General features: G+C 35.5%; 1 protein-coding gene and 1 pseudogene across 8 annotated transcripts; both read left to right on the top strand.

The window, feature by feature from the left end:
• The first annotated feature begins 107327 nt into the window (after positions 1–107327).
• Positions 107328–259036, top strand: FAM120A (family with sequence similarity 120A). Of its 8 annotated transcripts, none has more exons than XM_031956829.1 (20): positions 107338–108155; positions 135830–136076; positions 143181–143263; positions 145120–145209; positions 169720–169848; positions 170754–170850; positions 177263–177313; positions 186512–186609; positions 186872–187155; positions 194181–194268; positions 197122–197346; positions 200325–200499; positions 214852–215101; positions 226762–226876; positions 235588–235797; positions 237522–237705; positions 238395–238532; positions 240651–240792; positions 248323–248419; positions 257140–259036. In XM_031956829.1, exons 1-20 carry the CDS (start codon positions 107682–107684, stop codon positions 257449–257451), a joined length of 3489 nt encoding a protein of 1162 aa, XP_031812689.1. In that variant the 5' UTR covers positions 107338–107681; the 3' UTR covers positions 257452–259036. The 8 variants fall into 8 exon arrangements, with proteins under 8 accessions (XP_031812738.1, XP_031812716.1, XP_031812689.1 ...); XM_031956869.1 differs by lacking the exon at positions 107338–108155 and adding an exon at positions 108768–108895; XM_031956856.1 differs by lacking the exon at positions 238395–238532 and having other exon boundaries at positions 107337–108155.
• Positions 243855–245516, top strand: LOC111719459 (annotated as a pseudogene).
• Positions 259037–262861: the final 3825 nt, after the last annotated feature.

Here is a 262861-nt window from a genome sequence, read left to right as displayed (position 1 = left end):
TGAAGATGAGAAGAACAGCTGTCCTAGATCAAGTTTAGACAGGTCCATACTGGAGACAACACAATTTTTGGAAAATAAAGGATTGCCTTGATACCTGAAAGAGAGAAAACAAAGTGGGGTAAAGGTGGGGGAGGAAGTCGGATATAGAATGCCAGATCTTATTATTATCAAAAAGGGCATTCAAGAAAAGACTAGTAAATACCAATCCACATAACCTATTTTTGAATCCATACAAGATCTTTACAAAAATAAGCACAATTATCAAGTGTTTCCTGGATGACAGCTTGAAAATGGGACAATTGGGCTTTGTCAAATAACATTCTACATCAGATCACAGCTTTGCAATCACAATTCACTGAACTACGAAAGGAAAACATAATCCCATTATGCTTATTGTTTGACTTTTTTTTCCCTTAATAATATTTTATTTTTCCAAATACATGCAGATAGTTTTCAGCATTCATCTTTGCAAAACCTTGTATTCCAAATTTTTCTCCCTCCCTCCCACCTCTCTCCTCCTCAAGACAGCAAGCAATCGAATAAGATTAAACACATGCAATTCTTCTAAACATATTTCCATATTCATCATGCTGTATAAGAAAAATCAGATCAAAAGGAAAAAAAAAAACAACCCGACAAAGAAAACAAACAATAACAACAAAAGGTGAAAAAAATACTATGATCCACATTCATTCCCCATAGTTCTCTCTCTGCATGTGGATGGCACTTTCTATCCCATTGATTTTTTTTAAGACTTTGATATGATTGAGCAGAATTACACCATAAAGGCTGTCTTGCATCATGTTATCTCCTATGTCAAAAGCATCATACATGATGCCTTGAAAGCTATAACAGAGATAATGGAAAGTGATATACTCATCAAAGATGTGTGCCCCCATCACATCCAGTTCAAAGTCAAAGCTGAAGAAGCATATATGTGAAAATGTGCTATAAAATTCTTGCATGGAGATGACAAGGTGAATACAGAATTTACTAAATAAGATTCATGCTTACTCAAGAGAATTAAAACCTGCCATCCACACAGGAAAAACCAAGTAGATGAAGAATGTCAGCTATTTTGAATGTAAGAAGTAGTTGAATAGACAAAACATAGAGTGTATATATATATATATATGTATATATATATCTTAAGCATAACTCTGTGTATATGTACATATACTTAGATATATATGTGTGTGTGAATATATATATATATATATTCTACCACAAAAGGTGGTAAAGTTGCTACCTAAGATACTCAATGCCTATGTGCTTTCTAGCACCAATCAATCACAAGCATTTCCTAGGCCCTCATTATGGGCCTGACTAAGGCCTGTGCTAAGAGATAGGATTACAAAGAAAAGACAAAAATAATCTCTTCAATAAGAGAATTTTTAATTTTTTTGGTGGCAGTGCTTAGCACAAATGCAGGTCACTTTAGATTTATTTTCCAATAAACCTCTTACAAAGTGTATTATTATTTCCATAAGATTGAACTAGCCCCTCATATCTTTCCAGATATCTGGGCAGAATTAATTGGTACATTTGGAGGAAGGATGCAAATAGGGGGCTCAGTGAATAGAATGCCAGCCTGAGACACTTAATAGCTGTGCGAGTCTGGGTAAGTCACTCAATCTTGTTTGCCCAGTTTCCTCATCTATAAAATGAGCTGGAGATGCAAACAACAAATCATTCCATTGTCTTTGCCAAGAAAACTCCAAATGGGATCACAAAGAATTGGATATAACTGAAACCAATATTTGAAGAAAGGCAGATTTCTATAAATGGGGAAGTTTCTGTTTGGGTAGCATTCATCTCAAGAATCTTCTCTCCTCCCCTTTGAGTTCTACTATTCTAGATTAACACTGGCCAAAGGGAAATGAGAAAATCCAGACTGTCACAATCCACCTGGGACATCTTTATAGCACATCATTCAGGAAGCATTTATTAAGCACTTCTTACACATTAAGCATTTAATAAAAATCAAGAGTCCCTGTCCTCAAGGAGCTTATAGTCTAACTGGGGAATATATATATCCATATCTGCGTGTGTGTGTGTGTGTGTGTGTATACCAGAATGAATTAAAATTTAAAATTGGGAAGACTGGCAGCTGGGGAAGTGGGAAAAGTCAAGAAAGACTAACCAGCTCACCAACACACACACACACACACACACACACACACACACACACACACGTGGACTGCAACTTGAAGGAAAATAGAGATTCTGAGAAATAAGGAAGGAAAGGATCACATTCTAGGCATGAGGACAGCCAATATAAATGGCACAGGGACAGGAATAGCAGGGTCAATATGGTTGGATTGTAGAGGGTAAAGGAAATTAATAGATTAGATGATTGAAAATATAGGCAGAGGTCAGATTGGGAAAAGGCTTAAATTCTAAATAAAGGAGTTTATATTTGAACCTAGAACTAATAAATGTTATTTATACATTCACCATTATTTTTATTGTTATATATTCACTATTCCTGAAGATATCTAGCAAACTGATAGAAGGAAGAATCAAGTCATACTGCCGAGTACAGAAATAGGTATAATATTTTCTGGATAATAGATCAGAAGTCACAGATTTAGATGTGCAATGGACCTTAGAGAGAATCTTTTAAGATGAAATCCTGAGTCCGTGAGCAAGGCTATGAGTAACCAATCAATGAACATTTATTGAGTACTCACTAAACACTGAATTTTATGTTTAGTCCTGGAAAGGAAAATCATCAGTGCTTTTAAGGAACTTAAAATCTAGCCACAGGATTTAATATATTTGCCTATATGTGTTATCTGTGTATTATTGTTGTTTAGTTGATTAGCAGTGTCTGACTTTTTATGGGGGTTTTCTTGGCAAAGATACTGCTGCGGTCTGCCATTTCCTTCTCCAGTTCCTTTTACGACTGAGGAAACTGAGACAAACAGGGTTGTGACACAGCTAGTTAAGTGACTGAACCTGGACTTAAACTCAGATCCTTCTAACTCCAGGCCCATCACTCTCTCCTCTGCTAAACCTAGATGCCCTCTATCTCTATATATAAGGTACAGAATAAATGATTTTGTTGGGAAAAGCATCAGAAACTAGAGGAAATTAGGGAAAGTCACATATTAAATAGTGATATTTGAGTTGAACCTTAAAGGGAAGAACCAGAGTTGGAGAGGGGAGGCATTCCAGTGCAAGCAGAGAACTTTTGGTGGAAGGGCATAAGGGCAGTCTAGCTAGCCCACAGTGTGTGTGTCAATTTGATACCTCTTCTCTTCAGCACTTTGCTTTGGAGCCTCCCAAATCTGAGCTCATTATCTATGAGTGTATCTCTGGAGAGCACATTGCCAACGTAAGCGAACTTACCCACAACAATTATCTCCATTTCTTATAACCAGTGGTTCCACATACGGATGGTGTGGTACCAGCTGATGGAGAACTTTTATTTTCCTGGTGTTGATCAGCCAAAATTAGTGCAGGCAGCAGAAAATCCACCCATACTCTACTGCATCTCAGCTTCAGATGCTGCATGTCATGCACAATCATCTGCAAACAAAAAGTCACGTATTAATTCTCCATCCATTTTTCTCTTGGTTTACGTAGGCTTTTCAAGTCAAATAATTTACTATCAGGAGAGTAAGTGAGCTTCATGCCGTTTTCATCTTTGTAAAGATATCTGACGACATCATTAAAAAAACTTTATGCTAAAAAGCATGGGAACAAGCACACATCCCTACTTCACTCTTTTGGTGATTGGGAAAGCAGAAGAGCATCATCCATTAGCCAGAACTCATGCAAGCATGCTTTCTTGAAACTGATATACAATACTAATGAACTTCTCTGAACAACCAAATTTTGCCATTATCTTTCCTTTATTAAGTAAGAGAATGACATCAGACCTGCATTGCGCTCTATTTAGGAAAGTCACTTTGGCAGTTTTATGAGGGATGGGTTGAAGGGGGAGATACTCGAGTCAGGGAAACCAATTAGGAAACTATTGCAATGGTTCCAATAAAAAGCAATTAAGGTCCTTAGCTGCTGTGTGAGTGGAGAGAAGACATATGAGAGATGTGGAGATAGAATAGACAAAATTTGTTAACTGTGTAGAGTGAGGAGTTGAGGGACCCTGACTGGCAACTTCTTGTTATTAGAATGTTTCCCCAAAGACCTTTTACCCATCTCTGATAACAACATGAGAACATAAATAAGAAAACTATTACTTGTACCAAAAATAAAACAATTTTCAGCATCCTGAAATTCAAGATGAAATTACATACTTTTTAAAGAACCAACTGCTTCCCCTGTCCAGAATCATTTTTGTGAAAACAAGCATGAGATCTAACTTGTTAAAGTCAGAAGAGTTGGGGAAGCAGAGGGGCGTCCATACCAGACATATACAAACAAGTAATATTAGAACCTTTGTTGTTGTTCAGTCATGACCCCATCTGGGATTTTCTTGACAAAGATACTAAAGTGGTTTGCTATTCCCTTCTCCAGCTCATTGTACAGATGAGTAAACTAAGGCAAACGGTATTAAGTGACTTGCCCAGGTCATACAACTAGTAAATGTCTGAAGCCAGATTTGAACTCAGGAAAATGAGTTTTCCGGATTCCAAACCCAGTGCTCTATGCACTGGCTGTTCATATATTCGAGCTTTAGTAAGCAACATGTTCATGTTGGAAAGGACTTTTGAACATAGACTGTATGATCTAAAAGAAACTTTGGAAACACAAAAAATCAAAGCTGTAAAAGGATTGAGGGATGCTCTCATTCAGTCCCTTCATTTTACAGATGAGAAAACTGATAGCTTCAGAGGGAAGGCTTCTTGCTCAGGGCTACACAGTTTGTTGACTTGATACAGAGTAGCAGAGCCGAGACCTCTCTTGCCTCAGACACAAGCTAACTGCTGGACCCTGGACAAGTCATTTATCCACTCAGCCTCAGTTTCCTCATATATAAAATGATCACCAGCAGGATGCTTTCACATGCCTGGAGAGACTTATGTGAACAGATGCTAAGTGAAGTGAGCAGATTCTGGAGATCATTATACAGGACAATGCTAAGATTACATGATGATCAATTCTGATGGACGTGGCTCTTTCCAACAATGAGATGATTCAGACCAGTTCCAATGATCTTGTGATAAAGAGAGCTATGTCACCTAGAGAGAGGACTGTGGGAAATGAATGTGGATCACAACATAGTATTTTCACGCTTTTTTGTTGTTTGCTTGCATTTTGTTTTTTCTCATTTTTTTCTCCTTTTTGATCTAATTTTTTTTTTGGTGCAGCATGATATTTGTGGAAATATGTATAGAAGAATTACACATGTATAATATATATTGCATTACTTGCCATCTAGGGGGAAGGGAGGGGAAAATTTGGAACACAAGGTTTTATAAAGATGAATGTTGAAAATTATCCATGCATATATTTTGAAAATAAAAAGCTTTAATTAAAAATAAAAAAAATTTAAGAAAAGAAATAATGATCACACCTACCTCATAGGGTCATTGTAAAGATTTTTTAAAAATGATACAGAGAAAGTGCTTTGCAGATGCTAAACATGAGAATGGTGATGATAATTTCAATTGATGCCTTCTTATGCACAATGGTCATGCCATTTCTTAGGGGTAGCTGAAAGAACACTGTAACTAGACTCCATTCTTCAGAACTCCCAAAATAATCGCAAAGTATATTTGGGATAGTTTGGCATGGAAAGAAGAAACAACCATGTAATTATCTTCTTCTTATTATTATTTATCATTGGATATATGTCAATAGCCAATAAATAAACCAACAATCAATCAATAATCAGCTGGGTTTCTGCTGTGCAATTGTATGGTCAACAGTCATCACAAGGAAATGAAAAAGTCTTTGTGCCCAGCACAATAAGGTGATAAAAAAAAAAGGGAGACCTTCCCCCCAGCTTTTAGTGTTGTTCAAAAATGAAGCAAAACAATCATTGTATTGTGCTTTCCTAGAGACTAAGTTTAACTTCCTCCATCAGAGCTGGTTTTTTTACTTCTGGCTCCACTTAACAAATGTTTCGGGTCCGGGAGCTTTAGCTCCCGTGGTGGGCTCTCTCACCCTCCTCCCTCCGAGGTCCAACAGTTTATCAGGTGTTGTTGAAAGGAGATTATTGGGAAGAGAAGTTGTGCCGTGAGTTGTAATTGTGAAAGAGCATAGACTATGGGGCTGCCAGACTATCCCTTCTCTGCCACAATCTTTGTAACTATTGGTAAATCCCTTCCGTTTTTTGGACTTCCGTTGCTTCCTCTGGTGAAAGAGGGATCTGGACTCTGCCCCTTCCTGCTCTAATCATCTGTAAACTTGAACTTTACTCGACATAGAGGTAGAGTTGTACACTAGAGCTCAATGCAGGAGACCCTATCCCAAATGCCTATGAGCTGTGGGATTGTGCCAACTTCTCAAAGCCTCAGCTTCCTCATTTCTAAAAAGGGAGTATATTTGCACTACCTACCTCCTAATGTTGTTATGAAGAGAATGCTTTGCAATCTTTAACTTGTAAAAAATGTATATACACACACACACACACACACATATATTTACGCATACACATGTTGATGTACATATTTATATGTGTATCTAGCTCAGGAACTATATGTTTGGTTTTTTTTATGTTTGAATTTAGGGTAATTTTTTTTCCCAAGAGAATCATGATTAAAACCTTATATTTATATCCTGATAATGTTAGGGGGGGGAAAAGGTCCTCAAACTAATATTTAGAGGTAATACAAGGTGGTAAATGGGAACAAGAGTTTGGAGGGCAAGATCAATGAGTCTGTGGGAAAGATTGGAAGTCACGGGAGCATCCTAAGCTGTAGTTGCTGCAGTGTACAGGATCTTGTCCTGGACAGTTGGATAATTTGGGTCCTAATAGGATACAGGAGCCAACTCAGGAGGAACAGGTGAAACCAGGTTTGAGACCAGGCTCTGGGGCAAGAGAGGAAAAGTATGAGCATAAAGCGAGATTCCAATTTGGAGAGCCCATGATTCTAGCCATTCCTGATTTTGAAGGTCCTGCGCCTTGTAGATCTCTGAGAGGCAGTATGGTGTAATGGAAAGAGCACTAGATTTAAGAGTCAGGATTTGTGTGACTCATTATGTTCATCAATCTGCCGGTCCTTAGGCTTCCTCACTGTAAAATGGGAATAATGAAATGTACTCTACCTCTACTTTAGACTATCCTTCATACCCCTCACCCTCCCACTTATTATAGCTATAATGTATAATGAAACACAGAGCTAAGAGGAGAGTGAACTAAGTCCAAAGAAAGAAAGATCATTTCTGATGAGGTGGGGAAGAGATGAGGAAGGAAGTCAGGAAAGACTCCAAGAAAGAGGTGACATTGGATTTATGACTAGCTAGAAAAAAGTCCAGTTCCATTTGTCCACTGCTTTGAGGCAAGGGTTTCATAAACCTTAAAATGCTTTAGAAATATGAATTTTCATTACTACTTGGTATAAGTTCTGCCCCAGTATGCCCTCTTGAGATACATTTGGATTTCCATTAAGTTTACTTCTTTTGCAATCTCTTTCTTGATTTTCTCCCTTCATTTGTACTCGTTCTTTCTCTTTTTAACTTTTCTTCTATTTAATGTAAACTCTATTTATCCCTCCAGGGGAATCTTTTGTGAAAGGTACTAAGAGGATCCTAGAACTTAAGAATTCTTTTGAACTGGAGGTGAGGCTTCTAAAATGTTTTCATTTGTCTCCCCTTTATTGATTGTGATGTGTAGAACATTGTGGTAGGTATAAGAGAGATATGAATTCTTCCCTTCATGGAATTTCTAATTTAACATGGGAAATTTATAGAAAACATAAATGAGTCCTTTATGAGTCTATAATCCTAAAACTATAGCCTATGTTCCCTTATCAATGTATTTACCTTTCAATAGCCGGGTAGAAGGCACAAAGCAAAGGCATTTACTGGAATAGCATAGAAAGATTTACAATATGTCAAAGTCACCCTCCTCCCTGTAAATTTAGTGCACACTCACCTGCAAACATGCACACCATTCATAGGGAGAGAATGAACAGGTAGAGAGCTCTGACGTTAGAATATAAGCTCCATGAGAACAAAAGTTATTTCATTTTTGTATTTGTATTTTTAGCACATGCACAGTAAACAATGTATTTAGTGCTTGTTGTTTGACCCATGAGGAGCCACAAAGGAGGAGTTCACACTCCTACTGCAGTGGCTCCCAGACATTCCCTCACTGCTCCTCACCAAGTGAGACATCTAGGTTAGGAACATTGTTCTGCTGGGTTTGCTGGGACTGTTCTCCATGGGGCATATTGCCCTGCCAGCTGGTGTTTGTTTCTAGCTAAGTTGAAAACCCTTGGCTAAGGCACCAGTAGAACTAGAACCAGAACCAGAACCCCAGCAGAACCCCCTGTTCCCCATCACCACCAGCGAGACTGCTCCCCCATAGTCTCAGCTCTGAGACTTGCCATCACCCAAGCAGCAGAATTATTCTTCAGAACTCACTTAGCATCCTAACCCCTTTGAAACTCTCATCAAGGTTACTGATATCCATGCCCAGGAACAAGTCCATTATGTCAGTCAATCGTCAGCAAATGTTTTCTGTGTCTTTCTTTTGTACATAGACTCTCAAGGTCCAACCCTTTTCATGCTATAAATAAGCCACAAAAATCTCCCACTCCTTCTTATGCAGGATTGTACAATACTTATAATACGTAATGAAACACAAGCCTAAGAGGAAAGTGAACACAGCCCAAGTACAAAGAAAGAAAGACCATTTCTGACAAAGTGGGGAAGAGGTGCAGCTCAGGAAAGACTGCAACAAAGAAGTGACGTGGGATTTGTGATTAGCTAGAAAGAAATCCAGTCTATTCTTAACTGAGCTCTTAACCCCTCAGGCTAGTTTTTCTTTTCTGAGACAAGAAAATTAGGAGACAAAGCAAGAAATAGTTGGGGCCTGAGCTGGTATACTGGCCAGCCATTTTTTAGCTAGACAGCTCAGGAACTGTGTACTTCCTTCCTCTTTCCCGATCCTCCAGATCCCTGAGGCAATCCATCATTGTAGGCCAAACTGAAGGGGTCCAGGAGGAGAGAGACATTAGAAAGGGGGAATTTTGGAGGATTCTGGGTTTTGTTCAGCACTCTCTGCCCCAGGCGGTCTATCTTCCTGTGTCGGTAGAGACATAATAGGTTATGGGCAGCAAGTTAAAGTCAGATCCTCCCAGAGACTTGGGGTTTAAGCCCTAGAAACCCAATCCAAAGCAGAACTTATCTTTGCTCCCTCTTCTCTCTCCTGATATCTAAACTAGAATTTTTTTTTTTTCCTCTCCCATACCTAATAAATTACCAAGTCCAGTCAAAGCTTTCCCCACTAGCTTTCTCTTATCTACTACCTCCTATTCTTCTGAGCCACTCCCTTACAAGGGGCCCTCTTTATCTTTCACCTGGATAACTCCAACAGCTTCTCATGATTGGTTTCTTGGCTTCCAGGCTCCCTTTTCTCCAGTCCCTCTTGTATCCCGTGCTGACCTAGCACGGGAACAGAAAAACCTGTTCATGTCACTGCACTCAAAGCCCTTCCAAGGATTCTCTTGCCTCCAAAATCCAGTATAATAACTTCCTTAGCCCTCAAACACTCTCAAAGTTGAAAGCAGTCTCAGAGAGTCCAACCCATGTGTAAATGGGGAGTGAGGGAAAGAGAAAGGGAAAGTCCAACTTGCACTTTTGGCAGTCAAGACCTTCTGTAATCTAGTTTTAATGTACCTTTAGAAATGTCTCACTGTACTGATCCCCGAAGTGCACCCTGCATCTTTCCAACCTGTACTTTTCCTCATACCATCTTGGAGTCCTAGAATGCCCTTCCTACAAACCAGTCTCCAACTGTTAAATTTCTAATCTACCTTAAATGCTCTTTCCTCCACTGAACCTTCTCTGGTTATATATGTCTATATATCAGACGTGATCCCTCTTAATTTCTGTGGCATTTTATTTGAACTCATCATGGATGTGTCACCCTCACTTAGAATGTATTTGGACACAAGTGATCCCCCTAAATTTCTTAAGAGGAGAAGCCCTATATTATCCTTTCATAATTTCCAGCGCAGGGTCCTTCCTGGTCATTGCTCATTAAGCTTTTGTTGAATTGAACAGCATAAAATAATTAACAAGAAATACAAAACCGGTTGCAGGGGGACTGACAAATCTGCACTAAGAATTCCCCTCCAAGACTGAGTCTCCAATACATAGTCTGGCTTTGTCTAAATGCACTGAGATGAACGGTGATACAAGGGACAACCTCATAAACCTTCCCCATCACTTCCTCTGCTAGTGTGCTCCATTCCAACAAAATCTACACCACGTTTTGTACTTATCTCTCCCAACAGCAGATGAGTGCCTTGAGCACATAGACCATCCCGCTTTTTAACTTTGTGTCCCCCAGGACCCTTGCACAATACGTGGGATATCATGGGTGCTTAATAAATGCTTAAAGTGTGACTGATCGGCACCATCTGCTGCATTCTGCTCTCCGGGAAGTGCCCCCCGAGGATGCAGCCCCCAACAAGTCACCCCAGATGTGTGCTTAGGGGCCATCAAATTTAGCAGAAGCAAAGTTGTAAGCTAAGCAGAAACCAAACCAACAAAAGCCCTTTGAGTATCCCCACAACATTAATTTATTCAACAGACATTAACTGAGTCCTGCTGTGTTGCTAGGAACTGAGGGAAATACAAAGATAACAGAATTCTGGATCTGGGTTACAGTTTAGGTGCAGCTGGGGGGTTGGGCAAAGGAGGTGGGGGGTGGGAAGATAAGATCTGGACACAACTAAGGTAGAAGAAGAGTTTTAGTAGTTCAGAAGAATGACTTCATGGAAGTCGAGCCCCTGATCTGGAGGAAGACTGGGCAGGATTTCAAAAGGCAGTGACTGGAGACTTGGTGGGGTAGAAGGGACATTTTTTCAGGCAAAAGTGTGGAAGTAGGAAAAGACCCTGGATGTGATCAAGGAATGGTTTTTAGTACAGATTTCTTGAATTGTGTAATGGGGACAGCAAGAGAAAAGACTAGGAATAAATGTGTAAATCATCATTTATGGACATCCCACAAATATCACTTCCTTCCAGCTTTCTTTCTCCCTTAATAATCCCTTCAGGGATTGGGATGAAGAGACAGAAGACTCATAAATCTCTGAGGCAAAGGACCGCTGTGCCTAATCAACACAACAAATTTGTTATAAAAGTGTCTTCTCAACAACTTATTTTAAAAATTCAAGTTTTGACCATTAATACTGAAACAGAAATAATCATAAATATTCATTATCATAAAATGAAATGATAAAGTGCCTACTAGGGATAAATAGGCATTTTGTTAGGTCCTGGGGGTAAAATGACCAAAATGGCTGTCTCAACCCTGAAAGAGCTTCTCTTATACTACAAGAAATAACATGGACAGAGATGTAGTCGAAAGAGCACTGATTTTGGAATCAGAGAACCCAGGTTCAAATCCCAGCTTGGCACTTGATACCTGTATCATATGAGCCCAGTAACTTCACTTTTGTAGGCTACAGTTTCCTCATCTGTAAAAAGCAGGTCGGACTAGTGGAAATGAGTCTCTGAGGCCCTTCAACTATGAAACCTGGGAACCTCCGATCCCATTTTTGCCCTTTATTATCTGTATGACTGGAGGTGTGGTGGTAAATATTTAACAAACAACTCTCTGGGGGAAAGTATAAAAGATACGCTTTTAAGTTTAATGTCCACTGTTAATATTTTCTCCATTACTTTTTAAAATTGAGACAATCAATGAAAACAATAAATCAAGAATTTACTGTTGATCAATTTTCAAGATGTCAATACCCTTGCTAAAAGTGTAATTATTGACTCTTGCTGGTTAGGGCTTAGTCCAGCTCACTCTTATGTGTGTGAGACTTTTGTCTATACATATGTGTGTGTGAACACATATATAAATATATACACATACGCATATGTATATACACACACATTTAAATATGGAGAGAGAGTGAGAAAAAGAGAGAGACAATGAGTAAGAGAGATAAAAAGAGAAATTAAGAGCCCTTGTTTTGCCTCTTTTTGTATCCCCACTATTTAGCATAGTGCCTGGTATTAATAAATGTTTATAGATTTATTGATAGCACCCATTACTGCCTGGCACTGGGATAAGCACTTTACAAATATTATCTCATTGGATCCTCACAGCAACTCTGAGAAGTGGGTGCTGATATTATCTCCATTTTTACAGTTGAGAAAACTGAGGTAATAAGAGTTTAAATGTCTTGTCCAGAGTCACACAGCCAGTTAACTTCTGAGGGTGAGTCTACATTAAAGTCTTCCTGACTCCACTTTGTTCACGGCACTATCTAATTGCCCAAGGAGAACTTGACGACGCTGAAACTAAGTTGTGAAAGACAAGGTTTCTTATGACAGAAAGGTAACAGATTCACGGCTATTGGGAGGTTTTCTTTTTTTGCTCTTGTTTGAATATTTGTTACAAAGGTTTTGTTTATCTTTCCATTGGTGGGAGTGGAAGAAGAGAGAAATAAAATTGATTTTTGTTAACTGAAAAAATAAAATTTAACTTCAAAATTTTAAAAATGATAAGGTTTTGACAGGCAAAGATGGTGGTGGAAATTGTTCTACATGTAGAGGAAGGTTTGTGTGAATGCATGGGAGTGGGAGATAGAATGTCAGATTTTGGTATCATTCCAGTTAGCATTCCATTTTGGAACACAGAGTCAGGGAAGGAGGGTAATTTGAAATAAGACTTAAAAGAAAATTTTAACCATATTGTAAAGGGTCATAAATCACAGTATGAAGAGTTCTTATTTTTATCCTAGAAGCAATCTGAAGACTTTGGGACCAAAAGTAACATAAGAGAATAGATTTAGAGCTGGAATGCATCTTTGTGATCATAATCTGTGAACTTAAAATAATTTTTGATAACTACTTCAAAAGAATTGGCTTATTTTATTATCCTATGTCTTTTATTTTGTGCATTTTAAAACATTATTCTGAGAAGAGAGCCATAGTTTTGATCAGCCCACCAAAGGAGATGCCGTGACACACAAAAAATGAGTAACTTATGATTTCTAGTTCAAGTGTCTCATTTGACAGATGAGGAAACTGAGAAAACAGTAATGATGATAGATATTTGTTGACTGTCTCTGTGATGTCATTCATTTAACATGCTTTTATTAATCGTAAACATACACCGAATACAGAACATTGTTGCAAAGTACTGGGAGAGAAGGGTTCAAAAAATAAGAAAGTCCCTACCTGCAAAGAACTTGCAGTCTAGTGGGTATGATGTGGAATGTAAATCCATATCATATAAAATGAATTATGAAAAGAGTATAAAAGAAATAAAAGCAAAGAGCTATTTGAAATCTGAGGAAGAAAAGATCATTTCCGAATTGAAGGACCCAGGAAAGCTTACAAGAGGCAGCAGGGTATGAAAGCATAAGATTTGAAAGGCAGGGATGAGTGAAAAGGAAGGAGGAAAGTGCAAGTCTAGGGAATAATATCCAGCTGGAAACCAATTTGAATGTCAAGCGTAATGTGTAAAGGATTAATATTGGAAAGATCATTTGAAAAAAAAAAACATGTAAGAAAAGATTTTCTTTATTTTTGTAAATAGACTTTTTGATAATCCTAGATATTCCTTGTGAACAAAAATTCAAATTGAAGAAAGAAAAGTCAGACTGACCAACTAATCAAAACACACAATCTGTGCAGGATTAAAATAGAGTATCTCGCTGTGGTGATTGGCAAGCACCAAGGGGGTGTTAGCAAGAATGACATCCTGTTCTCATGATTTAAATACAAAAACAATGCATTGACAAGAACAGAGAGTGGTCCCACATAAACCTTTCTTGAAGCTGTGCTTTCTGTGAAAAGCTGCCAAACACTGCCTTGCTAAGGTGTCTAGCTCACCTTAAATTCTAGAAGAAAGCTTTGTTTGGATTGGAAAGTTGAGATGAATTAGATAATTTTTCCTCCCAATTTATTTGATAGCTTCCCACTTCTTTGTTGGATTGTCAGAAGATTTTGCCTGTTGGATAGGAGTCAATATAGGGGTCCTGAAAAAGCACTGGGTTTGTAGGCAGAAGAAATGGCCCTGCCCTCAGTAGCTGAGGGATCTTAGCAAGTCATTGACTTAAACTTTCTAGACTGAACTTTCTCATCTGTAAAATGGGGAGGGGCTTTAAATCCTAGATGGCCCAAAGTGGTCACCTGGGAAGTGATTGGGGGATTAGAAAAGCCCCTCACTGGACTGCCGCAGGAAAAAATGAGAACGACAAAATTCAAGCAAAAAACAACAAAAAGAATGAAAATGCTATGTTGTGATCCACACTCAGTTCCCACAGGCCTCTGGGTGTAGATGGCTCTCTTCATCAGAAGATCATTGGAGTGAGGCGATTCTCTAAGATTATAAATTTTGAGGATGTTAATGCATTTGGGGGGGAAATATCCTCACTGGAGAGTTTGCTGAAGCAGTGAAATCAGAGGTCTGGTCAAGCCCCTTAGCAAATCTCAAAACAACAGAACCTGCAATTTAGGTATGATGTGACCAGATGGCAGTAATTTGCCGCAATCATTTAGTTCAAAAATTGTGTAAGGTGCAATTTATAACTTTCTTCCTGGGTTTAATTCATTTAATCATAAGTCTTCAAGATCAAAAAAGGAATTTTTTTGCTTGACTAAGGCAATTGGGGTTAAGTGACTTGCCCAAGATCACACAGCTAGGATGTATAAAGTATCTGCGGCCAGATTTTAACTCAAGTACTTCTGACTTCCGGGCCAATACTCTTTTCACTGCACCATCTAGCTTTCCCCAAAAAGGAAATTTTTAAGGAAAAAAAAAATTTTTTTGTTTGTTTTTGCAAGGCAATTGGGATAAATGACTTGCCTAGAGTCATACAGCAAATACAGCATTCTATCCACAAAAGATGAATTTGAATAACAACAATTGGATATAATGCCCCTAAATTCTGCAGGAACACTCTAAAGAAATCAATGCTTAATGTATCATTAGGTGTTTCATTAATTAACATTTTTTTGCCATCCCAGTCTGGATCTCAATTTGGGATCCAAACACCTATCTAATAGTTCATCTTCACTGTTAGAACTTATCCCTCTTGCTATCATTTCTATTTGTCACAAAAACATTAAAGCATTAAAGTCAGTCTTGTGGTTGAGCTGGGAATACTGGACACCTGGGTTTCCTCGGCCTGTCTGCCTCTGGCCAGCTGTGTGAGATTAGACAGCAAGATCATGGATTCCTCATCTATAAATTGAGGGATTTGGATTCCATGATTTCCTAAATTCCTTTCTGGTCAAAAAAAAACATGTTTGAACTCCTTTCACTTTTCCAGATTAGGGGAAAGGTTTCAGTTAGCCTAACTTGCATCCCAAAGTGGCTGAAGGGGAGGGGGTCCAGGCTGTTCCCCTACTCTGTGATTTCCCATTGTCTTTGTTATAGCGGCAGAAGAGTATAAAATAAATTATAAAATAATATGATGCTCCTGGGTGTTCTAAAAGGTCCCTAAATCTCCATTCTTGGAGAGGGAGCTGCTGCTCCCTTCCCCCTTTCCTCCAGCAACTTCCACATCTTCTTGGAGAGTTTTATCTCACTCCATTTGCATACACTAGCTGCAGTTAATTAGTATCCCATTTCAGCTCATAAACTGTCCCAGATAACAAGGTTGGGTTTTTCCCCACTCCTGACACGTTCTTTAAGGATTTATAGCCTTTATACAGAACAATATTTTGAACAATGTTTGTGAGCAGAAATATTAACTGGTTTTAGGAGAAAGGGTCCAGTATCTGGAAAGTATCTGGAAAGCAACATATATACTATTTGGTAAAGCTGAGAGTCATTAGATGTTCCTAGTTGTTGTACGACTTTGGCCAAGTCATTAAAATTTCTGCATTTTATCTTATAAAAACCCAGGAGTTGGGTTAATAATTTCTAAGCTTCCTTCCAGTTCTTCCAGTCCATAACCTGTTACCAGAGCCCAGAAGAGTTGACTAGGGAGGGAGACGCAGCCACTTGTAGGGGGCCCTAAGCTATGAGAGGGACACAGTCAGAGAATCTTAACTCCAATTCTGGCTCCTCTTTGTCCTGGAACAAAGTATCTCCCTTATTTGGACTTCATTTTCCTCGTCGGCAAAATGAGAGTTGAATTGGAAGATCTTTAAGTTCCCTCCTAGAACTGGTCTGTAATGAGTTATGAGGCAGCGTGGCCCACTGGGAGAATCTGGGGAGGGGAAGAAGATACCGGAAGATCCCCTCTTTGCAGGGGTCTGGGGAGTACAAGGAAAGGAGAGAGATGGATGGAAATTCTGAGAACAGAAGAGTCACCTCATAGAGGGGTGTATGGCTAAAGGTCTTTGTACGGCTGTGTATCACAGCTTAAAATATAGGAAGGATAAAGCTCCCAGCCAAGGCTGAAATACGCCTAATGAAGTCTAGTAAGAACATCATGTAGAAACAACTAGATGGATAAAGCACTAGATCTGGAGTCAAGAAAACCTAAATAAAAATCTGGCTTCTATCACGAGCTGTATAAGTCACTTATCCTGTGTTTGCCTTAATCTACTGGAGAAAAAAATGGCAAACTACTGCAGTATTCTTACCAAGAAAACCCCAAATGGAGTCATGAAAAGATGGACGTGGCTGAACAACAACAAAACACTGAAAATGTAACAATCTGCTCTGAAAATTTAACAATCAGCTCTCTGGAGTAGTTACAAGGTAGCTCTAATGTCCCCTGGTTGTCCCCCAGCTGGAAGGCCCTTTCCTCCTGAGAATCCGGGCTTCCCTGGCTGTCTTTTATAGGAGGTCTGCCCCGGTCCTCCTGACGCTAGTGAGATCTTGCTCTATCCATTTGTACACACATAATACACATGCATTGTAAGTTCACTTATATATGCTTACACACGCACACAAACACACTCTATGTGTGTATGCAGTGATTGAAGTGTTATGTTACAGTCACCTTGAGGTCGCCCCAACTCGAGGTCGTCCCAACTCGGTCCCAGAACCCCAGGCTATAATCATTCCCTCTTAAACATGTGAAGACATGAGGGTCTTGTACCTTTACAAGACAAAGGTCTGTTATTAGAATATCAGCAACCTCTCCAGCACCTCCCTTCATCACGGGTCTGTTATTAGAATATCAGTAACCTCTAGAGCATCTCCCTTCATCACACTATTCTAGGCACCTCCCTAATTAGAGTATCCCCATCCAGGTACCTCCTCCCACTATGTGATGGTGATAAAAGATCTTCATGGAAGGACACTCCCTGGGAAGAATACTTAAGATGAGAATCCTACTTAATTGATTGATTTACTCTCCAATAAATTAATAATCAAATTGTACTCCAATCTCTATTCGGTCTCAGTTTCTTTTAACATTACAGAAGCACCAGCATTTTGCCTTTCTTGGGGTCCCCAGGCCCCAGCGCCCCGTTGTGCCAGAGAAAGATTTTTTTGCATGGTCACATCATTGCAGGGAGAAGTGACCCCCCCCCTCCCCATCCGAAGAGATGTGTTGGCTGATTTCTCATAAGCTGCATTATGAACTATGATAAAAGGAATACCAGAGGCATCCTTCTGGGGATGTTTAGTCTGGAGGACAGCAGACTTGGGCTTTGGTTTTTGAGGTTTGGGGAGGAGGCCAGAGGAGGAGGAGGAGGGAAGGGGGCAGATTTCAGCTCAGCAGAAAGACGGTTCTAACAACCTGAGCTGCCCAACCTCATGAAGGGCTGGCTGCCTTAGACAGAAGTAAGCTAGCTGTCCATCACTAGAGAAGTAAATTGCCTATGAATTAGACCCTCAAACTTTTTAAATACGGGGCTAGTTAGTTCACTGTCCCTCAGACTGTGGGAGGGCCGGATTATAGTAAAAACAAAAACTTTGTTTTGTGGGCCTTTAAATAAAGAAACTTCATAGCCCTGGGTCAGGGGGATAAATGTCCTCAATTGCCACATCTGGCCCGCGGGGCATAGTTTGAGGACCCCTGAACTCGAGTTCAAGCAGAAGCTCAACAGTCACCTACTGAGGAGGTGATGGAATGAATGTATTTTCAGGCAGATGATTTGGGGGATCCCTTCAAACATTCAGATTTTATGATTTTGACGCTTTCGCCATTTTCATTCATTAGACTTTTATTTCTCCCAGAGTCATAAAAATGTCCTGTGGATTTGGACTGAACCCGTGGTTTTCTTAACACAAAGGACTCCCAGCAGAGGAAGCTCCCATTACCAAAGCACGTCGGCTGCTTCTGTGTAATTTCCATTGTTTGAGAGTTGCCTAAAACCCTGAGAAGTTAAGTGATTTTCATCGTCTCCTGCAGACAATAGAGACTTGAATCCATGACTTCCTGGTCCCAAAGCCAGCTGTCCCAATGTTCCTAAGATACTTGGCGAGAATCCCACAGATCCCGGCCGGAGCAGGTGGGATGACTCTCAGCATCAGGAGGACAGCCCACAGGTCCAGTTATCTAAGAGACCCATGCCAGACAACTTGGGACCCCTGAGCCAGCTAACGCGGCCTGCCTTTGGTACCCATCCCAGCTGCTGTTTTAACCCAATTAGCAGCACATCCAGGGGCTCCCAAGAGACGCTAGGACTTGGAAGAGGCAGCCAGCCCGGTCACATGGCCAGCGTAGGGAGCAATTTCATCTCACTGGCTTCAGAAACATTTCCTTGGCCGTAGGCAATCACTGCTAACCTACTTAATGAGAACTTTCCAAAACATTCCATTTCTGTCCTTTCGTAAGCCCTCCGGGAAGCCGCCTTGTCCCTTTTCTGCTTCAGAGAGGAAAAGTGCCCAGTGTGGCAATGAGCTCGGACCGTTTCTGAGAAGTTGTGTGCAGGAAGGAGTGCCGGACCGAAATGAGAGGATGCAGTGGATGTCCCCGGGCTGGGACAGCCACCAAATAAAATACAAACTCCTCCAAGCCAAACTGCCTTTACATAAGGATCTGCCGAAGGAACTGGGGCTCTTTCCCCTGGAGAAGAGGAAGGAGGGGAATGGGGACATGGGAAAGACATGACAGCTCTCTCTAGAACTAGAAGTGATGAGTGTTCTTTCCCCCAGCTAGACTGGAAGCTACTTAAGATCACAAACGATTTCATTTTTATTTTTGTGGATTTCCTAGGGATGGTGGGGAGCTGCTCTCTCTCTCTCTCTCTCTCTCTCTCTCTCTCTCTCTCTCTCTCTCTCTCTGTCTCTCTCTCTCTCTCTGTCTCTCTCTCTGTTTCTGTCTCTCTCTCTCTCTCTATTTCTGTCTCTATCTCTCTCTGTCTCTCTGTGTTTCTGTCTCTCTCTCTCTCTGTCTCTCTTTCTGTCTCTGTTTCTAATATATGTCATATTACATATATTATATATATTTAATATATATACTTAAAAATATGTTATATATTAAAGAGAGACAGCTTCTACTCTCTATCTTGACCTGTGAACTCCTTCTTCCTCTCTGGGACTGCAGATTTCAGACTTTAGGTACCCTGCCCTGCCCTAGTAACCTCATGGTAACTGCTTATCTATGGCATAGGTGGATGGCCATAGTTTTGTTGGCAGCCTCCCAAGTTCTATCGAGGAGCTCCCTGGTCCCTCAGGAAGCCTTAGTTGAAAGCCCGAGGGATTTCTTGCATTGAAAAGAGTGATCATTGAAATCGTAGAGGGATTCCATCCTACAGTAAGGGAGTAACTGATGAGAATCCCATGGAGTTTCCTGAGCCAGCCCACAGGGTGTTTCCTGGTGGCTCAGCTGGGTTCAGGACACTTTGACATGAAGCCGCGGGCCCAGCATGGGGAGGGGGAGTAGATCAGACTGAGGTACAGGAATGGTGGTGGAGGGGAAGGGTTTGGTACCCAGCCCTGGCATAGCAGGGCAGTAGGGACAGCTGCTCCACTCCCAAACAGGAGACACCAGTTGACTAGGGCAACAGTTAATGGCAATGAAGGAAGGAACTGGCCCAGTGGGCAACAGAACTGGACCCCACAGCAAAGACAGCCCAAGGAAAGCCCTCTGGCCAGTGAGCACCAGTACGGGTAGTGGAAAGATAGACCCCACAACTCTTTGCTGACTGTAATCTAAAATCCACTGACCCCACTCCCCCAGGACAACCTCCAGCGGTTGTTATGTCACTACTCCTTAGGAAGAGCTTGTATTTTTAAGGAAATGACTTCCTTTCTGGTAATAAGGGAAGATAAAGTATCTATTCAGCCTTCCCAGAAGAAGAAGAAAAGTCCCTCAAGAGGCTCTAATGGGGCAAAGATTTGGTCTTATGCTCCACCACTATAGAACTGCCATGAGGGAAGGGGAGGTCCTGAGGTGGCCCAGAGAACAGTTGGTGGGTGCCAGCCAGGGCAGTGCTCTCCAACTCAAGGGAAGGATTGGTGACTTAAGTAAGCAGATCAGCAGCAGCCTGCACAGGAGCCCTGATTGTCTTAGTCCTGGGCTTCCTTATCTCTTGACATCAAAAATACATACGATAACTAGCAAAGATTTGGCAAATACAAGCAAAAAAGAAATGCTCTCCCTACACTCATGCAGCTTATATTCTAATGGAGGAGCAGGATAGTGAGAGGGGAGGGGTAGAAAGAGAAGGAGAAGGAGCATCTGAAGTCAAGAACAGGACCGGGAGGGGAATGACACACAGACCCCTTTGCAAGCCCTAGGCTTGCTCATCTTTAGAAGGTATTGGAACAATTCTCAAGACTGAATTGACTTAGGAGACTAAAGGCCCAGGTTCTTACTGTAATGTCCTGATCTTCTGAATGAAGAGCTTCAGGACCTCTCTGATGCTTGGATGGTGGAACACTATGGACAAGAAACAGATTTAGATTGCTAAATCCCCCATGTTGTCCTTGATATCTGTCCCTCTTGAGCAGCCTTCCTCTGCTATGGCTAAGGGAATCTTTTGTTAACTGCTGAATGATCTTTGAGTTTCCTATTTCATTCTAATATCAAGACTTAAAACACCAGGGGATTGGTCTAGATTAAGACTGGTTCAAAACACCCAATCCTTGCCTAGTATTACTCTGTTTAGAGCATGATGCAGTCATGGAGCTTATAGTCTAGGAAGATGATGAGATATATGGAATGCCTTCATTATAAAATAATACAAAAAAACAAAATTAAGCTCAGCTGAAAGGCGAGCTTCCCACCCAAAATAACTACTTCCTGATCTCTACCCAGCACCTCATTCCAAGAGATCCCTCCCTCCCCATAATACTGTTTTTCACCTTTCCTTTGGAATAGGGGTCAGCAAACTACAACCCATATAAGAAATCAGCCTGTCACATTTGGCCCAAAGGCCACAGTTTGCTAGACCCAGATTTATCCCATGCCATTTTGTACCCTAATTATTTGTGTCATTGTCAAATTTCTCTATGAGACTGTGGATTCCTCAAAAATGAGGGCTGTGCTTTATTCAGTTTTGTGACTTGCACAATGTCTAGCATAGTGCCCTGCACAGAGTATAGTCTTAATAAACATTAATTGAATTGTCCAATTATCCTGGACCAAATCCTGTACAATTATTCAATTATCCTGGACACAGTTAGTTACAAAAATAACAAAATTTAATTTAAAATCTATCCAAACAGTCTCCTTTGTTACCACCAGCCTTTACCCCATATAAGCTTGGTAAACTGTACAAATTTCTAAAAAATGTCATCAAGGTTTCTTCCAAAATTTCTTTTTTAATCTGTTCATGGTCAGGTCCCGTGCACTAAACAGGCCTCCTAGCCCCAGGGAATGATTGTGAGCAGCTTCAGGTCAGTCTTGGAAGTACCCTCCCCAGAAGCCCAGTTTGTGTTATCAAATGGGGGCAGCATCTGTCTGCTTCCCACGAAACCTTTGTCCCCTGCGTGTCCCTAATATAGAGTTCAGAGGCCTGTAAAAGATAGGCAGCATGTTCTGAAAGGGCCTGCATTAGTTGGATGGGAGTACCCAGCTGTGTTTAACTCCACAGCCAAGGCCGGCACCCGACTGACAGCCAGCATCAGGAGGATGGTCCTGGCTGCTGGGGATGCTGAATGGCAGCATCTGCATAGAAGAGGGCCAAGGGGTGGAGAAGGGGAGGGATACCCTACAGTGATCTGATTGGGTTTGGGGATGCAAGGAGAGGCTTGGTGGAGGATGAGCTCACCAGATGCAGAATACATGGCTTATGTCGCCCTGAAGTGTGATTAAAAGCGCTTTAATCACATTAAGACATCTCAGCATTAAGGATGTTTTATTAATTTACTCTTAATTGTGTTGCTAGCACTCTACCCACACCCTGAGAGAGAATTAATACAATACAATTCACATCCTGTCACGCTTCTCTCGAAATGACTTCTTCCTCAATTAACTCATACATCAGCTTGTTATGGCACATTCTGGGACTTAGCCATTAGAACATGCACTCAATGAGGAGACCCAGATTCCCCCCCCCCCTTTATTTGACAAGACAAACTACCTGGAGTCTTCTAGATTCATGGCCCACATTTGTAGTTAGATATTCTTTTTTTTTTAATCATTTATTATAATGAACCCGAGTCATCAACCAACATGAAAACTTCCATATGCAAAGGAAAAGATTACATAAAAAGCTGAATCTTCCACGAGCAGTTTTTTTTTCTTCCAGATTTAATATGGTAATACTAATTCTGCCTTTCTTATCTGTATCACCTTCAAAATTTCCTTTTGATATCCTCTGTGTATTTTTAAGTATGTTACCCAAGCAGGTGGCCATCTTCATCTCAATACAAAGCATGTTATCCTCTCTAAGCCAGGGACCCTCCATCTATTGGAAAGTGCTAATGCCTTATTGGCCACTCTGGGGTTCCTGTGTGATTTTCTGTTTCCATCATGGAGAGGAAGGAGATTTCTTTCCCTAAAATGATATAGTGAAATCCATCAAACACATACATACACGCACATATACACACATACACACACACACACACACTCATGTGAACAAAGGCATCCACCATCATTTTATTCACCTGAGAAGCAAAGGCAGAATTCAAATCCAGGTTGTAGCTTCGTTGATCTACAGTTGGAAGGGATTTAGAAATCATAGAATACAACCCCCTCATTTTACAGATGAGGAAACTGAGTCCCAGAGAAGTGAAGATCATACAGGTGGGCAGTAGCCAAGCCTAGCTCTGACTTCAAATTCAGGACTCTTTTTCACTTACATGACCCTGACATTCACATCAAAATTTTACATGTGAAAGGGAATGTACCTTTAAGACATTAAATGTCATCTCCAATGTAATGTATAATGACTTTTTTTTTTCTTTTCATGCTTATTCAAAGGGCTACATCTGAGGTTATGAGGAACACAATGTCAGGGCAACCACTCCTGATCTTGCCTTACTCTCTCCTTCTTGCCACTTCTTTAGATTGACAGTGGTATAAATGACTGTTGTTTTAATTCTACTACTCATTCAAACTGATACCTACGGAAGACTTTAGCTTTAAAAAGACCAAGGTCTCTCACTGCATCAGGACCATCTGCAGTCATCCTGATCTAGATCTGGCCACTAGACCCAGATGGCTCTGGAGAGGAAACTGAGGCAGGGGACCTTGCACAGCCCTCCCTCCCTTAAATCCAACTCACTTGCATGTCATGATACCATCTCCTTCATGTCACCGTGCTCTTCGAGAATGAAGGACAAACGATGACAATTATGCCCTAGTAAAGGATGCTTCTTCCTCACTTTTTTGTATTCTCCCTCCTCAGGCCTGTGGTATCTCTGCTAATAGCTTAGCCTCCATATAAGCCTTCAAAACTACTCCCTGCCTGAGAGAAACCTCCTAAGTGAAGACACAGAAAAATGATCCTGGAATTCAAAGGCCACAGAAAGGCCACACATTTCCAAAAATAGAACAAATTCTTAACATGAGTCTACTAATTGACATGGAAGCAGTTTAAGTTCCCAAGTAGAAATGTTTTATTTTTGAAGGTCTGTGATATGGAGCATAGAATTATAGATTCATAGGTTAGGAGCTAAAAAGTCATTTTATCTAACCTTCTCATTTTTACAAATGAGGAAACTGAAACTCAAAGAAGTGATGATTGCCCCAGACACTTACAAGCTGAACAGCTCACTGTAGCCTAGCTCTTGTTTGGCAGTTCACTGGTTGTATAGATCTTAGTCGTCAAAGTCTCCTGACGCAGAATGATGGGGTTATTTGCTTCTCCCTCAGTCCCAGCTTTTAGTTCTATCTTGCTCAACATCTTAGGAAAATAAGGTGAACAGAATCTAATTGTCCGATTTGTTCAGTCATTTCAGTCACTCCAATTCTTTGTGACCCCATTTTGGGATTTTCTTAGCTAAGAAACTGGAATGGTTGGCCATTTTCCTCTCCAGATCACTTTATGAATGAAGAGGCAAACAGGGTTAAGTGACTTGCCCAGTAAATATTTGAGGTTAGATTTGAACCCTGGAAGATCCAGGCCTGATATTCTATCTACTGTACCACCTTGCTAATTGTCTTATTAGTAGCATATTAATGAATGATTTAAGTTTTGCCTGTGATATGGAGTCTGATTTTATTTTCTTAGGTTTTTTCCCCTTTTGTCATTTTCCTGTAAATTAAAATGATAAGGCTCACAGTTTCTTTATGTGAAACTCTGAAAAATCAAATTGAAATAGTTTATTTTCAGAAGCTACCTTTAAAACATTTAGGATAACTCTCTATTATGGTCTATATTTAAATTCCCTACCCAAGGATGCTCGGTTATTTGCTCCATAAAGCACCTCTGTGGCATGATGTGTGGAAGTAGAAAAGGCACTGATTTAACAAACATATTTTTCAACACCCTAGGAGATGTCATGAAGACAATCAGAGCAGAAAATTTAGGGTCATGTGCAAAAATTGCCCTTGGGGACACTGACTCTGACATTTGGCTTCTGTGCAATGAGGTGATGGAGTAGTTCGAGAACTGGTCATGGACTCAGGAAGCTCTGAGTCCAAATTTGTCTTCAAATTCTTACTAGCTGGGCAAATCACTTAACTTCTGCCCACCTCAGTTTCCTTGACTGTACAATGGGGATCATAATATCATCTATTCATAGAGTTGTTTTAAGGATCTAGCATAGTACCTGGCACATAATAGGCATTTAATAAATGCTTGTTCCCTTTCCAGTGCTTCTGAACCTTTCCCCAGCTTCTTCAGCTTATATTTGCATCTTATTCTGAGAATCATAGAATGCTAAAGTTGGAAGGGACCTCAGAAAACTCGGAGTCCAACCTTGCTTTAGACCCTGCATTTGCTCCATAATATCCACCACATTATATGGCAGAGTACCATGCCATATTCCCACATGCCCAATCTTTCCTCCAATGCTAAACACAATCCTCTGTATGCACAATAGATATTTCATTGCTTTTATTGTTTGTTTCATTTGGCTATGGAGTTTAAAGTTGTTGCACAGTCATTTTTTATTCATGTCCGATTCTTTGTGACTCCATTTGGAGTTTTTTTAGTATAGATACTGGAGGGCTTTGCCATTTCCTTCCCTAGTTCATTTTAAAAATGAGGAAACTGAGGTAAACAGAGTTAAACAACTTGTCTGGGTTCACATAGATAGGAAGTGTCTGGGGCAGGATTTGAACTCAGGAAGATGAGATTTTCTGACTCCAGGCCTGGTGCTCTATAGCTACACCAAAGTTTAAAGAACCAGGTTCAAATCTGTTGCATGCTGGCTCTACAAACTTAGGTAAATCATGTTGTCTCTCAGGACCTTAGTTTCTTTATCTGAAATAGGTGGATGCCTATACTTGCTGTAGCTATGGTGTGAATAATGGATGTGAAAATGTTCTATAAAGATAAGAGACTTTTGATTAAGCATCTGATTCTAAGATAGAAAACCTAGGTTAGAATACCAGCTATTCTACATACTTGTTGGATGATCTTGGACTAGTCAAACTCACCTTATCCTTCCAAGCTCAGTTTCCTCATCTATTAAATGATGGAGTTGAATTAAAAGATCTCAGAGCTTCCTTCCAACTCTAAATCCTATAAATATGACCTGTAGTGATGGGTAACTGGCTACATGACTATCTTCTGCAGTGGATATTATATTGCTCTATAAGCAGTAGGCTTTGCTTAACTAGTTGCTGAGTATGTGAGGTTTATTGATCTACTAACCTCAAATGATACCAAGTAACAGAAGGAATGAATGTGTTTAGAATGAAATACAAATTATAACAGTCAGTTGGACCTCTGAAGTGAAAAAAAGCCTCTGGAAAGCAATTTGGAATTATGCCAAAAGGAATGAGTAAAATGGCTCTGATATCTGACTGTTAGGCATAATTCCTCAAGAAAGTTAGATATAAATGTCCCAAATACACCATGATACTCATAACTCTTGTGGTAATAAAATAGAAACCCATTTGTTAGAAAATAACTAAACAAACTGTGGTCCATGGATGTAACGTGATATTACTGCCTTGTAAGGAACAAAGAAACATGAAAAATTCAGAGAAGCATGGGAAGATTTATATGACCTGATGAATAGTTTAAAAAGTAGAATGAAAAAAAACAATATAGACAATTATTCCAAAACTGGAAATGGAAAGAGCTTAAAAAAAAAAAAAACCTTGAATGTTAAGTAGTTATAATTATCAAGTTTAGTCTGAGAAGAGATGAAAAAATGCAGTGTCCTTTGAAGACATGGGAAATGAGTGTGGATGATTGCGTAATTATTAAACTTGTTGATGTGTTGGTTAGTTTCGTTGAACTGACTTTTTTCTCTACTTTTTTTATTCTTTGTTTCAAAGTTTGATTTACTAGGTGAGAAAGATATTTTGGAAAAGAAGGTGATGATAATGTTACAAATGAAAAAAAGAAGTGTCAATAACATATTAAAATATACAGGGGGAAAAGAAGTGCAGAAGGGAACACAGAGCAATTTTGTTATTACTTAAACTGTTATTATTACTCTACTGTAAAAAAAAAAAAAACCCAACCCACAACTCTATACAGAAGTTCATAACTCCTCATGCAATCTCTTTTGTTGCTCTTTGTATACTGAAATGTTTGTATTTGTTGGTGATTAAGTTCATAATAAAAAAATTAAACATAAGAAAAAAGTAATTAAAAAATAAAAGATATCAATAAAAATTTTAAAAGAAAACTCACCATTCTTGCTTCTTAGATTGCCAGCCTCTTAATCCTACTGGTCAATCTTCAAACTTAATTGCAGAGATTGTGCTGAATTCTTTTTAAAAAGAAAGCTAGTTCTATATGAGACCTCCTCATAGCTGAATCAGACAGGAACATCTCATTACTAGCTGAGAAACTAGTGCCCAATTCACTTAGAAAAAAGGAGAGAAATATCCTTTTTTCCCTTTCTCTCGCCTTTCTGTTCCTTCCTTTTCCTCTCCTTCCTTACTTCCTGCCTTTTCTCCTCTTCAATCTTTCAATCTATCTTTCTCTCTCTTTTTTTTTTTTCATTCATCTTCAGCATCCTTCCCTTCCATTTCTATCTTCTTTTTAAGATCTCTGTGATCAGGACCACAAGACATCTAATCATTTTAGGAGCAACAAGGAAGAAACGTGTGTCTCTGTCCCTAATTTCCACTCCTTCTCCAACCAGTCCAGTAAGCATTTATTAAACACTTTTTACTTGCCAGGAGAGAAGCAACATGGTAGCTGGCTTCAGAGCCAGGAAGACCCAGGTTGAAGCCCCCCCTCTGACACATACTATCTGAATGACTATGGACAAATTAAATAACCTCCTGGGGTTCCAGATAACTCTAAAACTTTAAATTAGAGAGAAGATGCCAACCTGCACTGGAAGAAGGAATTTCTTAATCCAAGAGTTCTCTATGTCAATGGAATCCCAGATCCCTTCTCTCTTCCCTATGTATATATATATATATATATATATATATATATATATATATATATATATATCAGGAGCTGTGCTAGATGCTTTACAAAGACAAGAATAAAATATTCCTTGCCCTCAAAGAGCTTGGGGAAAACAATGTGTCCATAAGCATGTAAATACTAATGGGGTAGAGAACCCTGACTACTAGGGGTATCAAGAAAGGTTTCATATAGGAGGGGATTCTTGAGCTAAGTCTTGAAGAGATTTAAGGATTCTGAAAGACAAAGGAATATTTTTGTAATATTCTTTTCCTAGGGAAAAGCTTGTGTCAAGGAATGAAGGTAAGAAATGAAAGGTCATGTATGGAGAATAAGTGTGGAATGGGGAATAAATATAAGAAGGAGGGTACTAGAAAGACTGAGACAGACTGTAGAAGAGCTTTTAAAAAGGTTTATTTCTTCAGAGGTCAAGCAATTGATAAGCATTTATTAAGTACCTACTATATGTTGGGCATTTGTGCTAATCCCTGGGGATACTAAGACAAAAAACGAACAGTCCTCGACATCAAAGAGCTTATATTCTATTGGAGGAAACAGCATGCATGTATATACCACATATAGTATATACTATATGAACTGCTAGATGGCTAGTAGTGCTGGAACTGGAGCCAGGAAGACCTAAGTTCAAATCCAGTCTCAAACACTTACCAGCTGTGTGACCCCGGGCAAGCCCTTTAACCCTATTTATCTCAGTTTCCTCATCCAGAAAACTAAGTGGCAAATTATTCCAGTGTTTTTGCCATGAGCACCCCAAAAATGGGGTCATGAAGAGTTGGACATGATTGAACAACAATAACAATAATATGCCATATGTGTACAAAAGAAAGAAGGGAATTGGGAAGAGGGATAGGTTCTGGAGAAAACATAATAAATTCTGTTCTAGACATATTATGTTTGAGACATCTATAGGATATCCAGTTTGGAATGTCAAATAGACAGTTGGAACAGGGCTGGATATATAGAGCTGAGGGTCATCTGCATAGAAATAACAATTAAACTATGGAATATAATGAGAAAGTATAGAGAAAGAAGATAAAAGGGCTCAGGACTGACTCTTGGAGTTTATATTCAGCTAATGGGCATAATATGGATGGTGAACTAGCCAAGAAATTATCAGATAGGTAAGGTGAGAGCCAAAAATGAGTAGTGAAAGCCCAGAAAGAAGAAGCAGTCCAGGAAAAGAAAGTGGTCAACAGAGAGTTGGGAAAGGATAATGATTCTTCAAATTGGGTTATTAAGAGATCATTGATAACTTTGAAGAGAGCAGTTGTGATCAATGAGACCAAAAGTTCAGTTGCAAAAGATTTAAAAATGAATGAGAAGATGTAAAGGATGATAGCTTAAGTGGATGATAGGATCTAGTAAATGCTTTTGGGAGGAGACTCAGGTGCACGCAAAAGGCAGTGGGGAAAAGACTGAAGATTAGAGAAAGACAAATAAAATTGGGAGGGCAATTTGCAAGAGAAAATGGGAAGAGATAGGATGGGATGGAAGATATATGTAAAAGGACAAAAAATGAGTCACTGAAGCTTGTTGGGCAAAAAAATAACAGAGGAATTATTTAGGAATATCAATTAGCAATTTTATGAAGGATGATCTGGAGAAGGAAGATTCGGGAGAATGATTAGAAGATAATTGTCCAGATAAGATGTAATGAGGACCTGAAGCAGAGTGGTAACCATAAAGAAGAAGGAAGAATAATAAAAGGAAAGTTTTGTAGATAGAATCAACAAAACTTGGCAACTTATTGACTATGGGAAGTGAGAAAGAATAAGGAATGGAAGAGAACTCCAATAGAATGAATGTGGGGGACTTAAATGGTGATATCCTCAACAAAATTAGGGCAATTATTAAAAAGGAGAGATTTTGGGAGAAAAACAATGACCTATATCTTGGACATGTGGAGTTTGAGATGCCCAAGGGTCATCTGGTTCAAGATGTCCAATTTTTATTGGATATTAGTTGATGAAGTGAGAATAGAGCTCAGAGGAATGACAGGGACCAGATAAGTTATATAGAGCTGATGAGATAAATGAATGAGAAATATAGATCTTGGAATCATTTATGTGGAAGTAATAATTAGAACAATTGGGACTGATGAGGCTGCCAAGAGAGTGAACATGTAGCGAGAACATTAAAAGATCTAGTTCAGATTTTTTGAGGCATGTAGATGATGAGTATAATGAAAGCACTGGACTTGGAATCAAGGAAATCTTTGTTCAAATCTTGCCTTAAATATTTATTAACTGACTCTGATTAAGTCACTTAACCCCTCAGCCTCAGTTTCCTCATCTGTTAATGGGGATAAAAAATAGCACCCAACTCATAGGATTGTGAGGATCCATTGAGATAACACATAGAAAGTACTTTGCAACTTTTATCAATGGTAGCAATTGTTGGGAACATCTCTATCCAGAGATATGAAATAGAGTTTCTTAGATTAAGCAGCACATTCAGTAAATCAGAACACCCCTCTTCTCAATATCTGAACTCAAATAAGCATTTAATAGATGGCTATTATATGGAAAACACTATCATATATAAAAACATATGATCAAATATTAACCTAAACTTTTATATATATATTTGGCCATGGACCTATGGAGAGGGTGGATAGGAATAAAGGAGCTCTTCTGCTTCACTTTGTCCCTACTCAGAGTCCAAAGCTGGCTGAGAAGCCATTCCTGCTCATTGGGAATAGCTTTGGACCAGAGGTCTTCAACTGCTCTATCATTAATTCTATTCCAAAATTTCCTGTTTGGGAGAGAGTGCTGGACTACTGAGAGGGCTAGAATATGGTATTCAATCAACAAGTGTTTATGAAACACTGCTGCATAGGGTGTCCAAAGACTAGCATCTCAAGGCTTGCCAAACCTTTTTCAGGGGTACTCATCTGCCTTTGGTGTCCATTTGTTATCCAACTCCCAACAGATGGGCTAAACCAGATTGAGGGCAACACTGACCTCAAACCTGCCAATAAATTAGGGGGGTGTCCATCCCAAACATGTGAAACATCCCAAACATCCCAAACTTCCTCTGGAAGAATAAGCAGATAAGAACAATTTGTTCCAGTAACCATGAAAATGGCTGAACCAGGCACTGTGGAGCTCTTAGAGCGTGGTCAGAAATCAAACACACCAAGGTCATTCAATGCATCTGGGACCACCTCCAGTTGCCTTGACTTTTTATCTGGCCATCGGACTTTGATGAATGTAGAGGAGACAGTGAAAGAGACAATTTTATACAACTCCGACTCACTTAAATCCAATTCACCCCATGATGTTTTGACCTCTTTGAAAATGAGGGACAAACAACAGCAACATGAAACACTGGAGACATTCCTGGTAGATGGAACTTGGCTTGGGATACACCCTTCCCCAGTCAGCTCCAAAGGTTCCCCATTTCATGGGGTTTCTACATCTTCCTGAAGGAAAACTAACTTATAAATCAGAAAACATTGGGATTTGTTAATCAAATTGGGATTTGTGAATAATAGAACTAAAAATTCATTGTACTTCATGAAATCTTTTGCAAAATATTCCAAGTAGCAATGTTCCCACTATCAAATCGCCCTCAGAAGGGACAGTTTTATCTGATACTATATATGATTATATGTGTATATATTGTCAGCTGAAGCATGCACTATATATATATATATATATATAATATTTACAGTATATATAACATAGACATACTATATATATGCACAGTATATATAGTATAAAAATATATACACAGTATATATAATATATACAGTATATGTACATATGCATGCACATATTAAAATGCATTTATATATAAAATGCATACATAAAGTGTATGCATACACATGCATTTCTAGGGCCTATTGGAAGATAGCTCATAAAGTCACTGTAGGTGCCTCCAAGCAATGATGTGGTAACTTGAGCTTATGGACCCACCTTTGGAAACTATCCTCTCCTGTAGCCATAGGCAAATTGTGCCCTGTGGTACTGACATACATCATTAAAGCATTCCATAATCTGACCTCATCCAATTATTACAGCCTCTAAATCCATCACTCCCTTCCTTCACTTTAAAATCTAGCCAAATAAATGCCTTCTTTCTCTTTCTCAATAATGAGTGACAGCTAGCGCTGATGTAACTCTTAAGGGTTTGCTTTGCAGAGACGCTGGTCTATTTTCTGGTTCTGTGCTCTTGTTTATCATTTCCCATGCCTAGAATTCTCTCCTTTCTCTCCCGAAGCAGCTTGGGTTCTGTCTTCTACATGAGACCTTTCCTGAGTCCTCAACTGCTGGCAGCCTCCCTCCCAAACTAACTTGTCGTGATTTTTAAAAAATTTATTCTGACACATGTTTATTGTGTCTTTCCTGAGTCTCATATTTAAAAATGACTTCACAAGTATAAGATGGGGATTTATGGTTAGATAGCTGTCTGTTTGAAGGAGATAGGGATAGGAGATAAGGTTAGGAGATATGAGGTTCAATATGAGTCAATAGTGCGATGTGACAATAAATAAAGCAAATTCAGTCTTGAGCTGCTTTAAGAGAGACATAACCTTCAGGAAGATTGAGGTGTTAGTCCATTCACATTCTACTGTATTCAGGCCACCTCTGGGGTATTTGGTTCAATTTTGAGTGCTGCAATTTAAGAATAATTTGGGGTGGGGGGGCAGAGCCAAGTTGGCAGTTTAGAGGCAATTTAGCCAAACTCAACATTCCCCTCCAAACAGCTTAATTTTTTTATTAAAGCTTTTTAATTTTCAAAACATATGCATGGATAATTTTTCAACATTGACTCTTGCAAAACCTTGTGTTCCAGTTTTTCTACCTCACTCCCCAACCCCTCCCCTAAATGGCAAGTAGCCCAATATATGTTAAACATGGTAAAAATATATGTTAAATGCAAAATATGCATATATATTTATACAATAATCTTGCTGCACAAGAAAAATCAAATCAAAAAGGAAAAAATGAGAAAGAAAATAAAATGCAAGCAAACAACAACAGAAAGAGTGAAAATGCTATGTTGTGATCCTCACTCAATTCCCACAGTCCTCTCTCTGGGTGCAGATGGCTCTCTTCATCACAAAATCATTAGAACTGGCCTCAATCATCTCATTGTTTGTGAAGATCACGTATTTTTAAATCAGCAGGAGTCAGGAATTCAGGTTAGGGGAAAATCGTCGGTCTTTATTCTCAGTGAAGAAGGATCTCAGGTGGAAGAGAATCGGCGATAGCAATGCCTGCAGCTGAGTCAAGAAGCTAGCTAGACCAGCAGCCACACGACCAGCAGCTAGGAGTATCGAACCCAGGCCCAATCTCTCCCAGCTTCTCTTCCTATCTCTCTCTCTGCCTCCACCCACCAAAATCGTCATTTCCTATACAACACATCAGGACTTGCACGGAGAGTGGGCAGGGACCATTCTTTATCCAATCATGTATATTAATAGAGTATAGCCCAATTACTATTTAGCCTCATGTACTTGGGACCTCAGTGCATCAACTCAAACCTCAGCCCATTACAATTGTTGGAAAAAGCCAAGTCCATCAGAATTGATTGTGGTATAGTCTTGTTGTTGCCGTGTATAATGATCTCCTGGTCCTACTCATTTCACTCAGCATCAGTTCATGTAAGTCTCTCCAGGCCTTTCTGAAATCATCCTGTTCATCTTTTTTTATAGAACAACAATATTCCATAATATTCATATACCACAATTTATTCAGCCATTCTCCAGTTGATGGGCATCCACTCAGTTTCCAGTTTCTGGCCACTACAAAGAGGGCTGCCACAAACATTTTTGCACATGTGGGTCCCTTTCCCTTCTTTAAAATCTCTTTGGGACATAAGCCCAGTAGAAACACTGCTGGATCAAAGAGTATGCACAGTGTAATAACTTTTTGAGCATAGTTCCAGATTGCTCTCCAGAATGGTGGGATCTGTTCACAATTTCATCAACAATGTAGTAGTGTCCCAGTTTTCCCACATCCCCTCCAACATTCATCATTATCTTTTCCTGTCATCTTATTCAATCTGACAGGTGTGTAGTGATATCTCAGATTTGTCTTAACTTGCATTTCTCTGATCAATAGTGATTTGGAAGCATCTTTTCATGAGTAGAAATAGTTTTAATTTCTTCATCTGAAAATTGTCTATTCATATCCTTTGACCATTTATCATTTAGAGAATTGCTTGAATTCTTATAGATTTGAGTCAATACTCTATGTATTTTAGAAATGGTGTCTTTATCAGAACCTTTGAATGTAAAAATGTTTTCTGTTTATTGCCTCCCTTCTAATCTTGTCTGCATTAGTTTTGCTTGTACAAGAACTTTTTAACTTAATATAATCAGAAGTATTTTTGGTTCAGTAATAAATTCGGTTCTTCTTTGGTCACAAATTCCTTCCTCCTCCACAGATTTTAGAGGTAAACTATCCTATACTCTTCTAATTTGCTTATAATATCACTCTTTATGTCTAAATCATGGATCCATTTCGATCTTATCTTGGTATATGGTGTTAGGTGTGGGTCAATGCCTAGTTTCTGCCATACTAATTTCCAATTTTCCAAGCAGTTTTTGTCAAATAGTGAGTTTTTATCTCAAAAGCTAGGGTTTGGAAGTTTGTCAAACACTAGATTACTATACTTATTGACTTTTGTCCTGTGATTCTAACCTATTCCACTGATCAACTACTTATTTCTTAGCCAGTACCAAATGGTTTTGATGATCTCTGCTTTGTAATGCAGTTTTAGATCTGATACAGTTAAGCTACCTTCATGTGCATTTTTTCATTTATTCTCTTGAAATTCTTGACCTTTTGTTCTTCCAGATGAACTTTTTCATTATTTTTTCTATATCTGTAAAATAATTTCTTGGGACTTTGATTGGTATGGCCCTGAATAAGTAGATTAATTTAGGTATTATTGTCATTTTTATTATATTAGCTTGACCTACCCATTTTTTCCAGTTGGTTAGATCTGATTTTGTTTGTGTAGAAAGTGTTTTGTAGTTGTATTCATATAGTTCCTGACTTTGCCTTGGAAAGTAGACTTCCAAATATTTTATATTATCAACAGTTATTTTAAAAGGAATTTCTCTGTGTATCTCTTGCTGTTGGACTTTGTTGGTAATATATAAAAATGCTGATGATTTGTGTGTATTTATTTTGTATCTTGCAACTTTGCTAAAGTCAAATAACTTTAAAATAATACCTCATATCAAATTTTGAGAGCCAAGTACAAGTCAGAGTGAGACATTTTTCTAGCCTAAGAAACTTAGAAGGTCAGAAGGAAAAGTCTGTGACATGGGGTAGAAACCTGTCTGAAGCCTACATATTTTGCTGCAGCAATGGCAGCTTGTAGCAGCAACAGCTTCAGGAGCTCTGCCCAAAAATGGTTGGACAATTAGGGAGAAAGAGATTATAGAGGATTATAGAGATTGTTTGTTGGCACTGATTGGCAACTCTATTACACCTATCCAATTCTGAGTTTCATTTCCTGGGTGGAGAGGAATAATGGTGCTTGGACATAAGAGCACAGAAGCCCTGGTATCAGTTCCAAGGCAAAAGGGAAAAGTAGTGTGATAGCAGGGGATCAGGGTCTCTTTCCAGGTAAAGACCAGAAAATTTAATTTTCTGGATTTAATGTATATTTCTATCATGGTCACGTGTCTCCCAAGACCATACTACCTTGAAAGCACCCAAAACTTCCAGCTCCCCCAGAACTAGCTCAGCACAAAAAAGCCTAAAGCTTGGGACAGTGCATCAACCCTCCAAGGTAAACAGAGTTCAACTTTTATATCAAGTTCAAATTTTTTAAAAAGCGAGAAAAAGAACAAACAACAACAACAAAAAGAACTTGACAATACAAAGCTTCTATCTTGGCAGGGAAGACCAAGACATGAACACAGAAGAAGAAAGAAATATGACAACTACAACAAGGCCTCGGAGAAAATGCTAATGGGACCAAAGTAAAACAATGCATTGAGGAGATAAATTTAGTAGAGGAAAAATTGGGAAAATAAATCAGTGTTACAAGAAAATTATGAAAAGAGAATTAACAGCTTGATAAAAAGTGGCACAAAAATACTGAAGAAAATAACACCTTTTAAAAAACTTAAGTGGCCCCAAATAGTAAAAGAGGCACACAAATTCACTGAAGAAAAGAACTTCTTTAAAAAATGAAATTGGCCAAATGAAAAAAGAAATACAAAATCCCTCAAAATAAAATAATTCATTAAAAATGAGAATGGGATAAATGGAAGCTAATGATCTCATGAGACATCAAAAAATGATAAAACAAAGTTAAAAAAAATAAAAAGAAGAAAACTTGAAACATCTCATTGGAAAAACAACTGCTCAGGATAATAGAGCAAAGAGATATCTGAAAGTCATGATCAGAGAAAGAGTCTAGACATCATGTTTCAAGAAATAATCAAGGAATATTGCTCTGATATCTTAGATCCAGAGGGTAAAATAGAAATCGAAAGAATTCATCATTTATCTCTTGAAAGAGATCCCCAATGAAAATTCCCAGGAATATTATAGCAAAATTTCAGATCTTTTAGGTCAGAGAAAATTTTTCAGGCAGTCAGAAAGAAACAATTTCAGTATTGTAGAACAACAGTGAGGCTTACACAAGATTTAGTGGGTTTTGCATTGAAAGAACAGAGGGCTTGGAAAATGATATTCCAAAAAGTCAAATGAGGATTACAATCAACAATAATCTACTCAGCAAAACTGAATATAATCTTTCAGGGGGAAAATAGATATTTAATGAAATACAGAACTTTCAAGCCTTCCTAATGAAAAGACTAGGACTAAAAGAAAATTTGATATTCAAATACAATATTCAAGAAAAGCATAAAAAGGTAAACATGAAAGCGTAATCATAAGAGTCTCAATAATTTATAATCCTATTTATAATCCTATTTGGCAAGATGATATGTGTAACACCTAGGAACTTTGATTTACAGCAGTTAAAATTATTACACAGAGGGCATGAATATGAGTTGATTATATTAAAATGATCTCCAAAAAAATGAAGAGTTTAGAAAAAAGGATGCACTGAGAGGATGTACTTTTAAAGAAGAGGTATAATGGGGAAAACTTTATCACCTAAAAGAGATATACAAGGAAGAGTTTTTACAGAGGGGGGAAAATAAGAGATGGTGGAATTGGAATTGGTTCAGAGGGGAAAAAAAAAAATATATATATATATATATATACACACACACTTGTATGTATGCATTACATAATGCATGCATATACACACATACCTTCAGTTCTATACAGAAATATAATTTATTCAAGAAATAGGAGGAGAAAGATAAAATAAAGAAGAGGAGGAAGATAAAAAGGAGAACAGATTAAGGAAATTAGTGGTTAGAAGCAAAATAGATTTTTGAGGAGGGACAAGATAAAAAGAGAGAGAGAAAGAAAAATAGAAACAGAAGAAAATAGGATGGAGGGGAACAAATAGTAATCATAACTGGGATTGTGAATAGGAAGCTTACCCATAAAATAGAAGCAGATAGAAGAATGGACTAGAAAGCAGAATTCAACAATGTACTGTTTACAAGAGACACACTTGAAACAGATAAGGCACAGAGTTCAAAGAAAGGGTTGAAGCAGAATATACTATGCTTTATTTAAAGTAAAAATAAAGGCAGGGATAGCAAACAAGATCGCAGACAAAGTGAAAGCATTAATTAATTAAGAGGGGTAATCAGGGAAACTACCTTTTGCTAAAAGAGGACATACACCTCTCTTCAACAATGAGATGATTCAAACCAGTTATAATTGTTCAATGATGAAGAGAGCCATCTATCTATACTCAGAGAGAGGACAATGGGAACTGAATGTGGTTCACAACATAGCATTCTCACTCTTTGTTGTTGTTTGCTTGCATTTTATTTTGCTCCACTTTTTCTTTTTTTTTTTTTTACTGGTTTGATTTGATTTTTCTTGTGCAGCATAATAATTGTATAAATATGTATGCATATATTGGATTTAATGTATATTTCTATCATGTTTAACATATATTGAACTATTTGCCATCTAGGGAAGGAGGTGGGAGGAAGGGGAGAAAACGAACACAAAGTTTTGCAAGGGCTAATATTGAAGAATTGTCCATGCGTATGCTTTGAAAAATAAAAAGCTTTAATTTAAAAAAAAAGAAAATAAAAAGAAAGCCTATATAATAAATACTACACATTGTGTTCAAAAAAATTTTTTAACAAAAAAATAAAAAATGCCATAGACAATAAAGAAATCTCAAAAAAAAACGTATTGCAAGTTTCTATGACAATGGCCTTACTTCCCAAATATATTACCAAGTATGGAACTGAGTTAAATTTATAAAAATAAGAGCCATTTCCCCAATTAAAAAATGGTCAAAGGACATGAACAAGCAGTTTTCAGAAGAAATTATCTATAGTAACATTTTTTAAAATGCTCTAAATAACTGTTGGAATCTTTACAAAGTGTTAAGACATTTCTTTACAAAGTGTTAAAACATTGGAGCTGATTTGATCTTAGAAGAAGATATTTTGGGCCAGAACTTGAACTAGGTACTAAGTACAACTGATGGAAACAATGCTTGTGTTCACACCTTTAGAGAGCTCTAAGAACTCAATGGAGTTCACAGTTCGGGAGATTCAGGCTCTAGAAAGAGATATCTGAATTCACACCTTCCTTAGGACCAGAGAGCACTCTGGGAGATAACCCAGAATCCCTCTCCCTCCAGAAGGTGGAGTTAACCTTTGGGAGATCACATAAATATAAGGAGCTTTTGAAGCTTGAAATTACTTCTTCAGGTGGAACTGACTGGAGGTACAGAGAGATTCATTGCATCTTCCAACTTGGTGCTGGCTGGAGGCTGAAGAAAGCAGAGGCAGAAGCCAAGGACAAAGCTGCAAGATCTCTTGGAGCCAGGCAGAGAGATAGGCCTCAACTAACCGGGCTAAATTTGGAAGGAAAAATAAACGTTTGCATTTTTACCAGCTGGCTGCGGTAATGGAGTAATTATTTATTTCAATAAGGCTGCCTCCAGGGAAACCACCACAAATAACTATTGATTAGAGAAATGCAAATTAAAACAATTTGGAGATACTGTCTCATACCTATTAGAAATGACAAATGCTGGAGGGGATGAGGAAAAATGAGTACACAAATAAATTGTTGGTGGCATTGTGAACTAGTCCACTCACATTGGAAAACAATTTTGAACTGTACCCTAATGGCTATAAAATTGTGTACCCTTTGACCTAGCCACTACTAGGTCTGTATTCCAAAGGAATCAAAGGAAAAAGAAAAGTATTTATATGTACAAAAATATTTTTAGCAGCTCTTTTTGTGATGGCAAAGAAGTGGAATTTGAGATGCCCATCTACTAGGGAATGGTTACACAACTTGTGGTGTATGATTACGATGGAATACTCTCGTGCAGAGGGAAATGACAAGGGGAGGTTTCAGAAAAATTGAGGATGACCTATATGAACTGATATAAAGTGAAGTGAGAACTGGGAGAGCATTGTGCACAGTAACAGCAATATTGTAAAGATGATCTACTGTGAAAGATATGGCTACTCTGATCAATTAATGATCTCAGACAATTCCAAAGGACTCATGATGAAAAAATGCTATCCACCTGCAGAGAGAGAACTGATAAACTTGAGTGAAAAATGAAATATAATTGTTTCGCTTTCCTTAATTGTCTTGCTTTTTTAAAAAATATGGCTAACTTGGAAATATGTCCTATTTCTTGTCTTCTTGATAGGTTGGAGGGGATAGCAAGGAATGAGAGAATTTGGAACTCAAAATTTAAAAAGAAAATAATACTATGGCAGCTAGGTGACATAGTGGATAGAGCACCAGTCCTGAATTCAGGAGGACCTGAGTTCAAATCTGCTCCCAGACACTTAACATATCCTAGCTGTGTGACCCTAGGCGAGTCATTTAACCCCAATTGTCTCAGCAAAAAATAAAAATAAATTTTTAAAAGGAGGATGATTTTGATAAGCTGGAGTGTCTAGGGCTGGTCAAATGAAATTGTGAAGGGACTTGAGTCCATGATATATGAAGATTGGTTAAAGGAACTGGAAAAGAGGAGACTTGGTGGGAGAATGCTATCTGTGTTCAAGAATTGAAGAGGAGAAACTAGACTTGGTCTATTTGGCAGTAGAAGTGACTGTAGCAGCTAGGGGGTGCACAGAGCACTGGACCTGAAGTCAGAAAGACCTGAGTTCAAATTCTGACTCAGACTCTCTAGTTGAATGGTCCTAGACAAATCATTTAAACTTTATTGGAATCAGTTTCCTCTTCAGTAAAACTCGATAATAAACAGTACCTACCTCTCAGGGCTGTTTTCAGACTCAGCTCAGATAATTCAACAATCCTTAAAGCCCTACATAAATAAAGCTGTGGAGAGAGAACTGGGAGTCTAGCATGGAAGTTGTAAAGAAGCAAATTTAGCCTAGATATCAGTGAGAATTTCCTACGATTGGGGCTGTTTAAAAGTAGAGCAGGCTGCCTGCCTCCAGAGCTGGTGATTTTCTCCCTCCTTGGGAGGTCTTAAAACAGGGGCTGGAAAATGACCACTTGTCAAAGATGTGATAGTGGGGTTTGTTTTCATGTAACGGTTGGGCTAGATGGTTCCTTTTCAGTTCTCAAATTCTGTGATTCCCTACTGCTGGTTCATTCCCCTCAAAAACTGTGTCTAGTTTGAGGAAGGGTGTCCTAAAAGTCTTAGTGCAATTTAAGTCCAAATTTACTGTAGTTAAGACTTTTGAAACACCCTATATTTCTTATGTGCTTATAGACAATATTCTCATTTGTTTCCCCAGTAGACTTTTCTTGAGAGCAGGAACTATTTTCCTTTTGTCTTTGTATGGCCAAAGTTTAGAGTAGTCCCAAGTACAGAATAGGAGTTTATTAAATGCTTGTTTCTTTATTAGATTGGTTGAATCTGAGAAAAAGAGCAATAAGAATTTAAGTGATTTATTCAGGTATATATATTTATATACATACACATATGTTATCATATATAATCAGATAATATATGTCACTATTTTATACACATTTTTGTATGTAAATATAATTGATATATAAGTTACTTATTCAGGTATATATATATATATATATATATATATATATCACCATATATACTCAACTAATATATGTCACCACATTTTTATATATGTATGTATATATGTAAATAGACATATAAGTGACTTATTCAGGTGTGTGTATATATATGTCACCATATATATTTAGATAATATATCACCACAATTTTGTATATATGTAAATATAATAGACATATAAATAACTAGTTTCTACAGCAGAAATCCATATGATATCATTTTATAATTTCTATGTAAATGCATTTTTAACTCTTCTTGTTCCTCATCTGAAATGATCTAATTGGATGCTGCTTTGTGATCTTTCTGTTTTCTAAGTCTTTATGTACTATAGAAGTAATCTTCTCTCTCCTAACTCTTTCTGTTTGTCTTTCCTTGGCATCATGTTTATTTTCTGCAAAAGATAGTGGTCTCTCTGAGTGTTTTGCATTTAAGAGCTTTCTACCAATAAATATATAAGCACAAGATCATCATTTACATACAACAGGAACCTTTAAAACACTTTAGACTTTGCTATCAGGAACCATACTTAGTATCTCATCCAGAACCTAGATTGGTCAGTCCTTTGTTCTAAAGAAGATTGTCTTTATATATGTTTATTTCTTATGTTTCTGCAGTGTGTTATAGTTTATTTCACACTAAATGCTGTCAAACTTTTTACCCACAAACTTAATGTTTAACATAAAAAATTACTATGGTTCTGATAAAGGCCTCATTTCTAAAATATATAGAGGTTTGACTCAAATTTATAAGAATTCAAGCCATTCTCCAATTGGTAAATAGGCAAAGGATATGAATACACAATTTTCAGATGAAGAAATTGGAACTATTTTTAGTCAGATGAAAAGATACTCCAAGTCATTATTAACCAGAGAAATGCAAATTAAAACAACTCTGAGATACCACTTTACCACAGAATGACGGAAAGATAATGATGAATGTTGGAGGGGATGTGGGAAAACTGAGACACTGATGCATTGTTGGTGGAATTTGGAATTATGCTCACAAAGTTATCAAACTGTGCATACCCTTTGACCCAGCAGTGTTTCTACTGGGCTTATATCCCAAAGTGATTTTAAAGAAGGGAAAGGGACCCACATGTGCAAGCATGTTTGTGGCAGGTCTCTTTGTAGTGGCCAGAAACTGGAAACTGAGTGGATGCCCATCAACTGGAGAATGGGGGAATAAATTGTGGTATATGAATATTATGGAATATTATTGTTCTCTAAGAAATGACCCACAGGATGATTTCAGAAAGGCCTGGAGAGACTTACATGAACTGATGCTGAGTGAAACTGAGCTGGGCCAGGGATCATCATACATGGCAACAAGACTATACAAGGATTGATTCTGACCATAGAGGCTCTGTTCAACAAAGAGATGATTCAAGCCAATTCCAGTTCAGTGATGAAGAAAGCCATCTACACCCAGAAAGAGGCCCTTGGGAACTGAGTGTGAACCAGAACATAGATAGCATTCTCACTCTTTTTGTTGTTGTTTGCTTGCATTGTGTTTTGCTTCTCTTTTTTTTTTTTTTTTTTCTGTGTGGCACGATAATTGTATAAATGTATACCTATACTGGATTTAACATTTTAAAAAACGAACAGGAAAAAAATTACTAGGTAGGGCAGCTAGGTAGTGCAGTGGATAGAGCACCAGCCCAGAAGGCAGGAGGACCCAAGTTCAAATCTAATCTCAGACACTTAATATTGGGCAAGTCACTTAACCCTAATTGCCTCAGGAAAGAAAAAAAAAAATTACTCTGTAGTTCCTATTAATTGAGAGAGATGGTGATGTCATGGACAGAGAGACATTTTTGAAGTTAGGAAAGACACAAATTCAAACTCTGAAGAAGTCCCTTAAACTCTTATTTCTGTCTCTAAGACTTCATAAATAGCAGGAGGGAAGGAGTTTCCACCCTGGAAGATCTCTAAACCAAAGGAATCCCAGGTCTGGACCCAAACCCCTCCGCTGTCCCCCAGACTCTAAACAACATTGATCTCGTGGCCTTCAGGGAGCTGGGTTTTCTCCTGGGTAAGGCGAGGGCGATGGATTCAGTGTCCTTCAGAGGGCCTCCCAAGTCTGCTGTTCGGCGCCGTGATCCCCTGAGCCGCTTGGGTTTGTCTCAGGCAGCTGCGGGGCCGCCCGGGAATCAAAGCCTTGTTCCCGAGCCAGGGCCGGGCTCCGGCCAGGAATGTGAGTGTGTCAGCAGAGCTGGCCGGGAGTCAGATGGCGTCCCGATAACGAGGAGAGGGAGCGCTGTCCAAGTGTGCAGAACGGGCAGAGCCGGCCCCTGACGGGAAGGCAGGGGGTCCGGGGAGAAGGCGCGCGAGCGCGGGGACCCAAATGGGGGCGCTCCGAGGGCGGCCGTCTATTTATAGACCAGGGCTTGTCACTCCGTTGCCGCTGATGTAAAGTCGGCGGCGGGAGCCAGAGCTCCGGCATGAGAAGGCCTAGCATTTGGGAGCAGGGGGGAGTTCCCTGGGAAATCTCAGCCCCAACGGCTGGGGAGGGTCCACCTGACTGGGTCAAATCTAGGCCGGCTATTCCATAGGGAGAGAATATCGAATGCCAAATGTAGAGGAACTCCTCTGAGGGGGGGCGGGGGAGGGGCTCGCCCTCTTTACGTAATCCCCACCTGGATTATGGGGTTCTTGTCCGGAGAACCACAGTTTACTCTTAGGGGAGAAGTGTAGGATGAGCAGTTGGGGTTCTGACCCTGATTTGGCCACTGCATCGAGAAAAAAAGTCTAATCAGTGACTTAAAGTCAAAAGATCGGAGCTCCAGGATGGACTCTGTCAGCTATAATCTGTGTCACTGGGAACGTCAGCTAGGTTGGGAAATAGGTTGGGAAAGGTTTGGCAACACAAAATAAGGAGGATCGGATGCAAAAGGTCTGCCCACATTGAACCAAGGGGGAACCAAAGTTGGAAAATATCCATCCATATAGGATGGATATAGATCAATATTATTGATCTGTGTATGTATAGGTATGTATCTATATGCATGTGCATGCATATACATAGATACACACGTGTAAGCATGTATTGTATGTATATACACGTGTGTGCATGCATTGTATATGTGTGTATATATGCACATATATTCCTATATTATAAGCTACACATATGTGGACTGCTGGCATTAAAGTGTAAAAGGGGTTTTGTTGCACTAAGGTCTTTTCCCTCTTTTTTTTTTTATTCTTTGTTCTAACAGTTTTCTGGGATGGGGAGAAAAGAGCTATGGCATGGAGGGACTAAGATCAGCAAAGATAAGGGGAAATGCCCACCAATTAAAGCCCAGGGGAACAGGTGGGTTCAGTTCCATAGGTAGAATATCTGCAAGACCTATTCTACTGGGTCACAGGGACCTTTGATGAAATAATTATGAAAATCATTTTATAAACATCAGAGAAGTCTGTAAATGTCAGTTATTATTATTATTATTATGGGATAGATGTCACTACTCTCTAAAATACTAGGGCAAGGCAATCATGATAGTGGCTTATTAACTACTGGTGAGGTTGCCATCAAAGGCAACTAAGAGCAGTTTATGGGCAACACAAAATAAGGAGGATTGGATGCAAAAGTTCTGCCCACATTGAACCGAGGGGGAACCAGAGTTGGAAAATATAAACAAAGAAAGGGAACCAGGGAGTTCTAATTGCCAAAGAAAGATCTGTAGTCTTCTATGACTCCAACTGGCAAAATCTGAACAGGTAAGCAGAGTGCTCTTTGACAGATTCCCATGATATTTACCATGAAGCTCAACCATTTGTTATTTGGGACCCCAGGAATAATTATTGGACATAGTGAAATAAAGGCAATAAGAAGAGGAGAAATGTCCAGATACAGATGGCCCCATGTGAAGGAGCAGGAGAAGGATTGCCCAACAACCACAAAAGACGGATCCAAATGGATCAGAGGTAGTGTCAGAGCATGGGGATTGTCCACACTGATGCAATAGTCTGTCCACAAAGACGGAAGCAAATGAGGAATATCTGAAGACCAACCCAACCAAATCCATGTACACTAAATTCTAACCAGGCTGGACACTTCTTAACACGCCCCTGTGCTCTCCACCTCCACACATTTGCTCACTTTGTTCTCAGGGCCAGGAATGTAATCTTCCCTCCCCCTCTTTTCCTGTTCAATTCCTCTCCAGCCTTTAACACCTAACTCAAATGTCAGAGAGCTTTTTCTGCTCCTTCTTGCTCCCTGGTAGCAGCTCCTTTCCCATCAGACCTCATATGGCACTTTATTTCTCACCACTCTAATAAACAAATAATGCTGTAAGGGTTGTTTTTTTAACTTTTCTGTTTATGAATCTTGTTTCCTTGTTCCAGGAGAAAAGAGATTTTTTTTTTTAATCTAAATTTTGTCTTTCCAGTACCTATCACTGTGCTATGCACACATAGGTGCTAAATAAAGGCTTGTTGTTTTTAATTAAATTGAATCCAGCCTATAAAAATGTTAACACAGTAAATTGTCTTACATGGCTAAGATGGGTAAAAAATCCTGACTCACCTATTAACTATTATTATTGACTATTAAGATAGGAAGCAATCTTTTTTTTTTCCCCTTTGAGCTAGTTTTATGAAACATTTTTATTGATCATGTCTTTTTTACATTGCCTAACTTTCTTCTCATGTCCCTTTCCTTTTCCCTCTCACCCAAATAACAAAGAATATTTTGATAAGGAAACCATCCTGTTGTAGAAGAATATCCAACAAGGCTCAAAGTTTTTTTTTTTTTTTTTTTTTTTTTGGTTATTGTTTGTTTTGTTTTGTTTTTTGCTCAGGCAATTGGAGTTAAGTGACTTGCCCAGGGTCACACAACTAGGAAGTATTAAACGTATGAGATCAAATTTGAATTCAGGTCCTCCTGACTTCAGGGCTGCTGCTCTATCCACTACACCAACTAGCTGCCCCTCAAGGTTCTTTTAGGAAATAGGACCTTACTAACTTCAGGTCCAGGTCCCTATTCATTGAATCACCTAGCTACCCTAGTTTACATATCAAACATATCAAAATATATACCTATTTCCAGTGTGTCAGGTTTGCAATCTCAAGCTTGTTGTCATTTTCCCTTACTGTAAGTATCTAATCAATTGCCAAATATTGCCATTCTACCTTCATGACATCTCTTGAATCTGCTCCTTCTTTCTACTTATGTACTTACTACCTTCATCTATTCTCACTTAGACTACCACAATGTCCTTTTTAAAGTTGCTGTTTACTTATTTTTAACATTCTTTTTTTAAATGTTGATTTACAAATACTCTCCCTCCCTTTTGCCTAATGCAAAGGCAAGAAATGTGATATTAATTATACACATGAAATTATGTAAAATATATTTCCATATTAGTCACACTGAAACAAAAAAGTAAGAAAAATAAGAAAGTGAAAAAAATGTGCTTCCATCTGCTCTTTCCATCTTTCTCGAGATGGATAGTATTTTTCATTAGTCCTTTGGAATTGTCTTGGATCAATCTATTGATCAGAAGGGCTAAGTCATTCACAATTAATCCTCATACAACATCACAATGATTGTATAATGGTTCTGTACTCGTTCTCCTGGTCCTCCTTAGTTTCTTTGTATCTGTTCATGTAAGTCTTTCCAGGATTTTCTGAAATCATCCTGCTCATCATTTCTTATAGCACATATTCCATCATAATCAAAAGCCACAACTCGTTCCCCAGCTGACAAGAATCTCATCCATTTCCAATGCTTTGCTACCACAAAAAGGAGCTATTATAAATACTTTTATGCAAATAGATCCTTTTCATTTTTCTTTGATCTCATTGGGATGCAGACTTAGAAATGGTATTGCTGGGTCAAAAGATATGCACAGTTTGCTGGCCCGTTGAGCACAGTGCCAACTGCTTTCCAGAATGGTTGGATCAGTTCACTATTTCACCACCAATGCATTTGTATCCCTGTTTTTCCACATCCCCGCCAACATTTGTCATTTTCCTTTTCTGTCATCTTAGTCAACTTGATAAGGGTAAATTGTTTTAATTTGCATTCTCTAATCAGTGTTTTAGAGCATTTCTTCATATGATGAGAGAGAGCTTTGATTTCTTCTTCTGAAATCTACATTCATATCCTCTGATAATTTCTCAGTTGAAGAATGGCTGACTTAGGGTCTTATAAACTTGACTCAATTCTCTATTACAATAGCCTTTAGTTGGTCTCTCCCCATTCAAATCTAACTCCCAGATAGTGCAAGGGGATTTCCACAAAATATAGATCTAACAATGTCACATACATGCATCCATACCCCTTTTTCACAATCGTGTTTTATTTTTCCAATTTTATGTAAAGGTAATCTTCAACATTCATTTCTGCAAAATTTCAAATTCCAAATTTTCTTTCCTCTCCTCCCTTACCTGTCCCCTCCCTCAAACAGCACACAATCTGATATAGGTTATAAATGTATGATCATTTTAAACATAACCTTATTCCCTTCCCAAGAAACTTAAATAGTTCCATGTTGCCTCTAAAATAAAATATAATCCATTTTATGGCATTAAAAATTTTTTATGATCTGGCTCCTTCATGCCTTTCCAACCTTCTTGTACATTATTCCCCTCTATATACCATAATTTCTAGCCATGTTAGTCTACTTTCTATCCCTTATACATTAGGCCCGTCTTCTACCTCCATGCCTTTGCTCTGGCTAGCATCAGTATCTGCTGTACCCTCCTTCCTTGTTTTACCTCTACACCGTAGAATCCCTGGTTTCCTTCAAACCTTAGCTCAGACACCGCCTACTAAAGCAGGCCTTTCCTGGTCCTCCCAGGTGCCAATGCCTTTCCCTTTAAGATTGCAGAATATCTATTTTATATTTATCTTATATATACCTATACATACATGGCATCTCCCCTTTTAAAATATAAGTTCCTTGACTGTTGTTTTCCTTCAGTATTTAAATCCACATTGATGAGTAAAATGCTTAATAAATTCTAATTGATTGTGTTTCCCAGACTCAATACAACTCTTCTGGATATACTCTAGCTTATTATTCCTCCCCCCCCCCCCCCCCCCCCCCCCCCCCCCCCCCCCCCCCCCCCCCCCCCCCCCGCACCACAGAGTGAGAGCGTGGAGCTCGGGAGCGCGCTGGCGAAGTGAACAAAATGCTACATAAGTGAGCTGGCCAGGGTGGAATAGAGTAGGACTCCCTTCAACTAAACACTACAAATTTATTAAAATAATCTTAGATTGTTGACTTTCGGCTACCAGTCTTTATTGACAGTTATCTCAAAAGATTCAGGGAGGAAGGCAAAAATGCATATATACATATAAATATAAATGATGAGGTCCTGGGTAAGGAGATGATGTTGGTAGAAAAAACCTGAAGTATTCCCTGAGACAAACAGAGGAGGGCACCCATGGGGATCAGTTTAACCTTATAGTTCCACTTTCTGTGGAGGTCATGGGTAGCCCCACCTTGTTGAGAACAGTCAGAAATACAAGTTATGTCAAATTCCTGAGGTTAAATTTCTGCTATAAATCTGCCCATGGCCCATGCCATCTTGGCTGAACCCCTTTGGGGTTAAGCCCACCATGGCACTCTGTCTCATGGGTCTTTCTCCTCACTCTTCCCTCATGCCTCATAGTGTCTTTTTCCTTCTTACAGCTAATATACATATGTATTACATACATTATTATTACATTTCTATCATAAAATATATTATTTTATATATAATATAATATATTGCTATATTATATATATATAGCTTCTTATATGCTCTCCCAAATTTATTTCATATTCACCATTCCTGATAAATTATATCTCTTCATTTTGTCTGTAACCTCTTCTAAATAAATCTACTTTTTGCTAAACAGAATGGCCATTGTGAATTCTTCACATGACCAAACCCATCATCTCATAGTTTGGTGAAAAAACCCCAAACACATCATATGTGAATAAATATTCTAATTTACTTATCCTAATTTATCTTTGATGTCCTCAAAAATCTTTAATGAACCCCCTGATTTATGTGAAATAATTTCCTAGAACTTTTGTTTATGCAATTATCTCTGCTTAGAATCTTCTGCTGTCCCCCCTTCACAAATCCTATCCATCCATCAAAATGCTGCTCAGTTCCACTTCCCCCATGAAGCCTTCCTTTATCCCACCAACTTTAATTAATTAATTTCCTCCAAACTTCCATATCGCTTTGTGCCTCTTTAATGGAATTAATCACATTCTACTTTGTTTTATAGTTGTGTATGTCTGACATCCATGAGACCTACTAGCACAAATGGAGCTGTTTTACTCATCTTTGCATTCTATTCAATTATCACAAAGCCTTGCACACAATAAATCTGCAAACAATTAATGACTGGATTGACCAAAGAAAAGTGACTCCCCGGCTGCATAGAAATCAGAAGCAAAATAAATTGAAATTTGGATCTCTTAATATTTCTTTCTTCTTTTAGTAAGTGAATGATCAGAATAAAAAATTACTTTTTAAAGGCAAGTCCACATGTAAAGCAAGGAGAAGGCAGATGATTTTCACTTAAAAGGCAATGTTTATATTTAAGATTATCCTTTTAGGTTTGGGATTTAAGTCCCTTTGGTTCCTAAGGAGAAGAACAAGGAAGCTGCTGCAGCCCTAGATTATTGTTCAAGCTTCCACAAAGAGTCAAAGGTGCACTGGGGGTCCCCAAGTGCAATACAAGAAATGAGGGAGAAGAGAAACAGAGGTAAAAAAAAAAACTGAGCAGTACCAGCTTTTGCTTTGCCATACCTGCCAGTAAAAGGTAACTCCTTCCATTTAACCCTTTTGTCATGGTAGCTGGGTGGCTCAGTGGACAGAGGACAGGTTCTCAGGAAGACCTGAGTTCAAATCCAGCTTCAGATCCTGACTAGTTGTATGAACTTAATTGTAATCTGGCATGAACAGATCACTGATTTTGTAGCTCAAGTCATCCTATTCAACTCAGAGGCCCAGAGAAATTGTGACTTGATCAATGTCACACAGGTACTAAATAGCAGACTTAGGATTCTAACCTAGGTCCATGGACTCCCAAGTCAGCCTTCTTCCCACTGTATGATGCTGTCCCTCAACATCTACTGGCATTACTTGTTTGTCTGCTTTTTAAAATAATAGCTTTTTTCCCCAAAATATGTGCAAAGAAAGTTTTCAACATTTACCCTTGCAAAATCCTATGTTCCAAGTTTTTCTTCCTCCTTTCATCCCATCCCTTCCCCTAAATAATAAGTAATCCAATATATGTTAAATATGCAATTCTTCTATACACATTTCCACATTTATCAAACTGCACAAGAAAATTTAGATCAAGGGAGGACAAAGGACAGTGGGGACTGAGTGAGGATCACAACATAGCATTTTCACTCTTTTTGTTGTTGTTTGTTTGCATTTTATTTTCTTTCTAATTTTTTCCTTTTTAATTTGATTTTTCTCGTGCAGCAAGATAATTGTATAAATATGTATGCATGTATTGGGTTTAATATATATATTTTACCATGTTTAATATATATTGGATTATTTGCTATCTAGGGGAGGAGGAGGGGAAAATTGGAACACAAGGTTTTGCAAGGGCGAATGTTGAAAAAAATTATCCATGCATATCTTTTGAAAATTAAAAAGCTTTAATAAAAAAAAGAAAAAGAAAAATCAGTTCAAAAAAGAAAAAATGAGAAAAAAAAGCAAGCAAACAACAACAAAAATGATGAAAATACTATGTTGTGATCCACATTCAGCCCCACAGTCTCTCTCTAGATGAAGATGGCTCTTTCCATCACAAGACCATTGGAATTGACCTGAATCACCTCATTGTTGAAAACTACTTTGTTGTTTTAATGAAGACAAGTGAAGCAAAGGAGAGAGAAGAGGGAAATTATGCAGGGAAAGCAGTTTTCTTGATTCTACTTTCAAAATATGCCTATGGCTATATTTGAGGGAAATACATGAATACTTAAAAATAAACAAGGAAGTGTGACATATCATATTTCTCTTTAAGGAAAACATGGCTGTTCATTTTGTAGGGGGGGAGTGGAAAAACTCCCCAGCATCAGAACAACATTTTGCAAGGATAATCGATCAATCAACAAGCATTTATTAAGCACTACTATGTTCGAAGGAACTGAACAGATGGCTTAAAAGTCTCTTAAAATGCCTGACATACACCAAATGTTTATTATTAATAATAGTACAAAATAAAATATATTTATCTGACTATAACATACACCAGGCTCCAAGAACAGGGAGGTCTAGGCTTATAGCCTGATTTTCACAGCTTTATCTGAAGAGAGGTTGGGTGGGGAGAAGAAGGGAAACATATTCTCAGACTCCCAGAATGTTATTATAGCTGTAGGAACCTTAGATGAGCTAGTTAATGTTTAACAATTAGTTCTTTGGGTGAAAAATGTACACATGACACACTTTTAAGTGTGATCTTTATTATTACCATTTTCTTGATCACTTTCTTAAGCCCAGAAAATCAACCAACTCATATGATAAATCAAGCCCTTATTAGTAATGTTTGCCCATTTGGGAGCTATAAATGTTCACAATTGAATCGATCAATTCTCAGAGCCAGCTCTAGCCCATCCAACCCCTTCATTTTATCTAGATGTCCCAGTGCAGTGTAGCAGAAACTTAGTACATGGGAACTTATCCTGCCTCCCATGTGGCTAGTTCAGAGATCTTTTGATTATGATTGAATGATTAAAAATAATATTTTAAAGGAAAAACCAAACTTTGTATAGTGAGATAAAAAGAAGACTTGGAAGTTTAAAAATTGAAGGGGAAGAAGATGACCCAAATAGGAGTTTCTAGAACCTAGTGAATATAAATTGGGGGGGGGGGGATGCTGTATTCGAAGAACAAATAGTTTGCTTTTCCCAAATATTTCTGTTCTTCCCTCTACAAGACAGGCTGAGTCACAAGACAGATCAATTGATCAATAAATCAACAAACATTTGTCAAAGTATAAGGGCAAGGATTTTATAATCTCTCCCTCCTCAGCCGATTTAGTCAGCATATAATCACAGATTTCTTCATGAATAACTTTCTCTGATGAAATGAAAAGGAGCCTAATCATGGGACTGGGCAAACAAATTGGTCTCTCTCACAAGCATAAATACTAGAGATAGAGAGGTCTGTGCAATTCAAGGGCTGGAGACAAGAGGTAAAAGTCAAGAGTGGCAGAAAAATCCAGATCTTTGTGTCCTGAGTTGAGTTCTTTCTCTATCCCATTATTCCTGGCAGATAGCAGGGACACCCCCTCCACTACATGGAGTTCCCCTCCTGGAAGGCAACAAAATACCCAGCTGTTCCTAACTAAATGACTCATGTGGACAGAGGGAGGGTCACTAACGATAAGAAGCAGTTTCAAGAAGCACAAAAACCCCCTGAACCCAACAATGAGAGCCCATGGTGGATTCCATGAGGTGCAGACCCCAGAAGTGCAGATTAGCAGCTTCCCAGCAGAGAAGCTGTGTGGTGGGGAGGATCCTAAAGGAAAAGGAGTAAGGAGAGGGAACAAGCCTTTTTATACTACCTACTATGCGCAGGGCACCATACTAAACGCTTTACAAATATTGTCTCATCACAGGAATCCTGCAAGGGTCCTGCTAATATCATGACAGTTTTACAGTTGAGGTAACTTAGGTAAATAGGGTTCGAGTGACTTATACAGGGTCACATAGCTAATAAGGGTCTGAGGCTAGATTTGAACTCAGATCTACCTTGTCCCAGAATCATTGTGCCTACCTGCCAAAAAAAGGACTTTGAGAACTAGAAGTCCTAGAGGAATATTTCTTACATGTGTACCTTATAATTACATTATAAGTTTGTATGCACTTTTCCCAAAGACACTGGTTTTAGAAAAATATGCTCTAGGTTTGTGGGCATGCAATGTTTCTTATTGTGCCATTTTAATAAAAGCCTTTGTCAAGAGACAATTGTGTTGGGGGCAGCTAGGTGGCTCAGTGGATAGAGTGCCAGCCCTGAAGTCGAGAGGATCTAAGTACACTTAATACTCCCTGGCTGTGTGACCCTGGCAAGTCACTTAACCCCAATTGCCTCAGAAAAAAAAAAAGAATTGTGTTTATTGGCTGACTATTAAGTAAGCTTATTGGTGGGGCTTCATTGCCTGAAGTGTTGGAAAGCAATTCCACAGATGGATCTAGAACCTGAAACTAGCAGCTGCCCTTTGGAAACAGGTTCAAGATGGTAGAGTACCCTGAACAGGGTTCTATAGAAGCACCTATAATGTTCCAGGTCAAGGGTTGGCAAACTGTGATCCACTACGTATTTTTTTTTATTTTATTCTGAACTTAAGAAATAAAACAATCATTTCCATAACAGTAGAATAGAAAAAATATTGTACACAAAACTGCAAATCTATTATGTACAATCCATGTCTTTAAAATATAAACTAAAATTACCACATAACTTTTTTCTTCTCTTTTTCTTCCCTTCTTATACAAAAACAAGTGGAAGATCAGATTTGGCCCCTTGGGCTGTAAGTTTGCCAATCTCTGTTTCAGACTATAAAGCTGTAAATAGAAGATATTTAAATAGACAAAGACTCATTAATGACATGAGTGTTACCCTTAAATGACTATCTGCATAGAATCAGCCCATCAACTTGTTGGAACTAACATCAGAATTAGAAAAAAATAAAAAAAGAATAATGAGGAAGATATGGCATGCAGTTTTAAAAAATTAAATCTTGAATTATTTTAAAAAGTAATCGATGATTTAAAATGGAAAATAGTTAATAGAAATGATATCTGTACAGATTATAATAAGTTTATACAGAAATTTAACTAATGTAAATTAAACTGCCCCAATGAGGGGACCAAAGAAAGAACCTTAGCCAGCAAGCATCTACCTGTCAAGTGAAAAGACATGGCTGCCAAAGACAACCTCAAGTTAAGATATAAACTTTATATAAAATGTTCCAAAGATGGACGATAGTAAGTTTGTCATCTCATAGAACAGAGAGAATTAGTGGAGGCTAAAGACCAATTTAAAGAAAGCTTACATCTTAAGGTCAGAACCACTCTCTTCCTTATCTTGGGGAGACTGGAAATGTGTTAGGAAAGCTCTAAGAACGACTGCAAAGTCTACTCGAATGTTTGAAAGACTGGTGACTCTGAGAGGTAGAACTGGCAATCAGATTCTAACATTGTTTATATAAAGGGTGCCTGTAGAAATAATGGAAGAGAAGAAACCCAGGGAATTATGAATAAGATCATGCGCTAAATATAAGTGGTACACATTTCGGACAACAGAAAAACCAAAAAGCAGGATTAAAAGTAATTTTCTTCATAGAGGAACTCATAGTCATAGATCATCACCTCAGGACACAGATGCTGAGTGGAGATATGTTCCTGCTCATTCAAAGGTTGAAGGTAATGGTATTAGCCAGGCAAAGAACCAGAAAGTGAGAAGACTCAATTGATATTTGCAGAAGTAAATTTATTTCAAGGAAGTATTCTATTTAACCCTACAATGATGAAATGAAAGGAAGCCTAGTCATTGGATTGAGTAAACAAATTGACCTTTTTCACACTGAGAGTTTTAAAAAATGAAGCCCTGGAGACAAGGAGATAGTTTATGCAATCTCAGCCCTTCTTTCTCTTATTCTTTTCCCCTCTGATTTGGAGCCCTATTTTGTAGTCATCTATGGCCATCTTTGGTTATTTCCCTTTTTCATTTTCCTTATGTATTTTCTAGGGTTTTTTATGTTTACATTTTAAATTCTGTTTAAAATAATACGTAAAAAAACAAGAAATACAGAGTATCAAAAATAGTGGTTATTGTTCATATTCAGTAATAATCAGAGACAGGCATATCATTAAATCTACATGGCAGGTTTGGCTAAATGCTGCCTACCACAATTCCTGCACTGATCACTTTGAATCCATCTGGACTTCTTGACTGTTTGTGTGACTTTTTGGATTAATGAAAATTGATATGAAAAAAATGGCACTTATGAAAAGGATGATGGAGAATATCAGTAACTAGTAACCTAAATGCATATTCTTCCATCTGTTCCAAGTCTTTTGAACTAAGGGCATTTTTGGTGAAGATATTAGGAGAGGATAAATGAATTTTCATGATGATCAATAATTCCTTTCACAATTGACTGAAAGACATAAAGATCCCCCTAGGCTTATTGTTTGTTGATTATGAAAAAAACATTTGATTTGGTAGAACAGATATCAAGTGAAAGGCTCTTTTTTCACCAGGTGTCTCTTCTCCATATAGCAAGAAAGCTATAGCAAAACAAATAACTCTTTTCAATGACCCTCGGATCATAAACATCAGGCAAGGCTTCCAACAGGGAAACAGACATTCAACAAAAGTGTTTATCACTATGATGGAAGAATACTGTGTAAGTTGAAAAGTGTAATGTCTATCAACTAAGTTGAAAAGTAATCTCTGTGAATGGTCATGTCCTCCAGATATTCTCCATTGTGGATTGCATTGTGTCATTTGCCCCAAACCATTGCCAAGCCTGTTGGAAGAGCTCTCTAATTAGTCAAAGAAGTTTGATCTGATGACCAGTAAAGCCCAAGTTAATGAAGAATGTCTCTTGCCTACATTGCAACATGCATTTAAATATGCAACATAAAAAACTGGCCCATCAGCATGTATATCTGGGACAAACAGTAGAAATGGACAAACAGGTTAGAACCAGAATTGGACAAGAGGAGGAAAGTGGACTAGATTGCCTTCAGAAAATTGCAGCTTCTTTAATGACTGGCAACTTTCCATGAAAGTAAAAATCCATTTTTCTATGAGTGTTGTTTTAGGGCAGTAAAATATGGAATATGTTGAAAAAGAATTAAAAATGAATATCACACAGAGGATAATGGAAAGACACATGGTGGGTGCGAGCAAGCTGAAACATACAATCAGTAAGGAATTTTGAAGAATAGAAATAAAAGATGTCATCAAAACAACTGTATGAGAAGAGAAGATGGGCTAGTTATATAATACTCCATTGTGTTCTTCACAATGTCAGAAGACAGCAGCAAAGCCTTTTGTATGAATCCCTAGTGATAAATTTATGAAGGATGTAGCCAAAGATGGCTACAGACGAGAAGGCAGAATCTTCATCAGGATTAGGAACTGTTGCATTTGAGGGTCTTCAAGACAGTTGAGATCCATTTGTGTTTTTGAATATGATCCACTTTTAGGCCCTTGGAATCCAAAGACAAAAATGAAACTCAAAAGAATTTGTATTCTATAGTGGAAAACAATATGCACATGTATAAGTATATACAAAAAATAGGTAATTTGGGAAGGAAACTATTAATAGTTGGTGGGTTGTGAAAGACTACAAGAGCTGAGACTTAAAAGAAACTAATAATCCTAAAAGACTGAGTTGAAAAGGGTATGCTTTCTAGCCAGTACAAAGGTTTAGAGATGGGGAGCCCAATGGTGTTCTAACATTTTAAGGGGCTTTGAATATTCTGACTGTAAATCCAGGTTAGCCTTATATACAAGCAGAGCAAGCTTCTTTCGGGTGATATAAAGAACATGCAAATCTTGGCTCCATTCACCTGCCATAATTATGAAATGCTGCCTTTGGGGTAAGCCATCAAAACTTCAGTAACAATGCAGATATATTACTTAAGAATGGGCTATCATCAGCCACTAACCTTTAGTTTAAGTTATATTATACCACTAGTCTTTGTAAAAAGCCAGGTCCTGGCAAAAGAGATCTAAGAAAGCAAAGTTTTAATGGCAGAGAGACAGGGAAGTTGGAACATGGACATATTTGAATATGGTAGATAGGTACAAAATCTACAAATATTAGGCAAAGAAACCATTTTAGAATTTGGTAGTAAGTTTTACTATATAGGATGTCCCCAAATTCTCAGTTTTAGGTTATCAAAGTTATTTATTAATTTAAGTTATTATAACTACACCAAGTTTTTTGATTAAAGCTTAAACTATACCAAGTTTGTTTCAGTCACTCTATTGCAAAGCTTCTTAAATTGTAGGTTGGTCGCATAACTGAATGTGGGAGTGGCAAAACATGAAAATATCAATCAACTCTGCAAAATTTTGAAAACTTCCTGCAGTATCAAATATTCCACTAAGATTTAATTTTTTATGTAAAAATAGACAAGCACATCCATCTCTTTAGTATACAAATTTGCTTTCATCTTTAATAAATGGTAAAATTATGTTTACTAAAGAATTGTGTTTATAATAAATTTATTCATGATTAATAAATCATTAAATTTTCAAATTTTCATTTCAAATATAAAATTTCAAAATTATCAGTTTGATTTGTATGTTTATATATATATATATATATATGTATGTATGTACACATACAGAGACAGAGAGAATCATTATAGATAAGAAACAGTTTCAAGAAACACAAATACCCACTACCAGCCCAACAATGAGAACCCACTATGGATTCGATGAGGTACAGACTTCTAGTACACATTGGCAATTTTATATATCAGTAAACCCAGGATCGTGTAAATATTTCTTGGGCCAAAAGGGATCACAAATGAAAAAAGCTTAAGAAGCCCTGCTCTAGACCAGAGCTTTAACTAGCAACAGTCAAATGTTGTCTTTGTCCCAGGACACTTGCTCCTGGGACATGATGTTCTCCATTATCTCTCTGTCAGTCCTTCAGAAAGCCAAGGCCCTGGGACCCTCCAGAAGAGCTCCTTTTTCAGCCTGACTGGGTCCCCGTAGGGACTGTCTACTGTTTTCAAGTCTTTGCTATCCCATCTTCCATAACCATCTATCTGCCTTCCTCAAATGTCCCAAATAAATTTGAATTGTGGTGCATTGTAGGTTACACATTTTTGTTCACAGGGTCAAGGCTGAGGGAAGGAGATAGCTGAAACTTTTTAATATTGTGTTACTTTTCCAAAATGCATATGTTCAAGGCCCACAACTTCCATTAGCAGTGGGATAGAAGCGCTTATTGTGTAATAAGCCAAATAGCATATGTTACAGCAAACACTCCACCTCGGAGAGGAAGTGGGTGCAATGGAAAGCTTGATGCACCTCCCTGCAAACCCTGGCTCTGACACTTACTTGGCAAATGATCTTAGGTTAATGGCTTTACTTCCCTTATCTGTAAAATAAAAGGGTTGGGTTAAATGGCCTCTATGGTCCTTCCTGGGGCAGCTAGGTGGTACCATGGTGCATGAGCTTCTGGCCTGAATTCTGGAAGCCTCATCCTCCCAAGTTCAAATATGGCTTTAGAGACCTGAAAATGCCTTGCCCAGCAATTATTTGTCTTATTTATTTCCTCATTAAAGAGGGAATTGGATTAAATGACTCTACTGCTAAATCTATGCTCTTATTATGATTCCTTCTAAAGCTAACATTCTAAGCTATTTTAGCTATTCTAACTACAGCCAAATAGGCAATGAATATCTGGGCTATTATTGGGTTGGGTTGGGTTGGATAGAAGGGTTGGACTTGAAACAAACATTGCTTTTAAATGTTTTTTTCAGGTAAGTCAGGGAATGCAATTTCTATTGGATGAAATTACCCTAGAGTGCTCTGTAAGAAAGACAATGGAAAGTGCTCTGTTTACCTTAAATGCTATCTAAATGCAAGGTATCATTATCACTATTATTATTATGATTATTATCGCAAGCTGAGACAAGAAATACTGAATGAGTGAATATAGTCCCAGCACGGTAGCCACCTGGGTTTTGTTCAGCTGAAGTCACACAAAATGGCAACCTGCACCAAACCTTTAGCTGTGGTTGGTGGTTTGCCCAAATATGAGCTCTGAAGGAAAGCTGACTTCTCCATAGGGGAAGAAGACTTCCCAATTCTCACATCCATGGGTTCCTTATCCCAGAAAGTACTTAATTTACAATAATAATTTTAACTCAAGGGTTTCTCTCAAAGAATGAGAAAGGAGTAAGAAAGGTGCCCAATATACAAACACAAATCTGGTATGAAACAAAGTTTATTCTCAAACAGAAAAGAATATACTAAACAATGAGGAATGACTGAATGATTAGGAGAGAATTGGAAACAGTATTCAAGCCTTTTTGCAGCACTTTTGATTGGTCAGTTCACATTTCACTTCCATTAAAACCACAAATGACATGCATAATCCAACCTCTCTCTCAGGTGCCAACTCTTCCCCTGGCACCAACTTGCTCCTACTGCTACTGCAAAAAGACACGCCAGCGGATACCATAGCAGTTACCAAGCCAGTCTTCTGGAACTTCATAATCTTTTGAAGCTCACCAGGTCACTTCTATCTTGAGGGGGCTGATTAGACACCCAGTTGGTGAAGGAAATGTATGAAAAGAAAGCTGGTTCCATTGCAGTCACAGGCTTGCCTCCAGAGGATACATAGTCACAGGTGTAAGGGATCAAGTGGGGAATGTCTTTAGGGATTTGCCCACTTATTTCTCCAAATAATTCTCACATTTCAAAACTGGAAAGAAAGAGGAGCCTTGAAAAAGGAGTGGATGGCTCCTTTATGTATCCCTGAAGTTACAGATTAGTAATCAATCAATGGGTCTCAACTCAGAAATGATTCACACAGAAGAGGAAGCTCAAATTTCCATGGTCACCAGAAATGCCGGTAAAGAGGAATAATGACTGCGCATGTTCCAAAAGCTGGGGCAGAGGAGGAGAGTTCACCTACTGGTGCAAAGATAGCTTAGGAATAGCTTCACCTTCCCCTCACAACAGCAGAGGAAGAATTATTGTTTTAGACGCATCCTTTTTCCTTTGATGGCTTCATTTCCAATACCACGTAGCCCCTAGCACAGGCTATTCTGTCTTCCACAAGCTTTCCTGAATTCACACTATTCCTGCAGAGATTACCGATTCAATGATTACTTCCACTTTGATGACCCCCAACTCTACATTTCTGCATCTGATCTGTTTCTTGAGTTTTCATTTTTAATACCTAAATGCATCCCACCAGATGATTCACCACTGCATTGTTCTCCCCAAATCAGCTTCTCTTCTAAATGCCTCTATTTTTGTCCATTGTTCTAAGTCACCTTGACTTAGATTCTTGTTGGACAAGTCTCTGAGCTAGGAAACTATCTAAAATTTATGTCCTTAATCCTTCCTTTTCTCTCTTTATTCAGTCACCAATTCATCCCCCATAATTTTTCTCTTTCTGCTCATGCTAGTGCCAATCTAGCCCAGGCAGAAATGTGCAGGAAACAATTCTAACCGATTTACAACAGCCTATTTTTAAAATTTCAGTATAAGCACTTACATCTTGAAAATAGTCAAACACTACACTTTAGTGCTAGATTTACTGCTTTTTTGGTTGTTGAGACTTAGGAAAATGATGGAAAAAATGTTGACAATGCATGTTAAATTTGAAAATATATTGGATCTCCAAATGATAAATGAACAAAGGATATGAACAGATAACTTTCAGAAGCCCTTTTTAGTCATATGAAAAAATACTCTAAAATATTATTGATTAAAGAAATTCAGATTAAGGCAATTCTGAGGTACCACTTCAGCCTCTTAGATAGGCTAAGATGACACAAAAAGATAATGAGGGGATGTGGGAAAAGTGGGACACTGATGCATTGTTGGTAGAGTTATGAGATGATCCAACTGTTCTGGAGAACATTTTGGAACTATGCCCAAAGGGCTATCAAACTGTGTATATACCCTTTGATCCAGCAGTGTTTCTACTGGGCCTATATCCCAAAGGGATCTTAAAGAAGGGAAAGGGACCCGCATGTACAAAAATGTTTGTGGCAGCCCTTTTTGTGGTGGAAAGAAATCGGAAACTGAGTGCGTGCCCATCAGTTGGAGAATGGCTGAATAAGTTATGGCATGTGAATGTTATGGAACATTATTGTTCTGTAAGAAATGATGAGCAGATTTATTTCAGAAAAGCCTGGAAAGACTTACATGTGAACTGATGTTGAGTGAATTGAGCAGAATCAAGAGAACATTGTACCCAGCAACAAGAAGATTATGTGATGATCAACTCTGATGGATGTGGCTCTTTTCAACAATGAGATGATTCAGGCCATTTCTAATAGACTTGTGATAGAGAGAGCCATCTGCATCCAGATAGCAGTGGAGACTAAATATGGATCAAAACATAGTATTTTTCACTGTTTTTTTCCTCCATGTGTTTTTTTCCTTTTGTTCTGATTCTTCTTGTATAACATAACAAGTATGGAATTATGTTTAAAAGAATTATATGTCTTTTCTGCTGTCTTGGGGAAGGGGGAAGTAAGGGTAGAAGGGAGGAGAAAAATTTGGAACACAAGTTTTATGAAAATGAATAGTTAAAACTATCTTAACATATATTTAGAAAATAAAATATTATTGAAAAAAATTTTAAGTGTATTGGAAAGATTTTTCCCCCAGAGATCTTGTTGTTAAACATTTATGTGGGTCCTTTAGAATCAGAGGGACTGAGTTTGAATCTTGCCTTTGTTTCTTAATACTTGTGTGACCTTGCCCAGGTTCCTGAGGCTCCTCAGGTTTCGTTTTCTTTATCTGTGTATGAGGAGTTGGTTTACAAGGCTTCTGAGATATTCTACAATTCTAGACCTATGATCCTGTGATACCATTGCTGGTCCATAATTATATCTCCTAGTTTTCCCGTCTTCAGTCTTCTTTAAAAGAAGATATCTTTCATTTCTATTTCAGTATTTTCCAATATAACTATACCTCTTCCATTCCCAGAGAGCCATCCCTTATAATAAAAGTGAGAAAAAATACTTTAGCAAAATTAACTATTATATCAATCCACTAGATATAAGTCTTTCACCGCCATTAAAACAAAAGTCAGGCGGTCCATTTTTATAGCTCTTCTTTAGGGTCAGGTTTGTCCATCAAAATTATTTTTATTTAATAAATTTTTCTTGATATCTTTTATTTTTAGATCTCCATTTCTTGCTACAACCTCCCTTTTCCCCTCTCCCAGAAAGCTATTCATTTCATATTTATCTCATAATAAAGAATTTTTTAAAGACATATGAGAAAAATAGCAGAATCAATGAACAAATAACAAAATTTGACACCATATGCAATAGCTTACAACTATAATTCTTTACATTTGTAAAGAAATGGGGGGAGGAGTCTTCTCATATCTATTATTTGGGGCCAGGTTTGATCCTTATAATTTCATTGTATTCATTGTTAATTATTTTGCTATTGTTCTTTCTATCTACATTGTTGTAGTCATTGTGTAGATCATTTTCAGGACTTCAATTACTTTCCTTTTCATCATTTTGTATAAATCATCCAGTACCTTTTTGTATCCATCCTGTTCCTCATAATATTCCATTTTATTCTTGTAATGCAATTTGCTTAGCAATTCCCCAATTTATGGGCATCTATCTTTTCCACCATGACATATATTGCTACAACTATTTTGGTATATGTAATCTTTCTTTCTATTATTGATATCTTTGGGTTCTATATCTAGCAATAGAATGTCTGGGCCAAACTATAGATAATTTAGTCTCTTCATCTGCACAATTCCAAATTGTTTTTTACAGAATGGTTGAACCAATCCACATTCCTCAAATAATGAATGAATTCTACAACCATTGCAACACTGATCACCCTGATCTTTAGTCATCTTTGGGTTTGACATGAAACCCAGAGTTGTTTTGATTTGTATCTCTCTTATTAATAGTAATTTGAAAAATTTTAAAATATTGTTGCTCCTCTTTTGTAGGTCTTTTGAGAACTTTTTGCTCATATCCTTTGACAATCTGTCTATTGGGAAATCACTTTTGCCTATACATATTTCTATTAGTTTTCTCCATATTTTATATAGCAAACTATTACCAGAGATACTAGATAAAAAAAATTCCCAGTTGACTTATTTCCTTCTCTTACTCTTGATGTGTTAATTTTGTTTATGAAAAAGCTTTTCAATTTTAGGTAATCAAAAATGTATATTATCTTTTATGATTTTATCTTTTATATGCCTGGATCCCTTATTTGATTAAGAATACATTTCTTAGGGGCACTTAGATGGTGCAGTGGATAGAGCGCCAGCCCTGAAGTCAGGAGGATCTGAGTTCAAATCTTGCCCCAGACACTTAACACTTCCTAGCCTTGTGACCTTGGGCAAGTCACTTTACCCCAATTGCCTCAGCAAAAAAAAAATAAATATATATATATATATATATATATATATATATATATATATCCTATCCATAGTTGTTAAAGTATTCTCTAAATTTTTTGTTGTGTAATCATAAATATCCAGGTCATTTTGAGTTTTATGTTATATTGTATAAAGTGCTGATGTATATCTAATTTCTATTAGTATCCTTTCCAGTTTCCCAAATAGTTATTAGGAATAACTTGGAATATTTTTTGATATATTTGTTAATATTTTTACAGTGCTCATGAGAATATTTTGTTCATAGCTTTTGACAATTTGTTTATTGTGAAATGACTTTTGATATATTTGTTAGTTGTCCATATCCTTTGGATATCAAACTATTATTTTTCTTAGATAATTTATGTTTGAAAAAAAAAGATAATTTATATTTGAGAGTCTATCATGCCTTGGATTATTGATTTTAATTATTTCTGATTCTTCTTTATCTAATGTACTTCATTTATCTGTGTTTCTATTCTTTAATGAGCCTAATGGAGAAATAATCAAAATCACTTTTCCAGTCATATGTTTCCCCCTTATTTTAATAGTATTCTATTTTCCCAATTACATGTAGAGGTATCTTTTGACATTCATTTTTGTAAGATTTTGAGTTCAAGTTTTTTTCCTCTTCTCTCTCTTACTTCTGCCCTCCCAAGACAACAAGCAATGTGATATAGGTTATATATGAACAATAAATTTTTTTCTTCTTTTTTCATTTCTTATTAAAGCCTTTTATTTTCAAGATATATGCATGGATAATTTTTCAACATAAAACCTTGTGTTTCAGTTTTCCCCCCTTTCCCCTACTCTCTCCCTAGATGGCAAGAAATCCAATATATGTTAAACATGGTAAAAATATATGTTAAATCCAATATATCCATATTTATACAATTATCTTGCTACACAAGAAAAATCAAATCAAAAAAAAAAATGACAAAGAAAATAAAATGCAAGCAAACAACAACCAAGAGTGAAAATGCTGTGTTGGTGATCCACACTCAGTTCCCACAGTCTCTCCCTGGATGTAGATGGCTCTCTCCATTACAAGATCATTGGAACTTGTCTGGATCATTTCATTGAACAGAGCCACATTCATCAGAATTGATCATTGTATAGTTTTGTTATTGCCATGTATAATGATCTCCTGGTCCTGCTCATTTCACTCAGCAGCAGTTCATGTAAGTCTCTCCAGGCCTCTCTGAAATCATCCTGATGATTAATGAACAATAATTTTTAACATGTTTCCATATAGTCATGTTGGCAAAAAAAAAAAAAAAAATCAGAACAAAGGGGAAAAACCATGAGAAAAAAAAAACAAAATAAAGCAAGAAGGTGAAAATAGGAGTGTTACACTTTGATATTTGCTTTTGACTTTTATTGTCCTTGTGAGCTTGTGTGTGCATGCTATTTTTTGGTTCTACTTACTTTTTTTTGGCATAGATTCATATAATTTTCCCCATTCTTCCCTGTAGTCATTAGATTCATCACATCTTAGCTTACAATAACATTTTGTTATATCAGTATATCCCAATTTCTTTATTTATTCCTCAAACATGGCCTTTAAACTTAATCCCTTCAGGGCATCTGATTAACTATGGATGACAACTGTCAGGGAGGGTACATCATGGATTTTTGTTCAGGTACGAGCTGGCCTAAGCATCCACAGGGCTCCCTCCCCAGCTCTCAAAGCCTTCAGCTCTACGGAACTGAGGTACTCTAGAGCACCAAGGTAATGAATTTGGCACAGGGACACAGCTCCTAAAACTAGAGTACCAAGAAATGAATTTCATTTGAAACAAGGCCAGAATCAGCCCATGAGTCAAAAGGCCAGGAACGAGCTGTCCTGATTCTGAATCACCCAACCTATGAATTCACGTATGAGTTCTTCTATTTCTCCTATTTAGGAAAACTCAACTTTCAACATTTTTCTGTTAAGAACTTTCCAAATTCAGAATTACATCCTTGATGAAGGCTGTGATAGGACAGAGAGGAATGAACAGATGTTTTGTTTTTTCCTTCTGTGTCCAATGCTTAAGACATAATAAGTGTTTAATAAATACATGTTAGGTTAGATTGAATGAAATGGATGGAGCAAAGTCTGTTTGAAGGCACAGTTTAATAAGCTTCAGTTGTGAGATCTAGAGGATGCCCAGGATTCCTTCACAATCCCACTATGTTTAAAACATCCCCCTTTGTCTAATATGGGGCCTTGTATGCAACAGTTACCTAGCAAAGAGAGAGATAGAATAATTGTACATATAATCTATCAGTTTACTTGCTATCTGAGGAGAAAAAATGGAGCTCAAAATCTTACAAAATGAATGCTGAAAACTATCTTGTAATTGGAAAAATTTAAAAAAAACTATTAACCAGACAGAGAGACAAAAACAGAGACAGAGAGACAGACAGAGAGAAAGAGAGGTAGAATGATTGTATATGTATAACCTATATTAGATTACTTGTTGTCTTGGGAGGAGGGAAGGGAGAGAGGGAGAAAAAATTGGACCTCAAAATTTTACAAAAATGAATGTTGATGGGGAATGGCTCATTAAGTTATTGTATATGAATGTTATGGAATATTATTGTTCCATAAGAAATGATCAGCATCAGCAAGAGTTGTGTTCAAAATTTTTCTCTGGCATGTACCAGTTGTGTATCCCTAGACAAGTCACAAAACTCTGGGACTGAGGTTTTTTTCATCTATAAAAGAAGGCTCAGAATATTTGTATCTACTTCATAGAGTGGTTGTAAGTTAATTATTAATTACACTTTTATATGTAAAATATTTTGCAAACTTTAGAACATTATTTATCTGTCATAGTTTTACAAAAACGTTTGTTGCTCATTATGACAAGGATACTAGTGATGACAATTTTATAAAACCAAGTTTCATCATGTCATTCTTTTGCTCACAAGCTTTCAAAAGAAAGAATTATATTGGTTTGTATCAAAGGTTGAGTGGCCTGACCTTACAGAGCAATGAGTGGGTACATTGCGATCTTTAAAGCAAGTAATAAAAATACAAATAGAACAAAGCTGCCTGGATTTCTGAGTGTAAAAATAGGTGACATTTCAGAGTTCATTTCATAAAAGAAGTAATCAGATCAGTGCATCATTGAGTCCTTTTGTCTTAAATTGAGCTCTGAGTTTTGAAGTGGTCAATGCATATGAAGTCCCTTGATACTGATACAAGAGCTAATATCCTAGCTGGTCTCTCTTTGCTCCTGTCAAATTTATCCTACAAGTCACTTCCAGATTAATTTTGTGCTACCATGATCACAAGCTCGATCTTGTCATTTCTTTGCTGAAAAACTGTCAATGGTTCCCTATCCTCAACAGGATAAAATCTGTCCAATATTTCTCTCATACTACTGCCCTATCTGATCTCACCAAAATTTCCATGCTTCTAATCATAGAAGATTAATTTGGTTTCAGTTATGAGATCTAGAGAACACCCAGGACTCCTCCAAAGTTTCACTATGTTTAAAACATCTTCGCCTCCCCTTTGTCTAATATGAGGCCTTGTATGCGCCAGGTGCACAGCAAAGAAAGAGAGGTAGAATTGTATAAGTATAACCTATATCAGATTGTTTTCTGTCTTGGAAGGGGGAGGGAGAGAGGGAGAAAAAATTGTAGCTCAAAATCTTACAGAAATGACTTTCTTATTGTCTATGTCTGGAATATTGTTTCCCTCTCTTTGCTTCTTGAAATTTTATCCATGTTGCCCATCAATGACTGAATAAGTTGTGATATAGGAATGTAATGGAATATTATTGTTCTATAAGAAATGATGAACAGGCTGATTTCAGAAATACTGCAAAGATTTACATAAACTGATGCTGAGTAAAGTGAACAGAACCAAGAAAACATTGTTCGCAATAACTGCAAGATAGTGTGATAATCAACTATGATAGACTTAACTCTTCTCAGCAATATAGTGATCCAAGACAATTCTAATAGACTTAGGATGGAAAATGTCATCCACACCCAGAGAGAGGACTTTGGAGACTGAATGTGGATCAAAGGATAGTATTTTTGCCTTTTTTCTTTGTTTATTTGCTTTTTCTTTCTCTTGATTTTTTCCCCCTTTTTGGTCTGATTTTTCTTGTACAACATTGATATGTGTAAAAGTTTTGTACACATATATATCAGATTGCTTGCTGTCTTAAGGAGGTAGCAGAGGGAGGGAGGAAAAATTTGAAATATAAAATATAACGATGAATGTTGAAAACTATCTTTATGTATATTTGAAAAAATAAAAGATTTTTGAGAAAAATTTTTTTTTCCATCTTCCAAAGATCATCTTCAGTGCTTCCTTTAATGAAGTTGTCCTTTATCTCCCTCAATTAGGAGGAATCATTTCTACATCTTAAGGTCTATAGTATTTAGCATATTCTAATTTCATAGGATCATGAATTTAGGGTTGGAAGAGAATTTAGAGATTATCTATTCCATCATCCTATTTTACAGATGAGGAAATTGAGTCTTAAAGAAGCTAAATGGGGGCAGCCAGATTGCACAGTGGATAAAACACCAGCTCTGGAGTCAAGAGGACCCGAGTTCAAATCAAGCTTCATAAATTTAATATTAGCTTATGACTTTGGGCAAATCATTTAATTGCAATTGTTTCTTCCCCTCCCCTTCACTTCCTACCACCATCAAAGAAACCACAGTGCCATTCAGGATTCAAATCCAATTCTAATTCCAAACCTACTGTAACATGCTAGACATTATTTGAGGAAAATATCCATCTACTTATCTATCTCCTACATCTCACGCCTTCTCTTGATTAAAATATAGCAATCCCCAATAGAAATTTTTTCTTTTTACCTCTTTCCTTCATGGCTTCCACAGAACTAAATCAATTGTGTAAAGCCAGGCATGAGTTACCAGAGATACAGGTTGCTAAGCAAAGAGACCAAGACAGTGGATTAACCCAGACTGGAAGTCTATGATGTTATTACAGGATCATATTATTAGGACAGAAAAATAATGAATCAAGATCAGAAAGTCCTCAGCCCACTTCTAGGATGTCCATTTGTTTGAGAAGTCAGTCCAACTTTCCAGTTTTCTTTAAATTAAGGTCCACCAATCAGCTCCCCATTGACATCCCTAATATTACCCTCAGAAAGACATCATCTGTATACATAGGTGGATACTAAAGGCTATAGCCTTCTTTTCCTTTTTTATACATAAAGCACTCTACCAATCTTAAAATGGCATATAAATGCTATTCATTATTATTATCTTAGGAGTAGTAATGTACCATTTGTATGATACTCTATTGTTTATCATTCTTGATATATGGCCCATTCTATAATCTTTACCTCCTTTCTGATCATATATATCCTCAAAAACATATTTTTAAAAAAAATAATTAATTGTAATTAAATTTTATTGCTATCTTTCATTCTAATATTATATTCATTTCCTAATACATCATTTCCCCTCCCCTTCCCAGAAAGCTATCCTTTATGCTAAGAATAAAAAAAGAAAGAAATTTCATCAAAACTAATCAACACATCGATCCAGTACAAGATTATATAATGCTCCACATCTGTAGTTTTCCATCTCTATAAATAAGAGAGGAAAATTAATTGTCACATCTGTTTTTTAAACTATTTGGTTATGATAATTTCAAAGCATTAGGTTTCAGTTTTACTGTTGTCCTTTCCATTTACATTGCTATCATCACTGTATATCTTGTATTTATGGTTTTGCTTACTGTACTTTGCATCTGCTCATATGTTTTTCCTAAAATTCAATGTATTTGTCATATTCATTGTTTCTTATAGCACACTAAATATTTAATTACATATTCATTTGCCATAATTTGTTTAGTTATTCCCCAATCTAGGGACCCTCAAGAAAACCTTTTTATGCCCTTTCTTGCAAATGGCTTCATTGGTAACATACTGAAGCCTACTTATGGCCACTAATGCCTTTTCCAAGTCTTTTGGGTGATTTGTAATTTTAATTCTTCAGAGATCACAGGGTTCTGTGATCCTCAGCCATATGGCATGACTTAAAGAATATTGATGGTAATGAGACAGACTTTTGCAGCAGGAAGCAGCTTGGAATTATTGGAAGCACAGCACATTTTTCTTTCTTTCTTTTTTTGAAAACCTTATTGCTAGCCGCCCTATTCATGCCCCCCATTACTAAAAAAAAAAAAAAAAAAAAAGGCAAAAAAAAAAATATACATAGTCAAGCAAAACAAATTTCCCCACTGCTCATGTCTGAAAGTGTATGTTTCTTTCTATGCCTCCCTGTCAGGAAGTGGGTTACATACTTCATTAGTGATCATCTAAAATTGTGGTTTGTTATTATACTGATCTTAGTTCTTAAATCTTTCAAAGATGTTTTTCTCCACAAATCTGCTATTATTGCATAAATTGTTCTCTTGTTTGGGTTCACTTCTCCCTAAATCAGTTCCTACAAGTCTTAACATGTTTATCTGAATCTGTCCCTTTTATCATTTTTACAGCACTATAAAATTCCACAATATTAACATACCTCAATTTGTTTAGCCAACCCTTTGTTGCTGAGCACCTCACTCCCCACATTCCTGTTTCCAGGTTTGTTGTTTTTTTTTTTAATAACAAAATGGAGTTATTATAAATACTATGTACATATGGAACCGTTTTCTCTTTCTTTGATCTCTGGTATCTGTGCATTAAAAGGTATTCAGAGTTAAGTGTAGTTCAAGTTGTTTTCTAGAATAGCTAGATCAATTCACTATTCCACCAACAGTATATTAGGGTACCTATTTTCTCATTGGCCCTCCAGCAATTGTCATTATTATTGTTGTTGTCCTTGACAATCCTGTGAGTATGAGATGGAAAAAGGGTTGTTTTAATTTTCATTTCTCAAATTATTAGTGATGTTAAGCACTTTTTAATATAGCTCTTAATGACTTGAATCTCTTCCTTTTGACCTGTTCATTTGCTTTGTTATCTATTAGGGAGCAAGTTGTTGAATAAAGTAATTTCTTCCTTGGAGTCATAAGAAATTTTAATATGCTTCTAAGAGACATCATGTCTGAGAAGGCTCTTCATGCCTCTATATTATGCTACTGAATCAAATATTTTCTTAAAAATCAGCAAATAATAATCATACCAGGGTTTTTTGTTCTGTATTCACCTTACAATAAATCTGTGATAGTATATTATAGAAATATAGATATTCAAATCATAGTAAAACAAATCAGAGAAGGTACACAGAAGAATAGATACCCAACAAGATACTATGAAGGAACTCTCCTATTGGGAGCGAGATAACACAACTCAGCTAAGAGAAATCTTGGGAAACTCTGCAAAGTTTCTAGCGCAGCAAGCTGGCTTAGGGACATGATGGAGACTACAAACTCCTGTTGTACCTTCCCATTGTCTTTTCTTTCAGCAACTAAAATGAGATTGACCTCTTCCATCTTCCCTTCTTGAAACCATATGCTAGAAGCTCCTAAAGAGAGTTGATGTTTGAAGAGTCTCAAAGAAGACTTGAAACTAAAAGGGATCCAAAGAGTACTGAAGAAGGCTGGTGCTCTCCCATTCTCATTAATTTTGCCCTGCCCTTCACACAGGAAGGGCCTTCATTTTCACCAATAAGGATAAAGTCCTATAACAGTGGACTTAGGGACAGAGGGGCAGAGACACAGACAGAGCAGGAAGACAGACAGAGAGGGACAGATGGAGAGAGAGAGGTAGACAGACAGAGAGAAACAGAGGAGAAAGACAGAGAGATAGAGAAAGATGGAAAGAGAGGAAGAGAGAGAGAGAAAGAGGGAAAGAGAAAGAGAAAGAGAAAGGGAGGGAGGAGGAGAGACAGAGAGACAAAAACAGAGAGAAAGGGGAGAGAGAGAGAGAGAGAGAGAGAGAGAGAGAGAGAGAGAGAGAGAGAGAGAGAGAAAGAGAGAGAGAAAATCACAGATTTATAACTGGAAAAGAGCTTAAAAGTAATTTATCCTGTTAGAAGAGTTAATAGGATGTTGTGAACTGAAACAGGGCTGGAATAAAAGCACACTTTGGTAGGCAGCCTGAAATCTGTCTCTACTCCTGATAGTGACGCCATCACCAATCCCATTCGGCCGCATCAGTGGGCACCCCTGGCCCACAGAAAATCCTAGGAGAGGGTTGTGGATGATCCTCCCACTCAGGACTTCTGAAGAACAATCTAAGATCTTAGGCATGTACAGTTATTTAAAATGGACTGTGGTTCCTTCAAAAAAAAAATCATCATATGATATCAATTTAAAGCTGGATCACTGAATCCAGCCCCCTCATCTTCCTGAGTTCATATCTGGCCTCAGACATTTGCTAACTATGTGATTCTGGGCAAATCATTTAATTCTCTTTGCCTCAATTTCCTCATCTGTAGAATGAAGTGGAAATGGCAAACTACTCCTTTCTTCTTCAAGAAAACCCCAAATGGAGACAGAGTCAGACATGATTAAACAACAACAAACAATAACAAGTTATATATAAAGATCCTTGCCAGCTACATATTGACTTCATTTTAAAATATGTTATCTGTGTTTTATTGCATTTTTATTTTGTTAAATATTTCTCAACTAACTTAATAATTCAATCCAATAATCATTTTAAAGGACCTACTATGTGCCAAACACTGTGCTAAGCTTCGGGGATATTAAAAAAGAAAAAGGAACAGTACTTCCCTTTAGGGAATTTATAATACACAAAACGAAGCTGGAAGGAGGTGTCTGGGACAAGGGTTGACACCAGCCAGCACCTGCATTAGGGCATCTTGTTGTGTAGAACTGAGCCCAAGAAGAGCAATAGATGGAGAATAGAGGGAGCTGGAGGTCAATCCCTTCTCTTGGTCTTTTACTTCTAAATTGTTCGGTCCCCTAGATTTCATGAGTCTTGGACCTTCCATCCACTGCACCACATTCTGCTCTTTCTGGGCCAAGGAGACAAGATCCTTTTCCTTTGAACACTTAGAGACAACTGCCATGCTTTTTGGCAGGTTGCATAATTTTGGTTCCCTCAAGTGATGTTCATTCAGAAGATTCAGTACCCTCACTATCTTGGTTCCCTTCCTTGTTAGGCAATCTTCTAGTTTATCAATGATCCTTTTTTAATGTAAAAAAATTATAGCAAGTTTCTCTGATAAAGGTCACATCTCCCAAATATACAGAAAACTAAGTTAAATCCATTAAAATAAGAGATATTCCCCAACTGACAAATGGTCATGAACCAGCATAATGGATATGAACCAGCAGTTTTTTCTTTAAACAGTATTTTATTTTTCCAAATTTATGAAAAGATAGTTTTCAACATTTGCCTTTGCAAAATCTTGCAATCCAAAATTTTTCTCCTTCTCTCCCTATCAATGTTCTTTGTAAAATGTGGCTTTTAGAACTGAATACAATCCTCCTCCTCCTCAATTCTGCTCTATCTGGGGGAGAGTACAGTCAGACCAACATCTCCCTTGCAGCCCAAGCTGGCATTACTTGGGGGGCTTCTTGTTCATTCTACTGATATATTCAGTTTTCAATAGATAAAATAGATTTTAAAAATCTCCAGATGTCTTTCAGAAGAAATATTGTTCATTATGCTGCTTCTATCCTATACTTACTCAGTTGGGTTTTTTATCCTAAGCATAAGGCTTTTCATTTTTCCCCATGACCCTGACTCTCTCTTCCAACTGATTAATTATCTCATTCAGATTTGTGTCATTTGGGAACATTATAAGCATAACACTGACTCATCTGAGTCAATGGGGAAAATATTGAACAGCATAGGGCTCATAACAAATCTCCAAGTATTCCACTATTGACCCTTCCAAGTTAAAATGACTTCACTTAAGATTATACTGAGTTTCTTAACCAGTTCCAAATCTACGCAACTGTACTGTTATCCAATCCCCATCTCCCAATCTTGCCTGCAAGAATTGCATGAAAGGACTTGTCAAGGGCTATGCTGAAATTCAGGTTTGTTATGTCTATAGCCCTCTGCTATATAGTTTAGCAACCTCACTAGCAAAAGAAATGACACAGGCCGGCGTGATTAGCTCTTAGTAATCAAAACTTTTTTTTTTTAATGGTCATAAATCATTTAAAAGATTTCTTCTCAGATTTTGACAATAATCAGAATCAAGGTCACAGGTTTAAAGTTTCAGGTCTCTACTTTCTCAATTTTAAAAAATGGACATTTCGATGATTTTTCAAAAATCATTGATAGCAAAGTAGTCTCATTGACCAATCCCTGTATGATGGAGTAGAATTCTATTGTCCTGGTAATTTGGTTTAATATTCAGTCAGCCTGGTCTCTCCAACTGATATCTTCCTGATGTGGATTATCTGTTACCTGTATGCCCCAAGATGTTAGATGCTAAGATTAAGTGCCTATTTGCTAGGGAAGTGTTTCAGAGGTGCTTTACCTGAGGCAAAAATTAACTTTTTTGTGATTATGTTGTTGTTGATGATGATGCTTTATGTCTAGTGTTCTAAATGATCACCTGATATGAAGAATTCTCTTTGCCTGTAATTATTAAGTAATTAATTGTGTAGATAACAAGTTCAGGTTGTGTGTAGCTTTGAAGCCTAGAAAACGTGGGTTCAGTTTTTATCTCTGACACATGCCGGCTGTTTGAGCAAACCACTTATTCTTTCACTGGCCTAGACAACTCCATGTCTAAGTTATGATAAAAGGAATTTCTTTATCTTTTGCTAGCAAAACCCCAGGAGCACTTCCCCTCAGTCTCAAAAAAAAAAAAATAATAATCTAAGTTGTCCACCCACTTTCAATATGAAAGGTTTAATTCGAAATGGACCGGGCAGAGTGACATCATCACAAATGTTGCGATAAGAAGTCTAGCCCAAAGGGAATCATGCTCAGAAAGAGAAAGCCCAGCTTTGGACAATAGCTCAGGGGAAGAGACCTGGTCTAGAGGAAAGAGCTGGCTCCTTGCCATTTCAGAAGAGGAAGGCAGCTGTTCTGAGGGCCAAATGGGGACTTTGCAGACACCCATCCATGACTTAGGTACATCCTATATGACTCATTCCATTAAGGTCAGATCAATAGTCCTTGATTAGATTAGCCACTAGATGGCACTCATCCTTGGTATCTTATGCTTTGGAAGCCTTGTTCCCTTTGGCAAGTGGGTGCTGGGAGAGAAGTTCAGGAATACCCATTTAGGATTATAAAATAATTTCTTGACTGCTTAATTTTTTTCCCCAAAAAACAATAAACTACTTAATAGCTTAATAACTTAATAGTTATAAGAATGCAAAGTCATTCAGCAGATGACATTTTAAAAAAGCAAACAGCTCAAGAGCTTTACTCTCTAGACTCACTCTACAAATAATCCAATGTTCACCCAAAGTAATATGATTTACAGTTATCAGTGTATGTAGGTTAGCATGAGATTCCCTTCCAGCCCTAATGGCATCTCTGTGCAGCTGCTAAGTAACATAACTCCCGAAGCTAAATGCTTCAGGACACATGCCTGGAGTCTGGAGACCCTAAGGAGGATTTTACTTGGTCAACAATGTGCTCCTTAATTATTCACTCACTAGCCTTTTCAAACTAGGAAATTTTCACCTACTCTGGGAGACAAATAGATCTTCTTTTCTATTGGTGAGTGGGGCAGGGGGAGGGAGGGAAACAAATTAAACTGGAAAAGTGGTCATTTTCCTGTTTCCTCTTTGCCATTTGACTATTGAGCCAAAATGGAATCCCTCCTATTTCTTAAAACTACAGGATAGATAAGATTGTTGTTATTTCTGGAAGAGGAGTGATGACATTACAAGGGTGATGTCTTGACTTGTACAGTCATCAGCCTCTGTTTCTCCTCCAGTCATTGAAGTCTAGATAAGATTCTGGAGCTAAAGAAACTTTCCTTGTCATCTAGTTCAATGACCTGATTTTACAAATAAATGATCTAAAGAGAATTAATTATTCATTCCTGCTAGATGTGTCTGGTCTTGCTTAGAAATGGTTGAGATCCTGTTCTTCTCTTAGGATTTAAAGCTAAGATGGAGTCAAGATGTTCGAGTAAAGGCAAGAATTCATCCACCTCTTCCCCAAATAGCTCCAAATTCCTTTCAATAATGACTAGACAAGTTTTACAGCCTCAGAACATATAAAAATAGGAGTAGAACATTTTCCAGCCAAAGCCAACTGAGAAGATCAACAGGAAAGGTCTGTGACACTGGAGTCCAGCAGGCAGTCCCTGTGCAGAAGGGGCCAACACAGCCCCAATCCCAGTCCTACCACCAGCAAAGCAGGAACAGGTGTAGGGAAATCCCAATCAGGATTGAAAACTAGAATAGCCTTTAAAGTTTATCTGACCTGTCCATTTTATAGATGAGCAAACTGAGGGACAGAAGGGATAAAATAATTATAAGGTCACACATAGGACAGTAAGGGGTTGAATTGGGATATGAACCCAGATCTTCTTATTCCAAAGCCAATCTATCCATCCTACCTCATTCAATGAAGATTATTAGTTGTTTTTGCTGACGGCCAATTAGCCTGCCTAAAAACCACCTTGGTTCCTTATGGACACATATTAGAAGCCCCAAGAAACACGTGTAAAAGTGTCCAACACAGATTGAACAGATACAATATATCTATCCTCAGATCAAAAGAAAAGCTGATCAGGATATTTTAAGACATTGGGAACTGACTTCAAAAACATCCATGCTATAGCTGTGCATGTGACTTATGACACAGAATACATCAAATAAAGTTATTTTAAGCAATGAGATAGTATGACTTGCTTTTCTTCCTGTATTCTCTATTTTGGTGTTGGTTGGATTATACCAACAAGGCAAATGAACAGCTTGTGTGAGAGACAATTTAGTAGAGTGGATGGAGAATTGGTATTGGAGCCATGAAGATAGGAATTCATACTCCAGTCACACGTACAATTTGTGTGTCTTTGAGCAAAGCAGTTACCTTTTAAGTGGTGTAAACAACTTTTTAAGACTAAGACGCAGTGGATTTTCATGAATAGAGGAAACTTTTTCTTCTGGGAGCTCTCCATATTAAGTCCAGTCCTTGTCTCTATTTTTATTTAAACAAAAGTTTAATTTTAAAAACTTACAGAAACTCATAAAAGTTCTATAAAGATGGTAAATGTTCTCTGTTGTTCCATTGGTGTGGCTATTTCTCCCACTCACGTGGATGTCAAATCTTCTTTTCACTTAGTGTTTTGGTGACCCTGAAAATTCATCATCTGGTGGTAGATTGCCTCTGAATTTAAGCAGGCTAATTCTTGTTTACAGAGGGAGTGACCATTCCCATATTCAAACCTTGCCAGTTGGAAGGCCCTACCAGAGTATGTGGTTTGCTAATAAAGCTTGGATAATTCAAGGTCTACTCCATTTCACTCCAAGGCACTGGAATACTACTTTATTAGATACACATCTCAATGATTATATATAATATGCATGAAATGTAAAAAAGTACTGTCGCTTCACCTTAGAGCAGCAGATGAGGCAAAGGGCACAATGCAGGCAAGACTTGAGGAGCTTGCTGGGGACTTGCCCAAACCCTCAATCAGTGATAGGAATGTCAACCTGTTTCTGACCTGCTGCCTTGCTATGACCTGCCTTACCTGTTTCCCTGGTTCCTGACTGGTACCTGGTTTCTGACCTCCCATACCGCCTTGAAATAGAGCATTTGATTTCTGCTCACGTTCCTCATTCAGGATACCATGCTTTGCCCTCTCTCCTTTACCAGAGGGCTTCCTAATTGATGATATTTTGATGGGCTGTATTCCCGTCTCACTAAATGCTAGACTAGATGTCTCCCATGTCTAGATCATACTTTTTCTTTCCTGCTTTTCCTGGATTTCCACTCTGTTTTTATGATTTCTAATTTGATATACCATGGACCCACATGTAAATATAATTTTCAACATTCATTTCTGCAAGATTTTGTGTTCCATTTTTTTTCTCCTTTTCTCCACCCTCTCTAAAACAGCATACAATCCAATATAGGTTAAACATGTACAATTCTCCTAAACATATTTCCATATTTGTCATGTTATACAAGAAAAATCAGACCAGAAAGGGAAAAAAAAACAAAAGAAAAAGCAAACACATAGATAGACAAAGGTGAAAATACTATGTTTTAATCTACATTTAGTCTCCATAGTTCTGTCTCTGGATGCAAGTGGCATTTCCATCCCATGCTACCATGACAAAAATTAAGGAAACCAGGCAAAGGTTCTCTTCACTGAAAATGTTTGACTAGAGGAGTGCATGACACCAATGTTGTAGAAAAATTGTCCTGGTAGTTATGTTCAAGATGGACTGGAGAAGGAATAAGCTAAAGACAAGAAAACCAACATAAAATGATAAAATCCTAAACTATGAATTAATCACTACTTTTAAAACAAACTGCTATGTCCTACGGGAACAAAAAAAGCAAGACAGTCATATTCTCAAGGAGTTTATAATCCGATGAGGAAGACAATATACAATAAATATATAAAAAGACAAATCTCTCTCTCTCTCTCTCTCTCTCTCTCTCTCTCTCTCTCTCTCTCTCTCTCTTTCTCTCTCTCTGTGTGTGTGTGTGTGTGTGTGTGTGTGTGTGTGAAGCAAGGATGCAAGATAAATAGGAAATAATTAAGAGGAATTAGGGAAAGTCTCCAATAAAAGACAGGATTTTATTTGGGATTTAAAGGAAGCCAGGAAAGTTAATGTGTGAAATGGAGGAGGATTCCATCCCAGGCATGGAAGACAAAAGCAAGAGTTGAGAGAGAGAATGCAGTGTTCCTGGAACAGCCAGGGGGCCAGTGATTCAGAGTATGTGATAGAGAGTAAGGTATGAGAAGACTAGAAAGGGAAAAGGGAGCTAGGAAGATACGGTTCTCTGGTTGAGTTGGTATCTAGCTGTGAACTTACTTCTTACCCTCCCAACTTGAGATAATTCGAGGAGATCTTTCTTGCCTTTCTTCTTCCAGTCAAAATCTGTATTTCCTTTACCTTTCTCCTTATCTAAGCTGATAATCTAAACGGTAAGAACTGACATACATTATCTCACTTAAACCTTATAACAACTTTATGAGGTAGGTACTATGGATATTATTATTATTCCTCATCATATTGTACGTGTTTAACCTATATCATATTGCTTGCTGTCTTGAGGGGAGGGGAGAGGGAAGGAAGGAAGGGAGAAAAATTTAGAATTAATAATCTTACAAAAATGAATATTGAAAACTACTTTACATGTAATTTGAAAAAATACTATTAAGTGCAAAAAAAATAATAAGCAAATAAATGAAATTATTCTGCCCCATACAGAGAAGAAAACTGAAGCTCAGACACATTCAGAACCATAAAAATATTCCATCTAGACTTCCACAGGAGGTTTTTCTGACCTTTTAAGAAAATCTTTATTTTTCTTTCCTTGTAAGATTAAAGTAAAACATTCATCTCCTTTCTTTCCTGAATCTATATAGGACTTGCTAGTTAATAGCTTTCCTAGCTGATTCCCCTTAGCAACACATGGCAACTGATTTTTCTTAGAATTTACCTGAGGTATGGAGTTTAAAGTGACCTCAGAGAGCTCCTCCCAAATTCTCCACTTAAGGAGGATACCCAGGGCTGGCAGCTATTAATTTCTCATGTGGTGGCAGCCCTCTGGATTTCATCATTCCCTGAAACAGTTACCCTCTCTTCTCCGACTCATCCCATCACTTTTCAGCTCCTTTTTATGTGTTATTTTTTCCCATTAGATTGTGAGTTTCTTGAGAACAGGGGATTATTGTTTGCTGGTCTTTCAATCATCAGTGCTTCAATGGCAGTATCTGGCACATAGTAGGTGCTTAATGTTTATTGATTAACTAACTGGCAATACTTGGCAAGTCACCTCTTCTAGATTTTATCTAAGCTGTATGATGAATTTAAAGTGAAAGAGTAAAATTTAGAAGAAGTTAATGGGCTTTTTTATAATAGTTTTTCTTAAATCTGTTAGCGGAAACCTATGAACCATGAGATTGGTAGCATGGCCTTGAAACCAGAACGCCCTAGATTCTAGTCCAGCCTTTTACATATACTGGCTGTGTGACCCTGGTAAAGCACTTGACCTGTGATTGCTCAGAGAATTTTCTAAGGTTATAAATTGCAGAGAAAGTGCTGACTTTAATTTGTTGGGGGAGCTTCCTTATATGAGTATTCCCTAAGATAATGAAATTAGAGGTTCACTCCCAAGTCAATATTAGCTCTCTTGCTTTTAAAAAATATTTGTCAAATTTTTAAAGCAAGATTTTGTTATATCTTAGAGATAAACTGTTTTCTTGGAGAACAGGCTAATTTTATAACAATATTCTGTGGAAAAATAGAATTTAACACTTAGAAAACTGATTGGCAGATGTGTTTTTCTGAAATGTGTTTCATAAAATGAAGAGTGGTTATGATCCATAAGCCAGATGACATGAAATGAATTTTTAAAAGTTATATATGATAGACTACTGGAGAAAATTGAATGAAAAAAGGAAGGAGTATACTGGCTTTTTTTTTTAAATTGTTGACACCTTCACAAAAATTTATCATGTATTAAGGCATAAAAACTTTATAAACAAATACAGAAAAGCAAAAATATTAAATGTATCTTGAGAAAGATGCAAAAAATTTACATTCAACTAAGGACTATAGAAATATAGATTAAAAATTAATTGGAAATGAAGAAATCTAATCCTAAATAATAAGTGGGTCAGAGAACAAATCATAGAAAGAATAGAAGATTTTATTAAAGAGAACGACATTGAAGTGACATACCACAACTTATGAGATGCAGCTACAGCAGTACTTAGGGGAAAATTTATATATCTAAACATTTATATCAATAGAGAAATAGCAGATCAATGAATTAAGCATAAAATTAAAGAAAAAAACCCTGAAAAAGAACAAATTTAAAATCCTCAATTAAATATCAAATTGAAAGTCCTGAAAATCAAAGAAGAGAATAATAAAATGGAAAATAAGAAATCCATGGAACCAATATATAAAACCAGGAGGTGAAATTATAAAATAAACAAATATTATAATAGATAAACCATTAGTTAATCTGATTTTTTTTATGAAGAAAAGCAAATTACCAGTATAAGAATTGAAATGAAAATAAAATTAATTATTAGGAGCTATTTTGTACAACTGTTTACCAATAAATCTGATAACAAGTGAAATGGATGAATATTTACAAAAATATAACTTGTTCAGATTAATAAGAAGAAATAGAATACTTTTTTAAAAATCCTCTCTTTAAAAAAAAAGAAATTAACAAGCCATCAATGAATTCCCCAAGAGAAAGTCTCAGGACTGGGTGGATTCACAAGTGAATTCTACCAAACATTTAAAAAAACAATTGATTCCGATATTATATAAGCTTTTTGGAAAGATTGGTAAAGAAGGAATCCTACCAAATTCTTTTTATGAGACAAATATGGTAGAGGCAAAAAAAAAAAAAAAACCCAGAAAGAAAACTAGATCAATTTCCCCAATGAATGCTGATGTAAAAATTTTAATACTAGTAAGAGATTTCAATGACATATCACAAATATTATATAATAAAGTCAGGTGGTATTTAAACTAGGAATTCAGGGTTGATTTAGACATTAGGAAAACTATCAATACAATTGACCATATCAATAATAAAAAAATTAACAAAATCAAAAGATTATTTCAATAGATGCAAAAAAAAAGTTCTGATGAAATAAATACTGATCTATTAAAAATAATTAGAAAGCATGAATAAATGGAGTTTTTCTTAAAATGATAAATTTCTGTGGTTGTTCAGTTGTGTCTGATACTTCATGACCCCATTTTAGAGATTTTCTTGCCATTTTCTTCTCCAGCTCATCTTACAGATGAGGAAACTGAGGTAAACAGATTTAAGTGACTTGCCCAGGATCACAGTCAGTAAGTGTCTGAGGCTGGATTTGAACTCAGAAGATGAGTCTTCCTAACTCCAGGCCCTACATTCTCTTTATAGAGCTCCCCCACTATCACCACTTTCCTATCTCTTTCCTTCACCTCCTAGCAAAACTGGATTTCCATCTGCAAAACTTTATTTTATATAATTAAAAGTATCCATTTTATCTCTGATGATTCTCCATATTCCTTATTGGATCGTGAATTTTTTTCCTATCCAAAAATATAAGTAAATTTTCTATGTTTCTCTAATTTGTTGACCTTTTCTACCTAGATCCTATATTCATTTAAAGACAATTTTTATGTAAGATACATATGAGGTACTCTTTGAAATCTAATGGAAGCCTCTTGAAGGAGAAAATCATCTCATTTTCACTTTTGTAACCCCAAAGCCAAGCCTAGAAAAGTAACTGGCATATGCTTCAAGAATATTTATGGCATTGAAATTAAAGAACACTAACTCTGACTATTTTTGGATTATAGAGTTAAAAGATACATTTTTCCAACAAATTATCCTGGGAAATGAATTTATCACCTAGAAACCATCAGGTAACAATATTTCCTGTTGGGGAAGGATTAAAAGCATACAATACTCCATTGTCAGAGAATCAAAATCATAGTTGGCCCAAAGGTCAATGGAGGGACATATGGTAGGCTGTTAACATGCCTAATAATGGCTTTTATTCAAGAGATGACATTAAGATTACCATGTAGGAAATGTATGACTGGAAAAGGAGGTGGGCTGGGAATGAAGATGTCACAGACAGTCCAAGGGTCACACTTGTAGTCATTAAATATTAAATGACCCTAAAAAAAGGTATCCAGTGTATTAGGGAGACCTTTTCCTGGAGAACACAGGTAAGAACCATACAAGCTAAGAAGGCATGGACAGACTGGGATATGTATTAATGTCCAGATAAACTCAGAAAAGATCCCTAAATCTTATTTATATAAAATTAAATGTGATAAAACATTTTTGTATATTTGGAAGTCAGGATTTCCTGTTGAAAAGAGTCAATTCTACCAAAAAGCCCCTCAAATTTGGAAAATATTACATGTCTGAGACAATTCACTGGATTCTATTAATCCTAGTCAAATCGTTTTATGTTATTTTAAAGCTTTCATAATCAAGCTTGTCAAAGACATTCTTGAAATGTGTGAATTCTACATTTGTCCATTAACCATGCCTCTTTATCTAGCAAAGTGAAAAATGTACCATGAAAATAATTTTGTGGAGAAATGTCTATTTTTCCCACCCTGAAGTGGCTACTACTACCTTCTTCCATTGAAACCATGCTACCATGAAGTCCTGAGGGTCAGCACAAGTGTAGTACATTGTAATGAGGTACTTCTGATAACTAGGCCTTCTTGCTTGGATAGGATTCAAGTTCAATTTGTTATGTTATATTGAATTCCATGACACAGTGAGACTTCCGTTTGTATTATTAACATGATTCGTGAAGAATATGGAGATTGTGAACATATAGGATTTGCCCTCAGGCAAAACTGTAAGGCAAGTGAGGTTTTTTTATTCCCCCAGGTTATTTTATTCTCCATCCTCTATGGAATTAGACCTTCTCATGGGAGAGGGAGAGGGTTGAACGGAAGGAAGGAGGAGAAACTGGAGTTCAGAATTTTTAAAACAAATGTTAAAAAAATTGTTTTCCATGTAACTGGGGAAAATAAAACTTTATGGCACCCATCCTTTCTGGAACTCACTTCTCCCTTTTAGATGTCTATCCGTTTATGGCAATGCCTTCATGTCACCCACTGAATTCTCAGGGATCTCTGTTGTGGCACTTTCCTGGTGTCCCCATAGTTTTCTGTGATCCAAACCTTTGCCTCCTTCCACACCTACTAATATTCGATGCTATTCCTGCTGTCTTGGTGGGTTACTAGCTACATAATTTGATGACTAATTTCTGCTAAAGCCATGGTGGGGTCTGACTGCTTAATGTGCTGCTGACTTCCATACAACATTTGCATTTAATAGACAGTTCTTTGCCCTGAAAGAATGAGAACTAATATGGGAATTTCAAATATCACAGCTGGCCAGTGGGGAAGACATTTTGGATGTTGATGAGCCCTTATATACTTCAAGTAATGCTGCAGAAGTGGCTGTCTAGTGCTTCTAGTAATGTGACTGACTGTAGTAGAGCAAATTCGTTTACCCACTAATCTACAACTATCCCAACCAAACAAATCGCCTTATTTCCCTTTAATTCATCTTGTTCATTACAACCTCTTCACCTTTGTTCATGTTGTTGGAATCTTTCTTTAAAATTTAACTTTTCACTTGTCCAATTTTTAATCCATTAAAGACCCAATTCAAGATCTACTCTTTCCCAGACACATTGCTCTCATCCCTTTTTGAAGACTTATAAAATTTATTATTTGATTCAGTCACTATGATACTTATTCATACATCTTATAATGTTCTCTGATGAGCATAACTGAACATATAATCTATGAGCATATTATGTATACATCTATACATATATGCATATATACATATATACAAGATATCCCCAAAGTCTTAATACAGTTTTAAGCTATTAAAATGTAAATGTGAACATATATCACACATTTCTAGTATTTACATGTGATTGTAATTTCCTTAAAATCAAGGAGCACATCATATTTATTTTTTTCTAGGCCTTCTAATGTTTACTACAATGGTAATCATCATGATAGTTACTCAATAAATGTTTATGAAATCCATTTCTCTAAAGCACTTCTGTAAACTTTCAAATCTAATATTAAAATATTTTACTATGAACTTAAAATCCCTATTCATTTGGGAAGAAGGGCAATTGGGTAATTGGCATTTAAGTCATTATCCTATTACATATACCAAATATTTTCATTTTTTGCTTGATGCACTTTTCTGAATTGTCTAATTATAAGATGCAACTATTATAATTTCAGTGGGTTTTTTTCCCTCATGGCCTTCCTTCTTAATAGCACCTAACCAGGTTAACTAGCCATGTGCAGCCAGTGGAGCAGGTTGGCTAGATTTTCTGCTCTGAAAAAGGAGACATCCTCCCAATTCGGAGAGGAAGAAAGTCCTATCTCCCTTACTCAGGATCTAATTCCTTCACCAATGAGTCCCTGGTGTAATAAGTTTGGGGCACCCAAGTTACCCTCTATTATCCATATACACCAGAGACAGATTCCTGGTTCTTAATGTCACACCTTAGTTTCTAGTCCTTCCAGAGATTATAGTTTTATCAGTGGACTTTGGTCCTCGTGGGTGGGTATCTGCTATCTGCTATCAGATATCACCAAAACGCCTGTTTACTCGTACCTCTTCTTATTGCCTGCTACTAGACTTATGAGATGCCATGTTTTACCCACTTGCCAAGACCTCCAAATATTTGGGTATTTCCTGACCTCTACCCAGACCCTGAAGTTCTGTATGATAAATTCCAGCTTTCCATGATCTGGCTGGATCTTCATCCCCAAGAATCAGTTTCAACAGGGAATTATTTTTTTCTGTTTTTTCTTTCCTCAGCTGTTCCCCTATTGCAAAGTTGTATGTGTGTGTATGTGTGTGTGTGTGTGTGTGCATTTTCACACACATATGTGTGTACATATGTGACCAGAACCACAGAGCCAGGAGGAATTCAAGTCAAACCTCCTTATTTTTAGATAAAGAAATGCAAGTACAGAGAGCTGAAAATGACTCATTAAAAGTCATATTTCTAGTTAAGAGTCAGAAGGGAGTTAGTTCAGACCTCCTAGTTGCTAATCCAAGTTTCCTCCACTAAACCTCAGCATTCTCAGATATCCTTCCTTAGAGCTCTAGGATCCTGAGTTTAGAACTTGAAGGGATCTCAGCACTTTCACCACTTCACAGGAGAAAATGAGGTCTTAGTTGGTAGAGAATTTTGTTGGCGGTCACAGTGTCAGAAGCAGGATTTGATCTTGTGATTTGAAAAACAAATCATTTGTTTTTCCATTCCTTATATGGCTACCCAGATGTAGTTTTTACAATTTAGACAGTGACTATTCCAGGAAGAACTTAGTAAATTTAGAGATGTCCCTTTTGATGTGTACAGTGTTTTAATTACATTGGCTGTCTCTTACTAGAGTCTGTATATATAGCATCATTATACATCTCTAGCTCTCATGGATTTATGTCGTCTCATTGCTGGTGATTCTCAAATCTACCTTTCCTCCAATCTCTCTGCTGACCTCTCATCTGACATATTTAACTGCCTTTCAGACATTTCTCTGATATTGGATCTAACATCTATTTTAACATGTATAACATATATTGGATTGCTTGCCATCTAAGGAAGGAGGTGGAGGGAGGAGGGGAAAATCTGAAACACAAGGCTATGCAAGGGTCAGTGTTGAAAAATTACCCATGCATATGTTTTGAAAAAAAAAAAGCTTTAAAATAAATTTAAAAAGACATTTCTCTGGATGTCCAGAAGATATCTTGAACCTAATATGTCCAAGATGGACCCCATCTTTTTCTCCAACCCCTCCCTACCTTTGTTACCATAGGAATCACACCATCCTCCCAAGTCCCTCAAGCTTGGCTCTCCCAGACTCTCCTCCCCCATAACTAATCTGTGGTCAAAGCCTGCTGATTTTACCTTTGCAATGTCTCTCAAATATGTCTTCTTTCTCTTCTGACACTTCTGTCACTCTAGACCAGACCCTCATAACCTCACAATGGCTGCTGGTGGGTCTCCCCGGCTTCCAAGCCATCTTCCATCCAGACACAAAGTCACTTTCCTAAAGCCTCCCATGTCCAAGACCTCCCATCTACTCCTCAATAAATTCCAGTGACTCCCTATTATTTCCAGATCAAATACAAAATCTTCGGTTTAGCACTCAAAGCTCTTCATGATTTCCGCGGCTCTCCTCACCCCCAATTTGCAGTCTCCTTCTATCTTACTCTCCTGACCCAGTGACACCGGCCTCCTGGAGGTTCCCTGATAAAACAGTCAGTTCTGAGCACTTTCTCTGGCATCTACTTTCAAACTTACTGAACTATTTCTATTTGTGAAAGTGATTCATTCAGCTTTGTATCTTGCACAGGGCCATGCAGATAGTTGCTGCTCAGGAAATATTTGTTGAATGAACAACCACAGGCCACATTTGTAACATTAAACATTTCTATAGTACATAAAAATTTCTAACCATCCTGTAAGATTATCCTTATGGTATAAAATGAGGACACTGAGGTTCAAAGAGTAACTTCCCCATGATTAATTATTTAGGTGTTAGAGATGAGATTCAACCAAAGACTTCACATGAGCTTTTCTTTCTAAAAATTTTATTTTAAGTGGGGGCATTTTATTAAAATAAAACAAATTTTTTTCTGGATTTTTTTTGACATCACAGTCATATTTTAATAACATACTTTCTGTTGTTCCCACAAGGAGCCTACCTTTGTAACAAAAGTTTAAAAAAAGTTAAGCAGAACCAAACCAACATGATTCCTTTCTGCCAGCATATGAATATCCTATACCCATAATTCCTTAACTCTATAATGAAATGTGGGAGGTATGTTTACTCATCTTTTTTTCCAGGGTCAAAATTGGTCATTACAAATACATAGTATTTAAGACAAGCCAACTTTTGAATTTTTGTTAAAATACAAATCTAATACATTGTGTATAACTTATATGACTAAACTTTCTACATAATATCAATACAATTTGCCACTACAGAAACAGATTTTTAAGGTGTTCAATCTCAGCATAGCAATTAGAAAAGAGAAGAAAAAATTGGTCTACATATCTTTGTGGGGAGAGGTATTCCAAATAACAACATTTTGGTTTAATGTGTGTGACTTGTGTCTAGATAAAGAATTTGTTGCTTTTGAAAATATTTAGACATATATTTTTACCATGTTTAACATATATTGGATTATTTGCCATCTAGGGGAGGGAGTAAGGAGAAGTGGGGGGGGGAGAGTTGGAACACAAGGTTTTGCAAGGGTCAATGTTGAAAAATTATCAATGCATATGTTTTTAAAATAAAAAGCTTTAATTAAAAAAGAAACTATTTAGAAATTCTTATATCTGGCTTATGTAAAGGGATACCCAATCAACCTCTCATGACAGAATATTTTAGTGCAAACACAATTCAGGGAAGCTTTTGAAGTGAGTGGCTACACTCAATACTCTGTTCTTTATTCAATTCTCCCTAACTTCCCTTGAGCTTTCCAATTCAAGTTGGTATTTCTAAAGAGAGGTAAGAACAAGAATCTTTAAGCAACTTGAGTAAGATGCAGAGTGCTTTAGATAATCAAATCCCAAAGATTTATTCTTCCTTTCAATATTCAAAGATGGGCATTAAGGCCGAATTTTTTTCAAGGAGGAAGGCGATTTGCCTGAGTAACAACGGCAACCTTTTTTCTTATGTTCATTGATCTCAATGTGTTTAGAATTTGAACCTTAATGAGATTCACTTTTTAGTTTTTCTTTCTCCTACTATACATAAGAAGAGGTGTTTATTATTATGCTCTAATTTTATATTAAATTAAGGATGTGTGTGTATATATATGCACAGGTCTATGTGTCCTCCTAAATAGACACATATATACCACGTCATTTTCTTCTCCTTTGCTCAATTAAACTGGGTTTATTTTGGTGCCTTTACACATGCAGAACTCCTTGGAGTTGAGTAAGTGTTATGTTCATGTAAGGACTTCAGAATCGGCCTGTGGCCTATTCCTCGAATTCTTACTTGAATTTCTTTTGCTTAGTTTTCAAAAGATAGTTTCCCAGATCTCTATTCATCTGTACACTGCTCTTTCTCTTTCCCTTTTGTAAATCTGGACCATTCAGACCCGGACCCTTTCCTTGGTTGCCACAAGTTCCGCTCTCCAGCTCCCTGTTGCCTGGCAACGGGCTCTCTGGCTTTTCCTTTCTTTAGTTCGCCACCGAATTGCAGATCAAAGCCCCCACATACTCTGACTTATTTACTAAATGAATATGAGGAGACAGCCTCTTGTTCTATATTACTTATGGAGCTATAAAATATGTCATGGGTCCTCCAAACACCAGTGAGATACAGATCTCTGGGATTTTATTAAAAGTTTCTTATTGAAATCTACCAACAGGCTTCTCTTACCACTTCTAATTATTCTTTATTTTATATGAACTCTTCCTAATTTCAAAGTTGTCAGCTTTTAAAAACCAGTAAGGTAAACGTGATTTAAAAAAAAAATCAAATGAGGAAAATCTGTTCACTTTAAATCCAAATTGTACCAAAGAATGAGTGTATATATATATGTACACATAGGTCTTAGTTACCCTTATAGTCTAGTTTAGGAATACTGTGGGAACTTTTCCAGCTTAGTTTATCTCCTTATGGTAATTTTATCTGCTGCTAAGGAGGATCTACCATCAAAAAGGGTGGCTGAAAGGGTATTAATAACTATTAACCAATATGCCTATTTTTGCTTTATGAGAATGATCTACAAATATTTTGAAAGTATCCTGGATGGAAATATAAGAAAGAAACAGTCAGGCACTCACAAATAATTTTTTTGGAAGACCACATCTTTGTAATTACACAACTGAATGAAAAATAGCCTTTGTGTTTTATAAGAGGTAAATGTGCTTTCGATTTATTGGTCTACATTGTAATTCAAAATTCAGAAGACCTGAAGACACTTTGGGGAATGGGAAACATTAATACCTCCCCCACAAAAACACAGACCCTCCCCTTTAAATTTCGCTGGCTTAAGAAACTCCCAGTGAGAATTCAACCCACACAGATCACCACCCACTCTGCAAAACTTAAAAATACTGAAATGACATCTTCCTCAAATGGGAAGTGGGTAAAGTTCCAACAGTTTGTTTTTAAAGAGAGGCCTCAGTGATAAAGCATTATAACATTAAAAATTCATCACCTGCCAAATTACCCAGTGTCCTGAAAAACTCCTGTTGCTAGGAAAAGATCAAAAAGAATTCTTGAGCCTCTTCGGGTGGGGATGGGGGTAAGGGTTGAAGCTCTTGTATTGCTAAAAGATCAACAAAGTTTTTAAAATGTACACAGTTTTGGAACACTTTGTTGTGCTGCTTTTGGTTGGGACCCAGAACTAGCTTTGAGATTTTCAATTCATTTTGTCTTTTGAGCCAGTAAGCAAGAAAATGTAACTTTTCCCCTCGCTTAATGTACCAATCCAAGAGACTTAATAGCTAACATTTATATAATCCTTTTAAGGTTGGCAAAGCACTTTACATAGGTAATCTTATTTGACTTAAAACAATGTCAAGTCCTTTAATGAAAACATCTTGCCCTAGCTTATTATTTGGTTCTGAGAGAAAAATATTATTTTATATGGTGGGGACCCCTTTTACATGTGTGATAGGTCTGTGAAATATACTTTACTGGTCAATTCGCAAATTGGCATTATCAGGCCTTTATTGTATCAAAGATGTATTACATCTTTGTGGTCACATATATCAAGGAAGTTTATATGATTTTAATACCATGAAAGATTTTTTTTAAAAAGAACAATTAATATATGGCACTTTAAAATTTACAAACAGCTTCAAGTATTTTATCTCATTCAATCATCACAACAACTATGTGCAATAGGTGCTATTACTATTCCCATTTTACTGATGAGGAAATTGAAGCTGTGAGAGGTAATATCACATAACTAGTAAGTGTTTGAGTCAGGATTTGTACTCAGGTCTTTCTTACTTCAAATCCAATGCCATAATCCATGGCATCACTAACTTCCTCATATTGGATTTCACACAATAGTATTTTATCTTTCGGCAATCTTTCATTCAGTTGTGCAACTACAAAGATAGGGTGTGAGTGCTTGCCTGTTCCTTTCTTATATTTCCTTCAAGGATACTTTCAATATGTGTGTACATTATTCTCATAAAGCAAATGTAGACATATTGGTGAATAGTTATTGTTTCCTCTCAGATACCTTTTGTGATCGTAGACTCATCCATGATTATTTCCATTCTTTTCAGAACTTCTTCTCCCTGAGATATCTTGTAAAAGAAACCAAATAGGATACTTTACTTTCAGTGTTGGGTCAACAGGTTTCATTTCCTTGCTAAGTACCTGTTTCCATGCTTCTATGCTTCCTACCTTCATTTTTAAGTATTGTTTCTATTGCCTGATATATTCCATCAGAGACTGATAGTTCCACTATCACTAGGAACAAAAATAAGTCATTACAGAAGCCCTAATGGATCTCTATTCTGTTTTCTGTCTACTTGCTGTCCTCTTGCCAGATTCATCTTTGAATGGACTTAGGATAGTATGATTTGGTTGGACCTTAAGCTAAGCTTTTGGTATACTGATTTTTTATCATCACTGCTTTTTATGATTTCATGATGTTGTTTGCAATCTTCCACTGTCTTCCTCCTCAATGGATTTCAAACTGAGTTTGTATTCTAAATTGGAGTCCACCTTGACCACTTTCACATTGATGAGGAAAGAATTTGTTGTTTAAAACAATTTCTAGTCCCTTTTGGCCTCCTACTTGTAATGACTTCTTTAAATCACTTGGATTTTGGGGGGTTTTTTGCAGGAAATGATGAAAATCAAAATTTTTTCCCATGTTTTATTTTTCAGTATTGATGGCCTATTTGAATAGGTTAGGCTGAAAGGCTGACATGCTTATATTGTATTGGATGACTTCTTATCATTTTTTCTTTTGATGTTGATTTTATCCATTTTCCTAACTAACTGATCATCTTACTGGTGATACAATATTGGAATCCAAAAAAAACTCTCACATCCATATAGAGTTGCCTCCCCCCCCCTTTTTAAAGTGAACCTTTGTTTGAGCACTTGTTTTTTGTCCACCAAAGTACCCTTGTAAAATAGGGGTCTGGTGCATGTGCAGATTTCATCAACTGATAAAACTTCTATATGAAAGATAATAGGGAATTGCTTCTGGGATAATGGTGGTGTAAGGAAGTGTCTTAAAGAAACTGTAGAGCAAGCAGAACATTCTATAACTAGTTCCTTTCTCAATATCTATATGGTATGGGCTAGAACTCTGTACTTAAAATAAGGATCCTTACAAGGTGCTAATTCAGTGGAAATGATGAGAAATGGTTATCTAGTTTAGCATGGTGATTAATAGTTCTCTAAGTTTAGTATGATTGATTTAATCTTACAACAAATAATGGTTTCCTACTGATATAATGATTGGTTTATACTCAGTGTAGAGCATATAAACTGGGACTCAGAGCAAGAGACAGACTTAGAAGGGCTCAGAGAGAGACTCAGAAGGGCCAGACACAGACTTGGAAAGGACTCAGAGACAGATTCATTCCCACATCCACCTTTGTAGTGATTGGAGGCTGAAGCACAAAAGCCCTCAGACACAGAGAGCCAGATTCATTCACTTCATTCACTCCATCTCATACCACTCTGATGGCAGGGCTGGCCTCCTGCACTTCTCCAATGAAACCAAGACTCTGGAAGGCCTCTAAGAAAGCTAGCCCAGGCCCCAGGAAAGGAGACAAGATTGTGAAGGAGATAATAAAGGATTCGGACTTTAATCCCTGGCTACTCATGTGGTGATTTCTGAACTGAAACGAAGGCTGCTCCAAGACTTCTAGAAAACCAACAAGAACGTTACATCTATATATAATTCTAACTATTCAACATATACATATGCATATGTATATATATATATATATATATATATATATATATATTGTCCAATTACATGTTAAAATAATTTTAAAGCACATTTTTTAAAATTCGGAGTTCCAAATTCTAAACCTTCCTCCTTCTTTCCCCCTCCCTGAAACAGTAAGCAATTCAATATAGGTTATATCTTTATAACCATATAAAATGTTTCTATATTATTCATTTTGTATGAGAAGACTAGAATAGAAAGAAAGAGAAAATAGCATGCTTTAAGAAGTCTGTATTCACTTCAACAACAATACTAGATGATGACCAGTTCTGATGGATCAGGCTATCCTCAGCAACGAGATCAACCAAATCATTTCTAATGGAGCAGTAATGAACTGAACTAGCTATACCCAGAAAAAGAACTCTGGGAGATGACTAAAAACCATTACATTGAATTCCCAATCCCTATATTTATGCCCACCTGCATTTTTGATTTCCTTCACAAGCTAATTGTACAATAATTCAGAGTCTGATTCTTTTTGTACAGCAAAATAATGTTTTGGTCATGTATACTTATTGTGTATCTAAGTTATATTTTAATATATTTAACATCTACTGGTCATCCTGCCATTTAGGGGAGGGGGTGGGGGGGGGTAAGAGGTGAAAAATTGGAACAAGAGGTTTGGCAATTGTTAATGCTGTAAAGTTACCCATGTATATATCCTGTAAATAAAAGGCTATTAAATTAAAAAAAAAAAAAAAAAAAAAAAAAAAAAAAAGAAGTCTGTATTCAGATAGTCTCAGTTCTTTCTCTGGAAGTAGAAAGCATTTTTAAAATTTTTTATCCCAAGTCCTTTAGGATTGTCGTAGATCACTGTATTACTGAGCACAACTAAGTCATTCATAGTAGATCATTGCACAATATTGCTGTTACATTGTACAATATTCTCCTGGTTCTGCTCACTTTGTATCAGTTCATATAAATCCAAATTTTTCTGAAAGCATTCTGCTCATCATTTTTTGTAGCACAATAATATCCCATCACAATCTTGTTTAGCAATTCTTTAACTAATGGACATCCTCTTGATTTCCAGTTCTTAGTGACCTCTAAAAGATAGCTGGAATTTTTGACAATTACCAAAAGTCCCGAGTCAACTCTGATTTTGATTTTGCTTCATTAGCATCTGGGGCAAATTTGTGCCTCTTTTATGGTTCTGAAAGACAACCAGTAGTAGACAAAATAAAATCCAATTCAGATCTTAGTTGGAAGAGTGAGCCACAGGAAATCAAGAGTGCAGGCCAGATTTTGTAGATAGAGCAGAATCAATACCCCAAGGAACAGAGAGTGATATACAAGAATAATATTTGGGTTCTTATTTGTGGAAGGATTCATATAGTAGTTTTGCTGCATGTCCACATGAACTTGATAGGACCAATGGGATTTGTAGGCACTGACCTAAATTTGAGCCTGCTCCTCTAGAGACCAAGGTGGTATAGAGGAGAATAAGTCCCAAAAGTATAAGAGAAAATGCTTGTACATTTTCTCTTGATATATCTTTGAAGTAACTATTTTTTGTTAAAATAATTAAATGTTAAGTGCTTAAATATAAACAGGGTGCTAGTTAATGGGCCCCTAACAATGTGGGGATTACAGCTAGTGGGAATTCATGCTACTAGATTTAGTTCAGTTGTGTCTGACTTTTTGTAACCCCATTTGGAGTTTTCTTGCAAAAGATATTGGAGCTTATTTTATGGCTAAGAAAACAGATGCAAACAAGTTTAAGTGACTTGCCCAGGGACACACAGCTAGGAAATGCTGACAGCAGTAGAGAAGAGAAATACTCCTACTATTCAGAGAGAGAACATGTAAAAAACCTTGAGAAAGAAGGGCAGGTGATACGTGCTATATTTGAATTAATCATTTTTTTTTCTCTCTGGGCCTTTTGTCATCTATAAAACAAGGAATCTGAATCTCTACATGATCTCTAGATTTTTATTTTCCAGTTTTAGGATTTCTGTTTTAAAGAGTACAAAGCTCAAAATTGCCCACACCTACAAACAAATGCTTACTTTAAGAAAAGTAATTTAAAAATAATAAAGTTCATCTGGAAGAACAAAAGATCAAAAATTTCAAGGGAATTAATGAAAAAAATGCAAATGAAGGTGGCTTAGCTGTACCAGATCTAAAATTATATTACAAAGCAGCAGTTATCAAAACCACTTGATACTGGCTAAGAAATGAGTGGTGGATCAGTGGTATAGATTAGGTTCATAAGACACAATAGTTAATGATATTAGCAATCTAGTGTCTAATAAACCCCAAAACTCCAGCTTCTGGGATAAGAACTTGCTATTTGACAAAAATTGCTGGGCAAAATTTGAAAATAGTATGGCAGAAATTAGGCATTGACCCACATGTAACAACCTATACTAATATGGATTCATGATTTAGACATAAAAGATGATATTAAAAGCAAATTAAGAGAAAAAGGGATAGTCTAACTCTCAGATCTATGGAGAAAGGAGGAAGTCATGGCCAAAGAAAAACTAGAGAACATTATAAAATGCAAAATGGATCATTTTGATTACATTAAATTGAAAAGTTTTAGTATAAACAAAACCAATGCAGCCAAGATCAGAAAGGAAGTAAAAAGCTGTCAAAAAATTTTATAGTCAATGTTTCAGATAAAGGCCTCATTTCTAAAATACATAGAGAATTGACTCAAATTTATAAGAATATGTCATTCTCCAATTGATAAATGGTCAAAAGATATGAACAATTTTCAGATGACGAAATTACAGCCATTTCTAGTTATATGAAATAATTGTCTAAATCACTATTAATTAGATTAAATATAAATTAAGATGACTATGAGTTACCACTTCATACTTTTCAGATTGATTAAGATCTGGAAAAAATAATGGTGAATATTGAAGAGGATGTGGGAAAACTGGGACACTAATGGATTGTTGTTGGAATTGTGAAATGATTCAACCACTCTGGAGAACAATCTGGAATTATGCCCAAAGGGCTATAAAACTATGCATATCCTTTGGTCCAGCAGTGTTTCTACTCGGCTTGTATCCCAAAGAGATCAAAAAGGAGGGAAAAGGATTCACATGTGCAAAAATGTTTGTGGCAGCTCTTGTTGTAGTGTCAAGGAAGTGGAAACTGAGTGGATGCCCATTAATTGGGGAATGACTGAATAAGTTATGGGATATGAACATTATGGAATATTACTATTCTATAAGAAATAATGAGTAGGCTGATTTCAGAGAGGCCTAGAGAGACATATCAACTGATGCTAAATGAAGTGACTAGAATCAAAAGAACACCATACACAGCAACAAGAAGATTATGGGATAATCAGCTGTGATCGACTTGGTGTTTAAAGGTGATTCAAGGCAATTCCAATAGACTTCTGATGGAAAATACCATCCACGTCCAGAGAGGGAACCATGGAGACTGAATGTGGATCAAAACACAGTATTTTTACCTTTTTGTTGTTATTTGCTTGGGGTTTTTTTCTTGTGTTTTTTTCCCCCATTTTACCTGATTTGTCTTGTGCAGCATGACAAATATGAAAATATGTTTAGAAGAATTGCACATGTCAAAACTATATCAAAATGCTTGCTTCTTGGGAAGGGGGCAGGGTCGATGAGAGGGAGAAAAATTTGGAACACAAGGTTTTGCAAGGGTGAAAACTGAAAACTATCTTTACATGTTTTTGGAAGAATAAAGTACTATTAAAATTGGGGGTGGGGAAAGAATAGTCATTTAAAAGCAAGACTCCATCCATCTTACACTAAATATCATAATTCAAAATGGATATGTTACTTGAATATTTATGATCATACAATAAAAATTAGGAGAATATACTATGTCTTACACAGCTCTGGCAAGAGGGATGAATTCTTAAGCAAATAAGGGATAGGACAGATTAAAGAAGACAAACTAGATAACTTTAAGTACATGAAACTGAAAAGCTTCTACCTGAACAAAGATAATGCAACTAAAAAGAAAAGGAAAGTAGTTGACTGAGGAAAAATCTTTGTATCATGCATCTCTAAAAATTGTTGATAACTAAGAGACTGAGACAACTGAAATATATAAAACCAAAAGCCATTCCAAAATAATAAGTGCTCAAAGGATCAAAGTTCTCAAAAGATTTGTTGTCTATTAACAACCACATATAGAAATGTATCATATCACTAATAATAAGACAAATACAAAACTGTTTTAAAATTTCATTGCACAACTAGCAAAGTGGTAAAGATGATAGAAGATGGTAATTTTCAGTATTGATATAATTTGTAAAAAAATAGGCACACTGAGATATTGCTGGCAAAGCTGTGAATTGATACAACCATTCTGGAAAGCAATTTGGAATTATGTGAATAGAGTGACTAAAATATCCAGATTACCTGACCCAGGTCCTCCATGGCTGAGCCAATATGCCCAGGAGATCAGTGCCAAAAAGAATTGTCCCATGTACTGGAAAATATTTGTCACAGCACATTTTTGTGGTAGTCAGGAAATAGTAACAAAATATACACCCATCACAAATTGTGGTACCTGAATGAAATATAATATTACTGTGCTTTAAGAACCAATGAAAATGATTAATTGAAAGAAGCATGAGATGACATATGAAATGTCACAAAGTAAGAATTTGGAAAGTTACATACTCAATGACTACAAACTTGTCAATGGAAACAACAACAGCAAGACAATTGAGCTGAATGCTGCAGAGTTCTAATGACCAATTTTTGTTGTTAATTATCAATTAGTCATGTCCTATTCTTCATGACCCTATTTGGGGTTTTCTTGGCAAAGACATTAGAGTGTTTTGTCATTTCTTTCTTTACAAATAAAGAAATTGAGGTAAACAGGGTTAAGTGACTTGTCCAGAATCATGTAGCTAGTGTCTGAGTCTGGATTTGATCTATTTGATCAATAGATTGCTGAACTTTTTCTTCTTCTTTTTATTCTTTATTAGAAGAGATGAATCTCCTGGAAAGGTAGATGCAATGATTCATGTAGGTAATGTAAAAACAAATGACATTAGCAAAAATTTTTTTTAAAAAAAGATTACTCAACATCAGCAATATTTATTAGCTATGTGGTTCTGGATAAGTCGAAGCTTCTCTAAAGTTTAATTTTTTTTTTCATTTGCAAAATGGAAGGTTAGTTTGGCACGGTGGAGAGTAGGTTGGGTTTGGAGTAATTAAGCATCATACTTTGACTTTGAATATTTTAATAGCTTTATGTAAGTAAACCACTTAATCTTTGCAAGACTCAGGATTTCATCTGTAAAATTGGCATGAAAATAATCTATAGTACCTACTTCACAGGAATGTTGTGAGGATAAAATAAAACCATGAAGAAAGAGTGTTTTGTAAGTTTTAAAGTGCTATGAAAATATAAATTATGATCCTTGAATCATGTCAGACTTTAATCTCACTTTCTTTTTGATGAATACACCTAGAACACCCACCACATTACTTAAAACAGGATGGATGAAAGCCAATTTAAAAAATGCATCAGATTTTAAAGTTCATCTGTTAAAAACACTTTGCAAATAAAGAAATTATGAGGCATTTATCATCATCATCATAATTACTAACATTCACATAACACTTTGTTCTAGGCACTATTATAAACTCTTTACAATTATTGTCCCATTTTACAGATACCTTTAAAAGACATGGTAGATTCTTACTTCTTCATCAGCTTTAGTATACTATACAATGCTGTCCTGGACATAAAGGGGACCTAGGGGACACTCACTAGCTGTATGACATCCGGCAAGTTATTTCATCTCTTAAGCTTCAGTTTTCTCAGCCTAAAAAAATAATGGTCCTTGGTACCTTACTGGGTTATTGTATGAAAAGTACTTTACAAAGCTTTAAGAGCTATTGTGAAGAAACTTGGGAGGAGGGAGATGGGAGGTGGAGAGAGCAATGTTGTTCCCTTGTGTTGCTGGTACCTTCTATGGGATTTTCTTGGCAAAGATACTGGAGGTTGGCCATTTCTTTCTCTAGCTCATTTCACAGATGAGGAAACTGAGGCAAGTAGGGTTAAGTGTCTAGGGTCATATAGCTAACATGTGTCTGAGAACAGATTTAATCAACAGACATTTATTAAGTACCTACTACATGCTTGCACTATGCTAGGCTGGAGTTACAAATTTAGGACAGTTCCTGCCCCCAAGGAACTTATACTGGGACACATAACAAGCTGGCACAATGTAAACATTCGCATGTATGTGATCTCAAATTTGACTGACTGAATCACCTATGTACCAGTGAATTCCTAGGTATTCAACAACTGGTTTAGTCAGTTTCCTTAAAGTAAGGAATGCAAGGTTTTCCTGCTCATAATCAGTTCAGCAAACTTGCTATTTTACATATATATTATATTATACATGTAATGCATATATACATATACACATACACACTCTAATTTGACAGCTAGGTGGTACAGTGAATAAAGTACAGAGTTTGAATCCTGCCTCAGATATTAGTCATGGGCTCTGGGCAAGTCATTTCCCCTTTCTCTGCCTCAGTTTCCCCAAATGTAAAGGGAGAATTATAATAATTTCTGCTTCCCAGAGATGGTATAAGGATCAAGTGAGATAACATTTGTTAAGCCCTTTGCAAACTTCAAATTACTATATATATATATATACTCAGTATCATGGATACTGGTGAATCATTTTCACAAGACCACCCACCTCATTTTCCAATCCTCCATCGATATGTTGGTATCTCAGACCATTTATCATGAGCAAGGTCTGCTAATATGCCGCAGACTGCTTGCACCCACCAAGTATCTTTTTTATTCTTCTCTAGGTTACCAGATCATGGATACAGAACTGTGATTGTATCTTTGTGGGGAAATGTCAGTGTAGAAATGCAGACCAACTAATTGTTCTTTATTGTGCAGCCTCCACTAATGCAGACCAACAAGCATCCAGTAACATACAGTCCTAGAGAGTGTTCCATAACACCAATGGTCACATATTGAGCACATCAGGGACAGGACTTACACCCAAGTCCCCCTGCTTCCAAGACCACCCTACTGCTCCCTTGGGATCATGGATTTCAATATTATAAGATAAAAAATAATATAAAGTAGTCTGGGTCTTGGTGCCAAATGAGTGGGACAGATAAGCTAACAATGCAACAGGAGACCAGAAGAGGAAATTACAGTGGTCAAGATTGGTCAGAGAAGATTTTGCAGAGAGAAGATGAAGCATGGACTTAAAGAGTAAGACATGGAGGAAAAAGTAGAGTGTTTGAACAGAGAACTGGTTGAGCAAATGAGTGAAGGTCAAAATGTACCTTAAGGTTGAGCAATCTCTTCCTAATTCTAGATTGAAGTCACTCTGTCAAAAGTTATCAGTGACCTTATTCTAACCTAATCCAAAAGTATTTTCTTTAGTCCTTATTTTCAATAATAATTTCTCTGACACCAGTCCCCTCTTCCTTGAAATTTCCAGGGCCAATCTCAAGATCAAAGTCAAGGGAAAACTTCCAAGCTCTTGTTTCCTTTTTCCAAGCATCTTTTTGCACGTTCTTAGTGACCTGCCTCTTGAATGTCTTTAAGCCTGGAAGGTGAGTTGATATTTAACCCAATATGAATACTGAGGGCCACTATATACCTTGAATCTTAGGCAGGGATCAGGAGGATATAAGGAATCTACCTTAGAAATATTCTCATTCAGGGTTTCTAATTGGTGTAGTGGATGGAGCACCAGCCTGAAGTCAGGAGGACCTGAGTTCAAATCTGACCTCAGACATTTAATACTTCCTAGCTGAGTGATCCTGGACAAATCACTTGACCTCACTTGCCTTAGCAAAAAAAAAAAAAAAAAATGCTGTCATTCAATATTGATTTTTTTTTCTACTAATCCAATCCCCTAACCTTGGAATAGCTGCTGCAGTACACGTTAATCAGTAAAGAAGAAAAGCATTGCTATGTACCAATAAGGGGACATTTGAAAGAAGATAATATGAATTTGTAGTTTTCAGCTTACTGAATTCTTCTATCTCGAACTGCTTCTGTGTGGCCCCTGACCCAGGTTGCTCTGGTCCTATTTGGATTCCTAGAATTGTATATACATGGAACACTGAGAAAATACAGACACTACCTGGTTCCAAGAACCCTGCTCCCAGTTCCAAAGAGAGATGCATCATATCCATTAGTGACTCCCTGCTGAGAGTTACAAAGGAAATCCTCTGTAAATCAGCCATGGCTGATCTGAACTTGTGCTGTCTTGATGAAATGGGTAATCAAGATGTGATGGAGACCCTACTTGGGATTAATGAAACATCAACTACTTCCAATTTCTGCTGATATATACTAACTGTGTGACCCTAGGCAAGAAACTTAACTCTCTCTGCCTCATTTTCCTCAACTGTGAAATGAATATAATTTTACCTATCTCTCAGGGTAACTGTGAGAATCAGATGAGTTTGTTTGTAAAATGCTTAGCTGTCTACTTCTTTACTCCCTTCTTCCTTCCCTTTCTTCCTCCTTTCCTTTCTCATGCCTTCCTCCCTCCCTCTCCCCCTTCTTTCTCTCTTTTCCTCCCATCTTCCTTCCTTCTTCCCTTGCTTCCTCCCTCCCTTTCCCATTCTTTCCTCCCTCCCTCCTTCCTTCATTTTTTCCTCCCTCTCTCTCTCTACCCCTTCCTTTCTTTCTTCCTTTTTCCCTCTCCTTTCCTTCCTTTTTTTCCTCCCTTCCTCTTTCCCTTCCTTTCTTCCTCCCTTCTTCCTTTCCTCCTTTTTTTCCTTTTCTTCCTTCCTTCCTTTTTTCTTACTTCCCTTCTTCCTTCAATTGGAAATGGAATGATTATAGTATAAAAGCAAAGATATCAACAAAACTTCAAAAACTGAAACTTGTAAGGAGAGGAAAATGTCCAAAGCAATAATCTAGATACTGTTAAATATGAAAGGTGTAATATAAGGAAGATAGTATTGGAAGTGCCCAGTTATCATCAGATGAAATTAACAGGAAATGGGATCCTGGTAAGAGACAGAGAGTGTTTCAGGAAGACAAGGAAGAATGTCCCTGGCCTTGGCAATAGACTCATTGACATGATTAAGAGACCTTTAAACAGAAAACTTCCTTGTATTATACCAACCTTGCAATACAGGTATAAACTCAACTTGGTCACAAGTAGATAAGCCTTTTATTGCAGTGCTGTATCCTGTTTATTTTTAAAATTTCATTTGTGATTTTTGCATTTATGATTAAAATGACACAGACTTTAAATTTATTTATTTATTTATTTATTTTTACAATATGCTTAACAAGGTTTTTGGGTTAACAACTTATTTGTCTCATAAAAGCCTGTGTACTGGGTAAGACAGAGCCCCTTCCCAAAGAGTTCAATACCTGGCTTGTATTTCTCCACTATAATACTTAGTCCTTTCCCATTTTGGTACAGAGGGAAAATGCTAAATTTATAACTAGAGAACCTGGTTTGAATTTTGACTCTGCCATTCCCTATGGGACCTCAGACAAATTACTTAGCTTTTTTGCATCTCAGTTTCCACATCCATAAAATCAGGTGTTATACCTTCCATGTAGAAATTTACGAACCTTTTTTCTTCCTTTTTTCAATACACCTTTTTTCAAATCTGAAGCATTCAATATGCATAGTCTTCTCAAATACCATTACTTCTCAGTTTATCATCTTCATCTCCTATTACCTAAAATCTTCAGTCTATCTCAATCACTGGTAAGGATGGTCACAGTGATCTCATGTATGTAAGCTATCTCTGTGATAATGAACTCTGAGATTCATCTTTTTTAAAAATCATAACTTCCTATGCTACCATCTGTCCCTCTGTCTCCCTCCTAACCTATATTTTTGTCCTGACTAGGAGGCTGTCTTTACACCCTTTCCTGTTTTCCCATTCTATCTCTCCTGTTGTGATCCCCAGCATTTTTTAAGTGTTGCCTAGGTGTTAGGCCTTGTGCCAGGCCTGAACCTGAGGCTGGCCATCCCACTGGTACACTATCTTTTACTCTCAAATGCCTTGCTCTTTTGTCTTATTGCTGCTCATACCAAGCCAACCCTCATCCTTATATTAATCCCACCATTAGTTTTCTCCACTATTACTTAAGTGCCATGGAGACAAAATCATCATTCTGACTGGGTTCTCTACAAATTCATATCATCTGCTTTCAATGTGCCTTCACTGGTACATAGCAAGTCTCTTCTACTTTATTAACATACATTGAAGTAGCTATTCCAAACTTTCTCTTCTTGCCTCAACTTCCTTGTACCATTTTCCTCTTCCCTGGCTAAAGAGAACGTCAACTCCATTACCAGGAAAAGGTGAGTCAGGGTAACCTCTACCTTTTCCTCACCCTCCAAAACCCTCAACATCAGAGGTATACCATATGACACTCAAATTTGCAGGGTGCCTTAATCCATGGTATCATTTGATCCTCACAACAATCTTGGGAGGTAGTTACTATTATTATCTGAAGGCTGAGAGAAGTTAACTGGATTGCCCAGGATCAAATGGCTAGTAAGCAACTGCACAGCACTCAGACTCAGGCCACTCATATTGCTTTGTCTACCTGTTAAGATATAGTCATTGCCTTTATGAGGTTTACAATCTAGTAGGATTCAATGAAGGCTATAACAACCAGATTCCATTCTGTTATTGGCAAGAGAACAATATTAGTTACTAGTGACTCCAGTGACTTTTAACAAAGTCAAATTACTTTACTGATATTTGTATTACATTTTCATTGGTGTATTTAGCTCCTTAAAAATTTTCTAAAAATCAATACAGTTTCTTCATAATATTCTTGTGAATAAGATGGACTGACATGGCCTAGATATGACTATGCATTCGAATCACTGTAAAGCTAAGAAAATGTGGATTAAGGACGGCTGCCACTTTGGAGTTGTTTCTACTACTGTTCCTCAAAGCTTTATCATTGGCCCTGCTTCATTCAGTAATTTTATCAAGAATTTGGAGACAAAGAAGCCAGGTTTGCCAGCTTCACAATTTCTGGTGTGGTTCAGGGACAAGCTGATACTGTGCCTATGAAAATTTATATTCCCAAGAGTAAGAACTAGGTTTTTTTTGTAACCAAAAAGTCAGTGAGAACCAATTGTGTATTAAGTATTGGGTCAAAATTCCTTTGCCTCAGAGACTTGAGTTCAAGTTGTGGATACAATTTGATAGTAAATGACTATCTGCTTAGATTTTGTCTCATCCAGTTAGAACCTGGGAACTCAGCTGTTCAGCATGCTAACAGACTCAAGCAAAAAACAGCATTGAACACTTAATTTGGATTGTTGAGTCTTAGCTCTCAGTGACCCTATTTAGGGTTTTCTTGGTAAAGATATTAAAGTAGTTTGCCATTTCCTTCTCTAGCTCATTTTACAGGTGAGGAAACCATGATAAAAAGGGCTAAGTGAATTACCTAGGGACACAGAGCTACAAAGTGTGTGAGGCTGAATTTGAATTCATAATTTCAACATGAAAAGCATGGACAAAGTCTCAGTGCCTTGGATGTACTCCTAGATGTCCTGGTTTGGTCTGACTTCAGTGAATGGCTATATTGATGTCCAGTCAGATGTTTGGTTCTCTCTTTCCACCCCTATATGCATGATCTGTAATCCATCTCTCTTTAAGTAGTTTGCAATCATACTATCTTCACAAAGCTTCTATTTTGGGTTACATCAGGTACTTATTATTCATTATGTATTGACCCCCATAGGCCAGAATATCTCTCATTGGACTTGAAGCTGAGAATCCAACAATAAAAAGCTGGCTACTATTGCTCCTTTAAAAAACTGCATTGCTCTGCATGGTGGCAAACCTGATAGCAAACTCCATTAATGACTTTTTCACTTTCCCTGAAGACTCCTTTGTCATATTCTGTCCATGACCATATATGCCATGTGGGAAATGGAGTAGTTGTCCTGGGAACTAGTCCTATCACACTTACACCTGTCACATGCAACTTGGCTGCTGAAAAAGCTAACTCAATATTGAGGCAAGTTAACAGAAGGACAATATGCCAATTATGGAAAATAAAAGTATTCTGTTTTGGATAGACCAAATTTTAAGTATTGTATCCAGTTTTTAATGCCTTAGTATAGAAAGAAAATAAAAGTATATTAACAAAGTAGAGAAGGGTGAGGTGTACCAAATTCTGTGTGGATACATGAATTAAAAAGCTTAATGTATTCTAAGTGTTGGCACTACAAATCAAAAAAAGCAAGACAAGACTGTATTCTCAAGGAGTGCATACTTGGAAGATGCCACATGTATAGGAGGGCTTCAAGTTACATCAGATAGAAAAGTTCTGTGACCTTGAGATATGGTGGCAAAGCTCATGATGGTGATGACTTTTTAATTGTCACATCTGCTAATAAAACCATCTCCTGTTTTACTGTTGAACTATTCCACAGTACTAAGAAACTTTGGGTAGGAAAAATGTTTTTTCCGAGCCTTCAGTTGCTATGTCTGCTGCTAAGAAGACAGGGAGGGGCTGCAGCACCTATAGAAGCAATTGCCAGATAACAAAGGAGGCACTGGAATTCCCAAGATTCTCAGCAAACCTGCATGTTGATGGTAATCACATAAGCTGCTCCCCTTGAATTTGAGACACTAAACTGGAAGCATGACTGGTCATTTGGGTCAGAAGCATTGCCACTATTGTTTGGACTCACAATTCTGGACTTTCTCTAATTAGACCTTAAGGGGAGGTGATAGCAGTGGCTTGACTTTCCTGGCACTTGATACTCTCTCCTTCAGGGTGCCCAGCTACTTCACGTAAACTGGCATATCTGTCCTGCCAGCGGCACTTGGTGGATTGGCTGGCCCCTTTTTCACAAGTGTTGCTTTCCTGGATGATGATCACAATGGCAGTACTTGAAGGGGTCTGAGATGGAGGAGTGGGCTGCTTTTCCTAGGGTAGCAGCTGGTCAGCAGTTGGTATTGGGGGTGGAGTGAATGGGTCCCTGCTCTGCAGAAGCCTCTGCCTTTGATAAGAATTTAAGAAAACTGAGTAGAGACTCCCCAAAGGGTCTGGGAGGCACTGCTAATCCCAGTGCTCTTGGGACCAGGGTTCTGGACTATCTTAGTATCAGAAGGGTAGTGGTCATTGAAATGGTGACAGTGGTTGGGTTTATTCATTGTTTGAAGTGTCACCTACTTTGATTTTCTCGGGCTTTCTGGTTGAAAGGTTTCTTCAATCCACCAGCACCCATACAAACATACATATCACAGTGTTTTAGAAATCTCTAATCTTATCTGAACTTCCCCCCAATCTTCCCTAATATCTAGAAGTGCTCTTTAAGGAGTTAGAACATTGAATGAATGAATGAATAGGTGAATGATTCCCGACTGTCATTTACTGATTCTGTGACTATAAAACTCCTTTTATACCTTCTGGGCTTTAAATTGCGTCCTCTCTTGTACGCTTCACTTGCTCACCTTAGTTTTGTTGTAAGGGTCAGGAAAAGTAGGCAAAAAACTTCAAAAAATAGTATTATAAAAGTTTGCTACTTTTCTGATAGAAAAAGCATAGCGTCAAGGAAGAACTAATTTTTTGAGTAAAGAAACATGGTTCTGGATCACAGCTCTTTTATTAGTTGTTGCAAGAAACTCAGTTTTGCCACTTATAAAATGGGGATAAATATTTGCACTAACTCAGACTTGTCATATGCAAAATATTTCTTAAATTGGTGGGGGCCACAGCAGAGTGTTACTACCCCAGGGTTCATACCCAGCCGCTTAGAGGCTGCTTCCCATCTCCCATGCAATGCTTAAGTGATTAGGCACTCCCTCGGACAGGTGCGAGAGAAAAGCCTGAGGCTCGCAATAGTTTCCTCTGCACACCCGGCTTCTAAATGCCCCAGCGGGAGTTTTTAGGGAGCAGCACTACTCAATCCGGGGCCGCCTTACTTAAATCGCCACCGCGGCTCGGGGCTAATTTCCGAGAGCGCCAATGCCGGTAAAGCGCAGTCTCCTCGGCGCTGACAACAGGCAGTGGGCTTTGCTATCACCGGGTATCTGTTCGCGGTGAAAGTTGGAGCACCGTAGTTTTCAGGAAAAAGCGCGGGCATAGCGTAGGGGCGATGGCTTCCCTTAGGCGCGGCCCGTTCCCCGGCGCCTTCGAGCACAGCCGACCCCGGGCTCTCCGGCGCAGGAAGGCCCCCGGCGGGCCCGCGGCCTTTCCCGGGAGGCGGGGATCGCGGCGCTTTGGTTCTGACACCTCCCTCGTAAGGCGAACAGAGATCCCGCCGCCCCTCCCCCACCGCGCCTGAGCGGAGCAAAGGAGAGGACCAGCCTCCATCTCCATTTTTGGAAGGGAAAAAAAGTGTCAGGAGGCCAGTGGGGTAGGGAACGGGACGTGGGCAGGCTGACGTCCGCGTGCGGCCCAAAAGTCATTTGCATCCCCAGTGAACTTTGGTAATCCCCGAGGCGTGAGGGACCCGAGCATGAATCGCGCCGCCTCGCTCCAGGGGCGGCCCCCCGGCACCAGACCCCTAACGCGGCCCTGTCCCTCCCTCCTCTCCCGCCGCGCCCCTTTCCCGAACCGCGGGTAGCCCAGAATCTCCGGGCCCTCCCGCCCTTTCTTCCACGCACTTCGCACGGACGCATGCTCCCTCCCCGACTTCGCCCTTCCCCTTCACCCTTGACCCAGGCTTTCGGCCTGTGCTTTCCCCTCCTCCCTTCCCCCCCCCCCCCCCCCCCCCCCCCCCCAGCCCTTTAACAGCCCCTTGGCCCATGGCGCATGCTCCATGATGCAACCGGCCCCAGCATCCCAGGCCTCAGGCCTCACGGCCTCCTGGTGGCCAGCTAACGGCGGTGGAGGGAGGGGACAGTTCGCTAGGGAGTCTCAGCCCGGCTTATCTCCCTCCCTCCCCCTCGTCCGTCCATCCATTGGGAGTTGGGGGTGGGGTGTGACCGCGTCGAGGGGGAGCCTGTCTTCCAGCCGCCCGTGCGTCCGCTCTGCCTGGGGCTGAGGAGCGGGCCTAGTCGGGCTCCGCTGGGCCCAGCTCGGGGCCTGTCCTCACTCCCCCCTCAGCCTCACTCCCACTCCAGCCCCAGGCACCGCCTCTTCCGCCGGCCCCTGCAGGGTCTCCTTCCCGTGCGGCGGCGGGCTGTACGTCAGCGCTCCCCCGCTCGCCGCCACACACCACCCTCCTCCTCCTCCTTTCCTCCTCCTCCTCCTCCTCTCCTCTCCTCCTCCTCCTCTTCCTCCTCCTCTCCTCTCCTCCTCCTCCGCCCTCGCCCCCTCCCTCCCTCTGGCAGCGGCAGAAGCAGCAGCAGCGGGAGGAGCAGCAGCAGCAGCGGCAGCAGTAACAGCAGCAGCAGCAGCACCACCACCACCACCACCACCACCACCAGCAGCAGCAGCAGCGGCGGCGGCGGCAGATCCCTCCCCAGCCATGGCCCTGTGAGGCAGTAGCACATGGCGGCCGCAGCAGCCATGAGCGCCCCCCCGACTCATACTACTCCCCCCTAGACACCGCCGCCTGCCCGGCTCAGCCCCCGACGACCCACCAGCCACCCCCCCCCCCCCCCCCCCCCCCCCCCCCCCCCCCCCCCCCCCCGCCCCCCCCCCCCCCCCCCCCCCCCCCCCCCCCCCCGCGCCCCCCCCCCCCCCTCATCCTCCCCCGCCCCATTTACCAGCCGCCCCCGCCGCCGCCACCACCGGAGACCGAAGGGGGGAGCTCCCGGGGAGGGAGGGAGGGAGGGAAGGAAGGGGACGGACACCAGCCAGTCCAGCCGAGCCGCCGCCGCTGCCGCTGCCGCTGCCGCCCGCCGGGCTGAGGGAGAGGAGCGGGCGAGGGGAGGGGGAAGGGCAGCCTCCGCCAGGGACCTCCGCCCGCCGCCGCCGCCGCCGCCGCTGCTGCCGCCGCCACCGGCCGGCCTGCTAACTTCACCTCATCGCTGCCGCCGCCTCTCCTGCTCCCGCTCCCACTCCTCCTCCCGCGCCGCCGCCGCCGCCGCCGCCGCCATGGGAGTCCAGGGCTTCCAGGATTACATCGAGAAACACTGCCCGAGCGCTGTGGTCCCGGTGGAGCTGCAGAAGCTGGCCCGGGGCAGCCTGGTGGGCGGCGGCCGCCAGCGGCCCCCCCAGACCCCGTTGCGCCTCCTCATCGACGCGGACAACTGCCTGCACCGTCTCTACGGCGGCTTCTACACGGACTGGGTGAGCGGCGGCCAGTGGAACCACATGCTGGGCTACCTGGCGGCCCTGGCCAAGGCCTGCTTCAACGGCAACATCGAGCTCTTCGTCTTCTTCAACGGGGCCCTGGAGAAGGCCCGGCTGCACGAGTGGGTGAAGCGCCAGGGCAACGAGCGCCAGACGGCCCAGCAGATCGTCAGCCACGTCCAGAACAAGGGGACCCCGCCGCCCAAGGTCTGGTTCCTGCCGCCCGTCTGCATGGCCCACTGCATCCGACTGGCCCTCATCCGCTTCCACATCAAGGTAAGGGCCCCCCGCCCCGGGGGGGCCCCTTCCCTGCCCCCACGCCCGCCCCTCCCCCATGCCTGGCACCAGCGCCCCCTCCGGCTAGGCTCCGGGCACCCCCACCCCGCCTCGCTCCCCTGGCATCACAGCGCCCCCTCCTCTCCCCGGGCATCTGTGCTCCATTGGCTCGCTTCGCCTCTCCCTTGCCAGGCTCCCCCTTCTTCCTTGGCATCCGAGCGCCCCCTCTCAACTCCCCTGGCATCGCCCCCGCCCTGGCCGTGCCATCGACGCTGGCTCAGTGGCACCCACCCAATCTGAGAGGGAACCCCTGCTCTCGGAACGGGAGAAAGATTTAATTGGCCCGAACGCCCGGGGCGGGACTGGGGGGGGGTGTCTCCCGGGCTCCCCGGAGTTGAGCTGGTGGGGTTTGGGAAATCGCACCCCTTTTCCTCCTTTCCGGATCCGCAAAATGTCGTCCGAAATCGGAGATGCTGGGGACTGAGAGAGGGAGAGGAGACGGTGCCCTGGGGACGGGGATTGGGACCGAAAGTTTGCTGCGCTGGGCCTCTGGGGAGAGGAGGCCGTGAGCCGGGCCCCCGGGGCAGTGCGAGCCCGGGGCGTGGGGACCAGAAGGGAGGGCGCCTCCTGGAGAGAGTCCTGGAGCGCCCGGGCCTCCCGGGCCGCCTCCCTCCTTCGGGGGCCTTTCCCCCCTCGCCTCGCAAATTAGGGCTTTCTCTCTGCAACTTTCGCTTTTCCTGGTGATTATATTGAATTTTCAGTCGGACTTTTTATATCCAGGATTTGGGGAGGTTTGGGTGGACTTGGTAAAAATAGCTTCGGAGCGAAATAGAATGCATTTCGGTGACATCAATGCGAATAAATCTCTTCTCCCCCTCCCCCCCCGCCCCCCTGGCTGTGTGTGTGTGTGTGTGTGTGTGTGTGTGTGTGTGTGTGTGTGTGTGTGGAACCCTTTTCACCTGGGGTCGAGTTCTGTAGTAGTTACTTTTCTAATAGCAACAGGTTCTACGTTGAAGAATAAAGAAAAGGCTTACCAAAGCCGTAGTATAAAAGCTAAAATTACATTTAATCTGGAAAAATGGCTCACTAAATTGACCGATCCTGGGGGCAAAAAAAAGGTAATTGTAGAACTCTCAAAAAGATCCCAGATCCCAGAATCTCATCGCTAAATTTAACGTTTTTTCTATTCAGAATAAATTTTTAAGCCCAGATTTATCTTGTCGAATATTGAGAAGTTGTGAATCATTCGATAATTGAGTTAGTCTTGTCAGTGTGTGGCACATACGTGAGAGTTTGCAGGCGAAACTAGAAAGTTATTTCATGCTCGCTCGGAAAGGACTGTGGGAAGCAAAGGCTGAAGGGAGACGTAGGTAGGGATGTGTCGAACCTTCCCCGGTCTAGCCCAGGCCCTGTGGCGTGACCTTCGGGGCTGGGCGCTGAGCAGGGCTCGGAGGCGATCCGCCTAATCACCGCGCTCGGCCCCCCGAAGCTCTCCCGGGAGCCGGGCGGCCAGTTTTGTGGGGGGGGGGGGGGGGGGGGGGGGGGGGGGGGGGGGGGGGGGGGGGGGGCTTTTTATAAGGGGACACGAGCCCCCCCCCCTCTCGGTTTGTTTGGGCAGTGCGTCCGAGGCCGCTCTGAGGTTCATTCGCAGCTCGGCCGCCAACGTCGCGGCCATTCTTCTGTGTCCGCCTGAAACTGAACTTGAAGTCTGAGGGATCTTTCACTACTAAGAGTAAGCGCTTCCATAAAATCCAAGGAGAGTTCAGACTAAAATGATAGCGGAAGTCCCACCTCCAGTCATAATGCTATTGGCGAACATGTTTTTGAGTCTGTGGGTCGATGCATCCTGAGAAGTGATTGGCTCAAGGGAATAGGAAATGTACAGTGTATCCCTGCTGTTCATAAGTTACTTTGAGAGGGAAGAGCTGCTTGTTTGAGTGTCTGAATTTGAGGTTGAGGCTTCATGTGACGGCAGTCAAGGCAGTAGGTCAGATGTTACCATTATGCCAGAAGAAAATATAAACTTATCAAAACATGCTTTTAAATTGGTTATTATTTTAGAATGTTATTTAGCAACTTTTACTTTGATGTAAAATCCCTTTCCTCATCTTTACTTGGGAAAGCCATTGACATTTTTCATGAGAGTGATTTTTGGAAAGTAACACTTAAATGTTTCACAGATATTGTAAAGAAATACTATTGATAAGCTTTAACACTAAAAATCTTTATTAATTATGCAGATAAACAGAGTAACTGATCACTTATCTAGGAATCCCATCCGTCTGAAACAAAGCTGATAAAAGACTTTTAAGTAGTCAAAAGGGCCCTTCAGTGGAGTGATCATGGCTTTGATTTCATAGAAGAACCTCTCAATCTCTTACCCAGATCCTATTTATTTTTCTTATCCATTGTATCTAGTAGAAGGTAAGCTCCTTGAGGACAGTGATTTTCAAAACTGACTTTATATCTAGCACCTGGCACAGCACTATTCAAAGGTAAGAGGTATTTAATAAGATTTATTATCTGATTTTCCAGATCTCAATAAAGCTCAGCTCAAAATCCCCCTTCTTCATGTAATGCATTTCCTTATGCTTCTAACTTCTAGTGCTTTTTCCAGTTACTTTGGCTGTAATTTATTTTTAACCCCTTCTTAATGTCTGCTCCTGGAAGGGTGTGAACTGTTTGCTCAATGTGGCATATAACTACTAAATATGTACTGATTGGTATTAGGAGAATCTGACATTATGTATATACCCATAGTTTCCTCCCACCCCTTCAAAGATAGCAAAGTCTCTTCTATGGAGAGAAGCTTGGTCATTATAATTGCTTAGCATTCAATTTTTTGTTTAAGAAGAAAAGAAAGTATGTAACACATTTTAGAGAGATTTCCACTAAAATTGTTGTTATTGTTGTTGTTTTTAACATATTCTGGCATTTAAAAATAAATTTTATTATTTTGGAAAATGTATTTAGATTAAATGTAGATTAATTCTTTCCCCAAGGAAGCCAGATATGGCATTGGATCCAGTGACTGGAGTTATGAAGAATTGAATTCAGATTTGGGCCTGGATCCCTTCTAGCTGTGTGACCTTGGCCAAGTCACTTAAACTCTGTCTGCTTCAGTATAATGGAGATAAAAATAGTACCTACATCTAAGGGTTTTTGTGAAAATAAAAAGAGATAATATTTGTAAAGCACTTTGCAAATCTTAAAACTCTGTAAAATACTATTTCTTACTGTAAATAAGGCCTTAGCAAAATAAAAATGTGCTAGTTTATGGACTCAAATGTAAGACTTAAAGGTTTGGGGTGTTGTTGGTTTTTTTCCTTAAAACTGTTCAAGTTTTGAGTATCCATCTATACTGACCATGCCCTTGACTCCTCTTAGACTTGACCAGGACCCCTGTAGCATCCATGTAGAATACCCATGGCCCCCCCTTTTTTTTTTGGTTTGTTTCTGAGGTTCTCCTTGGATCTAAAAATCTAGGGTTAAGATATAATTCAAAAAACTGACAGTGTCAGGAAGATTCCAGATGCAGTATTAGAGGCTGTGGAAGATACAAAGTGAGTGGAACAAACTTGTTCCCTGCTTTCATGGAAACTGCAGACTAATGGGAAATAAGACATGCAAACAAATAAGCCAACACAAAAAAAGTTTAATAATAAATTTCGAAGTGAAGTGAAGTGAAAGATAGCTTAGTTCCCCACTGAAAGTAGCCAGAGGAAAATGTCTCAACCTAGCTGCCCTCACTTTAAAGTACGCAAGATTTCTAGCAAGGTTGGTTGAACTTACAGAACTCCATAAATCAGAAGTTCTCACAAGAGGGTGCCGAACATGACATTACTGGAAGATAATTTTCTCTGTGGTACCAGATTTCCTTCCCTCCTCCCCCATTTATTTGTGACTTTAAACAAGTCAGCTGATTGCTCCGGCCTTTGGTTTCCTCCCCTGACTTCTTAGCTCTAATAACAGAGATGCAAAAACTTAGATGTGAAGTACCAGTTCTGTTCTGCCTTTTTTGAATTTTTTGGGGGGAGCTCCCACTGTACTTTTTTGGGCCTGATGTCCTTATCATTAAATGACGGAGTGGATTAGATTTTGTCTTAAGGTCCCCTCCAGCTCCAAGTACTATAGTTTTATGAGGAATTGAAAGTCACCAACTATTTCTATATACACTATTAAAAAGCCCAATCTGAATTTGGCTTTAGTTAGTATCATAGAAAATGCTCCCAATGCCTTGAGCTTCTTAATAACCTATGAAACTTGAATAGCTTGTTTTTTTTTTTTTTAGGCACTTGGGTATTAAGTTATCTTGAAATCCTCTTGTATAAATGCTGTCTTCAGGGTACATGCTTCCAAACCTAATTTGTAGACAAGACACTTTTAAAGTGTAATAATTTCAAACTTTATATTGAATTTATATTGCATATAAGTAACATGTATGTTTTGTGTTTTTAAGTCAAAAGATATGAGATTGTATGAACTAATGGTGAAAATACTACATATTACTTTTGTTTTGATATGACTTTACTAGCAAAAGTTCATTATTAAACAATACCATTCCTTTTGATACTTTTAGAACATAGGGAATTGGTGGTTCTAGAATTGATTGAGCCTATTCTTCGACATCTGAGTAAACAGAAGTTTACTTTTTTTAGTAACTTTTCTTAAGTGAATTACATGAACCATTTAAAGCTATATTTATATTAAAATTGTCATTTAAAATTTTGAGCATCTATAGTCATTGAAAATGAGTTACATTTTTCAGTCTAAAGTAATTTGACCTCATTTTATACTTGCTACTACGTTCAGTTACTTACAGGATCAGAATAAATTCTTTGCTTAAATTTGATTTTTTTTCCCTTAGGATTGGAACTCTGTAAAAACATTGTTGATATAAGTTTAAAAAATGTATATTAGGAAATAAATTTGTATTTTTGTTGATTCTTTTTTTTTCCCCGAAGTGTTTAGTAAACAAAATTTAGGAAGAATGGAGCAGGTTTTGATGATTAATCTTTGTAAGCCTATCAGAAACATTTTTATGAAACCTAGGTTCCTGTTTATTCATGTTTTCTCTTTTTTAAAATATTTTTTCAGTTACATGTAAAGACAATTTAAAAATTTTTGACAATTTATTTTAATGGTACAAAAACTTTTGTACTCACCAAAAATATTAATAATATCTTTAATGATAATAATGTAACTTATTTAAAAAGTTTTTTGTTTTTAACACTTTGTGATAAATCAATGCAAAGATGGTTCCATGTATTTCAATTCGTGATTTTAGTAGCTATCATCCCACAAAAATATGATTTACAATGATTCCTAAATTAACAAAGAAGTGTATTATTTGCTTGAACTTACTAAATAAATCATGGTACTTTTTTATATTTTGAGAATTTTTTTTTTGCTACTAAATTTTTTATAATAGTTTTTTTCCCCAAAAATACATGCAAAAATAGTTTTCAACAAATTCACTCTTGCAAAATCTTATGTTCCAAATTTTTCTTCCTCCCTTTCCCCCATCCCTCTTCCTCAGACAGCAAATAATCTAGTATGGGTTAAACATGTGTACTTCTTCCAAATATATTTCCACATTTATCATTCTATCCAAGAAAAATTAGATCAAAAAGGAAAAAGAGGAAGAAAAAAAAAGAGCAAGCAAACAACAACAACAAAATGGTGAAAATACTATGTTGTGAGCCACATTCATTCTCCACAGTACTTTTTCTTGATGCAGATGGCTCTCTCCATCACGTCTATTGGAATTGGCTTCTTGTTGCTATGTACAGTGTGTTTTTGGTTTTTGCTCACTTCATTTAGCATCAGTTCATGAAAATCTCCAGGCAGAACAATAATATTCTATAGCATTCATATACCATAACTAATTCAGCTGTTCTCCAACTGATGGGTATTCACCCAGTTCCCAGTTGCTGCTACAGTTTTGCACATGTAGGTCCTTTTCCCTTTTTAAATGATCTCTTTGAGACAAGCCCAGTAGAGGCACTGCTGGATCAAAGGATACGCACAGTTTGTTTTTTTTTAATTGAAGATTAACAACATTGACCCTTGATAAACCTTGTATTCCAATTTTTTTTCCCTTTCCCCACCCCCTCTCCTAGATAGTATGTAATCCAATATATGTTGAACATGATAAAAATGTTAGATCCAAAATATGCATATATATATATATATATATATATATATATATACTTGCTACACAGTTTGATGGCCTTTTGGGCATAGTTGCTCTCCAGCAATTGCTCCTCCAGTTGCTCTTCAGAGTGGTTTGGATTAGTTAATAGCTCCACCAACAATGTATTAGTGTCCCAGTTTTCCTATATCTCCTCCAACATTTATCATTATCTTATAAACACAATTTTTAACTTTTTTTTTTTAAGATTTTGAATTCCAAATTCTCTCCCTTTTTCCTTTCACTCTTCCTAGGGAAAATTTATGCTATTTTATATTGGTTATAAAAGCGTGCAAGTATGTTTTCATAATAGTTCTGTTGTGAAAGAAGACAGACCAAAAACATGAAAGAAATAGTGAAAGTGAAAAATAGTATGCTTTAATCTATATTCAGACTCCCACTAATTCTTTCTCCTGAGGGAAGAAGGCATTTTTCATCTTGAGTCCTTTGGAATTGTCTGAGATCATTGTATTATTGAAAACAGCAAAGTCATTCACAGTTGTTCCTTCTACAGTATTGCTATTACTATGTACAATGTTCTCCTCATTCTTCTTACTTCACTTTGCATCAATTCATGTAAATCTTTCTAGGCATTTTTGAAATCATCCTGCTCATCGTTTCTTACAGCACAGTAGCATTTAGCATTCTATCACAATTGTGATACCACAGCTTGTTCAGCCATTTCTCAGTTGATGGGCATCCCCTCAATTTCTAATTCTTTGCTATCACAAAAGAACTAGTATATAAATATTTTTGTACAAATAGATCCTTTTGCTTTTTAAAACAATCTTTTTGGGATACAGACTTAGTCGTTGTATTTCTAGAGCAAAGGATTTGCAAATTTGATATATCCTTTGGGGCATAGTTTCAAATTATTCTCCAGAATAGTTGGTTTTGTTCTCAAACTCCACCACCAGTATTGTAGTATCCCAATTTTCCCACATTTATTCCAACAATTATCATTTTCCTTTTCTATCACACTAGTTGATTTAAGGTGATACCTTGGAGTTGTTTTAATTTGCATTTCTCTATAATCAGTAGTGATTTGGAGCATTTTTTTTCACATGACTATAGATAGATAGTTTTGATTTCTTCTGAAAACTGCCTGTTTATATGCTTTGGTCATTTCATTTCTTCTTGAGAATTTCATTCAGTTCTCCTTGAGAAATGAGGCTTTTATCCGAGACATTTGTTGTAATTCCTACTTATGTTCTTCAAAATTACATAAATATTTTAGTTTCTCTGAGAACTCACTGCCCACAATTTAAGAAATTTTAAGAATTTGACTTTAGCTAAACCTATTTACAATGTATATATCACAGGAACTTGTAAGTGGCATTCATTGCTGAGGCGGTTGTATTATTCTCCCCCCCCCCCCCCCCCCCCCCCCCCCCCCCCCCCCCCCCCCACCCACCCCCGTTAACACTTCAATGCTTCAGTTTCTCAATCTGTAAAATGAGAAAGTTGAATGACATTAACTTTATTGGAACAATATAATTCCAAAGGATCCATTAAATATCAACTCTTGCTCTTTATGACATAAAAGTGACATGATGTCTAATCTTTTTCTTAGTCAAGTGCAAGCTGGTCCTATCAAACTAGAGAGTGTGTTCTGTTGTGGGATTGTATCTGTTGAGAGGGCAACACCAGAGCATTTAGAAAGACTCCAGTCATGAAAATGATTGGTAAAGAGTAGAGAGGTTCTGTTCAGTGTTAGTAGCTGTACTCATGAGAAGATCTTTAATATATATATATATATTTTTTTTTAATGATTTTTTTTTCAATTATATGTAAAGATGGTTTTCAACTTTCAGTTTTGAAAGATTTTGAGTTCTACATGAGAAATTTTTTGAAGAATTAGGATCATATAGTAAATAAGGACAGATATTCTAGGAAGACAGTCAAGAAAACATAGGATAAGGAGAAGCAATGAGATGTAGTATGTTCAACCTTTGGTATTATACTTTGTGCAGTTGTAAACAAGAGTTATTTAACCTCTTAGTATCCCAAGTAACTCTTAAAAAAAAAAGTCCTATATTTTATTTTTACTGCTGCAGAGTCCTGCTTACCCATTTTAATCAATTTCCAGTGAACAAACATTTTGGAAAATTAATCTGGCCTTCCAAGTACTCTCCATGGAGGGTAAAAACAAAAAGAAAAAAATAATTGTGCTTAATAGATAGTTATATAGTCTAAGTTTTGACAAAACCAATTTTCACATTAACTATGTCCAAAATTCATCATCTTTCAATCAGTAACTTGTTTCATCTTCATTCTTTTGAATTTCTAATTTACCATTGCTTTGATTAGCATTTTTAACTCTTTCAAAGTTGTTTTCCTCTACATTCTTTTATTGTATAAATTGTTCTACTTCTATTCACTTTATTATGCATCATTTCATAGAGATCTTATCCCAATGCCCTCTGCAACTGATCATTTCTTTTTTTTTTTTAATATTTTTAAAAAATAAATATTAGTTTTTAACATTATAAGATTTGGATTTCCTTTTTTTCCCTCCTCACTCCCCAAGACAACAGTCAGTCTGATATAGGTTATATATGTACAGTCATATTATTTCTACATTAGTTATGTTGTGAAAGAAGAATCAGAATAAAAGGGAAAATCATGAAAAAGAAAAAACAACCAAAAAAGTAGAAATAATATGCTTTTATCTGAGTTCAGATTGAATAATGTTATTTCTCCAGATGTGGATAGCATTTCTAATCATGAGAGTTTTAATTTACGTCTTAAGTGTTAGATCCTGGTATTTCTGAGAAATGCAAGGTTTATCTAAGTTTGATCATTTTTTCTTATGGTATAGTAACATTTTCATTACAGTAACAGTTCATTACATGAACATACCACAGGTTTTTATTGTTGTTTTGTTTTTTTGCCATTCTCCAATAGAAGATACACTTTTAGTTTCCAATTTTTTGGATACCATGAAAAGAGCTGCTCTGAATGTTTTTAATACATCTAGATCCCCTTCCTCTTTCCTTTGGGTATAGATGTTATAGCAGTATAGTTGGGTCAAAGGGTATGCTTAATTAGGTCACTTTCTAGTTACAGTTCTAAATTGCTTTCTGCTGGACAACTTCATTGATTCCCTAATGAACTAGCGTACCTGTTTTCCCACAGTCCGTCTACCATTTGTCATTTTCCTCTTTTCTAATCTGACAGGTGTAAAGATAAAACCTTAATGTTGTTTTAATTTAAATTTCTTTAATTATTAGTGGGTTAGAGAATTTTTCCATATGATTGTTAATAAATTAAGGGGTTTTTTCCTTTGAAAACTTTTTTGTTCTTTTGAATACTTTGATCTTTTATTTATTGGGCAATAGCTTTTATTCATTTGTGTTTGAATTAATTTCTTACATATCTTGAATATGACAGAGAAATTTGCAGCAAATTTTTTCTCCCAGTAATTCTAATACTTAGTAATAATCTTCTGTAATGACCTCATTCTCCCAGATGAGGAAACTAAGATCCAGAGAGTTTGGCACTTATCTAGAGTAATATGGGAAATAAATTGGAAAGCTAGAACATGAACTCATGTCTTTAGATGACAAATGAGTTAATATATGTAAACAGCTTTCCAAATTGTATAGTGCTAAATAAATGCTACCATCACCACCACCATTTTTCCCCCCAATGTCCCGGACTGCTTCTGCTATGGTTTTTCTTTCAAAAAATGCTGGATTTATGGCATTTTCAATTATTTGTTTAGTTTTGCTTTCTTCCTCTCTTTCCCCTCAGTATTGTTATTTAAAAAAAGTCTATGCTCTTATTTAAATTAAGATGCATAAAAATTGTTCCTGTAAAATTGCGTATTTGTCAAGAATTACTAATGTTTTTGTTTTTAATAAAATATTCAAGAATATTTTAGTTAAAACATTTGTATTGACACAATACAATTCTGTATTTTCATAGATATGTTTATAGTTAAAATTCATGTCACTTGTCTCTGTATTGTGATGTTTCTGTTTATTCACTTCCATGTTCTGTAGTATAGCACATTATTGAACTAAATTCTGTCATGCACATGATAAATTGACCATGAAGCAAATAAAAAACCCTAAATATTTGTGACTGAAGATTAGTTTAAAAGTTATGATATCACTCATAATTAAGACTTGTGATTTCAGTGTTGTTTTGCCTTCAGACCAACTATAAACTAATTTCAAATAAATTGCAGTCGCAGTGAAATTTATCCATAAGATATTTTGTCATTGTCCACTACAACTAATTTTCATGAATAGGAAGCATCTTCTCTATTTGGGGCACTGTTTTATTTTTTGAGGATTCAGAAACAGATGGGAAGAATTGCTGCTGTCAGCATCAGTGCTTTGCTTCAGAGAATCGATCTGACAATGGCACATCCTAGACTTTAGATAGATCTGGAGAGTCTATGTAGTCCCACCATCAGAGACAAAGTGAGGCAGGAGTCTTACTCTGGATCTTGTATTCTACCATCTCTACTTCAGACTAGGTATTTCCAGGTACCATCCAGGTACCATTCCTAGAACACTGATTTAAACTTAAATTTAAAAATTTAAACTCTGTGAGTTAGGATGATGATTGTTACTTAGAAATGCAGGACTTTGGGATCCATAATTACATATGTTGGCGATGTGGTCTTAGAATTAATAAAATTATTTAATAATATATTTGAAGTATAGGTGACACAGGGAATAAAGCATTAATTTGGAAATTAGAAAGAATCCTCATTACAGTCCTCAGAGGTGGGTACTTTTATTATTCACATTTTACAGAAGAGGAAATTGAAATTTAGAGAGCTTAAGTGACTGGCCCAGGGTCCTTCAGTTAGTGTCTGAAATAAGTTTGAACCAGGTCACCCTGATTCCAGATCTGGGATTATGTTTTAACACCTAACTGCCTCTGTTAAATTTGAGATCTTTGTAAAAGACGATTTATGTCCCTTTTTTACTTAATGTACCAAATTAAGTATAGTACTCAACATGACTAGTAAAATTTTCTTATAATTTTAATATTATTATATTTAATTATTAATTAAAACTAATAATTAATATTTAATATTAAAAATGGTTTTTTGTTTTAATTTCATTTGTTCAGTTGTATCTGACTTTTCATGACCCCATCGACCACATAGCATGCCAGGACTGTCCATGGGGTTTTCTTGACAAACGCTGCAGTGCTTTGCTATTTCTTTCTCCAGTGGTTTAAGGAAAAGGTTTACTTGCGCCAGGGTCATATAGCTTTTAAGTGTCTGAGGCCAGATTTGATCCCAGGTCTTTAACTTTATTACTAAAGTAATATTAGTTTTTGAGGAATAAATATGAAGAGAGGCTTCTTTGATTATGAACTTTGCCCTGCAGAGAAGGTGTGTTTCACATTTAAACATATTACTAATACATGCCATGACATATATAAATTGATGTTTTTCTATCTTACTATGAAATCTTCCTCCTAATTAAGATTCACTTTTTATATGTTCACATTGAGAGGGGGAGGACAAGAACTGCACTGGAAATTGGTTGTCAGTTATTAGTACCTACTTAAGAGTGAGTAATCTCTGTTAGCCATTTATCTCCTTTTAGAAATAGGATTATAGGTCAAAGCCTGAATTTTTGTATAGAATAATGGAGGTTTATTTGTATTTAATGTAGAGTTAGGCCTTCTGCATATCTAAAGGGGGTGCGTTCTGTTAGTCCCTAAATTTGGTACAGCATTACTGAAAATAAAAACATATGCATAGGTATAAGAACAGTCTTTACAACGACCCCATTGTATGGTGAGACTTTAAGATAGTATAAAAATACAGTCCCTCTTTTTACACAGCTTACATGTATTTGAATGAATTTTCCCTAATCTGTGCTAGTCAGCAGTCACACTAACTGGCTGTAAATGTGAGTTACTTCAAGATAGGGACTATATTTGCCTTCTTTCTTTGTATCCCTGGTGCTTAACTCAATGCCTGGTAAAATAATCAGCACTTATGAAGTACTTGTTGACTGACTACTGGAGTGTTTTTCTTTTGGAGGGTTGAAAGTTCTAAATTTAGTTTAGGTTCTAGTTATTTTTAAGCATTGGTCACTAATTATGTTTACAAAGTTCTTAAGGGGGTATTTGATAATCTTCTGTAAGGTCTGGATCCTGTGAAGAGGTAGAAGCTTCTTTCTTATATCATGTTCCCAAAAGTGAGGAGGTTGAGCCACAGATGTTATCCCATCCCATCCCATCTCATCTAGTGTGGGGCAGAGGAAAAAGGAGGAAGAAGAAGAGGAATTGGTGAATTCTTGCTCAGGGTTATTGAGGGGACTTTTGGTCAGTGTGATGATAGTAACAGAGAGATCTGTTATCTGTTCAAGACATGTATCTGCTACATAACAGGGAACTTTAAAAGACTTACTTGAAAGTGATTTTTGTGGACACAAATGACACATTGAGAAGAAAATTAAAAAGTATCGACAGTGATTTGTCTTGAGCAAGAAACTTAGACCACAGAGGCACAGGTTTTTTTTCTCCCTTTTTGTCCTCGGCGAAAGAAAGGGATGAAGAGAAGAAAAATTATTTTGGGAAGTAAACAGCTGCTTATCCGAGAGTAGGATTTGGATTTCTGGCTCAAATTTTACAATACATTGTTGACAGATTTCCTGGCCATAGAGAGTTTACATTTAACAAAGGTCAGTAAAGAATGTTATTGTCAGGTGTTAAACTAAAATACTCTCATATGGGGGAGTGAAAAGACTGCCTTGGCCTATCCCTCATAGTTTTAGATGTTAAGAATAGTTACAGAGAAATTACAGGAAGCAGAATTAACTGGAATGTCGATGACTTCACAGAAGACAAAATCCAAGAAAAGTGCCCTCGAGTATATAACAAGTATCCACAGTTTAGGGAACAAATGGAAGGAAGTAGAGGATGTATACCACAAGAGGGCACATTTGACTGAGCACATATCATTGAGGCTTGGTGGAATGATTCCTATGATTGGACTATGATTCTGGATGAGTACATTTTAATTACAAGAAACAGGATAGGTAAAAGAGAGTAGGTAGCATGCATGTTGAGAAGATAAATTCAAGTTAGGAAGTCCAAGTGCCAGAGGGACCAACAAGAGAAAAGAGTTGAGGGAAGGTCAAGTGGAAGTAGAGGAACAGAAATGACTTTATCATTGATTGGTATACTCTGCAGACTCTTTGATCTAAAAGGGAAATTAAATGATTTTGAGAGACAGAGCACAAGTCTGGCCCAGAGGTATAATGTAGAGAATTTTAATGATCTAAATCTTTGGAGCAAGCTCTCTTTCTTCCTTATGCCACACTTTCTCTCAAACTCCCATGTCCTTCCACCTGTCCCCTATCTCAGTGAAGAACAAAAGAGAAGGTGACTTTTCTTAGTAACAATTTCATCCTCTAAAGGTGAAGGAACTAACAAGGAAAATTTTATTTTGGACCTGATTCTCACTATTAAGAGGCACAGGTTCTAGGGTATAAATAATGAGTGTGTGTGTGTGTGTGTGTGTGTGTGTGTGATAATTCCATCATAAAGTTTGTACTAGAAAAAGAGGAAAGTTAGGTATAGTCACATAGTTTGATATAGCACTGATAAGTCAGTCATTGAGCATTAAGTTCTTACTATATGCCAGGCACCTTATTAAGTACTGGGAATACCAGTATAAGCAAAAATATAGTCTCTGCTCTCAAAGAACTTACATTTTAATAGAGAAAGACAACACATAAAGGAATTTGAAGAGTTTAATGGGTAGAGAAGATCCTCTTAAGTGGACATGATAAAATGCAGTCAGAAATAGATCCAGGAGAACAATTCAAGTTGACTGGGAATCCTTCCTCAAAAGAGAGATTTCCAGAGGAATTCATCATTGGAAAAAGAATTTCATAGGAGTGGAGAATGTACTAGAGTGAGTGGATCACAGGGGACTAAAAGAACTTCCAAGAGAAGGCACTTAGGAATGGGTGCAAAGTCCAAAGAGTTAGGATACCTGGGAGAGGAGAATAAAGTGATACTTGATTTTGGGAAAGTATGATTCTCTTAAATCAAATGATTCAGAAGTCATCTGAGAAGGAATTGGAAATGCTCAAGAATGAAATTCTAAAAATACAAGAGGAAACAATTACATTGTGGAAGAAAGTGGGATTTGCTCTTAGATTTTAATGTGGATACATAGGGAACTGACTTTCATAGATTTTAGAAAGAAATGTACAGGAGACGGAACCAAGGTGAGGTAATGATCAATATGAGCATGGCACAGTCATTTAAAAATGGTATCAGGCCAAATGATCTGGGGCTGACTGGAGGAACTAAGAGTAATATAAAGGGTGATTTGGTTTTTAACTCTTTGGGGAATTAAGAAGTGGGTCAGGAAATGATAAGATCTTTGCATTGAGTAGATAAGGTAATGAACTGCTCAGTTCTTTTATAAATCTCTACTTCTTTGCAAAGGAGAATGACTTTTATTTGGAGAATTTATAAAAATAATTAACAGAGAATTTCTGCCTAAAAAATTTAGTAGGAGGGCACCCAGCTGCTCTTGATGAATTAATTTGCCCCACCCAGAGAAACTGTGTATCTCAATTGTCTGGTTTTGAAAGATCTGACTGATGAAATGGTTGAGCTACTATAGGTGACACTTGCAAGGTCAAGGGAAATCAGATTGAAGAAGAATAGCCTAATTTTTAAAAATGGAATGAAAGTTCCTTAGACCAATGAGCTTGACAAAGAGTTATGATCTCATCAAGAAAAGATCCTATCAAATAGGCTTTCTTTTCTTTGGATAGGATTATTAAATTCACAGATGAAAGAATACTGTGACTATAATTTACCTTGATTTACAAACTGTTCTTGTGGAGAAAATATAGAGAGATGACTTACCCAATACATTCAGATTCAGAATCAGTTTGTGGATGGTCAGACCCTTCTTGGTTCAGTATCAGTTTGTCAGGAGTAACCCAGGATTGTATGCTTGGCCCTTGGATAAAGACATTCATGGAATGCTAATCAGTTTTGCATATAACATCAGACTGGGGGAGGGGAGTAACTGTGAAGGGTCATGGAGGTATTCAAAAGGTTCTTTAAAGAATAGAGGAGCTTGATCATCTAATATGGTGAAATGCAATAGAGATTAAGTCTTAACTTGAGTTGGAAAAAAAATCAGCTTAAGCGTGGGTAGAGAGCTGTTTTGGAAAAGATAGAGGCATTCATGAACAATAAGCATAATAGGAGTCTGCAGTATAATATGGTGTTAAACAGGCTTAATGTAATTTTCCATTGCTTTCAGGAATTTATGTATATAGCTTATGGGACTAGGAAGATGATAATGCTATTGCCATACTTCCTCTGAACTATAATTTTCGGTTCTGGGCATCCTTGCTTAAGGAGATCTTCAATGTGGGAGTGTATTGGACATTAGCAGCTGGGAGCTTGAGGGGTCTTGAGTCTACAACATATGAGGGTGATTTGAAAGAGTTATACATGTTTAACTTGAAGGGGGAAAAAAAAAAGATTGGAGGGACAAGATAGTTGTGCTCAGTATTTGAAGAGTTGTCATGTTTTCTTTGACCATAGAGGGCAGAACCCAGGTACAATGTGTACTTGTTTCAAAGAGTTAAAAAACTTAGATTAGATGTATTAGAGCTGTCCAAAAGCTAATTGGTCTCGAGGTAGAGGATTTCCCCTTTCTTTGGAGGTCTTAAAGCAGAAAAAAAACCACTTGTTTTCTTACCTTAATTACATTGTATTCAGTTTTTGGTTCTTTCTACTTCAGTTGTAATAATTAGTCATGGTAACTTTGTTTTCTTGGTTCTGCTTACTTTACCCTGGCTCTGTTCGTGTAAGTCTACCTATAGTTCTTTGTATTCATTGTTTCTTACTGCACTGTAATATTCTATTACATTTGTATAAGCTAATTTGTTTGGCCATCTCCCAGTTTGGGGATATCTGTTTTTTTTTTTCTCCCATACTTTCTTATTGTCATAACAAATGTTACTGTGATTATTTTGATATATATATGGAACCTTCAGTAATATCTATTGAGCTCTTTGTGGTCTTGTTTCTTCCAGTGGATTCTCTGTCACTTTTGGTCACTTTATAGTTCTAAGTTGCTTTTCAGAAAACAGTGGTTGAACCAATTAACACACTTTCATAAAAAATATGTTAATTTTCACATCGTTCCAAAATCCCCTCTCAAAATACTATCTTTGCCAATGTTTTATGGGTAAAAGTGACATGTCAAAATTGTTTTGATATGTATTTCTTAATGATTTGGATAATTCTTTCTAAAGCAAGGATTCTTACCTTTTTTTTTTTTTTTTAATCAGTAGATCTTTCTCAGTCTGCTAAAACCTATGGCTTCCTCAAAATAATTTTCTGTTACCTTCGTTCATAATTGAATGAGGGCTAAATTTGAGAATTTTATATTCATATTCTTTGAACACTTAATGGAGAATGACTCTTACTCTATCTCTTCTGTATGTTAAACCCCTTTCAGATATTTGATGCAAAGATTTTTCTCCTTAATAATAGCTTCCCTTATCCTAATTGCATTGAATTAATTTTGTTAAGGCCAAAGTTTTTCAATTTCATGTAATCAAAATTATGTTTTGTGATCTTTCTCTTCTGTTTGGTTACGAACTTGGCCCTTAGCCATAATTATGAATTGGATCTCTTCTGATTTCTTAGTATTGTTTTTTGCATTCCATTTGCTTATTATTTTGAGCTCATTGTGATATTTTAAGTTGTTGACCTAACTATTGCTACACTGGTTTCTGATCCCACTCGTTTTTTTCTCTCATATCTTAATCTCTATTCTTATCCTTTTTGACCAAATTGACCACCTCTCAAATTACTCATTCCCTGGCTTGTCTGATATTCTTCTTCTCAGTATCCTTTGCTGGACTGTCATCAAATTCTTGCTTAAGTACCTCTCATGGCTCAATCCAGATTTTGTCTTTGTTTATATCTTTTGGTGATCCCATTGACTCCCATGGGTGCTGATTTCTCTCTATTGTCTCCTTATTTATTCCTTGATCTGACATTATAAAGACCACTACAGTATTGCTTTAGCTCCTAGCTTTATTTCATTTTACTCTCTTTTATGTAATTTGTTCCAGTCAAATTTCAAATTTGGCTTATTATTTTACCTTGATCAACATAACTTTTTTTTTTCCTCCAAGCTGCCTTCCATGTTTGAAATACACTCCTTCAGAGCCCATAGTTCTGAAAACCTACTCACATCGGGACTGGGCTCAATAAGCAAAAGTACGCATATACCACGAAGAATATAGCACCTTCCAAAATCCATAAAGAAATAAGAGGGGAGAGAAAGGTGGATGGGGACAGCAAAGGGTGAGGGAAGAAGACAAGGGAGGGGATTCTATAAGCCAAATTATGGAGCAGAATTTAATGAAAGAGTCAGCAGGAATAGAAAAGGGTTGTATGTGTATGTGTGTCTGTGTGTGTATCTACATATCTATTCATAAATATCTTTTCTTAATTGTAGCTTGCTTAGGAGTACTAGGGGGATGAAAGAGAGATATATGTATATATGTATGTATATGTGTATTATTTATTTTTTTTGCTGAGGCAATTGGGGTTAAGCGACTTGCCCAGGATCACAGTCAGAAAGTGTTAAGTGTCTGAGGTCAGATTTGAACTCGGGTCTTCCTGACTTATGGACTGGTGCTCTATCCATTGTGTCATCTAGCTGCCCCCTACATATGTATTTATAAATACATTTATAAATGTATCCTTTTTAAACCATAGCCTGCTTGGGGGTGGGGAGTGGGGAATGAAGGCAGGGAAGAATAAATTTTAAAAGGTGCGCAGCAGAGAACAAAAAACATTTTACAAGGAAGAAAAGATGGACACTAATGAATATAATTTCTTCTAATATATTCTTTCTTAAATAGGTATTTGTTATATATTTTGCTGGGCATATGATAATGTTCTCTTTTGTTTTGTATTGCTTTTTTGTTTTTTTTTTTTTCTTTTTCTTTAAATAAAATAAATTTTTTTTGGGGAAAAAAAAGAAATATACTCCTTCTTTGCTGTGTGTAGAATCCTTAAAGATAGTGAAGTATAAGCAGCATGTAGGACTTACATTATAGGATAGAATTCTACTCAGGGTAAGGATAGGTTCTGACTGGTGTTTTGTTTTTTTTTTGTTTTTTTTTTTTAGCTATATGAACATAGACAACACTTCACAGGATTGTTAGGATCAAATGATGTAGATAAAGGTATATAGAACTGTATGTAGCAGTTTTATACTATATAAATGTCATCTAATATATGTCATCTTTCTGTTAAAGCTTAGCTTTTCTTCATTCCCCAGTTCTTTCAAATTATCTTTAGTCTACATGTATTATAATCATCTCTGAATTCTTTGAGGACAGTGACTTTTTTGGTTTGTATCTGTTTTAATATTTTATAAATATTAGATACTTTAGGTTGACTAGAAATTGACACATACAAAGGTTATAATTAGCTCCCTAGTTTATGGAAATAACTTTACTTGGGACCAGCTACTAGAAAAAAGTTTTAGACAATATTAGTAGGAATACTTGAAACATATCGGCTACCTCACCTATTTTGGTAGGAAAAGGAAAGGTACATAAAAATGTTTTTTCTGCTTTCTTCCATGATGATTCCTGTATCAATCTGATTTATTTTTTTTAATAAAAGAAGTTACCTGTATTGTATAATAACTGAGAACTAAAGCATGTTGGACATTTAATTTCATTTATAAAGTAGAATACAAGCCTTGTGAAGTTACTGGTAGTATAGTTAAACTCAAGAATAACCAGAGTCTAGTTCACATATCACTATTTTAGAACTACTTAAATTAATATTACTCAGTCACTTATTTTAGAGATAAGGAAACTAAGGTTCAGTGAGGTTGAGTGACTTAAATTGATAATGAACAGCAGAATCAAGCTTTGGACTTCAAATCAATTGTTCTATTATATTGTTCCATCATATTGTCTCCCATTAAAAATACAAATAATTTCATTTCTATAATATTTGGAAGGATCAAAGGTAGAAAGGATTGTTCTTTATTGCCTCTCTTTAAAATTGAGAATAATATATAGTAGATTACTTCAAAAAAATTAAGTTTTTCATTTCTCTGGGAATGACTTAAAAATGAACTTCTAAAACCACTACATCTGGTGCATTAAAAAGCTGTATAAATTGGTTAACTGGAATCTGAAACTCTAGTTTTTATCTTTACAACTACATTTTGTGCCAGATGTAATATACATCTGTAATTCCTGCTTCCTAGGACAGTGACATGAATGGTTCACTTGAACCTGGGAATTCTTGGCTGTAGTAGATCTGAAAGTGATAAGGTTTCTATTCTGTACTAACTCTAACATCAATATGATGAGCCCTCTGGAGCAGGTAATAGGTTCCTCAGTGAGGGGCAAAGTGGCCCAGGTTAGAAATGGAACAGATCAAAGCTTCTGTATTTATTAATGTGATCATTCCTGTAATTAATCATTGGTTTTCCAGCTTGAGTGATGTAGGGATATGTAGTCTGAACCTTCAACCCCATCCCCATCCCCTAAAAGACTTCGAAAAAACAGACCCAGAGTTAAATGTTACTATAAGCCAAGAGTAGGGAACTTTTTCTCTAATAAGTATTGCGTGCAGGTAAAAAAGCAATTTAAATCTTTGGGATGAATTGAATTGCACATCATTTTGATCTTTAAAACACTCCTTTGCCTGAAAGAAAAGGTACAATTCACTTTTTTAGTTTTGAAAGGGCTAGAGAAATGAAAAAGAAGCATTCAGGAAATAAGAGCAGGAGAGACCAAAAGGAGAAATCTATAGCAAAAAGGGGAAAGAAAAATTAAATTTAGGACAGAGAAGCATAGAGAGGAGCAAGTGGGAAAGTATAAGAAAGAGGAAAAAAAGACCAGTAGAGCAACTTGACATTTATCCCCAAATTAAACCTTTTAGAGAATCAGATTTGAGAATAGTACTACTTGTAGCATACTCTCTTTTTTTCATAACTGAACAAACCTTAGTAGATTTTCTGGCTGGTTACTAGAAAGGATCTATTGAGGAAGAGCAATTTTTCTTTTTTTTTTTTTTATTTTATTTTATTTTATTTAATAGCCTTTTATTTACAGGATATACACATGAGTAACTTTACAGCATTAACAATTACCAAACCTCTTGTTCCAATTTTTCACCTCTTACCCCCCCCCCACCCCCTCCCCTAGATGGCAGGATGACCAGTAGATGTTAAATATATTAAAATATAAATTAGATACACAATAAGTATACATGACCAAAACGTTATTTTGCTGTACAAAAAGAATCAGACTCTGAAATATTGTACAATTAGCTTGTGAAGGAAATCAAAAATGCAGGTGTGCATAAATATAGGGATTGGGAATTCAATGTAATGGTTTTTAGTCATCTCCCAGAGTTCTTTTTCTGGGCATAGCTAGTTCAGTTCATTACTGCTCCATTAGAAATGATTTGGTTGATCTCGTTGCTGAGGATGGCCTGGTCCATCAGAACTGGTCATCATATAGTATTGTTGTTGAAGTATATAATGATCTCCTGGTCCTGCTCATTTCACTCAGCATCAGTTCGTGTAAGTCTCTCCAGGCCTTTCTGAAATCATCCTGTTGGTCATTTCTTACAGAACAGTAATATTCCATAATTTTCATATACCACAATTTATTCAGCCATTCTCCAACTGATGGACATCCATTCAGTTTCCAGTTTCTAGCCACTACAAAAAGGGCTGCCACAAACATTCGTGCACATACAGGTCCCTTTCCCTTCTTTATAATCTCTTTGGGATATAATCCCAGTAGTAACACTGCTGGATCAAAGGGTATGCACAGTTTGATAACTTTTTGAGCATAGTTCCAAACTACTCTCCAAAATGGTTGGATTCGTTCACAACTCCACCAACAATGCATCAATGTCCCAGTTTTCCCACATCCCCTCCAACAATCATCATTATTTTTTCCTGTCATCTTAGCCAATCTGACAGGTGTGTAGTGGTATCTTAGAGTTGTCTTAATTTGCATTTCTCTGATTAATAATGACTTGGAGCATCTTTTCATATGACTAGAAATAGTTTCAATTTCTTCATCTGAGAATTGTCTGTTCATATCCTTTGACCATTTTTCAATTGGAGAATGGCTTGATTTTTTATAAATTAGAGTTAATTCTCTATATATTTTGGAAATGAGGCCTTTATCAGAACCTTTGACTGTAAAAATATTTTCCCAGTTTATTGCTTCCCTTCTAATCTTGTCTGCATTAGTTTTGTTTGTACAAAAACTTTTCAGTTTGGTATAATCGAAATTTTCTATTTTGTGATCAGTAATGATCTCTAGTTCTGCTTTGGTCATAAAGACCTTCCCCTGAGGAAGAGCAATTTTTAAAGGAATTGTTTTACCCAAGGGTTTTATGTATCTTATCTGTCATTTTTTTCTCATGTGATTTTTTAAAAAGAGATGTTTCTGTGGTAGCCTTTTTGAGATTTCAGAGTTACATTATTTTGTTTTATTTTATTTTTAGGGTCTGGTGTGTGTGTGTGTGTGTGTGTGTGTCTTAAATAATTTAAATCTTATTGAATAAAGTATTCTTAATGTAAGGTTTCATCCTGAAGTAGGTTTTTTTTTTTTTAATCTACTGACTTCTTTTTTTTGTTGTTGTTGTTGTCCTTTTCTAAGATTGAATAAATATAAGGTGTTACTTGTGATGATTGGAACAAAGAAAAGAATCCTCTTATGAGTACAATATTCTTCTCTGTGAATTTTTAAAACAAGTTTGTATAGTTTTGAAGTTATTGGCATAATGAGTTTCTTAATTTAAATTGGGCCAAGGACTAGAGGTTCCCTACTTTTGTTTTAAGCAAACTTGAATGTGAAAGTTTGTGTTAACAAAACTAAATTAGAAGATGATTCAGCTTTTTAGAAAAGAAATTTTTGCAAATTGACTACTGTGTATCAGGCACTCTGCTTAAGCATTTTTGTTATGGATAGGAAGAATTTTATTGCTTTGAGAACCTTCAAGGAGCTTAGTTGGAAATAATTCACAATGATATGGAAAGTTTAATGATACAATAGATGTCACGAGAGAAGGTGATTAATTGGCATGTGTGTGTTCTACATGTTATGTTTTAGGAACTCAAAGTAGGGAGAAAATTACTATTGATTTTGTGTATTGGAGTGGCCTAGGAAGGTTTTATGGAGAGAGAAGAGCTGTGAATTGGGTCTTTAAAATGAGTGAAATATAAATGAAAGAAAAGAAATGGTGGCATTTTCAATAAATGAGGAAAAATGGTAAGGCAGAAAATTGTAAAGGATGATCAAATGATAGAGGACCGGATAGAAAATCTGAAAAGTTAAGTGGAGAAAAATCTAAAAATGTTTAAGTATTACTTTCCCTGATACTTGATTATCCACATTTTGAAATCTGCATCTGTGTATCTATATTTTACATTTCCCTTCAAATAAATTTATTCTCTATTATATCATAGTTCTTTAAGATATCTTAAGGGTTTTCATTGTGCATTTGCCTCTTTGTGTAGTGGAAGGAACACTGGATCCAAATTAAGACAGCTAAGCCCTAGTTTAGCTTTGTCACTTTTAGTCACAATTAGTTTGTGACTTTGGAAAGGGAACTAATTCTTTGGATAACATTTTCTTCCCTTAAGAAGCATTTTAGTCTACTTTGGGACTTCCCTAATTATTAGGGTATTAGTTATTCATATATAACAAATTCATTCATTTTGCTTAAGGAATGGAAGTTTAGGAAGAGTTTTTCAGAAACCATTAATCTTTGAATATCAAAAAGATACAAAATTTGCCACAGTTGGAACCAGTGCTTATTAAAGACTGGGAAATATTATGTCTGATTTGTTTTGTTACAGTTTTCATCCTATGCATCTATATCTCCATAGATACTGTACTCTCTATCAGCTGAAGAATAAGCTTTTTTATTTTATTTTTGAAAAGGAAAGATTTAAAAAACAAATAATATCTTATCATCATAAAGTCATTTGAACCTTGTAGATCTGAAAGGGAATTGGTTGGCCTCAAGAGGTCTGTGGATCATATCTTGAAAAACATTGTTCTTTTATGATAGTACTTAGAGTATAGTAATATCATCATTATCCTCACTGCCAGCATTTATCCATATAGTCCCCACTATGTGTCAGGCACAGCACTAAGCACTTTATAAATATTATATTTTTTGACCCTCAAAACAATTTTGGAAGGTCAGTGCTATTATTGTTTCAATTTTACAATTAAGGAAACGGAGGCAGACAGAAGTCCAGTGATTTGTCCAATGTCACCTAACTAGTAAGTGTAAGAAACACAATGAGAACAATTTTTCATTTCCATTAGAAACTTGTTTTTCCTTTAAATATGTTAAACATCTAGTAACGTCTTCCTGATACTTTATAGTCATGAATAGAGATGACTGTGCCATCAGAGCCTCTGTAGAGCCTACCAGATTAAGAAGGCAGTGGATAAGTAATTCTTACAAATCTATGACAAGCCAAGTGACCGTATGCCTATCTTCCTATTATCAGTAGGTCTAAACCCTAAAGCTCAACACCAAGGTTGGCAACACAGTGATAAATTTTTCAGCAACAACTATCAGGTACCATTTTTCCTCAGTGGAGGGAACTAGTGAAATTACAGATTTTTAAAGTATTTAGACATGTTATTGAAAAAGGATTACTGATTATCACAGTATGATAAAGAATTATAGTTCTTACAGGGCAAGAATTTTTTTAATTAAACATTTTATTTTTCCTAGTTATATGTAACACTATTGTTAAACATTTGTCTTTAAGACTTTTGAGTTCCAGATTCTTTCCCTTCCTCTCTCACTACCCTTTTCCCCATGTGAAATTATGCAAAGCATTTCCATAAAAGGCATATTGTGAAAGAAAACTGACTCCCACCCCTCAAGAAAAATAAAGTTTCATTCACTATTCAGATACATTCAGTTCTTTCTGTGGGTATGGATAGCATTTTTCATCATAAGTGTTTCAGAATTGTCTTGGATCATGTACCTCTGAGAATAGCCAAGTCTATTCATAAATGATCATCTTACAATGCTGTTACTTTGTACACAGAATATTTCACTTTGCATGAGCTCATGGAAGTATTTACTGAGTTTTTCTGAGAGCATCCTGCTTATCATTTCTTATATAGTACAAGAGTATTCCATCATAATCACATACCACAATTTATTCAGTCATTTCCCAATTGATGGGCATTCCCTCCGCTTCCAATTATTTGCCCTAAGACCAGAGCTGCTATAAACATTTTTGCACAAATAGATCCTTGAGCTTCTATTCATTATTTATTAATCTATCTATCTATTTAGTTAGTTAACTCCCTATCTATTTATTCATTTGTTTATATATATATATATATATATATATATCTTTTGGAATACATACCTAGTAATAGTATTGTTAGGTTAAAGGATATGCATGGTTTTATAGTCCTTGGGGCATAGTTCCAAATTGATCTACAGAATGGTTGAGTCAGTTCACAATTCCACCAATAGTGGATTAATGTCCATTTGTCCCATATACCCTACAACATTTGTTGTTTTCCTTTTTTGACCAATCTAATAAGTGTAAGGAAGTACTTCAGAATTGATTTAATTTGTACTTCTCCCATCAGTAGTGAATTACAATATTTTTTTCATATGGCTTGGTTACTTCTTCTGAAAACTATATTTTTTGATTATTTATCAATTGGGGAATGGTTTTTTTCTTTTTTAATAAATTTGTTTCAGTTTCCTATACAGTTGAGAAATGAGGCCTTTATCAGAGAAACTTGCTTCAAAATTCTATTGTTAACTGTATTCATTATTCTTTCTCTCCTTTCTTTCACCTTCTCCCTTCTGAAAAGTGTTATGTTTCTGACTATCTCCTGCACCAATATTCCCTCCCTTCTATCATCCTTCTCCCCTTTTCAGATCCCCTACTCCTCCTACTTTCCTACAGGGTAAAATAGAATTCTATAGCCAGTTGAGTGTATATGTTATTCTCTTTTTGAGCCAGATCAGATGAGAATAAGATTCATTTCCCTTTCCCTTCCCTCATCTTCCCCTTCAATATAAATTTTTTTTCTTGCCTCTTTTGTGGCAGATAATTTATACCATTCCACTTTTTCCTTTCTCCCAGTATATTCCTTTCTTAACTCTTAATTTAATTTTTTTTTTGTTTTATCCCTTCGTTTTCAGCTCACACATGTGCCCTCTGTCAATATATACTACTCCTTTCTGCCCTAATAAAGAGAATGTTCTTAGGAGTTACAAATATGATTAGCCCCTTATGCTTTTCCTGGATCCTGCATTTGAATGTCAAATTTTCTATTCAGCTTGGGTATTTTCATCATGAGTGCTTGAAAGTCCCCCATTTCATTGGATGTCCATTTTTTCTCCTGAAGGATTATATTCAGTTTTACTGGATAGGTAATTCTTGATTGTAATCCTAGCTCCTTTGTGCTCCAAAGTATTATATTCCAAAGGGCAAAATATTTTCTAGTAAGATGAATAGGACATGAGATTCTCCAAGAGAAATATTTGCTTTATATATAAGTTTGCTTTATTGGTTGAGCAAGGTTTCATTTGTATTTATTAATCTTTAAGTCTACACCAAAAGTTCTTAACCTGGGGACCATGAACTGATATTTTTATATCTATTTATAGGTTTTACAATACTGCCAAAGAGAGTTAGGACACAATGAAGGCTAAGGCTAAGAACCCCTGGTCCATTCCTCTCCGTGGTCTTAACCCAAGTTTTTTTTTTTGTTTTTTTTTTTTTTTTACACATTCACCTGAATCTATTATAAAATTTGGATCCCTAGAGCAGCTAGGTAGTGCATTGGATAGAGTACCAGACCTGAAGTCAGGAGGACATGAATTCAAATTTGATATCAGACACTTAACACTTCCTAGCTGTGTTACTCTGAGCAAGTCACTTAACCCCAATTGCCTCAGCAAAACAAAAAACTTGAATCCCTTAAGAAATATACTTGTATCATCAAAGCTCTTGTTGGAATATTTAGTGAATAAAATTTCTGAAAATCATCCCTTCTTCTCATACTTGTGGTTTGATACTTCCTTGGATCTGTAATGTTATTGATCTAAGTCTCTTCATCTCATAGTTCAGATCAACTCTTGTTTATCCCCTTTCATAAATCCTTTATTAAGTATCTCTACAACATTCAGGGAGTCTTCTTAGCAGCACACATGTGGTCTCAACTCATAGCCTGTATCTCTAGGAAAGGAGACCTCTTAATCTTCTAGGTAGAATAAATTCTTAAAAGGTGCCATGAATGATTTAGGTGAATTTTCTTAGGGATTGTTTCTCTCTTGTGTTTTTTCCTTGTCACAGAAATTTCTTTTTTTTTTTTCCTTTTTCTTTTGATAGGCTAATTAATACAACATTAAAAAGCTGATTTTTTTATTATATATTTATAGTACATTATTTAATTTTTGAAGTAGTTTTGATTTATAAATTATGGCACATATCAAGCATGTAACAAATAATAGTTGGCAGCATACTGTTATTCAGTAAGTATGTTTAGACGATGAGACTTTATGATTCTATACCATAAGTGAAGATAGTCAAAACTGGGTGGAGAAATAGAAAAAAAAAGCCCTATTTTCAGTCCTCATGTATTATGTCATACACTATAACTATAGAATTTTTTTTGCAAATATCTCTGGTAGCTTAGGCTGCATATTATATGCTTTAGAGAGCTTCACAGACATAAAATAGATGACCTGAGAGTATTCAAGCAGGTGCCTCTCCATTTCCCAACATTAGTCATTTTCCCTCTTTTTCCTTTTTCTCTTTCTTCCTTTCAAGAAACTTAAGTGAACTTTGAGATTAGATGGTAGTTTGTTTTCAAGGATCACCTATTTGATACTTTATAACAGAACTTGTTAAGTCACATTGTAATATGGTGTAGTATCATTAAGTTGCTGACCAGAAGATTTAAATCAGTTTCTTATAACAGGGTGTTTGGTAAAAAATTAAGAAGCTGGCTTTTCCATATATCTTTATGTTAAAGTATTTCATTTCTTTGAAGTGGTTCTTAGCCATGGCAGAGATTATTAACTTTTTCTTCTATGTTAGGAGCCCTTGGGCATTCTGAAACTAGTTGTAATGTTTAGAGATGCATAAAGCAAAAACACCCAGTATTTCAGAAGAAACCAAGTATAATCCAGTTTTTAACATATTTTAAAAACAAAATTCATGGATACTAGGAAAGAACTGCTGCCTTAGGGACTTAGCAATTGATGGCCTGATTACTGTGATCCTTTTGACAATTTGAGATACTTGAATATACTAATGACCTTAAGAATGCTCAGATTCTTTAAAAACAGTTATATCACTGATTCTTGTTTTGTAAGAGATCATTGTTTCTATTTAACATTACATTTGATGCTTTTTTCCCCATTTACATAGGTTGCACAGAGCATTGAGGATCATCATCAAGAAGTAATTGCTTTCTGCAGAGAAAATGGTTTCCATGGCTTGGTGGCATATGACTCTGATTATGCGTTGTGCAACATCCCCTACTATTTCAGTGCCCATGCCCTAAAACTGAGCCGTAATGGGAAAAGTCTCACAACAAGCCAATATCTGATGCATGAAGTTGCCAAGCAACTGGACCTGAATCCAAATCGTTTTCCTATTTTTGCTGCTCTATTAGGTAGGTGGAGTAGTGACAAAAGTTTATGTATATTATGTAGGAGTTAAGTTTGCCAACATCAAGAGTAGCAATTTTACTTATGTTAATACGAGAATTGTGAAATTATTTAAGTTGTTTAAAGACCCTTATCTAGGTGCTGCCTGACTTTTTAGCATTGTTGTAATATGTAAGTAGCTGCCATAGATATGTAGAAGATAGCTTTATCTTGTGTGCTTATCTAATCTTTCCTTTAGACTGAAAGAAAAGTTCATTTTCCAAGTAGAATTTAAATTTTGGCTCTTTGTGTACCTGTGTAGATAAAAAGATCATGATCTTACTTTTGATGATGAGAATTTTAAATCAAATACTCTGCCACTTTGCCTTCCTAGGCTGTGTTTATCAGTTGATATTAACCAGAAATGACAAAAGTGAATATTTCTATTGTATGAATCTTACCCAGTGAAGTGTTAAAACATGTTTTATTTTAAACAAGTTGCCCAATAAAATATTTATTGAATTGAATTGGACCACTTCAGTGGAAAATGAAATGTTTTATGTATATTTGTGCTAAACATAAATTTTGTAAATGTTTACTCTAAAGCAGGGAAATATTGAACAAAAGTTAGCTTTTTCTTAATGGCTTAGAGTCATCATTATGAATATTAATTGACTATCCTGTAGTAACAGTGATGCACTTCAGGGATTCTGAGGTATGTAGAACTATAGCTTCTACACTAAATGACTCTTTATTTCTATTGTGTTTGATTTCTTATATCTACTTTTTTATACATACACATTTTTTCTTTTTCTTTTTCTTTTTCTTTTTTTTTTTTTTTTTGGCTGTCAGTTGTCACTTTTTAATGCAATTAATGTGGCTTCCTTTAGCAGCATTCCTAATTTGATTTCTAATTTGTTGTGGTCCAGAAAGTTATGTTTAAGGTAAAAGTAAATAGAATTTGAGTGAGTACCTGAACCATAGTCTTTACTCATAATTTTGTTGTATATTTTTTATATTTTTTTGGAACTTTGTCAAAAATCATGAAACACAGTGGCTGGATAAAGCTGATGTTAAGTTTTTAAGTTATACTTTTATTATTGTTTAAGATCAGTAGCTAATAAACAAGCTACTCAGAGTTTATTGGTATTTTATTATGAATTCTTTTACTTCTTGTCCATAGACAGGTTAGGAACTTGGGGGTTGAGATGGGGGTACTGAATTTGCCAGAGAGCACTATGACGTTAGTATTTTTAAGAGGGGAAATTATTGTTGTCTAGTTAACATTTTATGGAATACTTAAGATATTTTATTGCTTTGCAATCAACTAAATGCATAAAATTCTTCTCTCATAAATCACCTTTGTTGGCCTTATTCCACTTAATCTTTTATTAGCCAGCGATTTACAGCTATAGCATTTTGATATACTTTTCATGAATTTTCAAAGATGAATGCTTCTTGTTAGACATTGTTTATCTTTTAGGGCATATTGAATTGAAAATTTTAGTTTCCATTAGTTGTTTGGTCATAAATGCTATGTGTTCTAATACAGTCAAAAATTGAATTTATTTTTTGCAAAAGCCGACAGAACACTACCTTTTTAAAAAGTTTAAACTTTAATCCAAACAAATTACAAGTTTTGGCTGGGTTGTATGGTAGGAAGATAGGTTTCTTAACTTTTATTTAAATCAGCCATATTTATAAAGTGCTTACTTTGTGCCAGTTCTATGCTGGGCACTACAAATACAATTATAAAGATGGAAGTACCTTCACTCATAGTGAGCTTACATTCTAATGGGGAAAATAGTGCATATAAAAATATAGCATAAATATAATGATAATAATACATATATTTATAAAATAGTTGAAAACAAGGTAGTTTGTGGGAAGGAGGGTCCTAACAATTGAAAGGGTTAAGAAATGTTTCATGCAAAAGATTCTGCTTGAGCTGAATCTTAGAAAAAGAAAGGAAATCTGTGAGGTAAATAAATAGTGAGGGATGGGAAGCAGGGAGAATGACTTAGTACAAAAGAATGAAGATAGGACATGGATTGTCCCAAGGGAGGAACAGAGAAAAAGGCTCTTCAACTTGATCACAGTGAGAGAGAGGGATTAATATCTAATAAGGCTGCAGAAGTAGGTTATGACCAGGTTATATCTAGCTTTAAAGGCTTGACACAAGTTTGTAGTTTTTTTCCTAGGGACAATAGAAATCTCTGGAATGAATTGATAATGGGAATCACATGGTCAGATCTGTACTTAAGGATAATTACTTTGCCAACAGTGTGTAGAATAAACTAGAGTGGGGAAAAGCTTGAGAGACAGGGATACCAATTAGAAATTTATTATAATAATCTAATCCAGAGGTGATAAAGGCCTGAGCTAAATTGGTGGTTGTATCATTGGAGAAAAGGATGTAAATGAAACAGTTGTGAAGGTTAAAATGGCATTATCAGATGAGATAATAATTGTGATATGCTCTGTACCATGCTTGGCATATAGTAACATATAAATGTTTGCTTTCATTATTATTAGGCAATTGTTATTAGCCAGGGTTAGCAGAGTGAGATAGTACATGTCATTGAGATTATGAACTTGAGAGGCAGCTAGATGGTTCAGTAGATAGAGCACCTTCCCTGGAGTCAGGAGGACCTGAATTCAAATTTGGTCTCAGGCAATTAACATGAGTAAGCTGTGTGACCTTGGATGAGTTACTTAACCCCAAAGAGAGATTATGAACTTGAAACATCCTGAAGGTGTGCCTTTGACAGAAATAAAGTAAAAGAGAGAGCTTAGAGGCAAAAAAAAAAAAAAAAGTTCAGTTTTAGACATTTGAAGTTTAAGATATCTCTAGGACATCTAGGTAGAAATGTCCATTAAGGCATTTGGTGATATGGGACTAAAGTTCAGGGTAGAGTTAGGGATTGAATATGAAGATCTAGATTTTGGAGTCATTTGTATCAATATGTTAGTTGAACCCCAGGGCAATTTAGATTAGAATAGGAAGATTGTAAGGGGCCCAGATTTGAGGAACATTCATGGTCAGGGGTATGTCTGGATGATGACCTCACCAGAACCCACAATGTAGAGAATATCCAGCAGCAGAAGGAAATAGGAGTTTAAGGGAGCAAAGCATGGATAATTATTCTCTTTTTCAATTTGACAAGTGTCAGTTTTTTTTTTTTTTTTTTAATGGCTGGTTAGCCCATATCATTGCTATTATTTTGTATATAGTACATTTCACTTTGCTTGAATTCATGGGGAAGTATCCAGGTTTGTTTGTTTTTTCTGACGGCATCCTGCTCATCATTTCCCATAGATCAGTAATAATAAATCCATAAACACATATCACAATTTATTTAGCCATTCCCCAATTGAGGAACATCTCCTCAATTTCCAATTTTTTTGCCCTGAGAAGAGAGCTGATATATATGTATAAGTTATTTTCCTTTTTTATTTTAAATCCTTTTTGGTATTCATGCTTAGTAGTGACATTGTTAGGTCAAAGGATAACTGCATGGAATCCCCATCTCTAAGAGCAGAAATTGGGGAGAAGAAGAAGATGTTGAATGAGGAGCTGAAATCCTTGAGAAAGAGGAAAAATAATAGGGGTAGGCATACTACAGCTATCATAGAAAATTTTAGTAGAAAATTTTAATCATGCATAACTCAGAAGAGAGAAATGGGTGAAAGTGCAAAGAAAGAGTCTAGAGGTGACAATGGGAAGCCAAGCATATTCCAAACCCTTCAAGGCCAGCCATTGCTGGGGAGGATAACCAGACATGGAGTATCATTGGAGAGGAAACCCAAGCTTAACAGGTGAAAAGGGTGGTATATACAAAGTTGGGGAGATGATTGCACTTTCAGAGAGCACAGTGGGAACAAGATAGGCAAACCTGGATTTTGAATGTGGGTAAAGATGAGTGAACTTCAGAGTAGAAAGGGACAGCTGTTTCTAGCCTTATGATATGAGAAGAGAAACATGAGAAGCTGGAAAATAAGAGAGAGAGCCTTATTGCTTAAAAGATCTTTTTTTTTTTAATTTATTATAATAACTTTTTATTGACAAAATCCATGCCAGGGTAATTTTTTACAACATTATCCATTGCACTCACTTTGCTTAAAAGATCTTATAGAAGATTATTTTAAGTGTCAGATATTTCTGGTTAAAGTAACTAGTCTAAAGTTGAAACATTGAAAGTAATTAAGTAGCAAAAATTCATTTCTGTTCCAGGGTTTAGAATTTAGAATTACTTTTGAGTTCTACTGATTTTATTGAACATTAAGCATAAAATATAAAGAAATTAAAACTTAGCTTCTTAGATATTTTTTTTTTTTTTTTTTTTTTGTAGTCAGCTTGTAATTTGTGAAGACATTAGGTGAATCTTCAACTGGGCAATTCCTCTTCCACTTCTTCTATTGTGTAAAATGGTGGTTATAATAGACTCTACACAAGCTATTTGGAAACTTTTTGGTTGGTTATGACACTTTAAATCAGGGGTCCTCAAACTATGGCCCACTGGCCAGATGCAGCAGCTGAAGATGATTATCCCCCTCACCCAGGGCTATGAAGTTTCTTTATTTAAAGGCCCACAAAACAAAGTTTTCGTTTTTACTATAGTCCAGCCCTCCAGCAGTCTGAAGGACAGTGAACTGGCCCCCTATTTAAAAAGTTTGAGGACCCCTGCTTTAAATCATCTATTTTGGGGGACTTTAGTTAGGTGTAATATTTTAAGAACAGCTAGGTGGCATAGTAGATAGAGCACCAGGCCTACTCTTGCTGAGATCAGATCTGGACACTTTAGTCACACTAGCTGTGTGACTGAGCAAATCCCTATTTACCTCAAGTTTCTCATCTATAAAATAAGAAGGAAATAACAGACCACTCTAGTATCTTTACCAAGAAAACCCCAAATAGGGTCACCACAAAGAGTAGGATATGACTGAAAACTGTTGAATAACAACCATAAAAATACTTTAAAAGATCCTGGATATTTCAAGGTTCTACATGGTTTTCTCACTGGGAACTACTTGCAGTGATTGCAAATCCATCTTTAAATCAGAGCAATGAAAAGTTTATTGGAGCTGACAAGCGTGCTTGACTTTGTGGTGGTCACACAGCTAGATGAAGCCTCATGAATGTAGACATGTGGGATCTGACCTCAGGTCTTCCTTTTTCTAAATCTGGTACTTTAACCACAATGCTATTCATCCTGAAGGCAAAACGGACACAAATCTATTTAGTCATTTTGTCTACTAACATTTGTTAAAAACTTAATATTTCCCAGGCACTGTGCTAATTAAGTGTTGGGAGTGCAAAGAAAGCAAAATCTGGACCTTTCTATATATCTTGTATATATTAGTTATAATATGTAAATGTAATTTTAAGAGTAAAACGAATGAAAGGAAAGAGAAGGGTCCCCAGGAAAGACATCTTGCTTCAGAAAGTATTAGGAGTTTGAGCTCAAACTTGAGAGAAGCCAGGGCAACTAGGGGGTTGGAGTTGGGCAGGAGGGAACTCATTTAATGTATATTTGCCAATAAAGTATGTTTATATTTGATTGGAATGATTGTTTCTTAAAATTGACATCAAAAAGAAGTTGAATATTTTCTTCAAACTACATCTTAGGAAAAATATAATGGGTATTTTGTGGATGTTTCCTGGTCAAGATATACATATTCTCCAAGTAAGGGAAAATTTGAGATTATTTAGATGTTCTTGTTCTTTTAGTCTCTTTTTGATTAAACATATTATGCTCCTGTATTTTGCATTTTTGTGCTTATAAAAGGTACGATACAAGTATGTTTGAAATGAAAATCTACCTTTCCTCTTTAAGACACCTAAGTTGCACAGTAGATAAACCACTGGGCTTGAAGTTATAAGTTCAGATATAGCCTTACACGTGTACTGGCTATTTGACCTTGGGCAAATCACATAACCCTGTTTGCTTCAATTTCCTTACCAATGAAATGAGGTAGTAATAGTATCTACCTGCTAGGGTTGTTGTAAGGATAAAATGAGGTATTTGTAAAGTGTTTAACACAGAACCTGTCACATACTATATTTCATATATGTATGTATGTATGTATATGCTACTCATTGTTGTTATTCTATCATAACAATTTTGATTAATTGGCTAGTTAGTAAATCTATTCCTTAAAGTAGAGAAAGTTAAATGATATAAAATTAATCTTACAGAGATTGTGATTCATGAGATGTGACATATCCTTTAGGTAGTTTATAATAGCTGAAATACCAAAAGATTTAATAGTTTACTACCCAGACCTCATAAAAATAAAGGATTCTCCATCTGTTTCTTAGTTGTATAATATTGGACTCTGACTCTGGATTGGTAATAGTATATAAACTTAATTGTATTTGTTAGCATTTTTTGCAGAGTGTTGTTTTTTAGTTGAGTTTTGGATTATCTTAAAGTGATTTGGTGATCTTTGTCCTTTTTGTTAGTCATTGTCATGGTAGTCAATAATTCTGAGGGCTCCTCTTAAGTTTCTGTGGTACGTTACCAACTTCAAGAAAAATTGAATCATTGCTATTTTGAAAACAAATAAAAATATGTCCACCTTTCTGGAATTACCCTACAAGCAACTTGTACCAGCACAGTTTCCTAAAGATGGAAGAAAAAACAGTTATGATTGTTTTTTAAATCTGTAATTAATAGGTTTTGATAGGAAAATAATTTTTAGTTACAACTGTTTGCTTTTAAATTCAGTTCTTTTGTTTCAGAATTGCATCTTTTGAATCAGTTGACTACTTTTTTTTCTTTCTATGAAAAAATTGAATCATTGTCACAGTTGTCACAGAGAGTGTTAGTATATCAAGTAGTCTTTGGTTTGACTTAATTGAAGGTGAATGATTTACAAATTAAATGTTTAACCATCTTTTTTCAAAAAATGAATGGATTGTGATAAGAAATATAGCAGTGTTAGTATATCAAGTAGTCTTTGGTTTGACTTAATTGAAGGTGAATGATTTACAAATTAAATGTTTGACCATCTTTTTTCAAAAAATGAATGGATTGTGATAAGAAATATAGCAGTTTTTAAAAATCCCCCATGTATTAATTTTAATATTAATTAGCTTTAAGTTATATATATATTATCTATTCTAGGTAATCACATTCTACCTGATGAAGATTTGGCTTCCTTTCATTGGAGTTTACTTGGTCCAGAACATCCACTAGCCTCACTTAAGGTACAAACTTGACTTTGTTTCTATAACTTAAAATAAAAAATTGTTTACATTTATATATCTTTAATATTTTAGCTGGTTTCATAGATTATAAAATTAAACATGTTGCCATTACAGTATTTACTAGGGAAAACATGACATTGCTATTTGATCACTCACTATGAAAAACAGCTGGGGGCAGCTAGATGGTGCAGTGAATAGAGCACCAGCCCTGAAATTAGGAGGACCTGAGTTCAAATTTGATCTCAGACACTTGACACTTTCTGGCTATGTGACCCTGGGCAAGTCACTTAATTCAAATTGCCTCAGAAAAAGAAAAAAAAAAGACAGAAAAAAAACAAAGCCTATTTTGCCCTTAATCCTTACATGTTTTAGTTTATTTGTAGTTCTTAAAAGAGTCATTTCTGCTAATTTGTCAAATTTATATTTATTTCCATTTGTTTTCAAAAATTGCCTGTTGCATTCCTTAATCTATATTATTAGGAGGACCATTTTTTTTTTTTTCAAATAGAATTGTATCAATTTTTCATGTTAAAAAAATTAGAACACAAAACTTTTTTAGTTTAGGTTTACTGTTAGTAACTTAAGAGTTTTAAGTCAAAATCTTTATAACATACAATAAGAAAATTCATAAATTCCTTATAAATTTTTAGCTTACATAAAATTTGAGGCCTTAATCTTATTAATAATATAGGGTGATTTAAGCTTCATCAGAATTACATTGTTTTAACTTTTCACTCAAAATAATCTTATCTATCTTAACCATTCTTCCTGTTTTCCCTTATTCTTCATTCTCACATGCAATAATAAGAAATGATCAGAGAATGTCTTTTAATTATTAGATTCCCAAGGTAAATAAAGTTCTTTTTAAAAATATGTAGTATTGCTTTAGAGTAAGGGATTCTTAACATTTTGCATGTCATAGAGCCCAAGATCCACTAAATCTGGTGAAGCTATGGACCTTGTCTTCTTATAATGATTTTAAATGCTTAAAATACTTAGAATTACAAAGAAAACAAATTATATTGAAGCAAAATCAGCAAAATATTTTAAAAAACATAAATTCATAGACCACAGGGTTAGAACCCCTCTTAAAGAATAATGTATAGATTTGTGTAGCCTTCATATGAAAATAGTTTTTTTTAATTAGAGTCACACCAGATACTTTTTAACAATCAAAGGATCAATTTCTTATTTCCCTCTGGGTCAGCAGTTTACTATTTGTGGATACTCATGGTTCTTCAGGTTAAAATACCATGGTCTAAATCAGGGGTCCTCAAACTACGGCCCACGGGCCAGATGCAGCAGCTGAGGACATTCCCCCTCACTCAGGGCTATGAAGTTGATTTATTTAAAGGCCCACAAAACAAAGTTTTTGTTTTTACTATAATCTAGCCCTCCAACAGTCTGAGGGACAGTGAACTGGCCCCCTATTTAAAAAGTTTGAGGACCCCTGGTCTAAATTGTCATTGAAAGTCAGAATGGTTTGATAGAGAGCTGGACAAGTCAGAAGATCTGGATTCTAATTCTGATCTTATCACCATCTAATCTGTCACTTCTACAGGTCTCCTTAACTTCTGGACCTCACGTTGCTTAACTAAAACAAGAAGGATGATTTATAAAGTCTTTTCTGACTTTTAAAAGTTAAATTTTCATATGATAAGCTGAAGGGCTATAATTGAATTTAGTTGATGTTTAGTTTCAAATTGGACATATATATTTTGCTGCCTATTTCTTTGTGTATATTGAGAATGAAAATGAATGCTTGTCGGTATTCTAAGATTTCTTTGCTTCTTTCTGTCCATATTGTCCCATGGTGGTTTAAAACCCTCATACATTCTTTCTCTATCATGCCTTAGTGTAGTTCGCCAGGCCCAGATGAACTATATCCCAGGGTACTGAAAGATCTGGTGGATGTGATGTTTGAAAGTCCATGGAGAACAAGAGAGGTAATGCAGGAGGATGAAGCCTGTCACCTTAGGCCAGGGAGCTCTACTTTGTTTACTGGCAAAACAGTAGCATTGTTAAAGGGACTGTGAGGGGACATCTCACAGAGGAAGCTGTGATCACAAAGAGCCATCGTGGCTTTGACAAGAACAGCTTGCACAGACCAACCTTGTTGCCATGTTCTTTTTTGACTCGATTTGTAGAAAAAGGGGATTGCTAAGATTGTTTACTTGGATTTCATTGCAGAATTTTCAGTCTCCCATGTTGTTCTTGTGGAAATGATGATGCAAGCTAGATGGGAGTATAGTTAGATTGGAATTTGATTAGGTAGCTGAATCCCAAAGATTATTAATAGTTTGATGTCACCTTGAAAGAAATCTTTCAGTGGAACTCCTAGGGGTCTGTGTTTGATCTTTTTAAAATTTTTATCATAACTTGGGTTAAGATACAGATGGCATGCTGATTGCAGATAACATAAAGCTAAGAGATAGTAAGCATACTGAATGACAGAATCAAGATTTTAAAATCTTAGGCTAGGATTTCAAGCTAAGTTTAATAATGTGATAAATGTAAAATCCTAAAACTGAGTTCAAAAAAATCAAATACGAGCTGAAAATGATCAATAGTTTTTAATAGACTGCACTCTCAAAGGAGTTGATGATTTTAGGACAACAAAAATGTAATTTCCATTTTTAGACATCATTAATAGAAGTATGTATCCCATTGAGCTTGACCCTGCCTAGACTATTTCTAGAGTCATCTTAGCTTTGGGTGCCATATTTTAGGAAGAAGATTGACAAACTGTAAAATGGAGTGCAAAAAGAATGGTGAAGCCTCAAAAATTATGTCTTATGAGGAATAGTTCAAAGAACTGGAGAAAGATAGATGAGAAAAGAAGACTTTAGAAGGATATTTTGACAATATTTTAGTATTTGAAGGACTGCTATCTGGAGATATTTATTTTGTTTGTCTCTAAAGGGCCAAATTAGCAATGAGTGGAGTTGCAAAGGGAAGATTTAGATTTAAAAAAAAAAACAACCAAAACTCTTTCCACTTCTCCCTAACAATAGTAGTGATTCAAAAATTGAATGGGATGTCTCTGAAGATGACCCATCTTTGAAGCTCATTTTAATGATGAGATTCTGTGATTATTTGTTGCAGGAACATTATCTGTTTTACATAGGCTTGCCTGGTTTCTCTTTAAAGAGACTAATAAGATAGAATCCCTTAGATTTTTATATATTGCAGGTGAATAGATAACTAAGTAAGAATGCATCACTACTTTTAGAAAATTAATTTGTTCTATTGAAAAAATTAAAATTATTTTTGTATTTATTTTTAATAGTAGCTTGACAATGGATTTTAGGAGCAAAATTAGGATAATAAATGATATTTAGAAAGTGGAATTTTAAAATGTAAATACATCTTTCCATTTGGAGTTTAAAATAATGCATGTGTTTATCAGTTATTTTTAGAAAAATCTTATGTTAGATTTTCTATACTTAAGTAACATTTCCATCATCATTAGCTTTGTTTAAAATGAAGACATGATTTTTCTGTGAACATATATCTTATATATATTGTTCTAAAACTTAGCTTTTGGACAGTTATGTAGTTGTATTTCCCAAAATCTTCAAAGGTTTATCAAAGATTTATTTTCTAAATATTACCATTTTTAATTATTTGATTCAAAAAAATTTCGGGGGGGGTCCATGTTGCCTTTTTTTTTTTTTTAAATAATAACTTTTTATTGACAGAACCCATGCCTGGGTAATTTTTTACAACATTATCCCTTGCACTCACGTCTGTTCCGATTTTTCCCCTCTCTCCCTCCACCCCCTCCCCTAGATGGCAAGCAGTCCTATATATGTTAAATATGTCACTATATCCTAGATACAATATATGTGTACAGAATCAAACAGTTCTCTTGTTGCACAGGGAGAATTGGATTCAGAAGGTAAAAATAACCCGGGAAGAAAAACAAAAATGCAAACAGTTTACATTCATTTCCCAGTGTTGTTTCTTTGGATGTAGCTGCTTCTGTCCATCATTGATCAGCTGAAACTGAGTTAGGTCTCTTTGTCAAAGAAATCCACTTCCATCAGATTACATCTTCATACAGTATCGTTGTTGACGTATATAATGATCTCCTGGTTCTTCTCATTTCATTTTGCATCAATTCATGTAAGTCTCTCCAAGCCTCTCTGTATTCATCCTGCTGGTCATTTCTTACAGAACAATAATATTCCATAACATTCATATACCACAATTTACCCAACCATTCTCCTATTGATGAGCATCCATTCATTTTCCACTTTCTAGTCACTACAAACAGGGCTGTCACAAACATTTTGGCACATACAGGTCCCTTTCCCTTCTTTAGTATCTCCTTGGGGTATAAGTACATTAGTAACGCTGCTGGATCAAAGGGTATGCACAGTTTGATAACTTTTGGGGCATAATTCCAGATTGCTCTCCAGAATGGCTGGATTCGTTCCTTTATAATGAATTTAATATGTCGCATTTAGAGCTTTAATGAAATGTAGAAACCAAACAAATCAGTCTAACATTTAGCATTTTGTCAAATGCTCACTATGTCCTAGGCACGTTGCAAAGTATTGCAAATGCCAAGAAAGACAAAAACATAGTCTCTTCCTTCAGGAATTCACTTTGTAATTGGGGTGGCAATATGCAATACCTATGTAGGGAAAAAATATATATGGAATAAGTGGAATGTCATCTCAGAGGGGAAATTGGTTCCAGTGACATGGAAATGGTGGAGTGGAGGACCTGAAACATCACCTTGAAGAAGGTAGAATTTGAGCTGAGTCTCAAAGGAAGTTGAGGCTGAGAAGAGAACATTCCACACATTGGGAATAGCCAGTCTCTTACAGGTACAGGCTTAATAGAACTTAAAACTTGGGAATTCTAACATAAATACTTGAAAAACTAGGCATCTTAAGTAATAGCATACTAGAATGAAAGAATTGAAAGAATTTTCTTTTAATTTGTTATAGCATTTTGCACTGTCTAATAAAGTCCATTAAAAGAAGAATATGAAAAGAAATGAATAAAAATTATTTAGTATTCAGGCAGTACTTAGATTCAATATATATGTAATTTTCACACTATTACACATGAATATGTACTGTAGGAATCTTGAAGTGAAATTCTTTCATTGTTCTTGGTGCTAGTCATATCCTTCTTAACATTTTTATTTTGTTTGAACCCTGCAGTTTGAGGTACAGCAGAGCAGGTTCAAAGAAATATGATTAAAATGTTCACTAAACAAAATGTGTAGGGAAATAGGAATTAAAATATTTTTTTAAGTCAAATGAAGCAGAGTAGTAAAATATATACTTGGTACTTGTATTAAACAGGTGGTTTAGGTTGTTAGATTGGTAAAGTAGCATGACTACTTTTCGAAACAATCAGATTGCTTTCCTCCAATGGCTGCCTAATGCAAACATTAAAAGTAACCATTCTAATAAGAATGGCACTTAAAGACTTTGGATCTAATGTTATATCTGTTTTATAGAAGCAATATTAAAAAATGCAAGTTTAAAAAATAGCTAAAGCACCTCTTAAAATAGTTTATTATTTTTAGTTATGTTTGTCTTTTTCACATGTATTACTTTGTTTCAAAATAATTTCTAAAATTACATTAGTTTTAATGTATTATTATATATACTCTTATAATTGTAAATATATAGGAATATTATTTCTCTTTCTTATCAAAATTGGAGAATATAACGTATCTTTATTTACCATGGATAGGGAATGAGATATTCCAGAAATATGACACTTGTTAAGCCTTAAAATTTTTCAAAAATTTATTTATTTATTTTATTTGAAGAAACAGAATAAGAAAAAAAAAAAAAAAGAAAAACAGAAAAGCAATCCAAAAACAAAGTTCAAAAAAAAAAAAAAAAGAATATTATCATGTGCCCAGCAGAACCTCAAGGGGGATTCAAAATGTATAACAACAAATATTAGTAGAAAAAATTACATTCATGAGTGTCTTATCTTTTCTTTATTTCCTTGTAAATTGTTCTTTTGTTCTCTGCTGCACACTTTTTGTGCTTTATTTTTTTTTTCCTCTTTCATTCTCTTTCTCTGCCTCAAATTCCCTCTCCCCCCACTGCCCCAACAGGTTGTAGTTAAGAAAAGATATATTTATATATACATATGTAGATATATGTATGTACATACACATCTTTCCTATCCCTGCTGACTTTTTCATTAAATTCTGTTTAATAACTTGGCTTACTATTACTTAACCTCCCCCTACCTAGGGATTCCCCCCTTATCTTCTGCCCTTACTCTTTGCTTCCCCATCCGCCCATCCTTCCATCCTTCCCCTCTTTACTTCTTTATAGATTTAGGAGGGTGCTATATCCTTCATGATATCTATGTAGTGTTGCTTTTTGAAACCATTCCAGATGTGAATAGGTTTTCGTAACTATGAGCCCTCCTCCCCACTCTAATGCCTTATGTCTATTCTTCCTCTGCACCTCATTTGTATAATGTAAATACTATTTTTTATCTTAACTCTGTCAGTCTTTCTTTTGAGCTTACCCTATTATTGATGTAAATCTTAAACATATATCTCCCATGTAGAAAAAAACAATTTGTCCATGTTTAAAGTTTGTTCATGTTGAGTTCCTTAAAATTGATCTTTGATATTAGCTTTTATATGTTGTTAAACCTTAAAACTTTTTAAAACTATTATTTTGGTGGAGATTATATAATTTAGTCTTTAATGATGACCTAGGATTTTTATTATGAATGTCTATTATGGTGCTTTTTTTTAATAGATGGGAAAGGCATGAAACAAAACTTCAAACATTGTTTCCTACATACTTTTAGTCAACTTTTTCAGCCTACTTGGTGTTCTTTTTATGTGGCATATGTTGGTCTCTGAGATTTGGTTTATAAGCCTATTTCTTCCAGACAGAAATGCATTAGGTAGTTGTGTTCATCCACTTGGACCTTTATGTTCTGTGCTATGACTTATCTTCTCACCACCTTTGTTGTTGCTTAATATCCATATTGTCTACTGTTTCCCTGTATGTGTCATCCCCCACCCCCCACTCCTCACTTTGTTGCTTTCATTTCCTGCTCTCACTTCCTTTGTTGCTTTATATTTTCATGACCAAATCAATTATCTTCTGGTTTTGTTTCTTCTCTTTTTCTTCTTTTTGAACTTAGGTACATATGAGTGTAGTAGGTGTTTGAGCTATTCCTAGAGAGACCCCTTAATCATCTAGCTAAAACCGTTATACCTCCTTTAATCTTCATTTTCTTAAATCTTCCTTGTTTTCATTAGGCCTTAAATTAGGAGGTTGTGGGTTTTTTTTTTTTTTTTTTTTTGGTTTTTTTTTTTTTTGCTTCAGCTTCATAATTATTATGGATGGTTGAGAATGCTGGATGTTTCAGTTACTGATGTTATTATTAGTCTCTAGGGAACACCTGTCAACAAAAATTCTCATGGGAAGCAGGGAATGGGAACAAATAGTTTTTTGTTTTCAGTGATTGAAATTTTTTTTTTCATAAATTCATTCTACAAGTCATATTTCTTTTTTGAGTGCTTTCTGTAGGTGCATGATTTTTTTGTGATATAACATCAGGGATTCCTTTTCTCATTTGTATTGTAATGCATTCATTGGCTTGAAAATTTTGGGAGAATTCTATTTCTTGGTGTCCATTTGGTTTTTTCTTTAATTTAATGTGTCCAGAATTCTTAGAATGTTTTTCCCTTGATTTTATTTTTATTTCTATTTAAATGTGCATTTTGGGGATATGATTCTAGAACCATTTAATCATATACATCTGTTTTAAAGGATAATTCCTATGTTTTTAAATATTTTTTTGCTCTACACTTTTATTGAAATATGAATTTAATATATTCAAATTGCGTTACTCATTTTTTCCTGTCTTCATTGGTTTTGTCTAACAGGCTCCTGAACTTTTCCTTGGGGTTCCCTTTAGCATCTTACTACATTTTGCTTATTTCCTTTCAAATTTTTTGCAGATTCCCTCCCCTAAAATATGCAACATGAGTCATCCTTTTATAATCCATTTTTCTAGACTATCCTTTTCTTAATACATTCCTTTAGTCACTCCTCCCTTCAAAAAACTCCCAACCACAACTAATCTCTTTCCTTTATAATTTAGATTAAAATATCCTTTTTAGCCTTGTATTCATGACTGTTCTCCTTTTCATTGTGTTCTTAGCTTTTTTCCAGTTCATCTTGTTTTGACAGAATCATTGAACAATCCTCAGTAATGTATAATCTCTCAATCTACAGCTAAAGTATGTTATCAATCTGTTCAAGGTTGCTTTCTCATTTCACATATTTTGGGGAAACCCATTGTCTTCAATTAAATTAAATGCTTTCCTAGAAAACAAAACAAAACAAAAAACCCCATATCATTCACTACATTGGATGTGGTGCCTGATGCAGGTAAAAGAAGTCGAATAGATGGCAGTTGTAGTCTTGTGGAGAGAGAATGAATCTCTTTGACTTTAGAACATTTCTGTCCCTAGAAAGATCCCTGTAATAAAATTAATTGGTGACTAATGAACACTTATGTTCATTATGTAATTATGTAATTATGATGACTTTTTAGTTTTGGAGGAAAAGAGCTGAGGGGCAATTTCAGCCATCCTTTCTGCTCAGGAAAAACTTTGGGATTTGTTAGAAACTTAGCAGTGGTTTTGCCTGAGGTAGCAATGGTAGTTACTGCTGCTGCTGCTGCTTCCTTCTTCCTCCTACTTTTCTTCTTTTCTTCTTAAAATCTCTGAACCTCTGGAAGTCATGTTTGAACTGAAATGTTCTTATTTGCCCATTTTGGGTGTTCTAAGTATGTCTAAAGGACTTATTTTATATTGCTTTTTTCTTGGCTTTGTGCCTTAGATCCCCATACTCCTAAATGTATAAATTCATTTTTTATTACTTTGTGGGAAATAAAAAGAACATATTCAGAAAAAAAAAAAGATATAGCAGAATCTTCTTCATTTATATACTTAGCCCACCTCTTAGGTAAGCAAGTGATTGTGATATTTTTTTGTATTTCCCTAAAGCAAAGGGTAGATACCATTATCTAACTTGGTTTGTATTTCTAGGTTTTTCTAGGGAGAGATGATATAGAAAGTTGCTTCCCTCCTTTTATCTTAAAGGCAAAAAACCCCAAATAATTACTACTAGGGAAAGTGGATGGAAAATCTCCTTTCTGTTGGAGGTTATCTTTCACATTTGACACAGGAGACCCCTTTCAATTTTGCTTCCTCCATATAATTATTAAAGTCTGCCAAACAGAATTCTTTCTTAGTGAGATGGAACATATTGGTCTTGCCAGGTAGCTAGGAGAGAGGCCAGAAAAGGGAAAGAACTAATAGTGTTGAGGGAACATTGCTTCTTGTTCATATTTTGCATGATTTATCCTATTTACAAAGTATCCTTATGCTTCTAAAGTATTGGGAAGGAGACCAGGCTAAAAAAGAAAAATTAAATGAAGAAAGATGAATAACAATAGTGTTATCACCCTTCAAGCTCCAACTTATTGATTTGAGGTTTAATGATTAAATTATAGATAGCAGTGTTAAACTTAATATTTAAAATCAGCATAAGATTTCTTCTAGGCTATTGTTTTACCTGCTTCACAAAGCTTATTGATAGTAAAATAAATAAAATGAACATTATTTTCTCTGTACAAACATTAAATTTTTACTTCTCTGGAGGCCAGTTACTAATTCCAGGGTTAATTTATTTGTATGTATATTCTTTTGTTAACCTCAAACTTGAGTCACAATAGAGTTACCTCATAAGTACATAGTGATATGTAGTGGGTACCCCAAACTCTCCTTGGAAGACAATGGGTTCAAATTTGCCTTTGGTACATCCTGGCTGTATGCCAGCTTAACCTCAAAATCTTTCCGCACAGCTGTCTTTTAAAAAGTGTAAGTGGCATCATAAGTGTCTACTGATAGAGCAGATTTCTCTCCAAAGGTTCCCCACTTTGCGCCAGTGAAAACCCAGTTACAGTTCAATAAGGTGAGGACCATGAATTTGTTATTAATAAATAGACTCTATGAGAAAGAGTTTTTAAATTTAGGAAGTATTTAGAAAAATAAATTGTATTGTCCCTAATAGCATGCCGAACTTTTTTTATTTTTTTCTAGTAAATTTATTTATTTTTAATACACATTGCTTTATGAATCATGTTGAGAAAGAAAAATCAGAGCAAAAGGGAAATCGTGGGACAGATTAAAAATGGAAAAAAAGAAGTGAACATAGCATGCATTGATTTACATTCAGTCTCCTTAGTGCTTTTTCTGGATGCAGATGACATTTTCTGTCCAAAGTCTATGTCAAAATTTAATACAAATAGATTTAAATCATTGCATTTAGTATTTTACAACTCAAATGTGATAGATGGATAAGACTTGGTAGCATGAACTGATGTAAAAAAATAAATGGTTTTATTTTTGGTTTTAGGTTGGTTACAGGATTAGTATATGTTTGCAGTGTGACATAGATTCCAAAACTGTGACTGCTGCCATAAATAGATATCTATTATCTATGTCAAGTCCCAATAGCCAAATTAAATCTGGCTTATTCTAAACAGTTTTGGTTACAATATTTAAGAGGGTTATTATAATGCCCCATACTCTTGTCTAGAGTAGGTCTGTCATAATAGTGAGGGCATTGTTATCTGAATCATATGGATAATATTCCAAACTAGGAATGTTTAAAAAAAAGAATTTGGGACATCTAAGTGGCGCAGTGAATAGAGCACCAGCCCCGAAGTCAGGAGGATCTGAGTTCAAATGTGATCTCAGACACTTAATACTTCCTAGCTGTGTGACCCTGGGTAAGTCACTTAACCCCAATTGCCTTAGCAAAAAAAAAAAAAGAAGAAGAAAAGAGAATTTATTTTTCAGTTCAAATCAAGGACATTCATAATATGTGGGATACAGTATAGGGAGAGATACAGAAATAACATACTTTTTAAAGTCATGGAGCTTACAATCCAATGAAGGAAAATATAACTCATACAAATGAATATAACAAAAATTGTGCAGATCTTTTAAAAGTTGTCATATGAGAAAGAAAATAGACTTAAGTTGTTTCAAATGGTATAATTAGTACTAGTAAATAAAAATTACAGGTATAGATTTTTTAAGAAAAAGCAATTTAGGAAGGTAGAACTTAGTTCTACAGCTAATACTGTTACCCTTTCAAAAGATTTCTTTCCTGTCACCAACTTTTTTCCTTATTTTAAGAGAATATTAATGTCCTCAGAGATTCTGGAATCTGATTGATTCTGGGGCAACTAGATGGTCTCTTGAGTCAGGAGCATCTGAGTTCAAATCTGGCACTTAATACATCTGTGTGACCCTGGGAAAGTCATTTAACCCCAGTTGTCGCCCCCCCCCCCAAAAAAAAAAAAAAAGAACCAAAAAAACCCCTCAAAAGATAAATTCTGTTTCCTATATTTTGACAAAGACAAGGTTAGGGTTAAATAGATTTGCTAAGGAATTTATTAATAAGAAAAAGATTTAAATAAAATATAATTATACATTTATTAGAAGAACTCAAACTTAAATATTTGCATTGCTTTTTCCCCATAAATAATCTTCCCCCTCTTTTTCTCATCAAACGATCCCCATTATAAAAAGTAAAGAAGAGAAAGAAAAACGTTTGCATAAACCTAACTAATATATCAACCATTGCAGCCTTAAACAATATGTTATACTCTTTTTCTCCTACATCTGCAGAGGGCAGTGGAAGTTATGTGCATTTTCTTATCTGATGCCAAGCTTGGTCATTAAACTTGCTTGTCAAACAATTTAATTTTTATCCTTTACTTTATAATTTTACTTATTTTTCTGCTTTTGCTTATTTCATTTTGCATCAGTTTATATTTTTACATTCATCTGAATTCTTCCTACTCATTGTTTCTTTAGGGTACAATATTAGCCAAAACAATTCATGAGTATTTATTTTTGTTTCCATTTCTTTGATTTCACAATGAAAGTGTTCCTATCAATGTTTTAGTTTATCAGACACCTTTCATTCTATCTTTATTGTCTTTGTAAATTGATTTTTCCTTACAACTATATGTCTATTAGGATCTACAAATCAAGGAAATTGTATCATCTTGGTTACTTTTTTAAACATGTAGTTTCAAATTGCTTTCCAGGATGTTGGAATCTATTCACAGTTCCACCACCTTATTAATGTGCCTGTTTTAGCTCCTTCCAACAGAGACTGTTTTTTGTTTTGTGTTTCTTTGGTAATTTTTCTTGGATTGCCAGATGTGATCATACATTTTCAGCATGGCAGTAAAAGTTTCCACTTAATAGGGAAAAGTTACTTAACCCAAAAAACTTTCCAACAAAAAAACTACTTAGAAAGTAGTGAGTTGTTTCCTAGAAATATTCAAATATCTTTCAGGGTTTATCTAGAGGGATCTGCCATATTGGAAGGATAAATTGAATGAGAGGACAATTTAAGGTCCCCGTCAAGTTCTCTGTTGCTGAAATATTCCTCTGTTTATTTCTTCCGTCCCCCCAACATTACATTTTTATTGATATCTTTTGTTTTTATGTGACTAAAATTTCCTACTTCATTCCTACTTGCTACACTTCCAGAGAGCCATCAATAAAAAAGCAAAGTTATCCCACAAATCAACCCAATCCAGCATATCTTCAGTGTACCACAACAATAATCCATGTCTCTAAAGACCGAGAGGGAGGGTATACTCTCATAACTCTTCTGTGAAGCCAACCTTGGTTATTGTAATTTCACAGAATTTAGAGGAAGGTTCTCACCAGGTGCTCCCTACACCAGTGAAATTAGTTTCAGTCATCATCCCTTTCGTTATGCTGGTGATTTTTTTTTTTCTGTTGAAACTGTTGTCATTGTAAATATTGTTTTTCTCATTTTGTTCATTACTTCATTTTGCATCAGTTAATGTAAAATCTCCTGTTTTTTTCTCTTCACCATTGTCATCATCAACATTATAATTCACATGTAATCCTTGCAAAAATAATTTGCAAAGGACTTTACAAATTATTCCAACCTGGGATATTGGAAACTAAGGGTGAAAAAGATCAAGTGACTTGCCCAGGTAATAGCTTATATATGTCTGAGGTTGGGTTTGAACTCAGGTCTTCTTGATTCTAGGTCTGGGTTTCCCAGCTTCCTTCATAGTTTTTTATAGTGCAATAATATTACATAGATTCACATAGTTTAGTCGTTCATAACATAGATGTTTAGTCATTCCCCAAACAATAGACATTTGTTTTGTTTCCTTTTGTTGCTACAAAATTATAATTATTTTGATCTATATGGATCATTTTTCTTTTTCTTTAATCGCCTTCCTATCTATGGCTAGTAATATGGTTTATTAAGGATATAAACATTTTAATCCCTTTCTTAACATAATTTCAAATTGTTTTCCAGAATGGTAGGACCAGCTCCATGAACAGTGTGTAATTAGGCTTTTTAATGATTCCTTCACTAGTCTCTTTCACTACTGATCCTTTCATCTTTTGTTTATCTTTGCCAATTGGCAGGTTGTGAGATAAAACCCCATAATTGATTTGATGTGCGTTTCTGTTACTATTAGTGAGTTGGAGCAGTATTGTCATAATATATAATTCTTCTTTTGAGAGCTATTAACATCCTTTGAACACTTATCCATTTTTATTATTTATTTTACCATTCTAAATTCATGTAAAATAAGAGCTGGCACATCATTTACATGACACTTGAGTACACTTTTTTTGAATTTTCATCTTCAAATTCTAGCATACTAGCACTTTTAGAAATTCTCTTCTTAAAATAAAACTGAACAAAGATAAGGAAATAATCTCATCTGTGATGCGACAACTATGTGGTGCAGTGGATAGAGTACTGGGTCTAGTTAGAGGGACTACTCTTCCTGAATTCAAATGGGACCCTAGCTATGTGACGCTGGGCAAGTCACTTAACCTTGATAGCCTTGGTTTTCTCTTCTGTCAGATGAACTAGAGAGAAGGAAATGGCAAACTACAAGTATCTTGCTAAGAAAACCCCAAATAGAATCATATAGAATCTGGCACAGCTGAAATGACTGAATGGCAACAATTGTTGTTGTGAACAATTGGTTCACACAAATTAGAGGAATTCCTATGATTCTTTCTCTTGCTTAGATATTATTTTTACGAAGTTTTCCTTAATTCTTTCATTAAAAAAAATTATACACACATATACATTTATTTATTTTTCAATCAGCAAAAATCTGTCTTTTCCCTCTCCTACTCTTATCTCCTCCTATTTGGGACTGTGCTTAATTCCTTAAGATCCTTAAGTCAAAATGATTTCTCCTCTATTTACATTTAGGGTTTGCCTTATATCACAGTCAGTTATATACAGATTTCTTTATCCATCTTAGTACATTAAACTATAAGATCCCTAAGCAAAGGATGGTGTAATTTTTCCATCTGTATCCCATACCCTGCCTAAACCAACTGAGCAATGTATATTTTACACACATATTGGTGCCTAGCAAACTTGCTAGGACACATCATAAAGCCTTATTAATTAAGAAGCCTGGGTATCCTAGAACACAGATACAGTCCACAGAACAAGACCCTAGGCTAGGAAAACCTAGACTCGAACTCCGCTTCTTACTTACAATGGCTAGGGGACTGAGCAAATTTTTTAATGAACCTTAGCAACTATATAAAACCGTGATTTATAGAATTCAATGATGATTAAAAATATTGAATAAAAAAGTGAACCAAAGATACTCTCCTGATTAAATCCATGAGAACAAAAACAAAATTAACTCTAGACGTATCAACAAGTGATCAATAAGAAGTTAAACACTTCATTAAACAAACAGAATAGAGAACCGAAGGATATAAGTATTTGAATCCTTGAAAAGTGCTATCACTTTCACAATTCTCAGAAATTTGCCTTGCTTTCCTTTGCAAGTTTTGGTCCTTTTCCTATATAGTTACTCTGGAATAAAGGAAAAACCACAATTTGGATTTGTTCTCTTAATAATTAATTTTACATAGCTTTTTACTTCCCAATTGTGTTACTATCTCAAAACAGCAATTTACCTCTCATCATTGTGCTTTGCATTATTTTATATTCTTTAAGTATGTAAAAATAGATGTTAAAATAAATCTTATCTTGTATCTTAGAATCCTCATTCCATACAAGAGTTTGCATTAGATTCCTTAAAGGCAAAATCTGTTATTTGTGTCTTTAGTGAAGTCTCTCCTGGCACAGAGGTAAATTCATAAATGTGTGAAAAAGTGAGGAAGAATCAGTAGATCTTAGCAATTGAATGAGTATAAGTGGTAAATAAAATAAAGATCTTCTCAGTTTACAAACCTAAGAGTTTAGAGGCTAATGAAGAATATGGATTAGGGAAGGGTTTGGGGAGGTGATGGAGTCATCTTTAAACTTGGTGAATTTGAATTCTAAATGGGAACATACTGGTCTAGGATTTGGATGCATATAACTGTGCAAGAATTAAAAGTAGGAAATAAACATCTGGGAGACAGCCACATAGAAGTTAAGATATTTAATTTCTGTCTTTAAGGGATAGAATTTACAGAGTGAAAAGGTTAAGAACCAAGATTTGAGGAATTGCCTGTGCATGTGAAGTGGGAAGAAAAGGAAATTAACGAATTCTTATTAAGCACATGCTGTGTCCCTGGCTCTATGCTTAAATGCTTTTGGTACAAAGATAATAAGGAAGTACTTCTAGTTCTCTAAGAGATATTAAATGAGGAATACTACTTGCAAATGTTTTAAGTATATGCAGAATAAATACAGGTTGATTAGGAAATTAGGATATTAGTTTAGGAAGATTAGAAAAAGTTTCATCCAGAGGATGGTACTTGAGATGGATTTTAAAGGAGGTGAGGGACTTTGAATTGAAGATTAGGAAAGGAACACCTTCCAGACAAGAGGGCCAACCAAAACAAAAGCATAGAGATGGAAGATGTAGTGGTGTGTTGAAGGAACCAGTGAAATAACTAGAATTAGAAGTTGAAGGGGATGGGAAAATATCTAAAAGGACAGTGTTATTATGGAAGGTAAGGAAAATGGTCTGTCAAAACAGTTATCATTGTCTAATACTGTAAAAGAACATTTGAAGATCGCATGGACTGAAGAAAGTATATTGTTTGGTCATTGACCTAGATCATCAAAGATCTTGAATTTTTATCTTTCAGTAGATTAGTGCAAATGGACTGAAGTCAAGTTTCGTGGAGTTGATTGAGAAGTATAGAGAATATATATACCATACATTCTAGAAGTTTTATGATGAAGGGAAGAGAGAAAGATAGGATGATTGCTTCAGGAAGTTACAAAGACCAATGGAAGGTTGGAATGTCCTTTTTTGTGTGTATATGTTTTTGTTGTTTGTTTCTTTGTTTATATATTTTTTTAATGAGTCAGAAGGAGACAAGCTTATTTATAGGTAAAATGAAAGGTGCCAGTTACATAGTCCTGATCTACTTTTCTCATAGAATCTTGATAGAACCATATTGACAGACATCAAAGGAGAGTTTCTATTTCTACTTCTTGATTAATATAAAATGGGTATAATGAACCATTTTTTGGTTAGAATAAAATATGTTCTATTTAGAATATACTTGGTTTTCAAGATATATTCTTTTGAACAGTAGTATACATTGGGACCTTTTTTATAATAGACTTCACAGATATCCTTTCTGTCAGATATAGTGGGAGAAAATTTGCAAAAGTAGGATTTTATAGTTCGTTAAGAATTTTGTTACCATGGGAAGGTAATTTTTACCTCTCAATGCTCACACTTAGACCACACACACACAGTGTAAATTGTTCCCTCTGATTGGAGAAGATACTTTGCCATTTTATAAATAAAAGAGTCAATTGTAATAAAATGCTGTCTTGAAATATTGGAAGGACTGTCCTCTAGCAAATGGATTCGGTAGGACTTTAAAAGGTAGAAGTAGGAGCCATTAAGTGGAATTTACAGGAAGGCAGATCTGAAGTTTAATATAAGAAATATCTTCACCACTATTTGATTAGCTCAACAACAAATGGGATGACACATCTCATTAAAGATGTTTGGGCTAGATGCCTTGATTGGTAATGTAGAGAAGATTTTTATCAATTACAGATGTGAAGTCAAGACCAGTTATACACAACTGAACAACCACCAAATGGGGAAGTTGATAGTTTCTTCGGACTGTTCCAATTCTTAAGATTCTGTAATTCCGTATTAACAGTGACCCATTGTGATTGAGCAACAGTTCTTGTGTGACATTTCCATTTATTTTTGCTTTTAATAGTATATTTTAAAATGAGATTTATGAATTAGGTAGTAATTGTCAGATGTCCTTTTCCATTCTTAGGTTAAATTGGGTTTTTGAGAATATCTTGGTATAGAAACCTTCCTTGTTAGGCTCCTATTTCTTTGTCATCATTGTTTGTTTCCATGTCCCATTTCTGACACTTAACTAGCTTTCTGTCCTTAGACAAGTTACTTGACTGTTATTTTCTCATCTCTAAAATGAAAGGTTTGGACTAAATCACCTCCATGATCTCTTCCAGCTCTAAATCTTATATAATTGAGACTTTTCCTAATTCCCCCAATAAAACTACTATTATTTTCTTTATGTAGTTTCTAATTTATCTATGTGCATGTTTTATGCTCACCATCCCTACTAGAATATAAACTACTTAAAGGACAGGGATTATTGTATTTTAGTCTTTTTCTATCCTTTGCACATAGCAGAATGCTCAGCACATAGAAAAATACATGATTATTATTATTTTTTTTAATTTAATAGCCTTTTATTTACAGGTTATATGTAAAGTTATATGTAACTTTACAGCATTGACAATTGCCAAACCTCTTGTTCCAACTTTTCCCTTCTTACCCCCCACCCCGTCCCCCAGATGGCAGGATGACCACTAGATGTTAAATATATTAAAATATAAATTAGATGCACAATAAGTATACATGACCAAACCGTCATTTTGCTGTACAAATAGAATCAGACTCTGAAATATTGTACAATTAGCTTGTGAAGGAAATCAAAAATGCAGGTGGGCAAAAATATAGGACTTGGGAATTCAATGTAATGGTTTTTAGTCATCTCCCAGAGTTCTTTCCACTGGGCGTAGCTGGTTCAGTTCATTACTGCTCCACTGGAAATGATTTGGTTGATCTCATTGCTGAGGATGGCCAGGTCCATCAGAACTGGTCATCATCTAGTATTGTTGTTGAAGTATATAATGATCTCTTGGCCCTGCTCGTTTCACTCAGCATCAGTTCATGTAAGTCTCTCCAGGCCTTTCTGAAATCATCCTGTTGGTCATTTCTAACAGAACAGTAATATTCCATAATATTCATATACCACAATTTATTCAGCCAATATTCAACTGATGGGCATCCACTCAGTTTCCAGTTTCTAGCCACTACAAAAAGGGCTGCCACAAACATTTGTGCACATACAGGTCCCTTTCCCTTCTTTATGATCTCTTTGGGATATAAGCCCAGTAGTAACACTGCTGGATCAAAGGGTATGCACAGTTTGTTAACTTTTTGAGCATAGTTCCAAATTGCTCTCCAGAATGGTTGGATGTATTCACAGTTCCACCAACAATGTAAAATACATGATTATTGTACTGGATGAATGATCCTATGAATCTCAGAGGTGACTTGGCAAATGTGGTAAAACTTAAACATTCATGTTAATGGATGGAACTAAATGTATAAATCATCTAAAATTTACTTATTATTTTGGAACGTGTTTTTCCTTTTGGGGATGTATTGTCTTGCACATCATTGGTACTTAATAAATGCTTGTTGAATCAATGGCATTGAGCCAGTTTGCTTTACTTTAGCATGTAAATTAAGCAGTAGGCAAATGTGGAAATGATGTTATAGAATTCACAATGAATGTGGATAATTGATAATAAGAACATAATGTTTTATTCTTTGGTATTCAGGATACTTATTTGATCATCCAAATAATTAACAAAAATAATAATGCATGTGGTTATTTGTTAATAGTGTCAAATTTGTTTGAGTGACTGGCATTACTTATAGTTACATTCAGATTCAAATGGCCAGGGAAAAATGAACAATGTTGGCAAAAATGTCAAATGAAACTGAGCAGAACATTGATATTATGAAGTTCAGTTCAGATAATTTAGATATTCTGATTAGGGATTTAAAGTAACTTTGAAAATATAAGACAGTCAAACACTGACAATGCTGAATTAACACAATAAAAGTTATAGTGGACAACAAAGATAAAACTGAAATAGTAATATAGTATTCATTAGAAAAATAAAGACATATTAAAAAGGTAATTCGTTGTTGAAATGCCTTTAGAGTTGGTTAACACAGTCTAAACCCACTGTCCAGTTTTGGATGCTGCAATTGAAATATGATATAGAAGACTTGAATACAGTCTTGAGGTTCCACTATTGTTGGAAAATAAGGAAGTGGGGAAAGAATGTTGAAGATGGGGAGTTAAATGTAATTCAAGTTTGAATGGATCTTTTGTGTGTAAAAGTAGATCCCTATTTCTACATTGCATTCCCCACCCAATTAGCAAAAGACTGGACTGAATAGCCTTTCGTGGTACTTTTAAAGTGTAACTATATATAAAGAATGTTGCTTAAAAAAATAAGGCTACCAAGTGATTTATCACTAAAGTTGTTGCATATGCAAGTAAAACTAACTTGTAAGTATGTACTCTACATTCAAATTAACAGCTTGAGATGAGATGCAATTTTCCCTGATGTTGCTTAAGTTCATTGCAGTTTCTTCAACTTTGCCTTTTCTAACATCTTTGGAGGGTGAAGCTGAGAAAACCATTAAAAGGATTTGCTCAAAAGAAAAGCTCTTTAAAAAAAAAGAAAGAAAGAAAGAAAATAGGCTTTTAATTCTTTGAAATCCATAATAAGCGAAGAAAACCCTGACAGATAATTAGTTTGACTGTTAAAAATGTTTTTGAGACAAGGCAAGGACAAATTATTTTAACCCTCCTTTGCAGTTACTGCTGTAATGGAATGTTCCAAATGCTGTTTTAGTGCTTCTTTGAATACGAAGATTCAGCAACATAAGGTAATGTCATTTTTTGTGGGTGTGGGAAAGTCATAGTGGTTTTTGCTAGTTGAGTGATTTGATTGGTTAGTATATCTTTAATTTAGGAAAAAGAGACATTAATTATTGTGGAACAATTCCTGTTTTTGTCACATGGAAACATTTTGATTATGGGCAGAGTTGATGACTAAAGATAGATTTGGAAGTATCTGGTGTGATTAATTTAGAGGTGTAGAACTTCACAGGTTCTCTGTTACTTAGCTTATATCTAGTATATTATTATCAAAACAGCAACATAGGATTTTTTTTCTTAGTAATTCCAGGTATCACTAGATATGCTGTGAAAGATATTGTGTAGCAATTGACGAAAATGGGGAATACTGGTAAAAGTCATTTGAATTCCAGGGCTAAATTCTTGAATATATTTTTGAAATTATTCTAATTTAAATCTTTGTATATCTAGCTCTTTGAAGGCAGGGACTGTTTTGTTTTGTTTTTTGTCTTTGTATCCCTAGTATCTTGTGTAGTGCCTTGCATAGAATAGATACTTTATTCTTACAAAATTTTCTAAAAATTTTTGATTGTTTCAAGACAGTTTGTTATTAAAAAGAATCCTTTAAAAGAAAAAAACACTCCCCAAATCCTATTCCCTTACCTTTTTGTTATTAGCACTTTGAAGTATATCTATAAAACTGTCATAATTGGCATTGCATTGAAATTATTTTTTATGCAGTCCTTTCTTCTATATTTAGATCCTCCAAAACTTTATGGTACAACACTATTATCTCCTATGGAAAGGCAAAGGGAAAATTTGGCTATATCCAGAGACTAGCCTCCACAAGAGGTCTCTGGACCTCTCAAGCACAATACTCTATACACCAAATTGTATGGTATACATGACTGGACCATTTCTACACAGCTTAGCATATGGAAAAATTAGCTTGGGAAAATTTTAGGCTAAAACCCATCTATCAATTACATGAGTTATGTCATTATTATAATGATTTCATTTTTAATTGCTAGTAAAATTTAGTGACCTTTCTGCAGACCTATATTCAGAGATAGCTAGTTTTAAATACTATTACTTGAATTCTCATTAATAGTAATATGAATCCTTGATATCTTTTGTTTCTAGTCATAACTCATAACTTCTCAAAATGAAAGAAGCAGAAAAGGTCATTTTAAAGTATCCTTCATTATAAAGTTATAGTTGTTATACATAAAATTGTAATATTTGAATTAGGTTTTGAATCTGTTTTTATTAAAATACTTATGAACTGCCCAAAAGATGAAAGCACTTTCATTCTGGATTATACTTTATCATGATGATCCTGTGGTTTTACTGAAATTTTTTTGTGTATATTAGAAATAATGGATTTAATATTGAAAATATTTCATTCAGTATGAAGTAGTAATAAAAAATAGAAATGCCATTAATGATATTGTTGTAACATTTGAGATTTATAATAAACATTCATAAATTTAATCTTTCCTAGAATTTCATTTTGAAATATAGCATTGGTCATAGTATATTTTGATCCTAAGTGATTGTTTAATAATGGAAATGTTGAATTTTATTGATAGACTGGTTGTACAAATATTGCATGTGCATTGAAATCATTCAAGGAAGTATAATTTTGTTAAGAGTGGTACTCTCTTCATAAATGAAGCTCATGATCCATCTATAACTTACTAGATAATCTTGCTATCTTCTCAAAATTCATGTCTTCACAGGTTCCTTTTGGAACTTAAGTAGGCTGGTCATGAACAATTGGCATACAGTCCATCACGAGACATGTCCAATTTGGTACATTCTTCCAGAGCTTACAACATGGCATAGCTTTGGAGAGGCTAGGTGACCTTCACACTAGCATCACACAAGATGGAATTCAGTGTAGGAAATGCTTGGAAAATTGGAATCTTAATTTTTTTCTCTTTAGTGGATAAAGCAAAATGTCAACTCACCTCAACCAATTAGGAGACTTTTGAAAAAACATGTCATTAAGAAAACACCTGGTAGTGGAAACTAAAGAGAGTGTTTTTAAGATTTTAAGATGTTGTTGCTGCATAGCCATTTGTACTATTTTATTGCTTGCCAAAATGTTTATGTTAATGAATACCTGTAAAACATTTAAAGTTATAAATTGTTCGTTAAATATATCAGTACCCAATATATAGGATAACTTTGTGAAAACTTTAAACATAAATTAAAAATGAGGTCAGATAAGAGGAATGATGTAAAAACATTCATAGGAAGGGGAAAAGATGAGATCAGTCACCTGCTACTCAAGGACCTGTTATCTACCTGGAGCACAGATAGATAATACCTTTGGAAAAACTTGGAGTTCTTTCAAGCAAGTCTATATGCTTGCTTGAATATATATATATATATGTATATGTATATATGTATGACAACAAAGTTAGTTGATTTATTTAGATCTTTGAAAAGCCTTGCTAGAATCCTGCAACTGCTTAGAATTTGATTTAGATGAAGATGAGACTGTTTAAATTGCCTTCTAAACATGATTATTATAAGGAATTGATATTTTAGAACAAAATTTTTAAAAAATATATCCAAAGGAACTATATATATATATATATATTTTAAATTTTAATAGCTTTGTATTTACAAGTTATACGCATGGGTAATTTTACAGCATTGACAATTGCCAAACTTTTTGTTCCAGTTTTTCCCCTACTTCCCCCCACCCCCTCCCCTAGATGGCAGGATGACCAAGTGTATATGTTTTTTTTAAAGTACGTACACTAACTTTGTTTTTTGCTAAAGGATAGCATTTTGTAATATGAGCAATATACTATTCTTTGAAAAGTGAAAAATATTCTAATTTTATATTGCTATAGCTTAGCTAATTTTTGGAAATCTAACTAGGTTTTACGAAGATTATTATTGATCATATATAATCATAAATCAATATTATTAAATTAAATAATTTCCCTATAGAATGAATAGTAGTATTATAAGGAGAAAAGTCAAATCAACAAACATTTGTTGAGCACCTGCTATGTCTAGATACTGTATTAAATGCTGGAGAGACAAAAAGAAAATAAAACAGATCGTTCCTGCTAGAAGTTCATAATTTATAAGCATTTTAAAAAATTTTGGTCGATGTCCTATAGTGACATCTTGGATTAATCTAAAAAAAAAAAAAGTGATATCTAATATCAATTGTATTTTCTATGGGATAGACTGGAAATAATATTGGAATCAAGAGACCTAGCTGGAACACTTAACTAATTGACACTCCTTACCTGATCCAGTCACCTAATTCTTCTCTGAACCCTCAGTTTGTTGATCTGTAAATTGAAGGGATTTTCCTAATCTCAAACTCTAAATTCTATGATATCTTATAAGTAGAAAATATATTTTATATCTTATTTTTGATGTTTTTAGAACATTGTCTTATCTAGTATCTTAAGTTTTGTGGTAGCTGAGAAAGAAAACCTTTTCATTTTCTTTTGTTATGTTTCACTATACAACAAATAGTAGTAATGTTACTACTCAACTTTGTTCACTCCTGTGTTTTACACATCCTTGTCAGCTTTGCCAAGGAAGTCAGTCAACTTCCAGATCAGTTCCAAGCCTTCTCACTTTCTATATCAAGCGCTGAGACCCCTCTTCAGCAGTTCATTTGTTCTTCCTCTACAAGTCAAGAGCTGAGAAAAGGGAAGATTTAGGGAAGGGGAGAGAGAGAGAGAGAGAGAGAGAGAGTGTGTGTGTGTGAGTGTGTGTGTGTGAGTGTATGTGTATGTACACATACGTGTGCTTGTGTTGGGAGGGCACTTTCTTGAAAGTAGGTCATTTTGATAAAATGTCTTTTTCTTTATTTGTTTAAAATTCCAATTTTGATTTGCTATAGATTGGTTAACTTTTTATTTTTCCAGCTGCAATTGTGTTTTCTGGAAGTAGATATCCTGTCATGAAGTTCCAAAGCATGTGTTTTGGTGATAGAGAATGAATTTGATAAACTCAGAAGTTGGCTGATTTGTGGGTACAGTAATAACTTATTCAGTAAAAGATCACACCAAAAGGCATAAAGATCACTCTCACAAATGAGTTTTGGAGGCTGGTTAGCCCTGTGAGCCATAATTTTGTTTTTTTTTTTAATATTAACATTCTTAGTTTCTTGAAATCTGATACCATTTGAATTTAGCCTGTAGTTTTTCAAATTGAATGACTGACAAACATTTTAAACCTGGAAGATGTATAAGTTTTTTTTTGAGGATCGCTTAGGTTTTTGTTTACATAGTAGGACTTAATACATGTTTGCTGAATTAAAAGCCATGAATATTCTAATGTTATGTGATTTTATATATTTGGGATTCACATTTATGTGCTAAATTTTTACAAGCATACCTCATAAAGTTTAAAGATAATAACTGTTTCCCTTGAATTATTTTTATAAAATATATTGAGGTTCTAAAGTCTCTTGAAATACTTTTTCTTTAGTAGTGCAGGAGTTTCTAATTTAATTCTAATTGGTTAAAAAGAATGAAATATTTGAAAAAATGGAGAAGACAGAAAAATTTCAGAAAGAAATATCTTGGGTAAAGAAATAGATAATTGAAAGTATTTAGATCTTTCCCTCTTATTGCACAAATATCTGAATGTATTGTTCTTAATGTAGCAAATTATACAGATAACTATCTGTATAGTTACAGCTTAAAGTTTTAAGACCTTTCAATTTAAAAAAAAATGAGCTCTATGAGTCATTTTATTTGTTCTATTTGATCTGCAATCCTTATTGCTCTCTCTGAGCAAAAGCAAAACTACTTGGATAATTCAACTTGGAGAAGATGTAGGTGAGGAATAAATTATTCCCAATCTTAAGATTTTGAAGAAATGATGGTGACTTGATGGTCATGTTTTACCATCCACAGAAATGAAGTGAATTTAAATTCACTTAAATTAGAAATTCTCATTTCTGTGGGGAAGAATTGACAGACATGTGTTAAAAAAAATTGGAAGGAAGGTACCAAAGCAGGCTACATAGGATTATTAGACTCCAGAAATTTTTATTTTAAAAACTGATTATGGATCTTTTATAGATGAGAGGGGTAGGTAAAATGCAGAAATAAACAGGCTATTCCTTACAATTTCATGAGTTTTTTGGAAAATTGAAATCATTTGTTCGATAGATTAACCATAATGTACATGTAATCTTAAATATTTAAACAATAGTGTTATGGTTAGCAGTTGTAGGCATTTTAAAGAATTGGTGGCATACAACTATGATTATAGGCTATCCAATTTTATGCATTGGAAGCAAACAAGTTTTTTAAATGAGGGGAATATAAGTTCCAGGGGAAGAACACTTCTTTTATTTTCAGAAAACTAATTTTATAGAAGAAAAGACATAAAGAAATAAACACATGTATGGTTTGACTTTGATTAGTTTTAATTTGCTTTTTTAAAAAATTAATTTCAGAAAATTCTTATGTTTACTAGCATCTGTATCTTCTGGGGGACAGGGGACAAATAAATACAAATATAATCACCATTATATGCATTTTTTTTAAATGACTTTTTGTAATCCTCGGCAGTAATGGAAAGTTAGAGCAAAAGTGTGTGTGTGTGTATGTGTATGTGTATGTGTGCGCATACAATATTTCAGAAAAATTCTAATCATGAGTAGGCATATAATATCTGAGCCCTGAAAGGGTTTTGCTTTTATCAATAAAGAAACTAAGGCCAGAAAGATTAATTGACTTGTCCAGGTCACATTCCTAGTTAGTTTCAGATTTGGTACTAGAAAGTACACCTAACTGGTTGCCTTTTCTCCCCTGCTGGGATGCCCTCAAGGGATTGATATTAGTGCTTTTTGATCTAGCTATAAATAATAGGAAGAAAGTTATGAACAAGAATATAAAGGTGTTTGTGTAATTCCTTTCATTTTTATTTGTATTGATTTTAGGACATTTTCAACTAAAAAGAAGCAAGGCACTAGGTGGTTTTTTTTTTTTGTTGTTTGTTTGTTTGTTTGTTGTTGTTTACTCTAGTACTTGTAGACTAGAAATGTAATTTCTGAGAATGTCAAGAACAACATTTGGATATGAAATTCATGATAATGGGATTTCACCAATACCAAAATCAAAAGACCTCTTAAGTTTAGTGGTATATCCAATAGTATTGGATATATGTCTGAGATAAGATGAACCATTATAAGCTTTATTTAGCAGTAATGTAGGGTTTGAAATAACCTCAGTGCTAAGAGCTTTTAGGTAGAATCACAATTGTGGGTGGTGGTGCTGATAGGGATCTTAAAATATAACTCATATTATTAATAAGTCATCAGACCCTTAGTTATTAATTTAGATCACAGTTAAGTATTCTTTGACCCATTTGTTTACATACCTGTTTATTTTCCTAGGTACGGGCTCACCAGCTAGTTTTACCACCTTGTGATGTAGTGATCAAAGCTGTTGCTGACTACGTTCGTAATATTCAGGATACCACTGATTTGGATGCCATAGCTAAAGATGTTTTTCAGCATTCACAGGTAAAATAGCTTGAATGTGGTTTAATTTAGGCATCTGCTAGCTTTTTTGATTGTCTAACTGGAATAAGCTATTTGGTTCAGTTCTTGAATAGTCCTGCCATATTGTGTGTGTCTATGTGTGTCTGTGTCTGTATGTCTGTGAGGGGGATGAGGGGAAGGAAAGGAAGAGACAGGGAGAAGGAGAAGGAGGAAAGTAGAGATAGGTGTATATTGATAAAGACAAATAAGTAGTAAATGGCAGAATCATGGTTTTAACCCATGCTCTATAAATCTACTGTCTTTTCCAGCACACACTAAGCATATGAGAAAATCATTTTCTAGAACCTTATCATGTAATCCACATAGGAAAGCTCTGGAACCAGTTGAAGGGGGCTACTGTTGTATGTCTGTCCAGTTAGTTAGGCTTATGTAAATTTGGCATTTATATTTCCACACCCTCTCTTCCTGCCCCCCCCTTCCCTACCAAATTCAGTAAGAACTGAAGTAAGTTGGGACCAAAATATTGAATTTTATTAAGAGATTCCACTCCACTTTTACCCAAATTCCAAATATTTGAGCAAATATTCCCATTGATGTTACTTCTATTGTCTCATGTATCAAATAGGAAGATAAGAAGGAAATACCTCAAAGATTTAAGTGGTTGTACAAGTTGATAATAGAACTGCTAATACAACACATCTTTTTTCAGTCTTATATTAGTTTAATCATATTACTTAAAAATAGTGCTAGATAGTGTTTTTCCTAAATATCTTTTGCTTTTTCTTAAGAAACTTAGAATATTTTTAAACTTCTAAGCTAACATTTAAAAAAAAGTTAGAAGTCCAAGAGGGTTTTTTTTTTTTTTAATGTAATTGATTAGAGGCATAGTGGTTTTAAGAAGATTTTGTTTTTTATTTCTATTTCAGTCTAGAACAGATGACAAAGTTACTCGATTTAAGAGAGCAGTTGGATATTATTCAGCGACTAGTAAGCCTATGCCATTTCATCCACAACATTACTTAGGTAAGTAAACAGAGTTCCAAATGAAAATTATTGATAGCATATTTCAATCCTTTAAAAATATTTTGTCATATGTTCCACTCCCTCTTTTCTTTCATTAATCTTCATTTAAATTTCATGATTTTATGAACTTAAAATGCTGGAATTCATTCCAGAATTTGGCATAATTCCCAGGGCAGATTGAGGATGGGTATTCTTTAAAAGGGAAGGAAGGCAATGAATGTGAGCATGTATATAGCTGAATTCCTGATAACTTTTGGGATATTGGTGTTGGTGAACTATAGGATATGTGAATAAAGAGATCTGCCTTCTCTCCTTCCTTGTAAGGTGTTTTTTTTGTTTGTTTTTTAGTGGACTAAAAATGATATGGAACTGAAAGGATTTCCTTAGTTGAGTAGTATGTAGGGTTCTTGGCACTGCCTCTATCTGTCACCGGTGCTACCAGTAAATGTGAATTCCTGGATATTAGGGGGTTAGAAGGTGCTGTGGTGCCGAATTCCACATGTTCTTGCCTCCCTTTCCCAGATTCTGCCCTTTCTCGTTGGCCAGAAGGAAGGAAGCTGTGGGTAACAAAGACTTTTAGTGAGCCGCAGTGTTAGAGATAGAAGCGTGATGTTGTGAATGATGTTCTTCCTAGAAAACAATGGAAAATTATCTCCTTGGGTAACTACTTTGAGAATTGTATCTCTTTGAAGTTGCAGAGTGATTGAAGGAACATAGAAGAGGAAACTGAGGCCTAATAGAGAAGACAACTTTCCCAGGGTCATTAGTGGTAGTGCTGAGATATACAGATCCATTTGTGCTAACTGCCCCCTTGTTCTTTCCCAAAGCTAGATCTTTATTAAAAGAGAAACTGGAATCCTGCTTTGAAGGTAGTTAGGGCCGATAGTTTAGCATCTAAATACTTGGAGCAGTATAGAATTGAGAATACTTCTGAAGGAAGAAAGCTTAGAAAGAGGAAGGAGAAAAGCTACCACAGAAAGATCTTGGTAATGTTCTATGTTCAGGATTGGTAAATTCTGGTTTTCTTAAGAAAAATCACTCAGAAGTTACTTGTATACTTAATTTTAGATGTAGATTTTTAATGTCTTATAATATTTCAGTTAAGTAACTGTTCTTTTGTGCTTAGCAGAATAAGATATTAGGCACTGTCCTTTACCTTAAAATCTTTTACTAAACTATAAGGTAGTTGACAATAGTAAACAATAAGTGATAAAATATAAGAGGTCCAAGTAACAATGCAGGTTATTAAGACTAAAGTAGTTCAGAAAAAGATAAATCAGTATCTTTCTTTAGATTACCTCCTGTTATTTTATATTCTTTTATCTATGCTATTATTCTTGCATTATTCTAGAATTCAAACCAAGTTACCATGGATTTTGAGTAAATCTTGTGTCAAAGGGTAGAAAATTGACTTAAAGATAAGAAGCAAAGGACAGGGAGAAAAATCTACTCTAAATGGGACAGTATTTAAGTAGCATTTATTCTTCAGTGTAATGTCTTTGGCCTGGATCATATACTAACATTTTTCTAAGTAATAAGAAGAAAGGAAGAGTTCAGTTAAATAGTTATATGTTTGCAAGTTGTATGCCAAAAGAAATGGCAAGTTTATAGTATTAAAGACAAGAGTGACTCTGAACACTAAGTCAACAAAATATGGAACAGGTGCTCTTCATCTTAAGCAAGGGTACAGTGATAAATTGCAAAAAATTGAACTTTGCACATTATCCATTATAAATCTGGAAAAGTTCCTTAGTGCTATTGTTAATTTGTAATTTGTAAGAAATAATTCTTTTCTGCCACTGTGTGCCAGAAATAATAGGTATTAGAAACAAGACGGGAAGCATGGTTTTGTTATATAAAATAGAACACCATGTGCAATTCTGACCTTAATAAAAGAAAGATATGAGAATTGAATTTCAGTAAAGGAAATACAAACTTCCATATGTGAATTGATTAGAAAGATTAACTTTCTTGTTTTATCAACTAAGTATTTATAGCTAAGAAAGTGTTGCAAAAGTTTATTTTTAGGACTCTGATAAATATGCATTTATGCAACTTAACATAGATAATTAGAAGTACGGGGCAACAGTGTCAATGGAAAGAACAGACAACATTAGCCAATTGAAACAGTGTTTCCAAATTACAGAGCCTGAACCTGGCTCCCAAGAAGTACTATTAAAACATAAGTTTTGATGTATCAGTTAGTTTTGCTGGGTTTTTTTTCCTTTTCCCTAATAAAAATTGTTGTATCAGAGTACACAAAGAAAGTTTAGGTGATGTAATTACAAAAAAAAAATTATTTTATAAAGTTGGACACTCATAGAACCTTGAACAAGAGTTATGGAAGTGAAGTGTTCTGCAAGAAACTTTGCCCAAATCTTAATTTTAGTACGTGAAATCACTCCCATTTTATCCTGTCTATGTTTTGTTTGAACACAGTTATTTTGCATGTTGTCTCCTTCATTGCACTGGGACTTTCTTGAGAAAAGGGTCTGGTTTTTTTTTTTTTTTTTTTGGTCTTACTTTATGTCTTCAGCCTTAGCACAATAGAGCACAAAGTAGTCTTCCTGAATGCTTGTTGACTGACTTATTACAAGATTTTATAAATTGTAGATAGCAAACATATGAGATTGATTAAGAGATGCAGAATATAACCAAATTTAAGAAGATTTTCAGTAGATTTATGAATGGATAATTATCTTGAAAAATTAAGCATGATTAGATTAATTTTTTCAACGTGATATGAAGTCAGCTACCATACTCTTAGCCATTTTCTGTTACTCCTGTTAACCTCTGATCTAGAACATAGTATTTCATATATTCTCATGTGTGCTATGTGCTTACTAAACAAGAGCTCACATTCAGCTTTTATTGCAATTATCTTTCAACCTCTTAATGTTGTAATCTAGAGTAATATATAAGAAGTGTAGTATAGATAAGTCAAATTCATGTAGTTTTACAAATCCACTTAAAAATGTGAACTTTTCCCCTAAGTATTTTTTAAGAGCAACATTGAGGTGTTAATATAAATGGGTGGGTGGTATTATTATCACTATTATTTCTTTTACTTCCATTTAGTGTAGTGATAAGCAGTACATTGCTTAAAAATGTTAAGACAGGGGCAGCTAAGTGGTGCAGTGAATAGAGCACCAGTCCTGAAGTCAGGAGGACCTGAGTTCAAATATGGTCTCAGACACTTAACACTCCTAGCTGTGTGACCCTTGGCAAGTCACCCCAATTGCCTCAACCAACGAAAAAAACCAGTTAAGGCAAAAAACAAGGAAATTTTCAAATTCATCTATTTGATTTCCTAGTTTATTTTCTGTATTGACTATAGCAAGAATCATTTCTACAGCACCTAAATTATATCCTACTCCCCTTCTATCAATCTATTAGCTCTCAGCAGTGAGCTTACCTTTTAAGTTAATGAGAAAGTCAAACCTATCATGTGTAAACTCCTAAATAGAATCCAGAAAAAAAGGGCTTTAGAAGCTATCTCAACTATTTCTGGATATATTCAGTTTATTCTCTCTTCAATATCCCCATTTTATAAGGCAACATTCCATTTTCAGAAGACCTTCTAGTGAACTGTAATTTATCACTTTGTGGCATCCATCTACTCATTGGTTCTAGTTCTGTTCTTTGAACATAACAGGAAAAAAAATGCGTACTGTAGACAGAATTGGTTGATGATGTAATGATCATGGTAACCTGGGGAGAAGTGACTATTCCATCCTAGATTGCAGGATAGAGAAAAATAAGAAACAGTCTGATAGACACCCTATATATTTGAGGAGAATAGATTATAAACTGTTTAGAAAAAGGATAGAGATATGGAATAAGATCTCCATTAAGAATGGTCATAGAAAGAAGCTCCCAAGAATGAAATTCCGAATTGAAACAGTGCTAATAAGGAGGAAAAGAGACGGTTATTTTGGAGAAACGAACTCATTAACCAACTTAGGTTTTGTTTTGTTTTGTTTTTTGAAAGTCTATTAGATAGATGCAGGAGGACAAGTAATAAAAAATGAATACAAAAAAATGATGTAGTCCGGTAAAATTAGAATCAAGAAAGTTCAAAGCCAAGTCATGGCTGTAATGGCAAGCTAATGACAATGAGACAGATCTTATTAACAGCCATATTGTCATAGTTCTTTGTCAAGAAGGAAAATTCCCTGTGCTAGGAGGTGGATGGAAAATTATTGTGATGTAAATTCAAAAAACAACAATAAAATATGGATTTCTTTTAAAGGAAGTAGTAATTACAAAGCCAGGGTGATCGCTTGTTTGCTTGCTTGCTTGCTTTATTTGTTCATTCATTTATTTATTTTTTAGCTTAGGCAATTGGGCTTAATTGATTTGCTCAGGATCACACAGCTAGGAAGTGTTAAATGTCTGAGACCAGATTTGAACTTAGATCCTCCTGACTTCAGGGCTGGTGCTCTAACCACTGTCCCACCTAGCTGCCCACCAGGGTGACTTCTTTTAGAAATATACACTGTAGTCCAGATGTGATCTGAACTGGGCAGAAATGGATCCTTTTATTTCCTCAATTTTTAATCTCTTCATGTAGTCTCCAATTATAGTTGCTTTTTTTGCTGCCATAATCACACTGTTGATCTCTATTAAACTTGCATTCTACTAAAGTCCTGGCATTTTCAGACGAGTTATTGTCCAACCCATTCCACTTTCCCCATTTTGTACTTAGTGAAATTTAACCCTGTGTAAGAAGTTACATATGCAGGCAACTTGTTGTTTGTTCTTTGTTCTTAAAGAAGGACCACATAGTGACATGAGGAGGGTGAGGCAGAACTGTGCAAAGTCATTAGCTTCACTATCTTCTCTAGGTTCATCTTGAGTCAATGACAAGGCATAGTTCAGAATGACTGATAATGACCCCATTGAAGGCAACTGGTGGCTCAGTGGTTAGAGCACTGGGCCTAGAGTCAAGAAGACCTGAATTCAAATCCAGATGACACTTCCTAACTGCTTGATAAAATAGATTTACTGGAGAAGGAAATGGCAAGCCACTCCACTATCTTTGCCAAGAAAATTTCAAATGGGGTCATTAAGGGTTGGACGTGACTGGAATGACAGAATAATGGCAACTAAGAATTTAAAATTTGCCTTTATTAAATTTGATCATGTTTAATTCAACTTAATATTCTAGACAGAATCTTAGGAAGAATCCCTGTTTAAGGAGCTTTGTGAAGTTTAGCCTTCAGAAAAGGGAAAGAAGAGGTCAGAGAAGTAGGAGTAAGACCCATAAGAAGACAATATCATGAAGCTAAGAGCATTGATGATATCTGGAAGCACAGGATTGTCTCTGATGTCAAATGTTTGAGTGACATGGAAGATAAAATCAGGGAGAAAAGAGAAAGACTGTGAGAATAATATATGGTCTTCTAGAGAATAGTTTTAGTTGAATGGTAGAAACAGAAGCCAGCTTGCAAGGGGTTAAGAAGTGAGTCGATAATAAGGAAATGTTACCCTACTATTGCTAATCCCTGGGTAGTTTCGATGTGAACAAAAGGAGAATAAGTTTACTAATAACTAATTTTTCATTAGAAAATGTTGCCACTTAAAAAGATTCAATTTTTGTTTTATAGAAATTTCATAGATATTTTGTTTCATATGCTATGTAAATAAGCATTACATACTCATCCATTTCAAAGTCTTCATTACTTTACATATCCACAGATGATGGAATCCCATTTTCAACAAATTTGAGTAGCTAGTACTACAGTATAATAGAAAGAAATTTGTAGATACCTCTAATCACTATATCCACTAACTTTCTTAAATATTTTATTTTTTCATATATATGTAAAGATATTTTTCAACATTCATTTCTAAAAAACTTTGTGTTGTAAATTTTTCTACCTTCTGACTTTATCTCTCCCTCCCCACAACAGTAAGTAATCTGATATCCCATTGTCCTTCAAAACATTTTTGGGCCACTTTTCCCCTCTATATATTTTTTCATATTAGAATGCAAACTCCTTGAGGACTGGAATTGTCTTCTTTGTTTCCTCAACATAATACCTGGCACATAGCAAGCACATAATAGTCACTTAACCTCTAACCTAACATCTCCAAATGCATATTGGACATCTTGAAACCGAGATGCTGTATACATCTTAAACTCAACATGTCAAAAACTGAACTCATCTTCCCCCAGAAGCTATTATTTCACTTTGCAACATTATGTGGAAGTTTTTCCATGGTTCTTGATATTCATCATATTTTTTTGTTTCTCACCGCTCAGTAATAAATATTCCATTACATGCTGATTTAAAAGTTTATCCATTCCCCGGTAAGTGAGCATCTACATTGTTTCCAGTTCTTTGCTACCCCAAAAAGTGTTGTTATAAATATTATGGTGTATATAGTCTTTTTTTTTTTTTTGCAGGTGATCTCTTGAGTTATACACCTCAAAATGGGATCGCTATAAAGTCAAGGGGTATGGATATTTTAGCTACTTTAACATCAAACTGTGAAACAGTCTTCATGAAACTATGAATTCAAAGGCATTCCTTCCTCATTGCTTTTAGCATCAGATACAAATTCCTTTATTTTTATGGTCTGTCTCCAAACTCTATTTCCAGTTTTATCTTGTTTTCTTCTTTTGACAGTACTCAACATTTCAGCCAGACTAGGTACTTCTTTGGCATTCATAACATTCCATTTCTTGCCTCTCTGTCTGAAATAGATTTCCTTTTTTCCCTCTACCACTTGGGTTCTCTCATTCCATTCACAGTGGAAGACCTTTCCTGATTACTTCCTTAGCTGTTAGCTCTTCCTGTAGTACTTTTTGACTAAATACTGATTCTCTTCAGAAGATTGTAAATTTCTTGTGGTGGAGACTTAATTAATTTTATCTTTGTATCCTTTAACACCTGGCACTGAATGAATAATTATCGGACTGGATTTTTAAAGTTAAATTCTTAGAGAATTTGGAAGCAGTGTTTCAGGATAAGAGGCAATACACCCATTATATTGCTGTAAATCTTTTATTTGATTTTTAAAAGAATAAATTAATTTTTTTTACTAACTATATTGATTTTTAGAGGTCTAGATGCTAAACCAATTCATGTGACTTGTTTTAAATATAATGAGTAATAAAATCCATAGTAATTTTTCAGTTTGAATATTTTCTAAAATAGTTTCATAAACAGAAATTTAAGTATATCATTTGTTTTAGTGTAGACTTGTTAAAGTGTATTCTTCTAATATTAGGAAAAATAATTCACAGTACAGTTTATGTAATGTTTTCTCTTTGCATTTTTATCTCGTCATCAAGATTTTTTGAAAATCAACTGTTGAGGTTGTTTTAATTACATGCTACATCTAACTGACTTTAAAATTTACTTTGAGAGATTATTTTCTTTCTATAAAAACTTGAAGAAAAGGTTTTGATTGCAGTTATTTTATATTTAAAGTTAATATACAGTAAAAAAATATATTTAGTGCATCAAAGTCTAGAACATTAGTTTTCTTTGCTGATCTTAAAAGGAATTTGAGACTTCTTACCTCTGGAACTTTGTGATAATGTATTTTTCATTCCTTCTGCTATTCATGAAAGATGATTGTTGGGAAAGAGGGAGGAGGGAATTTTGGTAGAATTTTTTTCCTTACTTTTTGGTGAGAATTTTCAGAAATCCCTTCCTTTATCCCTGTAGAGAAGTAAATTTTAATGAAGCCAAGGATGCAAAACTGCTAAACTAACCTTCCTGGAGAGAAATAGTGCCAAGGGGGGAAGAGAGTGCCAAGTGAGTACAGGTGTGTTCTATGTTGGAAAAATATGAACTTTACATAAAAGGTGAATTAAGGATGTATTCATATTACTAATGGATTCACCAAATGGGTTCCGTGATATACAGAGCTCAGGCAGTGATAGTGTATTTAAGTATTATATTTGTAAATAATTTAGTATTTGACCAGGTTTTGAAAAATCAGTTTTACTAGAACTACAAGAAAATTTAGAAATCCTCTACTCCAATCCCTTCATTTTATATGTAAGGTAACTGAGATAAAAGCAGTTGTGATTTGCTAGAAGTCATGGCATTTTATTAGTGACAGTCCTAATAACCTTTTTGCTCACTATTCTAATAATCTTTCTACTTTCTCAAACTTTTTGGTTTCAGGACCTCTTTATATTCTTAACCATTATTGAAGACCCCAAAGAGATTTAGTCAATATAGGTTATTATATTTATTTATATTTACCATATTTGAGGTTAAGACAAATAATTTTTTAAAGTTTGTTAATTCATCTTAAAACATACTATTACATGCTAACATAAATGTCATATTTTTTATGAAAATAGTTTCTAAAACATAATTTATCAAGGTGTGGCACCATTTTACATATTTTTCTAAATCTTTTTAATGTCCAACTTAATAGAAGACAGATGAATCATCATCTGTTTCTGCATTTAATTTGTTGTGATCTGATTGTTTTGGCTGAAGTATTGGGAGAAAATCTTGACCTTACACAAATAAGTAGTGGGAAAAGACCAGGAGTATTTTAAAAGGCAAGTTACACCTTTTAGCTATTACAAAAATGGTTTTGACTTTGTGGGCCACATTGAAAAGACCCAAGGGTCTTACAGACCATATGCTCTAAACCCCAGTTCTCAAGGGAGCTCTTTAATAAGTAATCATAGGATCATAGCTCTCTTCTTGGGATGGTACCTTATAGGCTGTTTTGATTCAACCCCATCATTTCATAGTCAAGGAAGCTGAGGGCTGAGCAGGGGAAATGTCTTGTACAAGATCACACAAGGAGTAACCCTCCAACTTCTTCCAATATGCCATACTACTTCTTAGATTTCATACTTATAAAGTAATGATGAGGAAGAAAGTTAATATTTATATTTTACTTACTATATGTCAGGCAATGTATTTTCTCATTAGATCCTCACAATGGCCCTGAATGGTAGATGCTATTATTATCCCCATTTTTACAGATGAGGAAACTGAAGCAAATAATAATTAATAACTTGCCCAGGTACAAATAATTAGTAAGTATCTCAGGCCTGATTTGAACTCAGATCTTCCTGAATCCCAGCATCCACTTGACTTTTATCTAACAGCTTGGTACTAAAAGCGATGCTTAGTGGGGAACATCTGGACTGTGGGCTATAGAAGGCCCATGTAATCATTTGGTCTGGCCCTTCCAAGGCAGTGTAGGCATTGAAGAACTGAAAGCTAAGTGCAGCAACCTCCCACTGCTTGAGTTTTTAAGTACATAATTTTGTTTGGCCTGTGAATGATGTTATGTACCCAATCATCCTTGGCAGAAAAAAGGTTCATTACACCTGTTCTCTTGGGATATAGTAAGTACATATTGGACTTTTTTTTTTAACTGAAAGATGGGAGGCAGTGAAGACAGATAAAAATTACTCTAAATCCTTGAATCTTTTCATTCAGTCTTGCATGCTTCCAAAGGAACCTGATGGTGAAGTTATTGCCAAAGAATTTTCAGCATGCTAACATTTTTCTCTAGGGTAAGAATATTTATTTCAGGGGTGATTTATTTAAGGGGAGTTAAACCACAGGAATTGAAAATATTGGTACCTATATAATTGTACGGCTTGGAATGAACATCTCTGGACTCCTAGTCATTGAGATAAGACATTTATGTTAGTCAAATATTTATTCAGCTGTATTGTGTGCTTTATGTATATAAAGAGCTAGCCACCAGGTATATATAAAGTTAGATAAATTATGGTGCCCAAACATATCTCCAATGAAAAAAGAGCAAAAATTGTTAGTCCCCACTGGAATTATTTAAGGCAGTACCCTTAAGATAAATAGGGACCAAAAGGAACTTTTCTTGTTATTTTCAAATTACACCAAGAATTTAAAATAAAAAGGGTTTTCCTAAATTTGTTTCATAATCTTTGTTTTTAGCACTTGTGAAGCTTTAATGTCTGTTAAATATGCAATTTTAAAACATCAAAAATATTTGGAAATTTTGTCCTTTTCTTAAAATTTAATGTAGAAAATTATATTGGTTTATCTATTTATTTATGTAGATAATTACCAGAGTTAGTGATTTATGGTGTTAGATTAGTAAATTATGTTCTGGTGTCAGAATGACCCAAAACCCAATGTCTTTGGTATTTGCATTATCAAACTTGAAATGAAAAAATAATTACTAGGTGAGCATTGCCCTTTGATTTTACTTGTTAGCCTTCAAGGTGAAACACAAATTAAATTCTCCTTCTTTCTCTACATCTTGATAGTATTTCTTTCCTCCTTCTCTCTCTCCCTTCTTTCCTTCCCTCCTTCATTCCCTCCCTTCCTTTCTTCCTTCCCTTCCTTCCCTCCTTCCTTCTCTCCCTCCCTTCCTTCCTTCCTTCCTTCTTTCCCTCCCTCCCTCTTCTTTTCCCTCCTTCCTTCCTTTCCTCCCTCCCTTCCTTCCTTCTTCTCTTCCCTTCTTCCTTCCTTCTCTTCTTCCCTCTTTTCCTCTTTCCCTCCCTCCTTCCTTCCTTCCTCTTTCTTCTTCTTTTTTTTTTTATTAAAACTTTTTATTTTCAAAACGTGCATCTGGATAGTTTTTCAACATTAACTCTTGCAAACCTTGTGTTCCAGTTTTTCCCTCTTCCACCCCCTCCCCTATATGGCAAGTAATTCAATATATGCTAAACATGGTAAAAAAAAAAAAAAATGTTAAATCCAGTATATGCATACATATTTATACAATTATTTTGTTGGACAAGAAAAATCAAATCAAAAAAGGGAAAATGAGAAAGAAAATACAATGAAATTTTGACTCTGTTGTTCACTTGCATTTTGTTTTTTTTCTCAAGTTTTTTTTCCTTCTTGATCTGATTTTTCTTGTGCAGCAAGATAACTGTATAAATATGTATACATACATTGAATTTAACATATTGTAACATATTTAACATGTATTAGACTTCTTGACATGTAGGGAAGGAAGTTGGGGGAAGGAGGGGAAAATTTGGAACACAAGGTTTTACAAGGGTCAGTGTTGTAAAATTACTCATGCATATGTTTTGTAAATAAAAAGCTTTAATAAAATAAAATGCAAGCAAATAACAACAGAAAGAGTGAAAATTCTATGTAGTGATTCACACTCAGTTCCCACAGGCCTCTCTCTGGGTGTAGATGACTCCATTACAAGATCATTGGAACTGGCCTCAATCATGTCAATCATTATTGAAAAGAGCCATGTCCATCAGAATTAATCATCTATAGTCTTCTTGTTGCCCTATATAAAGATCTCCTCATTCTGCTCATTTCACTTAGCGTCAGTTCATGTTTGTCCCTCTAGGCCTCTCTGAAATCATTCTGCTGATCATTTCTTATGGAACAGTAATATTCTATAACATTCATATACCATAACTTATTCATCCATTCTCCAACTAAATGATGGGCATCCACTCAGTTTCCAGTTTCTTGCCACTACAGAGAGGGCTGCTACAAACATTTTTTGCACATGTGGATCCCTTTCCCTCCTTTAAGATCTTTTTAGCATACAAGCTCAGTAGAAACACTGTTAGGTGTATGAGGTATATGAGGGCATAGTCTAAATTATGAATTTTGTTTGCTTTTAGTTTGTCTTCTGTTATTTTGTTAGGCCTCATAATTAAATTGCAGTCATAATCTTTTTCCTACAGTCTCATTTTTGATATGAAGCAAAAGTTCAATTGTCCTCTGGGAATAGGTCTTTTTTTCTTTAGAGTCCTAGAGTAGTTTCTTCCTTAGCCTTTTTGGTCATATATCCTGTTCCATTCTGGTAAAATATGTAGTCTTCTTTTTAGAAAAATGTTTTTCAGTGCATAAAGTAGAATTTTAAAAGAAGTAAGTTAGCTTAAATACAGCTAACATAATATAAAAGACAGATAAGTTAACAGATCCTATATTAAGTATCTCTATTTTAGAGGAATTACTGATTTATTTTTTAATGACCGAGTCTACTGAAAAATTCCATATGAAGTTTTTTTTCCCTTCACCTATTCTTTCTGTTTCCCAATTTTTCCTAAGCATACTTTGCAACAAAAGCCTACTTCTATAGTAAGTATTTATAAAAAGGAGTAGAATGAGAAACTGGTAGTGTTAATCTCCATGTGAGCCCTTGTATCTATTCTGAGAAAGATCCTCTTGTCATGAAAAGTAGACTGACAATGACTCTGCTTAGCCAAGCCTTGGAATGAGAACAAGAACTAATTTAGAACACTCCCAGTAGCACAGAAGCCTGTTATAGTTTATTCTGCCTTTCTGCCATTTCCCCCCCAAAATTTTTTTTAAAATTAATTCATTAATTAGACTAAATAGGATTTATTAGTGAGTTGAATTTTACATTTGGGAACAGGAACAGAGCACAGTTTGAGTTTGGCAGTTGTAATCACTTTACGCCAGTCTATGGACCATGTTTTGTTTTCAGTTGTTGTTAACAAAAACCTGCTTTTCAGGAGATTCAATATGGAATGATTAAATAACCAGAGTGTATCAAAGATGTTCATCTTCAGTTTAATGTTAATTAATGGTAATCATCATTAATGAGCCTAGTTCTCTTATCATTTAGAAGGTAAGAACTTGAAAATGAAATTATAAGGGGGGTAAATGTTTGTAGGAAACAATACTACAAATATTTACCACCCTTATAATTATAGGTCCCACAAAACTAAATGTATAAACTTCTAGAGATAGTAGAACTAAACATCTTTCAAAATCTTTGGGGAGAAGTTTATAAAATAGATTATTTTTTAAGATAGCTTCTGTTGCTAAGTTTTAGAGTTCTAGGATTCCTCTCTCCACCCCAGACTTCCCCAAACTATAGTTTTATCACTGTGTGGAATTCCCAAAGCAAACATTTCCTTCACCAAAATCAGACAGGCAGCTCATCTGTAACATGTCCTAGAATTGTTTGGAAGCATTGGGATATTAAATGTCTTATTCATAAGTACTAATACTAGCTATATCATCTAATACCAGATATATACCACCCAGATTGAACCCATGTCTTGGGCTGGCTTGACTATTCTTTGTCTGCTATATATTACTTTTCACTAGGATTCACATAATCATATAGATTTAGATCTAGAAAAGATCTTTACAGTCTTCTAGTTCAAATCACTCTCATTTTATAGATGATGAATTGAGCCCAGAGGAATTAGATGATTCGCCCATGGTCCTTCAGGTAGTAAGTGGAAAAGTCAGGATTTACTTCCCTGTCCTCTGTTCACTTAACCATGCTCCCTAACTGATTCTAGCTTTTTAGCCAAGATTTGTTTTATGTTTCATATACTAGATTCAAAGAATTGTATCATGAAATCATGGCATCTATTCATCTTCATTTAAAGGAGTATCTCAACTATATAATATAATAGTCCGTGGTTTTAGGTTTTTGTTTTTTGTTTTTTGTTTTATTGTTTGTTTGTTTTTTTATTTTGGTGTCTTTCTCTTTGAAGTCCTGGACCTTATCTCTAGCCCCTACTCTTGGAATTATAGTTAAAATATAATATATTGAATTTTAATTTTATAGCCAATAAAATATATTTTTTAAATTAAGGGTTGAAGTTTTTTAAGTTTCTCTCTAATTTTGAAAATTTGAATGTCAGTGTAGTGATAATCAAAATGGTTCACAGTTTTTATGATAATCTCTCAAGTTTCTTCGAAAGAAGCACCATTAGTTTTTTTTCTAATTTTTACTTAGTATTTTTTCCCAGTTGCATAGAAAATTAGTTTCATTTTTTTAAGATTTTGAGTTCCAAATTTCCCTCCCCAAGATAGTAAGAAATCTGATATAGGTTATACATATATAATTATTTTAAACATATTTCCATAATAGTCATGTTGTGAAAGAAAAAAAATCAGAACAAAAGGGAAAAACTACAAGAAAGAAAAAATAGTTACCTTTGTTCTGCATTCAGTCTCTATAGTTCTTCCTCTGGATGCAGATGGCAGTTTCAGTCCTAAATCTGTTGGAATTATTGTGGATCATTGTATTGCTGAGAAGGGCCAAGTCTATCATAGTTGATCATCACACAATTTTGCTGTTTAATGAGTATGGTTTTCTCCTGGTTTCTATTTACTTCACTCAGCATCAGTTCGTGTAAACCTTTCCAAACTTTTCTAAAATTATCTTGTTCCTCATTTTTTATAGGACAATAGTATTCCATTACATATTCATAAAAGTCATTATTTAAACAAGTTATGCAGAGTTTGTGTTTGTTTTATTCATTTGCTTTGGCATTTGCAAAAGTATGTTGTTATTGCCTCATGGTAACCTAGATTTACCAAGACTGTATTTCATGGGGCTCAAGTGCTATATTACTCAGTTCCACTAAGCGAAGCAAGAAAGATTTTGAGTAGAGACCTGGTGGTGGTGAAGTTTTTTGTCTGTTGTAGGAAGGTCAGCCTGACTCACTTCTGAGTGGTTCATGACCATACTGACCACAGTGTCATAGATTGTTTTGCTACAGAAATTCTTGAGGACTTTCTTGTAAGTTATATAAAGTTTTTGATCTTTGTCTGTGGAGGGAGTAGCCACATCATGGAATGACAGATTCTTGAAGTAGTAAAATAAGGAGGCAGGTGAAGGAAGTGATTCATAAGGCTTCAGGAATGGTGGTATAAAGCAGAGAACTCAAATTTATTTTTGTGACTTATTTTAATTCATTCTGTGAATGTGTAATGTTTTTGAATTATAATTACAGCATGTAACATTAGATAAACAGAATGGCTGTCTAGTCCATATGAGAAATATGTAATTATTGCTTTAACAAAAATTACATTTTAATTCCATTTCTATTTTTACAATGCCATCCATTTTGTACATGAACCTAAGTCCTAGTTTGCCAGAAGCATAATGGAATCTGTTAGCAGGAATGACTTCTTTAGTATTGAGCTTTTCCTTGGCCTTTTCAAGTTGAGTTGCTGTATCAGCTGGAATTCCTGATTTTGTTTTACCTGTTCTGGCACTATTTTGTGTTTTCTGTGCAGAATTCTTGCCTTTGTCTTTTTTTTATCTTGATCTCTGTTGAGCCATTCTTGATCTGATTTTCTTCTGGGCTCAGGTTCCTGAGCTTTGCCAGTTAGCCTGAAAATAATAAGGATTACATGATAACTATAGCACTGGTTTGTAAATTAATTTTCAAGGAAAAAAGAGCAAGCTTCTTAGTGTTCTAGCCTATTCGTGCAGAACATAATAAGAAAATTACTTATTCTAACTTTATTTTGGAGAACTTCTCCATTTGAATTCTAATGTATGAAGATTGTTTTGCTGAGAATTATTATTATTAAGTATCAAAAGAAACAGAACGAAGATAAAGTGAAATTTTTTTTAAAAATTAAAGAGAGAAAAGATTAAAGGAAGAGAAATGGTCAAAATAACTACTGTAGTGTTACTGAAAAACAAAACTTTTCTCACATCATTCCATGTAAAACTTTATTGAGGTTTTCAATAAAATTGAGATTTTTTCAGTTTTTGTTGTTAAATAGTTTTCTAAATAGTTCTGTGGTAATGGGAAGAAAGTTTAACAGTGATGAAATGAGAGATGTCACAAGTAGGCAAATGACAAATGGGTAAGTGTACTGGCTGTTAGCATTTCTGAAGTAGGTTCTGTGGGAAAATGTACTTCTATTCACTTTTGTTTTATTCTTTTCTTCTCTTTCTGATGAAACAGCCAGACCAAATCAGTTTGGAATGCCTGGGATAGTGCCACCGTATGTTCCCCCTCAGATGCTTAACATTCCACAGACCTCTATACAAGCAAAACCTGTTGTAAGTATGCTTTTAATTCTGTTAGTAACTTGTATTGCCTATTCTAAGGAGTATGTATGTGTTGAGATTCATATGTATGCAGAAATCATTCTTAAAGTCTTCTTAAACTGAATACTTGGAAACGAATAGACTATCATATAGTGTTAAAAATCAATTAAAAATTCTTTCACAGGATAAAAACAATCTTTTACTTACTGGAGTCTGACAGTATCCATTTATTTTTTTTTATTACCTGTATTTAAAAGAGACCATTTTGTTCTAGGCCCAGCAGATGTCTAGCCCAGGTGGTGCTCCAGGTCAGGGTCCATACCCATATAGCCTCTCTGAGCCGGCTATCACCTTGGAAACAAGTGGAAAAAATTTGTCTGAGCAGAACAACTATAGTAACATTCCTCATGAAGGAAAACATACTCCATTGTATGAACGATCCTCTCCAATAAATCCAGCTCAGAGTGGCAGCCCTAACCATGTGGATTCAGCCTATTTTCCTCCCTCTTCAACATCATCATCATCTGATAATGATGAAGGCAATGGAGGAGCTACAAAGTAAGTAATGAGTTAAATGGTGAATTTTTACCCTTGTATGTGATCCCTTTAAATTCTCAAGTTAGCTGGAAGCATTTGTAGTCAAAATATTCCAGCTATTGGAAATAGTGTTTTTGATTAAAGATTTAATTACAAAAATTAATAATATATGTTTGATATGATAATATATATTTGATAAATGAACATTGAATCCCTGAGTATGAAATGGAACTAATCCATACTGTTAAAAAATCAGTTCTTCAAGTTCTTTTTATAAGTTCAAGTTCAAGACATAACATGATTTTGATTAGTGTTTCTTAAAGGAAACTATTTCTGTGAGTCTTAGATTATGGCTACAGGAAAATGGGCTCTAATTATAGGAAATTGAAATCCAGATTCTGTCAGGTTACAAAGGGGCACAAGTGTAGAATCAAAGGTCAGCGTTAGAAGGCCTATCTAATTTGTAACGGAACAAAAATCTCTCCTACAACATATCTTTTTAAATGATCATTAAGTTTTTATCAAAGATTTCTTTGCCTATCTTTTTACCTTTCTAGGAAATGCCACTTTTTCATTATGTGAAGCCTAAATGTTCCTCTTTAGCACCTTTTCCATTATTTTTGGCATTGTCCCCTAAGGCAAGCAGAATAAGGCAAATGCTTTTTTCCATTTAACAGCCTTTCAGATATTTATAGGATTGGCACAATATCTGGCACATAGTAGTTACTTAATAAATGCTTATTAAGTTGAATTGACAATTTTTAAAGACAACTGTCACTTCCTTAAATGTCTTATAGAAAGAAAAATTCCATTTCATTCAATTATTGTTCATATGACATGAACTTGAGGCCTTTCCCAGAGATCATGCCTCTTGTACAACATTATTTCAGGAAAATCTTAACCATGTTTATTCACCCTGTTAACTCATCTTTCCTGTAGCCTCTTCAGAAGCCCTCTGTACCCTTTCCCCCTCCTTTTTTCCCACTCACTTCATCAAGTTCTGGAGCCATGGACTAATAAATGTGATTTCCCTCATCGCCTTTGTTACTGTCGTTTCAACAACCCCTCCTGGCTGCCATCCCCTGCTTTAGATGTTAATTCCCTGAAGCTGTGGAGTCTTTGCTTTCCTTAGTGCTTAATCAACGTTTTATAAATATTTTTCCATTCATTCATCCTCCACACTCTTCAGCTGATCAGTGTGTTTCTTAAACTATGATACCCAAAGCTGAATACAATCATCCAGGTATCATCCAATCAGAGTAAAATAAAAGTGGAAGTGTTCCCTCTAAAAATCCTAGAGTCTTTATGAACTATATAAGGTGGCTTTAGTGTCTCAGAGACGACTTTATAGTTTCTGAGCTTTCTGGCCAGTTAGGAACTATTATTTATCTTTTATTTTGTAATTTAGTGTGTAGTTACTTGGAAAGTATTTCATGAAAATAAAAGATCTCTAGCCTTTTATTTCTGAGATGTGAGAATATGATAACAAAAGAAAAATCCTACATACACTAAAATATTCAGAGTACTTTCTATTCTGACCAAGAAATGAACATAAAGTGGCAACCAGTGAGTAGGAAATAGCTAAACAAATGGTGGCATATGAATGTAATTTGTGCTATGGGAAAGAATTTATTAAGTTCCAAATGTATGTCAGGCTTTGTGCTATGTGTTGGTAAAACGACAGAAATCAGGCCCCATCCTCAAGTAGCTTACATTCTATAGGACAAGACAACCAGTCCACAGCTAAATGTCTGAAATAAATACAAGGAAACCTTTAGAAGAGAAACTGGTTTGATCAGTAAAGAACACATGCAATATATGCCATTTGATCTGAGTTTTAAAGTGAAGTAGGAATTCTGAGAAGAAAAGTACATTTCAGGTGCAGAGGGATAAGTTTGTACAAAAGCATCCATCAAAAGGCATGTTCCCTAGGAGGAGCAGAAGCACCTAAAGGGAGTGGCGTATTATTAAGACTGATTGGTAACCAAGTAGGGGAGGTTTTTTTCCCCTACTTGATAGTATTTTTGGAAGGAGAGGGGAATTATAGGAAAAGATAGTTTTTAATAATTTCATTTTTAGATTTTCAAGTTCTATGTTCTTTTTTCCTCTCCTCCCCCTTTTCCAAGAGAGCAAGCAGTCATGTTAACTGCACATTCATGTTAAACATAATTCCACATTAGTCATTTCTTAGTGTTCTCTATCTCTTGTTTGTTCATAAATTTTTCCCTTCTCCATAGTTCTGACATAAAGTATTCCTCTCTCTGTGTCTAAATCATGTACCCATTTTAATCTTATCTATCATTTCTATGCAGTATATCTTGGTATACAGAGTGAGTCTATGCCTGGTTTCTGCCCATACTGTTTTCCAGGTTTCCCAGCAGTTTTTGTCAAATAGTGAGTGCTTTTCTTTTTAGAGGCATTTTTATTGCCTCTCCTCTCTCTTCTCTACCTTCTGGTCTCCCCAGATTCCTTCAGTCCTCGACTAAAATTCTACCTTTTATAGGAAGCCTTTCCCAATCCTTCCTAATTTTAGTGCCTTCTCTCAATTGACTATTTCTAATTTATCCTGTATATAGATAGCTTGGTTGAACATAGTTATTTACATGTTGTCTACTTCATTTTTTTGTGGACTCCTTTAGATTAGGAACTGTCTTTTATCTTTTTGTGTATCCCTTAGCATTATTGCTATGACTGACATTTAGTGCTAGGTATATTTATGAATTGTCATCTAGACATCATATTGGCTCCTCTCTCCCATTAGTGAGTGCCTTCCTGTGCCTTCGTTTGCATGGAGGATCCAAATTTAAGCCTCGTACCTTTGCCAATAACTTTTCAGATCCCTTTTGTGTGTTGATTTCCACCATTATAATGTAAGCTATTTGAGGGATTTCTCTCTCTCTCTCTCTCTTTCTCTCTCTCTCTCTCTCTCTCTCTTTTTCCCCTTTTTATTTGTATCCCCAATCCCCAGCACTTAGTAGAGTGCTTGGCACATAGTAAAGATTTAGTCTTGTCTCAGCCTTGTCTTCTCATTTCATCCCATCCCTAAAAATGTTCAGGCATGTACCTCCAGTATTTGTTTACTTATAATTCTAGATTTGGAATGTTGTACCAGTACATGCATTGAAAAATAACAGAAATAAAAAGGATAGCACTGTTGAAAAAATGTAATAATGTTATGAAAGCTTTTTGTTCTTATTAAATTATTAAATAGTAATGATTTTAGTCATCAGTGTGGTTTATTATGCTTTTAAATGAATTTTATGAATATCTTTTTTTTTAACATCCCTTGAATTCCTCTCAGTATTTTTCTCCCTCATTCCTTCCATATAGCAAGTAATATTTTTTATAGAAAAAGCATAAGAAGGAGGGAGGAGAACATCTATCCCAAAGTCTGAAAATATATGCAGTGTTCAGAGCTGTGGCTCTCTTGCTTTGGGACTATGTGTTCTTTGTAATTTTACACTATTCAATTTTGATTGTTTTGTGGTTCTTTTTTCCTGTTACATTCTTGTAGTCATTATGATTATTGTTTGCTTGACTTTGCTTCATTCTTTATTAGATCATGTGCATTTTCTCACATTTCTCTATATCATATTAATTCTTTCTTATAGCACAGTAATATTTCTTTACATTCATGTGCCACATTTATTTTAAAAAGCCTTTTTCAATCAATGGGTGTTTTTAGTTTAGTTTAAACAAGATAATGTGATAATCCATTGATATATTGAAGTTTATTTAAAGCAAATAAAGGTGAGAGTAGCACTGTTACCTCCCTGATGTGTAACTCTTACACTCAGTCCCCAAGATTAACCTCACACAATCTGTATGACATAACCATCTAGTGCATGAATGTAGAAAGAATGGCAATATTATTCTATTAAATAAATCACCCTCTAATATTTTTAAGTAAAAAATGTAAATAAAAGTTCTAAATTTTCTCCATGTTTCCTAGTTTGGGATCTTTGGAGACTATTCCAATTGGCAGTTGGTGGTATGAGCAATGATTTCTGTCAATTAATGCAAATTGAAGGAAATAGAATTAAGAAAACAGTTCAAAGTGACTATCATATAATTGAAAAGAACAACAACAAAGCAACTGTATGTTGTGTATTTATGCAAGCCAGTCCTAGAACCAGAGGAGAGAGAAGAAAGTGGACTTCTCTCCCTTGGTTTTAGAATATGGCATGTACTGTGAGATTTGGTCTAATGAAATTCCCCTTCTTTTTTTTTTTTTTTTTTAAATTTTCTTCCCTCTTTCATTTTTATCCTTTGTTAAAAGAAATGGCCAGTTATGGGAGGAGGGGAACCTGGATAGGGAAATGAAGGTGATATAAAAGTGAAAAGCAAAACAAATTTTTTTTTAAAGATACCTAGTGGGAACATAGTTGACCCAGTTTTATCTTTTCATTTTACATGTCTATCAAGGTTTGGAGACTGATGGAATGCAGCTTGTTATGTTAGTCGTGACTGACCATGACCTCCCTGAGCTCCCGTCTGACTCTAGTTATATGATCTTTTGAAAAAACAAATCCACATCTCCCAACTTCCCACTATACTGCTCTTTTCACTATACTATGTTGCAAGATTTCAAATGAAAACTTTGTAATTCGTCAGTAGGCCAAGTTGAAGTTTAGGGAAATGAAAATAATAGTATTGCTTTTTTTTTTTTTCTCCAAAGTAGAGCATTGTTTAGTGGCAAGAATTTTTACTTTCCTAATATTTAAGAATTTCCACTAAAAATCATTTCTGATATCTACTTACCTATTTTGCATTTTATAAATTTTCTGTACTGTACTTAGGTCAACAGAAGCTGTTTGCTTTTTTTTTTATTCTGTTCTTGTCATTTTTGAAAGAACATATCTTAGAAAAGAAATTTCTATAGTACTACGTCTTTTTTTTTTGCCAACTAACTGTCTAATTTTTTTTTCTGAAAATTTTTCTTTGACATTTTAAAAACTTTTATTTTTAGTTCCAATTTCTTTCCCTCTATTTACTCTCTTCCCTATGTAATTGAGAAGGCAAAAAATATGATACCTATCAAATGTATGAAATAATGCATATTTCTATATTAGCAATTTTGTGGAAATGGGGGCAAAGGAAAAAAAATAGAGGAAAAAATAGCTTCCAATTGCACTCAGAGTCCAACAGTTCTCTTTTTGGAGGTAGATAGCATTTTTTATCATGAAACTTTTGAAATTGTCACAGATCGTTATATTGATTTATCTAAATCTGCTGTGTGTGTTGTTCTCTTGATTTTACTCACTTTATCTTACATGAGTTCATGTAGGTCTTCCTAGGTTTGTCTGAAATCATCCCTTATAGCACAATTGTGTCCTGTCATAGTCCCATAACATAATTTGTTCAACCATTCCCTAGTTGATGGGCATCCACTCAGTTACTCATTCTTTCCCACCACAAAAAGAACCGTGATTATAATTATTATTGTATATGTAGGTCCTTTCACTTTTTCTTTGATCTCTTTAGGATATCAATCTAATAGTGGATACAGAGGGTATGCTTATAACTCTTTGGGCATACTTGCAAAAAGTTTTCCAGAATGGATCAGTTTACAACTCCACTACCAATGCATTAGTGTACCTATTTTCCTACATCCCCCTCTGTCATTTTCTTTTTCTTATCATCTTAGCCAATCTGATGGCTATGAAGGGATGGCTGAGTTATTTAATTTCTATTTATCCAATTTTTTTCATTTGCTGTGATTTATTCTGAAAACTGCCTATTCATATCCTTTATCAATTGGAGAATGACTCTTGTTTTTATAAATTTGGCTCAATTCTCTATAATTGAGAAATGTGACATTTATCACAAAAACTTGCTTATAAAACATTTTTTTCCAGTTTCTTGCTTTTCTTCTAATTTTGGTTATATTAGTTTTATTTATGCAAAAACCTTTTAAATTCATGTAATCAGAATTATACATTTTACAAGCTGTGACCCTCTATCTCTTACTTGGTTGTAAACTCATCCATATTTGTAAATCTATCAGTTAATTTTTTTTGTGCTACCCTTATTTGTTTATGATTTCTCCCTTTATGTCTAAGTCATGTGCCCATTTTGACCTTCTCTTGGTATATGGAATGAAATGTTGGTCTATGTCTAGTTTTTGCCAGGACTGCTTTTCCAGCTTTCCCCAGCAGTTTTTGTCAAATGAGTTCTTATCTTCAAAGCTTTCTCAAACAACAGGTTATTAAGATCCAATAGAATTTCTGAAAAATATAAAAGTAGATTTTTATGAATTCTTCATTAATGGTCCATCTCAAATTTTAGTTCTCTGCCTCCCTCCCTCTTTTTCTTTCTCTCTCCCTTTTACCCCATATATTACACTCCCACTTCTGCCTGCTTCCTTTCTTTTTCCAACTGTGGCAGAGAAAAATGGCTCAAATGTATTAGGAGTATTTCATTGCCAAGGAGGTACTCTTGCTCAGTGACAGGCACATGAGCAGGAAACCAAAAAGAGAGGGCTCCTTTCTGCAAAATAGGTGGTGGGGCTTTTTTTTTTTTCTTTTTCTCTAAGTCCTTTATTGTTCTACCCACTTTCAGTGTCTTTCTCCTTTTTTTCTCCCCTCCTTATGCTGGCTTCTCTAGAAGACAAAACTGAGGCTTCTGTTTCTCCAAAGTGGATTCCCATATTGCCCCTTCTTTGAACTTCCATAACATTTATTATCTTTTAGCACTTATCCTTTTATTTTTTATTGAATGCTTCCTAATTGTATCTTGATGGGATAGTGAGGATAGAAACTGTATTTGTTATCCTGCAGTTATCACACCACTAATCGTTTATAGATACTTAATAAATATTTATCAAATTAGAAGTTATAAATGTTCAGTATTTCTTTTTAAGCCTAGCAGTAAAGATTTGATGTTAGTAGTGCTTATATTAATTTCACTGAGTTATTATCTACTCTTTTCTTAAAATAGCAAGGTGCCAGTACTATGGATTCATAGATGAAATCGTGTGACATTTTTGCTATAATGAACTCTTTGTTATAAAGAGATTTGACCTTTAATCTTCCTTTTGTATTCAGCCATGTCAGTGGGAACAAAGTTGGCTGGGAAAAGACAGGAAACCAGTCAGAAACTCAAGCACGTGGAGATCCAGGAGACCAAACAAAGGTAGCATATGTAGATTTTTTTTTCCTTTAAATATAAAAGTTTTTAAACTTTCAAAGCAAATGAATACATATTTGTAATTAGTTTAACAGGAAAACTTTTCCTTATTAATATTAAAATTGAGGAGATTTTTATCTCTTCTGATTTCTTACCTTTTGTGTCCAACCAATTACCAAGTCCTTAGAAGTTTACTTCTGCTATATCTTGCACCCCTCTGCCCTTTTTCCTTTGCTGTGACCCTAGTACTGGCTCTTATTGTCAACCACATCTCTTCTTTTCCCATTTGAACACATCTTTTATATCACTGCCAGAAGAATGTTTTGTTACTTACATTGAAATTTTAATATAATGAATAACAACATTAACATTGGATTTGGAGTCATAGGTTCAGATCCTTGCTGTTCTACTTTAACTGCCTGTGACCTTGGGCAAATCATTTATTCCTCTAAGCCTTAATTTCCTAATTTTCTAGACTATTATTTTCTCTTCCACTTTACTCTTTGATCCTTTGTTCTTCGTGATTCCCTATTGTTACCTTATTTTTTCAAAATTTTTCAAAAGTTATTTCATATTGTTACATTCCATCTTCTAATCAGATTGGCATACTCTTATATTTTACAATGTATCTCCCACCTTGACTCATATTGTTCTCCAGACTTGGAATGCCATATTGGCTCTCCCTTCTTTAATTTCTTAACTGTTCCTTTAAAAGAACAACTGAAACACTCTTTTGTATAAAAAGCCTTCCTAATTCAGTAACAGCTCATCACCTGTGAATTTTACCTAACACTTTTTAACAATTTTCTAATGTACTTTAAATGAAGTATATTATTATTATCTGTATTTGTATTCTCACTAGTAAGTTAAATGCTACACAAGATCAAGGATCATGTCTTGTCAACTTTGCATCTTCTTCAGATTCTACCATAGGGGCATGTCTACATAAGGTAGCTTAAAATTAGATATACTTCATCAACTCAGTTCTTGACTTTACTCCTGACCATTTGGCTGGACCATAGATTTGCCAGCATAGGACCCATTTATTTCACATAAAAATTTTAAAAGGCAAAAGAAAAAAGTTTGAATTAACTTAAAACAGATTGCAGAGATGGAGTAGTTATAGAGGAAAGAGCAATGCATTTGGAATCTGAAGGCCAGAATATAAAAAGTGGTTCTGCTACTTAGATTGTTCGTGATCTTGCAAGTTGTTCAATTTAGAACTTCATTTCTAATCCCTTGGTTTGAAGAAGGATACAAACATGTATAAAATAGTTGCTTATTACCGTCTACTTCTTCCAAAACATTTTAACATTTAATATTCTATCTATATATTACCCTTGTCACAATAGGACAGTCTCCCAATTTAAATATAAGTAATCTTGTTATTCTCCTAAATTCCAGGCTTTCATCACTAACTGGTTGCTGCATATTTGCACCTGGATAATCTTGCATTAATCTCAAACTCAATATGTGCAAAACAGAACTCATTATCTTCCCCTCCCTGAACCTTTCTCACCTTCAGATTTTCTTTTTATTGTTAAAGTTAACATTTTTCCCCCCAGAGACCCAAATCTACAACCTCTGGGTCATCTTTGATTTTTCTCTCTGGTTCGATGCCACATAGGTTGCCAAGTACCTCCATAAAACTAACATCTGTTCCCTTTTTGCTACTCAACTGGCCACCATCTCATTTCCCGCCCTCCCCTCCCCCCTTCAATACATCCTTCTTGAAGGTGCCAAAATAATCTTCCTAAAGTACAGATCTGAGTATATAACTTCCCTGCTTTATAATCATTAGTAACTCCCAGTTGCCTCTGAGATAAAGCACAAATTCCTTCACCCTCCATTTAAACCCCTCGCCTTATTGTTTGACACTTTCTTTCCAACCTAATTTCGCATTAATCTCCTTCATGCTCTTCATATTGTAGCCATATTGATCATCTTACTGTTACCTATTCATAACATTACATTTCTTTTATCTTTGCCCTTATACAGGCTGTCTTCCATTTTTAATTCTTTCCTCATCTTCCATCTTAAAATGATGAGTTCCAAAGGTTAGTTGAAATGCTGCTCTCTGTTGAAGGCAGCCTTCTCTTCTCCTCCTAGTTGATAGTGCTTTCTACTTAAGTTATCTATAACTAATCTTTGTATATGTCATCTTCACAATAAAATTGAAATCCCTGGAGGTCAGAGATGATTTTGCTTTTCACCTTTATATTCTAAAATGCCTTGTGTATAGTATATCTATTAATATAACATCTATTAATATAATATATCTATTAAGTAGATATTTTTTAAAGTCTCTAAGTCACAGATAATGGAGATGAGTTGTTCAGTATCCGTTTTGATTTATCTTTTTAGCTTATGTTTTGAAAGATGAAATTAAGTTTCTAATGTTCTATTTGTTTTTCAAGCTTATTAGAAATGCATTAGAATCTAACAGTATGTTTTGCTGTGTATGTTTGAGATGGGGGTAGATGAGAAGTTTATTTCCTTGAGAATATACCCTCACATTATAATTCAACATTTTTCCCCCAAGTTTTTAACTAGGGGTGCATTTCCTGTATTCCATAATTTTCTTGTTTGCAAACCCCATTGATTGTCTGTACATCAAGACATTTCAGAAGTCACTAAAAGAAGGAATTCACTGTAGAAAGAGCATTGCATTGGCACCTGGGTTTCCACCTTGGCTATCTTTCATTGCCTCACTTTGTGATGGCAGGCAGGTCATATTACCTCTGGCACTCTTTTCACTCAATCTATAAAAGTTGAGTTGATTGAACTTGATAATCGTTAAATTACCCTCTAGTGTAAGTGGTGTGATTGTTAAAGTTTTTTTTCTTTTCTCTCTTCTAGGCAGAAGGTTCCTCTACTGCCTCTTCAGGAAGCCAGATAGCTGAAGGGAAAGGGAACCAAGCCAACACTGCACAAATCCCCTGCCTTTTGTCAATGCCCACCAGGAACCACATGGATATTACCACACCTCCATTACCTCCTGTTGCACCAGAAGTATTGAGAGTAGCAGAGCACAGGCACAAGAAGGGATTAATGTATCCCTACATCTTTCATATTCTTACAAAGGTATTATCTAAGATGTCACTAGTATTACTGGATTTATAGATGGTAATTGCTTCTTTTTTTTTAAATTATAGTTTTTGTCTGTGCCTTTACAAAGTGTATTCTGAAAATAATGTCACTATACTGCAAATTTTATTTTTTCTGAAACAGGAATGGAATATATCAAATTGCATAAAAATTTTTCCCTAACTACCACTTTATTTCACTAAGACAGTTTATTTACTTGTTGTAGATATGATTACTTCATTATAGATATCAGAGTTTTTTTCTTCAGTTTAGTGTAAAATCTATTTTTAAATTTTCTTTTACTTAAAGAGCAACATATTACCTAAATTATCTTTGGATTCCTTGTTTTTTCCATTTTGATTTTACATTAAAATTTTTTTTCTCCATAGATTAATTTGAGGTTTTATTCTAATTTTAGATAGTCTCTAACATGTACAACTTATTGTTTGCCTTTTAAGTGGCTAATGTGTTCTGTATTTTGACATGTTCATCTAATTGGAGACAGTTTTGTAATGATTAATTGAAATGTGATAAATCAGGATGTTACTTGCTGAATGTGCATAAAATCAGAAAATGCAGCGATCTTTTTCACAAAAATGTACTTTAATTTTTAAGTATCTTTCTAAGTGTATATCTACATATATATGTTATTTTGGTATAGAATTTTAGGAAATCTTTTCCCCTCCAGTTCTAAGGGTTATGTACAATTAATTTTTACACTGATTTCCCTGTTAATTTTCTTTATGCAATAGTCATAGGCCTTACCTTATAGTATAGGGAAAAAAGGAATTTTGCTCATCAATCAATTTCTTAATTAACATGTAAATTTTAAATTGTTTCATAGAAACACTACTTCCATTTGTGTAGGGAGTACCTCTCAGTCAGAAGTTTCTTTTCTATTTTAGTGTAATTCCATTTGAAATTTGTAGACAGCACTTGATTGATATAGGGAAAAAACCACACACACAAATACAAAATTCCATAGAACTTCTGAGATGGATTTATTTTTGTGTAGGGAGTTTTAACTGATTAACTCCAGACCTGCTTAGTTTCATAAATTAGAAATCAGGGGTATTCAATCTATCACTGTTTATCCAGGGCCTTCTATTTGTTCCTTTAATTGTAATTGCTTCTGATTATAATGCATTATTGGATTAAGATGTATGTGTACAACATCACTTTTAATTTATCTTATTTTTGAGATGGAAAAGCTTTTGAACTTGAATAGAAGTTGAAATGGATAAGTGCTAAATGATCACTGTAGGAAAAGGAAGGTGGCTTAATCCTTTAGAGAACCAACCTATTATAAGTGCTACAGACTCTTTCCCTCTGTATTTTTCTAGATGTCAAGTTCTCTGAAATCACCTGGTTGTACAAAATAATCAGATCTACACATTGATGTATATACTCCTCAATTTATGTATAACTGTTAAAATCCAAAAGAAAACCATACAATATTGTGTGCATCTGCATTTAACTAATATTCACTATTCCCATAATTATTTTAAAGACAAACATTCACAGACTATGAGATACTACTGTTTGTCATTAAGACAACTTATTTATTCGAGTTTGCAATTTAAAAATAAGGGCATTCTTGAATTCAGGAAAACATAAATTAAAAAATATGTACTGAGTTGAATCTGTTTCTATGTGAAAATTGACTTGATAAAGACATTTTCAGCGAGATAATACTTGGAAACATTTTTGGAATGGTATTTTCTGTTGAAAAACTAATCCTCCCAAGACAAAAACATTTCGAAGATGTTGTCTGCATCTGACTATATCAAAGAGATAGTTTCCTAAAGAATTTTTAGTTTAAGAATTTACAAAATGTAGTAAATAATTTAACTTTGCTGGGGAAGTTAGGATATTGGAGCTACCCAGGGATAAATAATAGTATATTAATCATGAAACTACATGTAGACTTAGAATCTATTCATAGTTTAATGTGACATATGATTGATTTCTGGTGTCAAATTGTATTTGGAAAATCAATTTATTATTGTATCAACCATTGTTAGATGGTGCTAAGATAGTTTATTCTTATGTTGTGAATACAAAATTAATTAAAAAACACAGGTAACCTAAGTCACGAAAAACCCTAAAACATGCCTCTTTCTAGGGTGTAAAACAGTGTACTTAAACCAGTGAAGTTTTTTTGGAGCCCTCTTGGAAGATGAACCTCTTGTTCTCTATTAGCTAGAGAACATCTTAAAACAGTGGTTGGGAAAGGAGGGAGGGGAAGGGGACAGGGGGGAAGATGAAGAAATCCAGCCTGGCTTTTGTGAGGTTGCAGCTAGTTGTGAATTCAACCGTATTTGTTGAGCATTTGCTATATCATAACAAAAGAATTAATACATTAAGACATAAATTATTGTCATTTCAAAAGTTTATTTTAGGTAAGTCAATTTTTAAGATAGAATAATCTGTGCAGAAAAGGTAAGAAAAGTTTAGTCAAACTTTTATTTTCTTAGAAAACTGGGAATCATTCCCCTGAGTTTTAAGGCATGCAATTTAGGATTACTTATTAAATAATATAAGGTTTATTACTTGTATTTTTATACAATTAAATATATAACTATTCATGAAATAGTTTTGTATATTAATTTTCTTATCTGTTAAAATCACATAATCTTAGAATGGGAAATCCTTAAGAAATCACTTGTCTGATAAGATTTTTCCAAGCCATTGCAGTGTTTTAAATCATTCAAAGGATTTTTTTCTTTCCTAATTTGGGAACTAAAATAGTGAAAAATGTATTTTGAGCTCTAAAAACAGGTTTTTGACTACAGACCACTAAATGAACTACACCAAGCACTTTAGTACTGGTTTGTTTTAAGATGGCCATTTAATTTAGACTAGCATTGAAAAAATGTTTTAAAAGGGATTATACGGTATATTTCTGTAAGTTTTTTTTTTTTTAATTCAACATGAAAAATGTGCAATATTATTCTGCTTTCTTCCATGCAAAGGGTGAAATCAAAATTGCTGTTTCTATTGAAGATGAAGCCAACAAAGACCTGCCTCCTGCTGCTCTGCTTTATAGGCCAGTTCGTCAGTATGTTTACGGAGTCCTGTTTAGTTTGGCAGAAAGCAGAAAGAAAACTGAAAGACTTGCTTTTAGAAAGAACAGACTTCCACCAGAATGTATGTACTGTAAAATCCATTGTTTGCTTTCTTCAGTACCTCATAATCTTTTGTGCATTTTCCAAAGGTTTAGATCAGACGTTATTCAATTAGTTTTGAGGACCTCATAAATGTAACAAAGGTGAGATTTCCATCTGGGCAACAGGGCCAGATTTGAGATTTTAGCAGGGGGAGAACCCTATCACTGATCTTTCTCTCATTATATTATCTTACTTTAATAAAACAATCAAATGTTAAGTTTTCATTTCATACTGAAAGTGGACATGAAAAATATGCTTCCTGACACTTGTTTCCTTTCTGTAATCAGTATATTTTATTCCACAGTATGTGCTTAAGTACATATGTTGTGGTTTTAAATTTTAAATTTGAACTTTTTGAGATGCAGTATGTCTGTGAATTTCTAGTGTGTTTGCTGAAACTCATGAAAATACTCTGGTGTCTTTTCTGCTCTAATTCAAGGTGTTCTTTTTTTTTTTAAAGTTTTGAACTCATGGCATTTGTGATATGATTTTATTGCATCATTAATAACACTGTTATCACATTTTTCACAAAATCCACTTAAAATTTGTGTACTGGTCAACAGCTTATTAAACCATTTAGGAGAGACTAAAAACATTTTGAAATATTGACTTTTTTTAATCTTTTCCTCACAACTATGTCGGGGTTAAGCAATGTTGTAAAAAATGCTATTCCCTCCTCAGAAATTTTATCTAGTAATGGAGATAATAAATGTGTTGTTATTTTGTGTAGTGTACAAAAAATTTCAAAAGAAAGCAAAAGAAACTCTACATCAAATTATATTTTATCATGAATTTTAGACAAAAATTGTTACTAAATTAGCTAAAAATTATTTTGGGTATATCTGAAATAGTAAAAGACAAAAAAGACAAAAGTTTCTTAAAAATTCTTTAGGTCTCTTATGAATGTAACTAATTATAGATCACATACTGAGGATAAAGCTTTTTAACACAGATTTAAACTTGAAGAGTACTTTAAAATTTTCTAAATAACATTTTTATTTGTTACTTGAATGTTCTATAGAGTAGTCATTTAAGTATGATTGTAACATAAGTTTTATTTCATTTCCTGTGACAAAACCACATAATTCTTTGGGTTGTTATAAAGTTAATTGGCTAGCATTGTCATTAGTTGAAAGTATGTGACTAGTGATTGCTGTTTTATTATTCTTTGAATAATATGTACTTGAAGGGTATATATTATGGTATTTCTTGGTATTGTAATGGAAAGATTCTTTCCAATGCTTTATAGTATACATTTAAATGTATATATTGCCTTTTTCCCCCTGACAATGCCTTATATGCCTCATATATTTGCTTCACAAGATATTCTCTTTCTGAGTTACATATAAACACCTTTAGTCAACTATTGTTTATTACTCAGCTTTTACTAGCCAGTTCATTAGAAGATTATTTCTGTTTGTTTTAACTGCCTTGACTCTACTTAAACATTTTCATTTATCTTACACAAAGATGTTGCTTGGACTTCCTTTTGGAATAGTGACCTCTCTATCTCTTTCTCTCCCTCCAAATGTAATGACAAAGAAATTAATTTCAAAATTTAAGATATAACTTAAATGATAGGAACCTAAAATGTATGATATTTTGCCATCATACTGTTAGTTTCTACACTGACCTTTTAAAGAGATTTTCATTTATTTATTCTCTGATCAGAATTTCATCATGGTTTCCACTGATATGATGAATGTCAACACAAGATCTAAGGTTCCTGAATATTTGTGTCTAAACCACTTGACTTCCAATAATATAATCCTAATTGGTGTTTATACTTTAAGATTATAGCGACTTATTTTATAGCAACTACTGTATAGCACCCTTAAGGATGTTTTATGATCATAATCTGAATTGAAAATGATTTTTACTTTAACTTAAGAATTCTAAAATTTGTTTCAAGTTTCTTGATTCTTTTGTGATCACAGCTACATAAAATACACTTTGAATAAGACAAACCAATTTTACCACTCTGTAATTTATAATATCAATGCTAAAGAATATAGGTTAGTTTAAGTACCATAAATTCTGCTGTGATTGGCCATACCATTAGTTTTAACTTTTGAAATTTTTTAAGATGTCCAAGTTTATGGGCTTGCCAAAGTAATTTCAAAAAAATATTTAATAAGATTGATGAAGATCATTTATCAGTTCTTATTTTTCTGCCTTTTTTTCCCCCTGAGGCAATTGGGGTTAAGTGATTTGCCCAGAGTCACACAGCTAGGAAGTGTTAAGTATCTGAGATCAGATTTGAACTCAGGTCCTCCTGAATTCAGGGCTGGTGCTACCTTTCTGACTTTTTGATGCAACTAAACCTTTTCTTTTCTGTTATATTGATGTTAATCAATACTGTACTGATGTATAGCATTCATGTACTGGAAGTATTTTGTTAACTTTATTATAGTATCCATTACTTAAGAAAGGACAAAAAAGTATATAACCAAGATATGGAGGAAGAAAAGTAAATTTGAGTAAAAGCTACTATGATCCTCCAGTTCTGAAATTAGTGTTGACATTTTCTTTTGCCTCCATAAACACACAAACCCCTTGCATATTTAGGTAAGATTATGATTTTTCCTGTTCATAATTTAAAAAAAAATTGTTCAGCCATTCTCTAATATACTTAAAAGTATTTTACAATTATTTGCCATTGAAAGACACTGCCATAAGTATTTTTGGACATGTGTTGCTCTTTTCCTCTGTCTTTGATCTTTTTTTGGTATAGATTTAGTATTGATATCTCTAGGCCAAAGGTACATGCAGTTTGGTAATATTTTGACCAAATTTCAAATTATTTTCCAGATGTGGCTAGACTAGTTCACAGCTCCATCAACAATATATTAATGTACTTAATTTCCCTTCTGCAATATATCATTTGTCATATTCATTTCAATGTCATTTTCTCTTTTTGTTGGCTTTGAAAATCTGATGTGTATTAGGTGGAACCTCATAAGAGTTCTTGTATTTCTTTCATTACTAATGATTTGAAGTGTTTTTTCCTGTGGCTATTAATAGCTTGAATTTCTCCCTCTGAAACCTTTGTTCCTAACCTTGGATCATCAGTCGGGGGAATGATTCTTATCATTAAGCATTTGAATCAGTTCTCCCTATGTCTTAGAAATGAAATACTTTTCAGCAAAACTTTATGCAGAGATAGCAACCAACTATTATAAATAATATATATTATATCTAAGCTGAACATTTCTTTCCTAATCCTGTAGTACTCACTCAGCAGAGTGCCTTGCTTATAATAGATACACAAAAATATTTGGCCAGGTTGGCTTTGGAATAAGGATTTTTAAAAAATTCTCATAATTATTATTGGGGATATATATCCTAACTTTTAATTTTTAAGGAAATAATATCATTTAAGAGGAACAATAAAGCTAAACATTTTCACATTCAGGGGTCATTAAAAGCAGATATAAAGAAATAGCTGTCTTCCCAGGTTACTGCTGTTGTTAAAAAGCAGTTCAGTGTGTCTAGAATTATCCTGGGAATGTTTGGTGAAGATAACTGTAAAATCATTTTAAACAATATAGTAGCTATATCTATATGCAAATAAAGGTATGTCCCCCTCCCCCATTAATTGAAGGATTTCTACTATAATAAGAAGACCTGCTAATTTTTTTTTAAATCATGAAAGAAAAATTAGAATTTTTAGACATTCCATGGGCTTTGAAGTGAGGTGGCAGGGAATAGATAAATTAGAGAAAGGTGAAAACGATTTAGAGAAGCCTGTTAAGAGATAGTGTTTCCATCATTATAATGTCCATACCATTCACCTCTACAAAAAAAAAAAAAAGTTCTTCAGCAGTACTTAGAATTTTTCACATTGTTACTAACTATAATTTTATTAAGTAGAAGTTCATCTTGATGAGTAAACTTCTTTCAGAAACATAAAGAGATAGAGGGAAGGGTTGATAGAAGTTATTTCAGTTATTTTGATTTGAGGAATAGTATAGTTTTCCCATAAGCACCTCAGAACCACATCATTTCAAATGCTGTGGTTTTTCTTCCCTGGGAACTCTACATGTCTTGACTTCTCTGTTTCTATTGAGAGGACACAACTCAATTCCATTGGCCCTGGTTCATGACTTCAGAATTCACTCATCAATATCTCTTCTCAGTCAGTGGCTCAATTCTTTTTCATTCTGTTTCCATAAGATCTTTAATCTTTAATCTTTTCATTCATTTAATCCGCTTTGATTCATCCTGCCTTTTTCTGCACCTGCTGCTTCACTCACTCAACTGGACCACTAGAGACCACATCAAGGTGAAACTAAGGGACCACATGTTTTTCCACCCTTTAGCCAGGAATATACCCCCTATTTACCTTTGTTGAGCTTGTATTCCACTAAATCCTCAGATATTTTTTTAATCACCTACTATCTAGCCATTCAGTTTCATATTTGTAAAGTTTGTTGCATTTTTTTTGAACCCACACAAAGGCTTAACATTGATCTTTATCAAATTTTGTCTTACTAGATATGATGCTCAATATTTGTATAAACATTGGGAGTTATATTCAAGTTTAAAGGGCCAAGTGAAGATGAAGAGCCAATAAAAAAGTAATGAAGAGGTCAGAGAGAAAGGAGAGCCATATGAATAGAAGGGCAAAGGTGACATCAAGAAACAGAGAGTGGGGTGCAATGGATAGGGTGCTGGCCTTGGAATCAGAAGGACCCCAGTTCAAATGCAGCCTCAGACACTTTACCACTTTTTAGCTGTGTGACCCTAGACAAGTCACTTAACCCTAGGTGCCTCACCAAAAAAAAGTCTTGAAAACTATGTATATGTAATTGGAAAAAAAATATTAACTGGGCAAAAAAACCCTCAAAACTTTTTAAATAAAGGAATTAAATGCTTGTATCTTTAAACAATAAAATACTTTTTAAATCTAATCTTTTGATAAAAGATATTAATATATCTTCTTTGGAGACTCATTTGAATCATTTCTAATTGACTAAATAGAAAAATTTAGTTGAGTATGCCAAGTTATGCTTAGTTTAGAAAAATTGAAATTTTTTATAGTTTTAATTTTGATTGGAAGAGCTGTTTTGATTTTAAGTAGACTTGGGTTCTAATTTTGATTCTACTATATTACCTTTTTAACTTTGGACAATTTATTTAATTTGTTATAAGGAAATAGAACTAAATGACCACTTCCAATTATAAATCCTTTAATGGTGGGAGTGATTTTTTTTTTTTTTTTTATGTCTTGAATTCTAGCTAAAAGATGGTAGCTTAGCAGAAGTAATAGGATGTCCGCAAATTCTTCGTGTGTGGTTGTAAGACTGCTGAAGTTATTATGACTTGACGATATTTTGTTTGGTAAATTTTGGAGCATGATTTCCTAAACTAATGAAGCCATTTCTTAATTAAACATTAAGTACTTTTATGTGCAATAGCACACTGTTGTGAGTGTGACAGATTTATAAGATAAAGGTAATTCCCTTCCTGAAGGAGCATAGTATTGTCATAATATGCCTTTGTGGAATGATATACTGAAACTTTTTTTTTTTAATGTCTTTGAAGTTTCTGTGTTGAGAGAAACTTTTAATGAGTCCCATGGGAAAATTAGTCCTTCTATGTTGGCCCTGATATATGAAATAGACCCTGTACTATTTCATATATCAGGACCAACATAGAAGACTGGAATTTATGATATAGTTGTTTCTTACTTAAAATTTTTAAATTAAAATTATTTCTCATTTAAGTCATTTATTTTTATAAGGTTTTTTTGGTCACCTCAAATGTGATGTGAAGTAATTTTTTTTTCCTTTTTGAAAAATTAATAGTATTTTGTTTTTCTCAATGTAGATAATTTTCAGCATTCACCTTTGTAAAACCTTGTGTTCTGAATTTTTCTCTATTGCCCTTCCCCCTCTCTTGGATAGCAAGCAATCCAATCTAGGTTAAACATGTGCAATTTGAAGAATTTCTTAATAGCCTTAGCACCAGGAAAAAAATTCTGAAGGGATACTAATTTTTCTAAAATATACAGCAAAATTAAAAGTTTGAAATTTAAAATTGTCACTTTATGCACCTAACTCAAAAAGATTTCAGGATAGAACTGGTTTTAATAACATTTATTGGATTGTAATATTTCCACCAATTCTTTCCTTGCTCTCCCATGTTTTAGATGATTAGAACCATATCTCAAAATATAGCTCTACTGAATCCATATACAATTTTTTATGTATGAAACAAACACCTTCATTTTTTCACATTTATGCCATCCTCTTATGAAAATTAATTCATCTCTAAGAAGTCTTGTTACTTTTGAGCATAATAATGTACAGAAGTGTGGAGGAACATACAATTATGTTATTTCCCCAGAATTCATGTGGCCAAGATTGGCTATATTGTAGGTGAAGAGTAATTAATAGCGGATCGTCCCCTTCCCAGTTCTTCTGTATCCCAGAGGTGACCACTTCTTCCTTTTGTTTTTTTTACAAGCTTTTCATAAATAATTGAGGCAGCTAGAATTGTTGAGTTTTTTCTTTCCTTGTCATCATCAACTCAAAACAGGAAAGTAATATATGTATGAACTCTGTTATTGACTATTTCAGTTATACTTTGCCTGTGCAGTTCATCTGACTATTAACACAAGTGACTTAAACATTTAGAGGGAATTTAACACTTGAGAATCTTGGGTGAACCTTTTTGACAGATTGTAGTATAGATCTACATCTTGTTTTTGTTTTTTTGAGATAGTTGGGGTTAAGTGATTTGCCCAGGGTCATACATCTAGGAAGTATTAAGTATCTGAGGTCAAATTTGAACTCAAGTCCTCTTAACTTCAGGGGCAGTACTCAGTCCTCTGTGCCATCTAGCTACTCCTAAATTCACATCTTGATAAAATCTTAAAGGAAAATTTTGAAATCATTCTTAACTAAGAAAGTAGGTATAACCTCTTTAGTCTTCATTTGCTTTATTTAAAAAATATTTTTTTTAATCTCTTTTGTTTTTTAGTAATGCTTTTATGTCCAGATATGTTTCCTCTATATAGGGACCAGCAAAAATGGTCCAGACCCAGCAAAAGCCATCCCTTGTAATAAAGAATAAAAAGAAGACTGGAGTTGGGGGAGGCTGGTCAAAACTAGCCAGTCGTCTTCATTAGTCAAATATGATAGTTCATGCCTGTAGTCCTCCCCTTCTACAAAGAAGGGAGGATGTGGCATTTTAAAAATTACTTCTATGGGGCTAGTCTTGATTATGACAGTTACATTGTATTCAGTTTCATGGGGTCGTTTTTGTTCTTTCTGTTCATATTGTTAGAAGTCTGGTGCATGTTGTTTTCTTTATTCTGCTTACTCTTATTTCATTTAAGTCTTCCTCAGTTTCTCTTGATTTGTCATTCATTGTTTCTTATGTCTCAGTAATATTATATTCAGGAGCTGCATTTTATTTAATCCTTTCCCATTTTCATTTCTTTGCTACCACAAAAATGGGATCTATTGTAGCATATGTGAAATCTTTTTTTTCCTATCTGACCTTCTTAGGGATACCTTGTGTGTGTGTGTGTGAGTGTGTGTGTGTGTGAGAGATAGAGAGAGAGCGCTCATGAGCACATGCGAATACACCTAAAGAACTGAGGCTAAATGGGTAGAGGGAGGTTAGTGTAAACTATAGGGAGGCAGTCCTAAAATTTAACACAGAGAAGGTATTTTCATTAAACCTAATGGTAAGTTTAAAATATTGTGATAAGAGATATATACCATGACTATTATATTATTTTTTAAAAGAATTATCCATTTTTCATTCTTCTGCAATTTAGAACAAGAAGAAAACTACGAAAAGGAAATGGATGTCTTGGGATATTTATTAGTGTTTTATTGGTAGCCTGATAATTTATATACTTGCCATTTAAATAATTACAGAGTGAAATCATTTGGACTGTATTTTTGAGTAACATGTTTTGAACATTTTGTAAAATTTAGGATTATGGAGTATGTTAAATATATTATTTATGAAAAATGAATGGTAATTTAGTGTTTTTCTACCATGACTTTTAGGAAAGGTGATCATCATTTTATTCTGTGTGGCATATCTCTGATTCTTTGTACTGTCTATTTCAGAAAAGTTGAATGGCTCAGGCACAGTGACCATTCAGACGTTATCAGAACAACTGTGGGGATTCTGAATGTTGTTAGAAGTAATTTTTTATTAAAATTTTGGGTCACTATTTCCTTCAAAAGATTTGACATACTGAATCTCTTCTGTGACTTTTATTCTGGTAGTAATGTGAATAAGGAAAAGATGTGATATAAAAGCCTTGCAATTTACAACAAAGACAGCCAATGTTTTCTTGTATGATGAGGATCAATTCATTCTAAAGTCAAAAGGTTGTACTTAAATGTAGAATTTACCGGTGGGATTTGGAGAGAAGAATATGGGTTCACCTTGCTATCTGATAGATGAATATCTGTCAGATTTGGGCAATTGCACTATAGGCCTAATAAAAATTAACAGTAAGGCCAGGACCAAACCTTTGTGGTTATGGGACTGATTAAAGCCCATCTAAGCATTTTCAGTGCTTTGCTTTGGGTTAAACTATACAAACAATAAATAAAATTTTGATAAAATTTAAGTTTGTATACTATGTCAGTATTAAAATTTTTACAACTTTTTTTTTGTTTTTCTTTTAAACTTATAAACAGTTGAATCAAGGTTTTGGTTTGAAAGATGGGTGTCTATCTAGTTATCTAGTCTATCTAGCTAAAGTCTCTAAGCAAAAGAAAATAGTGATTGCATGAATCCCATTTATGGTAAAAACATACATTCATCTTATAGGGCCCTCCAGGCTTATAGAGCACTTGACCCCTCAAAGCAGGTAATGTTAGTATAAGGTGTAAAAGTGGCTGCTGGGGCCCAACAATCACAGAGAGGCTGAGCCAGCTCAAATCTATGTCTGATGTCAGTTCCTTTATTCTTTTCCTTACTTATCCCCTGCACTTTGTTTTCCAATGAAGATTGGAAATTTATGAAATGCTCATTAACTTAGATTAAGCTCAACCTGATTTTTCTGCTTTTCTTCTCTCACCTGGCTATAAGAAACAGAAAGATTTAGAAATGAAATCTAAACATTTATTTCTCCAAATAGATTAGTAATGGAGATTAAAAATGAACTAAGGTCTTTATATTAAATTATAGGGATGCTGAAAATAATTTGAATCAGCTTTATTAGAATAGATATTAAAATGGGCTACTTGACACTTTATTTTCTCTCAACATTTCAATGAATCACTCATTATGAAAAGTAAAAGAATGGGCAGGGGTACAAATACATCCCTTATGCATCTTTTAAAAATAAAATTATTGTTTACTAAAGGGCATTTTTACTACTTCTCTTCATTTGTTTTCCTTTTGCAAAATGCTACCCTCTCTAGGGGAACTTCATTGGAGCCCTAAACATTTTCATTGGTCTCCATATCTTTTTCTTCCCTATTCTAAACATTTAACAGTACGCATTAAAAAAAAAATCTTGTGGAGCTCTTTGATCTATAAAATATTTAAAAAATTGTGTTTACTTTTAATTGCCCAATACCAAGACTCACATTCTCCATTTTACTGTGTTCATAATTCTCTAAAATTATTGATTTTTTTTTTTTACTGTTTTGCTTTTTTCCTTTTCATAGGATTGAGAGCAGCTCTGGGAAAATTGTATTTAGATTTTATACCTCATACAATTTGCCTTCAATTTCCTTCACACTGAATTCTTTGAGTTGACATCATGTCTGTTATCTTGAAGGCAAATTTATAAAAATCCTTGTTGGGAATGTTTGTGACAGGGAATATAAATGCTTTTAACTTCGAGGTGATGAAAGATCATGGAAATGACAAATAAAAATTTGAAACTGAATTTTGTTTGTAATATAGAAAATGATTTACTACATGGTACTTAGGAAAATTCACTGGACCAACTACTTTGAACATGTAGATAGAGAATGTAGAATATTCACATTTGTTTTTTGAGGCTCCTGCAGCCTCAGTAACTAAAGCCATTGTGGAAACAACAATATTCAATTTAGTAAGTCCTGCTCCTACCCAAAAAAGCAGTCTTCAAGCTTTATCAATTCTTAGTAACCAAATTTCCCTTGTTTTTATTTTTAAAAACTTTAGTTTTGCACAAGTAAATGCCTACAGGATTAAGAGTTTTTGAAACATATTTTAAGCTGAGAATAAACTGAGAAATAGTATTGATTTTGAAAGTTCTGTTATTCTTCAAATGTCAAGTCAAAGAATTTTGGAATAAAGAGTTGAAAGACCAGCTTCCATCATTTTGTAGATAATCAAAATCCCAGAGGATTAGTAATGGTATTCTAACCATTAAGTTATTGGTCCCCTCTTTAGTTTAGTATTCTTTTCCTACACCATCCCTTCCATGTGTATTTCTGGTTTTTATTTTGTTTTAATTTTGAGGGACAGTAAGGAAAAGGAGAAATGTATTATGCTTGAATTCAGAAAAACCTGCAATCACATTCTGCTTGTGGAGCTTCTTCATTATGTGACTGGATGTAAATTACTTATTTGAGCTTTTAAGTCAACTCTGACTTTAGGTTATAACAGGATTCCATGGATGGAGGGAATTCCTCACCAGTGATTAACATCTTTTTTTAAGGTGGAGAGGGTTAGAGCAGAAGGAAAGAGATCAGGTATATGAGGAGAAGTGACATGATGTACTGAAGAGAGAGCTGGATTTGCTCAAGAGATCCAGGAAGTCCTGGGTTCCAAATCCCTTTTAATACTTAACAGTTGAATGATACCAGAGAATTCTCAGAACTGTAGACAACTGTTTGAAATTATAAATTGCAAAAAAAATAAATTTTTATGCAAAGTTTCCTTACCTAGGGGTTCCCTATATCATTATAGGCTTATACCTTACCTTTTCTCCCTTTAAAAAATAGTAATACTGTTATTAATCATTTCTACTGAAAATGGGGTAGAAGGGAACATAATATATTACATGAGGAACGGAAACTAAGGAAACCTAATATCTATGATTTCAAACTAATATACTAGAAGTAGTTGAATTGAAAATTTTTCCATTCAGAGCTTTAAAAAGAGCTTACTTTTTTCAGGCATTGTTTAGGTGATGACTTGTCAAAAGTAAAGAAATGAAATTCAACAATATTAGCAGCTGCTTAAGGGCGGGATCTATGTCTTTATATGTGTTTTTCATTAGTCTTCAGAAAATTCTCCAGGGACTGTTTAATATATAAAATGTATACTACTGGGAATGTGAGGGTGGAATTCACAATTTTATGCATGTAATTACTGAAGAAATTTTGATTTGAGTGCCTCGTACAACACTGTCATGGTATCTGAGTTAAAAAATCTGGAAATCATTAACAAGATTATATTCACAAAATATTAAATGAAGATATATAATTTTGATGTCACAAATGATGCAGAACTTAATCAATTCATAGTCCTCTGTCAGTTGACTTGGATACTCTTGGATACTCCAGGACCATGAAAAAGACCTCCAACTCAGCCATCTTGGAGTTTGCTTTTGAGAGCCTAAGAAAATCTATAAGGACTGAGGTGATTCAAAGAGGACTTTGTATTAAATTACAGGGATCCAGTTGCTTGTTATCCTACACTAAGAATAATTTTAACTAAATTTATTGGAAATAGATTGCATTCAAATGGGCAATTTAACACTTAATTTTATTTTCTCACTATATTTCAACAAATCATTAATTGATTAGTGATTCTACTATGGTAAACCCAAGTGAGAAATAATAAGTGGGTGAAAAAAACAAGAATAACTGATAGAAAGTAATTAATGGTGTACCTGAAGTAATTATAGATTAAATACAATTTTTTGTTTCCTCAGAAAAGCACAACAACATGCTCTGATGTAAAATCATAGATATTAACTAAATTTCATTGGTATTAATAAGATCTGTAACATAATTGTCTTGAACTATAATATCCAAAGGGGGGAAAAAAACTAATGCATGATAATCCATAAATCAAGGATAAAGGCATATAAGTTGGTGTGCTTATATCCTGTAGCATTGAAACAGGCACATTTCTAGAAAAGCTAGTCCTCCTTTAATATCAAGTATCTGATAAAATTAATACAAACTGTTTTCTTTTCCATGGTATGTAACGTTGACATATATAAAAGACTTTGAAAGAAATATTGTCAATATTCTGTATTTAGCAGACACCACTAAGCTATTTTTTTTTTTTAACATTTTTGTAGTACTTGACTCAGAAAAATGAAAACCTAGTTTTCTGATTACAGTTTATAAAACCTGAATGGTTATTAGATTGTGAGCCTAAGGGCAGGAACAAGTTGTGTTATTTTTTTTTCTTAGTTTGTATGTGGCTCTTCTGAATATTGATAATACCTATAAATGTGCCTGTATACATGTATGTACAAATATATACACATACTGACAAAATAATGTGAGATATCTAAAACTTTTGTTTCAAAACCTTTCCAAAACATAAATACTTGTATGTGTAAAAGATCCATAATTTTATCAATATCTTTACTCCTTATACTGACATAGATCACAAACCTTTTACCCCTGAATAAAGTTTCTTGAATATATTCAGAAATTTTCAAAAGATAAAAGAAACTTTTCAAATGATAATAGTAGTAAAATGCTAAGAGAAATATTTCTTTTATGTTTGTCTGATATAGTTATTAAAAAGATGTTTTAAATGAAATGGCAAGTAATGTTGATTAATCATTAGAAAATGGAATGACTTATATGATTAGGTTCTTTTCTTGCTATGGTTCTCATTTTTGCTATGTCATTATATGACTTACTGAAGTTACTTAAATCTTTGAAAAAGTCTTAAAGATTTACTTTAAGTTATTTATTTATTTATTTGCTGTTGGCATACTTTGGTGTCAAGTCTAATTCTTCACTTTAGTTTATGAAAGATCATAATCTGTATTAAAATAGTAATTAAGCAGTCATTAATTGATTAGGTCTGGTATCAACATCTCAGTGCTTCAGAATGCTTTTTTGGTAGTTCATCTATTAACATAGTGGACTTTGCTTTATGAAATCCTCAATACAAGAGTGTGATTATTACTTTTATAGGATGCACTGATGCTAAAATTAGAATTTATGGTATGAGTCAATCAAGTATTAAGTGCTTACGATATGCTATGTTTTCTATTCAGCCTAAGTTGTTATGTTCAGTTATCTATATTTAGCCAGTTCTAGTTGTACTTTTGTATTTGGCCTGGTTTGTGCTAGCCTCAAAAATCTCCTTGCTATTTATACAAGTAAAACAAATTATTTATTATCACTTTTTGGGTTTAGGGTGAAATTTTTAAAACATGTTTAAATGAATAATTCTTTGAGACTTTAATTTGCTTCTGGGTGATAGAGATTAATTGTATTGTAATTTGCCTAATATGGGTCTATGCATAATTTGGAAGTTGGGAAGTGTGTGTGTGTGTGTGTGTGTGTGTGTGTGTGTGTGTGTATGGTTTTTATAAGTATTATTTATTGCTGCTAATATCTTCCCCTTTCTCTCCTTTAACAAATTTTTTGTTGGTATATAGCCTTTGTTTTTGTTTTACATCAACATAAAACTTTTTACTTTTTAAAGTGAAAAACTTTTAACATGTCATTTATTTTGTATATTAAACTTAATTTATTTTAATTTGTTCCTATTTGGTTTAAAATTTCAGATTCTTGAGTTTTATATGTAATTGAACACTTAGGTGGTTTTTAGCCAGTTGCTCAATTATTATTACTTGCCAGTCTTTAAAATGAGACAATAATAATTCTGCGTCTGTAAATTTAGAGACCCTTAGATAAAAGGGGAATGAAAGGAAATTTAGACTCCTTTCTAGTAGCTGTATAAAGATAGTAGCTGTATAAAAGGATATAAAAGGAGAGAAATTAAGTCTTGTAAATTAATTGCAGTGTGTCCTAACGTGTGGTGATTTTGCAATGCTTTATAAACTGAAGTTTATAAATTCTATTATTGACTTGTTGTTAGGTAAAAGTAATTAAAACAAGAAGTCCGTTGGGATGTTTCTTGTCATTAGCAGGTCTTTGGAGAAGAAAAAGTTTTATACTTCCATTGCAAAACATTTTGTATCTTCTCCAACTGTTAAGTATGTACTTTTCTACCAATATTCTAAGTGATTTATTTATTGAATAATATTCAATATGCAAAAAGGTACTTAAATTTTTTGTTTGGAACTTGATTTTCCCATTACTAACAAGATTTAAAGTGTCCAAGAATTGTGGTTTTTGTGTGCTAAGATTTAAAGTACACAAAAGTAGACACTATAAGAGGCTTTTCTGTACTTTTTTCTTTCCTGTAGTCTCGCCAGTGATTATTAAAGAATGGGCTGCTTACAAAGGAAAATCTCCCCAAACACCAGAACTAGTGGAAGCACTTGCATTCAGGGAATGGACCTGTCCCAACCTGAAGAAATTATGGCTGGGGAAAGCAGTGGAAGATAAGAATAGAAGAATGAGAGCATTTTTGGCCTGTATGAGATCAGATACACCAGCAATGCTCAATCCAACTAATGTGCCCACTCACCTTATGGTGCTCTGCTGTGTATTACGGTTAGTATTTATCACTTTATTACAGTTAAGTTAAATGTGAATTAATACTAAAATAAAACTTAAGTGAATCAGGAAATTCAGAATGTTATTTTCATTCATTTCATTGAACAAATCTTGAAATACATTGTATGCATAGGGCACATGGCTAATGGCAAGATTTCTTCTATCTCTAGCTCTCTTCGAGGCCCAGTTTCAATATGAAACTTTCATTGACTCTTTCTCCCTTAACTCTGGTAAAAGTATTCACTTTTTCCTCACAGTTCCTAGCACTTTGCCAAGTCTTTTGCCCTTGCCATATTCTCCCTTGTATTATCTATATTTTTCTACACATCCTGTCTCTCTTACTTAAATAATAGGTTCCTTGACCTTGCTTGAGTAATGGGAAAAGCACTGACCTTAAAAGACAAGTAACTCTGAGTCCCAGCATATCCTATCTGTAGTAGGTAATTCAGAGGCAGGAAACCTAAGTCTTGCCATGGCCTTTGCTATTCATCAGGTGTGTAGCTTGAACAGGGCTTCTAATCTTTCTGGATCTTGGAATCCTTTATCTGTGAGATGAAGTTTGTCTTATCTGACAATTTCAGAACTATTAAGATTTCAGAGGAAGAATAAGCATTCCCAGCTTTTGAGTCGTTGGACAAAGGGGAAGACAAATGGAAGTGTCAGGGAGGAAATAATGTTTGAGCTAGATCCTGGAAAGCTAAATAAAATTTCATCAGTTGAAGATAAAGGGAGTTCTAAGTAAGAGGAATGAAATAGACCTGAGAAAGCAGATAATCTGTTTTATGTGATCAATTTGTCTATATCTTCTGATGATATGGGAAATAATGAAGAGTTGAGAATGAAAAAGTAAATTGAAGATTTTGTATATTAACTAAGTTAAAGACTTTGGGGTTTGCTAAGTAGTCATTGGGGAATAGCTAAAAATAAAAGGGGTATGATATGATTGGAGCTCTTGTTTGAAGATCAGTAGGACATAGAATAGATTGCAATGAGAATACCATTTACTGTGTTTGAAGTAGAAATAAAAAAAGATAATATGCAATAGATTGTAATAGTAAAATGAATAGAATTTGAAGATTGACTAGATGTTAGGAACAAAGCAAAAGAAAGAAGTCAACTGAAAAACAGGAAAAGTGAAGATAAGGTAGAAGAAGGTTTGGAGGCTATATGATTTTAGTTTTTGATATGTTGACCTGATGATGTGAACAAGACATCTAGTTAGAAGTATGCCTTTAGCTCAGTTATACTGAGGTCTAACTAAAAATAAAGCTTTAGAAGAAATTGACGTGAAGTAGTAGTCAAAAGATTGTGAATGGATTAAATCACTCTAGAATTCTAAAGACATTTACTGGGCATATGCTATGTGGGAAGCATTATAGTAGACACTGATAGAAATATAAGGATAAATAAGGTAGTCTTTGCTCTCCAAGGGTTATAATCTAGCTAAAATTTCTTTAGTACTTAAAACAAAAATCCATCTTTGACAGGATGGATACTCTCTACTGACATTTTTTAAAAGCTTACTTCATCTCTTGGTGGTCAACCTTCTCAACTAAGCTTTTCATTGTATGACAAGATACAAAGTCCATTGTTGGTCCATACTGTGAACTTTCCTGGTTGGAAGGATTTTAATAGAGCTCAGTAGAGCCTTCAAAAATCTAGTTATGTGCACACTAAAATGAAAAATTGTAGTCCTTTAGTGTAACCTCCAATAGTACATTTTCATCTTATAATTCTAATGTTGTTTTGATACTACCAGAAAAATTAGTTGACCATCTGGAAAATAAATAAATAAAATTCTTTTTATGTAATTTTTGCACAGATGCCCTAGCCTTGATTCAGAAGTGTTTTTGCTGACGATCATTAGTCATTTTAGAAAAAAAAAATTATGTGACAGAGTAATGAAAGATGAATTGTAAGGGACTGGGATGGAAGGCAGAAAGATCATTTAGAAAATTATTGCATTGATAATTCTGAGTGAAAGTTAAGACGACCCAAATTAGAACATAAGGGCCTTAGCAGTGGTAGGGAAAGGATTATTTGGAAGTCATTTCAGTGAGAATTAAGGTTTCACAGAAGCAAAAAATTGAGATGTATCAGACATATGTATAAGGTTTGAATCTGATGGTTGAACAATGTTGATGACATAGGTAATTCTGAGATTGTAAGTAGATTTCTGAAAAGTGTTTTTTCTTAACATTTGCAGAATTTTCAGAATTCCCCAGTAAATGAACTGATTTGTAACAAAAAAGTGGAAAATGTATTTGTCAGAAATCATGTAAAAAAAATGGCCTTTTTAAAAAATTTTTATGAAGTAAAAGGCTAGAGAGCTAATGATCATTTTAAGACCTTTATGGTAGTCAAGTCTTCCAATGCCCCAGTATCTAAGTGAATAGTGGTATATTTTGGCACTAGTGGTTGGTGGAAAGAGTACTAGATTAGACATAGGCATAGTTTCAAATCTTAGTCCCCCTCCTTATTGTCTCATTTGACTTTGGTTAAATCATTCTCCACATATCAGTTTCTTATTGTGGAAAATGGGACTGGTGAGAAGGTTATAGTAGTTGAAAAGCAAGAGTATATTATAGCCTAGCTCCTCTACAAAAATCTAGAAAACACACCAGACCAAGTTCTGATTGGGAAAACTAAGAAAAAAGTCACAATAAGTCATTTTTCTAGCCCATGATAGTCTTAAGACATGATAGATATTATCTGAACAAGAGCTCACTATATTTGGAACATTTTAGCATCTTGGAACTAAAAGAAAGTCAAGAGAGAAGCATGAGGTAGGAAAAGATTCTAGAGGATCCCTGAACTATTATAGGGGTGCAGAAAAGGGTACTATGTGGCAGCTTTGTTACTCATTACCCAGTTTTTGGTTAGACTAAGAAGAGATTTGCATATGAAGATAATGAAGAGGAGCAGTGGCTAGTAGGACCTGGATGCATATTGAGAAAAAGAATAAATTCGAAGCAGAAGGGGAGCAGTATCTAGGATTCAGTTCTAGCCTATAGCCTGTCTTGGAAGATGGCAATGTAACAATCAAGAGCCCCAGTCCAGAGTCCCGATTCAGAAAAGAGCAATCAGTTCTGTTGCTCTGGATCTCCAGAGCTTCTCTGGGTTACAAATTGCCAAATCATTCAGTAGTCTACTGAAACTTCCAGCCAGGGACAAATCAATAGACCCAAACCTGCATCAGATACTTGCAGAGCTTAGACCAAAACAGTAAACAGACTTTGTCCCAGATTGTGTTACTTTCAAAGCAACTGAAAGCTTGCAGCCAGCCCAGAAAGAGGTCAGAATCTCAGAACAGAGAATATAGAAGTGTACCGAGCCCAGCACTAATTTAATATAAAGAATTAAGAAGCCTATTTGAAAATTGAGCATGTAAGGAATCCACAGTAGTGAAGAAAATGACTTGAAAACATTCACAAGCAAAGCCTCAAAGAAAAAAATACAACTTGGATACAAATCCATCAAGAATTTATGGAAGGAAAAAAAGCTTTTTTAAGCAAAATTGATTTTAAAAATCATATGAGAATGGTTGAGGAAAAAATGGGAAAAGAAATGAGAGATGCAGAAATAAGGTAGGAAAAGAGAACAGCTGGAAATTAGTGATAAAAAGTCTTATCCAAGCAGTAATGAACTGAACCAGCTACGCCCAGAGAAAGAACTCTGGGAGATGACTAAGAACCATTACATTGAATTCCTAATCCCTACATTTTTGCCCGCCTGCATTTTTTGATTTCCTTCACAGGCTAATTGTACAATATTTCAGAGTACAATTCTTTTTGTACAGCAAAATAACGGTTTGGTCATGTATACTTATTTTGTATTTAATTTATACTTTAATATATTTAACATGTATTGTTCATCCTGCCATCTAGGGGAGAGGGTGGGGGGAAGGAGGGGGAAAATTGGAACAAAAGGTTGGCAATTGTCAATGCTGTAAAATTACCCATGCATATGACTTGTAAATAAAAGCTATTAAAAATTTTTAAAAAGTTAAAAAAAAAAAAAAAAGTCTTATCCAAGAAAGTGGAACCTTGAAGATTAGAAATGACCAAATAGAACAAAAAGCTACATAAACTATCACGAATTATTCAAACCACAAGAAAACAAAAGAATGTATACAATTTCTCATAGCAACTGACCTGGAAAACAAGTCAGGGAAAATTAATTTAAGAATTAATATCCTACCTGAAAACCATGATAAAAAAAAAAAGTCTTTTTGAAAAAGCATTTCAAGAAATTATTAAAGAATACTGCCAAGATCTCTTTGAATAGAGGTTGAGGTAGAAATTGAATGATCCTTTCCTAAGTCTTTTCCTAAAAAAAAATTCCAAAATGAAAATACCCAGGAAAATTGTAGCTAAAATCTAGAGCTCCTAGCTCAAAGAGGATGAAATGCCAAAAGCAGCAAGAAAGAAAAAATTCATTTAATAAGGAGCCATTGTTGGGATTTTTCATGTTTTAGTGATCACAACTTTTAAAGCATAGAGATCTTGGAATATAATATTCCAGGAGGCAGAATTTCTAGACTTAAAACAAATATAACTTTTACCTAGCAAAATTGAATACAGGTCTATGGGGGAAAAAATAGATCTTCAATGACATAGAAAAATTCTGATCGTTATTGATGAAAAGACCATAGCTGAGTAGAAAATTTAACTTAAATTTAAGTCAAGAAAAGCATAAAAAAAGGTAAAGATGAGTAAGCATTTGGAAGGGGCTAAAGTTTAAACTATATTCTAATATAGGAAGATGATAAATGTAGCCTATCAGAATTCTCTCAATGTAAGGGTTCATTGAGGATTCTCTTATTTTGATAATCTTAAAATAAGAATTGAAAAGATGGGGAAGATGATCATATCTAACAGAAAAATAAGGAGAGAAAAAGGGGGCTGAAAGAAAGAGAAGGAATAAAAAGGAGGGTAAATTAAGGAAGGGATTAGTTAGCAACAAAAGAAATTTTTAAAAGAGGGGTTGGGGGAAAATAAAGTATTAGAAAATAAGATAGAGTTTAACAATCATAACTGACAATGAATGGCATAAATCCACTTATTAAACAAAAGAGAATAGCACAATAGATTAGAAGCCAGAATTCAATAATAAGTTGTTTATGAGAAATATGACTGGAGGATAATCTGTTATGCTACACCTGAAACTAGAAAGAAAGGGATGGTAATCATGTTCCTAGGAAAAGCAATAGCACAAATAGATCTGATTATAAATGATAAATAGAGAATGTATTCACAAAAACTACCATAGACACTGAATTAATATCAGTACTAACCATATGAATCATATGCATCAAAAGGCATAGCATCTAAATTCTTAAAAGGAAAAGTCAAATGAGTTATAGGAGGAATATAATAAAACTGTAACAATAGGAAAACCTTCAATTTACTCCATTTCAGACCTAGAAAAATATAACCAAAAATGAGAAAGACCTGAATGAAATTTTAGAAAAGTTAGCTATAGTAGACCTCTAGATTATATTGAATAGCAATCCCCCCCGCCAAAAAAAAAGGAATATTCTTATACGCAGATGCATTTGATAGCTTTACAAAAATTAACCATGTAGTAAGGCATAAAAAGTTAAAAAAAAAAAATACGGAAGCAGAAATATTAAATCTATTTTCTTTTACAGACCATAATGCAATAAAAATTGTATTAAATTAAAGGGCTTGAAAATTAAGATTAAAATTAAATATCTTTATTCTGAAATGGCAGGTCAAAAAACAAATCATAGAAGTAATAATTTCTTTTAAAATTGGGGGGGGGGGGAGGAGAGAGAATAAATATTTATATAATACTGTGTATGAAGTTCAGTGCTAAGTACTTTACAAATATTTTGTTTCACTACCACTACCCTAAGAAGAAGTTGTTATTGAAATAATCCCCATTTTATAATCAAGTAAATTGAGCCAAGCAGAGGTTAAATGACTTGCCTAGGCTCACATAACTAGTAAGTGTCTTGTGGCAGAATTTTAGTCTGGATCTTCCTGATTCCAGGCCCAAAGCTCTTATCCACTACATCAGTAGAAAATGACAACAGTGCCAACATTTTAGTGATATAGTCAGAGCAATCCTTAAAGGAAAATTTGTATCTATACACACTGTCATAAAAGAAAGATAAGAACAGATAAATGAAAAGATTATGTAACTAAAAAGGAAACCAACAATTAAACCTTAAAATAATAATACTGAAAATCAAGAAATTAACAAAATTAAAAGTAGTAAATCCTTTGATTTAATAAATCTAGGAACTTAAAAAAAACCCCAAAACAATAAAGCAGAAAAACCATTAGCTAACTTGATGTTTAAAAAGAAAGAAAATCAAATTGACAGTCTCAAAAATGAAAAAAATAAGCTAACCAAATGAAAAAGAAATAAAAATATATTAATAGTTATTTTGTCTAACTATATGCTAATAAGACTGACAAATTAAAAATGAGCATTTACAAGCATATGTGTAAATTGCCCAGGTTAACAGAACAGGAAAGAAGTAGGATATTTCTATAATTCTAACTTAGAAAACTAAATATTAGGAAAATTATAAGTATAACTGGCCATATTATTCTTTAAAGCCATATGATTATTTCAATGGATGCAGAAAAATCTTTTTGACAAGATATAATACCTATTCCTGCATTGTTGCTGTTTGGTTGTTTTTTTAGTCATAATCCAGCTCTTTATGACTCCATTTGGGTTTTTCTCTTGGCAAAGATGCTAGCATGATTTGACATTTCCTTCTCCAGCTCATTTTATAGATGAGGAACTGAAGTAAACAAGATTAAGTGACTTATCCAGACTCACACAGCTAGTAGGTGCCCAAGATTGGATTTGAATTATGAAGATGACGCATCATCCTGATTCCTAACTCAGTGTTTTATCCCTTCTACCACATAGCTACATGAAGGTGCATAGGAATTAACAGCTTTCTATAAAATAATAAGTAGTATCTAAAAAAGACCTAATGTTATCTGTAATGAACTTGGGTTAGAGCACTTTTCACTAAGTTCAGGGGTAAAAACAAGGGTGTCCAATATCAATACTTCAGTATAGTATTAGAAATGTAAGAATAAGATAAGAAAACAAAAGTAAAATAATAAACATAGGCAAAAAGGAAATAAAATTATCATTTTTGCAAGTCATATAGTTTTCTTGAACCCTAAAAAAAAAAAGAAAACAATAACCAGCAAAGTTGCAAGATATAAAATAAATTCCTATAAATCATCTGCATTTCTGCATATTACCACAAAATCCAGCAAAAACAAAAAAGGTTGAAATAGATAATGCATTTAAAATAATTAAAGACATTATAAAATATTTAGGAGTTTAATTTTAAAGACACGCAGGCACTATAAAAATACAATTAAAAAGCATTCTTTACCCAAAGAATAAAGGTATTTAAATAACTGGAGAAACAATAATTGCTTTTAGGTTAGCCAAGCTAGTAAAACATTAGTGATGATACTATTTAAATGTATTTACTGTGTCATAACAATTAAACTAGCAAAGAATTTCTTGATAAAACTTAGAAAAAAGAATAACAATTTGGTGATTGGTAAGAAATAGAGAAGCCTATCAGTTAATATTATTGAGTATATAATGTCCAGGAGCAAATGAAAATAATAGCCTACTGTTTGATAAATTCTAAGATCCCATGTGTTAGGACAAGACCACACCATTTAAGAAAATTTTTATCGAATACCAGAAAGCAATGTAGCAAAAAGAACTAGATACAAATCAGCATGTTATAATGTTATATTATGTTCTTAGCTCCAGATATGGGTACATAATTTAAACATACACAGGCTGGCATCATAGACAAATCAGAGACACAGGAAAAAATTACCTGTCAGATGTCAGAGGAAGAATTCATAACAAAACAAAAAAAAAGAAAGACTCATAGGAAGTAAAATAAAAAGCTTTTGAACAAACAAAACCATTGCAACAAAAATTAAAAGAGAAGCGGAAATTGGAGAAATAATGTTTGTAGCCAATTTTCTGGATAAAGGTCTCATTTCTAAGATAGATACAGAAATCAATTAAATGTAAAAGAATAAGAATCATTATCTAATTGTTATGTACCCAAAGGATATGAATGGAGAATTTTCAAAGGAAATAATCCAAACTTTAAATAGTAATTTTAAAAAGCAGTTATCTAAATCACTAATAATAAGATAAGGACAAATTAAAATAATTCTGAGCTACCATCTCACACCATTTAGATTGGCAAAGTTGAAAATAATGGAAAATGCCAAATTCTAAAGGAACTGTGGAAAAAATAGGTTTATCAGTGTACTGTTGATAATCTTTGTATTAATGCAGCCATTCTGGAAAGCATTTTGGAAATATGGCCTTAAGGTAAGCAAACGCTAATACTAGATATTTATTTCAAAGAGTTCAGATTAAGAGGCAAAGAACTATGTATACCAAAATGTGTTTAAAAGCTTTTATAGTGGTAACAAAGAATTGGAAACTAAAGGGATGTCCCTCTCTCTGCTGGAGAACAGCTGGAGATTATTAAGGTTTATAAATGTGGTAAAATAGTGTTGTGCCATAAGAAATGGTGAAGGAAATTATTTCAGAGAAACCTGGAAAGACTTGTATGAACTAGGTTATTCAAAGTGAAATGAGCAGAACCAGCATAGCATTTTATGTGGGTAACAACAGTATTATAAAGACAAGCAATAATGTTTTGGTCATGTATACTTATTGTGTATCTAAGTTATATTTTAATATATTTTAACATCTACTGGTCATCCTGACATTTAGGGGAGGGGGTGGGGGGGTAAGAGGTGAAAAATTGGAACAAGAGGTTTGGCAATTGTTAATGCTGTAAAGTTACCCATGTATATATCCTGTAAATAAAAGGCTATTAAATAAAAAAAATTAATTAAAAAAAAAAAAAAAAAAAAAGACAAGCAATATAGACCAGCTCCAGTTTCAGAAGACTCATGATAAAACATGGTCACTATCTCCAGATATATAATATTGGATTTGAAGTACAAATTGAAGCTTATTTTTTTATTACATGGCTAATACAAACGGAATTTGCATTATATATGCAGCAGTTTGTGTTTTTTCCTGTTTTCTCATCGAGTGATAGAGGGGAGATAAAAGAGAGCATTCAGAATTGAAAATTAAATTACTGATCTTTATCACAATGTTCTAAAACATGATGGTGAAAAGGTCTCCTGGCTTGTCTCAATCTTAACATGTATTAGAAGCTACTGGCAAGTTTTTGAAAATGAAATACATTTCTACAAAAAGTAAAAAGGATTGTTTTCAGATATTCACCTCTGCACTCAAAAAGAAGGTACCATTTGTTTATTGGCAGTGCTAAATTATGGAAAGCATTTTTTTTCCAAGACTAGAAAAAGGTTAAGAAATATAGATAGCACTTCAGAAATTAGAAACTTTTTTTCCCAAAAATTGACAAGGACTATTGGAAACTTTTTCATGTAATGCTTTTTGTTTGTTTTCCCCTTAGTACATAGCATGGTACTTAATAAATGCTTGTTAATTTTGATCATCAAAAATTATAATAATTTAATTACTTTTCAGTTTATATAAAAGAAAGGAGGAGAGAGGCCAGTCATTCAAAAAACACTTATTAAATGCTTGGCTTTGAAAACACAAATATAAAACCCAGCATTTTCTGCCCTCAAGCAACTTGTATGTTGTCAGGGCCAAGCAATACTTGTTCAGTCATTTCATGTTGTCTAATTTTCTGTGCCCCCATTTGGGGTTTTCTTACAAAGGCACTGCTTATTTTACACATAGGGAAACTGACGCAAACAAGGTTAAGGGACTTCCTTTGGGTCACATAGAGTCTGAGGCCAGATTTGAACTCAAATCTTCCTGACTCCAGAACGTGCATTCTATCCACTGTGCTGTTGAGCTCCCCCTAATCCATACATTATTGGTAAACATAAAAGCATATTGAAGGCAAATAGAAGTTCTTTGAGGAATGGCTCTCATAGCTGGGGCTTCAGAAAAGGTCTTAAATAGTAGATAATATTTGACCTAAGTCAGACCAATTCCCAGTGCTACCTGTGAAGGAAATTAAAATGTAACTGGGAAGTGTTTAGCAAAATAGAAAACCATAAAATAACATTATTTATATTGTATTTAAGTCAATATGCAGCCAGTGGGATCCTTTCTATTTGAATTTGACACAATTGCCTGTCTGTGTCTGTCTGTCTGTCTGTCTGTCTGTCTCTCTCTCTCTCTCCCTTCCTCCCTCCCTCTCTCTCTTTCTCTTTCTCTCTCTCTGATTGGGATACTAGAAGCCCATGTAGTTGGTTCCCCCAGACTCTAATATTTTCCTAAGCCCAATTCAATCCTTTTGTAAATATAATTGTCTATAAAAGAGAGCTGTCAAACCCAGTGACCATACACCATATGCAGCCCAAACATTCCTGAGTGCTGCCGAACTAGATTAAAATGTATTTGGAAAATAGTTACAATAAATTTTTAAAAAACAGTAAAACATAGATAATGAATATATAGCTTTCTAAGTTTAGTCCACAGGATTCCTGATGTACGGTTCAATGGCTCTCATTTCTTTTTGAGTTTGACACATCTGGTCTAGAGTAGTGATTCTCAAAAGAGTATGCTACACTTCCTTCTGTACATGCCACAATGTACTTGATTATGAACATGCTTATGAATCTTCATTGCAAAGAATACTGTGCTGTGAATTTTTCAAAGTAAAACCAAAGAAAAGAATCAAGTCTAAGAGCCTTGAACTTAGAATCAACAAATAAATTAAATATGAATTTCAAATGTTTACAACAATACATTGTTTTGCAACATATTTACCTTCCTAATTACATTGTATAAAATTAATTTTAGTCACTGATCGAAAACCACCAGCTATGGCTAGGAATTCTTGGTATTATGGGTAGCCATGAGGATTTTATTATTGAACTCTGTATTTGATCAATGTGTCATCTTAATTTTGCCACTTACCATCATTATAAAGGAAATATTTTAAGTGTTTAGAAGGATCTGGAGAGACCATCTAGTTGCTCTTCTCTCTCTCTCTCTCTCTCTTTTTTTTTTTTTTTTTTGGCTTGAGGCAGTTGGGGTTAAGTGATTTGTCCAGGGTCACACGGCCAGGCCATGTTAAGTGTCTCAAACCAGATTTGAACTTCTGTCTTCAGGGCTAGTGCTCTGTCCACTGTACTAACTAGCTGTCCTGGAAAATATTTCTTAAATATATCTGACAGGTACCACTTCTTTGCAGTAAATAACATCATTCATAGTAAATTGATAGCTTTCTCTTTGCACATTAGCAATTTAAATACTCCCATATAATAACTGTGAAGAAAAGGGGTTCAAAGTCAGAGGTATACTAATGTTGAGTAAATATAACTTCATATTATTTTTATTATCCTAAAACATTCTCATCCATTTAAATGATAATTAAGTTGATAGTGATTTATAACATCACCTTAAGAGGTAAATTAGTAAGAAATACTTGTAGATAGGCCTACCTTATGTCAACTCCACATTTATTCAGAAAATCAGTCTGGGTTGTTTTGTGTTTTGGTTTGGTTTGGTTTGGTTTTAATTCAAATTTTATCCTAGATGTTTAATAGCAATTTCTTTTTTTTGTCTTATTAACTCCACTTTAGGTATATGGTGCAGTGGCCAGGAGTACGGATACTGCGGCGCCAGGAACTTGATGCCTTCCTGGCTCAAGCATTGTCTCCCAAACTTTATGAGCCTGATCAGCTACAGGAACTCAAGGTAATTAGTAAACTTTATGTTGGGAAACCTTTCTTATATAATGTAATCATCTGAGGACAACATTTCTGTAGTAGATCTATAATTCTAATAATGTGGATTGGATAAGTTACCTAAGTAACATTGTTTTCTAATTATAAATTGCTACTACTTGATTTACAAATACATCTTCTTTCTAGTTTATTTTTATTATGTTCTGAATTTTCCCATATTTAACATTCTTGTTGGTTTTTCACTATAGGAGATTGGACTTTGAATTCTTTATTCTTGTAGATTATTCCAAAACCAAGTTTAGTCTTCTTTCCCACCCATCTTGCCTAAATGTTTCTTTACATAGCTTGTCCCATTATTCCTGTTCAAGGGAATGAATGAGCTTTTTTAAAGCATTTACTATATGCTGAGCATTGTGTTAAATATTGGGGATATAAATGGAAAAATGGAGACAGTTCTTGCTTTCCAAGAACTCACGCACGAGAAGGGGAAGATAATGTATAAAAGGAAGATCAGCTGTAGGCAAATGGAAAAGCCTGAAGTCCTGCTGGCCCACAGGCGTGGCCAATGCCTAGCCTGGCTTCTTCAGGTTTAACATTAAGTCAGGGAACTCTCGATTTGAGAGGCAGAGCCAGTGGCAAGCTTGGCAGTTGTGGGTGTCAATCTCATTCAAACCATATGAGCATTCAAGCTCCTTTGGAAAAAGGAAAAGCAAAGGAAGAAGATGCTTTGTGAGGACGATGGCAGATCCTTCCACCCCCTTGTGTGTTGTGGATGGATTCTGGGATAGTCAAGGGCCAAGGAAAAGGAGGAATCAACATTGTGATTGTGGGATTTAACTTCATATGCCTTTGAACTTTTCATACTGATTCCTTTTGTTCCTTCACTAGTTGATCGCCTTGAGTTGCTACTATTTAATACAGTAGCACTCTGCTTTGTGGTTTTTTTCAGCACATTATTTATCATTAGCTATATTTACCTTTATTGCAGGGTAGTTGTCAAGAAAAGTTCTCTGTAAATTTTAAAGTGCTATATTAATTTGAGTTATTGCTTACAAAATCTATTTTCTGAATCTTTGTCTATTGAAAGTTCTCAGTAAATCTTCCTTTTCTCATATATGTATGTAGAAATTTTAAATGATGCCTTTATATCATTACATTCATTTCCAAAAAGTCTCTCTCCCTTCCCCATCCATAGAGCTTTCCCTTATAAATTAGTTTTTTTTAAGAGAATGAATAAAATGAAAGTTTAGCATTCTGATATTTTTTGCTTATTTATCTTTTCCATTATTTCTTATTTGCTCAGTTATTTCCCCTATTTCACATTCTCTCAAGCAAAGTTTCAGTAATAAGTTTTTAAGTATCTACTGTGTGCTGAGCACTGTGCTAGGTGCAGAATATATAGCAACCCAAAGGAAAAAAGTCCCTGCCCTAGAGGAATTTACATTCTAATGAAAGAAAGCAACATGCTTTTACCTTCAAAACACTGAGCCACAGCTCAAGAATGTATATTGGCATTCTCCCCTTCCCCCCAGTCTTTTCCAATAAAACATTTTTTCCAAGTAACACTTTGGCTTTTTAATTTCTTTTGTAGGTTCTTCTATCTCCCTTATTTGAGGTTCAGCTAAGTTTCTTAATTTTCCTCACTGTTTCTTAAATGTAGTACTTTGGTGTTGAACCATCTTGCTCTCTAGACTCTGTTCCAGCTCAGGTGACTTGTAACTTTCCTGTTGTCTTCAAAATAGAAACCTAAACTCCAGGATAATGTCCAGCATAGCATGGATGGTGAGCTGGATTTGGTGTCCTCAACTCCTAAATTCAGATCTCCCTTCTGACACACCCTGTCTGAATGACCCTGGACAAATTAAACTTTTAACTCCTCTGGCAACTCTTTAAGGCCAAAAATTGCTGAACAAAGGTCAGTCTGCATTGTACCAGGAGTGATTAGTGAATTCACAGGTTTGGGCTCCTTTGAAAAAGTTTCATTATTTTCTTCATTTTGTAGAACAAAATTTTATGTGGAAAAACCTTTTTAATACATTCAAGTATCTTTGACTTTTCTTTCGTATCACCTGGTCTGAATCAGATGCTAACTGTAGTTGTACATTCCTTGTGTTCCTACCCAGATTATTTCACCATCGCCACCACCACCTTCATTTTCATATTGCATGACAGTGGTATTGTAAATATTTTAATTGTAGTGTGGTACAACCCCTCTACCTCTACTTCCTATTTCTCTTATATAGATTTTTACATCAGTATTGACATTCCAGTTCTGAAAATCAGATCACCGGGTATCAGGTATGCCCACTAAGTCTTATTTGCCATCAAGTTTTTATTAGTAGTTCATCTTAAATTCCATCTTTCCATTTCTGGATGGACATAGACTTTAACCTTTTTCATATATTACTTCTTTGAAGATCTTAACATTAGAGCAGTTTTTTCCCTGATTCTTCATCTGAAGACTCAGTTCCAGAATTTTGATTTTTAAAAGATACATGTTGAGTATAATTAATTTAATCTCATTCCTCATTGCTTTTTGCCTCACTTATCTTGCTCCCTTGGAAATTGTAATTATCTTTTGGAGAGCGAAACTTGTACACAAAAGTGACATCTGTTTTTTTATTTGTAAGGAAAGTTATCCAAAAAAAAAGATTGCCTATTTCTAGGGGCAAGAAGAGCAAATGGCAGGTGCCAAATAGAGAGGAAATTAAAGGCACCTCCATCTATGAAAATATATATTAAATACTTTAGGAATAGTTTTCATTTATACACATGTTTAAGTGAAGTTGAAGATGGTGGAAAATTGACATCTAAATTGTTTATTTGCTCCTTTTTTTTTTTTTTAAGATACTGAATTTGGTCTCATTTTAAAATAGGATGTTTTCTGCGATTTTAAAATCATTTTCTTGCTTGAAATTTACAATTTTAATAAATTCTTACTTTTTCAAAAATTCATTATCCAACCTGTTATTTGCTCAAATTTTGTCTACATATTGTTGTTTTGCCTTATGACCCTTTTACTGCTTATTAATAATATCTCCATTGGAAAGAAGGGGAAAAGAAACACCTATCTGAGATTTTAGCAACTTGTTAGTTCTTCCAGTTAAGAATTTGATAGAAGCTGAAATTATGAAACAGATTTTCTAGAACTTCATTGTGTTCATGTGCTATCATCATTCATTGCCATAAATAATTGAGGTTCTTTTGATAACTGACAATGAGTGATTTTCTCAGGTATTTCCTCTTTTATTCTTAGGGGATGTTACTTGGTTACTGGCAACCCAAACACCAGCCATGCATTTCATTTTGAAAAATTGGCATAGTAGAATAGAAAGAGGCCTGGCCTCAGAAGATCTGAGTTCAAATCCTGGCTCTCTGCCTATGCAACTTTGGACAAGTCACTTAAAGGCTCTGGGCCTCCGCTTCCTTATCTGCAAAGTATGAGGCTTAATATAGAGGATCTTTAAGGCCCAGAGAAGTCTAAATCTAAGATTTTGTCATAAAGAAAAGGAAAAATCTTTCCTTGATCTTGCCTTTAAAATCTGCCAATTTCATTTTAGGTGCAAGATGTAGAGGATAGAAAAATTATATATTTTAAAAACAGTTTTAAGAGAGGGAAGTGCATCTTGTATAATCCTGTGGTTTTTGTTTTTTGTTTTTTTTAATAATTTTGTTGCACATCCCAGGCATATAGTATAACAGTTTGGCATTGAATCTGCTCCTGTGGACTAGAAATAAACATAATTTCACATTTAGCTAATAAACAAAGTACAGACATTGAATTTCATTTGTGTGTGATATAGTACATAAATCTTACCTATACCTTTCCTTCCTTTATATCATGTTCAAAAATGGATATTATTAGTGGTGATAGTTTTGTTCTTTTTAAGTAAATTCTCAATTTTGAAGCGAGTTATTAATGTAGTATTATGAAATTAATACATTATTAAGCAATTCAATGAATGCTTATTAAATGCCTACTTGCTTACTATTAATAATATTTCATTTCCAGCCTATGTGGCATGTAGGCTTCTCCAGCATCAATTAGTACAGTTATGTTTAAATTCTTTACTGGTGATAAGAATGAGATTAGATAGTGTTTATTTTTAATGCTTTGCGAGTTTAACAATCATATATATTTATATAATTGGCACTGAGGAAGTATCTAGTGCAAAACACAAAATGGCATGTACTAGCCTTACTTTTAGCCTAAAGTGATGGACAAAACTGTGTGTAATCTTGGTGCAATTTTCATACTATCGATAGTAGTATTTGTAGTTATGAGGCATTTTTCTTTATGAAATTGAGTATTCATCTAAAATTATAAAATTTCCCAAAGAATCCTTTCTCAATCAATAGTTTTTAAAGTAGGTTTTTAAGTTTTAAAAGTATATATGGATCATCTAGAATTTTTTCATTTTCTCCTTTTTGTACTTGAAAAAAAATGCTAACCCTTTGTAACATTTTTATATTTTTAATGCCTTCTGTGTGCCAGACCCTGTGCAAAGTGCTTTATAATATTATCTCAGAGTAGTCTTTTAAAGAGCTATCTGCCAAGAATTTGGTTTTATATTGTAATTTTATTTCATTAATTACTTGATGTAATATGTAAGATAGATACAGTAAAATTATTGTTGAAATTTAAATAATAGGTGCATTCTTATAAATAGCAACACACATTTCTGACCCTTATATAAACAGCTCTTGTGGGTAGAAGGGAAGAAGGGTGTGATTTGGAGTAATGGATGTGTCTTAGAGATGTAGAGAGTATTTCTTCTTCACAGTCATAAGCTCTGATTCTCAGCCTACAAATGGAAATTTAAGTAATCCTTCCAAGAAGTATTTTCTTTAAAAGTCTGTGATTTGGGCTTGGAAGAGGAAATGTTATTCCCTGTTTGGAACATAAAGGCAGAATAGCTGTATGGAAATCCTCCCAATTTTGAAGTGAAGACATTTTATCTCTTTTGCCATCACTTTGGTGGCCACTTTTAATGTTTAAAAAATATTGAAGTTGTGATTTTTGAGAGCATTTCTCTTATGTACAATTGCCCTGAATTTTTTTTTTTAAATAACATAGAAAGGGAAAAGAATTTATCCTTATATAAATGGGGTTTAGAATATTGGTAGTGTTAGTGTTATGTTGAAACTTAACAATTGTGAACCTATTTCATTCACTTTAGCAGCTGATCCTCTTCCCTGGCCTCCATTACCAAAAGGCCTCGGTTATCCTCACTGTGTCTCAACCAGAAGATGCATTGTGGTGGGCCCTGAAATTATGATTTTCTTTGCCCACTCTTTGACTGGGATTTGGAGAAAATGAATTTTGTGGTAGCTATGGTAGAAAGAAGTTTGTATAGTGGACAGAACCCTTGTCTTTGAGTTGACTATCCTAGCTTTAAGTATTGGTCCTGGTTCTTAATTTCTGTGACCCCGAACAAATCGATTGACTCTCTGAACCTACTTTCCTTATTTTGGATATATTTTGTAATATCTACCTGAGAAGATAATTACAAGAAAGTTAATAAGCTTTAAACTGGTCATTAACTCATACTAATAGTTCCAGTGAGAGAGAAAGTGTGTGTGTGCACGTGCACACGCAAGCACATATCTAAACATATGTGTGATGTTATCATGAAAAGATCATTAGACTTAGTTCTCCTTTTCCACTAGTTTCTATTTGTATTAATCTCTATTAAGACTTCAGTTTCCTTGTCTGTTACATGGATATAAAAATAGTTTATCTCACCATGTAGTTTTTTTAAGATCAAATGAAGATTATGTAAAACACAAGAATTATATATGGTTCTATAATGATCTATGTATATATCATTTGTGTGCATAAGTACATAGAGATGCATAGATAAATATACAAGAGTAAGTCAGTAACTTAAAAGAATTCAAGCAAATTCAAAATATTTTATTATAAAATAAAAAATCTTGTCAACTTTATATTGTAGAAACTAAACATTGTTTAAACCTAGCTAAATAAGGGTATGTAGTAATGTGCATGTTAAACGTCAGTAATGTCTATTAAAAAAATTCAATTTGCCCTAGTTATTGATGGTCCCTTATTAGCTTGGTCAGGGGTAAAAAGGACTGGAATAGGAGTTAGAAGAACTAGATTCTGGTCTTAGTTCAGTTGTTTATTAACTGTGTAACTTCTGAAAAGCCAGATGATGTCTTGAAGCTTAAGTCTCCTCATTCCTGTAAGAGTTTAATTTGATAGCCTACCTCACCAGATTGTTGTGGAGATGATAAATGAGTTAATGTAAGGTCAAATATTTTGTAAACTATAAAACAGGGGTCTGCAAACTTTTTAAATAGGGGGCCAGTTCACTGTCCCTCAGACTGTTGGAAGGCCGGACTGTAGTAAAAACAAAAACTTTTTTTGGTGGGCCTTTAAATAAAGAAACTTCATAGTCCTGGGTGAGGGGGATAAATGTCCTCAGCTGCTACATCTTGCCTGCAGGCCGTAGTTTGAGGACCCCTGCAGATAGTCCAAACTCCGGTCATCTCTTTATTGTAAATTACTGTCCTAAACTTTCCAGCCTTATCTCCTGCTATTTCCCCTGCATCATAGGTGCTTCAGCTAAACTAGACCTCATTGTCTTGCAAAAAACATACCATTTGCTTTCCTGTAACTATGCTTTGTTCAAACTGGGTTCTGTTCTTGCTGTGTTCTCACTCTCTCTCTACTTTTTGATTTCCTACTTATTTTTTAAAGCCCAATTTAAATGTCATTTCTTCCATGAAATGTATTGGGAAATCTAGATAGCTCAGTTAGGTAGATGACAGAGATGTACCTTTTAGAATGAAGAGCATATCTTAGCTAAATTCAGCTATGCGGAAAAGTCACACTGTTTCTGGACTCTCATTCTTAGGTAGACCTGTATATTTGGGATGTCTTAGGGCATCAAGCTGCAATTGCCTTATGGTAGCTTTGGCTCATTTTGCTTGTTCAGTCGTATTAAGGTTTAGGTGAACAGCTCTAATTCTGCTTCAGCCTGACAACTCTTCGTATTCTTTAAGAACATGCTTGTATGTTTCTGCACACTCCCCCTTCTCCCCATCCCCAAATCTACTTTAGGCCTCAACTGAAGATATTCATACATGATTTTGAGGTACTTGACTATCCTAGACTCTTGATTATCTATTTCTATTTTAAAATGTGATGTCCAGAAGGGAACATGGGGAGCGAGAGGGGAAGATTCAGAAGTCACCTACTTTTAAAACTCTAGTTTTTTTTCAGATAAATTGCTGTCAAGGTATGCCCCTCTCATTTTGCTTTTAAGCTAATTATTTAACCTAGTTTTAAGACTTTATTCTATCTCTGAAATTTTTTCATGTTCAATTCATCTCATGTTTTAGTCTGTCAGGAGCTTTTTACATACTACTATCCAATTTGTTAACTCTCCTTGCTAATCATTTGTAGATCTAATAAATATACATCTAAGTCATTGATTTAACAAATAAACTGATTTAATTGATTTAAAATAAATTGATTTAATAAATAAATACTGTGAGTTCAAGTACAGATCCTTGGAAAATTCTAAAGACCACTTTTAAGTTGATAGCAAACGACTGATGATTTCTGTTTGTATCTGGCCCTTTATTCATTTGCAAATCTATCTAAATATATTATGATCCAGTCAACACATTTCCATCTTTTCCACAATAACTTGTCTAAAATGTAGGCAAATTATGCTTATAATATTAAATTGATTTAATCAGGTTGATAACCTTATCAAAAATAAAAAAACAAGATGAGGTTGTTCTAACATGGCCTTTTAAAATTCACTTTAAAATGAAGAGTTGGAGGAGGCAACCACACAGAATAAGATTCTATAGAGCTAGACAAAATAGCCAGGTCTTTGGATATTTTGCTTATTTATACAGTGTTATTTTTAGAGACTACTTGACAGCAGCTTAAATAGGTGATAAGTAGGGTAGAAATTCTTTTAGATAGCATCATCCTTGAATCTGGCTATAGGACCCCGATCCCACAAAAAAAACAGTCATAGGCAGTAACTTTTTTTCCCCATGGATTCTCTATTCAGGAATTGGGGACTACCCATCATTTGTTAGATTTTTCTTCTTTGTGGCTTTCATGTACATGTGCTCACTGGTTATAGAAAAACAAAATTAAATATTCCCTTGTAAAATTTCTTAATTTCAATAAAGAATGTTATTATAGATAAGTACATTGTAGAATTAGTCATTTAAGCAAGAAAATTCCCAATCATCTAATGTTTCAGTGATAAATGTTTCAGTATGTTTGTTTGTTTAATATAGCCAAAGCTCATTTGTGTACTGTAACAAACTCTGTAACTAGGCAAAATAGTAAAGATAAGGTAGTCCTCCTCAAACTTTTGAAGAATGGGTTGAAATCTTAGCTGGCTAGTTACATGACCCTGGGCAAGTTATAAACTTTCTTATTTAAGTCTCGATCTCTTCTTTTTTCCATCTTAAAGTGGATACAATATCGACAGTAGCTACCTCCAAGAATGGGTATAAGAAAAGTGCTGCAAAACTTGTTATGAATTTGAATTTAAAATAATCATTCTGAAGAGTTTAAAAATATAATGCAATAGCTAGCATTAAAATATTAGCTATTTAGCTAATGTATTTCCCATTTTAACCTTGAAGAACTTAACAGTTTAAGGGGGAATTCTAAGTTGTAGTATTCTTATGCCATAGAAATTATTTCTTTTCCATTTAAAGATTGAGAACCTAGATCCACGAGGAATTCAACTGTCAGCTTTGTTCATGAGTGGTGTGGATATGGCACTCTTTGCAAATGATGCATGTGGACAGCCAATCCCTTGGGAGCACTGCTGTCCTTGGATGTATTTTGATGGAAAACTCTTCCAAACCAAACTCATCAAAGCAAGCCGGGAGAAAATTCCACTCATTGACCTCTGTGATGGTCAGGTAGGTGACCAGAAATGAACACAATATAGAATTGTGGGACTCTAGTAGTTATGTGAATAACATTGCTGTTTGTTTTCATTTGTGCAAAGAAATAAAACTTGTATCTCTTACTACTTACTCTATGTGTACTGTATCTCTACTGTATCCACTTACTCTGTATGCTTTATCTTAAATGTTGCTCTTGAGAACAGAGATCATGTTTCCCACAGAGTGGGTGCACAGTAAATGTTGGCTTGGAAGATGACCTGATCCAAAGTTTTCTTAGCCGAATGATATGTGTTTAACGTTTTAGCAGTTGATAAGCTGAAAGTTATTAAACATTTATGGGAAAATAGCTAAATTTTTGAAATTGCTATAACAAAGTAAAACAGAATAATGATTAGTAGATACGTAAGTGAGATGGCACAGCAAAATGGACAGAGAGCCAGCCTGCCTGCCTGCCTGCTCAGGTGTCAGAGCATCCGGAGCATAAGTCCTATCTTTGAACCCAAACTATATGTGTGACCTACGCTTTTTACTTAATGCCTAACACTACAAAAACTATATTGCAGACCCTCAGTAGTATTTAGTCATTGGTAAAGTACTTTCCTCACCAGTCTAAACCCTCTTTTCTCTTCCCCATCCATTCCATCCCACCCCTGAGGAAAAGTGATGGTAAGGTGCATAATCTAGAGGAAAGAGTGGTTATCTAACTGTCACAGGGGATGAATTCATAATGATTTACAGGAAAAAAATCAGAATATTTTTATTAAAGCTAATAAATGCATTTTAAAACAAATTTTAAGTAATATTTTTATTTTTTTCCATAGAAGAAATCTTGTTTATGCACTTGAATTTTTATTTTTATTGGTAGTTACCAATTTCAAAAGTCTTTCTTGAGAAAAAAAAATTGTAGAGACCAGAAATTCCAATTTCCTTCTTTCTTTCCCATGCACATAATAAAGAAACTAGTTGAGAAAAATAATAACTTTAGAGAATTAGTCAATAAATAATCAGTCATTAAACATATACTATGTACCAGGGTGTTGTGTTGGATGTTGGGGATATAAAGTCAAAAACTGCACAAATTAAATTCACAAAAATCTTTTTAATATTCCTATATTGCAACAGCAATAACTAAGAGGAAATGAAAGAGGGAAATCCCTTTCAGTATAATAACTCTTAAAATCAAGTCTCTGCATTACTCTGTTTCCTACTTTCCTCATGTATAAATAATAGTTATTTTGTTAAATATTTAATAGTATTAATGTAAAGGTTAGGAAAAAAAAAAGAGGCAGTGAATACATGTGTATTGAAAGGAAGATTACTGATCTCTTCATTCAACAGCCATTTACTGTCCACTATGTGTATCTCCCTGGGATTGGCATATTTCAAAGAAGAGTAGTAGAAGTTGTTGCATTATATTTACAACTCAGTCACATTTTTAATCACTAGGTATTTTTTTTTGAAGTTAGATACAAATTATCTTTTTAAGTTTATCAATGTCTCTGGTGTAAAGATACTTTAATAAGCTTTGATTATATTAATAAGAATTTGCAAGTAACAAACCTTGTGATGTTTTCTAAGATTTGATCCCAGATTTCTCAGTGTTATTTTAAAAGATTATCATTATATTGGTTGATAGTTTTGTAATTAGATATGTTAGTAATTTTATATTTTTTCTTTCAGTGTTAATTTGTAATAACTTGTTGCTCAAAATTTTTAAATATATATTTGATTTCTAGGCTGAGCAGGCTGCCAAGGTAGAAAAGATGCGCCAAAGCATCCTGGAAGGATTAAATTTCTCCCGGCAGAATCATCCACTCCCTTTTCCACCTCCTCCTGCTCTGCCTTTCTATCCAACTTCAATGTATCCTCGACACTTTGGGCCAGTCCCACCACCTCAGGGCAGGGGTAGAGGTTTTGCTGGTAAGTACATGTGAAAAGCAAAAGTTTTTTAATCGCTCAAATGGATTTTCTTTTACTTATGTCTTTTATTGTATCTAATGGTATATTCACATAAATTACAAAAGTAGAATATGGACTCTGTTTCTAGTGCTGTTCAAGTTGTCCACACTAAACACAATTATTTAGAGCTCATCATTGTTAGTATTATCTATGAATTCTGCAAGGGCAATGGAAGGGGGCACTAATAAGTTGTATACATTTCAAAGATCCATCTATGTATGACAAAAGACTGAGAGGAAAACTTTATATCTGTAAATGTGCTCTTTTATGGTTATGTAGAAATCCTGTAAGATGCCAGAGCTGAAAGTAAACATACTCCCCTCTCTGTTTCCAATCATTAGAACTTTTCCAGAAACTAGTCTTTGCCCAAAACCAGTGTTTACACATACTCTGGATCAGCTCTCTAAAAGGGATCCTGGGGAAGTGATATACCCAAGTTTTGCCTATTTTAACCAAAACTCTAGGATAGTGAGGTGTTGTTCGTAGTTGTTTAATAAAATAATTTGTTCATCAATCAGCTCTTGGTGTAAACGTTTCACTTTTTTAAAGTCATATTTAAATGAGGCAGTCACCACAACTTACAACCAAGCACCGAGGTAACTCTTCCCTCCTGGTGAATCCCCTGTCTCTCTCTGCCCTGGGTCTAACAGGAGTCTATGGCTTTGGAGGCCCTTATGGGGAAACAGTAGCGACAGGTGCTTACCGTGCCTTCCGGGTGGCAGCCACAGCAGGACACTCCGCAGCCTTCTCGGGCAGTGACAGCGGCAGGACTAGCAAGTTACAGGGCGGTAATTATACCTACACCTTTTCTAGAGCTTCTGCCAACAGCTTGTGCGCCATGGTCTGTTGGCCCCTTACTGACGGCCAGTTTTTCTTCTTCCTTAACTGCCTAATAACTGCTTCCCTCTTCTACAGAGCATTTTTCCCTCTAGGTCCCTGTGATGGCATTTACTAACTGCTAGCCTCAGCTAGAATCTTTCTTCAGGCCTTAGTAACCTCTTAATACCTTGCCGTGTCCTCTTGTGAGTTTTTCAAATGGATTTGATGTCAATATTCATGATAGGAAGAACTACTAAAAAAAAAAAAGTGTCATTGTTTTATATATAATGGTGTCTCCCAGTAGAAGACAGTAAAATTTGGTAAATTTTAATCCTATACCAGAAGTTCTGGCATTAAGATTTTGTACATTAATTAAAACCTGCTTTTCAGGAATATATTAGATAAGGAAAATTAATTTGGAAGGGTTGATGAATTTTGCCTAAATAATATGAAATTTATGGCACATATGTAACATTGGTCCTTGACTACAGAACAGAATAAGCTAATTCTGTACTTTTATGTTGTACTTTTGTTTGCCAAGATCATCTTAAGAACTTAGTCTATATTTAATACATTTAAATAGCATAGCAGGATATTTTTTTTTTTCTTAATAGCAATAAGATAGGAAAGATAAGTTACTTAAAAATATCAGCCTTCAGTTCTTTGCAGGCTTATGAAGTTGCTACTCCCTTCTCCCTTCTGTTTCCTATCTGCCTTCACTATCACTATCTTTTCCCATCCAGGCTTTACCAGGATGGTTTCCTCCACAGCTTTCCTTTCCTTCCATTGTGCTACCTCACTAATGTCTCTATTTGATTCTCTGCAAAGCTGCCTCTGCTTCTTGACTTAACAAGTTTCCTCTGTGATGCTATTTGTTTCCCAGCCTAATTGGGAAGCTAGTTAATGGTTGGGATGAATATTGGGGGGTTGGGAGGTAAGAATGATATTGGGTTGGAAGACATTGAAATAAATATCAGTTTTTTTACCTCTCCCTTAAGGGCTAGTAACAGTCTAACCTAGACAAGAAAACTATGCTATTATGTGAGGGAACTTGAATCCCACTTCTCCCTTGCTTTGAGAGTTCTGTGCTACTTAGAGCACCTAAGGGGATGCATAATCTTCACTTATAGTCACATGATCACAAGTTGAGTCATAAATTCATTTTTTTTCTTTACCTATAGGCTTTTGAATAGGTTGTAGAATTTTGTCCCATATGTAATATATTCATAATTAATCTAGGTTAATTAACATTGAATAATTGTAACCCTTCTTAAGCTTATTGATACTAGGCATTTAAGATTTGACAAATATAAGAAACAAAATTGAATAGGTTTTAAGCAACAACACAGAATTATAGGGAAAAGAAACATGTTTAACAAAAAAGTTGCTTAGCTTTTTAGATTTATAGCAAAGCTATATTAAAAGATGTTGTCATCCCTGCTACCCCCCCCCCCCCCCCACACACACACACACACACTTCTTCCCCAAAAAATTCTATAAATTGCAGATTGGAATCAAAGGCAGTCTTCCTGGTCTATAGTTTGAAGAATACACTGTCTTATTCATTTTTTTTAAATGTGTGTGTGTGTGTGTTTACCCTAATTACATGTTAAAAACAATTTTAAAAATCAAAAAGAAAATATCCCTCAGTAGCACACTTTACAGAATCTGTTCCTATCTATGCAACTGAATGAGGTCAAATGGGATAATATAGAGTATATGTAGCTATTACTATATGTGGCCTAAGACACATTTTAGGCCTAATGTACCTTATATCATGTAGGCTTTTTGAGTACCTGGAAGTGCCTTAACAACAAAAATTAGAGGGTTTTGTTTTATTAGACAACAGATCCAGTCCTTACACTGAACTGGGAAAAATTGGAATGATTAACCTGATTTTTTTTTCTTAAAGTAAGTTCTTTTGAAATCAAAAAGGGTAAACATAGGTATTCCACATAATAACAATGAAGTCTAAAAACTAGAACAGGGAGAGTTCAAATAAAACAAAGTTGGTGAAAGAATTACGTGCCTCCATTAAACACCTTTAATTCTGTGGTTGTAAAGATTTTTTTTTCTTTTTTGTGCAGGAGTCCAACCTATTCCTTCTCAGGGAGGGAAATTAGAAATAGCTGGCACCGTTGTTGGTCATTGGGCTGGAAGCAGACGAGGACGGGGTGGACGAGGGCCTTTCCCTCTACAAGTTGTTTCTGTAGGAGGACCAGCAAGAGGGTAAGTTAAATATACAGAGCTTGTTCTTTGGATTGAAAACTTTTGTTTTGCAAATATAAATTTTTTAAAAAGAGGAGGATTCTAGACAGATGTATGAATAAGTTGGTAAATTTCAACTCTCTTGAGTTCTCTCACAAATAGAAGAAATTTGCACTTCATGGGGCGAACAGTAGAACAGAAGTCCTACGATACAACCAGAGATGATTTGAAGAAAGGCCCTGAGCTGGGGATTAACATGTCTGAAGTGCAAACACTTGCAGGCTAGCTGGGTGTGGCTGGAGCCCCAGCAAGAACCATAGAGACTCTTCACCTCACAGTCTTGGGTCTGAGTCCTGTAGGACCAACTGGGAATGTCAGACCCAGCTGTCCTCAGAGCCACAGCCCTGTTTAAGAAAGAATAATCACCCAGTGAATGCAAAATCAGGGGGGCCGGGATGCTGACTGTGGGAGTTCACAGGAGCAGGGAGCTCTTGGTTTGGGGTTCCTGGTCAGAGGGCAGAGCTGAAGGGAAGTTTGAGGCACCATCCCCCACCTCACAATTAGAGAGGCTTATACTAATACCATTTATTAAAAAGAAAAATGAACTGGTAAAGAAGAAAGAAAACCCCATCATTGAAACATGTGGAAACAAGGAAGACTGGAGTTCATCTTCAGAGGAAGACATTTTAGTATAAAAAAAGCTTCTACCCCAAAGAGCAACATTTGAAATTCTCAGAGAGAATTTATAGAACTCAAAAAAGAATTTTAAAATCAAATAAGAGACATTGAGGAAAATTTTTAATAAAATAAAAACAAAACCATCCAAGAAAAACAAGAAGATTATGGGAGAAAAAAAGAATTAACCAACTAGAAAGGGAGGTACAGTCTCAAATATGAAAATAATTCTTTGAAAATTAGAATTGGGCAAGGGAAAGCCAGTGAACCTATAAGAGACCAAGAAATACCAAAGCAGATTATAAAGAATGAGAAAACAATAGAATGTCATTTTAAAAATGACAGATCTGGAGAATAGATCAGGAAGAGAAAATATAAGAATAAATGGACTATCAGAAAGTTGTGACCAAAAAGAGAACCTTGACAGTAATGCAGGAAATAATCCTAGAAAGCTGTCCTGGAATGGTAGAACATGAAGGGAAAGTAGAAATAGAAAAAAATCCACTGATCACCTCAAAGAGATCCTTTGTAGAAAACACACAGAAATATTGCTGAATTTCAAAACCCCCCAGATCAAAGAGAAAATTTTGCAAGAAACAAGAAAAAAATCAATTCAAATACGCAGAAGCTACAATTAAAATTGTACAAGATTTATCAACAGCCACAATAAAAGACTATAGGTCTTGTAATCATATCTACCAACAATCAAAAGAACTACGCTTGTGGCCAAAAATACCATATCCATCAAAATTATTTATAATTTTGAATGAGAAAAACAAACCTGCAGATTTTCAGGACTTTCTGTCAACTAAACCCAAACTTAAGAAAATTTTACAGGTAAAAGCTTTATATCAAAGATCAGTTTTAAGGAACTCAACATGGACAAACTGTTTAAACATGGACACATTGTTTATGTTTTTTCTACATGGGAAATGTATATACTGTATGTTTAAGGTTTACATCAACAATAGGGTAAGCTCAAAAGAAAGATTGGCAAAGTTAAGGTAAAAATAGTAGTTATCTCATACAAATGAGACACAGAAGAAGAGTAGACATAGAAGCATTAGAAGGAGGCAGAGGACTCGTAGTTCTGAAAACCTACTCACATCAAGAATGGGTTCAATAGGCAACGCTACATATAGATATCATGAAGGGGTATAGCACCCTCCAAAATCTGTAAAGAAATAAGAGGGGAGAGATGGGAAGATGGGGAAGTAAAAGGTGAGGGAAGAAGACAAGGGAGTGATTCCTGGGTGGGGGAAGGTTAAGTAATAATAAAGCAAGTTAGGGAACAGAATTTAATTAAAGAGTCAGAAGAGATATAAAAGATGTTGGGGGGGAGTATGTATCTCTGTATGTCTACATATGTATACATAAATATATCTTTTCTAAACTATAGCTTGCTTGGGAGTGGTGAGGGGGGGATAAAAGGGAGGGGTGTGTGTGTGTGTGTGTGTGTGTGTGTGTGTGTGTGTGTGTGTGTGTGTGTTAGTTAAAGGAAGTAAAGTGCGCAGCAGAGAACCAAGAAACAATTTACAAGGAATATATTTTCTTGATCTGGTCATTTGTTATTATATATTTTGAATCTTCCCTGGTGTTCTGCTGGCACATGACCGTGTTTTCTTCTGTTTTGCTTTATTTTGTTTTATATTCCTTTTCTGTTTGTATTTTTTTCTGTTTTTTCAAATAATAAATAAAAACTACAACAATACACACACAAATACCTTATTAAATTAGTTGAAACTTCCTCATTTCATACTTTTTGATTCAGAGAGTAAATGGTTCAGTGGACTAAATGATCCCTCAATAAAAGTAGTATTCTCTGTGACATTATATTAAATCAATTTTCAGTTGCCAGATATTTATCATCGCTCACCCAATCTTTCTGTTCATTCAGCTATTACCCTAGGTCAGAACTTAGTAACTTTTTCCTTGAACTATTATGATTGATCTCTGTGCCTTAGGTCTGTACACTTTCCTCCACATAGTTGCTAAAGTTATTTTTCCTAAGCCTTAGATCTGCCCATGTCACATTTTCTACTCAATAAATTGGCTCAAATACAAACTCTTTGTCCTTAAAGTTATTCACAACCTAACTATGACTTTCCTTTATAACCTTCCTCAGTATGACTCTTCACCTTCTTACATGTTATATAATACAGCCAGTTTGGCTTTCTTGCCCTTCCTTATATGTCCTATCTTGTGCTTTGGCATAGGCACAAGATGCATACCTGGCCTGGCTCTGTTCTGTCTCTACCATCCACCATCTACAATCTTCCCTGCTCCCCTCACCTGATAGGTCTCCCTCTCAGAATTACATGGTGTCTATTTTGTATCGTTTATGAAGGAGTATGAAGTGAGTAGAAAGCTAGCCTTTATGATTGGGAATACTATTGCTTTTATGGGAAATGACGAGCAGGATGTCCTCAGAAAAACCTTCAAAAGACCTCCATGAGCTCCATGTGCTCTGTACAAAGTGATAGCATTGTTGTGGAATGATCTTTGCTATTCTCAGCAGTACAGTGATCCAGAGAAAAAAATACTATTCATACCCAGAAAAAAGAAATGATTGTATCTGAATACAGATTGAAGCATCCTTTTTCTTTTCTTTTCTTTTTTTTAAATTTTATTATTCTTGAGGGTTGTGAAATGTTTTGCATAACTTAAGGTGGGTGTGGTGTGGGAAGGGAAAGAACCTGAAACTCAAAAGATTTTTTTTAATTGTTACATTTAACTAGAAAGACTAAAATATTAAATTATTAATTTATTAATTATTAAATCTTTAGTTCAAGTTCTATTTAGATACACTGACTACAGAGTCCTACTAGCTTGGGTTATTTTCTCTTAGAGCTATAGGCAGTTCTCTTAAGACTATATAAGTTGGCAGGTATATGCCTATGTGTGGCACATAGCCTGTGCCAGCTCAATCTCTGGCAGGGAGAGGAAGGGGTGGGTTCTGCTTGGCTGTCCCACAGTTTTTAAAGTTTGTACCTGCCTAGCCGCAGCACTCTTATTCATTTACAGGTTAATATGCAGGTCTGGCAGAGGATGGAAATTAAGTGCAGATCAACTAACTTTTATCAAGCACAGGGGGTAATTGGCCAGTTCCTAAGTAGTCAGAATTGAAAACTAGAGTTCCGGGGGTGAAGATGCACTCCCAAGTATAAAGATTGAAGGAGGGAATGGAAATGGAACAGTGGAAACCTGACTGTTTTAAAGACATGGCACCAAATGTAAAGAAAACACAGAAAATTATTGAGAACAATTAAATTTTGACCTCCCAGACAGTACCTCAGGTTTCTCCAGGAGATTAGCAGCTACACAATTATTCTCCAGTCTCCTGAATTAACTGGCTTAGATATCTGGCAGGAGAATATAAATGCATGGGAAGGAGAAGATGCAACCTGGCAGGCAGAGGAAGTCCCAAGGCAGCAGGAAATAGCCAACAGAGAAAAGAGATCAGCCACTAATGAAGAAAGAGCAGAACAAAGTTAGTGTGGAACTATCATAACAGGTGTTTACCATTTCCACTTAAAGGGTTTTGAGCTCCATAATATGTGCATCATTTATTTGGGTATAAGAGTATTTTTAAAATACGAAGAAGGTGTTTGATTTCAACGTGCTCATCAGGCTATCCAAGATACCAGGATTTTCCCATCGCCACTTGAACTGCTGGTAGATGGGACTTAGACAAAGTGAAAAGACTTTTAAAATAATATTCTTTCTTCAATATCTTCCAAACATAAAAGAAAATTGATTGCTTCAGAGAGATTATTACAAATGGGATAAACCAGCAACTCCCTTAGCTTGGAAAAATTTGGATGTAAATAATTTTCTGGTGAAAGAATCTACTCTATTATGCTTTCCTTTAATTTGTACAAAAAAAAAAAAAAACAATTTTTAAAGGAAAAAAAAGACTATATAAGTCAAAGAAGAGGTCTTAAACTTTATTGAAAAGGGGAATTTCTTCATACAGAGTTCCCAACAAGGATTGAGCCAGATTTATATAAGAATTAATTGTCATTGATGCATTGTTGGTGGAGTTGTGAACGAATCCAACCATTCTGGAGAGTAGTTTGGAACTATGCTCAAAAAGTTATCAAACTGTGCATACCCTTTGATCCAGCAGTGTTACTACTGGGATTATATCCCAAAGAGATTATAAAGAAGGGAAAGGGACCTGTATGTGCACGAATGTTTGTGGCAGCCCTTTTTGTAGTGGCTAAAAACTGGAAACTGAATGGATGTCCATTAGTTGGAGAATGGCTGAATAAATTGTGGTATATGAAAATTATGGAATATTACTGTTCTGTAAGAAATGACCAACAGGATGATTTCAGAAAGGCCTGGAGAGACTTACACGAACTGATGCTGAGTGAAATGAGCAGGACCAGGAGATCATTATATACTTCAACAATACTATATGATAACCAGTTCTGATGTACCAGGCCATCCTCAGCAACGAGATCAACCAAATCATTTCTAATGGAGCAGTAATGAACTGAACTAGCTATGCCCAGAAAAAGAACTCTGGGAGATGACTAAAAACCATTACATTGAATTCCCAATCCCTATATTTATGCACACCTGCATTTTTGATTTCCTTCACAAGCTAATTGTACAATATTTCAGAGTCTGATTCTTTTTCCACAGCAAAATAACGTTTTGGTCAGGTATACTTATTGTGTATCTAATTTATATTTTAATATATTTAACATCTACTGGTCATCCTGCCATCTAGGGGAGGGGGTGGGGGGGGTAAGAGGTGAAAAATTGGAACAAGAGGTTTGGCAACTGTTAATGCTGTAAAGTTACCCATGTATATATCCTGTAAATAAAAGGCTATTAAGAATTAATTGTCATTACCCAATTGATGGATGGTCAAAGGATGTGAATAGATAGATACTTTTCAGAAGAAAAAATTCCAAGGTTTTAATAGCTATATCAAATACTCTAAATCACTGATAATCAGAGAAATGCAAATTAAAATTACTCTAAGCTTCCACCTCACAGATTGGTGAAAATGATATATTAGAGAAGGTGTCAGAAAAGCTACTGTGATACAACATAAAGTTGTGAATTGGTCCAATCATTCTGGAGAATAAGTTTAAATTGTGCCCAAAGGGCTGTAAAAGTGTTCGTTCCTTTTGACCTAACAAATGCTACTACTAGGCTGTACTCTATCTAAAGAGGTCAGCAAAAAGAAAAGGGATCTATATGTTCAAAATTTTTTATGGCAATTTTTTTCTTTGTGGTGACAAAGAATTGGTAATTGAGAAGCTACTCATCAATTGGGAAGTGACTGAAGAAATAGTGGTATACAAACTCAATAAAATGCTATTGTACTAAAAGAAATGATGATGGGGTGATTTCAGTAAAACCTGGGAATACCTGTATGAACTGATGCAAAGTAAAGTGAGCAGAACCAGAAGAACACAAAGTAAACAGCTATCTTGTAACAATAACTGTGAATGATTTGGTGATTCTTATCAATGCAGTATCCCACCACAGTTCAAAAGGAATCATGATAAAACATGGCATACATCTACATATAGAGCACTGATAGACTCTTGAATTGAAATTGAAGTATTTTTATTTTGGGATGTAGCTAATTCAGGGTTTATTCATTTGTTTGGTTGTTTTTGTCTTGTTTTGTTTTTTTCATAGCTGTGCGTATTTATAAGAGGTTTTGCTTTTCTTGCCTTCTCAATGGGTTGGGAATAGGAAGAGAAAATTTGGAACTTAAAATTTTATATAAAGTTCTCTGCAATAATAATAATAATAATATTGGACCTTTATCATTGACATCATCAGTCTAGTCTCCATCCCTATTATTATCTATATGCTTATTTATGTCTATTATCATCTTGTCTTGTATATATCTATATCTAAGATCCTTATAGGCAGAGATTATTTTAGTTTTAGCTTGATATCTCTAACATTCAGCACAATGTCTGGGATATGGGATAGGCTTAAGAAATACTTATTTTTTTAACTGACTGATGGTGCTTCTGCTTTTTTTTTTTTTGGCTGAGGCAATTGGGGTTAAGTGACTTGCCCAGGACCACCACATAGCTAGTAAGTGTTAAGTGTCTGAGATTTGAATTCAGGTTTCAGGTCCTCCTGACTTCAGGGCTGATGCTCTATCCACTGCATCACCTAACTGCCTCTTCTGCTTTTCTTTTAAATGAAGATAACTGAAACAAGTCAGGATTGTATCTGATATTCCTATAATTGATAAAGCATTTTAAAATAATTTTTGCTTAAATGTAAATTCAAATTCCTTCAATTCCATTCAAATGAAAATTCCTGTTAGATTTGTCTGGTTTTTTAGTGTTGAGTTTGGATTGCATTTTGTTACTGGGGCAAAAGTTCTTTTTACATTGTAGAAAACAACTTTTACTGTTTCTTCAATGTTTTTGCATGAAATGTATGTATTAAGTTATAAGTAATGATCCCTTGGTTTTTCTGTTTTCAAAAAAAAAAATTTTTTTTCCCTTTAGTAATACAGGTTTAATAAACTAAGTCAACAGTTGACTTCAATTTGCTGGTAAAAAAAGATATTTTGTCTTGGAATTTGAAGTTTAGTGCTTTATTCAACCATTTTATCTATATTCACTAATTGTTGACTTAATTGTTCATTAATTGTTAAAAATTGAATTTTACCTACAAAGCTATTGGTACCCTATACCTCCTATTTGATACTTGGGCAGACCCATAGTTGGTATTGCCAACTATGCTAATTTGAGCATAACCTATTAAGAACATTAAGTTAAACCCAGTTTGTGCCCATTGAATTGGCTTTCCAAGAATCATTTTACTTTATTTGAAGGATTGTCTATAAAAAACTAAATTTGTTTTTGTTTTATACTTTAGGCGTCCAAGAGGAGTTATTTCCACGCCAGTGATTAGAACATTTGGAAGAGGTGGAAGGTACTATGGAAGAGGTTATAAAAGCCAGGGAGCAATTCAGGTAATCAGAAGTTATTTCCTTGTTTTACCCCATATACTGTCTTAAATTGGTCCTCCACTTTCCATGATTTTTATTTTCTTTACTGGTCTCTGCAGGAAATCATTGACATCTCTGCTTATTAAAAATTAGTGAGAATATTAGTATGTTGTTACAGATAACCATTGTAAAACACCCATCACCAGTAGATTTAATGAAAGTGATCCAAATTATTTCAGGAACAAGTTTATGTTAAACATTTTTAATTAAAAACAGATAATTTGAGGACTTAAGTGGGGGGGGGGAAGATGTATATTAAAAGGAACTTTTAGAATTTTACCCTTCCCCCATTTCTGTACTATTTTAACCAATTCTATTAACCTACCTTTTTTAAATTGTTTTTTTCCTAGTTTATCTGAGCATATCCACCATAGACGATTGTAATTGCTGTTTGACATCCCTTTTAATAATTATCTTTTTTTTTTTACCACTGTAACTTTTGAGAACAATTATAGCATTAACTAAATGTCCGATTTTTATATACTTATACTGATTATAATACATACATAAACAAAACTATATTTATTAAAACTTTTGAAGAGTAGTTCACTCATATGATCTAAGTTGGAAATTCCTATTCCAAGAAAACCCTCCTATTTCAAATGTTATTCTTCCCAATACTTTGTTGTTTTCCAGTGTTTTTTTTTTTTTTTTTTTTTTTTAATTTTAGTCTTGGGGTCTGGGAATTAAGAGGGCAATACTAAAAGCATCTGGGGATATGTGCAAAAGAAAATGATGCAAGTTAATAATGAAATAAGCAAATAAACAAGCTAATACAAAAAAAAAGAAGAAGAAAGAAAGAGAAAAAGAATCGCTGTTTTCTCAACAGAATTCTAAGAATCCCTATAATCTACAGAGAGGAGCACAGTGTCCATTTCAGAGATTTCATTGGAGTCTTGCCCTAAAGTTACCAATGACTTTACTAAATCAGTCTCATAGTATTATTTTACAATCCTCACCAACGTATTCTTTAATTCCATGATAATTCCTTTTTCCTTTTTCTCCTCATACCTTTCTTTTTTGCCCCTTTTCTGTTTCTTTTACCCATTCCTTCTCATTTCCATTTCCTAACTCCCACAAGACAGTTGACATCTTCCAAATTTCTGTTCTCATCATTTCCTTCTTTGTACATTCATTCATTGTCTTGATCATCATTTCATACCTCCTAGTCACTCACTAAGACCTATTGGATTTCAAAACCCTATTAATCTTAGCTGCTCATAGGAAATCTTCATCTGAATGCCTACCCATTACTACAAACCCAATATTTTTAAATCTAACCTCATCTTACTACCAAAGTAATCTGAATCTTTCCTTTCCTTCTTAGAATTATAGAATGGATCTAGGAGATTGTCTAATTTAAGGATCTTAACTTTTTTGTGTTGTGACCCCTTTGGACAGTCTATTGAAAAATAATTTCTTTAAATGCGTAAAACAAAATGTGAACAATGAAAAAGGAAGTCATCTCCACTGAAATACAATTATCAAGAAGAGAAAAATATTATCTTAGTATAAAATAGATAGTATAAAATATAGACAGTATAAAATAAGATGGTATAAAACATCTGAAAGAATATATATCTGCCAAAACAGATATCTAAACACAAAACACATTTTATACAAATAAAGCTAGATCTAAGTTGAAGTAATATTTATTATTCATGGGTAGGTGAAGTCAGCAAAATAAAAAACATGACAATTTTATCCATTTATATAATTTTATCCCAGTTAAATTGATTAAAAAATTATCTTGCTGAATTGGAAGAGGCAGAGAGTCGGGAATTTCAAGGAAGGGAAAGATGTAAAGGAACTAGATTCAGTATTATCAGACTTTAAATCATAAGATGAGAGTACTGTTGAAGTATAAAGTGGGTAATTTTGATTTTGTTTTAATTAAAATTTTCTTGTATAAATAAAATCTATGCAGCCAAAAATAGAAGAAAAATTGGAGGGGAAACTTTCTTTTCTTTTCTTTTTTTTAAATTTAATAGCCTTTTATTTACAGGTTATATGTATGGGTAACTTTACAGCATTAACAATTGCCAAACCTCTTGTTCCAATTTTTCACCTCTTACCCTCCACCCCCTCCCCCAGATGGCAGGATGACCAGTAGATGTTAAATATATTAATATATAAATTAGATACACAATAAGTATACATGACCAAACTGTTATTTTGCTGTACAAAAACAATCAGACTCTGAAATATTGTACAATTAGCTTGTGAAGGAAATCAAAAATGCAGGTGTGCATAAATATAGGGATTGGGAATTCAATGTAATGGTTTTTAGTCATCCCCCAGAGTTCTTTCGCTGGGTGTAGCTGGTTCAGTTCATTACTGCTCCATTGGAAATGATTTGGTTGATCTCATTGCTGAGGATAGACAGGGCCATCAGAATGGTCATCATATAGTATTGTTGTTGAAGTATATAATGATCTCCTGGTCCTCCTCGTTTCACTCAGCATCAGTTCGTGTAAGTCTCTCCAGGCCTTTCTGAAATCATGCTGTTGGTCATTTCTTACAGAACAATAATATTCCATAATATTCATATACCACAATTTATTCAGCCATTCTCCAACTGATGGGCATCCACTCAGTTTCCAATTTCTAGCCACTACAAAAAGGGCTGCCACAAACATTTGTGCACATACAGGTCCCTTTCCCTTCTTTATAATCTCTTTGGGATATAAGCCCAGAGTAACACTGTTGGGGAACTTTTTGAGCATAGTTCTAAACTGCTCTCCAGAATGGTTGGATTCGTTCACAACTCCACCAACAATGCATCAATGTCCCAGTTTTCCCGCATCCGGAGAGGAAACTTTCATACACAGTCTTTTGGTTGTTGACTTAGTTGAAATGTGATTGGATTGGAATATTGCTATGGTGTAGGAAGTGATGAGCTAGTTGGGTTTTTTAAAAAAATTATGGAAAGACTTAGACTTATGAAGATGCCATCTACCTTCTGAGAAAGATGGCAAGTAGAAATGAGTGTAGTCCAGCCCTTACATATATGTAGATGTATGTAGACATCTACATATATGTATGTCTACATGCATGTGTGTGTCTGTGTTTCCATGCTTAATTGTGGCCTTCTTGGGGAAGGGAATAATGTAAAAACTGCACAGAAAACAAAAGGAAGGAAAGCTACAAGGAAGCAAAGAAGGACAACTTTGAAGACAATGTGTAGTATTTATTGTATAGATTTTAATGAAATTGAAATTTATTGTTTTATATTGAATACTCTTTACTGTATACATGGAAATGTTTTTTTTTAATTTTATATTTAAGTTTAAAATAAATTTTAAAACTTTAAGAAAAAAGAAAAATAATTATCAAAATATTTTTTGAAAGACAGGAACCCCTAATACAGTAAAGGAACATGATTTATCTTTATATATACAACATTTATGTATGTGTGTGTATATTACAAGTCATTACTATATATTATATCATATTATTCTATACTACATATTTATACTATGTGTATTAAATCCATATTATATATTTTTACTATATGTTATACTATATATTATAAGGTGATTAATCTCAGTCCTTATTATTATTCTACATCCAGTATTGGGCACGGTTATATCTAGTACTCTCTCCCACACTTTCACTTAGCCTTAAGCTTTCACTTTTAAAATTTATTTTTTGATCTCCATGAGTTCTGAACCTGTTGTCAGGAAAAATTGAACTTATTAGCTATGTTACCCTGGGCAAGTCAGTTAATCTCTGCCTCAGTTTCCTCATCTTTCAGGTTTGTTGTAAAGATCAAATGAGATAATAATTATAGATTACTTTAGCACAATATGCCTGGTACAAAATAGAACTATATAAATGTTAGCTATTATTAATTCTTAAATTTTAATTCTTTTTTTTTTAAACGATTTAAGTCTATGAACAGTTTGTTTAAAATGCCTCTTATCAGTTTAGAATCTTAAAAAATCTATTCATTCAGTATTCCCCTCACCATTACTTACCTCTAGTTTTTTTTTTTTTTTTTTGGGGGGGGGTTGGTTTGTTTGTTTGTTTGTTTCATTTTTTTCCTTCACAATGAGTGCTTTGTAGATACTAAAAAAAAAAATTCAAACAGAAAAAACAGTTTAAAAAAAAGAAAGTATGCTTCAGGCTACCTTCAGCCTCCATGTTCTTTCTCTGGAGATAGGTGGCATTTTTTCATCAAAAGTCCTTTGGAATTGTCTTGGGTCAGGCAGTGGCATAGCTCTTGAACTGAATTAGTTTCTAAATTGATTAAGATATAACTTCATTACTTTTGTCTGTGATAGCTACCTGAAGATAAAGATCATGTGCAATGAGGATACATGTAAGACACCACTTTTATCTTGGAACACCAGTAGTGCTATTTTCTGGTATAATGATCAACAGACAGGACTGTTGGAAGGAATACAAAAGTGTAATTCTATGCCATTATTTTTCTGTTGCCAATAATCTTTCAAACTGAAAAACACACTGAAGGTAATGGTGCTGTTCTTCTGTCATTAGCACCTTCACATACATTATTTTACTGATTTTGAAATGGAGACAAGGCAATTAGTACCATCCCACCTTACTCATAAGGGCACTGAGACCTAAATTGAGATTTAGTCCAAGGATAAGACTTCTTAAGATCTGATTGTGTGTGCAGTACTGCTGACTGTATCTCTGTCTCTCCTCTCTGAAGGGATGTTCTCTGTCTTCTTACTGAACTTTTTAGGAGAATACACTATTCAGTCATTCCTGCCACCATCTTTTCTTGAGGAGACCGATTTAATAAAAGGGACACACTCAGGAGAGAGCTGCCACTCCCATCCCATTCCATTTGATGGGATCCATTATCTTGCTCTTCTCATGTGCTCTTGTCAGCTCATTTGATTCAACTAACAGTAGTACCATTTATCACCTGGGGAATACAGCATGTAAAATCAACAAAATTTATTAATGACTTGGTTCTCCTAGTTACATAGAAACATTAAAACAAGCCACAATATGAACCAAAAGGAAGGAAGAATCTGTAAATAGAGAGATGGTGTGGCTTCACCCTGAAAAGAAAAAACAACAGTAACTCATGTGCACAAGAATGATAGGAAGATGAAGCACAAATTTTTTTCTTTTCACCTTCTCCTTTTACACTCTTCCCCCAACCCCCACCCTCATCCAGAGATCAAAATCAATCACTTTTTTAAGGTCTCTACTTTGCTTTCAGCTCTTCCCAGCAGAATGTACCTCAGCCAGCAAGGCACAAGTCATTGCACCATAACTTTCACTTCTTTTGGCCCCGAATACTTCTCCAATGCCCTTTCTAAAGTAGCTATTGGTAATTGGCACATAATTAACACTGAATTATTATTATTGGCTTTGTATTATTTCTTTCAGTTGACTTTAGTCTGGTCACTCAGACTAGACCCTAAGCTTTTTAGGGCAGGGACTGCGTTCTCCTTCCTTTGTGAGTACTGCAACATGTCTAGTGAATACCTGATAAATTCTCACTTGTGTTTTGTGTTATCATCTCAGAAAATCTTTATCATTGCTTTAAAATGAAATTATAGACTTAATGGAGATGGGGAAGTAGAGAGAGAGACAGAAAGAGAGAGAGAGGGAGAGCGCGCATCTTGTGAGACAAAATTCTTGAAAATCCTCAGTTAGCTCTTTTTCTTTAACTGTTTCTTATTTCTGTGTAAGCATTTTCCATTTCAATGCTACAATAAAACAATTAATCTGTTTCTAAGTACTAGTTTATTTGCCTAACTGGACTAAAGGATAAGATAATAGAATGGAAAAAATTTTTTTTAGAAAAAGCAACATCTGAGAAGAAATGTTGTTTCACTCCTTATGTTTATAAATTGTAATTTCTCCTCCATCAACTTCATTGATGAAAGAACATGAAGTGAGATTTCTTTTTTTAATCAATATAATTATTGAAAAGCATTGTTCCAAGAATCTCAAATATGAAACAAAATTGCAGAATTTAGAGAGCTATAATAATGATCCAATCTAACCCTCACCCCGAAGGAAATCCCCATAAAATAGGCCTGACAAGAGGTCATTGATATTCTACTTGACCTAGAAGCCAGAGGAGCTAAACCCCTCCAAAAAATCCCATTCTGATTTTGGACAGCTGATTATTGTGACGCTATTTTTTCCCCTCTCATATCAAACCTAAATTGGCCCGTCCTTTGTGACTTCCACTCAGTTTTTCTGGAGCCAGTAGAACCCATTTAATCTGTCTTGCACATGATAGCCTGTTAGATACTTGGAGCCAGCACAACCTTTTCTTCTTCATGCCAAAAATCCCATTTCTTTCAATCAGTTCTTCATGTGTCACGGATTCAAGTACAAGACTCTGGTTGATCCTGGATATTCTTAGATGGCAGGCTCAGACATCTGATCAGAGGATGAAGGGATTGGCCCCCACTTCCATTTTCCTGGAAGCCCAAGATCCCACTAATGCTGGTGTTTTGTTTTCCTCTTCTCTATAACATCTCACTTTTACTTGAAGTGCTTCTCTAGCCTTTGCTTGGTATCTTTGGTGGAGGGAAGCAGTGGTGGAATATATTGCCTTCTGGATTGTTTATTCTATGTTCAAACTTATCTAATGGGAAAGAAATTTCCTCATACTTAAAAAATGTGCCTCTCTGAAACTGCTCTTTTGCTTTCAGTTTTACCCTTTAGCATCAGACAAAATAAATCACATTTTTCATGTCTCTTCTGACATTTGAAAAGAGCTGTTTCAACACTCCTTACACACATACTCAAGTCTTCTCTTTTCCAGGCTAAACATTCCCATTTCCTTCAGCCGATCATTGCAAAGCCTGGTTTCTGGTCTTCATCTTGGTTACTGTTTTCTTGTCATCCTCAGGGTGTCGGTATTCTTCCTAGAGTGTGGTACTCACAAGTGAGCAGTGTGTCCAGTGTGCTCTGTTGGCTGCCCTTCTAATCTGAAATGGCATTCGACTGCTTTTTCATACTGTTGATTCATCTGGATCCTTGTGGTCCGCTAAGTCTGTCCTTTTCTGCTCCCCCTACCTTCCATCATTGTTTCATCTCTAGGTTGATAATGGGCTAGAATTGGAAATTTAAGTCCCACCTATGACACCATCCCTGGAGCCTTGGGCAAGCCTCATCTCAGTTTCCTCTTCTGTAAAATAGCTACATAGCCAAGAAGCATTGTTAATGGTACAGTGGAAACAAACATAGGACTTGGCACTCCCCATTTAACTTGGACAAGTCACTTAAATTCCCTGTGTCTTCATTTCCTTATGTGTAGAACTACGTGGCCTTTAGAATTCTGTGATTTGAAGAATCTTAAGTTCTTTTTAGCTGAGATTCACTTGTATTTCTCTTAAATTTCCTTCTATTAAATTTGGTCTGTCATGATCCAAGATTCTTACTCTTACCCAGCTTATTAGTAAACTTGGTAGGCATGCCATTTGTGCCTTCATATAGATAATGATTTAAGAAAAAAAAAAAAAAGTCAAACAACTCAGGTCCAAGAATAGATCCTTGGAGAATTCTCTTAGAGACTTCTTTCCAAGTTGGACATTAGAACATTTATGATCTCTCTCTAATTTCAATCATTCAGCCAGTTCCAAGACCCTCATAGTAAATATCACCTTGTCCATAAGGCTATTCCATCCTGGACTAGAGGAAGGTGCAGTGAATTAGAAGGCAGAAGTTTCAGTTTCTTCCCTAGTGAGCGACAACCTTGGTTTTCTCCTCTGTAAAATGAGGGGAGCTATGCTAGGAGGATAAATAAAGATTTTGTCCTGTTTTATGTATCACTGACTTTCTGATTCTTAAGATAATTATCAAATAGCTTTTGGTTACACATCTAGAGGGAATTTTGAGCCTTTATGAGAAAAGCAGAATCCAAATTGCTTACTTCATTTGAAGACAATTTTTTTTAAACATCTTGGAAGTGTTTTAAGCTATAGAAAAATAAAACCAAGCCAACTATAAACCTATCATCTTTTTGTTTAAGCCATTGCAGTTCTCTTGGAAGTTATTTCATTATAAAGTAGAAATTCGTATTTTAACATTTGGGTCCAAGTACAGCATGAACATATCACTTAGAAAATAAAAGTTTTCACTTTAAGAAACTTAATATAAACATTTGGATTTATACATGGGACTGGTTCTTCATTTACAGGATTAAGATGCCTTATTTATAATAACCCAGGTATTGGGGGAAGGGGGGGAAATCAGTGTTGCTTCTGTGCAGGAACATTTATATTTCTCTCACACCTGCTCAAAAACAACCCCAAGTGTGTTCTGTGTTCAAGGCACGTATGTTTGATTCACTTATTTAATAAACCTTTGCAAAGCCTACTGTGAGGTGCTTATCTAGGACTTTGGCAAAATCCTTTCAGTGGCACTTGCCCTTTTGTCAACAATTGACAACATCAAGTGATTACCAAGAGGAGAGGGAACTTAAAACTGGAAGGTATCGAAGCTAGTGGTCCCTGGAAAGCAACCCTAAGGGAGACTGTGATGTGAGGCAAAAGTGATAGGAAAAGCAAGTGAAATACACAGCCTTTTTGGAATACTACTGGGTACTTACCATATACATGGAGGTGAAACTGTTGTCTGTTTTGTTCAAGTATCATTTGACTAATGTCAGATGTCCTTTGTTCACCAGCATACTCCTGGAACTTTTCTTACTTCTCATTTTCTTTTGTGTTAAACAGGGTAAACCTCCTTATGCTGCTTCAGCAGAAGAAGTGGCCAAAGAACTTAAGTCAAAATCAGAGGAATCAAAATCCTCAGTCGTGTCTTCAGATGGATCCCTGGCTGAAAATGGAGTAGTGAATGAAGAGAAACCAGCTTCCCAGATGAATGGGAATACAGCAGATGGCAGGGCTTCCAACCAGTCTGAAAGTGCCTTGAGTAATGACTCTAAAATGTGCAATACAAATCCTCACTTAAATGCACTAAATGCAGACAGTGTTTGCCATAAAGATGATACTCTTGAGGCAGCTGTCTTAAAAAAAGAAGAGTAAACTTATTTTTTATAGAGGGTGAAGGATGTTGGAATGGTAAGGATTAGGAATATCTGGAAAGAAAGAGAGCCTACAGTTATGTACATTTTTTCCTTTCCGTAAGAGAAAAATGAGGACTTTGGAAATTCGGATCCCTCTTTGATGTCAGAGATTTAAACAACACATTTTTAGTTTTAACCAGTTGTAGTCAAAATGCTACAATAAAACACAAAAAAAAGAAAGAAAATGAAGAGCATTTGACTCCCGCACTTAAAATGAAGTATACATAAAGTTTAAACTGGTTATGACAAAAGCTTGTAGTTTTGTTTCTTGAAATATAAAGAAAACAAATTTTGGCAGTCTTTAAGTATATATAGCTTAAAATATAATTTTTAGTATTTGGCACCATATGTATGCCATTATATTTGATTTTGCATTACTGTGTCACAATAAAAGCTTTCTTTAAGGCTTTGATTTCATGATTATGAAAAAAATAAGGCACAACCACAGTTTTTCTTTCTTACTTAAAATTTCATCACTGTTGATGTGGTTCTTTTGTGTTAAAAATGTGCAACTATCGAAACTAAAAATTATAAGAGTAATCTTGCAGTTCTGCTGATTTTCACTCTACAGTACGTCATACATACTTTACAAGCAAGTTCAATGGAGATAAACTTGAAATCATAGAAGATGCAAATGACCTTTCAAAATCAACACAATGTGTTCTGAAACTTTTTGTGACTAATACCATGCATCCGTGATCAATGAACTATGTGGTTTTGAATCGGACGTAGACCATTAGTACTACTATTTGAGCTAAACTTCTGCATGGTTCATAATTTTTAAAGTGTGTAGTTAATATTATGCATGTTATTGTCCTTTCTTCCATTCTTACAAGTACTGTGCCCATTTGCAAAACAAAAAAGCTAATAATCAGTAATAGTCCTATAAAAGATGTTAACTATGTTTAGTCATTGACTGATCTTGCTCTAACCTTAAAATTTTGTGATTATTGACCTCTGTTGCATTTATTCTAAAACTTAAAAAAATTATCTAGCCGTTTTGAATATCAACGTTACCCTGGTGTACTCATTGCTGTATGCATTATTGTTCTCTGTTGCTGTTTTATGCCTTCATATTAGCAAATATGAATTCTGTGAAAAACAAAAAAAAAGCTTTGATCTTCAAAAACTACCCCCCTTCTGTAGCAGGAAACAAATTGCTTGTTCTTGAGAACTTTCCCATCAAGAATTTAGTATAAGCAAATATACCTGTATCATTTTGATGTTTTTGTTAGTGTTTCCAAACTTAATGTACTTCGAAATCAGAATCATTTCTTTATATTCGTTTTCATATAATTCTCCTGATGCTCTTCATCACACATTAGTGATCAGAAATGAGGTGTAATTCCCCATTCCCTGCCCGCAAGAGCTAAGTAGGTATCTTAATGTAAGTTGAAGGGAGTTCTGCCCTAACTCATGGATTGTGCAAGAATGAACTACTGTTGGGTTTGATTGACTGTAGATGGATTGTGGTGTGGTGTATTTGAAGGCTATTGAATGCAACTTACAATGCTTAATAAAAATCTTTATTCTTTTAGTATAAACTATAGTATGCCTTTTTATTTTATTTTATTTTATTTTTTTGCTGAGGCAATTGGGGTTAATTGACTTGCTGAGGGTCACCCAGCCAGAAAGCATTACGTGAGACTAGATTTGAACTCAGGTCCTCCTGAATTCAGAGCTGGTGCTCTATCCACTGCACTACCTTAGCTATTCCTTTAATCCATTTTTTAAAGACTGCTAGCCAGGTATTGACAATCACACTTCAGCAAAGTCAGTCTCATAGATTTTAGTAGTTATTTAAGAACTTTGATAAAGTGAATTTTTTTCCCTTGCAGATATTAAATAGCAATTGAAGGTTTAAAAGCCTAGAGGGATCACTTACCATGTGGCAAGTTAATAAAGAAAATAGAAAGAAATAATTGCTTTTGAGCATTTCATCACTAAATTTAATGGAAGCAAAGGATCAAAATTACATTTGCCATCTTGCAAACTGAACTTAGGAATGAAAGGACAGAAACACTGGGAAATTATAAACACAAGTTATTTTAGCCTCCAGTAGGAATTTTATGATTTTTCATTATGCCACAGATTTTAACTTCAAGTAATACTTAAGGTCACTTCTTTGTTTCCAAAAATAGAAATTAGACAATTCTAGACATATTCTAGAACTACATTATTTACTGTAGGGTCTGGAAAGTAAGGATTGTACATTGCGTTCTGTATCACATTGAAAGATGCACTAAATGTCATCACGTACACAGGATGTGATCTGACTTAAATGGTTAACAGATCAACATGATGCTTTGTGTTTTTGTTAATCCATAAATACATCCACAAATACAGCTCTAGTATGAGAAATCATACTCCTTTCTCCTGTGCCATTGATTGCTGCTGCTACTAGTAGGCAGAACTCAAAAGCAGAGGCAGCATTTATGAAATGGATGGAGAAGGCCGGCTTTTTAGAGACAGAATGACCTCTGCCCCACCTCTAGCACTTGTTGGGTCTCCCAGAACAAGTTATTCAATCACTTAATAACCTCACAATATTCATTACAACAATAAGATGCATAGTTGCTGTGCAGAGGCAATTTTCTCACTCGTACCTACTTGTATAGAAAGGAAAAAAGAATTGCCCTTAAATTTTAAGGTCAAGAAAGAAGCATAGAATGGTACCAAGAATTATGAAAAGATAACCATCCTACAACCCACCTACTTTTTCAAAGAGGTGGGGGTTCTGTATGTGTGAACCCTGATTGTTGCTTATGGTTATTTCAACATTAATTGGTTTTATTGATATTTTTTCCTCTTAAAATATTATTTGTTATGAGATGACTTGAAGAGGAAGACAAGAGGAAAATGAGAGAAAACAAACGATCAAAACAATTAAAGTAAAAAATGTAGAATGCTAAGAGGGAAGACTTAATTTCTCACTGGGTGGTATGTTTAGCCTTAGAATGATTAAATGAAGAAATAGCTGCTGTAGTCACCCATGGCTTCCTCACAATAGCATTTACACAGCAAATTAAGGTTTACACATTTCCTTGTGTGTAATACTTAAATGTTAAGCATTTATTTAGTACCTATGATATGACTGGCACTATGCTAGCCATGGTGTATGTATAAATAAAAATAATGAAACCATTCCTAATTACAAGGAATTTGCAGCATGGACCTGCTTATCTACCGGGCTGAGTGCTTTTCATAAAGCTCATTTTATCTTCACAACAACCCTGGGCGGTTGGTGCTATTTCTTGTTGTTCAGTCTTGTCCGAATTAGCACAGATACCAGAGGAGTTGGCCATTTGCTTCTCCTGCTCGTTTTGCAGATGAGGAAACTGAGACACAGTGAAGTGACTTGCTGAGGCTCACAGAGTAAGTGTCTGAGATCAGGAGTCTTCTTCATTCTAGGTCTGGCACTCTGAGCACTTTGCCACCTAGTTGCCCACCGGGTGCTATTATCCCCATTTAATAGATGAGAAAAGTGAGGCAGACAGTTTAAATGACTTGCCGGGGTCACACAGGAGGAAGTGTCTACAGCTAACTCCAGCTTCAGCGCTCTCTAGCTGAGATGGCCTGTCAGAAACAGCTAATTGGAGCCCAAAATAGCTCCTGAACTTAAAAACTTATGCAGTGACTTGGAGGTCATGTGAGCAACAAGAGGGAGGACTAGATATTTTCTCGATCCCCATGACCTCACAAGCCTCTCCAAAGCATAAATTATGCACCAAAGATAAAGCAACCCAGGCTGTCTCCGTGATCTGGGACTAGGCTTCTTGAGCTTTTCCCTCTGGCCGTCCCTTTTCCTCTGAGAGGTTTTTACGGGACCCCAGCTCAGATTCCGAGGGGCTTCTGGCAGCACTTGTGCGCGCAAAGCGCACGCGTACGTTCCCAACCCAGGCTGCAGTGAAGCTCCGTGAAACGGCTTGGATTCATTCTGCATTTGATTTTGAATTTTTTGTGTTCCGAAACCTTTTTCTGTTGCCAGATTTTGCGGCACCCTGCATTCAGTTATTTGACTGCATCTAGGGTTGCAACCATATTTTAAGAAGCTTTGATCCGGACACCCAGAATCCCAAAGGCCTCCCCCCCCCCCCCACCAGAACCAGGGCCGTGAAGCTGAAGGGCCCCTGCTGGAGCCGGCACCCGGCGGCCGGGGCACTGGGGAGCAAGGACGAGGGGAGGGGATTGGAACACACCTCCGCGCCCACTGCTCTCCCAAAGGCAATCGCCGGAATACAAGGCAAAAGTCTGATAGTGCAAGAAACAAGAGAAGAGCCCAGAAGTTCTGAACGCATGGAATAAAATAACATTAATTAGAAAAAACAACAACAACAACTATACAAGCAATTCAGAAGCAGGAAGTTGTGCCAATGATCAGAAGAAAGACTGAAATATGAAAGGCGATCTGAATGACGCAAGAATATAGCGGCTAGAAAGTGCAGGGAGCGGGTTCTGAGAGCCGCGGGGCTCCGTTATGCCGCTCAGAGGGGCAGGCCTGCAAAATCTGGCCTTGGCTACAAATGGAAGAGGATGCCCGGAGTTCCCTAAGAAAGGTATCCGAGAGTTTTTTTGGAAAGAAAGATGGAATTGAAGAGATTGTTTGCTCCTCCAACATCCCAGACGACAGAAATTCAGGAGGAATGGAGAGAACTGACCGTGCAATGCTAATAGGACTAGTTAGAAGCTAGCTAATGTGCACCAGGAGACGGGGCAGGCAGGAGCCCAGTGGGAGTCACAGAAGGGGTGGCAATGGGCCATTAGGGACAGAATCTGGAGAAACGAGTTTTGAGGGACAACTTGGAAGGGACATGGAGAGAGGGAGGGAGCAGGGAGAGAGAGGAGTGTGTGATGTGCCTAAGTCAAACGAGGGCTCGCATTGAGGGGTGGAGGGGGTCAGGGTCTTCAGGAAAGCGCGAGAAGGGAAAAGGCCTTGCTTTGGGGTGGGAGGGAGTTCCACTGATGCCCCTCGGGGTGAAGGGAGAGAGGCACCTTGCACTGAGGTTAGTTTGGGGGATTTGTTGTCTCATCAAACCCCGGCCGGGGAGAGAGTTGGAATTCCTGGGGGACCTGGGGGAATGGAAGAACCTGTGCCCACTGGGAGAGGGCATCATCATCATGGGGGTGGAGGGGTAACCTAAGTCCGGGTGCTTTTCTGGCACTGTTCCCTACGGCACAATGGAAAGGGGTTGTCCTTAAGCATTCCCCTTTTATGTTGCCTAGAGAGAAGAGCCTAGAATGGCTGAGAAGTTTTGCAAGAGGAATAGAAATCAGAAAGCTTAGATGTTTACAGGGGTCACAAACCAAAAAATAAAGAACTAGGACAGCAGAGAGGATGCATAATGAAGAGACTAAGAGAAATCCTTTGT

This window comes from Sarcophilus harrisii, chromosome 1 (genome assembly GCF_902635505.1).
Source record: "Sarcophilus harrisii chromosome 1, mSarHar1.11, whole genome shotgun sequence".
Classification (NCBI taxonomy): domain Eukaryota; kingdom Metazoa; phylum Chordata; class Mammalia; order Dasyuromorphia; family Dasyuridae; genus Sarcophilus; species Sarcophilus harrisii.
The sequence above is the reverse complement of the archived record's forward strand: the minus strand, read 5'-3'. Positions and strand labels throughout refer to the sequence as shown.

Excerpts from the sequence above, each read along its gene's own strand:
- FAM120A (XM_031956829.1), top strand. The coding sequence starts at position 107,682 with ATGGGAGTCCAGGGCTTCCAGGATTACATCGAGAAACACTGCCCGAGC. Across the intron at positions 143,264-145,119 it reads ATCCACTAGCCTCACTTAAG|TGTAGTTCGCCAGGCCCAGA; the intron begins GTACAAACTTGA and ends ATCATGCCTTAG. Across the intron at positions 235,798-237,521 it reads TTGACCTCTGTGATGGTCAG|GCTGAGCAGGCTGCCAAGGT; the intron begins GTAGGTGACCAG and ends TTTGATTTCTAG.